General features: G+C 40.2%; 2 protein-coding genes across 2 annotated transcripts; both read right to left on the bottom strand.

Moving 5' to 3' along the window:
- Positions 1–49565: 49565 nt before the first annotated feature.
- Positions 49566–111037, bottom strand: LOC137502167 (uncharacterized). Its single transcript, XM_068229174.1, has 7 exons — positions 110975–111037; positions 110244–110334; positions 104091–104282; positions 93823–93926; positions 82763–83019; positions 77949–78038; positions 49566–49928 (listed from the first exon to the last, which is right to left on the bottom strand). Exons 1-7 carry the CDS (start codon positions 111035–111037, stop codon positions 49790–49792), a joined length of 936 nt encoding a protein of 311 aa, XP_068085275.1. The 3' UTR covers positions 49566–49789.
- A 20571-nt stretch (positions 111038–131608) lies between these two features.
- Positions 131609–274777, bottom strand: LOC137502143 (uncharacterized). Its single transcript, XM_068229119.1, has 9 exons — positions 274628–274777; positions 201720–201836; positions 196230–196287; positions 174176–174447; positions 156512–156693; positions 144428–144590; positions 137209–137271; positions 131807–131866; positions 131609–131720 (listed from the first exon to the last, which is right to left on the bottom strand). The coding sequence occupies exons 2-9, from the start codon at positions 201819–201821 to the stop codon at positions 131637–131639; spliced, it is 984 nt and encodes a 327-aa protein (XP_068085220.1). The 5' UTR covers positions 201822–201836; positions 274628–274777; the 3' UTR covers positions 131609–131636.
- Between the last annotated feature and the right edge of the window lie 13581 nt (positions 274778–288358).

The raw sequence follows: 288358 nt of genomic DNA, 5'->3' as shown, positions 1-288358 counted from the left end.
CTCTCAACAACTGATCGCACCCTCCCTTCCAAGATGCCAGTGAATACTTTGCCTGATATACTAATCAATGAGATACCTCGATAGTTGTTGTAATGTAATGAAATAAAATAGCCATACCTTAAATAACTATATAACTATATGGACTTCAAGTGAGATCAAATAAGGTACATACAACACTCACAAATATTACACTTTCAATGACATTTACATCATATAAAATAATGTACACATGACTAGGCCTAATATTTTACTGGTCAGAACACACAAAATACATTTTAATTAAATATATTTCAGTATGTGTGTCGCATACCACTAGACAAAGAATTCATTTTTCCCTATTGTCCAGAAAACAATACCAGTTGTGTAAAATGTTGGCAAATTTGAGAGGGATGCATTTGATCATTGTAGTTTCTACAAAAGTGGTGAAACCTTATGGTCAAATATCTGTTGGCAACTGCTTCAATTAGCAATGGGAAATGATTAGTTTCAAGTTCCTGGTCAAGAAAATGTCTTTTAATATCCTCAAAAATGTCAGTTCCTATGTATTCTTGTAACACTTTACAAACCAGATGCTTAACCTTAAATGAACTCTTATACTTTGCCTGAATGCAATTTCAAAAAATTTTCAAATTTTGTAAAAATCTCTTGATGGTTTCACTAAACCACCCCTATCTTTGACTGAAATAAGGCCATTTAACTTGTCACTAGTGTCTATAAGGATGCTGAGACATTCGGGACATAGAATCTTACTTTCTAAACTCCTGACTACAAGCCCTGCAATGTACTCAGAGATGTCCCATGTTATGTCATTGTAGTTTGTTTTTCAGGTAATACAATATAATTAGTCATGATCCAGAAGGCACTGTTGAAGAGATGTTTGGGACAGTACCTCAGATGAATACTCTAGCATTCTTGCTTTAGGGAATGATGCATTTTTCACATCCTCAGGTGACTTGTTCTGAATAGTCAAAATACTGATTTTGTCCAATGGGAGAGTGTTGCCATTTCTGGATTCATGTAACTCAGAACTAATTAATATTTTCTTCAATGCAGCAGTGAATTGCCTAACAGCGGGGTTATTATTATGTGCACCCTGAGATCTAAACTAAGCAGTCTCTCAAGATAGTCTTGACTTACTTTATACAAAGGAAAATACTTCAGTGGAAAGTTCTCTGATGAGTACCCTACAAAGGTATCGTACATTGAAATGGTGCTCTCAATATCAATTAGAAACCCCAAAAATCCTGTCTTTCTGGTAGATAAGTACACGGGCTCGTCACTGAATCCCTTCTGTAGCTGCATAATGTACTGTTTGGCCCTCAAAAGGAAATCTTTGATTTCAGAAATATTCTGTAAATTCAGAGCTTTCTTAAAGTATTTACCCCTTATACTCCTAGAATTTAGAACATCAAAGAGAATGTTAAATATCTGTATAAATTCTGCTGTAGCCTCACAACCCTTGAAACCTTCAATGTGTTTACTTGAACAATACAGAAGAGCATCACAAACAGACTGACTTACAACTTGTGCAGCTAATTTGACCTTCATTTTCATATAATGTGTGAATTCCTGACTTTGTTCCCTAGATGCAACTCGTTCAACATCTCAATAAAATTCCACTCTATTACCTCACCTGACCCATTACGTAAGTATTTCTTGTCACCTAAAGTATTCCTAACCAATTTCAACATGTGACAAGCATCCAGAAAGAAATAAGCTGGCTGATTGGTAACTGGGTGGAGGAAATGCGTAACCATGTTATTTACATCGAAGCTACAACCCAGGTTTTCAGCTGAAGCAATATTTGTTGCAGCACCATCACAAGTCAATGAAGTCACTGTCACACCAGAATCATGCAGCAATGTTAAACACTGTTCTGTAAGAGCACTTATTTGTGCAGCTTTTATGCCATGCACAAAAAAGTATCCTAAAGGAATCTTCCAGGAATTGTTCACAAATACTAAGTGAAAAACCAAGGCTTCTGAAGCTAATGGTGCTGTGTCATCTTCATTATTAATCCCAACATTTACAGACCCATGATATTTATTGCCATCCCATTCCAAATGTTTCCTTATAGCCATGGAATCAAATAAAAGGGCACAAATCTTAGTGCCTGTGTATGATTTAAGTACCTGAAAAGCTTCAGCACAGAACCCAGGATTAGCATCTACACTTTGATACCATCGAGATAATGTTCTAGGGTGTGGAAGACAAGTGTCAAAAGTGTTTCTCACAAATGAATATGCCTTTGGAGAAAGGAAATGAAGAGTAATGGCAAATGCTTTTAACTTCTCATCATACAACTTTTGCACTTTGTTACATGAAGCCTTATCTTGTTGTCGTTTATACAAACACAATGAGGTATCTGACAAACCACTTAACATTTCACAGTACTCATTATCTATCAGAGCCTTCTTTTTAAGACTATCTACAACAGTACTTAGTTCAGCCACCTTTTTCTTCATTCGCCTCTTTTTCTGGTGCAATAATTTTATTTTATTTCTGTACGCAATTTCTTTGGTTTTCATATGATCTATTTGAGCACTAAAACACGTTTCTACACTTTTATTACAGATAGATTTTTCCACAACAGGTACTTCCTGGACTGCTGTAGAGGAGTCTAATGAAGGAATTTCCACAGTCTTTATGATTTTAAGGACCCTCCTCTCCTGTAAAATAAATTTAAGAAATAGTAGGCTTACTCTATAAATATGTATTTCGACATATTTCTCAATCAAATGCTAAAATGAAGAGAAACTAACCTTTGATTGTATTTGTAGGTACTTTGGGCAAGCAGCAAACACAGATGGCACAGCCCATTCCCTCAGCCTTACGAACACAATGAAGTACGATCAAAGTCACGTTCAGTAAAGTGAGCTGAACATATAGTACTGAAAGGTGTGGGGGACCAATTTTCCCTTCGTATAGCTCTTATCCATTTCTTCCGTCGTTCATTATCTTTAGGAAAACTGTAAATGATAAAGGGGCTTCTTAACCTATACTGCATGTGCAAGAGGAAAACAATTCGGCACTGAATATTCGCAAAAACATATTGCTTACCTGTGAAAAGTTATCCCTGGTATTTTCTTTGAAGCTTTGTTTGCACATCCATACGCTACACAAGTCGGCATTTTAAAACCATAACACAAACTTCCTTTATTTACTTCACACGTGGTGCACTGCTCACTTACTTACACTAACTGGTCTCCAATGTTTTGGTACAAACAACATGGCGGCCGCTTTTGTCCACTGACTTCAGCTCACACGACACATTGCCATCTTCTTCTTCTTCTTGGTTAGTTTTTGGACATCGTCGTAAGACGCTACGTCCAGTCACTGGTTTGCGGGATAATTAATGTCTAGGAGAGGTACCAACATTAGAAGAAAGTAGTACACTACAAGATAGTAGGGTTAGCTATGTAATGAAGCTAATGACAGCCGGGAATAATGAAACTGAGGAAAATACCAAGAATATGGAGGCGAAACTATCTAGGACAACACAAAAACACTGGGACACAGGGTTCTAATGCTTCACGTCTGTGTGGTCTGCCACGACGTCTTACTACGAACAAACCAGACCGGACCACAAATAAGGGTTAGGATGCAAAAGTTCGTACCTATAGGGAAGGAAAAGGTTACAATTGGATGTTACAGGTAACTAAAAAATTAAGTATTAAGTCTACAACGCGAAAAGTCGGTTGAAACACCAAACACGAAACATTTAACGGCAGTTGGTAACCCGCATGAAGAAGCTTAGCTATGAATTCTCGACGGTGATGTTCATATGTCTGACACTGAAAAAAGATATGGTTGACAGTACCTACTGCCCGACCGCATGGACATAAGTTACTTTCGATAAGATTAAGGCGATAGAGATGAGCAGGCGTACACACATGATTTAAGCGAAGCCGTATAATTGTAGTAATATGACGCCGAGTGTAGTTACCAAAGGCGAACCACGGTTTATTAGGAATATCAGGCATAAGCGTGAATAAGTGCTTACCTTTCAACTGGGAAGTTCGACGCCATTCTGCACACCACTGATCGTGGATGAAGTGACGACAGTGTTCCCATAAGTCTGTGTATGGAACTGCGATATAGTAATCCAATCCAGTACCCTGGGCAGCCTCTTTAGCTAGGATATCCGCTGTGACGTTACCGTGTATTCCAGAATGGCCCGGAATCCATGCGAATAATACTTTAACATTACGGAGGAACAAGTCATAGCTTAATTTACGTAAATTTTGAATGTACCAATTATTGGTATGTTCGGGATTGTCTAAAGCCTTCAAGGTGCTTAAGGAGTCAGTACAAATGAGAGCTTTTGATATTCCAGAATATTTTATGTACAATAAAGCCTGGCGTATGGCGAAAATTTCAGCCGTGAAAGAAGAAGCGAGGTGTGGGAGAGTGAATTGTTTGTTCATAGCCAGTTGGGGGGAGTAAAATGCAGCACCTACACCAGTAGGGGATAGAGTCTTTGAACCATCAGTGTAAAAAATAATATATTGCTCTTGGTTATGCCTATTGAACGCAAATTGAAATAAACTGGTCGTGACATGGCTATTTGTTCGTAGTATTGGAGGACTAGTTTCGAAGATAGTGTGAAGAATATCAGGTTTAAATGTACTAGCTCGAAAAGGTATAGAGTATTTCGGGTGGTTTAACGTTTGTACCATGCTAGTACGAAAGTGACCGAATTGATTAAATGCCCATAATAGGGCCGGTTGATGTTCTTCATTAACATTCCGATTTTGATAATATTCATGTAATAGCTGTAGTTTCGGGATGATTGGGTGGCGATATTTATTTAATTTGTTAAGAAGATATTTGCTAGCGAGTAGTCGTCGTCGAAATTTTAATTGCGGTTCCGATGCTTCAGCTAAAAGTGCATTCGTTGGGGAGGAGGACATAGCCCCCATGATTAAGCGGAGTATTTTAAACTGAAAGGTATCAAGTTTTCGTAGTTGGCTATTAGATGCTATATCAAGAAAATGACAGCCATATTCGTATACTGACCGAATGATATTTTTATATACCATAAGAAGGACATATGGATCCGATCCCCAGGTGCGTTTAGTGAGAGATTTAATGATAAGGAATTTAGTTTCTAATTTGGAAAGAATATATTCGATATGTTCTTTCCAGAGTAATTTGTTATCAATTTTAATGCCTAAATATTTGATCGAAGTTTTGATACAAATCTCATAGGAACCAAAGGTAATTGGAGTACGATCATAATTTCGTTTCCTCGTAAAGATCATTGCAGAGGATTTTTGAAATTCGATTTCTAAGTTATGCTGTAGAAGCCATCTATGGAGGATCGGTAGTGTACGTTCAATGGTAGTACGGGATTCAAGTGCCGATGCTTTAATGGAATAAATAACTATATCGTCAGCATATTGTAGGATCCTAGCCTGTTGAGAAATCACCCGCTCTAAGTCAAAGGTATATAACAGATATAAGATAGGGCTCAAAATATCACCTTGTGGGAGACCTTTAGAAGTGTATCGAGAATCGAAACTCTGGCCATTGGTCTGTAAAAAAATGTGACGATTGGTGAATAATTGCCGTATGATATTAATAATAAACGAAAGAGGAAATTGCCACTGATATAATTTGGCAAGAAGTACACCAATGTCCACATTATCATATGCTCCTTTTATATCGAGAAAGATAGCCGTCAAAACGTCACCTCGACTGCGAGCGAGTAATAAGTCTGTAAAAAATATATTAAGAGCGTCTGACGTACTTCGACCTTTCAAAAACCCAAACTGATACACTGGAAGTATATTATAATATTCTAAACACCATAGAAGACGGTGCAAGAGGATTCGTTGAAAAGTTTTACGAAGGCAGGAACCCAAAGCGATACCTCTATACCCGTTTGGGTCTTGAGGATGTTTACCTTGTTTTAAGAGGGGTAAAATTTGAAAAACGTTCCAATCGACAGGAATGGCATGGCTGTTGAGTATGGCGTTAAATGTAGTTAGCAACGTTTGCTTAGCGTGGAACGGTAGATATTTCAACATTTTATAGGTGATAGAATCTCTACCCGGGCTAGTATCTTTTCGATGTTCGAGTGCCATATCTAGCTCATGGAGGGAGATATTCTGTAATAGACTAGAAAATTTGTCGGAGGAAGGTATTAAACTATATTCATAAGAAGGTTCCACGTAATCGGGTGTTAGTTGGTGGTAAAATTGGGCAATTCCTTGAGGATGCGATTGAGAAACAGAATTTGTATGAGTATTACTTAAATGTTGGATGGCTGCCCATATATCTTTGAGAGGGGTTTGTCGATTGATAGATGTGACAAATACTTTCCATGCTGTTCGTCGTTTTTCATTAAAAATAGTCTGTATAGAAGCGACTATTTTTTTATATTGGATATAGTGATCATAGGAGCCAGATGTTCTATAAACTTTTAAGGCAGCTTGTCTACGACGAACTAAAGACGCACACTCGGAATCCCACCAACGAATAGCATTTCTCTGCATTTTAAAAAACCGCTTGTGTTCAATAGGATGATAAATATCTAAGTAAGAATGAATAAAGGATAATAGTAGATCATAGTCAAGAATATGGGGAGCTGGAAGTGTAGAACGGATTTTATCTGCAAGAAAGGTCGTGAATAGCGTAGAATCAAAAGAGTGGAGATTACGGGATGCTGTAAAGTGAGAGACATTCCTGATAACCTGTGGGCCGATATCGATTAGAATGGGAAAATGGTCGCTTTGATGGGTGTCATAAATTACATTCCAATTGGTTTTATGTGCCAAATCTACGGTGCAAATAGTGAGATCTACTGCACTTTTATTAATGTTAGGAGCTGTTAACCGAGTAGGAAAACCGTCGTTGAGGATAACCAGTTCCTGTTTTACGGTGATCCGTTCAATATTCCGCCCTTTGGGGCAACTAGATATGCTCCCCCAAAGAGGATTGTGAGCATTAAAATCGCCACCGATTAGGGTGTTGTTTTGTGAGAATTGTGAAAAAAATTTGTCCCATTGGACATAGGTACCTTTTATCCACGGCGGACAGTATATGGAAACCAAGGTCCAGTCTTGAATTTTTACTACAAGGGCTTGAGTGCCCGGTATGATATAGTTTAATGGAGCGTCCTGAAAGTAGATGTCTTGTTTGAGTAAAATGCATGTGCCTCCAGAGATGGGTGCATCATGCCGTATGACCGTAAAACCTTTCATACGAAAATGAAAATGAGATTTTAACCAAGTTTCGCTCAAGAAAATTACCGCAGGATCAAAAGAATTTATTAAACTCACTAATTCATGTTTCTTATTTAATATGCTCCGACAATTCCATTGCAGTATCCGCATGGTTTACTTGACATTAGGGGAAGGTCCCATGGATTGAATAAACGCGTCATATACTTCTTGTAGCTGAAGCTTCCCTGGGTCGTTTGAGTCCATTTTTGCAATGAATTCTGCAAAGCCGGTAACGAGTTTTCGCTGCCGTTCAGCAGAAATAACGTTTAATTGACAAGGTAATTCCCGGACAGAGGGGGATGCCGATATTGGCGCGGGGGGAGCCGAAGGTTGCCCGTGAGGACTTGGCTGCCGGGATGTACATGCAGGCTCGTTAGAAGTAGCAGGTATCAAACGCACGACTGAAGTGCCAGAATGTTCTGGAACCGTCGTCGGATTACTGAGCAAATTAAGATATGATGCCCTGTCATAACCTGGTTTAACGGGTGGGCGGGAAGGGTTACTAACCACCATAGTAAATTTACGCTTTCGAGGGAGATTTTCGTCCGATTGAGATGATCTATTAGGTAAAGGAGGAAAATGTTGGGGCATCAGAAGGGGGTTAGATAGGGACTGTAATGGGGCAAAATAGTTTTTCACTTCGAAATAGGATTTGTTTTCAACACTCATAATGCGTTTAATTTCTTTTTGTTGTTTGTGGATTTCACAATGATCTGCTCCCGCCGGATGATTTCCGCCACAGTTAGCACATTTAACGACTTGGTGTGTGCAATCTTCAGTAGAATGGGTAAGGGAACACTTTCCACATCGCGGCTCCCTGGAACGACAATTAGTAGCGGTGTGTCCATACCGCTGACATCGTTTGCATAATAAAGGAGAGAATATAAAGGCCTGAACCTCTAACATGACTTTAAAAATGGACACACTTTTCGGAAGTTGTTGACTCTCGAATACAACCTTCACAGTACCTGTAGGGATATATTCAGTTTTACCGTCTTTAGATGAACGTCTATTTAGACGTTGGACCTTCACTACAGGATATGGTGAGTCTAAATAGGTGAGAATGTCGGATTCAGAAATAGTAGTGTCTACTCCACGTATGACCCCTACTCTCTGAATACTCGAAGACGGAATAAAAGCCGTCAATTTCTTTTCCGTAAGAATGGGATGAGAAAGAAAGGCGTTGGCAGCCTTACTAGACATGAAAGTAACTTGAATTCTATTTCTTCCCTTCCTACGGATGGCATTGACGTCACCAATGTGCCTCTCGTAGAAAATCCGTCCCAGAGCCATAGGGTGAATATGTCCTATTTTATTTTTAGAGTCAATCGATTCGACAAAGACTATATAAGGGCCAAGATGAGTGGTAGAATAGGTAGCTACAGGAACTTGCGGACGCTGGTCCGAATCACGTATTGTATCGTGAGAACTGTCTCGTTGGGTAGCAATATTACTAACGTCCATGGGTATATCCTTACAAACGGCACCTTTACCAATATCAGGAGGTCGGCCTAAAGGGCCACCGCCACTATCTACAGACATAATAGGCCAAAAAGGAATTACCCGACACAAGCACCAGAACAAACACAAAAGAAAAGTACTAGGATACAAACACAAACGTAAAACACTCTACTTATCGACAGACAGGAAAAAGCCGCTGCACCAGTGACCGGAGCGAGACGTGTGCACCGCACAACAGCCAACACAACACGGACATTGCCATCTCTATGTTATTCTGTGCTAGGTGACCCCAAGGCAATGAAAGTTGGTATTCACAGGATGAAAAATTTAGCGAACAATAAACTGCTACTCGAGTGCAACAATAATTCAGAATGTGAAGTTTTAGAAATGGAATTTAAAAAATAAAGTACAGTCTCTGTAAAACACCCAAAGAAGAAACTTCCAACAGTACTCCTAAAATTTGTCCCCAATGGTATAGATGACTCCGAAATAAATTACATCATCATTCAGCAGAACAACTTGACTCACCTTAAAGAAGCAACACTGAAAATAAGATTTACGAAAGCAAAATTTGATGACTCCAGGCATATTGTTGCTGAAGTAAGCCCATGTTTAAGGAGAGAATTGATTGCAGTCCAAAGAATCAAACTAATCTGGAACATGTGCAGCGTTGAAGACTTCATAATGATCATTAGATGTTTTAAATGCTTAGGATTTGGACACACTTCTAAATTCTGCTCCAATCAGCAAAAGTGTTCAAAATGTGCCATTGACCATCACTGGAAAGATTGTGATAACCCACGAATCTAACGCTGTGCTAACTGCGTCTGAGCCAGTTCATACGTACAAAACAACAACAAAAACCTCAACATAAACCACAGTGCCTTTAACCAAGATGCCCCAGAATTCAAAGAATAAAGTCAATAATTAGCAGCAAGACTAACTTCTAACATGGATACTCTTGAATGTGCACAATTAAGTACTCACCACTGCAAAGCTGCTATGGCGCATTTATCATTATTTTAAAATTACAACAATGTTGACATATTATTCAACCAAGAACCCTATTGTTATAAAGCAAAACCCTATTTCATTCGTTCAAATTACACATCCTACTACATCACGTCTAATAACGAGCCTAGGGCCTGCATTCTTGTCAATAGCAGTATATCACATACTTTTATTCTACTTCACAGTTTCTCCACTGTTGATAATGTTATCATTGCTTTGTCAGGCAATGAAGATATTTACATTGCCAGTTCATATCTGCCTCCTTATGATACACTACAGCATGATCTCTCACCCATACAAGTCTTCCTGAATTCCATGCACCCAGATAACTTTATCTGGGGTGTAGACTCCAACTGTAAGCATAGTCTCTGATTCAGCCCAATCACAGATGCTACGGGCAAAATACTTGTTGAATTTCTGTCTGCGAACAGTCTGATCACAGTAAATGTAAAGGATTGTCCCACATTCTCTGGTGCTCAGGGGGATAGCTGGATTAATATCACTGTCACATCTACCAACTTAGCCCACAGAATCCTGAACTGGTTCGTCAGTGAAGAAGACACTCTATCGGATCATAACCTTATTTCCCTTGAATTATCTACTCACACCTCCTCTAGGAACTTAATTCATCAAGTCAGCAACTCTACTAGACAATTCGCCATGCAAGTAGGAAACTGGAAATTATTCCAACATAATATCAGTCATATCGAGGATCTATGGATGACGCAATTAATTGATGTTACACAAGAATACACCTGGAAGACACTCTTGCATCCATATGGCAACAATTTAATGAAATAAATAAAATCTGTTTCCCACCTTTCTTACCAACAAATAATTTCAAGCCTTGGTGGTCCACTCAGTTAAATAACCCTCAGGAAACAAGTTAACGCAGCAAAAAGAAGAATGAAGAAAAGTAGAAACCCAACACTTAAAATTATCTATGAAAATAGATTTAAAACCCTCAGAAACCAATACAAATTGGAATTAATTAAAGCGAAACACGATTCCTGGAAACAATTCTGTACAGAGAACTTCAAATAATCTCCTTGGACAATTTACAAGGGTAGTAAAACAGGTTTTACCAAAGTATGCCTTCAACTACTTTAACCCTACCAGATTGATCCTCAACCTCATCAGAGATAGACACAGCAAAGGCACTGCTCGAAAAATTCTTTCCGGATGATGTCTTGGATTTTGACAATGATGAACAACAGAACATCAGATTGATAAACTCGAACTTTAGGGCTCCTAATACACAACGGAACTCAAATTTGCAGACCATGAAGTAGAGGATATTATAACCAAAATAAACAATAAAATGTGACCAGGGCCCGATGGAATTGATGGAGCAATAGTTAATAGCATACACAAGACCCTACCAAATTTTTGGAAAACAATTTTCAATAATTGCTTGCATTTGGGATGCTTCCCTAAAATATGGAAAAATGCTAACGTAATAGGAATTCCTAGAGTATACAGAAGAAAACTGCAGTCTGTAGCAGGATACCAAGGGATCAGCTTACTATCAACCCCTGGTAAATGTCTGGAAAAACTATCTATGTAGAGGTTAAACTACTTTCTTCAAGCCAACGGGCAGGTCCCATCACAACAGTATGGATTCACAGCAGGAAGATCCACTACAGATGCAATAAAAGCAGTGTCTGATTTTGTTCACCAGTGTAAAAGACATGGATGACTGAAAAGCTGTCTTCTTACTCTAGATTTTGTACGTGCTTTCGGCAATGCATGACACCCTAGTATTCTAGCTCGCTTACAGGAACAAAACTGCCCTTCAAACATTTTTAACATCATTAAGGACTTTTTACAAGATTGCACAGCCCACTTCGCCCTCGGGAAGACTTCAACCTCAAAAGCCATCACCAAAGGGTATCCCCAAGGTTCGGTCGCTGGTCCCACTCTATGGAACGTCATCGTTAGTGGCTTAATCGTACAGCTATCAAATGAGCCTGATCTGGATATAGTTGTTTATGCTGATAATGTTTTGCTCATGTTCAGAGGTCATTCTCATTCTCATATCCTCTCCACGCTTCAGACAGCCCTCGAAATCGTGCGGGATTGGCGCGGAAAACACAAACTTGAAATATCTAAAGAAAAGTCAGCACTAATGCCAATGCATATCAGGAAGAAGGAAGAATATACCAGTCATCCTTCAGTTATAGCTTGGGATCTCAACGTTGTGTCAACAATGAAGTATTTGGGAGTAATGCTGGACAACAAAATGGACTGGTACCCGCACATGCAATACCTGGACATTAAAATAATGCAAATCCGGAACAACTTAGTCAGATGTTTCAAAGCGACTTGGGGCATGTCTTATCATCATTTGATGACAATATACAATCATGCTATTCTGTCCATCATATTGTATGCCGCAGAAGTATGGAGTAGCCTATCTCCATATCAAAAAGAGCCAAAGTGAAATTGCAATAAATACAAATATATATTCTGATATTTGCAACAAAGGCATACAGAACAGTCTCCAACAATGCTTTGCAAGCTATAGCCTGCACAACGCCCATAGATGCAGCCATCCTTTTACATAACCATTTCCAGATGTCAACCCACAAACGCAGTAGTTCCTTCACTGAAAGAAACTGAAATCCAAACAAGATCAAGAAGAAACCATCCTAGAGTGAATCATATAAACATAAATACTTCAGGAGCTGTAGATAAAGCAGACGTCCTTATCTTCACAGACAGATCGAAAACGCAAAACCATGTCCTAGCAGGAATGGTACAATTTATGAACTTCATCATGTAGATCCGTATTCATACGTTTAAAACTAAGAAACAATGTAAGGTTTTGGTCCATCCAATCAATACACATCATTTTACAAGTGAACTATTTATTTAATTAAAAACATTAATTATTATTAATTCATTTATTAATTATTTATTAAAACATTAATTATTTAATTAAAAACATTAATTAAATAGTTCACTTGTAAAGTGATGTGTATTGATTGGGTGGACCAAAACCTAACATTGTTTCTTGGCAGGAATGGTAGTCGAGAAAAACTCAAAGGAAATCTTCATTGGAATAAAAAGGTTAGATATTAATTGCTCGGTATTCCAAGCCAAACTATTGGGCATCATCATGGCTGTAGAATGGATAGAACTACATAAAAACTGTATTTCAACTTATGCTATTCATGTTGACTCAAAAACTGCAATTTTTGCTATAGCTAATAAGAAAACAACCCATCCTCTCACCACTCAAATCAGAGACAAACTTGTTACCGTCAACAAAATGAACAAGATTACTCTTCACTGGATCAAAGGACACACAGGACTTCGGGGGAACGAGAGAGCTGACTATCTTGCCAAGATTGCTGCCAGCTATAAATCTACAATAGACTTCAAATCACCACCTCTAATTCATGCCAAACAAGTATTAACTGAATACTATACAACAATTTGGAACTCCATATATACCAGCTCTAAAGATTCCTTCCATACAAAATTATTTATTCCTAATATACCACACAGACTGTCCTCATCTCTCTGGCCAAACTTCATAACCACCCAGTTTATTGCAAATCATGGTCGCTTTAAATCCTATCTCCATAAAATTAACATAATGGCTTCACCACTCTGCAGCTGCCCGGAAAAATTCTCCACAGACTGCTCGGCACCTGTTGACTGAATATAGCATGTATTATACTCAAGAGTAGGGATGGGCTGCGAACGGAGTCGCGAAGAGTCGAGACTGCTACCTATGGAATCGACACTCTCGACTCCAGTGCACTAACTCCATCTAACAACTACTGTTGGAACTGCTTGGAATTATAGTTCCACGTTCCTCCCTTGATAACTTGTGATACGATGAATACAAAATTATTATTAGCCAGCAAACATTAAATATTGTTTCGGGATTTTATCATCGTTAGTGTTAATGTTGTAGGTCTATTTTGGCGCCGATGATGATAATGATGACGATAATAGTAGTAGTAATAATAATCTGACAGTATACCTTTACATAATCGCCAATATTAACTTTAAAGCATTCAGCTCCGCGGTGTAGGGGGCAACGCGTCCGCCTGTTACCCGGCGGCCCTGGGTTCAATTCTCGGCCGGGGTAGGTTTTTAAATTGTAAATGATTAATAACCCTGGCCTGGGGCATCAAACAGAAAAAAAGAAGCGAGTGCTTAGAATATGATTTTACAACAAATATTTTACCAAACATTGTGCATCATAATAGCCGCCTTCGCAGTCTAGGGAGGCCTCGGGATTGATTCCGGCCAGGTCAGGGATTTTTACCTGTATCTCAGGTTTCGAGATGTCGGTGAGATAGAGACTGGGTCTAGAAAGCCAAGAATAACGGTCAAGAGGATTCGTCGTGCTGAACACACGTCACATCATAATCTACTCTGGCCTTCGAGCTGGGCAGAGGTCACTTGGTAGGCCAAGGCCTACCAGTGCTGTCGTGAAAAGGGGCTCTTGTGTATAATAATAATAATAATAATAATAATAATAATAATAATAATAATAATAATAATAATAATAATGCAACAAGACTTAACATGGTCCTTGAATTATAATGAAAAGCTACAAACTGTTTTCCAGTCAGCGACCGGGTCAAGAATTGAATGAATGAATGAAGCCCCCATCCTGCGGCGAGGATAGGAATTGTACCAGCTGCCGAGGCTTGTCGCACTCCTCTGGGGCAATGATGAATGAGTGACAGATGAAATGAAATTATGTTGGAGAGTGTTGCTAGAATGAAAGGTGACAGAGAAAACCGGAGTACCCGGATAAAAACAAATCTCACGTGGAGCAATCGGGATTTGAACCACAGCATTCAGCGGTGAGATGCCAACGTGCTGCCGCCTGAGCCACGGAGGCTTTTAATGGTTTAATGTATGTTCGAATTATGTTAGTGGATTTACCATATTTGATTTTTTCATCGTTTATGTGCAATTCATAATGATTTACCATTGATATCTGTTTATCAGTTTCCTTACCATAACAAATAAAGACGTGAAATTAAATGCCCATGGTCTGTTATGCCGATACTTTCTGACTTGACACGTTTAATGTTACTTAAACTACACCATTACGTTCGTAGTCTTCGTTAACGATACCATACTTCACTCTACAATACTCTTAAAAAACCCAATGGGCAAATGAGCAGCAACATGTTATTTTCCGCGCCTCGACACGTTAGCGGCCCCGCAATGAGAGTCAAGTTCGCTTGGAGTTGTGAGGCTTCATGCGAAGCGACCGTGCGGCCCCGCAATGCGCATCAGGATAATAACTTGGAGTCGCGAGGCTTCATGCGAACCGAGACCGGTGTTCGGAGTCAATGGAGTCGACGCTCTCGATTCCAGGCTTCAGTCGCGCCTATCCCTACTCAAGAGAACGACCAGCTGTGCTACGATCAACTCCCCTGCCAACGATTGTGAAATACCACTGGAACACTTTCGAAGTAACAGAATTCCTCAAGAAAATCTTCCATTCACTTCAATAATTTATCTATATGTTGTTATCATAACTATAAATATCCCGTGATATACCTGTATGTAAAACACATGTTGTAAATATATTAGCTAAATTTAAAAAAAGGGAAATTTAACCCTCCGCCGGGTGCGCCTTCTCTTGTAACTTGAGAGGGCGCGCGGTGCACTTTGTGCGCCATGAGGTTTTTCATTTTAAAATTGGTTTCTTGTTTACTTATACCTGAATATTTTTACTTAGGGACGTTCTTAAATAGTTTATTCATATATCTGAATTACAAAACTCTACTTTTTTATTTATTTGCTGATACAATGTTATGATAACTTGGCCATCGTATTCTTTACAGAATTAATATTATAAGTTACTGAGACGACGTTCTAGTCTTTAGATATTGTTACTCGCGACAACACAACTTTCACAGAGATAGTTAATCTTAGCATGCTTCTTGCAAACAAACTTCCTGCACTGATTACACACTATGGACATGTTGACATTCTTTGCTTGTCCACAAGATTGACATCTGCCTCATTTTTTCTTGGTATATTGCACAGATTCCTCCACAACTTTTGCACGGTACCTGATGAGAAATGTCTTTATGTCTAGGGGTATGCTTGGCATCATCGCGCGGACACTCAGTTGCTCTTTCATCAGTTGAAGAGCTAGATTCCTGAGGTAAATCCTCCTCCTGTCTTTAGGGATGCTCTCATTGAACTGAAAAACAATTTGAGAATTTATACCACCCATATTCATCAAAGCACAAAAGATCACCAAAGGCCATCTTTTCGTGATCCTTGCCACTGTGTATGACGCACACATCTGATTCACGGTATCCATTCCCCCTTTAGTGGCATTATAGTCTGGAATGATATGCGACTTACTTGAGGCTTCGTCGATTGTTCCTGTGTGATGCATTGTAGACAGCAATATTATAACTTTGTTCTTTTTAGTAACTTGAGATAGTAGAGTCAAATCTTTTTGGTAGCCGAGTACTGATGATCCTACCTCTATACATTTTTGGGGCAGGAATTCAGCTGGTAATTCTTTCTTGTTTTTTCTAAGAATTCCAATACAAGTTATGCCCTTTTCAAGTAACTATTTTGCTAAAGGCACACTTGTATACCAGTTTTCCATAGTCAGGTTTCGGTTAGTACATTTGATTGGGTCCACTAATCTGTGGACAATTGCAGATGGCGTATTTTTTTTACAGAGAAAGGGACATCTGGCTGCTTGCCACAGTATACTTCTATGTTGCTGGTGTAAAAGGTTTTAGCATCACAGAGTGCAAAGATTTTCAAACCGTATTTTGCCGGTTTATTCGGAATGTACTGTATGAATCCACATCGTCCTCTAAACGGTTCCATTTTCTCATCTACAGTGACGTACTCACTCAACCAGTAGCTTGTTTTACAATTGTTAGTAAACCTGTCAAGCACATACCTAATAGGAGCAAGCTTGTCGGTTTTCAGTCTCTCAGCTCTGGTCTCCTTGTCATCAAACCGAATACAGTGAAGAATAAAGAGAAATCTCTTTGCACTCAAGCAAGCTCGGAAAATTTCAATTCCAGTCTCATCTGCGGTCCAAATTTAATCGAAATTAGTGTGGCTTAGTTTTTTCATGCCTAGTACATACAAGACACCAAAGACCGCCATCATTTCACATCTCGTTGTGTCCTTTGCATCTCTTTCTCGTGAGTACTGAATTTCATCCCGATGACCAGTTATAAATAAGTTAGCGCACCTAACAATTTCATCTATGAAGAGTAAAAACGCTTCAATTTCCTTTTTTTATACCTTTGCACCTTTGAACCGGAGTGGGCAATTTCTTCTTCAAAATGTTTTTGCGTTTAGTCTTGCATGTAGTAAAGAAATCAGTTTTCCTCCATTTCGTTTCCTTGTCTTTTCCTACAAAATATAAACTTTATACAGCCTCACCAACATCATCATCGTTGTCGTCACAACTCTGTTCTGAATCAGTTTGGTGATCACTAAACTGAACTTCTTCATTCTCTGCATCAGAAAATTCACTGTCACTGTCCTCCTTGCTTGAATCAACTACCTGATCATCTTGCAAGTTGTTTAGAATTTCTCAGATAGCCTCGTCATCAATCAGCACCGACCTGAAAAAATTACTACTATAAGTATGATATTTCTAATTCACCACCGAGTTGATGGTTACAGAGAGATAGCTCAAACATGTTTTCATCTACATAATGAAAAGCAGAACACATTTATAATAAGTCCATAGAAATGCCAAGAATTCCAAATGTGTTTGATTAACAATCTTATAAATATTAAATATGAATCAAAGAGTATTGCCACAAAATTTATCAGTGATAGAAATAAACATAAAGTCAAAAAGGTAACAAAGATACTTGGATAGTTTTACTTACACGATCAGGCACATGGCGCACTCAGTGCACCAGTGGTGAATTGGAAAGGAAATGTGTTTCTAGTGTGGCGCCAAATGGAGCTGCAACAATCCCGTCTTCAACACATGACAACAGACACTCCACTGGAGGAATAGGCGGGCTAACAAGAAAATGGCGCTCATCCCCTCCACACACCCCGTGAAAAAGGCGTGTTGGCACACTCTGTGCTCCAGAGCGCCCGGCGGAGGGTTAACAAAAAATGTCATCATAACAAAAAAAAGAAATATACAAAATTATCCTCCTACAATGATGAAATAACCCTGCATTTCAAGAAAATCTGTACATACTGTAATTAGCACTCCTAGAACACTTTGTCACAATATGGGAAAAAGAAAACATTCACTTATTTTCTTGCAGCTTATTCTGCTTCCTCTTTCTGGACTTTCTTCCTTTTTTCTCCCCTTACTCTGAAGAAGTGTTCTAATTGATCCAAGCATGTTTCATGGACTTCCACATTACATCCTGGACCGCCCTCGATTTTCTGCTGTCATCTCACATACAGCGCATTTCCTCAGTTGTCTACAATGGTGTATCAAACTTCCTCCAGCATCACCTCGATTTTCACTGTCCTCAGAATCACTTTCACTATCAATTTCACTAAAGTCACCACCCTCATCAAGAGCTTGTAAAATATCAGATTCAGTTAGCTATGCTTCTTCTTCTTCATCTTCTTGAAAGGTGGCGTTGGGCTCCCTTTTATTTTTGTCCAGTCAAAATACTTGGGATAATTGAAGAACATTTTATTTATGCATATATATATAAGCAAATGGGAACACTGCTTTATGCACAGAAAAATGGGGTCTGTGATTATGGATATGAACTATGGACTTGATATACTCGTAAAGTGGCAACTGCATATGATACAAGGGTCACAGAGTGAGCACTGAGCAGCTCCAAAAATAAATGTGAAACATATCATGATTGGTAAATAGTCACCAGGTTGTGTACACAAAGGGAGTCAGGAGTGTACCTACCTACACAAACAGTTGAAAGATTAATATTGTATAGATTAATAAAGTGAGGTTGGAGTCATCAAGAAAGGTGTTAATTATAGAAATTGCACTAGGTGTCAGGTTATAGAGTAAACAAGAAACACTGGTAGGCAATGAAAATTTGTGTTGTACAAGCCGATGTAAAAAACATTGTCGGGCTGAATGATATAATGGACATTGGAAAAAAAATGATTGGCAACTCCATCGGGGTTACCACATTCACAAAAGGGCTGAGATATCACATGAAATCGGTATTTGTTTTGCGGAGTGAGGACATGATTAAATCATAGTCGGATAATAGTGGTAATATGTCGTCGTGAGTACTGGCCTGTCATAAACCACGGTTTTAGAGGAATAAGAGGTTGCAGTTGATAGTATGATCTTCCTTTGTATTTTGTAGTATTGTGCCATTCATGGTGGGCTGTGTCTTTGACATGTATGAGATAATCTGTGGGAGGAGTAGCTATAGGAGAGGCAGGAAGCAGAAGACGAGCTGCTTGCTTTGCATAAGTATCTGCCTGCTCATTGCCAAAAATTCCATTATGCGCTGGCACCAGACGACCGTGAGATATACATTCGAGTGATCTAGTGTACGGCATGGATAAAATGTTTTACGTTATATAGGTACCAATTGTATGAGAAGGAGGAGGAGGAGAGTGATTGTAATACACTCATAGAATCAGTGTAAATAGTTGCTTTGGCAAAGGCGTGTTGTTTAATATAGAGAAGAACTTGGCGTACTGCAAAAAGTTCAGCAGAATAAATAGAAAAGTCGTTAGGATATCTAAATTGTTGGGCAAACTGAGTTTGAGCATCATAAAACGCCGCTCCAACTCCATCCGATGATTTGGAGCCATCTGTGTAGACATCAACAGTACTTTTAAAGGTGGGAACACGTAATTTTTTTTGGAAATGGTGCCTGAGAGCATTGTTTATGTGAAACTTGACGGTAATTAGAGGCAGTGGGGAAGATAATATAAGGACGATAAATGAAACAGGCATAAGAAAACGAGTAATACGGTGGGATATGCGTGTGCATAAAAGCACCTCACGGTATCCATGTAAAAAATCATATGCGTGATATAGTGCCGGCATTTTTTGAGTACAGTGATGGGGAATAGTGTAATATTCATACAGAAGTTGTAATTTTGGCATGAAGGGAGTAGCTATGATTGCAAATTTCTTTAATATGTATTTATTAGTTAACATAAGTTGTTGTATTTTTAAAGGTGGATCGCCAGCTTCCACAAGTAAAGCGTTAGTGGGCGTTGTTGGAAGAGCTCCGATACAGATTCGAGACCGCAGCGCATGACCTTGAATGTGCCGCGCTGATCACCGGGAGCTGGCGGTTTGCTTCTACAAATCTATTCGTCTGCGACTTCAAGTTATTTATGATCTTCATATATTATTTGATAGTGTTGTGACTTTGTGCCTGACAGAGTGTGGAAACTGACCCTTTTGACTGTTCTCCAATATTCATAAACATTGTGAGACTTCGCCTATCATTGCGTGCGCCATACTACCATTCTTAATTTTACGTACTGTTTCATCTTATACCGATCCAGAGTTTAATTAATCTTTTTCTTTTTCATATGCATTGTTTTACATGTTTTTACGGCTGACGATGACCTGGACTAGGGTCGAAACCGGTCCCATTTATATTTACTATTAAATAAAAATGTAATCACTACATTTCTTTCCTATGTATTGAATAGGTTGAACCTCTTTCAATTATTTAATTTTTAACAGATTCGTAGTTCACTGAATTGTATCGTATTTAGATGCGCTAAAGTAGTGTTCGAAGCCGTATCTAGAACAAGTGCACCATAGTCCATATACGAAAGGAGAGTGGCTTTATATAAGGAAAGAGCAGTCACAGGGTCCGCTCCCCAATTGCGACGTGTGACAGTTCTGAGGACATTTAAATAGGCAGTAGCTTTATTACGTAAATGTTTAATATGGTGAGTCCAGGTTAGTTTATGGTCTAAATGTAATACAAGGTATTTATAATGGGTATACATAGGGATAGAATACGTATCGAACATAATAGGGTTTCGGTTATAATTACGGCGATGGGTAAAGAATCATAGTTGAGCATTTGGATGTTGCAAGTTGAAGACCATGGGAGTCCAACCACGAGGTAGCTTCGCTCATGAGTTGCGACATTCGCTTTCGACATGTATCTATGTTGTTGTGTGATAGGTAAAGAACAAAATCATCGGCGTGTTCTATTATGCAGGCGGATTGCATTATTAACCTGTCAAAATCGCTCATATAGAGAGCAAAGAGGACTCCACTAAAAATATACCTCTGTGGTAAGCCATTTGAAGTCTGTCGACTAGAAAGAGGATGTTGAGACGATTTTACTATAAGATTGCGGTACGTAAATAATTGTTGTAAAATAGAGATAAAGCCAGGTGGGAAACGCTTTAAAGAAAGACAATCCCATAACATATGTAACGGAATAGAGTCATATGCTCCTTTAATATCTAGAAAAGTGGCTATGGTACTGTGGCGACATGTCTTGGCCAAAAGTAGATCGAGTATAAAGGTATTTATTGCATCTTGAGAGCTACGTCCTTTAGAAAAACATATATTGATTTTTTTTGGGATGAGTTGATGGTACTCAAGCACCCATAGAAATCTCTGTAGTAATATTTTAAGGAATGTTTTCCTCAGACATGAACCTAGGACAATACCACGCTAATTGTGAAAATCAGAGGCTATCTTATTTGGTTTAAGTATTGGAACAAGGAAAAAGTCGTTCCACTGTTGGGGCGCTTTGAATGTAGATAATATGGTGTTATAATAATTAAGAATCACTTTTTTTGCTGTTGGAGGTAACAAGTGAAGCATGCTGTAGGTAATATAATCAAGGCCGGGTGCGGACTGAGAAGATTTAGGGATGACTGCTTCGAATTCATAGAGTGTAATGGGTTGTAATAACACATAAGAATAACTATTAGAATCACCTTGTGTAAAGGTAATAGCAGGTACTATGTAGTCTGATGTGTGAGAGAGAGAGAGAGAGAGAGAGAAGAAACTGCCCAAGCACATTAGGCGGTATTATCGCACATGCTGCATGCTGGGAAACGTGTAAGCGATTGGAGAGCATTCCAGAGCTACATGACTGGAGTGGATGTTGTTAGTGGTGAAATAGAAGTCCTCCACGCTTCTCGTCGCTTGACATTAAAAACTCGTCAGGAATAAGCAATATGGTTTTTTAAAGTGAAATAGTTGTGAGGAGATAAGTTTTTTCGATAAAGTCGGAATAATCTTTTACGCTTTTGTATAATTTGGTGGCACTCATTATCCCACCATCGCAGAAGGCAAGGTTGCCGGGTTGGAGGGGTCTTAACGACTTTAAAGGGGTGGTATATATTGATATAGCGAAATAAGATAGTAAGGAGTGAATCGTATGTTAACATGTTATACGGTATGAAATGAAGTTGAGTCTATAAATTGACGATAGGTTGTGGCATCAAAGTTTTTAAGCGAACTCATATGTCTAATATTTCTGAAGGCAGGTATAGATATGTTCGGTCTGCTTAGGCCATACGTAATAAGTATGGGAAAATGATCACTTGTAAATGTATCCACCAAAGTATGCTATGTTGTGAGCAGTACCACAGAACCACGACAAAGGGTGAGATCCACCGCATTGGGACGGGAACCAGGAGGAGTTAGCCATGTAGGAGAGGCATCATTAAGTATTATAAGATCATGGGAATACGTCGCATCTAAAAGGTGCCTTTTGGCATGTTGGAGTCACAGCCCCACATTGTATGGTGACAATTTAGATCATCAAGGAGAAGTATCTCCGATACATGATCAAATTGAGAGAAATAGTTTGACCATTGCTATTCCGTAATTTAAATATCCGGCGGACAATAAATATTAATAATGTATATATTGCAATAAAGGATACCAATACTGAGAGTATTGGGAATCTGACTGGTAAAATGCAATGGTTGATATAACATATTGTTTTGAACGAGAAGTGCCATTCCTCCAAAACCTCGTCCATCATATCGTTCAATAGTGTAACCTTGAACCGAAAAATGATGACGCTGACTAAATTTAAATAACCAGCACGATCATATCTTGGAATAGGTACAGGCTTAGGTTGATGCGTAATAATTTGAGTAAATTTGCGTTTCCTGGGCTGTTCAAATGGCGTGGGAGGTGTAGCCCTAGGTAGAGGGGGAAAATGTCGCGGGTGTTGCTCAGGAGAAAACCCTTGGGGTTGAAGCTTAGAAAGGGCTTCATTAAAGGATAGATTCTCAGTACTCACGATTTTCTTAATCTGAAGTTGATGTTAGTAGTATAATTGGATGGTTCTGCGGCCACCTCCACCTCAGGCTCCCAGAGGCCACCTCCACCTCCACCTCAGCCAGAGGCCTCCCAGATGCCTCCTCCACCTCCACCTCAGCCAGAGGCCTCCCAGAGGTCTCCTCCACCTCCCGCGGGAAATTTGAATTTGTAAACAAAGCCACGTGCTTTTTGACAGCTGTCATCGACAACAACGCATCGCTAACCTCAGTACTGCCATCTTGACGGGCCTAAACCTCAGTAGTGCCAACTTAACCTAACTAGGGCGTGGTAAACAAAGCCACGTGCTTTTTGACAGCCACGTGCTTTTTTGACAGCTGTCATCCGCCATCTTTAAACCACAAAGCACTGTGCCACCCTCTATATCGCAGTAGCTGCAAAATTCGTCACCTGTCATCGGCAGTGCTGCTATCTTGATGGGTCTAAACCTTAGTGCTACCAACTTAACCTAACTAGCGCGAGGTAAACAAAGCCACGTGCTTTTTGACAGCCACGTGCTTTTTGACAGCTGTCATCGACAACAACGCATCGCAAACCTCAGTACTACCATCTTGACAGGCCTAAACCTCAGTAGTGCCAACTTAACCTAACTAGCATGAGGTAAACAAAGCCACGTGTTTTTTGACAGCCACGTGCTTTTTGACAGATTTGTAAACAAAGCCACGTGCTTTTTGACAGACAACAACGCATCGCTAACCTCAGTACTGCCATCTTGACGGGCCTAAACCTCAGTAGTACCAACTTAACCTAACTAGCGCGAGATAAACAAAGCTACGTGCTTTTTGACAGCCACGTGCTTTTTTGACAGCTGTCATCCGCCATCTTTGAGCACCGTGCTGCCCTCTTTCGTCACCTGTCATCGGCAGTGCTGCCATCTTGACGGGCCTAAACCTTAGTGCCACCAACTTAACCTCACTAGCTCGAGATAAACAAATCCACGTGCTTTTTTGATAGCTGTCATCCGCCATCTTTGAGCACAGTGCTGCCCTCTTTAGCTACTTACCTTTGAAATGTGGTGGCGGATAATTTGAAAAATGCTTTTCGACAAGCAGTCATCTTTAATCCAGAGAGAACAGTGCTACCCTCTATGTGGTGGCGGCAAATTGAAAAATTCCACGTGCTCTTGTTTGAAAACAAACTCACGTGCTTTTTTGACAGCTGTCATCTGCCATCTTTGAGCACAGTGCTGCCCTCTTTAGTTTGAAATGTGGTAGCGGTAAATTCCACGTGCTCTTGTTTGGAAACAAAGCCATGTGCTTTTTTGACAGCTGTCATCCGCCATCTTTAATCAACAGAGCACCGTGCTGCTATCATGCGGGCAATTTCATCACCTATCACCCGCCATATTTAATCTACAGAACACCGTGCTGCCCTCTTTATGGCTACTACCTTAAGCATGTAGTAGCGGGCAATTTGAAAAGTTCTGTTAGCTATCATCCACCATCTTTAATCGAGAGAGCACCGTGCTGCCATCTTTAGTTGAAATGTATTGGCGGCAAATTCCACGTGCTCTTGTTTGGAAACAAAGCCACGTGCTTTTTTGACAGCTGTCATCCGCCATCTTTAATCAACAGAGCATCGTGCTGCTATCATGCGGGCAATTTCATCACCTATCACCCGCCATCTTTAATCTACAGAACACCGTGCTGCCCTCTTTATGGCTACTACCTTAAGCATGTAGTAGCGGGCAATTTGAAAAGTTCTGTTAGCTATCATCCACCATCTTTAATCAAGAGAGAACCGTGCTGCCATCTTTAGCTAGATACCTTTGAAATGTGGAGGCGGGAAATTGAAAAATTCCACGTGCTCTTGTTTGGAAACAAACTCACGTGCTTTTTTGACAGCTACCATCCGCCATCTTTAATCAACAGAGCATAGTGCTGCCCTCTTTAGTTTGAAATGTGGTGGCGGCAAATTCCACATGCTCTTGTTTGGTAAACATAGCCACGTGCTTTTTTGACAGTTATCATCCGCCATCTTTAATCCAGAGAGCACCGTGCTGCCCTCTTTATCGCAGTAGATGTAAATTCGTCACCTGTCATACGCAGTGCTGCTATCTTTAGCTAGATACCTTTGAAATGTGGTGGATAATTTAAAAAGAAAAATTCTACAGCAGTCCTCTCTCGACGCTAATTGCATAAGATGGCGGCTATACATGACTCCTTAAGGGTGCTTACGCAAGATGGCTGCTATACACAGGTTCTTATGAGACGCCCTTGGGATGCTTGCGCAAGATGGTGGTTATACAAGGCTCCTTATGAGACGCCCTAGTGATGCTTGCGCAAGATGGCGGTTGCTCTTATGAGGCGGCTTAAGGGTCCTTGCACAAGATGACTAGAGACGCCCTAAGGATGCTTGCGCAAAATGGCGGACGCAAGATGGCGGCTATACACGACTCCTTATGAGACGCCTTAAGGGTGCTTGCGCAAGATGGCTGCGGCTCTTAGCTTAGAGGCTAACGTGTCATGCTAGTTCGATTCATTAAATTTGGGGCTTAAATGCAAAATGTTAAATATCTCGAAAACGGTGCATCGTAGAGCAAAACGGACAAAATTTTTCCGCCCAATACCTCGGTTCGCAGTACGAGGAACATGATAGCATAAGTCTAATGATGAGATCGACGGTTCGGTTCCTACTTAGGCCCTATGGCATTCACTCTGTTTTAGCTTGTATTGAAGCAAGTCTTCGTAACATGATCAGGTCTAGCTATGGTAGAGAGTATAACGTGTCGTGCAGGTTCGATTCATTAAATTTAGGGCTTAAATGCAAAATGTTAAATATCTCGAAAACGGATAAAATTTTTCTACCTGATACTTAGGTTTGCAGTATCAGGAGCATAAGAAAAACATAGTCTAATGATGAGATCGACGGTTCGATCCCTACTTAGGCCCTTTGGCATTGGCAGCTATCTAATTCTACAAGATGGCGGCTATACATAGCTTCTTATGAGACAGCTTAAGAGCGCTTCCACAAGATGGCTGCTGCTCTTATGAGACGCCCTAGGGGTGCTTGCGCAAGGTAGCAGTGACAAGACGGTGACTATACACAGCTACTTATGATACGGCCTAGAGGTGCTCACACAAGATGGTGGCTGCTCTGATGAAGAAAGTTAGCTTTGCATCGTGCAGGTATCTTTACAGAGCACAAAACCTCATACCTTTGAAATGTGGTGGCAGGTAATTTGAAAAATTCGACGTGCTTTTTCATAAGCTGTTAAGGCCTCCTCTTATGTCAAGGCATAGCTCTATCGAACGAGTTTAAACCTGCATCGGGATAGCTAGAGTAAGCGCGTGCTGCAGTGATGACGTCATTATGCATGTTTAGACTTGCAAATCACAGAAGAAACGTAACAAGCCTGGAATCGAAAACTGCACTCTATGCTGTTAACTTTATCATGTGATCGAAACATTGATTGAAGTATTTAGAACACGCAATAAGTAGAACCAAACACTGTACTCGATACAACATGTGTTTAGAAAATGTCAGGGGATATCTTTGTTCTAAGAAGATTAGTTTACCGCACATTCCTTGGCTAAAGGGCTAATGGGCTAAAGGGCTAAAGGGCTAATGGGCTAAAGGGCTAAAGGTGCAACAACCTCATCGATCGCTATCAGCAAGAACGCTTGTACTTTGTTAAGTGTAGAAAATTAATCTTTATTGGTAAATGGTTTTATGTTCTGAACAAGGAATGGAACCTAGGGGTTACGTCTTACCTAATAAAATCCCCGAGGTGCGATGAGTTACGTTTTTCGAACTAGTGTTTGGAACACTGAACTTTTCAAGATGGCAAGAGTGAGGTTAGCAATGTTCTGTTGTTGGATTTTAAATTCCGCGCTACAACATGCATAAGGTGGTAGCCCTTGAGGTTTACCGCCGTAAAGATGGCAAGAGTGAGGTTAGCAATGTTCCGTTGTTGGATTTTAAATTCCGCGCTATAACATGCATAAGGTGGCAGCCTTAAGGTTTACCGCCGTCAAGATGGCAGCAGTGAGGTTAGCGACGCTCTATTGTCCTTCAAAGTGAGGTTAGGGTTCGTCAAGAAGACAGCTGTCAAAAAAGCACGTGGCTATGTTTACCAAACAAGAGCACGTGGCTGTGACGTCACGGTCACGTAGTATGCTGCCTCAGCATGCAAAGTTCAATGTCTACACCTACGTAGTTAACACTCTGCTATGTTCAGAATATTTTTATACATCACTATTCTTTATGCTTTAAGTTCATTCACATAGGCTATGCTAAGATAGCAGCACAAACACATGCGAACTTTGTACATTCTAATGGAATAAGTTTAGTACTGTGTGCGTCATGGATACATGATGCGTGTACGCATTTAATCTTGACTATACGTAATGCTGCTGCTTTGTTTACAAGATTTTTTTACATTGCTATTCTTTATGCTTTAAGTTCGTGCACGCACAAGCGATACTCGTACGTTCTAGCAGGAGAAGTTTAGTACGATATTCGATACATACATTATCGATAGGTGATGTGTACACGCTTTAGAACATAGCTCATCTTTATGCTTTAAGTTCATGCACATGGGTTAGGGATACACAAAAGCGATTGCTACATGCTCTAGCGGAAGAAGTCTAGTACGATAGTCGATGCATGTAAAATCGATAGCTTATGCTAAAATAGCAGCGCACTTACACGATTTTAGCACAATCTAGTAGGAAAATTTTAGTATGATAGTCGTTTCGTGCAAAATCATTAGGTAATGTGAAAACGCTTTGAAACAAGGCTATTCTTTGTACTTTAAGTTCATGCGTACAGGTTATGCTAAGATAGCAGCACAATCTAGCGCAAGAAGTTTAGTACGAGACATGCACAATCGATAGTTGATGTGTACACGCTTTAAAACATGGTTATTCTTCGTACTTTAAGTTCATGCGTATAGGTTAGGCTAAGATAGCAGCCCAGTCTAGCGTAAGAAGTTTAGTACGAGAGTCGATGCATGCAAAATCGATAGGTGATGTGTACACACTTTGAAACATGGCTATTCTTTGTACTTTCAGTTCATGCATCTTAGTTATGCTAAGATAGCAGCACAATCTAGCGGAAGAAGTTTAGTACGATATTTGTTGCATGCAAATCGATAGGTGATGTGTACACACTTTGAAACATGGCTATTCTTTTTACTTTAAGGTCATGCGTATAGGTTATGCTAGGATAGCAGCACAATCTAGCGGGAGGAGATTAGTACGAGAGTCAATGCATGCAAAATCCATAGGTAATGTGTACATGCTTTGAAACATGGCTATTCTTTGTACTTTTAAGTTCATGTATATAAGTTATGCTAAGATGCCAGCACAATCTAGCGGAAGAAGTTTAGTACGAGAGTCAATGCATGCAAAATCGATAGGTAATGTGTACACGCTTTGAAACATGGCTATTCTTTGTACCTTAAGGCCATACGTATAGGTTATGCTAAGATACCAGCACAATCTAGCGGAAGAAGTTTAGTACAATATTTGTTGCATGCAAAATCGATAGGTAATGTGTACATGCTTTGAGACATAGCTATTCTTTGTACTTTAAGTTCATGCGTCTTAGTTATGCTAAGATAGCAGCACAATCTACCTGCAGAAGTTTAGTACGAGAGTCGATACATGCAAATTCGATAGTTGATGTGTACACGCTTTGAAACATGACTAATCATTGTACTTTAAGTTCATTGGTATAGGTTATGCTAAGATAGCAGCACAATCTAGCGGAATAAATTTAGTACGAGATTTGATGCATGCAAAATCAATAAGTAATGTGTACACGCTTTGAAACATGGCTATTCTTTGTACTTTAAGTTCATGTGTATAAGTTATGCTAAGATAGCAGCACGACCTAGCGGAAGAAGTTTAGTACAATATTTGTTGCATGCAAAATCGATAGGTGATGTGTACATGCTTTGAGACATAGCTATTCTTTGTACTTTAAGTTCATGCGTCTTAGTTATGCTAAGATAGCAGCACAATCTACCTGCAGAAGTTTAGTACGAGAGTCGATACATGCAAATTCGATAGTTGATGTGTACACGCTTTGAAACATGACTAATCATTGTACTTTAAGTTCATTGGTATAGGTTATGCTAAGATAGCAGCACAATCTAGCGGAATAAATTTAGTACGAGATTTGATGCATGCAAAATCAATAAGTAATGTGTACACGCTTTGAAACATGGCTATTCTTTGTACTTTAAGTTCATGTGTATAAGTTATGCTAAGATAGCAGCACGACCTAGCGGAAGAAGTTTAGTACAACATTTGTTGCATGCAAAATCGATAGGTGATGTGTACACACTTTGAAAAATGGCTATTCTTTGTACTTCAAGGTCATGCGTATTGGTTATGCTAAGATAGCAGCACGATCTAGCGGAAGGAGTTTAGTACGAGAGTCAATGCATGCAAAATCGATAGGTAATGTGTACACGCTTTGAAACATGGCTATTCTTTGTACCTTAAGGTCATGCGTATAGGTTATGCTAAGATACCAGCACAATCTAGCGGAAGAAGTTCAGTATGAGATTCGATGAATGTAAAATCAATAAGTAATGTGTACACGCTTTGAAACATGGCTATTCTTTGTACTTTAAGTTCATGTGCATAAGTTATGCTAAGATACCAGCACAATCTAGCGGAAGAAGTTCAGTACAATATTTGTTGCATGCAAAGTCGATAGGTAATGTGTACACGCTTTGAAACATGGCTATTCTTTGTACCTTAAGGTCATGCGTATAGGTTACGCTAAGATAGCAGCACAATCTAGCGGAAGAAGTTTAGTACGAGAGTCGATGCTTGCAAAATCGATAGGTAATGTGTACACGTTTTGAGACATAGCTATTCTTTGTTCTGTAAGTTCATGCGTCTTAGTTATGCTGAGATAGCAGCACAATCTACCTGCAGAAGTTTAGTACGAGAGTCGATACATGCAAATTCGATAGTTGATGTGTACACGCTTTGAAACATGACTATTCATTGTACTTTAAGTTCATGGGTATAGGTTATGCTAAGATAGCAGCACAATCTAGCGGAATAAATTTAGTACGATATTTGACGCATGCAAAATCAATAAGCAATGTGTACCCGGTTTGAAACATGGCTATTCTTTGTACTTTAAGTTCATGTGTATAAGTTATGCTAAGATAGCAGCACAACCTAGCGGAAGAAGTTTAGTACGATATTTGTTGCATGCAAAGTCGATAGGTAATGTGTACACGCTTTGAAACATGGCTATTCTTTGTAACTTAAGGTCACGCGTATGGGTTATGCTAAGATAGCAGCACAAACTAGCGGAAGAAGTTTAGTACGAGAGTCGATGCATGCAAATTCGATAGGTGATGTGTACACGCTTTGAAACATGGCTATTCATTGTACTTTAATTTTATGGGTATAGCTTATAATAAGATAGCAGCACGATCTAGCGGATGAAGTTTAGTACGATGGTCGATGCATGTAAAATCGATAGGTGATGTGTACACGCTTTGAAACATGGCAATTCATACTGCTGCTCTGTTCCCAAGACTTTTAAGAATAGCTAATCCTAATACTGCTCTTAACGACGTCGAGCTAAGGATTGATTACGTGACCGTGACGTCACAGCCACGTGCTCTTGTTTGGTAAACATAGCCACGTGCTTTTTTGACAGCTGTCTTCTTGACGAACCCTAACCTCACTTTGAAGGACAATAGAGCGTCGCTAACCTCACTGCTGCCATCTTGACGGCGGTAAACCTTAAGGCTGCCACCTTATGCATGTTATAGCGCGGAATTTAAAATCCAACAACGGAACATTGCTAACCTCACTCTTGCCATCTTTACGGCGGTAAACCTCAAGGGCTACCACCTTATGCATGTTGTAGCGCGGAATTTAAAATCCAACAACAGAACATTGCTAACCTCACTCTTGCCATCTTGAAAAGTTCAGTGTTCCAAACACTAGTTCGAAAAACGTAACTCATCGCACCTCGGGGATTTTATTAGGTAAGACGTAACCCCTAGGTTCCATTCCTTGTTCAGAACATAAAACCATTTAACAATAAAGATTAATTTTCTACACTTAACAAAGTACAAGCGTTCTTGCTGATAGCGATCGATGAGGTTGTTGCACCTTTAGCCCTTTAGCCCATTAGCCCTTTAGCCCTTTAGCCCATTAGCCCTTTAGCCCATTAGCCCTTTAGCCAAGGAATGTGCGGTAAACTAATCTTCTTAGAACAAAGATATCCCCTGACATTTTCTAAACACATGTTGTATCGAGTACAGTGTTTGGTTCTACTTATTGCGTGTTCTAAATACTTCAATCAATGTTTCGATCACATGATAAAGTTAACAGCATAGAGTGCAGTTTTCGATTCCAGGCTTGTTACGTTTCTTCTGTGATTTGCAAGTCTAAACATGCATAATGACGTCATCACTGCAGCACGCGCTTTCTCTAGCTATCCCGATGCAGGTTTAAACTCGTTCGATAGAGCTATGCCTTGACATAAGAGGAGGCCTTAACAGCTTATGAAAAAGCACGTCGAATTTTTCAAATTACCTGCTACCACATTTCAAAGGTATGAGGTTTAGTGCTCTGTAAAGATACCTGCACGATGCAAAGCTAACTTTCTTCATCAGAGCAGCCACCATCTTGTGTGAGCACCTCTAGGCCGTATCATAAGCAGCTGTGTATAGTCACCGTCTTGTCACTGCTACCTTGCGCAAGCACCCCTAGGGCGTCTCATAAGAGCAGCAGCCATCTTGTGGAAGCGCTCTTAAGCTGTCTCATAAGAAGCTATGTATAGCCGCCATCTTGTAGAATTAGATAGCTGCCAATGCCAAAGGGCCTAAGTAGGGATCGAACCGTCGATCTCATCATTAGACTATGTTTTTCTTATGCTCCTGATACTGCAAACCTAAGTATCAGGTAGAAAAATTTTATCCGTTTTCGAGATATTTAACATTTTGCCTCTAAGCTAAGAGCCGCAGCCATCTTGCGCAAGCACCCTTAAGGCGTCTCATAAGGAGTCGTGTATAGCCGCCATCTTGCGTCCGCCATTTTGCGCAAGCATCCTTAGGGCGTCTATAGTCATCTTGTGCAAGGACCCTTAAGCCGCCTCATAAGAGCAACCGCCATCTTGCGCAAGCATCACTAGGGCGTCTCATAAGGAGCCTTGTATAACCACCATCTTGCGCAAGCATCCCAAGGGCGTCTCATAAGAACCTGTGTATAGCAGCCATCTTGCGTAAGCACCCTTAAGGAGTCATGTATAGCCGCCATCTTATGCAATTAGCGTCGAGAGAGGACTGCTGTAGAATTTTTCTTTTTAAATTATCCACCACCACATTTCAAAGGTATCTAGCTAAAGATAGCAGCACTGCGTATGACAGGTGACGAATTTACATCTACTGCGATAAAGAGGGCAGCACGGTGCTCTCTGGATTAAAGATGGCGGATGATAACTGTCAAAAAAGCACGTGGCTATGTTTACCAAACAAGAGCATGTGGAATTTGCCGCCACCACATTTCAAACTAAAGAGGGCAGCACTATGCTCTGTTGATTAAAGATGGCGGATGGTAGCTGTCAAAAAAGCACGTGAGTTTGTTTCCAAACAAGAGCACGTGGAATTTTTCAATTTCCCGCCTCCACATTTCAAAGGTATCTAGCTAAAGATGGCAGCACGGTTCTCTCTTGATTAAAGATGGTGGATGATAGCTAACAGAACTTTTCAAATTGCCCGCTACTACATGCTTAAGGTAGTAGCCATAAAGAGGGCAGCACGGTGTTCTGTAGATTAAAGATGGCGGGTGATAGGTGATGAAATTGCCCGCATGATAGCAGCACGGTGCTCTGTTGATTAAAGATGGCGGATGACAGCTGTCAAAAAAGCACATGGCTTTGTTTCCAAACAAGAGCACGTGGAATTTGCCGCCACCACATTTCAACTAAAGATGGCAGCACGGTGCTCTCTCGTTTAAAGATGGTGGATGATAGCTAACAGAACTTTTCAAATTGCCCGCTACTACATGCTTAAGGTAGTGGCCATAAAGAGGGCAGCACGGTGTTCTGTAGATTAAAGATGGCGGGTGATAGGTGATGAAATTGCCCGCATGATAGCAGCACGGTGCTCTGTTGATTAAAGATGGCGGATGACAGCTGTCAAAAAAGCACATGGCTTTGTTTCCAAACAAGAGCACGTGGAATTTACCGCTACCACATTTCAAACTAAAGAGGGCAGCACTGTGCTCAAAGATGGCAGATGACAGCTGTCAAAAAAGCACGTGAGTTTGTTTTCAAACAAGAGCACGTGGAATTTTTCAATTTGCCGCCACCACATAGAGGGTAGCACTGTTCTCTCTGGATTAAAGATGACTGCTTGTCGAAAAGCATTTTTCAAATTATCCGCCACCACATTTCAAAGGTAAGTAGCTAAAGAGGGCAGCACTGTGCTCAAAGATGGCGGATGACAGCTATCAAAAAAGCACGTGGCTGTCAAAAAGCACGTGGATTTGTTTATCTCGAGCTAGTGAGGTTAAGTTGGTGGCACTAAGGTTTAGGCCCGTCAAGATGGCAGCACTGCCGATGACAGGTGACGAAAGAGGGCAGCACGGTGCTCAAAGATGGCGGATGACAGCTGTCAAAAAAGCACGTGGCTGTCAAAAAGCACGTAGCTTTGTTTATCTCGCGCTAGTTAGGTTAAGTTGGTACTACTGAGGTTTAGGCCCGTCAAGATGGCAGTACTGAGGTTAGCGATGCGTTGTTGTCTGTCAAAAAGCACGTGGCTTTGTTTACAAATCTGTCAAAAAGCACGTGGCTGTCAAAAAACACGTGGCTTTGTTTACCTCATGCTAGTTAGGTTAAGTTGGCACTACTGAGGTTTAGGCCTGTCAAGATGGTAGTACTGAGGTTTGCGATGCGTTGTTGTCGATGACAGCTGTCAAAAAGCACGTGGCTTTGTTTACAAATCTGTCAAAAAGCACGTGGCTGTCAAAAAGCACGTGGCTTTGTTTACCTCGCGCTAGTTAGGTTAAGTTGGTAGCACTAAGGTTTAGACCCATCAAGATAGCAGCACTGCCGATGACAGGTGACGAATTTTGCAGCTACTGCGATATAGAGGGCGGCACAGTGCTTTGTGGTTTAAAGATGGCGGATGACAGCTGTCAAAAAAGCACGTGGCTGTCAAAAAGCACGTGGCTTTGTTTACCACGCGCTAGTTAGGTTAAGTTGGCACTACTGAGGTTTAGGCCCGTCAAGATGGCAGTACTGAGGTTAGCGATGCGTTGTTGTCGATGACAGCTGTCAAAAAGCACGTGGCTTTGTTTACAAATTCAAATTTCCCGCGGGAGGTGGAGGAGACCTCTGGGAGGCCTCTGGCTGAGGTGGAGGTGGAGGAGGCATCTGGGAGGCCTCTGGCTGAGGTGGAGGTGGAGGTGGCCTCTGGGAGCCTGAGGTGGAGGTGGCCGCAGAACCATCCAATTATACTACTGATGTTGTTGCTCAGGACAGACTGAATGTCCAGTCAGACGGGGGCCTTGACAATGAACGCATTTAAGGAATGTTTCTGTACAATCAGCGGTAGACTAGGAGAGGGAGCAGTGTCCACATCTGGTGGTATTGGCTTGACAATTCTTGTCTCTGTGTCCATACCTTTGGCATTTTCGGCAAAATGTAGGGGCAAAAACAAACGGTTCAACTTCCATATAAACACTATAAAATGAGACATGCTGGGGTAAAGATTGTCCATGAAATACCACTTTAATGGATCCCGTTGGAATAAATTCTGTACGATCTTGCTGTGTGACACAACGATTGAGGCATTGGATGGATTTAACTGGGATCATCGATTTTAAGTTTTGTAGAATTTCCAGGTCGGTTAGAGTTTTGTTCACATCGCGGACAATACCCACTCGCATAATATTGGAACTGGGTATAAATGCTTTGGCTTTAAGAGTAGTTAGAATAGGATTATTTGCTTGCACAGCATATGTGAATTCAACTTGAAGTTGGTTACGTCCTTTTCGGGTAATGGATTTTGCACTTAAATTATTTTCATGAAACATGCGCCCCAAAGCCCTTGGGTGCAAATGACCTATATTTTGTGGAATGATGGATTCAACATATACAATATATGGTCCATAATGTGTACTTAGATATCTTTCTGATACGACAGGAGGAGTTAGATCAGTGCGGTTTTGTTCATTGGAGTCAGTCATATTTCGTGAATCAGAGTTGGATATTTGAGAATTATTAGGTAGTGAGTCATCATGATCCATAGGGACTTCTATTTCCTTTGCAACCTGTAGTTGAGAAGGATCAGGCAACTCGTCACCTCCACTATGTTCAGCCATGTCCCACACTTCCCACTGGTATTAAAGTTAGGGTCACACACTATGTAACACACACCACTCAGCACTCGACTGTAAGTCCCTTGCTACAACAGGTACGACACAATACAACCATTCCGATGCGCTGTCACGATGCAGCTCCAGTTAGCTATGCTTTTGATTTCGATGTTGCTATGTTTGTTTCTTACAGTCACATGACAACTACTAGATGCAACATTTGTATAGACATGAAACACCAACAAATACTACCAAATGTGACAATAGTGGTGATAAGAGAGAACTAGAGACATTCAAGTTGATGTAGTAGGAATGTTTCACCAACAGATGACATAACAGCCAAGAAAACATACATTTACTAAAGATCTTGAAAAGCGATCCTGGCAGCACAGGAAGACGCAGTGAGCCACTTTTAGTGATCCTTGGCACTTCTTGGGTTAAGCGCGCGGGCGCGCGCACGCACACAGAGTATATAAAATTCTCATCCAAATTACAACAGAATTACAGTTTTCCTTACAATAAAAATATCTTTAAAATCTCAGGTACCACAATAACAACAACTGTAATAATAATAATAATAATAATAATAATAATAATAATAATAATAATAATAATAATAATCAGATTGTGCAAAATCAAAAACAACCAAAAAATGGACACTGGACACTAGCTTCTAATGAAACAGCCTATAAGGAAATGGAACCAGTAATGAGCACCATCAGGAAGAAATTAATTTTACTTTTTGAACATCTACTCAGGACACCAGAAAGCAGGATCATCAGGACAGTTACGCTGTGAAAAATTATGGAACAGTAAGAGCAACATTGGATGGATTAGAGAAATTGAGGAAGATATGAGGGAAATACAAATTACAATAGAATATTTAAACAAACAAAACAGACAAAATCAAGAAACTTGCAGACAAACCAAAGTATAAACCAAGATCAAAAGATGGGCAATGGGACGAGTGATTTCAGATTAATCAAGAAAGTTAAGATGTGAGAGAATGAAGAAGTCTTGGACTGACAGAAAACTGAAAAACCTGTTTTATAAAACTGATTTAAGTGATCCAATAAAGGCCAAAAAATATAAATAAATAACATAATAATATGATGGCAAGCATAATTTTTGCTAGGGGCTTTACGTCGCACCGACACAGATAGGTCTTATGGCGACGATGGGATAGGAACGGTCTAGGAGTTGGAAGGAAGCGGCCGTGGCCTTAATTAAGGTACAGCCCCAGCATTTGCCTGGTGTGAAAATGGGAAACCACGGAAAACCATCTTCAGGGCTGCCGATAGTGGGATTCGAACCTACTATCTCCCGGATGCAAGCTCACAGCCGCGCGCCTCTACGCGCACGGCCAACTCGCCCGGTGCAAGCATAATTGGCAGTCATACAAATTTTAGTGAAAAATGGAAGGATATGCATAGGTATTTTAAGGCAGATACAGGTTCCAAGAAGGACATTCCAGGAATAATTAATGAACAAGGGGAGTGTGTATGTGAGGATCTTCAAAAGGCATAAGTATTCAGTCAGCAGTATGTAAAGATTGTTGGTTACAAGGATAATGTCCAGATAGAGGAGGAGACTAATACTAAAGAAGTATTAAAATTTACATATGATAACAATGACATTTACAATAAGATACAAAAGTTGAAAACTATAAAAGCAGCTGAAAATTATAAGATTTCTGGGGATATACTACAGACAATGGGTTGGGATATAGTACCATATCTCAAGTACTTATTTGATTATTGTTTGGTCGAAGGAGCTATACCAAATGAATGGAGAGTTGCTATAGTAGCCCCTGTGTATAAAGGAAAGGGTGATAGACATAAAGCTGAAAATTACAGGCCAGTAAGTTCGACATGCGTTGCATGTAAGCTTTGGGAAGGCATTCTTTCTGATTATATTAGACATGTTTGCAAAATTAATAATTGGTTCAATAGAAGGCAGTTCGGTTTTAGGAAAGGTTATTCCACTGAAGCTCAACTTGTAGGATTCCAGCAAGATATAGCAGATATCTTGGATTCATGAAGTCAAATGGTCTGTATCGCGATTGACCTGTCTAAAGCATTTGATAGGGTGCATCATGGGAGACTACTGGCAAAAATGAGTGCAATTGGACTAGACAAAAGAGTGACTGAATGGATTGCTATATTTCTAGAAAATAGATCTCAGAGAATTAGAGTAGGCGAAGCTTTATCTGACCCTGTAATAATTAAGAGGGGAATTCCTCAAGGCAGTATTATTGGACCTTTATGTTTTCTTATATATATATAAATGATATGAGTAAAGGAGTGGAATCAGAGGTAAGGCTTTTTGCGGATGATGTTATTCTCTATAGAGTAATAAATAAGTTACAAGTTTGTGAGCAACTGCAACGTGACCTCGATAATGTTTAGCAGGCAATGATATGTTGATAAACAGGGATAAAGGTCAGGTTGTGAGTTTCACAAATAGGAAAAGTCCTCTGAGTTTTAATTACTGCATTAATGGGGTGAAAGTTCCTTTTGGGGATCATTGTAATTATCTAGATGTTAATATAAGGAAAGATCTTCATTCGGGTAATCACATAAATGGGATTTAAATAAAGGGTACAGATCTCTGCACGTGGTTATGAGGGTGTTTGGGGGTTGTCGTAAGGATGTAAAGGAGAGGGCATATAAATCTCTGGTAAGAACCCAACTACAGTATGGTTCCAGTGTACGGGACCCTCACCTTGATTACCTGGTTCAAGAACTGGAAAAAATCCAAAGGAATGCAGCCCGATTTGTAGTGGGTGATTTCCGAAAAAAGAGTAGCGTTACAAAAATGTTGCAAAGTTTGGGCTGGGAAGAATTGGCAGAAAGAAGATGAGCTGCTCGACTAAGTGATATGTCAGAAATCAGATCAAAATTTTATGTATGGCTTTTCCATAAGTGGTATGTTCCGAGCTGTCAGCGGAGAGATAGCGTGGAATGATATTAGTAGACGAATAAGTTTGAGTGGCATTTATAAAAGTAGGAAAGATCACAATATGAAGATAAAGTTGGAATTCAAGAGGACAAACTGAGGCAAATATTCATTTATAGGAAGGGGAGTTAGGGATTGGAATAACTTACCAAGGGAGTTGTTCAATAAATTTCCAATTTCTTTGAAATCATTTAGGAAAAGGCTAAGAAAACAACAGATTGGGAATCTGCCACCTGGGCGACTGCCCTAAATGCAGAGCAGTATTGTTTGAAGAATTGAAGATAATAAAGAAAAAGCATCTGGAAACAAAATATGGGAAAGTCAACAGGTCAGATAAATTTAAATATCTTGGTGAATGGATCCAGCTGAACGGGCTTGATAAAAAATGAAATAAGGGAAGGGTCAGGAAGATGGATTTAGTCTATAGAGTAGTACAGAATAAATATAATAACAGAACGATGTCTTACAGAGCAAAGGTCAACGGTTATAAAGCCAGAATGTCTGATATTGAATAAGAAAGGGGAAATGGATGAGTTAGAGAAGAAAGAAAGAAAAATCTTGAGAAAGATCTTAGGACCCAAAAAAAGAAAGAAAAAAAGAAACAATAATACATGGAGGAAGAGGAGAAATGAAGAACTATACAGACAGACAGACAGACAGACAGACAGAGAAGATCACAGACACCATACGTAAGAGGAGACTGAAGTTTTATGGGCACCTCACAAGAATGAACGAGAGTCAACTAACAAAGAAACTATATAATGGCATCATCAAATTAAAAGCAACTACTAAATGGGTAGAAGAAAGAAGAAAAGACATGGAGGAAGTTGGCATCAATCCAAAATAAATCTTTATTAGAAATATGTTTCGAGCTAAAATTGATCAATTCAAGGGGTTCCAGAAAAAGCAAAATGAAAAGTTCAAGAACATTTAGTCAAAGGAAAGGAAGAGGAACCACAGAGAAATGACGGAGAAGTTCTGGGAGAAGAAACAAGGACTAACCAGCAAGTCGAGTGTTTATCGAAGTCCAAAGTAGGCCAAAATCGAAGAGAGAAAGAAGAAATTAATAATCATAAGACCAAGCTTGATAGTCGCTTAAATGTGGCCAGAATCCAGTATTTGGGAGATAGTGGGTTCGAACCCCACTCTTGGCAGCCCTGAGGATAGTTTTCCATGATTTCCCATCTTCACACCAGGCAAATACTGGGGCTGAACCTTAAGGGAACCAGGAAGTGTCCCAAGCAGAGTGATGCGCATCTTGGTATTTCATCCATTTAAACATTAAGTTTTCAATGGATTTTGTTAATTATTTTTTCAGTAGTTTATCAAAGCCTGTTCTTTGTTTGTTCATAAATTCATTACTCTAAATCAAAAAACTTGTAAGTAAACAAGTCATAAACTTACTGAAAATTCTAAAAAAAATTGACATTTTAGGTACAATTTCGAAGAGCGTTTTCAAAAATTTGGACTTGAGATTTTTACATCTTATTCTACCACTATTAGTTGACTTTGGTAAGTAAATTCAAATTCCTAACTGAAATATATTTCAGTGAATAAAATTATTAACTTGCACAAAAAGAATCTGCCAAAATTCTAAAAATAAAAAATTAATATCTTAGAATCTGTTGAACCGAATTGCATAATTTTACTTATCAGCAGTCACAATTACATGCACAATGTATGGCCCAAATTTCAGCTTTCTGTGTCTAACAGTTCTTGAAAAAAATGTACCTATGTTTACAAAAATATAGTATTGAGAAAAAGTGAAGAAAACATAAAACTTAGTTTTACAGCCTACTTCAGTGCATCCCTGAAGAATAGTCATCATTAACTGCTTCATCTGATTCATCTACCTTCCTTTTTCTTCTTTTTGCAATCCTAACTTCCTATGATGAGGCCTCAGCAGCTCTTTCAGCATATTTTACTCGATTTTGATCGATTCGACACAAAGCTGTTGTGGTGTTATGACCTGGTTTTATGCCCATTGTCTTCAAAACTTCAATTCTCTCCATTGCACCCTCACTGAATGTGATAACAGCATCACATACACCAATAACTATTTTACTATACTCTATGAAAACAGTTCTTGGTAGGCGTTCTCACACACAATTATTAAAACTTTCATTTACATTTTGAGTCTGCCCATGAAGACATTTTTTCAACAGTTTCTCTTCACTGAGATCTCTGAAAATAGGTGTCATGGCTTCTATCACAGCACTAGGAAGTGAGTGTTTGTGCTGATAACTAATACCACCTGCTAAAGCTTTCTGGAAACCACACCATTACTCCTCACCTTTGGGACACAACAGATGTGGGTATGAGTCAGTAGATGCCTTATGTAAAAATACTGCCCACACAGCTGACCTCATATCCTTCAAATTGTGGGTATTTCTGCTGATAGCTAACCCATAGTAAGTCTGAATCAAGTCTATTTCTGAATCAGTTAACATACCAGCACCACCTATTTGTTTTTTGTCATGCAACACTTTACCCTTCAAGTCTGTTTTTAGTCTCCTAAATCTGGCACCCATTCTTTTCTGCACATGCCTTACACATTCAAGTTTCTCTATACTTATATTAGGGCCATAAGGCTGTGCTTCACTGAATAACTTATATCCTTTAGAACCATCTCCTAGGTAATTCACATACCATAGTAATTACTAAATTTTTTAGGTGGAGGGGGTAAGTCTAACATTGCACAGAGGCTCTCTGCAGCTTTCTACCCCTTGCCTATGCAGCATATGCCATACACCATTCTTACATTTATATTATAATATTTATCTGAAGTTTTTCCTGAAGTCCTAGTTGATTTATTTATGTTACAATTATGTTAATAATTACCAGTTTAGAAGAAAGTCCTTTCCTAACACTAGTATCTTCAGTAATAAACAAAGAGTCTTACATTTACAGTATTTACAATAGGTATTATTGCTAATGAATTCTGATAATAACTGTACATTAACAATAATATTACCCTTACCAGTACTATTTACAGAATCACTGTCAACAACTACTTCACCCAAATACCTCAATTTACTACTCGAAGAGCTCGGAATATTTAGGCCTACATTATCAATTTGACTACTTTATTCTTGCAGGTTAGAATGAACTAGAGGTTCGTAATTATTTACTTTAGTGTATTTATTCCCTTGGAATTTACGTTTTTTGTACACACTACCGACTCTAGGCATTATCACTATTTTATAACACCACTTGTAGTGTGAAGATGAAACCAATGTGCGACAAAATAACGTTTATAACTTCAAATGGACCAACTTGTTTACTCATACAAACAAACCATAAAACAAAAGAAGACGTGGCAGCGCATACCCAGACTACAGCAGACTAGCCAATATAAAAATAAATTGAACAAAATTTACTAGAAAATTTTATCACCACAGGGGAAGGAGAAATGAAGATCAGAGTGCAAAGGGGCGTGGCATGACTCAACTTACAGAGATGCGCAGTCCTTTTAAATTTATTTTTAACAACTAAATATGCACAAAACAATATTAAAATGCATATCATTTTGCTCAGAAAACATAGGCGAATTTCATAAAATAAAAAACCAAAAATGCATTTTTTGATCCTTTCACACTTCCCAGTTGCCTTAATTAAGGCCATGGCTGCTTCCTTCCAGCTTCTAGCCCTTTCCTGTCCCATCGTCGCCATTAGACCTAATTGTGTTGGTGCGACGCAAAGCAACTTGTAAAAAAAGAAAAAGTACCTCACAGAAACAATTCAGCCTTTTGGTCTTGATGAAGAAGCAAACAAAACAAAACAAAGTCACAAAAATAGAACTAGCTTATCAATCAACAAAATGTCAATAAAAGTGAAACAACACCATCATAAAACTGGAGGTTGCAGGGGGAGTATTCATTCATCCAGGTGAGAGAAGAATTTTTGAGTTACCAAAATGTTAAAGATGACAAACATGGAATTCTGGGTGTAAGGCTCATCTCTAAACACAGTTGGCAACTTGATGTTTTTGGAGTGTACAGACCTGGAGAGGGTGATCCAAATATCAACAGGGAAGGTAACGCAAATGACAGGAAGCATGACCAACAAATGGCAAGTAGGTAAGTTAATCTGGAAAGCAGAGCTGAATCAGAACATGACGGAACCAAGGTATGGTGCTGGTAAAACTAGATAATCTATATAGAGAAACTGAAGTAATAGATAGTATTACTGATCACGGAACTGTTTTTGTCATAGTTAAAAATAAATGCGATAGAAAGGAATGTTATATAAGTAAGATTATTAGGCAGTACCACATGGCTGATAAAACAGGCATGAGCGAGTTTAAAAGAATGTAATTATGATCAGTGGAAAATGGTAAATAAAAATGTAAACAGAATGTGGGATGAATTTAAAGCAATTGTTGAGGAATAGGCACAGGAATAGTCTATACCTTTAAAGGTGGTAAGGAATGGTAAAGGCCTGCTTTATTATAACAGAGAAGTAAAGAGTCTACGAAAGAGGTGCAGGTTGGAAAGAGATAGAAATGGCTCTAGAAGTAAAGAGAAATTGAAGGAACTTACTAGGAAATAGAATCAAGCGAAGGAGTCAGCTAAGAATGGCAAGCATAATTGGCAGTCACACAAATTTTAGTGAAAAATGAAAGGGTAAGTATGGCTAATTTAAGGCAGAAACAGGTTCCAAGAAAGGCATTCCAGGAATCATTAATGAACAAGGGCATGGGCGCCCGCAAGGGGGGGCAAGGGGGGGCACTTCCCCCCCTGGAATTCTAAAGATGTTGATGTTCAATTGTTTAATATAATACCAGATTATTTCATAAACTGAAATTACTGACAGTCATCTAGCATATGTTATAACTGGAAGTTTCTGTAAACAAGTTAATGTCGCTGACGTTATATTGGTTTTTATATTCAAGAAAATTGTTAATGTGCCCCCCCCCTGGAAAAGATCCTGCGGGCGCCCATGAACAAGGGGAGGGTGTATGCAAGGATTTACAACATGCAGAAGAATTCAGTCAGCAGGATGTAAAGATCGTTGCTCAGTATCAAAGGGCAGAGAAGGGTCCACCTATTCAATACCATTAGCTTGTATAGTGTCCTATATAACTGGTACCAGTTTTGACCCCATATACATTGGTTCATCTTCACTCACAATCCAGTTGGAAGACATGTGATCACATACAATCAATAACAAAGTAAACAATCTGGTATGTCTCAATTTACAATCCAAATTTAAAACATTGATGAAGTCTGACAACACATCCAAACTGAAACCAAACAACACATGAAAATGGCTGCGGTTGGTGCCGAACTATGTTGTCGCTCCTACAGCAACCAAACGTTCCTGAGTAAACTGGGAGTTGGCATTTCCCATCTGTATAGACGAGCTACTTCCAATTGGATTATGGCTGAAGATGACCCAATGTATACGGGATCAAAACTAGTCCCAGTTATATAGGACACTGTACAAGTTAATGGTATTGAATAGGTGGACCCTTCTCTATCCTTTCATAGTGAGCAATTGTCAATATGGACCATAATGAAATTCATAACTTAAGATCGTTGGTCACAAGGATAATGTCCAGACAAAGGAGGTGACTAATACTAGGAAAGTATTGAAATTTACCTTTGATAACAAAGACATTTACAATAAGATAAAAAAGTTGGAAACTAGAAAAGCAACTGGAATTGATAAGATTTCTGGGAATATACTAAAGCAATGGGTTGGGATATAGAACCATTCCTGAAGTAGATATTTGATTACTGTTTTGATGAAGGAGCTAAACCAAATCAATGGAGAGTTGCTATAGCAGCCCCTGTGTATAAAGGGAAGGGTGATTAACATAACGCTGAAAATTAAAGGCCAGTCAGTTTGATGCATTACATGTAAGCTTTGGGAAAGCACTCTTTCTGATTATATTAGATATGTTTGCGAAACTAATAATTGGTTCGATAGAAGGCAGTTCAGGTTTAGGAAACGTTATTCCACTGAAGCTCAACTTGTAGGATTCCAGCAAGATATAGCAGATATCCTGGATTTGGGAGGTCAAATGGACTGTATCGCGATTGACCTATCTAAGGCATTTGATAGGGCAGATCATGGGAGACTACTGGCAAAAATAAGTGCAATTGAACTAGACAAAAGAGAGACCGAATGGGTCAATTTATTTCTAGAAGATAGAACTCAGAGAATTAGAGTAGGTGAAGCTTTATCTGATACTGTAATCATTAAGAAGGAAATACCTCAAGGCAGGGGAAGAGATAGCTACTATTCTACCACAGCAATGTATTCGGGTTGACACCGTGTAAGCGACCTGCGTGTCTATGAGGATGGGGCCCCACCTATGATGAATTCTAATAATGAAAGCTGCACACACACCCAGCCCCCGAGCCATCAGAATTAAACAATTGAACCCGGGACCCTCTGGACCAAAGGCCAGGACGCTAACCATTTAGCTGTGGAGCCGGACAACGACAGAAAGAAAGAAAGAAAGAAAGAAAGAAAGAAAGAAAGAAAGAAAGAAAGAAAGAAAGAAAGAAAGAAAGAAAAGTGGACAAGAAAGTGACCTATTTTAATTATTAAACATATTCATACATAGTTCATAAGCTGGGTAAAACAATTACCACCACCACCACCACCACCACCACCACCACCACCACACTGAATTAAAAATAAAGAGTAAAATAATTGTATTCAAACTTTTTCGTTCATGAAATTCCCAGATTTTTGCCATGGAATAACTAGGGTGACCAGATAGAAGTAGGTAAAAATTAGGACAAAACAATTTAAAAAGGTGGACAATGTAAAAAAAAAGTGGACACAAAAATTCTTCATTGAGAGTCTGAATTTAGACTTCTTATATTCTAATTTTCACATACATACACAAAACATTTTCCATTTCCATATTATACAGTAAATTCTTACAAAATTTAAACAATGAAACTAATTTTTATGCCTTGCTGATACTTTTCTAAACATTCAGTTGCCTTTAGTAGTGTTTGCATGTCTAACATATACAAAGATACACATGTAAATTCCATTAGATTATACCACCATTAAGAGAATTTTCACACATTCTACTTTGAAACGATTCCTATTATCAGAACAATGTGCTGAGATCAATCAAAATACTCTTTCTACTTTTGCACTGTGCCCTGGTTTAGAAAAAAGTATTCTGCAAATTTTAATAACTCTGAACTACAATCAATTTGGCCATTTCTGACTACAAGGTAACTTGTTAAATTTAGGGTCATTACTACTTTCAGTTCAGGAATTGTAGAACTGATCAAAATATTTCACATCATCAGTTTGAAAGCCAAATACAGAATACATTTTTCAATATCACAATAATCAATATTACTTTCAGAGCCATCCATTTAAAACAGACTTTCTTCAAATCCAGATGATCTCCTGTCATTTGTCACATTGACAGATTGTTGATAAACTTAACCATGATAGATTAATATGGTTGTTTGATCTGTATTGACTAGTCTGAATGCATTACAGATGTCACAACATAGCAGTCTTCTGACGGGGCGTTGGTGAGAGAGAAGCATGCAGGATAGAGAGTGGTAAAGTGTCCATTATCACAATATGAGGCATGCATAGAATAATCGTATATTCTGTATATCCATTAATCTCATTTCTGTATATCGATACAATATCGATGGCGCCTCTGCTCCAATAAACACACATCTGGTATTTAAAATCAGCTTTGTCAATACTTAGAGTTATTTAATTAATTATTTCTTATCACCTAACACACCATACATGTTTCAAGGACTCCATTGTCCTCTTCCTCAGCGTTTTTTTCACACTACCAAATATCTCTTGGACCTCTTTACTTATTATTAAACACCAAACACCAAAGTTCTAAACAACTCTTATTGATATCTAATATGTGTCATAAATAAAATATAACATAAATGTCATAAAAGAACACTAAACTACACTATTCTATTTACAATCTTCAATCTTCCTCAATCCATTTTTATTCATTCTGGCAATCAATGATTTACCGCAGAATGTCACAGCTCATGCTCTTATATCCTATACGGACAATACAACGTTAATTACAAAACACCAGAGCATCTCAAGTTTGCATAAAATGTCACAGAAAACTCTTGCAACTGCGATGCACTGGTTTTCATCCAATAGGCTGTAGTGCAATCAGGATAAAACTCAATTTTTCACACTAGGTTCATCCAAAGATATTGAAAGTCAGTCAGTCAAACTTTTGGGTTTTCATATTGATGCCAAATTGAACTGGGAAGCACACATTGATCATATTTGTAAAAAAAATAACAAAGTGACCTATTTGATACAGAAATTGAGGGATTTAATTAGCAGTGACTACCTAAGGATGGCATATTTGGTCTCTTCCAGTCATACATTACTTTTGGACCATTACTATGGGGGCATTCTTCTTACACATATAATATTCTTCTAATACAGAAAAAGGTTGTCCGCACAACGTATACGGCTGATGCAGTTTACCACTTTCGACCTCTCTTCATTAAGTTTAAACTACTGGCAATTGAAAATTTGTGTATTTATGTCTCTTTGACATATGTTAAAAACAACATAAATGAATTCAGTACTAGGGAAAACATTCACCTTCATGATACTTGGGGCAAAGCAGATATTGACATCCCAGTTCCATTGGCTGTCAAAAACTGCTCACTCATATAAAATCAGTTGTTTAAGATTATTTAATAAATTACCACATTCTGCATGGTCTACTCCTTTCAGCAATTTTAAAAGGAAATATGATGATTGGTTAATGGAAAATCCATTTTATAATACCTCTGAATTCTTAGAAATGGATAATGTTGGTATTAAGTTTTAATAAAAGGTGTTTGTTCATTTAGCCTGGTTAATATTAAGTACTAAATTATTATCAGTTGATGAAGCCTATTTCATTGTATATGGTCAATGGCAAATGAAGATTCTTGTTTCCTAAAAATATAATCAATATATTAAAATTAGCGTCTCTTAAAACGTTACTAAAATCCTCCAATTCAGAGATTACATCAGTTAAATGTTTCTGGTATTTCCACTTGTCCTCAAACACTCCCTAGTGTGGTAGCTCTTCAGTCCAACCTAAATGAATATGCTGTTGTCCATACATAAACATAATTGGCTTTGACCTTAGCATCGGGCAACATGCCTGTCAATAGTACATGTATGGCGTATTAGGTGATAACAAATATAATTAATTAAATAACTCTTAGTATTGACATGGCTGATTTTAAATATCAAATGTGCATTTATTGGAGTAGAGATTGTAGTTAATATGGACCATTATAAAATCAAACCTGCCAGGCTGAGTGGCTCAGACGGTTGAGGCACTGGCCTTCTAAGAGCAACTTGGCAGGTTGGATCCTGGCTCAGTCTGGTGGTATTTGAACGTGCTCAAATACATCAGGCTCATGTCGGTAAACTTACTGGTACATAAAAGAACTCCTGCGGGACAAAATTCCGGCACCTCACCATCTCCGAAAACCTTCAAAAGTGGTTAATGGGACATAAGAACAATAACATTATTATTATTCTTGTTTCATTTCGGCCAACTAAGGACCACGTCATTTCAACTGTTTCCTTTGAGCTTTAATGTTGGTCCAGTATTCCTTCATTCATAGACGGTGTTGCTCCTTTTGCTCTTCCGTCTATGCCTTTCCAGTTTTCAGCTTCTTCTTTGGTTGGAAACTCAGATGTTCTTGAGTTTTTTCTTAAGTAGGTCACACTCCTGGATATCTTCAAATGAGATTTCACTCTCTTGCAGATCTTTCTGTACCTCAATGAACCATGTGCCATTTGCCTTTTTCTCTTGGAGGAACGTGAAAATGCAGTTATTATTATTAAATCAAACCACAACGGTTAAGTTAATAAAATCAATGATGCCATCACGTAATGAAGAATACTTGTAAAAACGAAGTAGGAAAATAGATTACCCCAAAATTAGCAGATTCGCTAAAAAAAGAGGACATTTTGGATTTTTTAAATAATCTACCCGGCCCGTGGACAATGGTCCAAAAAGGAGGACATGTCCGGATAAAAGAGGATGGATGTCTGATCACCATAGGGCTCATCTGTTGGACTGCTATACTTCTCCTAGTTTGCCATTGAGACCACGCCAAGCCTCCTTCTATGACAGTGCAGATATATATTCACTCCACTGGCTATTACCAAGTTGCCAGAGACTAAATCAGTGAAAGTAAATTATGGTTCCTGTCAGAGAATTCTTTTTTCCTTCATTCATTTTGGCCTACAGTATGCTTTCATTTTCTGGCTGTGTGCCTGCTTCCTTCCATCCGTCCACTTAGGTCTGGTGGTCCCTGTACTTTTTTTGCTTGTGAGGGACAGTGGGAAGACTCCCTGTAGGATGGCCTGTCAGTACTGAGATTGGTTCTCTGTGGTCTCTAATGGGATCTGTAGTTCCTCTCGGTCTGATTTTACTGAGGTGATCCACTTGGTCTTGGAAGCCTTTCACGTACTTGTCGCCTCCGTAGCGTAACGGTTAGTGTTACTAGCTGCCGTCCTCGGGGGCCCGGGTTCGATTCCCGGTACTGCCAGGAATTTAAGAATGGCAGGAGGGCTGGTATGTGGTTGGAATGGTACATGCAGCTCACCTCCAATGGGGGTGTGCCTGAAAAGAGCTGCACCACCTCGGGATGAGGACACGAGTTTACTTTAGGGCTGCACTCGGCTAGTAATAGCCACACGAAATTATTACGTACTTGTCACTGTGAGGATTCTGTTGGTGAGCCTGCAGGGTTTCAGGCAGCTCATGTGCTCGTAGAGTGTCCTTTTTCTCATACATGTGACTATCTCTTCCTGATGTTTGTAGAGCTCGTTGCTGTGCGTGATCCTGTGGGTGCCATCGTCCTCTCTTATGGCTCCTAGTATCCTCCTCAAGATCTTCCTCTCTTTAAGTTCTAGTTTCCTGAGTTCAATTCATCAACAGGCACTCAGAGACGTAGAGTACAGAGGGTCTTACTACAGAGTTGTAGTGCTTCAGCTTTAGATTCTTGGAGAGGTACTTGGAATACTTGGAGGTGTAGATGCTTTTACAGGAATGATAGGCCCTCTCTAACTTGGTGCACCTGGTATGCCTGGCCAAAGTTTCACTCTCTTTTTTCTGAGATCCATTCTCGTAAGTACTTGACTGCAGGAACTTTACTTACAGTGTTGTTGCCTAGTGGGATTGTAAAAGGAGCCTGTTTTATATTAGTGGTAAACTTCCTCTTCTGTATTGCAGCCGGTTTTTGCTGCAATACTGTAGAGGCTGTGTAATTGGTGAGTAGCCTCTTCCATGCTTCTGGCCAGTAGGGTGAGATCATCAGCAAAGGCTAGACAGGGTACACTGAGGTTGCCAGATAATTTAATTTTTGAAACATAGAGCAAATTTTATATTTTTCTTTTAACTTAGCTCAGGTTAATTATCTGCTGCCATTTTATATTTAGAATTGAGAAAATAATATCATGTGTTTTGTATCACATTATAAGTTGCTTTTGGTAAATGTTTGCTGCCATCTATAATACAAAACTGAGATCAAAACACTGTAGCAGATTTAAATCACCGCTGGTTTTACGGAGGGTGATTTTCACACGATTTCCTTCATCCTGAACAGGATTTGAGTTACATAGTCAGGGTGTTTTTTGTAGTGATCAAGAAGTTTATTGTGCATATTACCCAGTTTCTTCAATATGAAGGAATCACTCAGATTTTCAATGTCAGCAAGCCTGGAATAGAAGAAAAAACATTTCATGAGAAGTATTACCACTAGATGTAACTCTGAAAAATGCCATTTCTCATCAGTGTAATTTACAAGGAAGATAATTCAACCAGTCTGTCTGATCTATTTTATAGAGTCCACTGAAATTAAAAAATGTAACATTTTCAAATATCGTGAGACAGAAGAGAAGTGTATTTTCTGTGGTTTTGCAGCTGTAAAGTGTTGTAGATAGTTTGGGGTATAAAAGAGGATTGGTAAGATTAATGAATTACACTAGAGTCCCGGTAATCCAAAAGTCCGGTTAATCCGAACTCAAATATTAAATTTTTAAAAAATGCTCCTTATTGAAATGAAAGAACATATTATAGAATGAAGATTTACTTGCATTTTATTAGTCATATTTTATTAGAATAACTTAATGTAAACATAATTAGACATCATAAACCATCAATCACTGGTCGTTTATATTTACAAAATCTCTTAGTTTCTTTTGCCATAGTGATTGGAACTTAGTGTTAAACCAGCGTCTCATAAACATCACATCAGTGGGCGTAGCAGCGGAGTGTTTCTTGACGTAGCGTACGGCAAGTTCTAAGGCGGTCGCGGCATCTGAATGTGACACTAGTTGTTCATTGTGGTCTTCTTCGTCATCACTCTGTTCCTCATCAACTCCAGATTCTTTCTCCACCATAGCTACAATTTCTTAGTCTGTTTGTAATTGATGACAGTCAGCTTCCATCCACTTGCTAATGTCATTTTTCATTGACTTCCTCACACCCAGGAAGTTGTTGAATGATTTCAAGGAGATTGACATTTGCAGATGCTTCCGCTGGACTCGGGATGAATGCGAGACTCGGCCTCAATTTCTTCCTCGTTTTCCTCATGAACTGCTCACTGACACTCAAATACTGCTCAAATACGTCAGCCTCGTGTAAGTAGATTTACTGGCATGTAAAAGAACTCCTGTGGGAGAAAATCCCGGCACCTAGGCGTCTCCGGAAACCTCAAAAGTAGTTAGCGAGACGTAAAAACAACAAAATTATATTAGAAAATCTGGTTAATCCAAAAGTTTCGTAATCCGAATAGACCCCGGTCCCAATTAGTTCGGATTAACGAGACTCTACTGTATATATGTTTCACACACATATTTTGTTCTGCCTTAACGAATGGATTGGAAACAGTGCCAAAGCCTCAGAGAGAAAGCTTGAGGTGGCAGAAATGAAATGCTACAGTGGGTATGTTGTAAGTCAAGCAAGGATAGAATCAAAAGTGAAATTATATGGGACTGGGTAAAGGCGATCAGGGTAAAGACTAGATCCAGGGGTGAAGACTGAGATGGTTTGGCCACATTGTGAGGAAAGGAAATGACTACAGATATGCCTTCTCTCAGGAACAGAAGAAGAGATTGTAACTTATACCATGTCACATTTCTTTTTCCATTTATTATATAAATCTTTATTGCAACCAATGGTCAAATAAAAGAATAGAATACATAGCACTATTCACTACAGAGACTTTTCAGAGAGTAGGCTCTCTTTGGACACTCCAAAGCGTGGTAACGGCCACAAAGTCTATTGCACCATCGACATACACAGTCACTATTCGGATCGTGAAAGCGGAGAGTAGCACAAGCCTTGTGGTGAAATCCGTGGACCGCTGCACGGGTCACCGCGTGTCTCAGTTCAAAACAACTTTGTTGCCAGTCAGTTGTAGTCATTGCGTCGGTTGTGTAGAAGTCACTCCATATTTCGGTCTTTTTAAATTTCAAATTATGCAGGAAGTCTTGGTATTCTGTCGTCGATTGCAGGGTCATAGAAAACCATAGGTCTTCGATGAAAAACAGTTCTCTTGTCAGTTCGTAAACAAGTCTCGAAGGCGTGTATTTAGACACACAAAGGATTCGTTTAAGGAAGGTAGCTTTAACCCTTTCTAATTCCTTTAGGTCTTTCTTTTTCAAGAAGGTCCATATTAGTTCTAAACCGTAAGTTGCAATTGGAGTAATCTTTAGATGAAACAGTTTCATTGCTGTCTCAATTGATAATTGATCGATGTGCTCTATATCATTTATTGCTATTATTGCTGCAAGAGATCTTTCTTTCACGTGAGCTGAGAATGTTTTGCCGTTCATTTGGAGAGTTATTCCAAGGTATTTGAAAGAGTTCACAGAATTTAGAAGAGAATCTTCAAAATAGAAAGTATCTGCAGCCGCTCGTTTTCCTCCTCTTCTAAAAACCATCACTACTGTTTTCTCTTTGTTAACTTCCAAACCGGCCTCTTCACACCATTTTGACAGTCTATCAAGTGCTGTTTGTAGTTCTTCTCTACAAGACGCGACAATAACCATGTCGTCTGCGTATAGATAGATACTTGTCTGCTCTGTAACGATGGCTTTCGTTATGTCATATGTTGCGACATTAAAGAGTAGTGGACTCAAAGGATCTCCTTGAAGAACTCCTATAGTCTGTAGGATTGGTTTAGACTTCGTTAAGTCATCATCAATTCTTACATAATTTTCCGATAATATATTTTTTATCAATTTTATGTAACAGTTTTCACCGCAAATCTCTCTTAATTTCTGGAGGATCAATTTCCTACTTGTAGAATCGAATGCTTTGCGAAAGTCAACAAACACCGCATACAATTTTCCTTTCTGTACTTTAAGTGCCTCTTGAATGTCTTCCATCAAACAATGTACTGCCTGCAACGTTGAACGACCTCTTCTGAACCCGAATTGTTCTTCCGGTAATTTGTCATCTAGTAGATCATTCAGACGGTTTGCTAGAGCCTTCGTTAATATTTAACGTTAAGAATTTCATATTTAGGTTCCGTATTGAAACAAGATTTACATCAAAGAAAGGACAATAAGTTCCACCTTTTCAATACTATATATTGTGTGAAAGTTTTACATTACAGTTAAAACATCACAACTTTTGTACATTCGGTACCGGTTTCGACAGATTCCCTGTCATCATCAGCCGAGAATAATTAAACAAAGACACGTATAGATCATGATTCTTATGGTGTGATTACAATGGTGGATTAAAAATATACATTATATGGTTAAAATAGTATATATATATATACACACACACACAAATAAAAGGTAAGTAAAATGGGAATGGTCATTATTCTATGAGGTGTACACCTTAATATTTCTAATTAAATGGTTAATTTGTTAAAAGAAATTTTGTTCTTATGATATATAATTAGGGCCTATAGTGAAATTTTATTGTAGGCTTAATTCTGTAATATTTTAACTTTTGACCAGTCAATTCATTAAAGTTATGTAGCCATGTTTGACACATTAAAAAGGTAAACAAACATTTAGTCGAATGGTGTTCCACATAAAATATGTACAATAAAATCCGATTGGAGCTTCAACTTGGACTTAAGAATGGAAGAATTATATTAATGTTCAATGCAAGCAGAAATAGATGAGTTAATTTTTTTCACTATGTATTGATGTTGATAGTTAGAATGTCCATTGAACAGTTCAATATGTTGATTTGTATTCTGGAATGGTTTACATTATTTTGAGAAATAGTAATTGAGGTTCTTGCTAATGTGGTACTTGAAGATCTTGTGTTGTAAGTTGTGAATACATAAATGATTTGGAAATATCTTGATCCAAGTCGGAACCTATAAGAAATAAAATGCTATTTAAAGTTATATGAAAATCGGAAGGAGTAAAAATTCGCGAAATATTAGCGAAATGAAGGACTCACCTCAGGTGCCAAGTTGGTAGTAAATGTATCGGAGTGGAACTAACAGGCAGGGTTGCCAACTCCTAGATACTCATTATCACCAGATATGGATTTGAAAAACACCAGAAATCTCCAGATCTGGATTTGAAAACTCTATAAATTCTCCAGATGTAGTAAGATAATGCATTAAATTTACACTTACCTCCTTTCAGTTGTGCTGTTCTGCCTCTAAATTTAGTAAGTCTAATGGTGTCCTCTTGTAAAGATAGGTCTAGCCTATATTATAGCCATATGATCAATTGAATACACAAGTCACACTCAAACACTAGCACTATTATAATAATAAAATGTTCACTGCGTGTTATCAATTGTCGTAATCCTAATATAAGTGTATTTAATTGCAAACTATATACACAAATTAAAAACTGTACTATATTTGTTTATTTATGGCTGATCTGTATAAGTTGAGGGTACTTGACCCGGATAGTTGTATGACTCTAATGTGCCTATTTTCTGCAGTACTTCTTTCGGTAGATCGTATGTATAACAGCATTTCCCTGTCCTATTCAATCCAAATTTTACACACAAGACCGAATGGAGAGTTTGTATTGACATTCTATTTCTCAGTTTATTTTTAGTTATATTGACTTGGCTGAACACTCGTTCTACATCCGCATTAGAATGAGGAAGTACGAGAGTCGATATAGCTAAATTTGCAAGTTCGCTGAAAGGGTTTTCACCAGTTGAATCCCTATACATATCAACTTCTGCCCAAAATTTCACAGTGTCCTTAACGTCGGTCCACTGGATATGATGCAGATTTCTCCACTGGTTTTCTACTTTCGCAATAACATTACTGTCAGCATAAGAGTTGTGCTATATCAATCATTTGCAACTTAAAAGGCCTTAAACAATTTTCGGGTGAGAAGAGAGACATTTTTTCAAGGATCCCTATATTTTCAGGTAATCTATGCCTCAATTGTTGGATAAGTTCAACAATGAATTGCACGCATCTATCGCGTAGTTGTTTCTGTTGGTCTTCAGAAAGCGAGGACGATGATACATTAGTTTCGAAATCATAACCTAGATAGGGCTTTGGGTCCAGACGATTATTAATTTCTGTTTTCAGGACATCTACTTTGACAGTGGTCAGTAGAACCTTGGTGCATAATGACTTAATGAGAAGGATTAGGTCACCTAATAATTTTGTAGGATCTTGGTTTCGACTTTCGAACTTCTTATTTACGGTCTGCACTTCAACCAAAATTGGCTTCAGAAAAGACAAGTACAAGTAATTCTGAGGGTCGCTATACATTGAATATAAAATATCGGCTGTATAACAGCGATCTTTAAGACGAGCGATTTCAAAGTGTGTTTTTAACTCGGTCCACTGTTGCATTATTCTTGTCACTGCACTTTCGATGGACAGCCACCGAGTTTGGCTTAACTGTACTAATTTCAGGGGAGAGTCGCCTTCTCTTATTGTCTCGTATAGTTCTTTGTATACAACCTGCCGTAGGGATGATTGTGAAAACCAATTGTAACTTTCCCTTATGAGGAAATCTAAGTTCTTCGGTAAACACCCTGACGCATGTGAAACTGCCAATTGTAGAGAGTGACAAACGCATCTGATTAATTGTAGATTTGGCACTTTAGCCTTTAACTTTACATACACGCCATGATTTATGCTTACCATAACAGACGCATTGTCTGTTCCTATTGCTTGTAATTTAGTCAAATCCAAACCTTTATTACACAGACATTTCTCCAAAGCCTCAACTATAGCATCAGCTGTACATTCTGACAACTCTACTAACTGTAGATATGTCACGACAATCTCTCTTTTTCTTTTTGAATAGTATCTTATAACAATGCCTAGTAACTTGGTAACTGAAATATCATTCCTTTCATCAAACAACAAACTATAACCGTTTTCACTTTCACGTAAATCATCTATCAAGTCTTTTTCAAAATGAGGAGCTAACACGTTTTGTATTATAGCAGTGCATTTTGTACGATGCAACTTCAAATTATTAATCCCTTTGCTATCGGGAAAATTCACTTTACACAACTCGCTAAGATGGTCAACCACTTGAACCGAGCAATGTTCTGCTATGAAAAGTGCCGTTCTTCCTTCCACTAATATTAACTGGTTTAAAATTTAAAGTTTTCTGCCTATTAGAACTAAAGGGTTCGGCTGTCTTCAGGTGTTTAGCAGTGTTCCTATGTTTTTCAATATCTCCTAATTTAGCAGCTAGTTGAGTTTTACAGTATTTGCGAAAGCCTTTTGTGGCATTTCCTTCTACTTTTAGTAACCACTTATTATACCTATCATCCTTAAGCCATTCCTCTCTAAATCGCTGTTTATACTGAGGCTTCCCCATGGTTCCCAACTACACTAACTCTGTAATTAACACATTTAACCTAAATTAAGAAGTAGACACTACCACACAATCACAACTCAAAAGTCCAGCGCACTATCTTTAATCACACAGCGACATTGGCACTGGAGCTGGGCTCCTCGCATGATTCATTCTAACTTTTCCAGTTACAACTGTTACAAGTAAGAATGATGTCGACCGCGCTATTATTCACCTTAATAATAAGATCAATAATGCACGGAAATACAACACTGATGCTGTTAAAAATCCAGCGCTCTTGCTCACACGCGACAATGGCGCTGGTTTTATTGTCAAGCGAGTCGCTTACGTAAACATGTTAAGATCATATTTTATATGATAGGTCATAATATTTTACTAAGTTATGCGTCTCATGACCGTAGTTCTTTTTTAAATTGACAATTTATTATAAAATCACCAAATATGTCACCAAATTTTAAAGAAAAACACCATATTTTCGACTTGTCGCAAAATTCAAATTTTGTCACCATACGCCTTCCTGAAAACACCAGATCTGGTGACAAAATCACCAGATTGGCAACCCTGCTAACAGGCTGAATGTGAAGAGACGGACCTCAGAAGGAAGCAAGGAGGGGCGGAGTTACTGAGCGAGGGGAAGAGGGAGCGCGGTGGAGGCGGGACTATAATCGGGTGGGCGCGGACGGCGGTAGGGGTAATATGTAAGCGTGTTATGGATTGTTTTGAGGATAGATCGATTTTTGGGGATTTTAAGATTGTTCAATATTTTGATAAACGTATCAAATAAAATCGTAGGTTTGTCGGATAAATCATTGAGATTAAAATTTGAATTATGGTACTGATCGAGTGAGATGTAAAATTGTTCAGTGAAATCAAGTATAGGACCTTTATTTATTATTTCAATGATGTCTATATCGTGGTCTATGCCATAAAATTTGGGTTTATAGTCGTGTATATGTTGGCCTACTGCGGAGAATTTTCTGTATTTAATTGCATTTACGTGTTCTGTATATCTAATTTTGAACGATCTACCGGTCTGTCCGAGGTAGGTACCGAGGCAGTCGTTACAATGAAATCTATAGACACCTGACTTTTCAAAGGGGTTGGAAGGGTTGATTGAGTTAGAGTTGTGTAGAATGTCTAGGTTTCTATTATTAGTTCTGAAGGAAATGTTAATATTCTGCTTCTTAAATATATTTGTAATATTATGGATATTGCGGTTATAGGTAAAAGTTGAAAAAGTTTTTGATTTAGTAGTTTGTTTAATTAGGTTCGATTTTGGGCGATGTCTGAATTTGCTGATTATATTTTCTATAAAATTCTTATTGTAGCCATTATGAAATGCGATATTGCGTATTAATTCTTTATTAAGGTCTGATTTTGACATAGGAATATTGAATGCTCGGTGTACTAGGCTATTGTAGGTAGCCCGTTTGTGATTAGGGGGATGAGTAGAGTCCTGTTGTATTGTCGTAGCAGTATGTGTGGGTTTTCTATAAACTTTATATTTAAAGGAAGATGGGAGTCTAGTGATAGTGAGATCTAGAAAATTGATGGTATTGTTGACTTCGGATTCTAGTGTAAATTTAATGTCTGTGTCGATAGTGTTAAGATGTGTTAGAGTGGTAGCTGCGTCTATAGTGCGTTGGTCCATAATAATAAATACATCATCGATGTACCTGGACCAGAAATGTATGTTGTTAAATGTTGCATTATTGTCTATTTTTGCATGTTCTAAAAAATCTAGATATATTTCTGCTAAAATGCCGGAGGCTGGTGAACCCATGGCTAGGCCGTCCTGCTTGTATATTATTTTATCGAATGTAAAGTAGTTGTTATTGATTAAAAGCTTCAAGATAGACATAAAGTCAGCTATCTTAAGTTGACTAAGTTGGCTATGGTTGTGTAGATTTTGAGGGATAATATGAAGGAGTTTTTCTGGTTTAATACTAGTGTACATATTAGTAACGTCAAACGAGTGTAAAGAGTGATATGGTTGAAGTGTAAAGTCATCTAGTTGTTTAATAAGTTGAAGTGTATTCTTTATAGATTTCTTGGACTGAAAGGTGTAGTGTTTTTTGAGGAATTGTTGAGTGAATTGTGCTGCTTTATACAAAGGACTAGGTCTATTAGTTTACAATAGGGCGTATTGGGACATTAGTCTTATGTATTTTAGGTTGTGCTTTGACAGTGGGAAGTCCTGGGTTCATATGAATTAGTTTACTTTTTTTCACTGTCGGTTAAGAGAAAGGATGTATTTTTAAGTGTCTGTTTTAACTGCCGTTGGATGGCTTGTGTTGGATCTTTGTTAATTATTGTAAAAGTGCTGTCTGTGAAAAAATCTTTAGTTTTGGATACGTATTCTGTTTGGTTCATTATTACAGTGGTGTTTCCTTTATCTGCCTTCGTAACGATGGTATGATTGTCTTTTATTTTCTTTTTAAGTTGAATGATCTTATTTCTATCTTCAAGTTGTGATTTGGTGATATTCAGGGTTGGTGATATAAAAGTTTTCTTTAATTGTTTATTAGCTTCGTGTCTGAGTTCATCTTGTATATCGTAAGGCATCTTTTTTATCGCTGCTTCTGTTTCTATTATTAGTTTTTTAGCAACATTTGATGGGTTGTAATTAGGCCAGTTATGTTTAGGGCCCTTTGATAAAATAGCGATCTCTTCGTCATCGAATGTTGCATTAGATAAGTTGATGAATGGGGGATGAAATTCGGTTATGGGGTGACTGGCGGTGTCTAGGCTGATCGGGTTATTAGATGGTTTGTTGGTTGTGGGAGATTTGTTAAGGAGAGTTTGAAACTTGTTATTTAAAGTGGACTGTTTTTGAATAAGTAAAGTGGATAGCTTACTGTAAACTTTCTCTTGGAAAATATTCCATTGTGAGTCTGATAACAACGTAGCAACTTCGAGGTGAGTCTCATATAATCGGTTATTTAAGAGTGATTTTTTCTTATGTAGAAATTTTAATTCATTTTTGAGCCATAATTTGTTAGTTTTATGGTAGACTTTATGTTGATGTGGTAAAACGTGTCTCTTGTTGTTCTTTAGAAAATTATATGATTTTTCACGAGAGTTTAATCCTGATGTAAACAAGGCATGTCCACGCCTCAGCCAAAGAAAGAGTTGTGATTCGCTGAGCGTGTACTATCGACCTCCGCCCCGTCAATGTCTCGTGTTCGGACATACAGTGCTGAGCATATTACCTAAAATAGACGAGGAACAGATTTTGAGCTGTGCGAAACTAAACAGAGGGGTCTAAAGGGAGATCTACTGCTGAAGATTAGGGCCTACGTTATTTATTTATTCATTTCTGAATATTAAAGAAAGCTATCGTAGGCTAGAGCACCTCTTGCTCCATTTCTCTCACTGTGAATACTGACACTTTACAGCTGCTGCAAGATGCAACACCTTATCTCCACGCTGTACAGCTTGGGACTTTCCCTCGCTATGAGAAGACTTCCTGCATTACACCACGCCTTCTGCCTTCATATCTCGTTATTTAATCACTGTTTAATTTAAAAAAATTATAGATACACACCGGTATATATGACAACCATATTTTACTTTGATTACGTACTCTTTCAGACTATCTAAATGTAATAAACTAAGATAAAATTAAATTAATGCCACCTACTAATTTTCTTCGAGCTCGCATACAGTCCAGTGAGTACGACGGTTGCTTCTCCAATCAACTACGTCTGTGTCCACGTGCAAAGCCAAGGTGCTCCGCCTATTTGTTTACATCAGGATTAAACTCTCGTGAAAAATCATATAGGAGTCAAATTATGAGCAATGCATTTCTTAATAAAGTCTATGTCTTTGATTAATTTTCCTATTTTGATTCTCAGGCTCATATAATAATGAGCTTTACTTTTTGCCTGGTTGGCTCTATCATTTAACGTTAAGAATTTCATATTTAGGTTCCGTATTGAAACAAGATTTACATCAAAGAAAGGACAATAAGTTCCACCTTTTCAATACTATATATTGTGTGAAAGTTTTACATTACAGTTAAAACATCACAACTTTTGTACATTCGGTACCGGTTTCGACAGATTCCCTGTCATCATCAGCCGAGAATAATTAAACAAAGACACGTATAGATCATGATTCTTATGGTGTGATTACAATGGTGGATTAAAAATGTACATTATATGGTTAAAATAGTATATATATATATATATACTAGCAAGATACCCGTGCTTCGCTACGGTATTATACTGAAATTTATAATTGAATGCTTATTGTCTTAGATATATAATCCGCCGAAATTCGCGATCTGACTCTTTTTCTGCGAGAATCCACCAAAATTCCCGATCTGACTCGTTTTCTATTAGATTACGGCACGTCTCCTCCCATTTTTCAATCTTCCTTTCCAGCAATCGATTTTGTACTTCCCGGGCTAGGCTCAGGAATTCCTCCCGGTCAGTTGGGTCCGTAAATCTTTGCCATCTTTTCCTATAACTTTTTTAATATGGATAAAATCCTTCAGGAGATCTGGCGTGGTGTCATATTGGGTGCCTTGGCGGCACTGAACACGCGGCCGGACTGCATTCTTAGTCATTACCCGTCCAGGAGCCGTTTCCAGCGCGGTCCGCACATTTGACGACGGTCCGGAATATTATTATTATTATTATTATTATTATTATTATTATTATTATTATTATTATTATTATTATTATGTGTTGCTGGAATGGCTGATGACAGGGAAAACCGGAGTATCCGGAGAAAAACCTGTCCCGCCTCCGTTTTGTCCAGCACGAATGCCACATGGAGTGTCCGGGATTTGAACCACGGAACCCAGCTGTGAGAGGCCGGCGCGCTGCCGCCTGAGCAACGGAGGATGCTTATAAGTACATTAATAACAGTAAAATCAATAGGTCTCACCTCCTTCTACACCCCACCGCCGTTAAGTTTATTTACCGCCACCCGCCCCCACCAAAAAAGTTAAAAGAATGCTTGTTTCTTTATGTTTAAGGGAGATTCCAAACACCAATGTTCACGTCTATTACCTTCAGTTTTGAGATATAAGTATCCCCATAAAAATAATTCACTTTTTTCACTTCATTTCACAATAATCCCCCCCCTCCTTAAGTGAATTTTCCCGCAAATAATACTTGTTTCTTTAATAGTAAAGGATCTTCTAAATACCAATTATCACGACTCTAACTTCTTCAGTTTTCGATTTATGTGTCCTCATGAAAGGAATTCAACTCCTTTACACTCCCGCCCTCCAAGATGGTTTCCCCACCAAAACGCGTTCTTCTTTGTTTTTTAAAGGAGGTCCAAATAAGAATTTTCACGTCTGTAACAACTTTAGTTTTTATTAGATGTATGTATTCTCAAACAATTCAGTCAATTAATTTTTCAATTCTTTCACCCCTCCCCCACACCCTTCATTGGATTTTCCGAGAATACGTGTTTCTTTACTTTTAAAGCAGATTGCAAATATCAAATTTCACGTCTGTAACATATTCATTTTTGAGATATCAGTACCCTAATTAAAAGAATTCAACACCATTTTCAGTCACTTTTACCCCTCCCCTCCACCCAAGTGGTATTTCCGAAAACTAAAAGTACACGTTTCTTTATGTTTAATAGAGATAAAGAAAATCATTTTTCACTTCTGTAACATATTAAGTTTTTTTAGATATACTGTAAACATTCTCATTTTAAAATTTTACCCCTTTTGAGTTCCCCTTAAGTGGAGTTTCCAAAAACAAATCACCTATATTTCTTTACATTTGCAGGAGATTTACACCCACTCTTTACGTCTGTAACATTTTACGTTTCCAAGATATTCTGTAGATATAGTCTTTCAAAAAATTCACCCCAATTTGTCACTCCTGTTTAACCGCCATTAATTGGCTTTTCCAAAAACTAAAAAATACGTGTTTCTTTATTTTTAAAGGAGATCCCATATGCAAATTATCAGTTCTGTAGTATCTTTCGTTCCTGAGATATGTGTATCCTCAATTAAGGCATTCAACCCATTTTTCACCCTTTTACACCTATCCTATTAGGATTTACAGAAAACAAAAAAATACGTGTTCCTTTATTTTTAGAGGAGATTCTAACTACTAATTTTTACATCTGTAAATTTTAAAGTTTTAAGATGTAGACACACTCATTTCAAAATATTCACCCCCCCTTTTCACCCCCCAAATTTTTTGATTTTCCAAAAACGAAAAAATACCTGTTTCTTTACTTTTAAAGTAGATCCAAAATACCAATTTTCAGGTCTGTAATATCTTCAGGTTCTGAAATATATGTAGCCTCATGAAAGGCATTCAACCCATTATTCACCCTTTTACACTCTTCCTATTGGGATTTTCCGAAAACATATAATACGTGTTTCTTTATTTTTAAAGGAGATTCTAAATACCAATTTTTACATCTATAAACTTTAAAAGTTTTGAGATATAGATACACTCATTTTAAAAAATCACCCCCTTTTCACCCCCCCCATTAATTGGATTTTCCACAAAAAGAAAAATACGTGTTTCTTTATTTTTAAAGGAGATCCCAAACACCAATTTTCAGGTCTGTAATATCTTCAGGTTCTGAAATATAAGTAGACTCATGAAATGCATTCGACCCCTTTTTCAACCTTTACCACCCTTCCTATTATGATTTTCCGATTCAAAATATACGTGTTTCTTTATTTTTAATGGAGATTCTAAATACCAATTTTTACATCTATAACCTTTAAAAGTTTTGAGATATAGATACAGTCATTTTAAAATATTACCCCCTTTTCACCCCCCTTAATTGGGTTTTCCAGAAAAACAAAAAATACGTGTTTCTTTATTTCTAAAAGAGATCCCAAACACCAATTTTCAGGTCTATAATATCTTCAGTTTCTGAGATATAAGTAGCCTCATTAAAGGCATTCAACCCATGTTTAACCCCTTTTCACTCCTCCTATTGCGATTTTCCGAAAACAAAGAAATACGTTTTTCTTTATTTTTAATGAAGATTCTAAATACCAATTTTTACATCTGCAAACTTAAAAATTTTGGTGATATAGATTCACTCATTTTAAAAATTCACCCCCTTTTCACCCTCGTATTAATTGGATTTTCCAAAAACAAAAAAATACGTGTTTCTTTATTTTTAAAAGAGATCAAAAGCACCAATTTTCAGGTCTGTAATATCTTCAGTTTCTGAGATATAAGTACTGGTGTCCTGATTAAAGGCATTCAACCCATTTCCCCCCATTTTTCACCCTTTTTCACCCCTCCTATTGGTATTTTCTGAAAACAAAAAAATACGTGTTTCCTTATTTTTAAAGAAGATTCTAAATACCAATTTTTACATCTGTAAACTTTTAAAGTTTTGAGATATAGATACACTCATTTTAAAATTTCACCCCCCTTTTCACCCCCTTAGCGAAGGAATATCCAAAAATCCTCTCTTAGCGAGCACCTACACCATAATATGAATATAACCCCAAAATTTCATTTCTTTATGTCAAGTAGTTTTGGCTCGGCGATGATGAATCAGTCAGTCAGTCAGGACAAGTTACTTTATATATATATATATATATATATATATATATATACACAAATAAAAGGTAAGTAAAATGGGAATGGTCATTATTCTATGAGGTGTACACCTTAATATTACTAATTAAACGGTTAATTTGTTAAAATAAATTTTGTTCTTATGATATATAATTAGGGCCTATAGTGAAATTTTATTGTAGGCTTAATTCTGTAATATTTTAACTTTTGACCAGTCAATTCGTTAATATCTTCAAAAGTGTACACTCTAAAGCAATTCCTCGGTATGAATCTGGGTTGTTCACATCTCCTTTGCCTTTATACATCACCTTTATAGTTGATTCTCTCCACTTATCTGGAATTTTCCCTTGTCTGAGACATTGATTCAAGAGTTCTGTAATTGAGTCCTTTAGTATAGCCCAGCTGTCTTTAATATGTTCGTAAAATATATTATCAGGTCCCCCTGCTTTACCGTTTTTACTGTTCTGGACGATGTCTTCTAATTCATCTGTCGTAAAAGTTTGATTGGAGCTCTGTCATTGCCGTCTTCGTCGATCAAGTCTCGCGTCTCTTTTGCTTGGAGTAGTGAGGTGAAGTGATCTTCCCAGACTTCCAATGGGATCTGTCTTGTGAATTTCGGCTGCCTCTGCTTCAGAATTGAAAAAGGCTCTTCTTCGGCTTTCTTTAGTAGATTTTCCTCAGATATTTTCTGGAACTGTTTCTTTGCTTCTTTAACTACCCTTTTGTATTCTTTTCTTCTTACTGCATATTCTGTGAGTCTTTCCTGAGTTTGGCTTTCCATTACTTGATGAAGGGCCCGTAACGTTTCTTTCCTTTTAATGTAGCAAGTTCGGTTAAACCAGGGCTTAGGTTTCCTTTCCTGCAAACTTCTTGGTATAACAGAATCCTTGATGATATCTTCTATAGCTTGAAGGGATCCATTCAGGTCGCCGAGATGTATTATTTCCATAATCGCTTTCACCGAATCAGAGTAAGCCTCCAGTTTGAACAAATCCAGTTTCCGCACCGGTGGTTTCAGGGGGGCGATGATGATAGGTGGGTCGATGAAGCCTGAGAGAGTAATTTCTACAGGCAGGTGTTTCCTAATTGCCACATCTCTTAATACTGAGGGTCTTATTGTTCTTGGTCCAATCCTGTTACTGAAAATCAGGTCGATCGTGCTACTTCCACTGGGGCAAAAGTATGTTTTCTCGGTCCGTTCAGTGAGTAGTGAGAAACCTTCCGACTCCAAATAGGATATTACAGCATCTGCTTTTTTATTTGAGATATCAATCCGACAGTTGAGATCGCCAGCAAGAATAAGATGATCTGTTTTCCTTATTTTGGATAGCCCTGACATCAGCTCACTAATAATGTCATAGTCTTTCCACTCAGGTTGAAAATACACACACATAAATGCAAGAAGCACTGTTTGGATGATTAACAGATTGTCCGACTTATATAATAGCTTAAAAGGAGACATTCTCGTTGACAATAGGCAAGAAAGACCACCCTTTGGCCTCCCCAAATCACCCTTTGTAGCTAGCACATGAACTGCGTATCTCATATTAATACATGGATCCTTGATTGCAAGAGTCTCTGAAAGCAACACTATATCATACATAGAAAAAATGTCGAATGGCAGTGCTCCAAGTACACTTTCCAGTCCTTCTACGTTCCATACTAAGCATTTTATGTCAGATCCTGCATCATTTGTCTTGCTTGTTGTCATGTCTTTTATTATTGTTCCATGTCTTCTATCTTTAGTAGAATCTATAGGGACGAAAAGTCACTCCTTCTGGCCAAAAATCTTCATTATCGAGCTTATCCTTGTCGGAAAACGGAATTCCAATTCGGAAAGCTTTCGTTGTTGTAGACCTGGAGTTCAGGAGTGTGCATTCCCTGATGTCTGCAATTCCGTTTTCTTCTAGGTAGGATATTAAGTCTTCTCTTGTTGCAGCCGTGTTCACTTTTCCGACATAGAACCATGCCAGACGTTCTGCTGCACATAATTTCCCAACATTCTTTTTGATACCTATACCATGTCTCTTTTCCCTCAGTTGTTGCCGTTCCCCGCCTTGATCATACCTTTTCTCGGACGATGTATGTTCGTATCCTCTATTTTGAAAACTACCTTCTGAATGTTGTATTCGCTCCTTATTTTTTATTATTACTGTTTCGGTATCTACCGATCTATCTGTTCTTAACGAAAGCTGCCTGCGACTTTTCATCTCAGGTTGGATTTGGGCTGTCTGGGTAGAGGTAAGATTTGCGTTAAGTTATTTCTTTCCTGTGAGTTGATAGACATTCGGTTTGTTGGAGTTGTGCCTCGAGGATAAGGGACATTTTTGACATAAGGACTTCACTCAGTTCTTCCAACTTCCCTTTCAAGGATTCACAAGGCAATTTGTTCTCTGTTACGATTTGTATTATTTCACGATCTTCTGGCGGGGACGTATTCACTCCGTAGGACTCTAGTTGGGTTCTACAGATATTACACATCCATAACAGATTGCCTTTCTTCACTTTCAACGCATTATATTCCGTAGAAGTCAATTATGTACATTCTTTGTGAAACCATAGTTTACAGTTCCCCTCACAGCAAACAGCGCTACCTATGTTGTCAAAATCTCCGCTACATTTCCCACAGCGCTGGAGGCTATTGTTACTGCTTGTATCTTTAAGTGAATCAGGCGTGATATCTTTCAGCTTACCCTCTTTGCGTCCAAGATGTCTCCTCTCAAATCTTAAAGACGCGCGGATTAACTCCCCGAAAACTTCAAGAAATAGCTCAAGCACCTACGAGATAACACCTACACAATCACTATAACACAATGTTAAAATATATACAACTGAAAATGTATATTTAGCGACACTTCTCTAGCATCATTCACCAACCCACAACACACGCTAATATTGACCTCATTGACCTCCATTTCTGTTCATATTTAATTATGCATTAAATTGTAATTTGGTTAAGGGCATTACATATAATAACATACAATTTATATTCTGTATATATATTTTCAAGTGATAAATCTACTTTGGGATGATAAAAAACCACAGAAAGCAAAATTGACCATGTTTTATACCTACTATACTTCATTTCACTTCTCCCATATGGACTCGAAATATGTACCCTGCATAAAATCCAGTCAACAGAAATGAAATTCATCAGAACAATGAACCAAAAGACCAGGAAGGTTAAGATTAGAAATTAAGCAAACAGGAAGGAGGCTGGCAGTCAGGAAGACACAGGCTACATGGGTTTGGACATATTATGAGGATGGACAGAACAAGAACAGCAAGGAATTACTTTGACCAAGAAGTGAAAGGGGAGAGGCCAGTTGGGAGGCCAAGGAATCAATGGATAGACACAGTGAAATCGGAGATCAGCAAGAGGAATGCTAAGTGGGAGGACATAGAAGAACAGAAACTATACCTTGGCAGGAAGAAGTGGCAAGCACTTATACACCACATTCGGAAAACTGGAGCTGGAAAATTATAATGATGATTCTCTATATATGGCATAAAATTAGACAGGCAATATATAGGTCATTGTGACATACTTGTGTAACCTCCTTATTCTTGGCGAAAAGCCATTAAGCAGAAGTTTTCCCAGTGCGTCAACCAGTTGCCTGCAGTTATCCCTTCCCTAAAAAACACTTACCTAAAAAGAATCAAAAAACAAAACCCAACACACATCAAAGAACTGCCAGAAGACAGCCCGCTCCACTCCTACTCCCTCAAGAGCTGCTTCTCCTACCCCTCCAACCTTTCCCTCCACAACCACAAGCATCAGCTTCAGACACGCACGAAACAGTGCATGATGTGCTCCCGAGTAGCACACAAAACAGCAGTAAGTACATGCACACCTATTCTCACGTTAAATAGACATTCCAACTTGGCAGGCATAAATTTCTTACACTTCATTTTCTATTTTTACAGATACTAATTATATCTAACAACACAAAGTGAAGTAGAAGCTTTCACGCTAACCACATAACATATGATATGTCAAATCAAGCAACACGTAATTACATTTTAACAAAAATAGATGACATAAAGACCATGGGAAGCATGAAGACTAATGATCTATCCATAATTTTACACAAATTCTATTAAGTTTTATGCAAAATTATAATCTTTCAACACAGACTGCAAGCATTCAAATACAGATCGACAAAGTTCCACATCATCAAATACCAGATAACAACTTTGACTTCAACATAAGTGTTTACAATAATCCAAGAAACTTACACCATTATACACTGACTGACAGAGCAAATGCAACACCAAGAAGGAGTGGTTCGAAAGGGATGAAAGTTGGGGAAAAAACAGAGACGGCACGGAAGAATAATTGATGTTTATTTCAAACCGATATGCAGGTTACACAATGCGCACGGCATCGACTCAGTAGGATGTAGGACCACCGCGAGCGGCGATGCACGCAGAAACACGTCAAGGTACAGAGTCAATAAGAGTGTGGATGGTGTCCTGAGGGATGGTTCTCCATTCTCTGTCAACCATTTGCCACAGTTGGTCGTCCGTACGAGGCTGGGGCAGAGTTTGCAAACGGCGTCCAATGAGATCCCACACGTGTTCGATTGGTGAGAGATCCGGAGAGTACGCTGGCCACGGAAGCATCTGTACACCTCGTAGAGCCTGTTGGGAGATGCGAGCAGTGTGTGGGCGGGCATTATCCTGCTGAAACAGAGCATTGGGCAGCCCCTGAAGGTACGGGAGTGCCACCGGCCGCAGCACATGCTGCACGTAGCGGTGGGCATTTAACGTGCCTTGAATACGCACTAGAGGTAACGTGGAATCATACGCAATAGCGCCCCAAACCATGATGCCGCGTTGTCTAGCGGTAGGGCGCTCCACAGTTACTGCCGGATTGGACCTTTCTCCACGCCGACTCCACACTCGTCTGCGGTGACTATCACTGACAGAACAGAAGCGTGACTCATCAGAGAACACGACGTTCTGCCATTCCCTCATCCAAGTCGCTCTAGCCCGGCACCATGCCAGGCGTGCACGTCTATGCTGTGGAGTCAATGGTAGTCTTCTGAGCGGACGCCGAGAGTGCAGGCCTCCTTCAACCAATCGACGGGAAATTGTTCTGGTCGATATTGGAACCGCCAGGGTGTCTTGCACATGCTGAAGAATGGCGGTTAACGTGGCGTGCGGGGCTGCCACCGCTTGGCGGCGGATGCGCCGATCCTCGCGTGCTGACGTCACTCGGGCTGCGCCTGGACCCCTCGCACGTGCCACATGTCCCTGCGCCAACCATCTTCGCCACAGGCGCTGCACCGTGGACACATCCCTATGGGTATCGGCTGTGATTTGACGAAGCGACCAACCTGCCCTTCTCAGCCCGATCACCATACCCCTCGTAAAGTCGTCTGTCTGCTGGAAATGCCTCCGTTGACGGCGGCCTGGCATTCTTAGCTATACACGTGTCCTGTGGCACACGACAACACGTTCTACAATGACTGTCGGCTGAGAAATCACGGTACGAAGTGGGCCATTCGCCAACGCCGTGTCCCATTTATCGTTCGCTACGTGCGCAGCACAGCGGCGCATTTCACATCATGAGCATACCTCAGTGACGTCAGTCTACCTTGCAATTGGCATAAAGTTCTGAGCACTCCTTCTTGGTGTTGCATTTGCTCTGTCAGTCAGTGTACCATTAGTAGACAAACACAGCTGATCACATGATATAACATAATTACATAAGTACAATACGCTGTATGAACTCAATTGTACCTCAAAATGTTTTATTCAATCTAGCTATAAGTTTTAATGTGGAATAGTGAATGTTCATAACTTAAGAACATTGTACTTTAAACATACATCATCTATGTACATAATAGTAATGTTAAGTTTTAATTCTCATATCATTTAACGTAGACGACTGCTTAAGCTAGAGTTAAAATTGAAATAATTGATAAAGAGATTCAACCTATTCAGTACAAAAGAATAAGAAATGTAGTGAATTACATTCCCATTTAATAATTGGTAGAAATGGTACCGGTTTCGACCCTAGTCCAGGTCATTATCAGCCGATTAAGATGAAAAACAATGCATAAGATCAGTAGAAGAGGTGATATAAAAATGAAATGGGGGTAGACACTCTAAAACTTAGAAGAAGTAAAATGCAAATCACTCAAAAGAAAACAGTGCGCAATTCTCTGAGCGGTAACATAGCACACGCAGCACTAGGTAAAGTCCCACCATGTTTACGAATAGCGGAGAATGGTGAAATGAGCCAGTTTTTAAATACTGTCAGGCAAAAAGTCACATCACAATCGAACACGTACGAAGATCTATAGTCGTGCAGGAGTTGAAGATGAGTAGATCCATTGAAGCAACTTGCCAGCTACCGGTGATCAGCGCGATGCATTCAATATCAGGCACTGTGGTTTCAAATGCCCAAAGTAAAATGGAGAATAGCTTGACGATCCAGTAATTTTCTTCGGTCGCGGGAAAGTAGGCTAAGTATAGAGATAAATATAATAAAATTCAATATAATTGAGTAAGTAATTGTGCTCCTATAGAATTCTTAGAACAGTTGACATGAAAAAACAATTGTGAAGAGAAAAAATATAGTAAAAAGTGCAATACCGGAAACAAATGAAAACGTATATGCACAGTGCGCAATTTTTTAAAACATAAAGAACTCAGGTCTTGATTGAAGTAGTCGAAATCGGCGCAAGGCAGGAGTTGAGTATGAATGGGAAGAACCGAAATGAGGGTGGAATTGATTTTTTTAAAAGAAAAGATAGAATAAATTAATAGAGGAAGAGGAATAGTGGAATAAGAGAAGAATGAAAGAAATTGAAGTTAAATGGTGTTGATGAAGGATAAGATAGGGATATGAAGGAGGGGTAGTTTAGGGTGGGTTAGGAGGGTGGGTTATTGGAGGTAGAAAATGTGGGTAGGAACTTTGTAAGGCATGGAAAATAGAATTGGGATTTTGAAATTTAGAATTTTTGAGAAGAAGAATTAGAAAGTCGAAAAGGATATTAGGTTTTTCAGAAATGTCGTTTAAATTGAAATTAGGGTTGAAGTATTGATCAAGGTGAATAAAGCAATTTTCAGTAGTGTTTAAGAGGGGGCCTTTGTTTATGATTTTAAGTATTTTCATGTCTTTTTCGATATTGGTGAAACTATGCTTGGAGTCTTGTATGTGTTGTCCTATGGCAGAGAATCTATTGTATTTAATGGCGTTGATATGTTTGGAGTATCTGATATTGAAGCTGCGGCCAGTTTGTCCGATGTAGGAGTAGTTGCAGTTGTTACATTGGAATATGTACACTCCAGATTTATTTAGTGATTTAGAGTTGTGTAAAATATCCAAATTTCTATTGTTAGTTCTAAAAGAAATTTTCATGTTGTGTGTTTAAAAAATATTAGTTATTTTATAAGCATCTTGAGTGAAAGTGAAAGTGGAAAATGCAGTTGGTTTTGTTATGTCTTTAGATAAAGTGGTTTTAGGACGGTGTTTGAATTTGTTGATGATGCGGTTTATGAAGGAGTTGTTAAAGCCATTGAATTTAGTGATGTCCTAAAACCACTTTATCTAAAGACATAACAAAACCAACTGCATTTTCCACTTTCACTTTCACTCAAGATGCTTATAAAATAACTAATATTTTTTAAACACACAACATGAAAATTTCTTTTAGAACTAACAATAGAAATTTGGATATTTTACACAACTCTAAATCACTAAATAAATCTGGAGTGTACATATTCCAATGTAACAACTGCAACTCCTCCTACATCGGACAAACTGGCCGCAACTTCAATATCAGATACTCCAAACATATCAACGCCATTAAATACAATAGATTCTCTGCCATAGGACAACACATACAAGACTCCAAGCATAGTTTCACCAATATCGAAAAAGACATGAAAATACTTAAAATCATAAACAAAGGCCCTCTCTTAAACACTACTGAAAATTGCTTTATTCACCTTGATCAATACTTCAACCCTAATTTCAATTTAAACGACATTTCTGAAAAACCCAATATTCTTTTCGACTTTCTAATTCTTCTTCTCAAAAATTCTAAATTTCAAAACCCCAATTCTATTTTCCATGCCTTACAAAGTTCCTACCCACATTTTCTACCTCCAATAACCCACCCTCCTAACCCACCCTAAACTACCCCTCCTTCATATCCCTATCTTATCCTTCCTCAACACCATTTAACTTCAATTTCTTTCATTCTTCTCTTATTCCACTATTCCTCTTCCTCTATTAATTTATTCTATCTTAAAAAAAAAAATCAATTCCACCTTCATTTCGGTTCTTCCCATTCATACTCAACTCCTGCCTTGCGCCGATTTCAACTACTTCAATCAAGACCTGAGTTTTTTATGTTTTAAAAAATTGCACACTGTGCATATACGTTTTCATTTGTTTCCGGTATTGCACTTTTTACTATATTTTTTCTCTTCACAATTGTTTTTTCATATCAACTGTTCTAAGAATTCTATAGGAGCACAATTACTTATTCAATTATATTGAATTGTATTATATTTATCTGTATACTTACTTTCCCACGACCGAAGAAAATTACTGGATCGTCAAGCTATTCTCCATTTTACTTTGGGCATTTGAAACCACAGTGCCTGATATTGAATGCATCGCGCTGATCACCGGTAGCTGGCAAGTTGCTTCAATGGATCTACTCATCTTCAACTCCTGCATGATTATAGATCTTCGTACGTGTTCGATTGTGATGTGACTTCATGCCTGACAGTATTTAAAAACTGGCTCATTTAACCATTCTCCGCTATTCGTAAACATTGTGGGACTTTACCTAGTGCTGTGTGTGCTATGCTACCGCTCAGAGAATTGCGCACTGTTTTCTTTTGAGCGATTTGCATTTTACTTCTTCTAAGTTTTACAGTGTCTACCCCCATTTCATTTTTATATCACCTCTTCTACTGATCCTATGCATTGTTTTTCATCTTAATCGGCTGATGATGACCTGGACTAGGGTCGAAACCGGTACCATTTCTACCAATTATTAAATGGGAAAGTAATTCACTACATTTCTTATTCTTTTGTATTGAATAGTTTAAATCTCTTTATCAATTATTTCAATTTTAACTGTAATATTGTTCAATACGGAACAATGAAATTTTAAACTTTAAATGCTTAAGCTAGGTCGAAGTATATTTGCAAATTGACAATATTTTTACCTATACTATGTGACATGCTTATTGTATCAGTGATGTTTTAATTACAAGTTATGTTAGTCAGCTGAAGATGACCTTCACTAAATCGAAACTGGTACTGTAAAATAACAATACATAAATACTGATTAGGTGGAAGCGTCAAAACTTCATATCTATGAATATCAAAAATCAATATGGACATGGAACTTATAGATTATGAAAATGTAAAGAAACCTTGCAAAATTGCTAAAGGCAATCAATATTGATATTGACTCAATAATATTGACCGTGTAAGGAGTATATTGAAACAATGATATTGATGGCAATAATATTGAAGAAAATAAAATCCGTCCAATTTTTATTAAACGCCCGTCAATATATTGAGGCGGCTTCAATATTATTGCCACGTGTGAGGGGTATATTTCCATATGGTGCAATAAAACGTCAGTCAGTCTGTAGACGCGGAAGAGGTTGTTTCTATTTCGTGCATTACAGGTTTCTTCAACTATTTCACTTATGGTAGTTGCAGCCATGTAACATGAAAATTTCAAATCTTCAAAGCTGTTGCCTGTTGCTAGAAATCTTAATGTGACTGAAAGTCGATCTGCCGCTGAAATGGCCTTCCTCATAACCGTATCCTGCTTTATTATAAATGGTGAAACCAATGCAACTAGGTGTTGAAACAGCTGTTCATCCATTCTTAAAAAAATTCTGTAGTCATCTGGTTCACTGTTGAGTCCTCGAAGCAATTCCCCATATCCATGACTCGTACGTCTATTTAACCAGCTTTTTGTCCACACTGCTTTTTGCCTCCTTCTTTTCCTCTTCTTGATGACCAAAGCAAACGCGATTAGAACTGGTAGATCCATCCTCCCTGACTGCACAATTGAAACTGACACTTTACTGATCAATATTATTGAATCGTGTGAGGGCTACAGCTTTTTTACCAATATTGCGTCAATAATATTGCTTCAATAATATTGATCGTGTAAGGCCCGCATAACAGAAAGCAGTGATTTGAACAATATGTGCAATATTGTAATATTTCCAAATGGAGCAACATTTTAGTCGTTATTCCACAAATGGAAAGAAATGTGTATTTGAAGAAGGGCATGTATAAGCATGTGAACAAGGAAAAGTTATCAGTAATATTTCATCGATTGTAATGAGTGTCAGTTGTGGCTGAGCACATTTCATTACAGGCCATGTCCGCCTCCATAGTGTAATGGTTAGTGTTATTAGTTGCCGTCCTCGAAGGCCCGGGGTCGATTCCCGGTACTGCCAGAAATGTAAAAATTGCAGGAGGGCTGGTATGTGGTTAAAATGGTACAAGCAGATCACGTCCATAGGGGTGTGCTTAAAAAGAGCTACACTGCCTTGGAATGAGGACACCAGTTTACTTTACTTTATTACAGGCCATTATTGAGTCGGTGGTCAGGTGTACCAGTTGAGACTGGACACTTTTTGTTTTGTCAGTCGTTATGTGTGGCAATTGTGACTGTGCGTTTTTCTTGACTACGGTCATTGTTAATTGATTTTCATCGGTGGTCAATATTATTTTGTTGGTCATTATGCATGCTAGTTGTGGAGGGCACTGCTAATTGCTAGATCAGTCTTCATTTTTAAATACTTCTTTACTATGACTCTAGTTCCTAATCTCAACGAGGAAGTTGGTGGTTAGAACTCAGCACTCAACGTTATGCAATCTAACATAAAGAGGAACTAGTAATGTGGTGTTGCAGATGGGGAACAGAACTAAGGAGGACAATGGTACTTCAGGACCTTGTGCTGAATCAGATCAAAGGAGGGCAATCCAGGAGACCCAATCATTAGGTCCGATTAATAAATACAAGAAGAAGGGGAAAGTGGGAAAAATGTGTGAAGGGAAGGAAAACGGCGGAGAGTGTTATCCAGGAATTACGTTAACTCTTTCAACACTATGCCCATACAGGATATGGGCGAACTGCTTTCCTGGTTCTGGATGGCGCCCGTAAAACATACGGGCATGATTTTAGTGTGTGTTTAAATGCAGCTGCACGTATTCCATATGGTTCCTGTCCCGTGCTTGGAAGTATTAGTTTACCTAGTGTCCACCAGAATGCAGCAGTTATTAGGAAGTTATAACCTAAACGATAAAAAGGGTAGTTTCTCCTTGCCATGACCTCTACAGAAGCACTCTATGTGCAGGGATGATGAGCGCGCCAAACCTGTCAGCTGTGTTACTGTATAAACACGTCCTCACGTTGGCTCAATGATAGTGATATCTTTGATATTTTATCAGGAGTAGCGGGTTCAGAAATAAATTACAGTGGTGAATACTATGCTTACGAACTAGTTAACATATCAAGTGATAGTTTGGGCAAGATTTTTATTTTTTACATCACTTTCGAGTGCAAGATTTTTAACTGCATTATTTTACTCCAAATACAAATGATAGAAATACTTCACCTCTCCAGAAATTTGAGTTTTTTTTCTTTTTCGTTTAGACAAAGAGATGCAGGTGGATAATTCACCTGTACCATGAAGAAAAAGTAGATGGTGGGGCAAGGAGTGCAAGGTTGGACCATGCGTAGCCCAATGTTTTCAGGGCTACTATACTAAAACAAACTGTTTAAATTGATAAATTGTGAATTTCAAATGTAATCATGTTTATTTAAGTAGCCATATTAAATGATTCATTTTACTTGTTTGAGCAGGCTTATTGGTAAAACTTTAATATAAAAGTTTTTCCCTCATACATTTTTCAATGTTTTTATAAGACTAGTACAGTATAATTAAAGTACTTTAGATATGTACTTCCTGATTGACATCTTCATTTTGGTTGGCTGATACCTTCATACGATACAAAAATCAGGTATGTACTACGTTTTGCTGTTGGCTAATAATGTATTAGAATGCGTGAAAAAGATCCAGTTCTCTGCCAGGGTCCATGTTAAAATATTGTAGTGTTGAAAGTGTTAAGGCAGATGTTGAAGAAAGTAGAAGAGAAGCAGGAGTATAAGGAGAAGATGTTAGTTTTTTATGCTGATACCAACAATGTAAGGAAAGTAGGTATAGGTACCAACAAGGGATGTGTGGGATCTGGTTAATACAGCACAGGAGAAGCAGAGATTGTTATCGGTGGAATACTGACTAGGAGGTGATTGGGGATATTTTGCTCAAGGAACATGACTAACTAGCATCCAATCTCATTTTAGCAAATGTCAATGGGGCAGGTAATGCGAATGACAGAATGCATGGCCAACAAATGGTAAACAGGTTACTCTGGGAAGGAAAGCTGAACCAGAAAGTGATGGGACCAACTAGAGGGAAGACCAGATAAGCTCTATAGTGAAACTGAAGTAAAAGAGGGTGTAAGTGACCATAAAACTGTTTTTGTTATAGTTACAAACAGATGTCATAGAAAGGAAGGTTGTAAACATAGGACTACTAGGCAGTACCATATGCTTGGTAAGACAGGCATGAGGGAGTTTATAAAAGTAATTATGATCAGTGGAAAATGATAAATAAAAATGTAAACACCATTTGAGATGGGTTTAAAGCAATTGTTAAGGAATGTGAAAACAGGTCTGTACCTTCAAAAGTGGTGAAAAACCTACGACCTGTTTTCCAGTCATTTACCGGGTCAGGGATGTAATGAATGAAGCAGATATAGGCTGTTAGTACGATGGGGTCGCCACTCCCAAAGTGATTTATTAATGAATGATTGATGCTATGAAATGAGAATGGAGAGTGTTGCTGGAATGAAAGATGACAGGGAAAACCGGAGTACCCGGAGAAAAACCTGTCCCGCCTCCGCTTTGTCCAGCACAAATCTCACATGGAATGACCGGGATTTGAACCACGGTATCCAGCGGTGAGAGGCCGATGCGCTGCCGTCTGAGCCACGGAGGCTCCCTGAGCCACGGAGGCTCCCAAAAGTGGTAAAGAATGATAAAGACTGGCTATATTATAACAGAGAACAAAAAAGTGGAATCATATGTTCTGAGCTGTCAGTCGAGGGATGGCGTGGATTGACATTAGTAGACAAATAAGTTTGAGTGGTGTTTTAAAAGTAGAGAAGATCACATATGAAGATAAAGTTCGGCAAATATTAGTTTATAGGACAAGAAGTTAGGGACTGGAATAATTTACCAAGGGAGATATTAGATAAATCTCCAAATTCTTTGAAATTATTTAAGAAAAGTCGAGATGACTATTGCCACTTAGGTCACTGCCCTAAATGCAGAACAGTGGTACTTGATTGATTGGAATGGCAATAAGTTGTAAATACAGCAATAAAATTATTTTAATTATTTTAGAAAGGCTTCACTAATATTTTATCTTTGCCATCTTAGTTTAATACAAATATTATAATCAACCAGTTCATTAGCAGCCTAATTGTATGCTCCTACCAATTTTCCATTGCTTTCAGCTGGTGTCAGGTAAGGCTTAAGTAAACAGAAATACCATATTTTGAGTTTCTGTACATGACCTGAGAAAAACTGTCAATGCTCTACTGCTATTATTATCATTTATATCTTAATTTGACCTTTGGTGACCTATGATGCCAATTTGCCTGCATTTTCAGAAAATTGATGTTTTTATTATTATTAGTATTATTACAATTCACTTAAGGAATATAAAGCAGAAACAGTAATATTACAAGGTAGGTCCCATGGAAGACTGAGGCAAACTGTAACTTTGGATTTTTTAATTTTATTTTACAGTTGGCTTTACGTCACTCTGACACAGATAAGTCTAATGGTGATGATGGGATAGGAAAGGGCTAGGAGTGGGAAGGAAGTAGCTGTGGCCTTAATTAAGGTACAGCCCCAGCATTTGCCTGGTGTGAAAATGGGAAACAATGGAAAACTATCTTAAGGGCTGATGACAGTGCAGTTCGAGCCCACTATCTCCTGAGTGCAGGCTCACAGTTGCGCGCCACTAACCGCACGGCCAACTCACCCGGTTAGGATCTTTAAGAACTGGGCTGGACTTGTAGGATTTAATGTACAACAGAAATGAATGGATCCATATCAGTGACTCCATATCTCAGCAGGACTAGTCATTCTTGAGGAGGCAGAGGAGGGGAAGAAACAGAAGAAGAAGGAGTAGGGGAAGAAGAAGAAGATGATTTTACATATGATTTGCGTTAATCACTACATGATGGTTAGGGTCATTCAATGAATATTTGTACATGCATATCTGAGATAGGCTTACTGATAAGAATTATTTTTAAGATACTTACACATTTAAATCTTTAAGCAGTTCTTTGACTCCCAGAGGTAATTTGTAGCGAGTGTAAGGCATGATGTATTCCAAGTCTGAGTCATCAAACCTGTGGGGGGAAAATACAATATTCATTCAGAATGCAAGACACATTATATATCTACTACTTATTATATTACAATAATTAAAAATCGGCTTTTGGTTTGAGAGTTTCATTATTTAAAAGTGTGAGATTAGGTTTTCCTTATTATCTTTCAATGGACACACTTCTGAAAACACACAATCTCATCAAACCTTTAAAACTTCCATTAAATTGACCCCCTTCCCCTCTTTCATCATATGTGATCTTTCCTGACTTGCTAACTCTGTGGATGAATGTCCGACTCACGACCTTAAGTTTGTGAGTTCGATCTGGCAGAATGATTTTCACTGGCTGAAGTAGTAGGTTATTGAACGGCTGTTGAAAATCTCGGCACTTTGTGTCGTCTGTGGAATATTAAAGATCTCAGATGGGAAACTCAGTCTCAATAAAAAGTTAGGTTTCTCGTAGGGAACCATAATTTGTTTCACTGATTCAGATTTTCAATTAATAAAAATTGATAGTGTTCAGGTTTCTCAATCTTCAAAAATGCAGCGTTCCACTCCAGTGTGGCAGAAGGCTCATCAGGCTGAGAAGCATGAACACTGAAACAGATTATGGTTCTTTACTGGGGACCTTTGATTGCGAATACCAGGCAAGATTTTCTATTTAGTGGAGAAACTTATCTTCCCTAGAGCATTGTTACTGAATGAGCCTTGCAGCGTACAATCGAACAGACGAACCTGCAGTGTCACCCTACAAAGTTACATTAACTCATCATCGGAACCATCAGTAAAATTCCGTATTTGTTGCTAGACACCAGCACAATTGGAATGTTGTGGTTAGGGTCTTGTAGGGACCACGTGACAATGTCAATGCTTCACCCTTTGTTGTTCCTCCTTCCTTCAATTCTCCTTCATCTGCTCACTACGCCTCCTGTTCCTCTCCTCAGACCATTTTGAGCCTGTTTTCTTTCTCTCCCGACCTTGGAATCCTTCCATTTTTAACACTTTCTTTCTAAAAAATCTCTCTCTCTGTTGCTTCTTCTTCCCTTACGTTGTTTCTTTCTAAATCTTTCTTGACTTCATGAACCCAAGTTGCTGTTTACTTCTTATTCCAAAGATATTTGAAGATCTGTCTGATTAACGTGTTGTCATCCATTCTGTATAAATGTCCAAAAAATATCAATTGCCTCTTCCACATTGTATCTGTTATGTTTTCTATGTTCCACTATATTTCATCATTGCTTCTTGATTTCCAGAGTTCTGTAGTTCTTAGTGGACTGAGTATTTTTTGTATAATTTTTCTTTCCACTTCTTCTGATTTATTTAGCTTGTAATTCAGTGGTAGACATTCACTCGTGTATAGGCATTCCAGTTTGACTACTGTGTTGTATGTTGCATTTTGAGGTTTTTAGATAAACACTTTTTCAACGTATGAAGGCTTTCACGGCCGGTTTGTGTTATTATTATTGTTATAGTCTAAATGGTCTGACACCATTTTTCGCCAGTTCGAGTTCTGTTGGTTGACAAAATTTTCACCATCAGAATGTTGGCCGGCAGGGTAAGGGAGATGGTGGTATAGAATTTCTAATCATTACATTGTGTGCCAAAAGCCAGGATTAAATTTCAAACCCCTCCACAGTGCTCATATTGAGTGAGGGCATATCACGCTGCGGATGGTGATTCCTCCATCAGATAGGGACGTTAAGCCGAGAGCAGACAGAACCCTTGGTGATATTCGACAGGAGTAGGCTATGTGCTGGCACCGGTTTTCACCCTCTCCCTTCCTACTATCATATATCACGTCATTTCTTCTCATTAAATTCTCTGGTGAGATTTATGTCAGGAAGGGCATCCGGTCATGAAAATCCATCATGGCAGATTTATCTCACCCCATACCCAACCCCATGGAGAAACAGGACTAGGGTTGGACAGACATTATTATTATTATTATTATTATTATTATTATTATTATTATTATTATTATTATTATTATTATTATACTCTAAATGGTCTGACACTATTATTATTTTTTTTTTTTTGCTATTTGCTTTACGTCGCACCGACACAGATATGTCTTATGGCGATGATGGGATGCAAAAGGCCTAGGAATGGGAAGGAAGCGGCCATGGCCTTAATTAAGGTACAGCCCCAGCATTTGCCTGGTGTGAAAATGGGAAACCACGGAAAACCATCTTCAGGGCTGCTGACAGTGGGGTTCGAACCCACTATCTCCCGATTACTGGATACTGGCCGCACTTAAGCGACTGCAGCTATCGAATTCGGTGACACCATTATTAGCCGGTTCGAGTTCCGTTGGTTGACAAAATTTTCACCATCAGAATGTTGGCCGGCAGGGTAGGAGAGGTGGTGGTATAGAATTTCTAATCATTACATTGTGTGTCAAAAGCCAGGATTAAATTCCAAACCCCTCCACAGTGCTCATATTGAGTGAGGGCATATCACGCTGCGGATGGTGATTCGTCCATCAGATGGGGACGTTAAGCCTTGAGCAGACAGACCCCTTGGTGATATTCGACAGGAGTAGGCTATGTGCCAGCACCAGGTTTCACCCTCTCCCTTCCTACTATCATATATCAAGTCATTTCATCTAATTAAATCGTCTGATGAGATTTATGCCAGGAAGGGCATCCGGTCATGAAAACCTACCATGGCAGATTTATCTCACCTCATACCCAACCCCGTAGAGAAACGGAACTAGGGTTGGACAAACATTATTATTATTATTATTATTATTATTATTATTATTATTATTATTATTATTATTATTATTATTATTATTATTATTATTATTATTATTATTATTATTATTATTGTTCCTAGCTGGTTCTGCAGTCTAGAGTAGCGAGTCTGCTTCTTACCCGTAGTTCTCTAGTTTGATTCTCGGCGAGGATAGAGATTTTTATTTGGATCTGAGGGCTGGCACAAGGTCTACTCAGCTTCGATCTAGAAAGCCAAGAATAACGGCCAAGAGGATTCTTCACACTGATCAAGTGTCACCTCGTAATCTACAGGCCTTCAAGCTGAACAACAGTAGCTTGGTAGGCCAAGGCTCATCAGAGCTCTAGTGCCATGAGGTTTGGTTTCTTCTATGGTATTACTGCACCAAATATAGACTTTAATCTACAAATACGTTTCTGCTATCGTACTAGCAATGATTCTCACTGCCTTTATCACATCACTTTCTATGTATGTCAAAAAGTCTCATTCTGCATTCTCAGAATACAGTCTGTTGTCACTAGCAGTTTTTCAAGACAGCAGAGGAAGGAAGGAGCCATGTCCTTAATAATGGTAGAGCCTTGTTTTGGACATGATGGGGCGATGTGTTATCCAGTCTGAACGGTCAGCTAGTAACCTTACATAATTCTGACAATAGTCGCTTCTTACATCAAGACTTCAAGAATGAGTGCTTTTTTAATGTTCCTACATCTAGTGTATTTTGTTATGTTTCTAACAATACTGTAAGATACGATATTTCAAGTTTGATTTTTCATAGGTCTTTAAGTGCTGTGTGTTTTCAAGTGTTTTATTAACTTTATATTCTATTTTTAAGGCCTAAGAAGGCCCAATGTGGCTGAAACATGTACCAGCCGTGTGAATTTTCTTAAATTTTTCTTTTAAGACACACTTGTTTTTACTAAGGTGGACCAATTATATAATTTTTCATTTGATATTCATCACCAGTAGTGTCATTTACGTGTGAGAATACAAGCCTTAGTGGCAACCAGAGGGGACACACTTGGCATTGCCATATCAGTAATAAGAATTCAGAACCTTTTGATGCATGTCTTTTCAGGCTTACAACTGCAGAAACAATAATGACAATATTTGAGTATAGTGTACTAATGGCACAACAAATTAACTTTAAATTGTATTTATTTTGTACAGTTACACATTGTCATATTTTTTGTACCAGTTATTCTTATGAGATTGTGATACCTTTGTTAATGAAACATCTTCATTCATAAGGTGATCATGAAATGGAACATGTCGTGATTTTAAAATTATAGACCTTTACAAGTAGTACTATAAAAATTGCTTTAACAGAAGTCTCTGTACTTATTTTTCTTATTGAACAACGTCAGCAAGCATGAAGAAGACAGAAAACAAGCTTCAATAGTACGGACAAAGCAAATAATGCCAAAACGTAGACAAACTGTTAGTATTTATCAATATCGATCAATTTAGAATCAATCATACAGAAAGGAGGAATTGAGCTTCTTGCGACTTTGGAAGCAGGTCACAAACTCTGTGCTGTCTGTCATAACAAGATCATTCTCCACTATTCTTTACTGGAGAAAGTTAATAAACAAAATTTTGATTGGATTTGAAGATCACTTTAACTAAAAAAAGAAAAAAAGGAAAAAACCCTTGAATTGTAAACATTCAGGATAATTGCAAGAAATTAAAATTCAGGAGAAATATCCTTTTCAAAATAAAAATTTGGGACAATCCTGCTTTTTCAGGACATATGGCAACCCTAGGCACACTGCATAATGATGTGAAGCTATGAACGAACCTTCAGTACTTGGTGTCTGTTGCTAGGCCTGGGCTGTATTGATGATCATGTAATGTCATCAAGCTAGAGTACATCCAGATAGAATTGTGACATACATAGCCATGGTGTTGCAAGTTTTTTTGCCTCCACCCCCAGTGTATCTGTTAGCTTTCTTACTTGAGTATTTAAATTGAAAGAAACTGAACAACTACAACAATTCATATTGAACTTACCTGACAACAAATGTATTTGAGTACTTTTTCTGCTTGTTGTGCATCACTTCGTGGAGTCCCATTCGGAACAAGTCACTGTAATTTAAAGGGACCTTATAACACACATTGTAACTTTTCCTTATCGCCTTTTGATGGACCACAGCACAAGGGCTTGCCACAACAAGTACTTTTGTGTCAGGTCTAGAAGCCCAGAACATCATCCAGTCACCCGGGCTTGATGCTATATCATTACGCTCAGGATCAAAACAATCCAGAACCTGAAACAATAACTTGCATTATCGTTGTTGTTGTTGTTGTAACATATGGCTTTATTGGGAAGTAACTCCAATACAAAATTGATATCACTATACAACAGATGTATTAGGGAACAGAGTCTTGTTTCATCTTGTTTCAGGCTGTCCAGTATAGGGCTGGTAAATTACCTTGGTTTTGTTGGTTGAGTTGAGTCCTGTGCACTGAAGTAGGTGTTTCGAGTCCATTAGTATTGTAACCTATAGTATTGTAAGCCGTAGTGTTAAGCACTGGAAATACTTACGATGCGTGCGAATGTGTATATGATGAGGATGGATTTAGAATGTTAAACTAGTAGTATTTCTTTTAATATCTTCTTTCCATGGAATTGCTTGTTGTAATCTTGTTGTTGTAAGGATTATTGTTTGGTAATTATATTTTAACTTTGCTTTATTATCACTTGTAATGTTAAGCTAGTAGAAAGCTCAAATGTTTTAACTTTATTATTACACTAATGTAAGTGACCATTGCCATCGGGATATTTCCCAATTGTGATGTATTTGTTAATAATAATAATCACTGATCCAGGAATTTTGCTGATTGTACAATTTTCCATCGGGTATATTTTGAATCTAACTAGATGTGCAGCTAAGCAGTCATGTCCTGTTTACGTTCTGAAAATTGCCACTGCTTCTTTCCTCAGCTTGCTTTTATTTTTGTCCTATAGGTCATTTACTTTTTTCCATTTCTTCATTGTAGTAAGTTGGGTAGTTTCTTTCTTCCATTTTTCAAGGGTTTTGTTTGTGATTATCTTCTTGATTGAGTTAGCTGCCAGAGGTTTGGTTCTCATGTAGGTAATAGTGCCTTTTTTGCTAGTTTATCTGCCAGTTCATTGCATTCTACTCCTACTGTACATGTACGGGGATAAATTGTAAAGTGATCTTTCTCTTTCAAAATTTTAAATTTGTTAGTAGATGTTTAATGCCATGAATTCTTTATGAATGGGGTTTGGTATTTGAGGATACTGCTTGTATGGCAGCTAGTGAATCTGTGATTAGGCCTGCCTTTTCAAATGAATTGACTCTATAAGTCACATTTTGTAAGGCAAGATAGATGGCTTCTATTTCTCCATCAAAGTTGTTATGATATTTACCTACTGGAGTATATTGTGAGAATAATTGTCAGAAAACTCCAGTGCCTGCTCCTCTGTCATCTACTTGTGATCCGTCTGTTCAGGATATTCTTTGTTTAGCATACTATGTGCTGAGCTTCTCAGCATTACTGGGATACCATCTCTTTCTCTGAGGTTATCTGGGAGAGATGGGCTGCTTTGTTTGGTTTGTATTGAAGTGTAGTCCAATGAGGTTATTGGCTCAGGGGTGGTTTCAATTTCAGATGGTATACTTAGTGCTTTTAAAATATTTCTACTAATGATTATAGGTGTTTCTTGGGCTTTTAGTCATTATTTTTATCTCTTTTGTCTCTCTGTATCTTATTCTGGGTATCCAATTTGCTTTTTGTGATGCTTCCATTTTAACTAAGTTTATTGTAGCTTGTTTTGTATTTCTCTTTGTATTGGTGGGTTATTTCTATATAGCTGTAGTGCTGTGATTGGTGATCTTAATGCATTTGATTGTATTCTTTCCAGTTGTTCTAGACATGTTTTATTTCCTTTGACTATTATCTCACTTCCATATTTAATTAGGCTTATAGGTTTCACATATGCTTTATAGGTGATTTTGAGAGTATCTTGTGTACATCCCATTCAGTGCCGGCTAGTCTGTTCTTCAGGTTAATTAATTTATTTGCTTTTTTAGATGTTTTCCTTACTTGGTTTTTACAATTTAATTTGTTGTCAAGTATCACACTTAGATATTTAGTGCTGTTGCTCTTTTCTAGATGGTTGTCTTCCAGTTTGAGTTTGAACTCAGTATTTTCATGTTTGAGTGTGAAGAACTGATATACAGTTTTTGTCTTGCTGACAATCATATTGTTCTCAGTCGTCCATGCGATAAGTGCCTCCACGGCTGCATTCATGGCTTGTTCTAGCCTTTCTTTTTGTTTGTTGCTTCTGTTACTGGCTGACATCCAGATAGCGACGTCATCAGTGAACATGCTGATCTTAATACTTTTTAACTTGTTTGGTAGGTCATTGATATAAATGTTGAAAAGTGTGGTGATAAATGTTGCTCCTTGTGGTAAACCTATTTTAGACTGTAACATGATTCCATGCCTTGCCATCTTGTTTTTATCCATCGCTGGTTTAGGAATCTTTCAAAGCAATTCAGCATGTTCTTTCTTACTCCTTAGTTTTTTGACTTGCTGATGAGTTTTGATCTCCATACGGTATTGTAGGCTCCTTTAAAGTCTATGAAGACTACTAATGTACTCTTCTAGTTGTTGAAGCCTTGTTTCACGTCTTGGACAAGTTTTGTTACTGCATTTGAGGTTGACATGTTTGTTCTGAATCCTGCTTGCTCTTTAACAAGGTATTTTTTTTCTTCAAATACCAATTTAGGCATGCTGATACAATTTTTTTGCAAAGTTTGGAGAGTATTGAAGCCCCTTAGCCCCTTAGCCCTCTGCCTCGCCCCTTAACCTCATGATCGCATCCATCAGTCTAGCTCCGTCCGCCGATCACTCAGGCTGCTCAAGGTGAGTTCGTTTCTAGTCGTCTCTCGTGTTTTATAGACTTTTCTTTTTAATCTTTCCTTCCTATCTTTTGCCTAATTTGACTTTTAATTTCTTCTCCAGGTTCCAAAACCCATACTGAAGTGGGAATTAATTCTTTGGACTTAACCAAGTTTATCATATCATATTTTTTGGAACCAAACAACAGAACACACATAGGGTGGCGTGCACCATCTTGGAGTAAATTACTACAGAAGTAGCGTTTAATAAAGAAGTCCATACTACAGAAGTAAATTACTACGGGAGTTATTTACTCCGGAAGTAACGTCGGAGAGTTGAAGTACAATTTACTCTTTTAGTTACTACTACAGAAGTAGCGTTCGTTACTCGCGGAGTAGTGCTGTGTTCGTGTACCTTCTTTAAAGAAATCTTAATAGATAAGGTTACGTGCGATAGGAAACGGGGAAAAAACGTAAGTGAAAAGATAAATGCATGTTAATAGAGATAATGACGATCTATGCAAAAGATATAAGGTGTAAGAAATACAACATAAACATGCTTGATAAGAAAAGAAATTCATGGAAAGAGTCGTGACGAAAGAATTCAATGCTTCGAGTGACGGAAAACGCAGTGAAAAGCAAGTTAAGATTCTGTAGAAGGACTTAAAAGCGAAGACAGAAGCAAAGCAGAAAGTCATGGATATGCGGGAAAAATTAAAACTGATGGCGGTTTTTTCATATAGATGGCCTACATCCACAGCAAAATTTTCTCATTTTCACACCAGGCAAATGCTGGGTCTGTAGGCCCTACTTTAAGGCCACGGCCGCTTCCCAATCCCTAGGCCTTTCCTGCCCTATCATTGCCATAAGACCAATTCTGTGCCGGTGCGACATTAAGCAAATTGAAAAAAAAAAAGAAAAAAGAAAATACCTCTTCCGATTTCTGAAAAGTTCACCGTTGTCACCGAGAGGGCAATAAATAAAAAAAAATCAAAATCTCTTTATTTGCAAATGAGGTGTCTACCTCGGTGGCAAATGGTACACTAAAATACATTATTGTCAAGCACTAAATATTAAATTAACAAGAGAAGAAAATTTTCCTATTATACAATATTATACAATTTACGCTAACAATGTTTTCTATTAAACACACAGCTCATCCTTAATAAATTTATATTGTTTACAAAATTCTACTTATAATATCTCCTGTACTACTTACAAATATAGTCAACTGATATAAAGTATGTGGAATTACTTCAAATGATACTATACAACTGGTATAAGATTAATATTTACATTGCATTTATTTATTTACATCTTTTTTTTTTTACCCGTTCTGGATCCTAAGTAGCATAACGACCTGCTGCGTCTTAACCAGAGCCCCTTTTGCCACCACTTTTCAGAGTTCCTGAAGGGCCTTCACAGCTACCGTAGCGGTCCCAGGGCCCTCGAAGTCCCCACTGTACTTCACCCCTACAGGCAGTCCCCTACTTTGGCTGTCCAAACTCCTTAGACCAGGGGATGGAATTAATTTATTCACACACATTTTTTTAAATTTACAATAACTTGCACTGGTCGAATGCCCTCTAACACTTCATTTATTTTCTCTGTTGCTGTTTATTCTCTTCTTGAATATCTGTACAGATTTTGGAAAAGGATCAAACACTACCCCTGGTAAACTGTTCCACTCCTTCACACCCTTCCCAATGAATGAAAATTTACCCCAATCGCTTCTGCTAAAATTCCTTCTAATTTTATATTTGTGGTCAATCCTGCCGATATAATTATTTTCCAACTGAAGCCTCTCACGGATATCTCCCCATGCTTCTTCTTCTGAATAGGCTTTATATAATCCTATAAGTCTAGTTTTCTCCCTTCTCTTACTTAAAGTTTCCCACCCAAGTTCCTTTAACATTTCTGATACACTACTCTTTCTCCTGAAATCCCCTGTTACAAATCTTGCTGCTTTCCTCTGCACACTATCTATTTCTTTTATTAGGTATTCTTGGTGAGGATCCCAAACACTGTTTGCATATTCCAATAATGGACGAACCATACTCAAGTAACTTTTTTCTTTTAATTCTTTGTTGCATCCTTTAAGTAGCCTCATTATGACATGTAACAATCTGTATGCTTTCCCAACAATGTCATCAATATGACCCTTCCAGTGCAAATTACTTTCAAATCTCACACCTAAGTATTTGCACTTGCCATCTTTTGGGATAACTACCTCATCCAAAGTATATTCAAATTCAGTTTTAAAGCTCCTGTTTGTAAAAGTTGTAACAGTTGATTTGCCTCCATTAACCTTCATATTATTTTCTTCAACCCATTGTTGGATACTTTCAAGGTCCCTTTGTAATTCTGAACAATCCTCAATGTTGTTTATTTCCCTATAAACAATTATGTCATCTGCATACAATCTTATTTTTGATGTTATATTGTTCCCTAAATCATTTGCGTATATTAAGAAATGTAACGGACCGATTATACTACCCTGCGCAATTCCCTTCCAAACTTTCTCTTCCTGAGATACATTATTTCCTACTTTGACTTTCTGAACCCTTGAATTTAGAAATGTTTTTATCCAACGTGTAACCCTTACGTCGAATCCTATTCCCTCCAATTTCTTTAATAATATTCCATGTTCCACTCTATCAAAGGCTTTGGAAAGATCTATGGCTATGCAATCTAACTGACCTCCTGAATCCAACTGATCTGATATGTCCTGCTGAAATCCCACCAGTTGTGCCTCACAAGAAAATTTCTTTCTAAATCCATACTGGCTCCTCATGAACCAATTTTTATCATCACATATCCCTCTGATGTACTTCGATATTAAACTCTCCAGTATTTTACAAACTATACTGGTCAGGCTGATTGGTCTGTAGTTCTCTGGTTTCCTTTTATCACCCTTTCCTTTATAAATTGGTATTATTATAGATTCCTTCCATTCCTTTGGTATTACACTATTATTTATGACATAGTCAAAGAGAAATTTTAAATAAGGCACTATGTACCACCCCATTGTCTTTAATACCTCCCCAGTAATTTGATCACTTCCTGCTGCTTTTCCTTGCTGAAGCAGTTGTATTTCTCTGAAAATATCTTCGTTTGTGAATGAGAAGCTTCTTGTTTCCCTCTGTCTCTCTCCCTCTCTATCTTCTGTTTCGGTTTCCAACTCTTGACAATCATCTACTGAATCTCTAAATTCCCTACTAAATAGGTTTGCTTTCTCAGTATCTGTTAAATAGTGTTCACCCCCTTCTCCCACCATTTTAGGAATTTGGATTCCTTTTCCTTTTTGATTCCTGATATATGAATACAGCTTTTTCCATTTCCCTTTGTGGTCATTACCCTCTTGAAGTATGCCATTCATATAACTCTCTTTTGCTTCCTTTTTCACTCTATTCAGTTCCCTCATTAGCTGTTTTCTAGTTTCTCTACTCTCCCTACCCTCTTTGATTTTCCTGTTTACTATTCTACATTTTCTTTTTAATTTTCTTATTTCCCTTGTATAATAAACAGGGTCTGAGGTCATTTTACCCTTCTGAACAGGTACAAATCTCTTCTCTCCTTCCCAAATGATTCCTTTAAATTTAGCCCAAAGTGTATCCACGTTACTCCCTTCACTTATCCAACAACTGAATTGTGATTTAAGGTAAGTCCCAAATTCATCAACTTTAGTTTTTCTGTACAATTTCTTGTCTTGTGTAACCCTCTTATTAAGCCTTTTTGGTACGAGTCCTACATCTATTATTACAGCCTTATGGTCTCCTATTCCTTCAATTACCTCAGTTTTATCAACAATTTCCCATGGTTTAACCAAGAATACATCTAGTAAGTTATTGAGACGAGTCGGTTCTTGTACTACTTGTGTAAATCCTCCCTCCCAAATTAACTTATTTGCCAGTTTTTGTTCATGGGCTTCACTTGCAGCTCCATTCCATTCAACTTCAGGCAAATTTAGATCTCCCCCAATTATTACCATATCATTATTATTGTTTTTACGAGTATAATCTATTATTTTCTCAAAGATTTCCATGTCTCTTTCCTCTCTTCCAGGCCTGTATGTTCCTATAATTCCCACCTCCTTCATATTATGACAAACTAATTTTATCCCTAATATTTCATCCCTTTCATCGGTAAACCATTCATGTGAACAGTAAGTTTCCTTCACCAGAATAAACACTCCCCCTCCCTTTTTATCTCCTCGGTCTCTACGATAGACTGTGTACCCTTCTGGAAATACTTCTGTATTACCCACCCCTTCTTTCAACCACGATTCCACTCCTATCACCACATCAGTCTCATAAGATTCCATCAATGTACCGAATTTTAATTGTTTATTTACTACACTTTGACAGTTTACCAAGAGCAATCTCAGACTCCTTCATCCCTAAAACTTGACTGTTGCAATTGGGTAACTTGAAATTCCTTACTATCCTGAGTTTCTTTTTCTAGTTGACTGAGCCAGCTTGAAGTACAGCTGGCTCTTTCTACTAAATGGGAATATGCGCGCAGTCACAGTCAATTGCGCCCACGATGTGTGGAAACCTGCCAACGTGAAGAATATCCTTTTATTTTCCGAACGATCATCATCATTTGCAGGCGTACCTCCCTCTTAGCTTCAACCAGTGCTTTAACCATGCGATGAAAGATACGGCTAGCAGTTGTGCGGTAAACATTAATTAGATCACCGGCAACTGTACTGAAATATTCCCGTACGAAACACTCGTAGGGCACACAGCAACTGTAATTTGAGAGATACAACAAAATTAAGACAAGAATTCAGCTGTAAGTGATCTCCAAGTAGATTTAGAAGGAAAGTAAAGGATTCCTTCCTAAGACCGAAAACGTTCCTGAAACTCGCCGTGTTCACATTACACAGCTCTCGCCTTTCACGCACTGTAGGCCTACGCACTATTACATTTCTCATCGTTTACTGCGTTGAGATCTTCAGTGTAATCTAAGTAATCCATAAACACGTTTGAAACGTCTTTCCTCTCATATACGGCACAATATTATCATTAGTCAACAAGTCTAAACTTAGCTTACTCCATGCACGACGTGAGAGTAAATTCTAACCTATATTCGTACGTTATTTACTTCTTTAGTAATACACTACAAGATGGTGCTCTCCAACATTTTACTCTTGTAGTAATTTAGTCCAGGAGTATCTGAAAGGACTAAAATACTTCAGAAGTAATTTACTCTCATATGGAAGTCGCCGAATGCTGACTTCAAGAGTACTTTACTATGGAAGTAGAACTTACTCTTGGTTGGTGCACACCACCCATAGTGTTAACTTCATGTGACATTAAACTCTGCAGCATAATTTTAACAGATTTTAAAAACTAGAAACATATTCAAGCTGGACAAACCGCCATGGGTATACAACAATGAAGGCATCGTCATTTTAATGGATTTTAAACTGAAATGCAACATCATCATGTACCATATTTTATTTCATATTCATCTGTGCAGGTGTTATAGTGTGTTCTAAAGTTGTTTTAGAGTTATAATGTGTTTGCCCAATTTGACTTGTTGGTTGATGATAGTGCTGAAACTAGTATCTCATGTGAACGATATGTGACTCATTCATGTTAATAAAGATCTTTGTATTGGATATTGAATATTATTGTAATCCCACTTCAATACGGATCATGAAATTTCTAAATATCAACTTAAAACCAATACATTTTTGTGTGCAGGTGAAATGTCGGAGTCTCTGGTTCAGGTATTATGTCATAGCAGCCACAAGGAGTAGTCGACAGCTGCTCATTTTTACACTGCAAGCCGCTAGATAGTGCTAGTCACGTTGTCTCATCGGAAAGCTATGTACTTCCAAGAGAGTTTCCGCTATTATCTTTATAACCTATTTGGTTACGCTGATATTTATAACACTTTTCAATATGTAGAATTATGGTGAACTACACATCCTATATTGACATTACAGGATTTTATAATTTGTGTATTCCTATCTTTAAATAATATTATTTTAATGCCAATTACAGAATTGAATTGAATTTCCTTCTTCTTCTTCTTCTTCTTCTACATCATCTGCTTCTCCTCCAGAGTCAGGTTTTCCCTCGGACTCAGCGAGGGATCCCACCGCTACCGCCTCAAGAGCAGTGTCCTGGAGCTTCAGACTCTGGGGCAGGGGATACAACTGGGGAGGATTACCCTTACCTCGCCCAGGCAGCCGCACCTGCTATCCTGAAAAGGAGGCCTTATGGGGGGATGGGAAGTTTGGAAGGGATAGACAAGGAAGAGGGAAGGAAGCGGCCGTGGCCTTAAGCTAGGTACCATCCCGGCATTTGCCTGGAGAAGTGGGAAACCATGGAAAACCACTTCCAGGATGGCTGAGAAGGGAATCGAAGCCCCGTCTACTCAGCTGACCTCCTAAGGTTGAGTGGACCCCGTTCCATCCCTCGTACCACTTTTCAAATTTTGTGGCAGAGCCGGGAATCGAACCCGGGTCTTCGGGGATGGCAGCTAATCACACTAACCACTACACCACAGAGGTGGACCAATTTTAATTCCCTTTTAATTTAATTCTAATCATTTTTGGAAACTTTAGATCCTTTAATTGTGTGTTTGGTGAATTTTTCAATTACATATTTTTCTGGATCCATTTTGGATTATTACATATCCTGCTGGTCCTCCTTCAAGTAACTCTAACATCTTACCACAACTTATGTAATTTTTTTTAATTTTTTTTTTTTTTTGGTAGTAGATACTGCCTTCTTTTGGATTTAAAAAAAATTCTAGCCCTGTTTCCATCCCACACCTGGTGCTTCTGGTTTGCCTGTTACTGCTGCAATGGTGAGTATGTTCATTGTGGACTATTTGAAATATGTTGTTTATAGAGGGAGTCGTCGTCGTCATCGTCCTCATCATCACCACCATCATCGTCATCATTGTCATCATCATTTTCCAGCTCCAGCTTCCTGGATGTGGTGTATAAGCACTCACCACTTCTTCCTGTCAAAGTATAGTTTCTATTTCTCTATGTCCTCAAACTTGGCATTCCTGTTGCTAACCTCCAATTTCACTGTGTCTATCCATCTATTCCTTGGCCTCCCGACTGGCCTCTCCCCTTTCACTTCTCTGTCAAAGTAATTCCTTGCTGTTCTTGTTCTGTCCATCCTCATAAACCCTTGTAACCTGTGTCTTCCAAAAAGCTCAGTAACAGGTATGTTGATGCCAGCCTCGTTCCTGTTTGCTTCAGTTCTAATCTTGTCCTTCCTGGTCTTTTGGTTTATTGTTCTGCTGAATTTCATTTCTGTTGAATGGATTTTACTATTTGCCTTGTTATGCAGGGTCCATGTTTTGAGTCCATATGTGGGAACTGGAATGAAGTTGGTATAAAACATGGTCAATTTTGCTTTCTGTGGTATTTTATCATCCCAGAGTAGATTTCTCACTTGAAAATAAAATTGAGTGGTTTTCTGAGTCCTATTAAGTATTTCTTGTGTTATCTTTTGAAATGATACCTCCAAGGTATTTGAAGTTAGAAACAGGCTGTAACAGACAATGTTTGAATCTGTGCCTTCCCTGTTGATAGTCATTTCAACAGTTTTTGTTTTACTGATGTTTAGTTCATATTCTTTAAACTTGCCATTCCAAAGATTTAGTTTCTCAGGTACTTCTGCTTCATTTTCTCCCCAGATTAGAACATCATTTGCAATGTTCTTTGATGGATTTTATGTTCCGATCCATGACAATGATGAACAGGTGGTGACAAGGCACTTCCCGGCTGGACTCCTGTTTTGGTTGCAAACCAATATGACCTCCCATCCCCTACTTGGATACAGCTTAAGCACTTTTGATAGAGCATCTTTACTTTATCAATCAGGAAGTTTGGTACACCTATACCTTCTAGGCACTCCCAGATTATCTCTCTAGGCACAGTGTCGTAGGCCTTCTCGATGTCGAAAAGAGGGAGTACAGATTCAAATGTACTGATGATATATCTCTGGACGTAAACTCAATCTCAAGAGCTTGAGAACCCTACAAATTTTGGGGCCGAATTCACATTGTATCGATGTTATTTAATGAAGGTCTTGCAATGTGCTCAAAATGTTCACATGAAAGTTAGCAACTTTGAAATTCAATACAGCCCTGATAGGCCATACAATCTAAGAATTGAAACTAACGATTATGACTTGGTGTAACCACTAGTAGCGTACATACCTCACAGTTGCCAACTGTTTGCAGGAGTTCCCTGAACACTGCCATTAGATTCATGAATTCTTCACAGTCCTGGGCATACAGCAGCAACACCTTTGGCATGTGTTCTACAACAACAAGAGAATCTCTTAGCATTGATTATAATGTACAGATTGGTTGTCCATGAAATGACTCTTGTAAATGACTCATTCAGTTAAAAGTCATTACCTAATTTATGAAAGAACTGTGTTACGAATTTGAGCTCTGAAAAGAACTAGCTCATTTCATCGATTCTTGCTCCCTTACATCAATTTATCAAAATGGCCCCTCAATGAGTTATACAGAACTTGATTTTTTGGTCCACCTTTTCAATACTTCATTGACTAACAGTTGATTTAAGAAATAAGTTTAGGTACATGTTTCAACCAATTGCACCGAGCTCGATAGCTGCAGTCGCTTAAGTACGGCCAGTATCCAGTATTCGGGAGATAGTGGGTTCGAACCCCACTGTCGGCAGCCCTGAAAATGGTTTTCCGTGGTTTCCCATTTTCACACCAGGCAAATGCTGGGGCTGTACCTTAATTAAGGCCACGGCCGCTTCCTTCTCACTCCTAGCCCTTCCCTGTCCCATCGTCGCCATAAGACCTATCTGTGTTGGTGCGACGTAAAGCAACTAGCAAAAAAAAAAAAAAAATCAACCAATTGCGGTCATCGGCAGCCTTACACAATTAGTAAAACATTGAAAAACATCTTAAAATCTATAATGAATGGAGAGATAAATAATGAGTGATATGAATGAGTGAAATATTGTTTAAAACACTCAGTGAAGGGTCTGTCACAAAACTTTTCTTCTCTTGTCTTCATTAAAATTCACAATGCATTTGTGAAGCTGTTCTTGTTGATACATAAAATTGATGTGTTGTTCTCGGAACATCTAGTATTCTTTGAAGCTGGCACTGAATTCATGTATACAATTTCTTATTAATAAGTGTCAGTATGGAAACATTAGTGTGTGAAATTGAGTTGTAAACTCATTCGGTTAAATGGAGAAGTCTGGAAAGAGAGAATGTAAAAGACTGCACTATCAGAAAGGAAAATAGAAAGACAAAAGAAAATAAATTGGGTGAAGAGAATTCTAAAATTACTTACTCCCTTTCTCTTTGTTGCATATTGTTTGCTGTCGGAATCACGTTCCGTTGACATTGGAACTGACCCTGCCAGGTAGCGGCTGGGAGCTGATGTTACCGAGGGGTGGTGGTAAAGCGGAGAACGGGAGGAAGTGCACTCCTCACCCGTATCTGCGTGGAGCCTAGTGGCAGGGTAACGAGAGCGAGGAGTGAGGGAACATCCACCTTTTGCAACTACTGTGCCATACAATCAAGGCCGTACCATCATTTAACTTTTTACCTTCAACATTAACAGTGGCATTTTCAACATACAGCAGCTGTTACAAAACAACGAAGGATGTTCCCCCAACTCCCCAGCAAACTGCCGTAACTGCAAACTGTCTTAACATCGGCACTTTCACAAGATCGTCAATTTTGATACATGTTTTTAAATTTTTCATCGACGATTCGACTATGAATATATGAACCTTTTGTTAACATATGTTTTTCCTTTACATCCACAGCAACAGCATAAGAACTTCAAAGCATTCCTAGGACGTTCTTTAAATTTTAACGTGATTTTATGGTATGTGATCCACATCAACCATTTTAAGTGTGTTTAAAGGCAGATTTCATATTGAATGTGTGTTAATACCCTTTTTATTTGTTTGCTTTGAAATAATGAAGATTCCAAGGGAATCAAAACCGAAATTCATTTAATAAATGTTATTATATATTATATAAAGTGTTGAATGGTGGAACATCCCTCGATTGATTCCTATTATATAAGTCAAATGTCAACATGGAAATGAATGTTATAAATTATGACAATAGCAGCAAATGTGCTAATTAGAACCAAAAAGCAAATATAATATATTCAAGGTGGGAAGGTTTGAAATTAATGCATGATATATTAAATATTAACATTAGTGCAATGTTAATTTGCTCAAATATGAACAATTAACACAAATGCAATGGGCCAGCATTGCTAACGTTATCAGCACAGCACCTATTCCAGAATCTTTAGCAGCAGGTGGTGGTGGTGGTGGTGGTTGTGGTGATTATTGTTTTAAGAGGGTACGATTAGGTAACCATCCTCTATATAACACTAATCAGAAAGAAAAAATGGGAGGGATCTGACACTTCAAAAAATGAAGGTATTGGCCAAAGAAAGACGAGGGCGACGAAGGGCGTGAAAATGAAGGACTCCCAATCCCTCGGGGTCAAAAAATAACAAGAGTTGACCAAGGGAGGTCGGATAGGATAGATGAAAGTGAGAAACCAGGTGCAAGTAAGTGGAAGCAATGCCAGGACTCAGCTACAGGGGCCCATGGTTGCCAACCCATGCTCCCAAGCTTAGAGCCACTGGGGCCCCTTTTAGTAGCCTCTTACAACAGCAGGAACTACCATGGGTGTTATTTTACTGCCCCCACCCACAGGGGGTTTGGACAACAGGGCTCTCTGTTATGATGTTCTAGGGCTTTGGGTTAAGGCTGCCTGATTTATAGGGTTATTGCATGCAGCTGGAGTGGCTTGAGAAATAAGAGTATTTGATGACTGAGTCCATTTTGAAACTGATATAGCTTGGCATTATATTATTTAATTCTTCTAGATATTACATTTATGCTTGTAAAATATTATGCGAAGGCAAGGGTTGGACATACAAAATATTATCTGAAGAAGCTTTAGACCATTCTATTTAATTACTTTTAAATATTCACTTTTTGGTTTTGCTTTTAAGTTGCACCAAAGTGGTAAAGTAAACTTGTGTCCTCATCCTGAGGTGATGCAGCTATTTAAAGAGACACTCCCAATAGAGGTGAGCTGCAGTATTTTAATTACAAACCAGCCCTACTTAAATTTGTGGCAGTACTGGGAATCGAACCTGGGCTCCCAAAGATGGCAGTTAATAGCACTAATTGTAATGCTGTGGAGGTGGACACGTCTTAGGTGATGATGGGAAGGGTCAAGGCTAGAACTGGGAATGAAGCAACCATGGCCTTAATTAAAGTATAGCCGATAAAATATCAACCACAAGTTTAGATGTTTTTATTGTGTTAGTTTTAAGGTATTTAATATGAAATAATAAGAATTTTAATCTTTGTTAACATATTATAAGGATTGTTCAAGATTCTGACCAATGATTTTAAGGTTTGAGTCAAGGCTGATGATGCCCCTGAAGGAGGGCGAAACATGTACCGAATAAGACTTTATAATATTATGTAAATCTTAACTACAAGAACTTGTATTGAAAAGGTGGTGTTAATAAACATTTTTGTAATACTCTTGATAAGTGGTATGTTCTGAGCTGTCAATGGAATGACATTAGTAGATGAATAAATTTGAGTGGTATCTTTAAAAGTAGGAAAGTTCACAATATGAAGATAAAGCTGGAATTCAAGAGGACAAATTGGGGCAAATATTCATTTATAGGGAGGGGAGTTAGGTAATGGAATAACTTACCAAGGGAGACGTTCGATAAATTTCCAATTTCTTTGCAATCATTTAAGAAAAGGTTAGGAAAACAAGAGATAGGAAATCTGCCACCTGGGCGACTGCCCTAAATGCAGATCAGTACTGATTGATTGAAATAACATAATTTCTATGTACAAAAATCCAAAAATGAAGGAATAAAATTTGAGCAGCACTGAATGAGAGAAGCGATAAAAATGCACGTAAGAGCCGTAGCAGGCAGATCTCGAGTTGGTAACTGCTGCAGGCATTGCACACATCTTGGGATATGGTGAAAACCTGTGTAATATAAGACACCACAGAATAAGATCTTTCACTGCTTTTTCCCTTCAGCACAAAGGTCTAACTGTATATGAAGAAGCTCACCTGCCATACCGGCATGATTGCAATCATGCCAGGAACAAAGACTACAATGATTATTGATCCTACTGTGTGTTTTGAGACCCATTTCAGAGAGGCAACTGGAGTCAACTGTGAGAAAAGAGAGATCTACTGCTCTACATTTCCTTATTACAAAAAGAAGTATGGGCCGATGACCTAGATGTGAGGCACCTTTAAACAACAAGGAAAGAGTGGTACGAGCTGTCTGAAATAACCTTCAATAGTACAATGGTTGTGGCATCATACACAACCATTAACCCAGCTCAAGGGAGATAGGGTCATCTTCCCTATCCTTCACTTGAGTAATTTTTGTCTGACGTATCTACGTTGCGGGGGTGGGTATCCTCCGCATCAGTAGGCCGGTGTGAAGGAGAGCTAAGTTCAGGCAGGGGCCCAGTCTCACGGGGTATAACGTGGAACCCATGCCCATGGTTACGGGTGAAGATCTTAACAGCATCTAAGGCAGAGAAGGAGACCTTTGGAATGGCAAAGATGGTGGATGAGGCAACCCATCCTCTCTGGGGAAAATTAGAAGAGGAAACCACTGCCTTGTGGAGAAGAGGGATCTTCAAAGGCTAAGAGAGTAAACCCAAAAAGAAAATCCACAGATACGTTAGCCTTAGCAGGTCAGCAGGTGAGTAAATTTGTACTTGCTTTCAACTATAATACAAGCCTCGGATGGAAGTTTAAAATTGGAAATGGAATTGACAAGTCTCTGACTACAGTTGCACAGTACGATGGTAATGCTGATGTTCGTGCAAGTGTTAGATCAGAGAACAAAATCCGATTTGGAACAATAAATATTTAAATAATGAATGGAAAGGAAAATGGATTGATTGACCTAATGGAGAGACGAAAACTCGACATCCTGGGATTAAGTGAAGTAAAATGCAAAGGGAAAGGAATGAAGAAACTAAGGAAAGGGTACACCTTGTACTGGATGGGTAATAGTAAGGAGAAAAGAAATGCAGTGAATCAGAATGTTGAACCAATAGCTGAAGATGAGTATATAAATGAAAGAATTATAATAATGCACATACATGTAAACAAGGAACTACTGAAGATAGTACAGGTGTATACTCCACAGACAGGATGTAGCATGGAAGAAAAAGAAGAGTTCCTCAATGAACTCAATGTTGGAGATGGGATCATGATAATGGGAGATCTGAATGCTCATGTGGGAACTGATAGAGTGGAATATGGGAATGTTCTGGGCCCACATGGGTATGGTGACAGAAATGAAGATGGAGAGAAACTGTTGGATTTTTGTATCAGAAATAACCTGATAATAAAGAACACATGGTTTATGAAGAGGAATAGCCATAAGATCAGCCGATATAGTTGGGATGGACAATATGGAGCACTCATCAATTTTATAATAACAGACCGAGAATGGGGAAGATACATCATGAATATAAAGATAGTCCCCAGTGAAAGTATGGAAGGAGATAATAGATTATTAATTGTGGAATTAAAACAAGTAAAAATCCCTAAAATTGTATTGAAGAAGAAACCAAAGATCGGGATTTGGGAATTGGAGGAGGAGGAGGATAAAAGAATGGCATTCTAAGATTGTATAAAAAGCAAGTTGCCTAACATGGAAATACAAAGTGGTAAAGAAGAGTGGGACAATTAAGAGAAGCAGCAACTGACGTATGCGGAAAAACAAAAGCAAAGGTTAAGGGAAAGGAGACACGCTGGTGGACAGACAAAATAAAAAAAGAAATAAAAGAAAGGAACAAGGTGAAGAAAGAAATGGATAAGGAAAAGCAAAAAACATATCAGAGGGATGAAAATAAGATAGAAAGGTTACATTTGAAATACCAAAGGTTGAAACTACAAGTAAAGAGGAATATCAAGGAAGAAAAGGAGAAATGTTGGGGAGAGTTTACCAAGAAAATTGAGCAAGATAGTTGAGGAAATCAGAAACTATTATACAGAGTAATAAAATCAAAAAGAATAAATCAAGAAAAAATCAAGGCATTAGAGAGAGAAGATGGATCCATAGTATATGACAAAAAGGATCTTCAGAAGGTGATGGCAAAGTATTTTGAAAAACTTTATAAAGAGGATGACTGCTCAGAGGAAGAAGGAGATAAGAAAATGGAAATAATAGATGGAGAAAAAGAAGAGAACCCGATAACATGGTTAGAACTTGAAAGGGCAGTGAAAGCAATGACCAAAGGTAAAGCAAGAGGAAAAGATGAATTCCATGCTGATACGATTAAGGCAGCAGGAAGCATTGGACTACAGTCGCTATACAGAGCCATCAATGCCATATGGAAGGATGAAAGGATACCTGAAGATTGGCAACAAGGAAACATTGTACCACTGTTCAAAAAAGGAAAGAGGAAGAAATGTGAAAATTATAGAGGTACAGTATAACCCTATTATCACATGGGCTAAAAATAATGGAGAAAGTCATAGACAAGAGACTGAGTGATATAATAGAAACACAGTTAGAGGAAGAACAATATGGGTTTAGACCAAATAGATCAACTTGATATTTACAGTGCGAACGATAATGGAAAAACATCTGGAAAGGAACAAGGAAATCATCCTCATAGTTTTGGGTTTGGAAAAAGCTTATGTTTATACAGAAAAAGGTCTCAAGCAAGGAAGTACACTGTCACCATTATTGTTTATTATATTTGTACCGGCCGGTACACCTCTACGCCGCAAAGTTAAATCTTCCGCCAATAAATCCTCCTCTACCGGAGAAACTGTGAACTTTTAGAACTGTATTAATTCATGAGTTTTCTCAGAAGAGGTCTCTACTATAAACTTTGGGATTACAAAGTTGTCTATACTGTGTGGATTTCAACGTGTTTTGTTTTCTATGGATCAAGAAGTGTGGACATTCGCTAACAGATGTCTCTACCCAAAAAACTATGATCATGCACCCTGGTGCGAAGTGAAGGAACTTTTGTTGAAGAAATTTTGTATTTATAAGTTTTGGTCTTTACTAAATTTTGTTCTTTCATTTGTGGGTTGGCAATATTAAGCTTTCTTTCTGCCTATTTTGAACTTAGCCAATCAGTAATTTCTGTAATTAATTTTCCACCTATCAGAGGTTTCTTCTTCAAATTTCCATGTGTAACTCTTAGCTACCCAATAAAGTTGAGTGGGTGTGTCTTTATTATTCATGAACGGTCTCGAATCTTTCATGAGGGTTTAAAAACTGCTGATTTTCTCGGCTCTTCACCACTTCAACAACATCTAGCTTAGTGTATGGAAGTATAGCAGGGGGCGGGTTGCGCCTCTTCCTTCGAACAGCAGCTCTTCAGCAAAGGTAATGGCCTCTTAACATCTTTATTTCTTTCTTGGTCAGCAGTTTAACCCCCGGGGAAGGTTTGGAACCTTTTCAAAGTATCCTACCTGTTCAAAAATGTAACTTGGTGCCGGCTTATGTAAACATTTTCTTATTACTTTAACTGTAAATCGGGGATAGAGAGTGCTTTACCCTCTCAAGCTCCCCTTCAATTTGGATTTGAAGTGACTACGTTTTCATAACCGATTCTCTTCTCTTCATTAATGTGTTAAATTATTTTTCTTATACGAGTCACCTCCCTAGTATGGGAATAGCCCCTGTGTATCGGCTTAGCGCCACTTAGGTTTTAACAAGCTTTCATGTAGGAGTGCAAGTACTCGCCTCCATTCAGTTTTGTATTTTGGGCCATTAACTTAACCCGTTTTGTTTTCCTTCCTGCGAAGGCCCAGTAGATTGGGTACGAGGTACCTCTGTTCCATTATAAGTTGTGCCTTGATGGCAGTTAATTGTAATAATCTGTTATTGCCTTTAATAGGCTTGGACGATTGAGAGCGGGTCAGCTCTTTCTTGTGTTTGAAAGGTGCCTCTAGGAGGCTTGACATTACGAGGTGGGAGCAAGTGCTCCATGTAATTAGGGGTTTTCTGCCCTTTCGTAATTTGTGGTTGTGAGCTGAGAGCTCAGATTGTTAAACTTTGGGGCTCGTAGCCCAGGATTTGTAAAGACCCCTTAAATTGTACTTTCGTTTGTAACCGTACATTGTACCTGATATTTTTTTTGTTATTTCACCTAGTGAAAATTGTTAAACCTTGTTGTCTATTGAAAATATAACCTTCATTTAAATTTTAAAATTCATCTTTCGGACTTGTAGTTAGACCCATTCCAGCCCGCACCTTCTTTCACCTCTGCTGATCCACCAAAACACGGTAACAATATTGATGGATGAAATAATAAAACTTGTAAAACAGAATATCAGTACCAGTAGTGATGAAGTGAATGCTTTGGTATTTGCAGATGATGTGGTGATTTGGGGAAAGGGAGAAAAGGAAGTACAAAGGACACTGGACATTTGGAATGAAAATCTGAAGGATTTTGGAGTGGTAATTAGTAAAAAGAAAACTGTAGTCATGCACTGTGGAAAAGAGAAAAGAGAAGCCAAATGAACATAGACGGAGAATGGTTACAGAATTTAGAACAGTTTACATATCTGGGTAGCATTATTAATGGAAGTAATGAAATCAACCCTGAAATTAATAACAGACTAAGTAAGGGTACAACATTTTATCATCAAGTCAGAGAACTTTTATGGGATGACAAAGTACCCAAGAGAATGAAATTAACATTATATAAACAGTATTTCATACCAACTGTAACATACGGACTAGAAACGCTGGTAACTAAGAAGAGACAAGATAGTAAGATCCAAGCAGTAGAAATGAAATTTTTAAGAATACCGGTTAAAAAGACAAGAAGAGATAAAATTCAAAATATTAAAATCAGAAAAGAGCTAAATATAGAACCATTAGTACAGAAGATACAGAAAGCAAGACTGAGATGGTTCGGACATGTAAAAAGAATGGGAAAGGAACGGGTAGCAAGAAGGGAATTGGAAAAAGAAGTTAAGGGAAAGAGACCAGTTGGAAGACCGAGAAGAATGTGGATGGATCAGATTTAGAAGGACATTAGAGAAGCTGGATTGGATGTGGTGGAAGTAATGGAACAGGAAAAGTGGAAGGACAGAAAGGAGTGGAGGAGGCTTGTTAACCATACCCGGGTGACTGGAGTGGGACATTGATGATGATGATGATGATGATGAGTACACTAATAAGATCTAGGGTGTTTGAGGTTCCTGAAATACTTAGGTTTCAAGAAAGAGTCCTTATGCAAGATTGCCTTAATGATCTCTCATGCATGAGTTATTTTTTGTTTGCGTATGGTGACTAAAAACACTCGTACATGATGTGGTTTACCAAAATGGAATATATAAACAATTTTAGTGAATACTATCATAAACTTTTTAACATTCTAAGATCGATCATTACTGCCTACTGGTCATTGGTAAGTATTGCACTGAGCAAATGTACTTGCAAAATTGTAGGTCTCTAATGCCTTTGAAGTTGACACCAGAGGTACTTCTGAAGCCTATGGTTACTGAACAGGGAAATCCCATGGTACGTGTAAATATTGACAGAGTGGAATGAGTACTTCATAGAGAAATTGTACTACTGAGATTAAAAATAATAAATAATGCATAAAAATGCATGAGAACACCAATGACCTCATACATGAGAAATCATCTTTATGGACACGAACATAAAGAAACTTCCTAAAAAGAAAACAGAGATTAAAAAGGAATGTTTGGTATACTCTGCCTTGTGGCAACTCACGACTTTGGGAAGTTATTCTAGATTAATTAAAAAATGAAATAATTAAATTAATTCTCTAGATTTTTGTGCAAGAATGAATGAATGAAAACCTACAACCTGTTTTTCAGTCAGTGACCAGGTCAGGGATGGAATGAATGAAGCCCCCAACTTGCGGCGAGGATAGGAATTGTGCCGATTGCCGAAGCCCGGCGCACTCTTCTGGGGCAATGATTAATGACTGACAGATGAAATTAAATGGTAATGGAGAGTGTCACTGGAATGAAAGATGAGAGGGAAAACAGGAGTACCCGGAGAAAAACCTGTCCCACCTCCATTTTGTCAAGCACAAATCTCATATGGAGTGACCGGGATTTAAACCACGGAAACCAGCGGTGAGAGGCCGACGCGCTGCCGCCTAAGCCACGGAGGGTCTGTTTTGAGCAAGAAGCCAACTTAATTCATTAGTGCCTTTTAGAAATGAAAAGGAAAAAGAGAATTAATTTGTTAATAGTTACAGCCTCCCTCTGTATACAATATTCTTTTCACATTATCTGAAAACTTTAATCAACATCTCAGAATTCAAGTTTTTGGGGTTGTGGTGTACAATTGTTGCACAATACTCTTTAATGATTACACCTGGAATGCACGTTGGATGAAAATGACCTCACACATCGAGAAGTTAGGCTGTCTGAAATTACCTCTTATTTCCAAGGGCGACGGTCGAGACAGCACAAATTGCTTGAGTTTTGATTTGAGATCAGAGCGAATAATGAAATAGATTGCTAATACAGAAAGAAGTGAAAGTACAATGGCAGTGGTAATGATTGAAACTCCTCTTCTATCAGGTACTTCAGCCCCTGGAGTGTCAGATGGTGAAGTGCTGTGAATATCTGGAATAGAAGATAAATAAATAAATTAATAAACAATATTAAGCTGGGAGACCAAGAAATAAAAATAGTAGAAAAATTTAAATATTTAGATGAAATAATCACATATAACCTGAACGAGAAACCAGCATGGTAAAATAGAATAAATAAACTGGTTACAGCACAGCATGTTATCAAGAATACACATAATAAAAAGTGTCTCTCAATAGCAACCAAATTGAAACACTACAAAACAGTCACCCAGCCAAAAATGACATATGCCTGTGAAACATTGTTCAAAACAACAAATACAGTTGCAATAGATAGAGTACTCAAGTTAGAAAGGAGAATACAGTAGTGAGAACCTGTTTAAATAAAAATTATCAACTAAACAGAGTCTGGAGACTAGCTTCCAATGAAACAGTTCATAAAGAAATAGAACCTATGACTAGCACAATGAAAAGGAGACAAATATCATTCTTAGGACATCTAATACGGTCACCAGAATCAGTAGAAAAATTATGGAAGTGTAAGGGAAGAATAATATTACGGTAGATGGATCACATAACTTAAAGAAGACATGAGAGAGTTACATTTGACAATGAAAGATTTAAAATACAAAACAAATACACTCAAGATATTGAGACTAGACTTCAGACAAAAATCAACAAGCAGAGAATAGGAAGAGTGATTCCAGAGGCAGAGAGAAAATGATGCGCAGAAAGGATGAAACAGTATTGGGCTGACAAAAAGAAGAAAAACGTCCATAAACCAGAATGTTGGCTAAAAAATTAAAAAAATAAATAATGAATAAATAAATATGTTAGCATGAATCAAAAAGTAATGCACAACAGTTTCTTTTACACAATATTTAATGAGCAGAAAAATGAAATAATATTCACACACACAAAAAAAGGCTACATGTTTACTTTTCAATATATGAACTAAATATTTTTAAAGGCATTTATCCCAACATAATACAGACTTGAATGAGCTACCTCTGTGAATCAGTGGTAGAGTGTCTGCTTCCAGATCCCAAGATCACAGGTTCAAACCAAATAGAGGTAGTTGGAAGTTTGAAGGATGGAAAAATGTCCACACAACATTCCATGTCAGCATGTAAAAGATCTCTGATGACATATCTGGTATTTATTCCCCTCCAAAAAAGGAAATAAAAAATTCAACATAAATTGCCTGGATGGCACCTAATCAAAAAACACTGCACATGATTATCATCATCATTATTACGAGGCCTGTTTTTTATCAACCTTCGGTGGGCTATAAAAAGACATATTGACATAACAAAATGATTTTATCACTAAAGGTTTTGTGGTTTCATACTTATTTTTCCACATAATTGTCAAAACAATTTAGGCATTTGTCGTATCATGACACCAGCTTTCCGATGCTCTCTACAAATAAGTCTCCCGCCAGTGAGGTAATGTTCATCTGGACAATCTCCTGCTCCATAAAGTCCACCAACAAGACACCTTTATGGTCCCAAAAAATGGTAGTCATTGTTTCCCTGTTGCTAAATCTCAGTTATACTTCTCTGGCTTGTTTGGAGAAGAAGGATGCATCCACTGCTTAGACTGTTCTTTGGTTTCTGGAGTGTCATATAGGACCCAGGTTCCATTGCCAGTAATGATAGACTTTAGAAAGTCTTCCCCCTCACTATGGTAATGCATGAGAAACATTACGGCAGACATCATTTGCTGAATTTTGTGATCATCAGTCAAAATTGTTGGGACCCAACGTGAACAAAGTTTCCAGTATCCTAAGTGCTGAGTCACAATTGTGTACAGAAAAGACCATGAAATGTTTGGGATTGCTGTAGAAAGTTCACTGATCATAAACCTCCACTTATGGCGGACAAACAAGAACTTTTGGAGGCTGTCCAGGCGCACATTCCCTTACTGGCAGCAGAGTTCTTTGCAGAGGGCATCGGAAAGCTGGTGTCATGATACAACAAATACCTAAGTTGTTTTGGCGATTATGTGGAAAAATAAGTATGAAACCATGAAATGTTTAGTGATAATATCATTTTGTTATGTCAATGTGTCTTTCTTTCCTTCTTTTATAGCTCACCACAGGTTGAAAAAAACCAGCCTTCATATTATTTCTTCTTCATTCTAGCATTTTTCCTGCAACAGTGCAGGGTCCAGCAAATCTACTGACGTGAGGATGACATACCGTATATGAGCACCTTAAAATACTATCGGATTGAGCAGGATCAAACCTGCCAACTTGGGTACTTACCATCTAAGTACTCAGCCTGGTGCTATAATAGTTCATTTTTAGTCAGTTAGTAGTTCTGATAGGTCATACACTGCTATAATAGCTAACTTTTATGCCAGTTAGTAGAGTGACACCCAAAACGACGTGGATTCGATTCCCGTCAGGAAGTTGAAAAATTTCAGAAATGAGATTTCCACTTCTGGAGGTGCACATGGCTTTGAGGTTCACTTAGCCCACACCAAAAATGAGTACCAGGTTAATTCCTGGGGGCAAAGGCGGCCGGGCATAGAGCTCTACCCCATCAAGTGCCGAGGTTACGGCTAGTGGGAGCCTTTATCTTCCACCTCCTCAGGGGCCTTCATGGCCTGTACAAAGTTAACTTTGCTTTGCTTTTTTCTTGTAGCAATGACAGGTCATAGGCTGCTATAACAGTTAATATTTAAGCCCTGTGGTAACGTTGATAGGTCATGAGCTACTATAATAGCTAATTCTTATACTGCTTGGTATGTTGCGAATACCGTGGACAGCCAGGCGAACAAATGATTCTGTCATGCGGGAAATTGAAATACAAGAAAGTCTATGCCAAGTTGTGTACCAGAGAATCCTGAAATTCTTTGGTCACATTATGAGAAGAGAGGATGACAACCTGGAAAAATTAATTGTCCAAGGAAAAGTTTCTGGCACAAGGACACGAGGACGGGTCGCAAAAAATTGGGTTGATCAAGTAAGAGAGATTATGGACTTACCATGGAGAGCTACTGTCCGGAAAATGCAAGTACATACAGAATGGTATCAGCTTATAAAAGAAACAACAAAGACCTTGGGTCACGACACTCAGTCATGAGGGAAATGACTGATAGCTTGGTAGCATGTAAAGAACACAGAAGGAATCTCCAAAACAGAAGGAAATCACCTTGTAGTGGTACTATTCTGGTCATCCTAAGAGCCAGGGACAATTCAGGCATGCCAGGCATGTGAATCAACATACTGTATGTAAGTTAGACAGATAGAAACTTTTTAACAAGATATACTGAGCACCAAAACGCTATCAAATACAATCGCTTATTGGCCATGAGTAATCATCGTAAAGATTACAACCGTTGTTACACTACAATAAATCAAGACTTAAGCATCCTACAACAGGAACAAAAAGGTCCATTGCTTAATATTTTAGAGAACAAGAACCCGGCAGGTGATTTAAATGAGATAAATGAAAAAAGAAACATAGCCATGATCGTTAAAGGCGTTGAAGTCTAAACGGTATGATGCCGTGGTTAGCCGGCTTCAGTCCCGTTGGTCGGAAAAATTTTCACCAACAGAATGTTGGCTGGACAGGGCAGGGGAGGAGGTGGTATACAATTTCTAATCACTAGATTGCGTGCCAAAAGCCTGGATTAAATTCCAAACCTCCCCACAGTGCTCATATGGAGTGAGAGTATATGACGCCGTTGATGGTGATTCGTCTGTCTGATGGAGATGTTAAGTCATGAGCAGACCCCTTGGTGCTATTCGACAGGAGTAGGCTATGTGCTGAGACTGGGTTTCACCCTCTCCCTATCATATATCACGTCATTCATTTCATCTCATTAACTCATTAACTCCTCTCATGTGGGCATCTGGTCATAAAAACCTGCCAGTACAGATTCATCTCACCTCATACCCAACCCCGTAGAGGAACGGGCAAGGATTGGACAAACAACAAATGAAAAAATAAACATATTGTGGGAAACGTTTATTCCAATTATCCGCGAACAAAATCACAATTGGAATAAGCCCCGCTCACAGCGCACAAGTTTAGGAGCTTCCCCCACACTTCCTCAAGTCATGCTCTCCCCCTCCCTTCCCTTGCACCTCACCTCTAAGAACACGGCAGTCAAGAGGGAAACTCCGCAATTACTGGGCGAGTTGGCCATGTGGTTAGTGGTGCACAGCTATGAGCTTGCATTCGGGAGATAATGGGTTTGAACCCCACTGTCGACAGACCTGAAGATAGTTTTCCACGGTTTCCCATTTTCACACCAGGTGAATGCTGGGGTTGTACTTTAATTAAGGCCACGGCCGATCCTTCCCACTCCTAGGCCTTTGCTATCACATTGTTGCCATAAGACCTATCTGTGTTGGTGCGACGTAAAGCAAGTTCTATAAAATAATAAATAAACTCCGCAATTAGCGGATGCATGACGCTCAAGTGGACATCATAATGTAAGTCAACGCAGCTAGCTGAGACATCTAGCTTTTTGTTTTCATTTATTTCTAAGTAATTTTTTAATTCCATTACAGATTATAGTTATTGACATTTCCTCTCAGGAGAACACACTGTAATTCAGACCTCCAACCTATTATAGAGACACGTAGACAGAAAATATTCAAGTTTTTACTCATGGACAAGAGGCTCAGCTTCACAGCATTAAGACCAGAACACACAAGATAACATGCCATTTGTATCTTCCATTTTACTTTATTATGAACTTTTAGCAATATTTTAATGTATATTCCATCATTTTAATCTTAATGTTATTTTAATTCAAGGTGTTTTACTGAAGATGACTCGTAATGAGTTGAAACATGTCTAATTCACACTCATCTTTCAAGATGATACTAATGTATTGACTTAGGAGGATAATAAGTGTTTTAGTATTAATGTAAGAGTTCAGACTGAATGCTGAAAGACATAACAGCCTATATTGAGAACGTATGCATGGTGGCAAAAGAAATTTATGGATGCCTAGAATTATGGGACTGCTAAATTCTAGTCTGAGGGCAACAAAATATTTTCAGGATTTCTTTTGAGTCTAGAAATAACAAAGAAAATAATTATTCCTATAGAATTTAGTAAAAGTCTAATCTCCAATGAGCGTTGTAATAATTGTTCGTAAAGTTGCTAAATGAAGTCACTGATTTTACTATTCCACTTGGCAAGAAGAAAGTTAGTTTTTGTGGAATTTTATGCACTTGTTTTAAAAGTGGTTTGAAATGCACTTCATATCACCTGTTTTTACTGGAACTTAGAACTGGAATGTAGACAGTTGCTGGTCAGCGAACAAGTTTTTACCATAGGCAGCCAATGTCGTGAGGCCATCACCACAGCACCACGCTCCATATTCCACGTTGATACCACGGTTCCATTCCCTCGTTGACACGTCGCATGTCGACTCGAGATTCAGCTTGTGTAGCAACAGGCAGATATATAATTACAACAAATGGGCACTCGTCAGGATTTCACGCGTCACTGTGTAGTGTAGCGAACACGAGTCTGACTCACTCTCCTCGGAGCAGAATTGATCTCCTTTGAGGTGGAAATAATCATAAATCCCTGGGCCGATTTGCTTGAAATTTGGATATGTTTGCCTTTAAATGACATATTCCATTATTTGATAGCTTATCCGGATCAAAATATCGTAAAAATATGTTCCATTCCTTTCTATGCAATCACGCACTATACACGTGATCGGCGCGTCACAGCAAGGTCAGTTCCTTGCGAGGAGCTCGTGACGTAGTTACTTGTTCTCTCATCACAAGTTCCAGCTGTGACTTTGTTTACTTTGCAGTACCTCGAGCTGAATTAAATTATGTTCCAGACCGCTGGCAGTTCCTGGTACACTATGGATGGTAGACCAATGACCTAACGATGAGAATTTCTAAGAATTGATCTAAGCCTTCTTCAACATACTTGATCTTGAGATTCAGATGCCGACACATTGCCACTGTTAATGATAAAATTATTAATAATGTTATAAATAAACTTACCAATGATACGGTTGTAACGACAGTTGTTAAAACGATGCCCATCATACGTCCAGACTGAGTATCTGCATTGATGTGGATGATCAGGTTCCAACTGAAAATAGAAAAGAAGTGAATTATTAGTAATATTTAAAACATTCTGCAAAGGTACAATGCTAGTTGAAAGTGTACGTACCATTCATCTTATTTTAATTTTAACCCATGATTGGGAGGGGAATAATTCCTTCCATGCAGCTATGAATATTTGTCCAAGGAAGTTGCACACCCATTATAAAGCTGAGGTAGGGAAGTTGCCGACAAGAATTAATACAACAATATTCCATTTATAACTGTGATATCACAAACATCTATTACACTCTTGTTAGTTTAGTGCTTGTCAACACGGAAAGTTCAAAGGAGCATATCAGGCACCCAGTACTCATTTACTGTAACTGTAACCGAACAGACATGCTGCTGGAAGTGGTTTTCAAGATTTTGGTCTGGATATTTTTCCTTAAAAGATAACTCTTGTGCCAGCAGACCTATGAGTACTGATTAACAAAGTCTGATTAAGTTAATTAAAAACAATGCAAGGATAACAACGAAAGAATTTACCTCACAACAATGATCACCACCATTCTTATTCTATCTTTCACTGACAAACATTTTGGACCCGTGTGTTTCTTTTTTGTATGTATTGTACACGGTAAGTCACTTCTCTCTTTGCGTTTCCTTTACATACATAATTTCTGTACATTGTACACTTGGAGAACTTGCTGAGACACATCAAATGATACCTCACACGATGTGTTGCTCATGCCAGAGTTTAGAGCTACACTAATTTTTAACCATGTGCCACAATGATTTTATTTATTTAATTAATTTATTTGATTTATTGTTCAACAGGCATTTCTGCCCACTTACAACACATTTCTTATTTCTAATGTTATAAATAATATACAACAAAAATTAAAATATAAAACCTAATACTATACTTATGAACTACGGACAGTGGTAAGTGTGTGCTTTAACTTGATATTTTAATTTCTCCTAAAATATACATTGTTAATCTGAACTATTCATGGTACACAAGCATGGTACTCTATTTAATGTATATCTTCTATCTGTGTGAGTTCCCTTCTAACTGTCCTTAACCCGTCGTTGGTCGAGCCTTCCGGATGGACGCGGATGGTCGAGGGTGAGCATGGCATTCAGCTATCTTATATGGCAAGGTTTTCTTAACTTATGTAAACTATTTTTTTCTCTGCTATTTGTTTTTTGTTCTTTATTTTTTTATTACTTTATTTTTCAGTCACAGATAGTTTTTCAGCCCAATAAATTCAGAAAAAAAACCGCTCCTGCGAATGTTAGACAAATTATTTTCTAACTTCAAAAAATATGACTGGATCCAGTGTATGAGTTGCAACCTATGGCTCCACAAATCTTGCTCTACATGTAAGGACAGGTGTGTAGATTGTGGCAGGAAAATTGCTAGAGAACAAAGTGCTAAGAGACAATATGTATAAATTTGTACCTTGTAATAGGATAAATATAAGTTTTTGATTCAAGAATCATCCAGAGGTAAATTAAGTTTTATAAGATAATTATCACATTATCACCACCTGTCTGAAGCATTTTTTCAAAAGGGACTAAATTACTGTGTCAGGACAGAATTACATTTATAATGATCTTGATGGTTTCTTTATACTGTATAACAGAAGAATCCATTACACGTGCACTTTCATTGAAATTGAAATTAAAATGTGATTAATTTAATGTTGTGAATTATGACTTAGATTATTTTACCATTAAATGATTAAACTATATAGATATAATTTATAGTAGGCCTATGTTCTAGTGTTCAATTACATTAAAGTTGAAAAAATGAGCTTAAATTTGATTTTGCTCTTGATTATTTCACTTGCGGCATCTCCCCCGAGCACAGTTGGTATCAATACCAGGTTACAGGGAGAGACGTCGCTGATGCATCAATTATTTTGTTCTTTACTTTCTCCCATTTATTTTCATTTATCAATATTTTGCTCATCTCTGATCTAATGTAAATATTTTCAGTTTTCAAATTATGCTCTATCAAAAATAGCTTTCATGGCTGCAGATCTTACAGTCTCGGGAATAGAACCTGCTTTTGGGTGGTTAGGCTGTGTGCGTTTGCAGAGTTTCACCCACACGTGCCATTTGGGCTCATCAGTTGGATTGGCACGCCCCTCCAGAACTCTGCTTAGCAGTGGCAGACCAACTGCACGGTCCCGCAAGTAGTGATTGCTAACCTGCTAAAGGAGAGTCTTGGAGGAGCATGCCAATCCAACTGAGGTCCAAATGGCACGTCTGGGCAAAACTCTACAAACACCCATGGCCTAACCATCCAAAAACTTCTCCTTTAGCAGGTTAGCAATCCCTATTTGGTAACACGGCAGGACCATGCAGATGGTCCGTGGATAAGTATACGTTCACACGAGTGCATGAGCTACACTACGTTATCTCTTCATGACATTCTTCCAGAAGCTTCCGGAAACAACGAGAATAATATTCTCCACATGTCCAATGAGATGAGTCAACCTTTGCTAACTTTGCCTAGGCCTCAATGGACTCCTCCATCGTCTTCAACACCATCTCAGGCTGATATGGAGGGTGAGCAAGTAAAGGCCAGTCATCGCCGAGGGGAGAATGATAGTCCTAACCTGGATACTTGCTGCAAGAGACTCTGTGCTGACACTTTATCTGAGGGCACTAGTGGATCTACCTATAGTGCGGGCAGCTTGCTTCGGGACCCTTCTATCATCTCACCCCCCAGCCCATCCACCTTCTGGACTGGGAATTTCTCCCCTGGATCTTGCACCAGCACCGAACTTCAACCTGCCTGGTACGTCGTCTGCTCCAGTCTGCATGCCAGTCAACGTGCGAAGTTACGCTCAAGCCGCCAAGAATCCTGCTCCCCCCATCACATCCCTAATAAAAGTATTGTTACTCCCATCCCGTCTTCTGCCACTTCTATAGAACCACTCTTCTACAGACCCAACCTTCATGATTATAACTTTGAGATTCAACAGATTCGAAAGGGATTTAACATCAAAACCTCTTGACCCTTCTACAACTACTTCACGGCAAATATTGGGGCACATCAACTGGGACCTCACTGCTACATCAGTAACCTCACCCAGCAGTGTCCAGCCTATTACCAGACTAGCGTGGATACTCTCTGTCGTCGCGTATGGAGTTGACAGGGACTTTACGGATGACGAGGTGGCCGCTCAACTGCAGCTGGACGGTCACATGATCTACTGCATCATCCGGATCCGCAACGCCGAGGGACCAACCAGCCTGATCAGGATCCTATCGTGGGACATTGCAATGCTGGATGCTCTGCTTAGGGACGGCGCTCTGATTTATGGATGTAGACATCGGGTGGAACCATTGCACAGCTCTCCACCACAGAAGATCCAGTGCGGGTGATGCCACCACTACGACCACCCACCTGGAGCGCCCTGAGTGCAGCATGAGTTATGTGCCATCTGCGCTAGTCAGAAGCACCCTACTTCTCATTGTCCCAACAAGGCTAACCCTAAATGTGTCAATTGTGGTCAAGCCAAGCTTTCAGTTATAAATGTTGAGGAGAACCGACCCCTGAACCTACCCAGCCAAAAACCATCATTTCTGTAACCTCTCAGGACCTCCTTACCCCTGTCTTTTCCTCCTCCCTTCCTTTCACTAGTTTTGAGAATATCATTTGTTTTATAATGATGATACTCCAGAACGTCCTTCCCTTCTACCGTCCCCACATCCTTCACCAACTTCAACTAGTCGCACAATTGATTTTGAATACTCATGTTGATGTAGCTTATTCATGGAATAGAATGCATTTTTTGTTCTTTCCCTTGAATACTCTTCCATTTTATAAATTAGTGTAATGAAAATCTATTACACTAACATATGCTCATTAAATGCTAACCGGCCGCTCTTTGAAACTTCCCTTTCCCTGTATATCCCAGATGTTTTTATACTAAATGAGACCTTTCTAACTTGCCGTCAAAATGCACAGTTAACTTTTTTTCAAACTTTTTTGCGGTGACTGCCCCAATGAGCCACAGGGCAGTATTGCTATTGGCGCCAGAAATGATCTCACAGTTATTCACCATAGTTTCTCACCTTTCAATAATCACTTTCATGAATATTTAATCATAGAAATCCCAATACCTCGTAAAACATTCACACTTACTACCCTTTATCTACCGTCCCATAAACCTGCCCCTATATATTTTGTCAAATTTATCGACCCTTGGTTCAGAGATTATAGTATCCTGGCTGACATTAATCATCCATTCATCGCCATTCCCCTACCCCCACTACGTCTCACATATTTCCCTCTCCCGTCACGTAGTTTCCTCCCCTCTCACCACTGCCCTGTCAGCAATAGTACTGATTTAAAATTTTTTACAGTTGTCTATAGAGTGCTCCTAGCAGTGGTGGTACATGCCAAAATTGCCTGCGTTACTGATCTTATGGCACCACCAGTGCTTGTGATACCAATTCTTATAATTTTATTAAATACCACCTATTCAATTATAAGAATTAGTATCACAAGTAGATCTTCAATATGGACAAGAAATTTATAACCTGCAACCACCAGTGCTATCGCCAGACATATTCATTTTCTTGTCACCATACTCCCATTTCAGTTTATTTGTTTTCATCTTGTTCATCACCCTACTTCCATGTTTCTATCACTTATATCAGTGTCTATGATGGTCTTGTGCAACGTATAATTCCATCTTACATACGTGTTACGTGTTACCGTAGTGCACAGAACTCAAGTGTGGAAGAACTATTCTCTTGTGTGTTTTATCAGTGCCAATACATTTAAGTGTATTATGTTAACCATCTGTTCAATGCCAATGTTGTCAAATTAGTGCATCCTTTACAATGTTTTCCTTTATTTATTACTTTTTATGCCAACATCATCACGGACTGTGTATGAACAAGTTTTAATTCAGTTCAGTTGATTCTTATACAGTATGTATTTGTGTTTAAGGACAGGTTTTGACTTATTTATTTTGTTTGAACGGTGTCATAAATTGGCACGCACTTATTTGATTTAGTCTTTCTCTGTATATAGTTTTTGTATGGCACACGGCTCTATGTCTTTAGTTTTATCCTCTCATTTATAACGTAATATATATATATAGTCATTTGGTCTCTACTGTAACCATTTATGTATCATGTTTTTGATCAATAAACAGGGGACTTGTGGGGGTTAACTATGGTGGGTGCCATGCAGGATTGCTTTGTGGGTCTCCGTGTGGGGTCGCGGTTGCCTCTGCGCCAGATGCTACAATACTTCTCTCATTACATTTGTACTACACACACTTCATTTATTTTACTCTCCCCAAAACACATTCCATTTCACTGGCCAAAGAGTTGTTACATTCAGCTGGTGGCCTACCTTCCCCATACGGGGAAGGAATGAACCAACTACGTGAAGAAGAAGCAGATGGTCTGCCACTGCTAAGCAGAGTCTTGGAGGGGCATGCAAAACCAAATGATGAGCCCAAACGGCATGTCTGGGTGAAACTCTGCATACACACACAGAATAACCACCCACAAGCTAGTTCTCTGCTCTATCAATTTGCAACAAATTTAAAGATAAATATATGGAAATATAAAAAATATATATATAAAGTGTGCAACTCTACCGGAATTGCCTTATTTTTGGTGTAATTTTTTGTGTATGTACTTTTGAAGAAAGAGGCAAATCCATCAGCTATTTCTGTCTTAGAAGTTAAGGTGCTTTCATTCAGTATATATTTATGATATTCTTGATTACTGGTCCTCTTCTGCTTTAAAAAGTGCCAAAAGTTTTTGATATTACCTTGAATGTATTCTTTATATGCTAATAATAATAATAATAATAGTATGGCCTCAGCTACCGTGTGCAGACATTTCAATTTGACGCCATCTGGCTGTCTGCTCATCAATTTCAACATTCCGTTTTGCTCTAGGTCCACTAGATGGCAGACAGAGTAAACTGGTTCTCTCTTGGGCGTCTGTGGCTGAGATTTTAATGAATTTTGTCGAGTAAACACCAAATGTGTCACCTGAGATCTTTTACATGCCAACATCGTATGACATGGAGTGTCGAATGGACTTTTTTTCCGCCCTTCAAAAATCCGACTACCTCTGCTGGGTTTGAACCCGCTATCTTAGGATCTGGAGGCCGACACTCGACCAATGATCCACAAAGGCAGCTACTTTATACGCTATTCTTATTTTCCTTTTAAGGATTGCTCTCTTTGTTCTGAACTCTGTCGTACTATATTCACTAGGGTTGGGCACTATGTCCCTGTTTCGGCACAATGTGCCGGTCCACAGTAATGTTCTGCTGTTCCAAAACACCGAGTGTCAATTGTTCCAAAACATTCTCAAGCAAGCCGGAGACACTGACTCGCTGTCCCATCAGAAGCGCCACTATGCACTGCCCTTCGCCTACTAGCTGAACTGTGCAGCGGGCGCACGGGACGCGGGACTGTAACTGCGCAGTGTAGAGAGAACTTCGAGAGGCAACATTACATGCTCCGCGCCAGTGGGAACTGGGAATGTGCCTGTATGGAACGTGCTGTGTGGTGTGTGCCGGTGTGTAGTTATGGCCATGGTCCAGCATAAAGCTGCAGGGAACGTGAACGAACAGTCGGAACACTGAAATTCGCGCCCACTAATCACGTTTAAAGGCTGCTTTTAGGTAAAGATTTTTCCAGTCAATATAAAATACACATAACAAGGTTACAATGGCAGTGCAGGTGTTTAAAAGTAACCAATTCAAGAATATTTTCACCAGTTGAATGTATTAGCCTGTATTGTGAGTAATTAGTGAGTAATTAATATCTCGAAAATTTCCCTCAACACTTTCTCGGGGATTGACATTAAACATTAATTTGCACTTTAAGGAAACTTTTAAGCCCAAGAAAAATATGGGTCATCACTTTGGAATTAAAAATATAACTGGATGAATACATTGTTGTACTTTCGTGCTGTTAGGCCGGGCGCACATTGAGAAGCAGTTGGCTGCAGAGCAGGGAAGAGCAGAGCAGAACAGCGCGAAGCTTACGAAACTGCGAAGTGGACGGGAGCGCACATTGCCATGCAGGGTCTCGTCGGTTTTCAGAAGTAACATGTTTTCTTTAGACTCTGTGATACTGGGGCATCCAGTATAAAGAGGCTCTTTTTTCTTTTTCGTCAAGCATTTGCGATTTTTCTCATTTTGTTAGTCATCTTCACAATTTCCCTTGTGCTGATGGCAACGCAGTTATTCAGCTTTAGACAATCGCAATAAAAACAACCACCTTCGCCAGTTTACAAGACTGAACAATATTTCTATGTTACCGATGTTCGGCGTTCATATGGACTAAGCAAAGAATTTAATTCATGATTATTTTTTATATTTTTTACGTCGCACCGACACAGATAGGTCTTATGGCAACGATGGAATAAGAAAGGGCTAGGAATGGGAAGGAAGCGACCGTGGCCTTAATTAAGGTACAGCCCCCCCTAGCATTAGCCTGGTGTGAAAATGGGAAACCACGGAAAACTATCTTCATGGTTGCCGACAGTGGGGTTCGAACCCCCTATCCCCCGAATGCAAGCTCATAGCAAGGTGATCCTAACTGCACGAACAACTTGCATGGTAAATTCATTAATAGGATCACAGTGGGGGAGAGGGAAAAATATGTATTTACAAATGTACTGCTAGATTTTCATCTAGTTGTCACAAGACACAAGATACTAAAATCAATCAACATTGATAATCCGTTGTGAACGTGTTTGCATTTATATTTGACAAGACATGATAAATGATTTTCCGTATTTATCTCTTCACATAAATGTGATGATGGATTACGGCGACGGAGTCGGCGATGATGCTCTCCATAATTAGCATTAGATCTTTGTCTTAAATTCTATATGTTGCGAGAACTTGGGTCACGGATTGTTTCATAGATATATGAGGATTACATTCTTTTGTTTGCTGTTTGTTTAACGTCGCACTAACATATCGAAGGTTTTCGGCGACGGAAGGGTGGAAGATTGGGAAGGTAGCGGGCATGGCCTTAATTAAGGTACAGCCCCAGCATTTGCCTAGTGTGAAAATGGGAAACCACGGAAAGCCATCTTCTGGGCTGCCGACAGTGGGGTCTCCCGAATGCAAGCTCACAGATGCGCGACCCTAACCGCACGGCCACTTGCTCGGTGGATTACATTTTAGGCCTTTCTCTAAACTACCTTGTTACGCAGCGTGAATAAAATGACTTATAGCCTAGACTGTAGTGCCTTATTCCCTGAATTTACATACAGATTTTCATTACATTCTGTTCAGCCATTTTCTCACGAACATACATACATACATACATACATACATACATACATACATACATACATACATACATACATACGCACATACTGCATTGCAGTCCACATGATTCACATAGTACCTACAAAACATGGTGAGACTGAATGGCTGTGGTAATTTTCTTCTCCATTTCTTAACTAACTGCGTGCCACGTGCGCAGGAAACTGTTTCGAAGACTGCGCGTGGTACGCGGAAGTAGGTGCAGAACCGGCCTGCTCTGCTCTTTCCTGCCCTATCTGTCAACTTGCGATGGTGCAATAATTTGTGTGGATTACAAAAATCTGCTCTGCGCTGCACTGCTTTAGCTGCTTTACCTGCGTGCCTTATGCTCTCTGCACTTCGAATTCCTTCCCTCTCAACTTCCATTACTTTCTTCAAACCGAGCTCGATAGCTGCAGTCGCTTAAGTGCGGTCAGTATCCAGTATTCGGGAGATAGTAGGTTCGAACCCCACTGTCGGCAGCCCTGAAAATGGTTTTCTGTGGTTTCCCATTTTCACACCAGGCAAATGCTAGGGGGGGCTGTACCTTAATTAAGGCCACGACCGCTTCCTTCCCACTCCTAGCCTTTCCCTGTCCCACTGTCGCCGTAAGACCTATCTGTGTCGGTGCGACGTAAAGCAAAAAAAAAAAAAAAAAAAAAAAAAAAAAAAAAAAAAAAAAAAAACCTTTCTTCAATATCTCGAATATGTCCCTCAACACTTTCTCGGGGATTGATGTTAAAAATTAATTTGGACTTTAAGGAAACTTTTAAGCCCAAGAAAAATATGGGTCATCGCTTTGGAATTAAAGATATAACTGGATGAAAAAATGTTGACACTCCAACACAGGGTGGCACACAGCCAGTATCGACAGGCAGACACAGCCAAGGCCAACTAATCTATCTAGTGCGGCCTTGGCACTGCACGTTCGGTTCAGGCATATTCCAGCTGAAGCGGAGCATGTCCTGTTGCCTCTCGAAGTTCTCTCTAGGACGCAGTTACAGTCCTGTGTCCCGTGTCTCGGCACTCTGTACCGAAACACTCCGCCTCAAGCTCCTAATGTTGCGAAACAAGTGAATGTTCCGGTCTGCCCAACCCTAATATTCACTATGATGTCTTTTTGAATTAGTTGTATTATTTCTTTATTATTCAATACTGGATAAGTTTATTGGTCAGAGGAATGCAATAATCAAGTATCTCATAAAATTTATTATAGAAGCAACCTAAAGCATTGTTAATGTTCTGAGTGTCATTCAATCCTGACCAATCACAAGTATTTACTAATTGAAAGAGTAATTGAAAATTGGCTCTATTATAATTATGATGCCTAACAGTTGATCTACTGTCAAATGTACTAAATTTTCTTAGATTAACTTCTATTGAGAGAGTCACTGCAGGATGATAGTCATCTTCAGGTAACAAAGGCTGGTCATCTCACACAATGTGAATTTGCACTGTTGTAGAGGCCAGAACTAAATTTAAACAGTATCCAGATTTATTCAAAATATATCTAGACATTAGATTCATGTGATTTAGGAAGTTCTGAAGCTTCATTGCATCCAATCTTGCTTTACTTGTACCAGCATTCTAATTTATTTCTCTCAAATTGAAGTCTCCTTCAATACAAATAGGACTTTTATTTTCTGGATTTATTGCTGATTCAACTATTTCATAAAATTCACAGTACTGATCAAGGTTAGAATTTTGCCATTGATGCTTTCATGGCCCGTACCTATAGACATGATACTGTATAGGCTTTTGGGCTTATGTCATGTCAAGAAAATAAGGTGAAATTCTTTACGTTTCGCAGGGAACTGGGTCTGCATCATTAGAAGAAATCTTGACTGCCCACGTGACTGTAACTTATTTTCTTGTCACCATACTCCCATTTCAGTTTATTTGTTTCCATCTTGTTCATCCATATAGTCTTCATCACCCTACTTTTATGTTTCTATCATTTGTATCAATGTCTACGATGGTACTATAACTGTCTTGTGCAACGTATAATTCCATCTTATGTATGTGTTACTTGTTACCGTAGTGCACAGAACTCAAGTGTGGAAGAACTATTCGCTTGTGTGTTTTATCAATGCCAATATGTGGAATGCAATAATCAAGGGAAGCCTGTAACATACATGGATCATAGACAAATCAATATTTCCTCCAGTGGCAGCAATAACTTTTCTGACTACCTCCTCCGTGTTTCCACCTTGTGTTCTCTGTGAAACATAAAGAATTTCACCTTATTTTCTTGACACGGCATAAGCCCAAAAGTCTATACAGTATCATGTCTATAAGGTTAGAATTTGGTGAAAAATATGCTACTGTACTCCTATAAAATATGACCTACATTTAAATTGAACTTTAACCATTAAAAATTCAAATTCACAAGAGTAAGATATAATCTGATAAGTTTTAAACATTTTATCAACGGCTATAACCACACCACCTCTCCTCCGTTTATCTGTTATTTCATGTTCTCTACCTGCTCTAAACACACAGTAATTACTAGGGATGATTTCCTTATCATAGATAGACTTAGTGAGCCAATGAATATTGAATTGTTATGACTGCATTTAATCGAAATTGACTTTCAACCTATTAGGTCATGTTACAGAACAAAGATGACCTAGGCCACCATAGCTCAATTGGAAGAGCAACCGACGCAAAATTGGGAGGTTGTGGGTTCGGATCCCACTGGAGTCCAGTTGGCCATTTTTGTTCTGTGCTTAACATCTCTTCAACATGTACTAAATGTACATAACACGACCTAATAGGTTGAAAGTCGTTTTCTATTAGTGAGACAACTTTCGGTTATGCAGTTTATTTTCAGAGGCAGCTAAAAATAGTTCTTGAGTTTTTGCCCTAACTCCTCTCACATTCTGATAACTCTTCTTCACTATATACTATATATACCATCTATACTATTATTCATATTTGGTTTTGGCATTTTATGTTATCTTTTCAATGTCTTCTGAACATTTAATCTATAAGACCAGATCACCTGGCTTCCTCCTAACAAATATCATACCATTCCGCACCCAGCAGAACTGGTAGTTGGCCGCTTTCCTCTTTGCTCTTACCTGTGCAAAGAGCTTCTTCCTGGAAGGGGAAGGGCATTCATTGATGAATACCGGCTGGCTTGTTGTCCGCCCAAGGTCGAGGGTTACTATTGTCTTCACTTGTTTAGCTCTGGCATCCATCACTTTCTCTTTATCCGCTCTCCACACGAATTTTACTATGATGCCACGAGGTGGTGTTGGAGTATCCGGTCCGGCAGATGTTCTTGAGGGAATCCTGTGACATACATGGATCATAGACGAATCAATATTTCCTCCAGTGGCAGCAATAACTTTTCCAACTACCTCCTCCATGTTTCCACCTTGTATTTCTGGAACTCTGTGGATTTCTATGGAATTCAGTCTGGAGTACTGCTTGATGTCTTCCACTCGTCCCTTTAAGTCATTCACTTCCTGTTTCAGTTTGTTGTTTTCAGATTTTGGAATGTAAATTACCTGTAGCAGGTCCACCAGCGATCTCTTCTGGTCATTCACCGCACTCTGTGTGTCGTCTAGTTTGCAGTGACAAACCTCCAGAGAGTACCCTCGGTCTTTTTGCTCACTTCTTAGTTCTTTCAGTTGCTTGTAGATACAGTATCCTCTATTGTAACTTTAGAGGGTTTATCACCCTTTCCTGTTTTCATTTCTCCTTTGTTACAGTCCTCACAAGTCCATGCTATTCTTTTATTTTTCACAATTACATCACTCTGAGTTTTATTTTTACACACTTGCCATGGTACACAGTTCCACACTTAACCATGTTACCTTCTGACCTCCTGTTATAGAGTCTTCACAAATCTTGCATGGGGCCATGTCAGAGATTAGATCTCGGTGTAGCTACTTATAAATGTCCGTAGAGCCATTACCCATGTTACTTTCCATAAATTACAATTTACACTGGCCACAGTTTCCTTAAATTACACAATTTTACTATATTTATGGTAATATCCTCATTGGTGTTGCCTTACCTTGTTCAATTTACGGAGCTATCAAAGAGTAGAAAAAAATCCACCTTTTCAATACCATTAGATTAATATATTATCTTATATAATTGGTACTAGTTTCGACCTTACTACACTAGGTCACCTTCAGCCTATGATCAAATAGGACACATATTTCTACGTATAACCACCAATAAAGAATACAATATGGTATGTCTTAAGTAAAATCTAAATCTAAGGATGAAAAGTCAGACTATACATTTAAAATTGAAACTAAAATGACACATTAAAACTGTTGTGGCTGGTGTTGGACTATGGATACCAAGTGTTCTTGAGTCGATCTTGGAGCTGATAGTCATTGTCTGTATACTGGACCCTTTGATCAACAAATTTGGCTACTTGCTTTACGCTGCACCGACACAGATATGTCTTACGGCAACGATGGGAAAGGAAAGGCCTAGGAATTGGAGGGAAGCGGCCATAGCCTTAATTAAGGTACAGCCCCAGCATTTGCCTGGTGTGAAAATGGGAAACCACGGAAAACCATCTTCAGGGCTGCCGACAGTGGGGCTCGAACCCACCATCTCCCGATTACTGGATACTGGCCGCATTTAAGCGACTGCAGCTATCGAGCTTGGTGATCTACAAATTATGCCTTATTGAATAGTAATATGAGTGACAGTTTATATACAGCATGAAGGGGACATTCACAACTCGAATAAGTGGCCTTTCCAGCAGATGTAATGATCTATTGTTTAATTCGGATTGAAGTGAATGTCCCCATGTTCCACGTAAATTATGTGCATTCGGCACAAAACGGTGGCTCATTAAGGTGCCAAGTCTAAATGGTCTGACACCGTGGTTAGCCGGTTTGAGTCTCGTACGCAATTTCTAATCATTAGATTGCATGTTAAAAGCCTGGATTCATTTCCATATGGTGTGAGGGAAAATGACGCTGTTGATGGCGATTCATCTGCTGGATGGAGAAGTTAAGCCTTGACCAGACCCCTTGGGCTAATAGACAGGAGTACGCTATAAACCAACAGAAGGTTTTACCAAATACACTACAGAGAATACGTACCACTTTGTGAGATATCGCAAGACATTGATTGCCAGCACTCCTAGTGGGACAACCTTAAAGCTGAGTGTAGTGGTTCACTATGCACTATGAAATACATGTTGAAAGTGTCAGGTTTTACCGGGCGAGTTGGCTGTGCGGTTAGGGGCGCACAGCTGTGAGCTTGCATCTGGAAGATAGTCAGTTCGAATGCCACTATCGGCAGCCCTGAAGATGGTTTTATGTGGTTTCCCATTTTCATACCAGCCAAATGCTGAGGCTGTACCTTAATTAAGGCCACGGTCGCTTCCTTCCCACTCCTAGCCCTTTCCTATCTCATCGTCAGCATAAGACCTGTCTGTATCATGCGACGTAAAGCCAATAGCAAAAAAAATTATAAAAATATCGTCGTTAATTAAAAAGTGGTTACAGGAGTTTCCCATCTCATATTGAATGATAAAATTATATTCTGTGACGTTTGCACCAAAGAGGTGAGTGAAACTTGTTTCATATATTTCCCCCAGCGAGTTATTATCAATTTAGGAAAATAAACATGGTTAATTAAAATACGTAAAACTGATGCTGCCCAAAATTATTTTAGAACCTATTTGAGAGTCTGTTTTAGGCAGCTAAAATAACATTTAAGCACCTAAAAATCCGAGGTCTAGTAATCACTATTGCATCTTTCTGTGGTGGTTGGAGGTGTAGTGTGTTGTCTGAATATGAAGAGAAAGGAGTTGGAACGAACACCCACTCCCCGAGCCAGAAGAATTAATTAGATGCAATTAAAAATTCCGATCCGGCCGGGAATCGAATCCGGGACCTTCTGAACCGAAGGCCTGAGCGCTGACCATTCAGCCAAGGATTTGGACAAGACAAAATGATTATTGAGTTTCATTACTTCCATCAGTATTAACATTCAACTTTTGTAGTTTCAATCTTGCCACCTGATGTTTAATGTCAGGCCGCCAGGTGTGCCACTGTCAACATGTCTCTCAGTTTACTACTGGAGAATACAGAAGTGTCCAGTATTGATTGTCTCTAGTGTCCTTAGTTTCACCCTCTCCTTTCATACTATCATATTAGCACTTCTTTGTTCCTTTTCAATACTTAAGAAAAGCTCTGTGGCTAAATGGTTAGCGTGCTGGCCTTTGGTTACAGGGGTCCCGGGTTTGATTCCCGGCAGGGTCGGGTATTTTAACCATCATTGGTTAATTTTGCTGGCATGGGGGGCAGGGTGTATGTGTCGTCTCCATCATCATTTCATTCTCATCAAGACACACAGGTCGCCTACGGGTGCCAAATCAAAAGACCTGTACCTGGTGAACTGAACTTGTCTTCGGACACTCCTGGCACTAAAAGCCATGCGCCATTTCATTTCATTTCCCAGATCAATCATGTCTGTCAAATAAGACCTCTACCTGGCGAGCCGAACTTGTCCTCAGACACTCCCGGCACTAAAAGCCATACGCCATTTTATTTCATTTCCCAGATCACCCATGTCCATCAAATAAGACCTGCAACTGACAAGCCGAACTTGTCCTCAGACACTCCCGGCACTAAAAGCCATACGTCATTTCATTTTTTCTGATAGGAAATCTGCCACCTGGGCGACAGCCCTAAATGCAGATCAGTGATGATGGATGTCACGTCATTCATTTCATCTCATTAATTCCTCTGATAGAGATGACGTCAGGAAGTGTATCCGGTCATAAAAAGTCACTACAAAGCTTCATCTCACTTCATACCCAACTCCGTAGAGCAACAGGACAAGAGTTGTACATACATATTATATATATAAATACAGCATGCACTGGAAAGATGGAGGAGGGTTCTGGAAGAGAGCGGACTGCAGTTTGTAAGGAAATGATATAGTGTCTTAGTTTTTGTGAGAATGAGCGATGGCTGGTCCCGATGAAAGATGAAAGTCTAATGGTGAATACCTTCAAGTATCTAGGTTCTAACATGACTACAGATGGCAGCTTGGACTCAAAAATTGCCCACAGAATAAATGCTGGTTGAATGAACTGGAGAAAGATCTCAAGAGTGCTTTGTGACAGAAGATAAAATGCAAAATTGAAAAGAAAGGTTTATAAAATCAACTGTGAGACCTACAATGGTGTATGGTGCAGATTAACCTCTTAATTGTCCGACTCATTGGCTGAATGGTCAGCGTACTGGCCTTCGGTTCAGAGGGTCCCGGGTTTGATTCCCGGCCGGGTCGGGAATTTTAACCTTAATTGGTTAATTCCAATGGCTCAGGGGCTGGGTGTGTGTGGCGTATTCAATGTTAGAAATCATCCTAGGTAGGGCCCTCATCTTCACAGACATGCAGGTCACCTAATAGGCCGTCTACTAGAAAAAGACTTGCACCAGGCCTCTCCAGAGGCCATACGCCATTATTATTATTATTATTATTATTATTATTATTATTATTATTATTATTATTATGATTATTATTATTATTACCTCTTAATTGGATAGTATCCTCTGGTAAAAGAACATTCGTGGTGGGGAATATGTACAGGATGTTCTCAAACCAGTGTGAAGTAATCAGGGAATGAATAGTATCCCACCAAACAACACAGGTGTCTACGAACATTATCCAAATAAGCAATGACTAAACAAGTGAATAATACCACTGTAATTGGTCCATTATTGGACAATTTAAATTTTCAGCTAACTCATTCCTGTTGCCAGCGTTTCATCCCAGTGTGCCAATGTGGGCTCATCAGTTGGTAACCATCACACCTACCAAGATGCATGGCTATATGATTTTTCACGAGAGTTTAATCCTGATGTAAACAAATATGTTGGCTTTGCACGTGGACATAAACGTAGTTGATTGGAGAAGCAACCGTCGCACTAACTCGACTGTGTGCGAACTCGAAGGAAATTAGTACGTCGCATTAATTTAATTTTATCTTAGTTTATTACATTTAGATAGTCTGAAAGAGTATGTAATCAAATTAAAATATGGTTGTCATACATACCGGTGTGTATCTATACTTTTTTTTATAAAACAGTGATTAAATAATGAGATATGAAGGCAGAAGGCGTGGTGTAATGCAGGAAGTCTTCTCATAGTGAGGGAAAGTCCCAAGCTGTACAGTGTGGAGATAAGGTGTTGCATCTTGCAGCAGCTGTCAGTGTCAGTATTCACAGTGAGAGAAATGGAGCAAGAGGTAGGAGCATCCCGTGTAGTGAAGTACAAAAGAGGAAAACCGCTCAGAAGTGGCCATAAGTAGTGCCTTATGAATGTTTTTAATAAAATAAGGGAACAGAATCCAGGTTTAGCCGTAAAAGAGGTAGAGAAACTAAGTGCAGAGTTGTGTGGTGTGTTGGCTAGTTCGGTTCATAACATGCGGACAGAGTTTAGAAAGGCAGGGAAATTTTGTGCTCTAGCCTATGATAGCTTTCTTTAATATTCAGAAATGAATAAATAAATAAATAAATAACGTAGGCCCTAATCTTCAGCAGTAGATGTCCCTTCAAACCCCTCCGTTTAGTTTCACAAAGCTCAAAAACTGTTCCTCGTCTATTTTAGGTCATATGCGCAGCACTGTATGTCCGAACACGAGACGTTGACGGGGCGGAGGTCGATACTACACGCTCAGCGAATCACAACTCTTTCTTTGGTTGAGGCGGAGACATGCCTTGTTTACATCAGGATTAAACTCTCGTGAAAAATCATATAGTGTGCATAGCGTTGACCAATTATACTGGTATTATAAATTTACTCATTCGGGGCAAATATTTCAGGTTCCCTATGGGAATCACTTTCTGTCATAAAAAAAATGAACTTGTCATGTTCAGTTAAGAGGTACCTGGAAGCGTCAGAGATGAAAATGCTGGGATGAACAAGATCAGAGACGAGAGGATATGAGTGAGTACTAAGGTACTAAAATTTCCAAAAAGATCCAAAGGGTGAAGCTGCAATGGTGTGGTCATTTGATGAGAAGGAATGACGACTATGGAGGTAAAAGGGTTGACAGCACTGAGGACGAGGAGGAGCAAGAAGAAAATGACTGGACTACATCAGCAAAGATTTGAGAGAGAAATGATTAAAGGTAGCAGATGTGGTGTCAACGTTTGTGGAGAGTCACTTCCACTTATGCTACAGCTCATTAATTATTTTTTTTTTTCAATCAATCAATCAATACTGATCTGCATTTAGGGCAGTCACCCAGGTGGCAGATTCCCTATCTGTTGCTTTCCTAGCCTTTTCCTAAATGATTTCAAAGAAATTGGAAATTTATTGAACATCTCCCTTGGTAAGTTATTCCAATCCCTAACTTCCCTTCCTATAAATGAGTATTTGCCCCAGTTTGTCCTCTTGAATTCCAACTTTATCTTCATATCGTGATCTTTCCTACTTTTATAAACGCCATTCAAACCTATTCGTCTACTAATGTCATTCCACGCCATCTCTCCGCTGACAGCTCGGAACATACCACTTAGTCGAGCAGCTCTTCTTCTTTCTCTCAATTCTTCCCAACCCAAACATTGCAACATTTTTGTAACGCTACTCTTTTGTCGGAAATCACCCAGAACAAATCGAGCTGCTTTTCTTTGGATTTTTTCCAGTTCTTGAATCAGGTAATCCTGGTGAGGGTCCCATACACTGGAACCATACTCTAGTTGGGGTCTTACCAGAGACTTATATGCACTCTCCTTTACATCCTTACTACAACCCCTAAACACCCTCATAACCATGTGTAGAGATCGGTACCCTTTATTTACAATCCCATTTATGTGATTACCCCAGTGAAGATCTTTCCTTATATTAACACCTAGATACTTACAATGATCCCCAAAAGGAACTTTCACCCCATCAACACAGTAATTAAAACTCAGAGGACTTTTCCTATTTGTGAAACTCACAACCTGACATTTAGCCCCGTTTATCAACATACCATTGCCTGCTGTCCATCTCACAACATTTTCGAGGTCACGTTGCAGTTGCTCACAATCTTGTAACTTATTTATCACTCTATAGAGAATAACATCATCCGCAAAAAGCCTTACCTCCGATTCCACTCCTTTACTCATATCATTTATATATATAAGAAAACATAAAGGTCCGATAACACTGCCCTGAGGAACTCCCCTCTCAACTATTACAGGGTCAGACAAAGCTTCACCTACTCTAACTCTCTGAGATCTATTTTCTAGAAATATAGCAACCCATTCAGTCACTCTTTTGTCTAGTCCAATTGCACTCATTTTAAAACACCATTAGTGTTATATAGTATTTCAGATATGAACACAAAACAAAATTTATTTCTCCAAAATTATATAAACTTAAACATATATTATTATTTACATATTTTACTTTCACATTGGAGCACTTAAATCAATACATTTGAGTTAATTTCTTCTTTTTCTTCTCCCAGAACTTTCTTATCCTCTCCGACCTGGAAGCCCTTTGTGTGTCCGATATAGTATATTGTTTCCATTCAACTGTTTTTAGTTTGAGACTTATGCTTTTGTTCTTCAAAATCCTCTTCTCTTTTCTGTCTTTGATTTGTTGCCGAGTTATACCCAATTCTTCCAAATCATCCTGAACTTCTTTGAACCATATATAATACAAACAGAATAACTTTATTTTACTTTCATCAAAGCATCCTCTGTTGGATTTAATGACTACCTCACAAACTTGAGATATGAGGTCAATCACCTTTTGTAGGTATTTTGAGTCTATATGATTCTATACACCCTTAACAACATTCCAGAGCTGTCCCTTTCTGGATATATGAACTTCCCTGATGTATCTGTCCACTCCATCTAAGACCATTTCAGTGGCATTGTAATCCAGGCTTTGGAACAGCCAGACCATATCTTTCAGAACTTCCTTTTTTTTTTTTTTTTTTTTTTTTTTTTCATGTTGCTTTACATCGCATGGACACAGATAGGTCTTATGACGACAATGGGACAGGAAAAGGCTAGAAGTGGGAAGGAAGCGGCTGTGGCCTTATTTAAGGTACAGCCTCAGCAATTGCCTGGTGTGAAAATGTTAAAAAAGGAAAAATGTTCCACCTTTTCAATACAATAACACTGTTGCATGAATCAATGTAGCAAGATATTTAATTTATTAAGGGACCGGTTTCGACATCTGTCCATGTCATCATCAGCCTACACAAAAACATGGCAAGAAGTTAACACAATGGTAGCACTTATGACACTTTTCTTGAATTAAAAATAGAAGTTCATGTAGAGGTTCTTGAGCACTCTTGCTGATCTTGAGGTTAAAAAGAACCTCTACATGAACTTCTATTTTTAATTCAAGAAAAGTGTCATAAGTGCTACCACTGTGTTAACTTCTTGCCATTTTTTTGTGTAGGCTGATGATGACATGGACAGATGTCGAAACCGGTCCCTTAATAAATGCTACATTGATTCATGCAACAGTGTTATTGTATTGAAAAGGTGGAACATTTTTCCTTTTTTAACATTGTTACTATTAGTTCAATACGGATCAGTTATGAAGTTTTTAACTTTAAATGGTGTGAAAATGGGAAACCACGGAAAACAATCTTCAGGGCTGCCGACAGTGGGGCTCGAACCCACTATCTTCCGAATACTGGATACTGGCCGCACTTAAGCAACTGCTGCTATCAAGCTCGTTTTGCCTCTGATACAATGTACCTCTTACAGAACAATGACCGATGTTTTGGGTCATTATCCTGTTGTAGGATGAACCCGTTCCCTATTAAGTGCAATCCACATGGTATATGATACTGAAGTATGCGGTGGTAGTGCTTCTAATCCATAGATCCTTTTATTTTCACAATGTCTCCAAATCTATCTCCTGCAAAACACCCCCAAACCATAACAGAACCTGCACCGTGTTTAACTGTAGGTAGAACACACCGCCGAGCAACTTTTTCTCCTTCACATCGTTGAACAAGTATCCTTCTTCTGGTTCCAAAAATCTCAAACTTCGATTCATCTGTGAATAACATTTTCTTCCACTCTTCATGTGTCCAATTACAATGTTTTCTAGCCCATTCAAGTCTGTTCGTTTTATTTATGGGCTTCAGAAGGAGTTTCCTTGCTGCTACACATCCATTCAATCAGTCTCCTTTTTACTGATGCAAAAAAAAAAATTCTTGTTCTATTCTACCAATTCTGCATTGAGTTTGTGACACTGTTTCAAACCTATTTCCCTTACTAGTAATTCTGAAGATTTTATCATCACTTTTAGTTGTTTTACAAGGTTGTCCTGGTTGTGGTCTGTCCTTATTGCTACATGTTGTCGTCTGGTGGTGAAGAGTGTATTGCACTCGCCCTGTAGACACACTACATCGTTTTGCAATTCGGCGAATTGCTAAACCTGCTTGTCTGCGTGTTACAATTGCAGCATATTTTTCTATGGATATCTCTACTCTTGGAGTCATAATAACGATGTGCACACTGTCAACTGTCACTAAGGAACTGAAATTCGGGAACCAAATAGTACGTATCTTAGCAATGCTTGAAGCACACTACGGATAACAGAACACTACAGGGAACAACAGAGGTTCATCGAATGGGCCTTCAGTCATCAACTAGGTACACAAACATATTTGTTGTTTATGTACATAACATTCTTTTGGGGTGATATTGTATTTAGATGAAAACAAACACATAAACCTGACATGTTTACAAGTGTTTTACTGTTCCTTTGCTTACTCAAGTGTAACAATTGTATTATACCATATCTGCAGGGAAAATTAAATGAAAATCCACAGCCTATTTCCAGTCATTCGAGCAGGTCAGGAATGGAATGAACGAAGCCCTCATCTAGCAGCAAGGATAGGAACTGTACCGGCTGTTGAAACCTGTTACACTCCTCTGAGGCAATGATTAATGACTGACAGATGAAATGAAATGATACTGGGGAGTGTTGCTAAAATGAAAGATGACAGGGAAAACTGGAGTACCCGGAGAAAACCTGTCCCGTCTCTGTTTTGTCCAGCACAAATCTCACATGGAGTGACCAGGATTTGAACCACGGAACCCAGCGATGAGAGATCGGCGCGCTGCCACTTGAGCCATGGAGGCTTTTATCTACAGGGAATTAGATGTAAATTATTAGGTGTATTGAAATTAATGAGCCGTAGAGTGGATCGGGAAAAGAAGATAAATTAACTTACCCCCAAACAGTACTGCCCCGTCTTCATGTTGATGAACTTGCACTTCACATTTTGTCTGTCCTAAAAATTAAAAGAAAAAGCATAATTAATTTTAAATAGACAACACTGCAAGCTGCTATGTCCTCAACATCTTAATCACATGCCATATCATATTATACAGGGTGGGAGAGCAGTGCAGCAGCACTGTCAGAGGTGGCAGTTTCCCGCCAAGTGTAACAACCTGATTTCCCAGAAACTTTGCCGAGTGAAATAAGCAAACACATATTTCGGCTTATCCGTAGACACTCGACCGTTTCCAAGAAAATGACGGTCGAAGTTTTCGACGTGCTGTATGTGCCTTTTAGCGCATAACAAGTTCAATTGACACGGTGGTGCAGCGGCTATCCGCGTGGCTTCACACGTTTGCATCCTGTGTTCAAATCAAAATCAAATTTAATTGTTTTTTTTGGTTTAATTTCCTATTTATGTCCACTGATTACTACACGAGTGTTTCTTGTCAAGTTAGTGGATACAAGGGTGTTATGTTGATTGTAAAATTACACATGGATTTCACAAAAAGTGCTATACATTTATTATCGTCAGGTACTATTTGTTTCCGAGAATATGTTTTTCTTCTGCAATTCTCCTTTAAGTTTGTTGGTTCTGTGGAGATGTCACTGATAACTGATCAAGCCAATCTTCATATGAAATATGTGGTCACACAGGTTATTTTTCAGGGATTACGATGTTTTGTTAGTTCATTCCTATATTAACGCTTCAGGGAGATGCAGTGCACTTCCTTGGATGATATCGAATGTAGAAACATTTGAAACACAGAAATTTCGCGTACCAGGAATATCGTGCAAAGGCAGGTTTGCCACAATTATATTTCTGGGTGGGAATATCACTCGGAAAACAAACATTGTTATTATTACTGAAGATTTCATGTGTTGGCAATAAGTTTATGACAAACCGTGCATAACGGATCATTTTTCCAAAAACAATTTCAAATAAGTTATTTTATTCATTTATTGATGTTTTAAAATTCATTTACTGGACAGAACATAGACGAATAAGGACAATGATATTTTAAAATACATTGAACAAAACCACTTGTGCAGTAATCATCAATGGACAATGAACAAATTAAACAAAAAAGAAAATCATTGGGATTAGAACATGGGGCGCAAAAGTGCGAAGACGCGGCGAAGTCACTGCGCCACCACATCAGTTGAACTTTGTACGCGATAATAGGCACATAAAGCACGTCAGAAACTTCAACCGTCATTTTCTAGGGAACGGTCGAGTGTCTACGATTAAGCCGAAATATGTGTTCGCTTATTTTGACCCCAATCTCACCGAGCAAAGTTTTTGGAAAATCGGGTTGTTATGCTTGGCGGGTTCTCCTTATCAGTTAGAGACAGACGAAGCTTGGAAACATGTTTGCAATAAATTCAATGAGGGAATGATCGGTAGAACTCAGGTGCCACGATCAACAATGGGAGATCATGTGAAAAGAGATCTCCCTGCAAAACCGTTTTGCTGGACACTTGCCAATGACCTATCAGATGCTGACTAGGTTTGATGATTTACAGTTGTTGAACCCTTCCCCATGAGAAAATACCCACTTGAAAATTCTATTTGGTGATCAGTGTGCCATCTACTGTAACTGTACTGCAGTACATGAAACAGAAATGTGATATTTTGGACAAAAGTACTGTCAATTTACATGTTATGATCAAGTTCGTGATCTGTGTGATAAGTGGATGCCAGTCAAATTAAAGGGGAAAGTGTACAGAAACACTGTCTGGCATGCCCTCGTGTACGGCTCCGAATGTTGGACAAAATAGAAAAAGCACGTCACAGAGATACGGATGTTGCGATGGTCAGCGGGCGTCACCCTTCATGAGAAAGTGCGCAGTGAGCACGTGTAAGGATCTTTCAAAGTTGTGCCTATCAGCGAAAAGATGGAGGAAAAACAGCTCCACTGGTACGGTCACGTCAGAAAGCATGACAACCATCATCTAGTACTGAAAGTAAGCCAAAGAGAGGAAGAGGGCGTCCTAAGGCAACATGGAAACAAACTCCTGAGGCTGCTTTAAGGAAAAGTGGAGTGCTGTTAGATGTGGTGCAAGGATGTCAGACATACTCTCTCCATGTCGGATGAGTCAGGACGGAAGAAGAAGAAGAAGAAGAAGAAGAAGAAGAAGAAGAAGAAGAAGAAGAAGAAGAAGAAGAAGAAGAAGAAGAAGAAGAAGAAGAAGAAGAAGAGGTTGGAACATAACCTACCACATGTTATAATGAGGGCAACTATGTCAGCAACAACCTGGTTTGGACATTACTTTTCCAATGAACCCCGTTAATATGGCAGCTTATTCAAGAATGTTGGAGATGTGGTTAATACTGCACTCAGACACACAGAGGCCTGATGGAGCACCTGTATTTCGCAATATCTATGCGTGACATTTTGAATGATAATTTTCCAGGTCGCAGAACCACCCAGGTACGGTGAGTTCTCATCCAAATTATTCAAGGTAATATATGTAACGAGTTCAAGGAGTAGATTCATCTATACTCAAAAAGATGTCTCTTAGGGGTGTGCAGCTGTGAGCTTGCATCCAAGAGATAGTGGGTCCAAACCCCACTGTCGGCATCCTTGAAGATGGTTTTCCGTGGTTTCCCATTTTCATACCAGGAGATGTGGTTAATACCGCACTCATTACTTCCACACTTTTGAGTAGCTTTGGAGCTTTTAACACCCTTGACATTGTTCTGTTAGAAATATGAGGTCAATTAAGAAAGACAAATTACTAAGGAAAATTTTGTTGTAGGAAACTTCTACTTTCACCAAATTCAGCAAACTACGACTATCACCTTCACATCAATAAACTGTGTCATTGAAAAGTAATTTATTAGGGAAATTTTTTGCAAATAATATATTTTCACTTCTATATTTTGGAATTATTATTATTATTATTATTATTATTATTATTATTATTATTATTATTATTATTATTATTATTATTATTATTATTATTATTATTATTATTATTATTATTATTATTATTAATTATACTTGAGTCAAAAACATACAAATTTACAGTTAACATACAAGTCATTTTGAAGTACACAAAACATAACATGCGAGATCATATTACACATGGCCAGTATTTTGCAACGTCCAACACACTGAGTGGCTTGTAGGAGATCATCCTCTGTGCAAGATGTTGGGTACAGAGGGCAATGAAGCATGTGGTTCATGGTTTGTTCTTGTCCTTATTCACATCTTGTATCACTTGTGCTGAACCCCCATTACTTCAAGTTATCCCTGATTGTAGTCTGTTCAGGGACTTCCACACCAGCCAGCTTTCATTATGTCCAGGTGGTAACTGCTCAGTTGCTGGCATCCATCCGCGAAGGTGAAGGGTCCTCTTCTTCCACAGCTTCAGCCATGCCTTCTCTGATGATACAGAAAGCACCTCAGATGTTCTCAGGAAGCTCTTCCAGGATCTTAGCCATTGCTGCTCTGTTCCAGTTCAAGTCCGTCTTGTTGGCAGCAAGCCCTCTATGTACACAGGGTGGCACTATTCCAGCCCAGTAATAGAGCTTATCTGTCAGAGTAGGCTTCAAGCAACCTGTAATCAACCTGCAGTTTTCATTGAGAGCCATATCTACTTCTCTGGCATGAGATGAATAAGAAAGGTGCCTCCCCAAAGATTGCAAACCACTTAAGAGTTATGATGCAACTGGGCGTTCAATGAGCAACAACGAAACCGCCGGCTAGTCCTTTCATTGCAAGTAATCAGCTTCATTTTCCACATCAAATTCTAATCACAGAGACTTACACTAATTGAAAATCTTCCAGCTTTTTGATACTTTTTATTTGCTTTTTAGCAAATTAATTAATTATAAACAGTACATGTTTCGTTCTCACTTGAGAACATCTTCAGCCGTTGTTAAGCTTAGGTGAGCTGTGAACTTGCATCCGGGAGATAGTAGGTTCGAATCCCACTATCGGCAGCCCTGAAAATGGTTTTCCGTGGTTTCCCATTTTCACACCAGGCAAATGCTGGGACTGTACCTTAATTAAGGCCACGGCCGCTTCCTTCCAACTCCTAGGCCTTTCCTATCCCATCGTCGCCATAAGACCTATCTGTGTCGGTGCGACGTAAAGCCCCTAGCAAAAAAAAAAAAAGGCTTAGGTGAATCGCTAAGTTTCTGAATACATTATTTTCAGGTACATTGTTTCTCTTAAAAACTATCTGAATACAAATTAAATTAAAATGATGGTAAAAGAATGTGAGGGTTAATGGGTTGATGAAATGAGACAGGATGAATACATAGATAGCCTACTTAAAAAACTATATCTATTCATTGGAATAGTTGTTAAAAGTTTCAACTCTGTTGCACTAAAAATATCTGTTTGTCTGCCAATCAAAAGTTTTTTTAAAAAAAAAAGATTGACTTCTTGACACTGTTCTAATTATTGTTGAACGTGCATTTCTTTCACTCCTTCCAGGTTGGCTGTTATTTATTTTGAGCTTGCTTAATGTGCCCTAAATTGAGTCTAACGCGGAACTATGAAGCTGATTGCCGTTCACTTTTTGAGAAGAGAGCTTCGTCTCAATTTCTGAAATGAAATGAGGAAAATAGGGATTTGTTTTTATAATGGAAACATCATCTTGGTCCTTTTCAGGACCCCAGTTAAGCATTATCTCAGTGAATATTTTGAAATATAACATAGTAAGTCATGTGACAGTTCTCTCTGAGAATGTTTGTGCAAAATTTCATGAAATTCCACCAAGCATTTAGACATGATAACATTTCAGAAGACAGACAGTCATATGTCATTTCATTTTTATACAGAGAGATTTGTGAAAATGTATAGGATAAATAGAGATATAAATCATGCAGATGTGTTCTTCTGTTTACTTGAAGGTTCATATTCTTAAGAGGTGGCACACTCGGATCACTTTTGGTAACATTCCAGATGTCCTAGTGGTGCAGTTTGGAATTTACACACACTTGCAATTCTGATTTTATTAAATGAGTGGAGCATTTGTTTCTGCTTACTGACATCTGTGATTCATCATACAGAAAAGTCATTCAATTACTTACACCTGGTCCAGGAAATTATGACATAGACTTGATTATTCCAATGAAGTAGCCATGGTTAAGTCAAATGAATTATTATAAAGTTTGTCATCACAAAGGGGTAAAGGTGAGGAAATATTTGTCTTTACTTGGGAAGCAGGAAACTGACATAAATCATCTAAATATCAGGAAATCTTACTAAAATCAAGAAATCTGGCATCCCTTGTTCTTTCTCTTATTCCAACATGAACACCTTGCAGATGTTTTTTTTTTTTTTTTTTCAGGAGGAGTGATTTTTCAAACAAAAATTGACTCAGTATGTTACTTACCACCCAACAGCCTTTGAAGGTAGGATAATCCTTTTTACTCTTTGCTGTCAGTTCACCATCATCCTGCAAACAAATAAAACAAGAGATTTTTGGAAAAGAAAATTTTCAGCCTTTCACTGATATTTATATAGATAACATAAATCTGGAATTTGGTTTGATGTATGAATAAATATACTACATGATGTGTGGCTATTAAATAAACAGGACTACTCTTCTGCTTCTGTGGGTGTAGTGGGAAAGAGGAAGCTATAGGAATGAAGTGCAAGTGGTTTTGTTTTGCTGTCTTTGTTAGTCTGCTTTTGAGCTCTGTTTGAAGTAAACACTATGTGGTCCAATTGCTGAAAATCATGTCTAGTTTAAAGACTGAATATTGAAATTCCTTGTGAAACTGAAAAACAGACCCACAGAGTGCTTTAACCTAATAAAGGAAGTGTACAGGGATTCTCCTCGTTAAAGTATTTCAATGGAAAGGTTTAATGAGACGATGAAAAATAAAGATGAAAACACGCAAGAAGTGGGCTGATGAAAGAAAGGAGCTCACAGAAACGGAATGTGGGAATACTGAGAAAGAGTTAAAGCTCAACGATGCAAATGGTTTTGGTAGGTGTGCTAGGTACCAACTGATGAGCCCAGCCTAGCACACAGGGGCGAAACGGTCTTGGTAGGTGTGCTAGGTACCAACTGATGAGCCCAGCCTAACACACGGAGGTGAAATGCTGACAACTAGGAATTAGCTGGAAAATTTTATAATGTCCAATAACGGACTATTTATATTGGTATTATAAATTTACTCATTCGCAACAAATATTTCAGATTCCCTATGGGAATCAACATCTATATCATCTGATGACCAAGCAGGCATCAATTCTTGATAATGAGACAAAGTCTCTCAAAGTGCACTGGCACTGCCGGTGGCTACAATTAGCCTACGCAGTGGCCTCCACGGTATGCACTAGCCAGCGTCTTGGTAGGTGTGCTAGGTACCAACTGATGAGCCCAGCCTAGCACACGGGGGCGAAACGCTGACAACCAGGAATGAGTTAGTTGGAAAATTTGTAATTTCCAATAATGGAGCATTTATATTGGTATTATAAATTTACTCATTTGGAACAAATATTTCAGATTCCCTATGGGAATCAACATCTATATCATTAAAATAACATTTTCCACAGCAGGCCGACAAAAATAATAATAATAATAATAATAATAATAATAATAATAATAATAATAATAATAATAATTTCAAGAAACTACCTCAGGGGGTAAATCTTCGGATAAATCCCTTGTCGTGAACGCCACGGCGCATGAGTCTCGTTTGGATTCTGGGGGAGACTCGACATCATGCAAGAGACGAGTCGGAGCGTCTCGGTGTACCCTGAAGAGTCAAAACCTCAGGCCAAAATCTAAACCCTTTCTAGCAACTTTCAACATAAATTCACTTACACAAACTGGCAAGCTGAAAACCCTCACCAAAGCTCTTCACAAAAATCAGATATCCATAATGGCCCTACAGGAAACAAGGTACCCAGATGAAGAGATTTTTGAATCCGAAGGCTACCGATTTTTCAAGAGCAAAGCGCAAAGAGGAATCCTCAATGGAGCTGTGATGCTTGGAACCGCGTTTGCTGTTAGAACCAAGATCTTTAAATCGGTTGCAAATTTCGAACCTGTGAATGACAGATTGTCTATACTCACAATTAATGCGCGAACAAAACCTACGCCCTAGTTAACGCACATGCTCCTACAAACGATAAGAACAAGTCTGATCCAGACGAAGTTGATAATTTCTGGGACCTACTGGATGAAAAATTAAACAAAATCCCCAAACACCATGTCAAGCTTCTTTTGGGTGACTTCAATGCCCAACTAGGTTGTGAACAGAAGTACAAGAAAGTTATAGGAAATTACCCTGCTCACAAAGGAACCAATCCCAACGGCAAAAGACTGGTGTCCATTTGCGAAAATCACAACCTGCAGGTCATGTCGACCCACTTTCGCCATCTACCCAGAAAGCAAATGACTTGGCGTTCTCCCGTCCAAGCTCTCGGAGAGTTCCAAATTGATCATGTTGCAATCTCCAGGAGAAACAGCCCTGAGATTATGAATGTCAAGGTAAAGAAAGGCATCAATGTGGCCTCAGATCACTATATGTCTCTTATCAAATTCAAACCAATTCCCGCGAACACAAGGAAGACAACCAATCAGATCACACGCTTCGACAATGATAAACTTCGGCAAAGGGTTGAGGAGTTCCAGGAGAAGGCTAGACCAAATGACTGTGACTTTAACAACCCCAAAAGTCTCCTTGTTGCGGCCGCCAAAGACGTTGCAGAAATCAAGAGAAGCAAAAAGCATGCCTGGTGGAACGGTACCTGCGAATCAGTCCTCCAAGAAAGACTCAATGCGTGGAAACAGTACTACTCTACGAAATCAGAAAATGATTGGGAAAGCTACAGAACCCAACGTGCCCAAGCAGCTAGGGTACTCAGAACTGAGAAACGTAAAAATGAAAAATCTCTCATTGAAAAGATAGAACAAAACTTTAGGAAGAATGAAAGCAGAGAGTACTACAGAGCCTTCAAACGCAAACTCACTGGCTATAAACCACCATCTCTATGCTTTGAGCAAAAGGACGGCACACTGGCGACATCAAATGAAGAAAATTGCAGAATTCTAGCAGATTACTTCAAGAATTTACTTAATTGCTCTAAACCGCAAAGCGCCATTGAGACCAAGGAACCCTTACTCAGGTTTGGAGTTGATTTCAAACTGCTGGCATTAATTAGAGCCACCCTGACCGATACAAAATCCAAGGTGAAGTTCCACGGATTTCTCTCGCATTCCTTTGACATCAAAACAGGAGTCCGACAAGGTGATGGGCTATCCCCAATACTCTTCAACTGTGTTCTTGAAAAGATCATCAGAACCTGGCGGGTGAGATTACAGGAAATCAACTACAGTCCATTGAGAATAGGAACCAAATTCAAGGGGATTGCAACAGACTGCTTAGGATTTGCCAATGATATTGCTGTTCTCTCAAATGACATAGACACCGCTAGAGCTCAAGTTGAAATTTTAAAGGAAATTGCCGAACAAACTGGTTTGCAGATATCGTTTGAGAAAACAGAAGTAATGACTAACATCAAAGAGGCGCCACCAAAACTCCATACAAAATACGGGGACATCACCCGAATAGACAAATTCAAATACCTGCGTGAGATCATCATGAAAAATGGACTGGACAAAGAAGCACTTCAGGAGCGAGTACGCAAACTGGAAATAGCCTACCAAACATCCCGCACAATCTACAACAAAAAATGCCTTTCCCAAAACACCAAAATACGTCACTATGAAACAGTTCTGAAGCCAGTAGTTCTATATGCAGCCAAAACCCTGTCTCTAAATGCCAACAAAGGACTCCTTGAAGAACTGGAGAAAAGAAAACGCAAAATTCTGAGAGGAATCTTGGGATCAAAGTACAGAAATGGAATCCATCAAAAGAGATCCAACAAGGAAGTCTACAGCAAAAATTTTACGGTCATCTGAAAAGAATGGACGGAAGAAAGTTAACTAAAGAAATCTTTCACTTTTTTGATTCAAACCCCAAAACCACAATTCCCTGGTTTAGAAATACCAAAGAAGACCTGCAAATGCTACATATCTCAGCTCAAGACGCCCTTAACAGAGATCTCTTCCGCAAGAAAATATTGACGAACGGGCTAAACCGAGACGAGCAACCGAAGAAAAGACACGGTGCCCCTTGGACAGAGGAGCGTAAGCAGGCCCACTCACAAAGAATGAGGGAAATTTGGGCTGTAAAGAAGGCCAAGTTCATTGTCAAATGCAACAAGACTTAACGTGGTCCTTGATGGCCCCAGCGAATTATATATATATAATAATTGTACCAGAGATACACCCGTCCCATGCATTTAAATTAAGCGCCTTGAAGAATGCCATCTGAAATATAAACCTTGCAATAATTAGTTCAAGAAGTTTGAACATTTCTCAACAGATGTTGCTACTATAAACTTATGTTGTGCCCTCTGGTGTAAAGATGAACTAGTAAAATTCTAGATAAATTTTGCATGTTAAGGTTTCCTAAACTGAATTGTTTATACTTTGCTTTTGGTGTGTTAAAGTTTTTCAATGCTTCTATCTCTTCCCTGCCAACTTAACATGTTGGCCAATGAAAAATTTTGTACATTTATTTTTCTGCCAATCAAAACGTTCTGGTATTTATTTGATTATCCGATGAGAATTGGGGGTGTGTCAGGGCCTTAGCCCAGAGTTTTATGGAACTTTCCCCTCGGCTATAAAAGCTAGCACATTTTTTGGACCAGGTTGTCTTTGTGATCGCTCCAGTCTAGAGTGTGTTCGTAACGGAGGCAGGGGCCGCCCATCCATCTTTAGGAAGTCCACCAGCTCAAGGTAATGGTAGACTTAGTTTAAAATCTGATAGTCTTTCAAAGATAGCTGGAGAGGAAGGTTTCAAATCTTTAATAATGTAACTTTATTTTCTAAAATGTAAATTTCAAACAAGCTGAAAGAACTTAATCGAAATCATGGAATAGAGGGTGAGGCACCCTCTCGTATTTCCTCTCTACTTGATTTTGAGGTGACGATGATTTTGTAACCTTTTCTATATTATAATTTCTGTAACTCAAATATTTTTCTCCATCTAGTCACCTCCGTTGTATAGGCTTAGCCTCTGTAACGTCGGGCCATGAGCTCAAATAGGGTTTTATGCATTTAATGTAAATGTTAAGGAGCGCAAGTGTTCGCCTCCTCACCATTTTGGTTGTTGGGCCAGTAAATGTAAGCTTGTGTTTTTACTGAAGGCCTTATAGAATGGGTACTTGTTATCCCTGTTAAACTCTATTTCTTTTCTTGTTAAAGATAGCAGACTGTTGAGCATATAAGACGGCGAATACTGTTTGTTAAATGTAGGTTGTGCCTATGATAGGCTGGGAAAGTGTAAATTTATAGAGCAAAGACGCTCTTCCTATTAATGTAAAGCTTGAATAGTGTCTTTGGAAGGCTGGAATTATATAATGTTTGGAGATTAGTCTCCTAGATATTTTTTTGTGGGGCAAAGGTGCTCTTACAAGATAGCATATTTTGGATACTCTGTCTCCTAGAAATATTATTGAATAGAGCAGTGGTTGCTCTCATCACATTGGCACAGTAGGAGCTTCAAGCTCATACTGTTAATTAATGTTGTTTAATTGTTCTAGGAATTCATAATACACTATTACTTCTCAAGCTCACTGTTGTACCCGAGATTTTGTTCTTCACTTAGCAAATTGTTTTGTTAAAATTTAACATCTGAAAAGAGAAAAAACGAAAGAGGTTAAGAAAGGAAATGAAACTGCCAATTTTAAAGTTTTAAATTAATCTTTCGACTTTAGTATATCCACCTTCTTTCACCTCTATGATCCATGGAAACACAGTAACAATAACAACAACAACAACAACAACAACAACAACAACAACAACAACAACAACAACAACCAAAAAAAAAATAATAATAATAATTCTTAACACTTCTGCAACATAATGTATGCTGTGACCATCTTTCACCAAAGCATCTTCAGAACTTAACGGCATGTTTACCACACGAAGCTTATTTCGATAATGATGGGAACACCTTACAAACATGGAAGGGGGTACAATACAACAATAATTGATTGAAGAACAGGAAAATATTATTGCTTCACATCCAGTGTTGTGTTTTTCTGGTTGTATGATAAAAAATGCTTAAGGGTAATGCAATAAACAATCCACAAACGGTAGCAGGTAGGGACTCTCTTCAAAGATAGCCCTACCCAGGTAGTGGCACCCCTGCCTTTGTGAGTCCCCAAAGCACACTCACCCGGTGTGTGTGTGACATCTGGCAAGGTCACTCCACTAGGTAATAATAATTATTAAAATGTGATTTGATAGAATGTGATTATGTTACTTCATGAACAAAACATGCCATTCTGTTAGTTTTCAGGTCTAATCTATTATGAATCATGTTTTACTCGGCTAAAAAAATAATAATAATAATAATAATAATAATAATAATAATAATAATAATAATAATAATAATAATAATAATAATAATGTTCTAAGCAAGTCTACCCCTTATTCCTGTTTACTGATGTGGAGTTTAGGGTGAGGTGAGATTAAATTATAAGGCGAATTTTTAGGGCTGGATGCCCTTTCCATCACCAACATCATTTGAGGAGCTAATGTACCCTAGAGTTTGTCTATAGCCTAGCACGTTAATATGCCACTTCTTCTTCTACCGTTTTCCTTATGCCTGTGGGGTCCCGGGTGTTAACTGTGTTGCACATGTGGATTTGACCCTGTTTTACGGCCGGATTCCCTTCCTGACGCCAACCCTATGTGGAGGGATGTAATCACTATTGCATGTTTCTGAGGTGGTTGGTAGCATGGTATGTTGGGACAAATACAAACATCCAGTCCTCGAGCCAGAAGAATTAATAATTAAAATCCCCGCCCCACTAGAAATCGAACCCGGGACCCTCTGAAGCGAAGACCTCAATGCTGATCATTTAGCCAAGGAGTCGGACAACATGGATGGTCACTCCGCTTGGTAATAATAATGATTAAAATGTGATTTGATAGAATGTGATTATGTTCCTTCACGAACAAAACATGCCATTCTATTAATTTTCAGGTCTAATCTATTATGAATCATGAATGTTATCATTTTCAAGTGTCTGACTCGTTGGCTGAACGGTCAGCGTACTGGCCTTCGGTTCAGAGGGTCCCGGGTTCGATTCCCGGCCGGGTCGGGGATTTTAACCTTAATTGGTTAATTCTAATGGCATGGGGGCTGGGTGTATGTGTTGTCTTCATCATCATTTCATCCTCATCACGACGCGCAGGTCACCTACGGGTGTCAAATTGAAAGACCTGCACCTGGCGAGCCGAACCCTTCCTGGGATATCCCGGCACTAAAAGCCATACGACATTTCATTTTTCATTTTCAGGTGTTTTGTGATTGTATTCATCCTGCATTAGTTTTGACAGGCTAGAAAACTTCAGTTATAGCTTAGCAAAAAAAAAAACTATAAATTATGAATAGCAAAGCAGGGAAGGCTCTTTTTTCCATTATTCCAGATGCCTCCACTTTATGAAAGAAAAGAGTTTCAGCACAGTTTCACACACATATCAGACTCTATACAGTAATACTTAACTATTTACTAACAGAAAGAGCCAATGTCCAGGTCGCTACATCCTCATACTCAGGGCGATGATTGAAGTAACATCCAGTGCCGTTCTGGAGGAACATGTTAATCGCAAGCCTCTCCTGGAGCAGCATCGTAAAATTGGCAATTACGACTATGAGCACGTAATCTTGAGACTCGGGACTGAAACAGTGGAATCAAATTTAGTGAGAGTTTCTAATTAAAACTGTATTGCACTACCGAAATGTCACCAATTACAAGAAACAGAAATATGCCTGTAGATAGAGCAATCAATCAATCCAATCCAATCCAATCCAATCCAATCCAATCCAATCCAATCCAATCCAATCCAATCCAATCCAATCCAATCCAATCCAATCTGCATTAAGGGCTGTTAATAATAATAATAATAATAATAATAATAATAATAATAATAATAATAATAATAATAATAATAATAATAATAATAATAATAATAATAATAATAACAATAATAATAATAATACCGGGAGGTACACCTCAACCCCGTGCATTTAAATGAAGCGCCTTGATGAATGCTACCTAACACATAAAACTTGAAACAACCAGTGCAAGAAGTTGGGACGTTGGTCAACAGATGTCACTACTAAAGTGATCGAGTAATGTGTTATTTTAAGGTTTCTTAAACTGACTGGATTTCTTTTGTTTTTTTGGTGTATCACAGTTGGCAACACTTCTAGCTCGTCCGTCCAATTCGGGATCTCAACCAATAGAAAAATTCATGTATTTATTTTTCTACCAATCACATGCTTCTTGTAATTTTTCGACTGTTCAATAAAAATGAGAGGGTGTGTCCAGTTTTAGTTCAGAGCCTTCTCGAACCTTCCTCTCGGGTATAAAAGCTGACGTCTTTTCGAGTTAACTTGTCTTATTGATCGTTGCGTTATTGAGTGTGTGTGTTAAGAGAGGAGGTGGGGCCTCATCCATCAGCAGGCAGAATGGCCACCATTTTTCTATCTCAGTAGTTATCTCCGCAAGCTGACTCAAGGGGAAGGTTTCCAATCTTTAACTATGTAACAGTCAATTTACTAAAATGTAAACTTTTCTTCCTTCTCATGTAAAAATTGAACTAGTCAAGAGTACTTAACAGAAATTCGGGGACAGAGAGTGCACTACCCTCTTGAATTCCCCTTCAATTAATCTTGAGGTGACTACGATTTTGTAACTGTTTTCACTATTGTAAACTGTAACTTAACTTGTCCATCTAGTTACCTCAGTAGTTTGGGATTAGCCTCTGCATCGACGGGCCACAAGCCCAAGTACGGTTTTAATCTTTGATTTCAAGTAGCGCAAGTTTCCGCCTCCATACATTTTTGAGTTTGGGGCCAGTAATTGAACCTGTTGCTTTCATTAGAGGCCCAGTAGAATGGGTACTTCATACCCCTGTACTATTTCTTCCATGTAAAAGAAAAGTGATACGGTATTGTTAAATGTAGGTTGTGCCTAGAGAGGCCTGAAAGTGTAAATTTCATTGAGTAGCGACGCTCTAATCTCTTAACTTAAAGGTTGCCTTGTGTAGGCTGTAAGGGTTTGGGAGCGCAGTCTCCTTGGTATAATTATCGAGCATAGAGGCTCTTTTCTTGTAAGGTAAAAGATATCTGTGTAAATATTGAGTGGTGCCTTCGGAAGGCGGTAACTTATAACTGTTGGAGCAAAGTGCTCTTGAAAATTGTGTAATTTAAAAATCCTGTAAAAGAAATTGGGAGATACGTCTCCTTGACTATCTGTCTAAACGCAACAGTAGTGATGTTGGGACCACTGTAAATTATGAGCTTGAAGCTCAAATTGTAACTTACCTAATCTTGGTTTTTCTGTTTTTTCTCTACCCTGTACCTGAAATCTTGTTGTTTTGTTAAGATTTAATATCTGAAAAGAAATACAGTATAACCTTATTTTTAAAGTTTTAAATGAATCTTTTTACTGTCATAGATAGACCCATTCAAGCCAGCACCTTCTTTCACCTCTCTGTTTCAGGCAAACACGGTAATAATAATAATAATAATAATAATAATAATAATAATAATAATAATAATAATAATAATAATAATAATAATAATAATAATAATAATGCTTTATGTCCTACTAACTACTTTTACGGTTTTCAGAGATGCCAAGGTGCCAGCAGTTTTTTTTAATATTTTTTTTATGAGGGATTGTGGAAAATCTTCAATAGACACTTGTGAAGGGTCTGCACTCCACAAGTGTGTGGAATTCTTACCCACTGAAAACCACAATAATAATAATAATAATAATAATAATAATAATAATAATAATAATAATAATAATTTTTTTTTTTTTTTTTTTTTTTTGCGAGGGAGTGTGGAAAATCTTTCATAAGACGCTTGTGAGGGTCCGCACTCAACAAGTGTGTGGAGATTCTTACCCACTAAAAACCACACTCCCTTTTCCCACGACGTTTATCTCCGCCCCGGAACCGCTCTCGCATTACTTCAGGGCGGATGTCGTGCTTAATGCATCTTGTGCTTCATCTTCCTTCTTCTGCTTTACTATCTGTCGTAATCGTCCAGGTCCTTCTTCTTCTGACGCAGAATATTTTCTACGTAGACTGCCACCTGGTCCCAAGATTCTCGACTTCGTAGCATTACTGACACGATCCCTTCTGGCGTCAATTCTCCGTGCATAACTTCTAAGCATCTTCTTTGTGGCAGCCAATGAACACACACAAAGAAAGTATGTGATACGTCATCGATATCGCCGCAGTATATGCACACCGGACTAGTTGCTAGCCCTAGCCTATGAAGAAATTTTCGGAAGTATCCATGACCTGTCAGGAACTGTGTGAGATAGTAGTTCACTTCACCATGATTTCGGGCAACCCATACGCCCAGAGAAGGTATCAGTCTTTTCGTCCATTTCCCTCTAGAATCATCTTCCCATCTTGTTTGCCATCGTTGCATTCTGCGACTATGAGCCAAAGCCTTTGCCCTTTTCCTTCCTAGCTCTTCTTGTGTGAGCCAAATTTCTTGTCTTTCGAAGGCCAACAAGTCAATGGGAGCTACTGCTGCTACTACTAGAATCGCGGGTTCTGATACTGTGCGATATGCGCAAGCAATTCGTAAAGCTGCTCTCCGTTGTACAGCCGCAATTCTTCTCCGATATTTCACAATTTTTAACGATTCAGCCCAAATTTCCGAACCGTATAGCAGTATCGATTGAACAATTGACATGAGAAGCCGCCTTTTACTAGATATCGGTCCCTTGATATTTCCCATGAGTCTGCTCAGTGCAGTCATGGTTTTCGCTGCCTTATCTGTTACCCGTTGGATGTGGTCCCAATATGTAAGCTTAGTATCAAGCGTTACACCAAGATATTTTGTGCTACTAGTTGTTTCGATGGCTATCTGTCCGATCTGCATCGGTACAACAGTATTAATCCTTTTCCTCGTCAGGAGGACAATTTCCGTTTTGTGATCTGCGAGTTCTAACTTGTGATTTATCATCCATTCTTTGACACGTCGCATCATCTGATTCAATTTAAATTGAGCCAGCTCTAGGTTACGGGTTACTATCACAGCAGCCACATCATCAGCATAACCCACAAGTTTTACATCTTCTGGCATCTCCAGCCGTAATAAATCATCATACATGATGTTCCAAAGGTGTGGTCCGAGAATTGAGCCTTGCGCTGCACCAGCTGTGAGCCGTTTTCTTCTCTGACCGTCTTCCGTGTCGTATAACAATGTACGGTCTTTCAAATAGTCTCGCAGTATATACATGAGATATTCTGGTAGCTTGAAAGTTTCTTCTAGAGCTTCCAATATATCACTCCATCTTGCCGAGTTGAAGGCATTTTTAACATCTAGAGTCACAAGAAGCGTCAGTTTCCTAGAATAATGATTACCCGTTTGAGCTCGTTCTGCTGTCTTCACCACTTCCTTCACAGCATCTAGCGTTGAGTGACCTCTGCGAAATCCATGTTGTTGGTCGGATAGGTCGCCAGCTAATCGGACTGCTGCTAGTATTCTCGGTTGTAGAAGCTTCTCTAAACCTTTCCCGGCAGTGTCCAGCATACATAGAGGTCTGTAACCCCCATTTTTCCCTTTACTGATCAGAACCAATCTAGCTATCTTCCAACGAAAGCTAAAAATTCCCGCTTTCAAACAATGATTATACATTCTCAACAGCAGTTGAGGACATAATTCGGCTGCCACCTTTAGTACTTCTGCTGGAATACCATCTGGACCAGGGGCTTTCTTATTTCTAAGGGAATTAATTGCTGTTATCAATTCTTCAATTGTAAAAGGTGGTACATTGTCTAGTTCTTTCTCGGCCTCATCATCAATCCTCTCTGCATGATCAGGGAATAATGTGTGCACTATTTCTTCCATGGTGCGTGGATCCATGATAGGGCTTGGTATCATCCCGAATTTCTTCATGACAATTTTATACCCTAATCCCCATGGATTTTCATCCACTTCCTTGGACATTTCCCACCACTTGTCGGCTTTACTCTTTTTAATTGTATTTCGCAGTCTTTTCTTCATAGTCTTATACTCTGCTGAGAGAGCTGCGTCATTATGTCGTGCTCTTTGTGTCCTTCGTCTGAGTCGCAGGCATTGTTTCCTCAACTCAGCAATTTCTTCATTCCACCAATATGCTGGACGCTTGCCTCTCCGTTGTTTGATTCTGGTCATAGATGCGTCGCATGCTTGCTGAAGGAGTCTCATGGTGTGTTCCACGCATTTATTAGCAATAATGCTTCTTTTGCCTCCGTGACATGTATCCGTCATACAATCCATTTCATTCTGTATTACTTCATGAAATTTTTCTCTGTCCATAGTGGCTATGTTCCATCTTTCTGACTTGGGCGTGGTAATCCTTAGATTCGGAGTCTCTTGAAGTACACGAAAAGTGATATACTGATGATCGCTTCCAGTATATTCTTCAATTACTCGCCATTCAGTTATCCTAGACGCAATGTCTTCAGAAGCAAAGGTTACATCTGGTATGGTTCCCTGACACCCTGGTCGCCGAAAGGTTGTCACATTACCAACGTTGATAACCATTAATCCCAATCTCGCGACCATCTCCATTGTACGCCGCCCCCTAGAATCTGTTTGAGGCATGTTCCATTCAACTGCTTGAGCATTAAAATCACCAGCAACAACTAGGTTAGTGTTCATCCCTTGCAGAGTATCTTCAAGCCCGTCTAGTTTTGTCTGGAAGTCAGAAATAGCCTCGTTCGGGGTAAAATAACAGCTGACAAAAATTACTTTCTCAACTTGGACCCAGACGAAACCATCTCCGCATCCTTGATTTGTAACTGAGTATTTTCCAAGGTCTGGTACCCATATCGCAGCTGTCCCTAGATTGTCTGAAAACCAGCCTGGTTGTTCTCTGTCTTGATATTGTTCGCTGAGAATCAAGATGTCTGCTCCTATCTCATAGATTATCTGCGTCAATAGATCATTGGCAGTTAGACTCCTGTGTATATTGGCTTGAAGGATCTGTACCATTCACCACTGCTTTTTGGCCTTTTCTAGTGCTTCACGAAACACAATACACTTGCCTGAGCCAAGAGCATGATGTCGTTTTGGCTCTTCAACGCCCATATCTGTGCAAATTATGCATCGTGGATTCGTTTTGCATCCTACTGCCTTGTGACCAGCTTCTCCGCACTTAAAGCAGAGCTTACTTCTGTCCAATCCTTTACAGTTTCGTGCTTGATGCCCATATGACAGACATCTAAAGCACCGAGGAACTACGGCCCACCGTCTTACTCTGCAGTATAGCCAGCCTAGTTTAATTTTGCCTATGTCTAACAGCTTTCGTGCCTCGCTATCTTCTATCTCCACGATGGCGAGTTTTTGTCCCCTGCTGTTCGGATTTGTGATTGAGACCTTCAATTCTTGATTAAAATTTTCTAATTCACGTCTTACAGCCTCCTCTACGTCGGAAATAGTGGTGGCACTGTCCATATCCCGAATTTCCAATGTAGTTCTAGGCGTCAAAACCTTTACTTCGCCATCATGTCCAAGAGCGCCTTTAAGTGATTTATTAAAATTGTCTCTATTCTCCTTTTCCGTGGCCTTATTAAATTCAAGAAGAACTGCTCCAGACATAGTTTTCCTGATAGATCTAACACTGGCGCCACTGTCTTCTGGGTTCACCTTGCTGCGGATATCCTTCACAACATCTGCAAAAGTCTTGCCATTCATCGGTTTAATAAGTACGGCTTCTGGGCGGCTTCTTATAGTTGAACGTTTCCGTTGCTCGTTCTTTTTAACAGTTTCAGATACCGGTACTGGTTCAGGTTGAGTACCTTCATCTTCATCTGCCTTCTTCTGCCTCTGTTCCCTCTTCTTCTTCTTCTTGGATAACGCTATTTCCCAGTTATCCTGTTCTACGTTTCTGTTTGCGGTGCTCTGTTCTACTTTCTCTTGATCGGTCAAATCCTTTTGCATTAATGCTCTAGTTGCTTTCCAGGCTTTTCTGTGCGTAGATCCCGCATCTAGGGCTTCCTCCAATTTCCTTAAACCTTGCTGAATTTCAATCTTCATATTTTTCTGCTGAATTGCAAGAATACTTTTCAACAGGCCCCTGGCGATTTCCAGTTGTTCTTCCTCTTTTAGCATATCCTCCATAATTTGTTGAGTGATATCAAGCCTCAGATTCGTTTCCGCATTCTGCTCAATACTTCTGTTGCATGTATTGCATGCATTATAATAATAATAATAATAATAATAATAATAATAATAATAATAATAATAATAATAATAATAATAATAATAATAATAATAATAATAATAATAATAATAATAATAATGCTTTATGTCCTACTAACTACTTTTATGGTTTTCAGAGATGCCAAGGTGCCAGCAGTTAGCCCCACAGGAGTTCTTATATGTGCCAGTAAATCTAGCAACAGGAGGCTAAGGTACTTGAGCACGTTCAAATACCACCGGAGTGAACCAGGATTGAACCTGCCAAGTTTGGGTCAGAAGGCCAGTGCCTCAACCATCTGAGCCACTCAGCCTGGCTTAAGGGCTGTCGTCCAGGTGGCAGATTCGCTGACAGTTCTTTATCTGGTCTATTCTTGAATGATTTCAAAGAAGTTTTCTTCACTGACAGTTCGGAATATACCACTTATATGTTACAAATCTCATGTTATGGTCCATATTGAAATGTACTTAAAGTCAAAGAATAATACTAGATTATAAATTCCACCTATTCAATACATAAGGGTTTTTTATTTAAATTTAAGAACTAGATCTTAACACATTATATACAGGGACATGTTTCGCCCATAATCAGGGCATCATCAGCCTACAGGGACATGTTTCGTCCATAATGAGGGCATCATCAGCCTAAAAATCTCATACCTGAAAGAATGAAAAATCAGGATCTTGATTGTTCTTTATTCGTAGTTGAACTCAGCTCATCTTTAACCAAATTACAGTAACATCACAACTGTCGAAGATGTAAGTTTTTGTTTTTTCTTCGTTCTCTCCTTATCCTTTAATTTTATTCCGTAACATTTCACTCTCCTCTTGTTTCAGACACAACACCACAAGCTCTACTTAACCTCGCACATTTTCCTTTCGGCTTTCAATATAAGAAGCTACAACCACGTCTACCAGCTAATATAAATATAAATACATTTCTGAGTACTTGTCTTCACTCCTAAGTGCTTTAAGAAGTTTGCCGTCTTATCTTTTCTTCTTCTTCTTAATCTGTTTACCCAGCATTTTCCCTCGGACTCGGCGAGGTATCCTACCTCTACTGCCTCAAGGGCAGTCTCCTGGAGCGTGAGACATTGGGTCGGGGGATACAACTGGGGAGAATTATCACTACCTCGCCCAGGCAGCCTAACCTGCTATGCTGAACAGGGGCATTGTGGGGGGATGGGAAGAGTGAAAGGGATAGACAAGGAAGAGGGAAGGAAGCGGCCGTGGCCTTAAGTTAGGTACTATCTTGGCATTTGCCTGGAGGAGAAGTGGGAAACCCCAGAAAACCACTTCTAGGATGGCTGAGGTGGGAATCGAACCCACATCTACTCATTTGACCTCCTGAGGCTGAGTGGACCCCCTTCCAACCCTCGTACCACTTTTCAAATTTCATGGCAGAGCCGGGAATCAAACCCGGGCCTCCGGGGTTTGCAGCTAATCACACTAACCACTACACCACAGAGGCGGACCTTATCTTTTCACATAAGATTAACAACTTCAACAGACAAACAACTTTGGATTTTAATTTAACTGTTCCGGGGTATTCTGTGGAACACAGAGGTGAAAGAAGGTGCGAGCTTGAATGGGTCTATCTTTGACAGTCAGAAGACTCATTTAAAACTTTGAAAACAAAGGTTATATTTCTTTTCAGAAGTAAAAATTTTAACAATCAATTCACTTTGCGAAATCAGGGTTACAGAACTATTTAGTTAGATACAAAGGAGGTAACATCAAAAAACATATACATTAGGAACCTGAGCTTGTCGCTCTTTAAATTGACAATTTAACAAGAGCACTGAGGCTCATCTCTAACACATTCAAGGACAAAAATCTCCCAATTTTCTTTTACAGGATATTTCAAATTAATTATCAAGAGCGTCTTTTGCTCCAAAATATTACACGTTCCGGCCTTTCAAAGGCACCCAGTTGTAACTGTTCGACCCCTCATCAAGACACTTGGGGAGATGAAAGTTATTACCTTGGGACACATGAATATCAAATAAACTATTTGTGGCTTGCCCGCAAATTGCCACGCAAATAGAAACAATTAACATTCCATGGTTTCCCATTTCTCTATGTGATGTTTGGGCGCCAGGGTTACAGTTTTACACAAAACTGTAAACCAAAATTTATATTTACTAGCATAGAGACTTATACTTAAATCACAGGGGTAGGATTTTAAATAATTAACCATTAAGTATCGCTTAAGAAAGAAAATTAACGCAATATAAAATATAAATGATTTTATTATATAAAAAAATGAGATGAATCGGAAAAGTTTCCTTAAAGCGTGGAGGAATTTAGAATTTACTTAACTGAATTTACTAATTGCTTACTTTATCTAATTGAAGCTCACCAATTGCAGCTTCTGTTGAAGTCATCTGGTTTCCGTGGTTACTCGTTCTCTTCTTCTCGATGTAGAATTTGCTCCATGGGCATCCTTCCTTCCTTCTTTGATGTAGTATGGGCTATCTGGACTAACACTCCCTAATTGCCTAGTTTTTAAATTAGACATTGGCCCTATACTTGTAAAAACTGATCAGCGTTGATCGTAAGAGGAGAAAATTCAGAGATATGAATTTTTCCATATTAGTAGAAATCTCAATCCAACTGAGCTATACTATTTATACGGTACAGACTTGTACCAAATTCCATGGACTTGAACTAAACATAGTTCTTCGTCCAGAAGATTTACTGAATATAACACAAGCCGTAAGCTTGTTTCGTCTCACGCAGATCCGATAACATTACCGCAGCTGAGTACTGTATCGAAGTGAGCACATACCGTCTCAAAATCAATAACATCGTTCACAATAGATGTTCACAGTAGAAGTTGTACTTAGTTAGGATGTTAGCTTCACAGCAGAAGTTGTACTTAGTTAGGTTCAGCTTGTTCACGTCAGGTTCCGTTCTCGTTGTGAGAATCACTATATATCCGGGATCACCCCCACTCTTGGTAACAGTTCAATCTCCAAACGCATATACAACGAAGTCTCTGATTTGATAGGTCAAAGTATCAACTCCCCTTCTCTCCTTTCTGGACAAGTCCAGTAGGCGTGGCGATGATGTAGCTGACCGGCTTGCAAGCCTCGCGCGCGGGTCGCTGTTTACTAGCCTTGGTCATAAGTTAAACCCAAGTGACTCATGTAATTTTCCACGCTCAAGAATAACCTTCTCCGTATACACTAATATGAGATGAAATGACAACAACAATATTTCAACATGTTAACCAAATCCAATACATACTAAATTCCTATCTTTCATAATATAATAATAAATAATAAATGATGTTATAATATATACAATACGATTGCAAAAACCTTATTTACAAATGCTTGACGTAGAATAAATATGTTATTAGAAATAATTGCCGATGGCGGATAAACTTGATATCAAATGATATCGCGTAAAATGATATTATATTAAATTAGTAGGGCTGGAGAAGCCTGGACGGTTACACAGTTTACTTTGCAAGAAAGAGCCTATATGCTCTACCAATTCTACCAAGGAGACTGTGCTCCCGAACCCTTACAGCCTACTCAAGGCAACCTTTAACTTTTACATTTGCTCAATATCTTTACAATTTCTGGCCTCTCTAGGCACTACCTACATTCTACAAGACTGTATTGGTAGTCTTTTAAGTTTACATGAAAGAAATATTATAGCGGTACCGAGAACCCATTATGCCGGGCCTTTGTGGAAAACAACAGGTTCAATTACTGGCCAAAAACTCAAAATGTATGGAGGCGTACACTTGCGCACCTTGAAATCAAGAGGTTAAAATCCTACTTGGGCTTGTGGCCCGATGATGCAGAGGCTAATCCCAAAATACTGAGGTGACTGGATGGACAAGTTAATTTACAATTTACAAGAGAAAAACAGTTATAAAATCGTAGTCACCTCAAGATTAATTGAAGAGGAATTCAAGAGGGTAACGCACTCTCTACCCTGGTTTTCAGTTAAGTACTTTGACGAGAAGGAAGAACGTTTACATATTAGGAAACCGACTGTTACATAGTTAAAGATAGGAACCTTCCCCTTGAATCAGCTTGCGGAGATAACTACAGAGATAGAAAAATGGTGGCCATTACCTTAGCTGATGTTCTGCTCGCCGATGGACGAGGCCTCCGCCTCCTCTCTTAGCACATACCCACTCAATAGCACGACGATCAATAAGACCAGTTAACTCGAAAAAGCGACAGCTTTTATACTCGAGAGGAAGGTTCGTGAAGGCTCTGGACTAAAACCAGACACACCCTCCCATTTTATTGGCAGATAAAATAGGCACAAGACGCGTTTGATTAGCTGAAAAGTAAATTAAAAAATTCTTATAGGCCAGACTCCAAAGCTGGCGGGATGAGTAAGAAGTGTTGCAAACCTTGAAGTATCAAAAATAAGGAAGGTCAGTTCAGTTCAGAAAACCTATAAACACAAAATTTCCTTAAATTCCTAGTTATTCCACTTCGCACCAGAGTGCATGACATCAGTTTTTTAAGACAGACATCTATAGAGAATAGTCCCAGCTTTTTCAATAGCTGTTGATTACTTTAAGTGTTAGATAGCGTTCTTCCAGATGCTTCATTTAAATGCACGGGGTTGAGGTGTACCTCCCGGTATGTTAGCCACCACTAAGAGTGACTTTTATCCTAAATATTAAGCTATTATAAGCTCCTTATGCCATCTCCAGAATAAGGCACCATATTTACCAGATTTCATTTCAACGCAGCAATTTACGTATTCATTTTGAACTTTTAACTCACTACTTGCTACCACATTTAAAAACAGGACATTCGTAAAAACCTATAATAAGGATTGATTATAAGACTTTGTCATAAGAGTACTTATAACTACTGTCTTCCACTTGCTAGTCTTTTTTAGAAATTTTACCTACAATATTATCCTCTTATTTATATTTTAAACCTTTGTTAAAAACTACGAATAAGAACTATGAGGATCCTGATGTTTCATTCTACCGAGCTCGATAGCTGCAGTCGCTTAAGTGCGGCCAGTATCCAGTATTCGGGAGATAGTAGGTTCGAACCCCACTGTCGGCAACCCTAAAGATGGTTTTCCGTGGTTTCCCATTTTCACACCAGGCTGTACCTTAATTAAGGCCACGGCCACTTCCTTCCAACTCCTAGGCCTTTCCTGCCCCATCGTCGCGACGGTGCGATGTAAAAAACAGCGAAGATATTTTATTCTTTCACTAACCAGAACTCGGCCAGCGCCCCTGGGGCCCATGCATGCAATCCTAAAATAAACAATCAGTCAGTCTTTCCAGAGTGACCAGCAATTCTGATCCAAATCCACATTTCTGTCTTTCACTTGTCATTTACGTTACTCATTTGACCCCTGACGACCTGCTTTAATACTTACTCTATATTTTGCTGTTTCCCAATAGACGGCTTCATCTTCCACACTGGATACTTCTTGTATTCTGTTGTCAACAAACGTGCAGGCGAGTAGACATAAGGATCAAATTTGCTAGGTCCAGTACAGCGCGCAACTACCGCAATATAGCAACCTGTGTAGACATTCTTGAACGTTACTGATCCCATCTGAAAAGGAGAACTTACTTCAGAACTTACAAAACACACACTGCACATTTTCTTAGTAGGTTTCTATACAGTGACTCGCATAATTTTATTATTCGGACAGACATGATTTATTATAGTTTCCTTTAGTGGTTTCAGTAACAATAAAGCACTGATATAAATCACATACAAGTTTCTGTAAGGAATATAAAAACTAAACATCCATCATTATTCTAATGAACACTGTTAATGAAAATATAATAATTAAAACACAAAATCAAAACCAATATTGCACTAAATTATTCGGACACTTTCCGTTTTACTTATGGTCCTAAAGGTTCAGTATCTGGTGGGATTTCGTCTCATTTTAATTACTTCCCTGAGTTGACTTGGCATGCAATCCACTAATTTCCGGCTGTAATCGGGAGATATATTCTGCAACTCTTCTTGAAGTCGGTTTTTCAGTTGTTCGCTAGATGTGATTGCAGTTTTCCTTATTTATCAAGTTTTTTCCAAAGATTCTCAATCACATTCCAGTCTGGTGATTAAGGGGGAGGATGAAGCACCTTTGGGCAATTAAACAATAACCACATCCTTACATTCCAGGACTCTTTGGGTCGTTATCTTGATAAAACTTAAAATGTTGACCAGTCCCCATCTTTTCAGCACTCTTTTTCATATTGTCCCTCAGTATTCTAAGGTATTGAAAGTGGTCCATTTTACCCTCAATAAAATCCAGTTCACCAACTCCATTCGCCGACATGCACCCCCACACCATTACATGTCCACCACCATGCTTCACAGTTGCTTTCAGATTTTTCTCTTGAAGCTCTGTATTAGGACAACGCCAAACTGTTATATTCTCCCATCAGACTGAAATATATTAAATTTACTTTCATCAGCAAATATAACATCATTCCACCACTCATTGTCTTCTCTACAATGCTCTTTGGTAAACAGCATTCTCTTTCTTCGAATTAGGTACTTGATTTATGAAAGGCTCCCTTTTTGCAATACGACTGTGAAAGTTACCTCTTCTGAGCACTCTCCGTATTGTTTGGGAATGCACTTCCTTTCCGGTGTCTGCGGCAATCTCCATAGTGAGTTTTGGAGGACTTAACTTGGGTTCCTTTTTCGTTTTTCTGTTGATATAACACTCTTCCCTCACAGAAAAAGTTCTTGGACGTCCCGTATGCCGTAGATGTTCAATAGTATTTTCCTCCCGGAATCTTGTGATAATATCCGAGACTGTACTTTTGTTCATTTTTAACATTTCAGCAATTTTACGACAACTTTTACCTTTAACATGGTGAAAAATTACTAGCTGCTGCTGTTCGATTGTACTCTCTCTTCCTCTGCAGCCATTTTCACTTACATTGTACACGGTACTCTAACTCACTGAATGTTTACGTTCACACTGTCCTTGGCTTTCCTACATACGACCTCTGCACGACAACTGACTTGTGTCTGAATATTTTGTTGGAGCATGTTAAGTGCGTTCTGAGGTTCCAAGGTTCCAAGGTCAGTGGTTCTTTCTGGTTTTCTGAAAGTACACATTTCAATGCCGTGTTGAATCTGTCAAACTGGGTTCTGTCAGAAACTAGTTTGCGTGTACAATATTTTCTATGAGCCAGAGGGCCAGTGTGTAGCAAAGGCTATAATTAACGTGTCCGAATAGTTATGTGAGTCATTGTACTTTGCCTTTCAAGCAGTGGCGGTTCGTGATATTTTACTCTGGCAGGGCTCTGCCGCCATCTCAATTACACCCAGTCCATTTTTCGCTGATCAGCATCATGATATTATTATAGCACCATTTATATAATAATAATAATAATCCGATGGCACTGCCTAAATAGAAATCGTGTAAGATCTGACACAAAGAGTAGTAGGTAATGTTTTAGCTTTAAGTCCAAGATTATCAAAACCACTTTTAGGAAGTGCGGTATGTCCTGCAGCTGAGTTTACATCGAAACATCGAGATTTACCTTCTAGTAGAACGTGTACATATTCATCAATCTGATGTCGAAGGGCTGTGTCTTTTTCGAAAATATCGACAATCTTGTTAAGTCTGTTCAATCAGTGTTGGAAATGGATTCATTCGTCTGAATAGAACTTGTATCGGACTGTTGGTCAACCTGTCGAGCATTAAATAAATACTGTTTTTAAATAACCACAGTAGGGTACAAACTTTCTGAACGTGTCCTATCCTGTCACAAGGTTTACACTGAAGTGTCTGATGATCGACGCGACAGTTAGCTGCAATGTGGGAATCACGACCACAAGGCAAGCAAGGGTTATCTTAACCTAAATGACCTTTAAAAACGAAGATTGGTTTGAATTATCCCGGCCTGAGCTGAATCGTGGAGGTTTTGGTTGTCTTCGAATTACCTTGTTGACAGTATCTGGGGTAGTGGACGTTTTACTGTCAATTTTTTATGCTTTCATAGCGAGGGCTTTGTATGTAATGTTGGATACTGTTAAGTCAGTTTCGATTAGTAGTTGTTCAGGTATTGATGGATCTTTTATGCCTCTAGTACAGTGAGTTTCTCTTATCGGTTGGCGGGCAGGCACGCCCAGCTTATCTGCCTCCCGTTGGTTGACGAATCGCTTCCCGTTACACAGCGCAGCGACACCACGGGAATGCCCGCACTTCGCAGTTCACGTCCGTGCTTAGAACGTGTATTAAGAGTTGAGCTGTCGCTCCAACTGTTCTCGAGTTGTGAAGCGTTACTTCGGGGTGTACCTCTCATAATGCCTCCACATATGAAAGTGGTAGAGGAAAGGGTATTTATGTACGATGATTATGTGAAAACACAGTCTTTCAGGTAGGTCGTTAGGCGATTTGTAACACAATTTCCAGGTGTATGTCGTCCACATAGAGAGACCGTACAAAAACTCATAAACAAACTGAGAGAAACTGGTTCTTTACTCGATGAGAAGCAAAGTGTTAAGAAACGACGAAAAAGTAAATGAAATCGCAGAAAGATTAGAACATACGCCTACAAAATCCCTAAGACGACTTGGACAAGATGTTTCGAAGAGCTCAGCATGGTGGGCTACAAAAATGTTAAAACGGAGTTTCCTAGGGCGATGCCAGAAATGTGTGGATGCAGAAGAACATTTCCATCTCCTGTCATAAGATACAAGCTTATTTTCTTAATTACTAATTTCTTAATTTTAATTGTTATCTCATGTTACGCACGGATAAAGTGAGCGGAACGGGCAGTGATGAGTCAATGGGCAGCAGATAAGCCGGCCAACCGATGAGAGAAACTCACTCTAAACTGAGAAACCAAAACCAAGTCGGCAACTGGGGTTTTGCATTCGCAGTTGAAATCGCATGTAGCTATACATTTCCTCAAGTTTAACGATTGAGTCTGAGACTGTGTGCAATTGAAGAAGCGATGACGGTCGTCCATGACATTACGTTTGGGACATAAGTGGTCTGTCAGATGTTAAGCAACCTCATCAAATTTTAATTCAGAAGGTTTTCTAGGAGATGCCAGAGATAACAGAAACGAATATTCGATCCTATGCCAAATTCAGGCTACTTGGTCTAACTCAGGGCCTCTCGAACGCCCAAAATCTCAAGCGTGCAAATCGAGGCGCAAGAGCTCCGTGCACTGTGCATCGGTTCCACTCGGCTCAGCTCGGACCAATGCTTCGTCTCTGGGGGTACTCTGCTAAGCTCGGCTCAACTCGTCTCGGATTTGGAGCGCTACGGAACAAGTGAGGAAGAAGGAGACAAGGGGAGCGAGTGAGACAGGCGTGGGGAAAGAGAGAGACAGCGCTATTGCTCCAAATCGAGGAGTGGGGGTCTGCACTCTGGGAAACCAAGCGAAGTCGTCTTTTGCACCGTGCACAGTGCATGCACCAGGCGCATGCATCCTTAGAGGCCCTGGTCTAACTGGAAATTTTTGTCTCGTGTTCTCTGTGAAACAAAGCGGAACAACCTATAAATGTGCGGTGAGGCCTGCAAAAATAAATCATGAAGTTATTTCATTGCCACCTTCGTCTGAGGTGGGTACGCCCACAGCTAGACTAGTAGCTCTTACGCCATGAGGTTAGGAAAGTTGCAGTAGGGAAGATTAATATGTAGTAAGTATGTGTTGTACATGCATTATGTAAGTTTGGTGGTTATGGCTCAGAGGTCACTAATAATGGCATATGGTCTCCGAAGAGGCCTGGTGCAGGTCTTTTTCTAGTAGACGGCCTATTAGTCGACCTGCATGTCTGTGAAGATGAGGGCCCTACTTAGGATGATTTCTAATGTTGAATATGCCACGCATACCCAGCCCCCAAGCCAATGGAATTAACCAATTAATTTTAAAATCCCCGACCCGGCCGGGAATCAAACCCGGGACCCTCTGAACCGAAGGCGCTGACCATTCAGCCAACAAGTCGGACTCAGAGGTCACTGAGGACACACAAGGAAACCCTGGGGAAACCGACACGACATCCCACTACACCCCGTTTATTTGGAGTCATTCAAATACATAGGTTATATTGTACGTGTACAGAAAGTAGATATTCACAAAGTAGTCAAAAGTAATAAAATACCAGTAACTCTTGAGGATATTTACACTGCACTTTACAGAGAATGATAGGTACTAATAAATTGCAGTCTGTTGTCGAAAATTCTTGGCACTTAAGTAAATCACATTCAATCAAATACGGGAAGCATATTAGTACATGAACAGATAGTAGATGTGTACAATATTAATTAGAATTAATACATAACAGTCTCTCTAGATCGTTTTTGCACTGCAGTTTGCACAAAAGCACTGAGAATGAGCATAAACAAATGGTATTCTTCATGCCGAAGCACTATGCACTTACGCAAAAAAGAAACATAAAAGACTTAGACAATGAACAATAATAAACGTTATAAACAAAACCAGAATAAGTATAAACATAATATTTATACATTAAATAAATGTGTGAGATGTACAGGAATAATAGGTGAAACGGAGTATGAGCTGGAATGCTATGATAACCAGTGGAAAGGGTGATAGACATAAAGCTGAAAATTACAGGCCAATAAGTTTGACATGCATTGTATGTAAGCTTTGGGAAGGCATTCTTTCTGATTATATTAGACATGTTTGTGAAATTAATAACTGGTTCGATAGAAGGCAGTTCGGTTTTAGGAAAGGTTATTCCACTGAAGCTCAACTTGTAGGATTCCAGCAAGATATAGCAGATATCATGGATTCAGGAGGTCAAATGGACTGTATCGCGATTGACCTGTCTAATGCATTTGATAGGGTGAATCATGGGAGACTACTGGCAAAAATGAGTGCAATTGGACTCGACAAAAGAGTGACTGAATGGGAGGCTCTGTTTCTAGAAAATAGAACTCAGAGAATTAGAGTAGGTGAAGCTTTGTCTGACCCTTTAATAATTAAGAGGGGAATTCCTCAAGGCAGTATTATTGGGCCTTTACGTTTTCTTATATGTATAAATGGTATGAGTAAAGAAGTGGAATCAGAGATAACGCTTTTTGCAGATGATGTTATTCTGTATAGAGTAATAAATAAGTTACAAGATTGTGAGCAATTGCAAAATGATCCTGATAATGTTATAAGATGGACAGCAGGCAATGGTATGTTGATAAACTGGGTTAAAAGTCAGGTTGTGAGTTTCACAAATAGAAAAAGTCCTCTCAGTTTTAATTACTGCGTTGATGGGGTGAAAGTTCCTGTTGGGGATCATTGTAAGTATCTAGGTGTTAATATAAGGAAAGACCTTCATTGGGGTAATCACATAAATGGGATTGTAAATAAAGGGTACAGATCTCTGCACATGGTTATGAGGGTGTTTAGGGGCTGTAGTAAGGATGTAAGGGAGAGGGCATATAAGTCTCTGGTAAGACCCCAACTAGAGTGGTTCCAGTGTATGGGACCCTCACCAGGATTACCTGATTCAAGAATTGGAAAAAATCCAAAGAAAAGCAGCTCGATTTGTTCTGGGTGATTTTCGTCAAAAGAGTAGGGTTACAAAAATGTTGCACAGTTTGGGTTGGGAAGAATTGAGAGAAAGAAGAAGAGCTGCTCGACTAAGTGGTATGTAAATACAAAGTATGTTACAAGTGTTTATTTATCTATCCACCTATTCAATACAAAGAGATCTTTTAGAAATTAAAGATTATTATAAAATGTTAAGGGACATGTTTCGCCCATATTAAGGGCATCATCAGCCTCAAATTCAAACCTGTATGGTGAAAAATCAGGATCCTGATTCGTTTATAAAAGTTTATAAAATTAGGAAAGATCACAATATGAAGATAAAGTTGGAATTCAAGAGGACAAACTGGGGCAAATATTATTTTATAGGAAGGGGAGTTAGGGATTGGAATAACTTACCAAGGGAGACGTTCAAAAGATTTCCAATTTCTTTGAAATTATTTAGGAGAAGGCTAGGAAAACAACAGATAGGAAATCTGCCACCTAAGCGACTACCCTAAATGCAGATCAGTATTGATTGATCGATTGATTGAAATAGAAGATTATTAAAAATCTAGCTGATGTACCCGTGCTACGCTATGGGATTCTCAGAAAGACTGACGTAGTGGTTTTCCTTACTGAAGTCAACATAGGTCATTAAAAAAACGTCAGAAGGAATGTAGCGATTAAAAGCAATGTTATAATATAAAATACTCGATCAAATGAAAAACTTCACTTTTTCTCACTTTTAACGGACTGATCTAACCGTCCAAAGTTCCAGACCTGGAATGACCAGGCCACAGACAGCCGTGAACACTCTTCTGTCATTATTCCATTAAATATGCACACTGTTCATTACAATCAGTGCCTTAGAGTAGGGATTGAATAGCTCGAATGCTATGATAACCAATGTATAACGTACTAGTAATATCAGAACATTTATGAACCAGAGGAATGGTATGCTAAAGAAGAAAGTTATCTAACTTCCCAGCTACTTCCCGCTAATATTCAGGCAGACTGTTACGCTCGGTACGACCGGGCGAGTTGACCGTGTGGTTAGGGGCGCGCAACTGTGAGCTTGCATCCAGAAGATAGTGGATTCGAACCCCACTGTCGGGAGCTCTGAAGATGGTATTCCGTGGTTTCCCATTTTCACACCAAGCAAATGCTGCGGCTGTACCTTAATTATGGCCAAGGCCCCTTCCTTCATACTCCTAGCCCTTTCCTATCACATCGTCGCCATAAGACCTATCTGTGTCGGAGCAACGTAAAGCAAATATTTAAAAAACTCGGTACGCAGCAGTAACCCTATCTATCCGTCGGAGATGAGTGGCAACAGAAGACAAAAACCGCATCACAACAAACCTTGTTGTTGATCAATTTTATTAGCATTCTATATTGTAGCCCTTCACATTTAGTTTTCTTTCGACTCTTGCAATATTAGGACATCTTATAAGTTTATTTATAGCTTAGAATGTAGTTCCTTATTCTCCGAATTTACATACTGATTTTCATTAAATTTTGTTTACTTATTTTCTCCTGACTCGGCGCTGATATGGACTTAGTAACGAAAATCCAAATTAATTAATATCTCTGAGATCATAGCCGGTATGGTAACAATGTATAAGACATAAATGATAGGAAATTTAATACTATATAACTTTAGTTATGTAGTATTTATGGATACGACCATGAATAGGATAAATATTTGAGAATTAAATTGTATGCCTTCCCTTGAACTACCATTTCACTCAGCGTGAATAAAATTATTTATGCCCTAGATTGTAGCGACTTATTCCCCGACTTCGCATATCGATTTTCATTAAGACAGGACCACTAATAACATAAATAATTGAGAATTAATTTGTTTTGCTAGTGGCTTTACGTCGCACTGGCACAGATAGGTCTTATGGCGACGATGGGATAGGAAAGGTCTAGGAGTTGGAAGGAAGCGGCCGTGGCCTTAATTAAGGTACAACCCCAGCATTTGCCTGGTGTGAAAATGGGGAAACCACGGAAGAGAATGAAATTTTAGGCCTTCCCTAAACTACCATTTTTCTCAGCTTGAATACAATTATTTATAGCCTAGATTGTAGCGACTTATTCCCCGGCTTTGCCTACCGATTTTGTTTAAGATACAACCACTAATAACATAAATATTTAAGAATTAAATTTTAGGCTTTCCCCTAAACTACCATTTCACTCAGCGTGAATACAATTATTTATGGCCTAGATTATTGCGACTTATTCCCCGACTTTGCATACCGATTTTCATTAAATTATCTTCAGCTGTTTTCTCGTGATGCGTGGACAGACAGACAGACAGACATACAGACAGACAGACAGACAGACAGACAGACAGACAGACAGACAGACAGACAGACAGACAGACAGACAGACAAGACAGACAGACATTAGGGAAAATTAAGAAGTGCATTTCCGTGTTACTGTGGACACGGCTGATACAGAAACACCAACATTTTTAAATTCTAAGCAATGTACAGACAAAACTCGTATTTTATAAATATACAGTAGATATGTGTGTAGATGGCACTTTTGGTGCCCTGAACGATGAGAGAGAGGCGGCATCACTGCTGTCAGAAGCACTCTACAGTTATCAAGTGGTTATTAAGAGAAAATATATGAGGCGAGAGGTGACAGTGCTGATGGAAGTGGTGTAGCTTCGATGATAAAGGGGGGAAAAGGTGTGAGGTGGATGGAGATCGGTTGTTATTTAGGAGGGCAGAGGCGAGGAGGGAATGTTTAATGGCTTCAGAAATGATGGGGTTATTATTTTGAAGGCCAGTTTGAAGGCACTTAAAATCGACGTCATGAATGTGAGTAAGAATAGTGGGGAAGGAGTAAAGGGATTGGAAATCAGCAGACGGGATATCGTAAGGTAGGTGGAAAGCGATGCGCAAAGCATGGCTGTCAAGTTTAAGAAGTTCTGTGTGCTGTTTGTCGGTCGCAGTCAGCCATGTCAAGGAAGCGTAAGTAATGACAGGACGGACGAAGGACTTATAAACGTGGAGGATTTGGGAAGTTTTGAGCCCCCACATCTTACCCGTAAGCAGACGGAGGGCTCGGAAGCAGTGAAAGGCAGGTTTGTAAATGTCGGTGAGGTGGTGTTTCCATTGAAGGATATTCTGGAATATAATACCGAGGTATTTTAGAAGGTTGGTTTTGGTTAGTCAGGATTTCTACATTGTTTCTAGGAAGGCAGAGGCGGGATTTTGGGCGGAATACTACAAATTGTGTTTTGGAAGGGTTGACAGAAATATGGCATGAGTTGAGACATGTTTCTAGGGAGATAGTTTTTGAGTAATTGGTTAAGGTAGGAGTAGAGGGGATAAGGACTAGAACTGCTAGATCATCACCGTATTGATAAAGACGGAGGGGAGGATCTGGATGGGAAATATCGTATGTAAAAAAGAATATAAAGGATAGGCAAGAGGGGAGATCCTTGAGGAAGGCCAGCGGTCATCTGGAAGGTATAAGAACGGGTACCATGGATAATGATCTGAGCTGTTCTATGTTTCAACAAGTTGCTGATAAAATGGACTACGGTGAGAGGAAAAGGGAGGAGCCGAAATTTAAATAGGGGCCCGGGATGAATTCTGCTGTGATATTATGGTGCAGGAACTTGGTCAACAGTGCAGTCACACTAGAAGCGGCTGGAAGTAACTGGACTGAAGCTGCTGAGATGGATGTGTAGGGATTACGAGGAAAGACGACATCAAGAATACTTTTATACGACACAGCTTTAAAGTGACTGAACTATCTAGAAATGTACATGAAAGGCGATTGCTTAGATATGGCCACATTAAGCGCAGGGATGGGAACTGTGCATGAAGGAGAATGCTTGACATGGAGGTGGAAGGTAGGAGGGAGTGAGGTACACCCAGAAGAAGATGGATAGGTTGCGTGTGAGAAGATCTCAGGGAGAAGCAGTCAACAGAAATTGTCATTTGGGACAGAGGGAAATGGAAACGACTTGCCAGAAACGTCGACCCCATGTGAACAGGGAAAGATGAAGAATGAGACCCTCTAAAGATGCTACATTCAAATGAGGAACCGGACAAGTTGGATTATCACTGAATAATGTTTACAATATTGATCGAAATAATCTGAGGATATAGAAAGAGAATGGGTGGCACACAGGGATGCTGTAGTAGAAACAGAAAGGGAATGCCTAGGAACAACTGTTTGTAAAGATGGGAAAAAGGCGAACGTCTTGATGGAATGATGAAGACCGAGCTCGATAGCTGCAGTCGCTTAAGTGCGGCCAGCATCCAGTATTCGGGAGATAGTAGGTTCGAACCCCACTGTCGGCAGCCCTGAAAATGGTTTTCCTTGGTTTCCCATTTTCACACCAGGCAAATGCTGGGGTTGTACCTTAATTAAGGCCACGGCCGCTTCCTTCCCACTCCTAGCCCTTTCCTGTCCCATCGTCGCCGTAAGACCTATCTGTGTCGGTGCGACGTAAAACAACTAGCAACAAAGCAAGAAGGAATGATGAAGTGAGAGCAGCTAGTAAACGTAAAAAGAAGGCTTATCAGAAATGGCTCCAAACAAGGGCCGAGGCAGACAGGGATTTGTACGTAGATAAAAGAAACAGAGCGAAACAAATAGTTATTGAATCCAAAAAGAAGCCGTGGGAAGATTTTGGTAATAACCTGGAAAGGCTAGGACAGTAATAAAGAATCTTAGGAAGGGAGGGAAAAAGGAAATGAACAGTGTTTTGAGTAATTCAGGTGAACTCATAATAGATCCCAGGGAATCACTGGAGAGGTGGAGGGAATATTTTGAACATCTTCTCAACATAAAAGGAAATCTTCCTGGTGATGTTGTGAACAGCCAAGTTCATGGGGAGGAGGAAAATGTTGTTGGTGAAATTACGCTTGAGGAAGTGGAAAGGATAGTAAATAAACTCCATTGTCATAAGGCAGCAGGAATAGATGAAATTAGACCTGAAATGGCGATGTATAGTGGGAAGGCAGGGATGAAATGGCTTCATAGAGTAGTAAAATTAGCGTGGAGTGTTGCTAAGGTACCTTCAGATTGGACAAAAGCAGTAATTGTACCTATCTATAAGCAAGGAACAGGAAGGATTGCAACAACTATCGAGGTATCTCATTGATTAGTATATCAGGCAAAGTATTCACTGGCATCTTGGAAGGGAGGGTGCGATCAGTCATTGAGAGGAAGCTGGATGAAAACCAGTGCGGCTTCAGACCACAGAGGGGCTTGTCAGGATCACATTTTCAGCATGCGCCTGGTAATTGGAAAATGCTACGAGAGGAATAGGCAGTTGTGTTTATGTTTCGTAGATCTAGAGAAAGTATATGACAGGGTACCGAGGGAAAAGATGTTCGCCGTACTGGAGGAGTATGGAATTAAAGGTAGATTATTAAAATCAATCAAAGGCATTTATGTTGACAATTGGGCTTCAGTGAGAATTGATGGTAGAATGAGTTCTTGGTTCAGACAAGGCTGTAATCTTTCACCTTTGCTGTTCGAATTTTACATGGATCATCTGCTGAAAGGTATAAAATGGCAGGGAGGGGTTCAGTTAGGTGGAAATTTAGTAAGCAGTCTGGCCTATGCTGACGACTTGGTCTTAATGGCCGAAAGCCTGCAGTCTAATATCTTGCAACTTGAAAATAGGTGCAATGAATATGGCATGAAAATTAGCCTTTCGAAGACTAAATTGATGTCAGTAGGTAAGAAATTCAACAAAATTGAATGTCAGATTGGTGATGCAAAGCTAGAACAGGTAGATAATTTCAAGTATTTAGGTTGTGTGTTCTCCCAGAATGGTAATATAGTAAGTGAGATTGAATCAAGGTGTAGTAAAGCTACGCCGAGTGTTAGGCGGCGAGAAATAACCTGACACCCTCAGGGAGCCAACGGCTTCGGGCGGATGAGCTCCTTGAGGAAGGGCGGTGGTCCCTCAGTGGAGGAAATGCCACTGGAATCCACTGAAAACCTGATGTCGGGCAGCAGCGCCATCAGTATTGACTTGATGCACAGAGCAATTCATGCTCGAGATGGGTCAAGAGCGGGGAGCCTCAAGCGTCCCCAGAATGACTGGTTTTTCGGTTGTGGTACTGCGGTGTGGAAGAGAGAGGGACCTCACTACACTATTATTCCCATGAACACTATAATGATAGCTGCTTTAAATGGATCTAATTCGTCATGCGACCCGGCTGACAACCGGCGCTTTTGCGGTTCCAGGCTGCAAAGTGTGAAATGTGCTACTGGGCATGTGCATGTAGGCAACCAGGCTGCATATGCGAAATTTGCGACTGGAAGAACAAAGCAGAATGTGGGTACTTGGAATGTGAGAGGACTTTTAGCTTCAGGAAAACGTCTCCTGATAATACAAGAGCTGGAAAGGTATAATATAGGAGTGGCTGGGCTAAGCGAAACTCACTGGAAAAACAATGGCCATTTTAGGAGTGGTAATCATTGGGTCTACTTTTCTGGAAATGAAGAAAAAAGCAGTAACGGGGTCGCAATTGTGATCAGTGACAAACTGAATGGCCTAGTGAAAGGAAATAAACCTGTTAATGATCGCATTATGACACTAAGTCTCAAATGCAAGCCACTTTCAATCAACATCATTCAGGTTTATGCCCCAACAGCGGATGCATCTGATGAAATAATCGACCGCTTCTATCAAGATCTTGATGCTACTGTTTCAGCTTTTCCAAGCAGAGAAATAACTATTGTTATGGGAGACTTCAATGCCAAAATTGGTTCAACACAACATGATGAGCACGTCAGAACATCGATAGGAAGATACGGAATTGGAGAAAGAAATGAACGGGGGAACAGGCTTCTTGAGTTTGCAATTCAAAACAGGTTCACTATAACTAATACAGTCTTCAAGCATCACATACAGCACATGTACACATGGACATCGCCTGATGGTCAATATAAAAATCAGATTGACTACATCTTGATCAGTTCAAGATGGAGGTCCTCTGTAACGGACACCAAAACTTGTCCAGGTGCAGTATGTGGCAGTGATCATCAGCTTCTTAGAACAGAAATAAGAATAAAACTTCAAACACCAGTTAAAAGATCACACAGGATACCACAAGTAGTTAATATGCCGTCTTTCAAGGAATCATTGGCGCGACGAGCCTCCATATTACAGGATCCAATAACAACTGCAGAAGGGCTGTGGAATGTGACAAAAAACTGGATAGAGTCCTCTTTGAATGAATCTCGAGTACCAAATACTAGAAGGCAACAGTGGATCTCTGACTTGAGCCTTCAGCTTGTAGAAGAAAGCAGGTGCCTTAAAAAATCTGGCATTAACACTAAAGAAAAAAAGAGAGCAAATGTCTGATCTTGATAGAAGGATTCAGTCTTCTTGCAGAAGAGAGAAGAATAATTTCCTTAATAACATTTGTTTTGAGATTGAAGACCATGCAAATCAAAACCACAGCAAGGATCTTTTTGACAAAATTAGAATAATCACTCGAGAATTCAAGCCATATTCCTGGAATATACTGAACTCAAAGGGGGATGATGTTGTGGATATAGAGAATGTTCTGGAAACATGGAGATTGTACTGCCAGGATCTGTACAGTGAACAATGTAATGCACAAGACCAAGTGATGATAGACAAGCAGTCAGATCCTGAACCTGACATCCTCCGAGATGAAGTAGAAATGGATTTGAAAATGCTGAGAACTGGAAAAGCGTGTGGACCTGATGGAATAAGTGCAGAAGTCTTGAAAGCTACAGATGGTGCTGGAATTGAAATGCTGTTGAAAATCTGCCAAGCAATATGGAATTCTAGAAGATGGCCCGAGGAATGGGTACAGTCAATCTTTGTCCCAATCCACAAGAAAGGATCGAGGAAAAAGTGTGAAAATTATCGCTTAATTGCTTTGATTTCACATGCCAGTAAACTTATGCTTCATATCCTGCACAAGAGACTCCGGGCATTTCTAGAGTATCAAATTCCTGAAGTCCAGACTGGATTTATGAAAGGAAAAGGTACTCGAGAACAGATCTTAAGCCTAAGACAAATCATAGAAAAGGCTAGAGAATTCAATGTTCCGGTATATCTGTGCTTTATTGACTACCAAAAGGCCTTCAATACTGTCAAATGGAACCATCTTTGGAAAATTTTGGATGACATGGGTTTGCCACTCCATTTGATTGGTCTTCTCAAGTCCTTGTATAAGGAAAATACAGCCACTGTGAAGATTCAAAACAAACAGTCTCAGCAGTTTCGTACAAAGGCTGGAGTTCGCCAGGGATGTATCCTGTCACCGTTACTTTTCAATATCTATGGTGAATATGCAATGAGAATTGCATTAGATGGCTGGGACAAAGGGTTTTCCATTGGGGGATGCAAGATCAACAATTTGAGATTTGCTGATGACACCACCTTGATAGCATCATCTGAAGAGGAGTTGGCAGAGCTGATCAAGAGAGTAGAGGAACCAAGCCTAGAAATTGGATTACACCTAAATCGACAGAAAACCAAAGTCATGATTGTTGATCGTAAGAACAACAACAGTCCGCATATCAAACAGATTGGAGGGTGTGAAGTTGTACATCAGTATGTATACCTAGGCTCCTTACTATCCAATTCTGGTGGTTCCAAAGATGAAATAAAGCGCAGAAATTGAAATAGCAAAGGTAGCAATGATCCGTCTGCGGAAGATCTGGAAAGATAACAACATCACCGTTAAGACAAAAAAGAAGCTCGTTGAATCTCTAGTCTTCTCAGTCTTCTTGTATGGCGCAGAGACGTGGACCATCCTCAAACGTGATCGTGAACGGATAGAAAGCTTTGAAATATGGTGCTGGAGGAAAATGTTAAGGATTCCTTGGACAGCTCATCGCACGAACACATCAATCCTGAACCAACTTCAGATAAAAGTTCGTCTATCGTGTAAGGTCTCTCAACGGATTGTACGCTACTTTGGACATATAATGCGCCGAGATGGTAGCATAGCTGCCAACTTTTAGAAATCAAAAATAGGAAGATTTTTAATTCTTGGATTTCATCACCCATATTGCATCACGGTCTAAGTGAAAAAAGGACAGAATAGAAAGCATACATATCTACAGTTACAATGTGAATTGACCATTAAATTTAAAATCTTAAACTAAAAACACATTTAAATGGTTACAAGAAAATATACCTAATCACTCTCACGAATAATAATACAGTCGAATCTCGATATCTCTAACTTCCATAACTAGAATTTTCATTATCTCAAACTCTGTAACTCGAACTGTGTGCAACATTAACTGTACAATACGGCATTCGCGGTTTGTGAGGAACAGTTAACAAGTAAAGAAAGGGTTCTAGTGAAGCTGGAAGCTAATATGACGGCAACCAAAAACGCGAACTTCTAGTGATCGGCAAATCCTCGCCATGTCTCGGGTGTCAATTAATTACCGGTCACGTACGAAAGCAAGCCCAGAAGTCGCGGATGACAAGCTCCATTTACGAAACTCGGCTGCGTGTATTAACAAGAAGTTTCAACATGAAGGGAGGAAAGGTTAACCGCAACAAACAGATGAGACTAACGGATTTTTTTTCCAAATGTGTTACTGGAACTATGTTTCTTGTTTCACTACGGTACCTACTTTATGTACTGTGTCCTGTCTTCTAAAAAGTTACTATAATATGTGTTATAATTAAAGTGATGGCGTAAAATAGAGTTGCTTTGTATATTTTTAAGTACCGGTAAACATAATACATTCAGTAAAAGCCCGTACATACATGATTCAATTATGTGCTATACATGCTCAAAACGGTAAGTTATTCTCTATATCTCAAAATTTCCAAAACTTGAAATAAAATTTATCTCCCGAGGCGATTCGCATAATAGTTTCCTTTATTAGACTGTAAAATAACGGAAATTTAATTTTATAGGAATCCCTGAACTCTTGGAGGTAACGTTTGTTATGTTTTTTTGGCGATAACGTGAAGAGAAAATACCATAAACTGTCACCGACACAACTCCCTGAAATACATTCAACTCATTAAAATAATGAAGTAAGAATTTTAAAAAATGCACTGAAACACGCTAAATTACCACATACAAAACAGATCGCTATGTCTCATACATTATTAACATACGACTTTGACACGGGAAAAAAGCACGGAATCGCTAGAAAAAACACACGGCATACAATTCCAACGAAATTACGCACAGAAACGATGTTAATAATGCGCGAACCACACAATATGAAACTCATTCTTTCGTCCCGATTAACTGAGTCGATAGCGCTCGCTAGCATCTCTTGCTTGTAGGACGATTGCCATCCCGAATCCCCAGCCGTAAAGCACACATGCTGCTGTAGCGAGCAGGAAACACGACACACGAACACGAAGGCGACGGACGATACACTCGCGAAATAAAGCATCGAATAAAAACGCTTGAAAATGAAGTTGGGTAAATTACACAAGCACATAAGAATTTATCCTTTATCCTAGGGTACGAGTATTGACTGTACTGGAGGTTATATTGGTAAAAAATAGGAAGAATTAAAAATAAATCGGAAAATCGGAAGACGAGTTAAAAAACGGAAAGTTTCCGGGTAAATCGGAAGGGTTGGCAGGTATGTAGGTAGTCTACAAAAGCTGATTGTTGAGGGCAAAGTCCAGGGAACCAGACAACGAGGACGAATACCAACGCGATGGATTGACATGGTGAACGGCCCCCTACAGTGTTCTCTCAGAGTAACCACATTGAAAGCTTTAGATAGGGAAGAATGGCGGAGTATGGTTCATCGGCTAGAGGGCTGAATATTATGATAGTCACGACGCCTCAGTCATGAGGCAAAACGATGAAATAGAAGAGAGAAAAGCTAATGCAGTGAGCTCACAGTTACGATCAGCAGTACCGGTATTCTGTAAGAAGGAAGTCAGCTCCCAGACGAAACTATCTTTACATCGGTCTGTTTTCAGACCAACTTTACTTTACGGGAGCGAAAGCTGGGTGGACTCAGGATATCTTATTCATAAGTTAGAAGTAACAGACATGAAAGTAGCGAGAATGATCGCTGATACAAACAGGTGGGAACAATGGCAAGAGGGTACTTGGAATGAGGAGATAAAGGCTAATTTAGGAATGAATTTGATGGATAAAGCTGTACCCATAAACCGGCTTCGGTGGTGGGGTCATGTGAGGCGAATGGAGGAGGATAGGTTACCTAGGAGAATAATGGACTCTGTTATGGAGGGTAAAAGGAGTAGAGGGAGACCAAGACGACGATGGTTAGACTCTGTTTCTAACGATCTAAAGATAAGAGGTATAGAAATAAATGAGGCCACACCACTAGTTGCAAATAGAAGATTGTGGTGAGGTTTAGTAAATTCACAGAGGCTTGGAGACTGAACGCTGAAAGGCATAACAGTCTATAATGATGATGTATGTATGTATGCACTGAATAATTACTTAAAATACCGAATTATAGTTATGTAATAAATGCCACTGACTGTCTGATTGAATGTTAGATTTATACTTTGTTAGTCCGTGAATATAACCAGAAAGAGTAGAAAACGAAATACGTACCAAATTACAAGTCGGATCACAATTTTCATTCTTTTTGACATTCTCACATGTAGAATTTGATATGCGCTGCTCAGAATGAAAAAGCAGTTCACAATTCAACATAATATCATCTTCATTGAAGGAACTGCACGTTTGTGGAGTAGCTGCTCTTTCATTAACGTAAAGCGATACGGAGTAGAAAAGGGCATCTCTCAGAGGAAATTCCACTTTTACGGTGCCAACCGCTTTATCTTCCTCCTCCAACCTGATCTCAGCTGGCGTAAGGTGTTCTCCTGTAAACAAACAAAAACAACAAGAACATAAGCAATTTAAAACATTACGTACAGTTTTCTTTTTGGTCACACCAGTATCGTCACATGGTGGTGGGGATTACTATTTTAAGATGCACTGTAGTAGAACTGGGCAACCATACTCTATTAAGACTATTCAGATAAAAATGAAGTGAACCGACACTTCGAAAAATGATGGTACCGGCCAAAGAAAGACAAGATCCTCGAAGGGCGTGAAAAGGAAACATTCCCTAGGCCTCGCGATCTAATATCGTCGGTTTCGGAAATGAACAAGAGTTGGTCAAGGGAGGTCGGATAAGATAGATGGAAGTGAGGATCCTGGCAAAAGTAAGTGGACGCAATACCAGGACTCAGCTAAGGGACCCATGCTCGCCAATCCACACTCCTAAGTTGAGAGCCTCTGGGGCCCCTTTTAGGCGCCTCTTACAACAGGCAGGGGGATACCGTGGGTGTTACTCAACCGACCCCACCCACAGCGGGAGAAAGGGCTACGACTGGGAAGGAAGCGATCATAGCCTCAATAATAATAATAATAATAATAATAATAATAATAATAATAATAATAATAATAATAATAATGGTTTTACGTACTTTTGACGGTTTTCGGAGACGCCGTGATGCTAGAATTTAGTCCCACAGGAGTTCTTTTATGTGCGAGTAAATATACCGACACGAGGCTGACATATTTGAACACTTTCAAGCGTCTCAACCATCTGAGCCACCCAGCCCGGCTTACAAGGAGAGGCCAGACCCTGCGTCCAACCGATTTCAACGATCTTCAATGTACCTGTGGGGGACACTCAACAGAAACGCGCGTATAAGGGTCTAGATTAATAGCTTTAGTTTTCGAAAAAAAAAAAAAAGGTCTAATATCTCTTTCGGTCAAAGTGGAGATGATAGAACACTAAAGGCGAACACATTTTATTTCAACATGTCAGGCCCGCAACCTAATAATTTCCGAAAAACTGATGAATCCCCGATTCCAATGCAACGCATATGTACTTGAAGAGTTACAGCATAGTCAAGCGAAGCGGTGGCCTAGTGGTCACCGTACTTATCTGCGAATCTCGAAGATGTGAATTCGAGTCTCGTTGCAGCTATATTTCTTATACAAAATAAATTAATATTTCAGGAGATGTGAAGATAAAAATGGGAACAAAAATATCACGCGAATTGCAGTACACTTTATTTTCTATCTATCTGTAGTCACGCCCTAGTTCGTGAACCATGGGCAACGGCTGAGTGGCCTAGTATGTGGTCCTGAGAGTCGGGATGCCAGTTGCTATGGAATGGGAGTGGGCATTTCGGACATATTCTGAGTCATGGCCCTCCTTGTGCTCAGGCGGCTAGGACTATACAATCCACCGGTGGTCCATAACACATTAGAGGAGAGATCCTCACTTGGATGAAGTTGACAAGTTTTATGAATCATTGAGTGACATCGTGGTTAGGGTCAACAACAAGGATAGAATAGTGCTAAAGAAAAATAATAATAATCGTATGGCCTCAGCTACCGTGTGCAGACATTTCAATTTGACGCCATCTGGCTGTCTGCTCATCAATTTCCCACTCCCATTTGACAGGCGGGGGACTCCTTGGACAACTTGGCGAACGAAATGGAATTCGATGGGGAGTTATCAATATTAATGGGACTTATGGAAGAACGTAGAACTGGCTGAGTCAGCAAAGAGGATGCATCTGGATGTGCTAGGAGTAAGTGATATTCGGCTAAGGAGAGATAACGATGAAAGATGGGATATTATAAAGTGTACTTGACGGGTGTTAGAAAGGGAAGGGCAGAGTATGGGGTAAGGCTGTTTATCAGGAATACCATTGCACGCAATATAGTTTCTGTTAAGCACGTAAATGAGCGAATGATGTGGGTAGATTTGTCAGTTGGAGGAATTAGGACGAGAATTGACTCAGTGTATTCACTATGTGAGGATGCAGATGAGGATGAAGTTGACAAGTTTTATGAATCATTGAGTGACATCGTGGTTAGGGTCAACAACAAGGATAGAATAGTGCTAAAGAAAAATAATAATAATCGTATGGCCTCAGCTACCGTGTGCAGACATTTCAATTTGACGCCATCTGGCTGTCTGCTCATCAATTTCGACGTTCCGTTTTACTCTAGGCCCCCACTAGGTGGCAGACCGAGTAAACCGAAACTCTCTTGGGCGTCTATGGCTGAGATTTAATGAATTTTAGTAGTATAATGCAGGGATTCGGCGGCCGCCGCCGCCGCACGCCTCCTCCTCCGCCGCCTCCTCCGCCGCCGCCCGCGGGAAATTTGAATTTTGGCGGGAAATTTGAATTTTGGCGGGAGATTTGAATTAGTAAACAAAGCCACGTGCTTTTTGACAGCTGTCATCGACAACAACGCAACGCTAACCTCACTGCTGCCATCTTGACGGGCCTAAACCTCACTAGTGCCAACTTAACCTCACTAGCATGAGGTAAACAAAGCCACGTGTTTTATGACAGCCACGTGCTTTTTGACAGACAACAACGCATCGCTAACCTCAGTACTGCCATCTTGACGGGCCTAAACCTCAGTAGTGCCAACTTAACCTAACTAACGCGAGGTAAACAAAGCCACGTGCTTTTTGACAGCCACGTGCTTTTTGACAGATTTGTAAACAAAGCCACGTGCTTTTTGACAGCTGTCATCGACAACAACGCATCGCAAACCTCAGTACTACCATCTTGACGGGCCTAAACCTCAGTAGTGCCAACTTAACCTAACTAGCATGAGGTAAACAAAGCCACGTGTTTTCTGACAGCCACGTGCTTTTTGACAGATTTGTAAACAAAGCCACGTGCTTTTTGACAGACAACAACGCATCGCTAACCTCAGTACTGCCATCTTGACGGGCCTAAACCTCAGTAGTACCAACTTAACCTAACTAGCGCGAGATAAACAAAGCCACGTGCTTTTTGACAGCCACGTGCTTTTTTGACAGCTGTCATCCGCCATCTTTGAGCACCGTGCTGCCCTCTTTCGTCACCTGTCATCGGCAGTGCTGCCATCTTGACGGACCTAAACCTTAGTGCTACCAACTTAACCTCACTAGCTCGAGATAAACAAATCCACGTGCTTTTTGACAGCTACGTGCTTTTTTGATAGCTGTCATCCGCCATCTTTAATCTATAGAGCACAGTGCTGCCCTCTTTAGCTACTTACCTTTGAAATGTGGTGGCGGATAATTTGAAAAATGCTTTTCGACAAGCAGCCATATTTAATCCAGAGAGAACAGTGCTGCCCTCTATGTGGTGGCGGCAAATTGAAAAATTCCACGTGCCCTTGTTTGAAAACAAACTCACGTGCTTTTTTGACAGCTGTCATCTGCCATCTTTGAGCACAGTGCTGCCCTCTTTAGTTTGAAATGTGGTGGTGGTAAATTCCACGTGCTCTTGTTTGGAAACAAAGCCACGTGCAGCTGGCATCCGCCATCTTTAATCAACAGAGCACTGTGCTACTATCATGCGGGCAATTTCATCACCTGTCATCCGCCATCTTTAATCCACAGAACACCGTGCTGCCCTCTTTATGGCTACTACCTTAAGCACGTAGTAGCGGGCAATTTGAAAAGTTCTGTTAGCTATCATCCGCCATCTTTAATCAAGAGAGCACCGTGCTGCCATCTTTAGCTAGATACCTTTGAAATGTGGTGGCGGCAAATTGAAAAATTCCACGTGCTCTTGTTTGGAAACAAACTCACGTGCTTTTTCGACAGCTACCATCCGCCATCTTTAATCAACAGAGCATAGTGCTGCCCTCTTTAGTTTGAAATGTGATGGCGGCAAATTCCACGTGCTCTTGTTTGGTAAACATAGTCATGTGCTTTTTTGACAACTGTCATCCGCCATCTTTAATACAGAGAGCACCGTGCTGCCCTCTTTATCGTAGTAGATGTAAATTCGTCACCTGTCATCCGCAGTGCTGCCATCTTTAGCTAGATACCTTTGAAAAGTGGTGGCGGATAATTTAAAAAGAAAAATTCTACAGCAGCCCTCTCTCGACGCTAATTGCATAAGATGGCGGCTATACATGACTCCTTAAGGGTGCTTACGCAAGATGGCTGCTATACACAGGTTCTTATGAGACGCCCTTGGGATGCTTGCGCAAGACGGCAGTTATACATGGCTCCTTATGAGATACCCTAAGGATGCTTGCGCAAGATAGCGGCTGCTCTTATGGGACGGCTTAAGGGTCCTTGCACAAGATGGCTTGAGACGCCCTAAGGATGCTTGCGCAAGATGGCGGACACAAGATGGCGGCTATACATAACTCCTTATGAGACGCTTTAAGGGTGCTTGCGCAAGATGGTTGCTACTCTTATGAAGAATGCTCGCTTAGAGGCTAACGTGTCGTGATAGTTCGATTCATTAAATTTAGGGCTTAAATGCAAAATGTTAAATATATCGAAAACGGTGCACCGTAGAGCAAAACGGACAAAATTTTTCTGCCTAATACCGAAGTTCGCAGTATGAGGAACAAGAAAATCATGGTCTAATGATGGGATCAACGGTTCGGTTCCTACTTAGGCCCTTTGGCATTTGCTCTGTTTTAGCTTGTATTGAAGCGAGTCTTCGTAACATGATCAGGTCTAGCTATGGTAGAGAGTATAACGTACCGTGCAGGTTCGATTCATTAAATTTGGAGGCTTAAATGCAAAATGTTAAATATCTCGAAAACGATGCATCGTAGAGCAAAACGGACAAAATTTTTCCGCCTAATACGTAGGTTCGTAGTATCAGGAACAAGAAAAAACATAGTCTAATGATGAGATCAACGGTTCGATTCCTACTTAAGCCCTTTGGCATTCGCAGCTATCTATTTCTACAAGATGGTGGCTGCTTTTATGAGAAACAAGATGCCTTGAGACGTCCTAGGGATGCTTACGCAAGATGGCAGACACAAAATGGTGACTATACATAGCTCCTTATGAGACGGCCTAGGGGTGCTCGCACAAGATGGCGGCTACTCTTATGAAGAAAGCTAGCTTAGAGGCTACTGCGCAAGATAACAGCTGCTGTTATGCATGTGGTGGAGGGCAATTTGAAATTCGATGTGCTTAATCAACAGAGCACCCTGCCGCCCTCTTTAGCTGAAATGTGGTGGTGGATAATTTGAAAAATTCTTTTGACAGCTATCATCTTTAAAAACAATGGCGACTATGCATAGGCTGTTAAGGCCTTATCATTCTCCTCCTCCTCCTCCTCCCCCTCCTCCTCCTCCTTCTCTACCTCCTCCTCCGCCTCTTATGTCAAGGCATAGCTTTATATCGAACAAGTTTAAACCTGCATCGCGAAGGCAAGCGTGTGCAGCGATAACATTATTGTGCATGTTTAGACTTTCGAAACATAAGAAGAGTAGAATCAAACGCTGTACTCGATACGACATGTGATCAGAACATTGATTGATGCGTTCAGAAAACAAAATAAGTGATCAAGACTAGAATCAAACAATGTACTCAATACATCATGTGTTTAGAATATGTCAGGGGATACGCTTGTTCTAAGAAGATCAGATTGAAACATAACAAGACTAGAATAGAACACTGTAATCGATGTTGTTAACTTCAACATGTGATCAGAACATTGATTGATGTGTTCAGAACACAAAATAAGTGATCATGACTAGAATCGAACACTGTACTCGATACAACATGTGATCAGAACATTGATCGATGTGTTCAGAACACGAAATAAGTGATCAAGACTAGAATCGAACACTGTACTCAATACAACATGTGTTTAGAACATGTTAGGGGGTACCCTTGTTCTAAGAAGATCAGAATGAAACATAACAAGACTAGAATCGAACACTGTAATCGATGTTGTTAACCTCAACATATGATCAGAACATTGTTTGATGTGTTCAGAGCAAAAGTACAATTTTGATGATTTGCTTAGTGTAAAATCAAAAACTATGGAAACACACTGTGCACATATCGCGTAGCTAACTCGCTCAGTAAGCAATATTGCAAAACTACAACTTCAATGATTTGCATAGTGTAAAAATCAAAAACACACTGTACCCATACTGCGCAGCTAACTCGCTCGGTAAACGATATAGCCAAAGTATAACTTCAAATTATTTACCTTCCATCATTCGTCTTGTGTGTAAAAATCAGTCGAACAAGTTATCGCATAAACATGGCTGAAAAAAATCGTGATAGGGTATGGAACCCAGGGGTTACATCTTATCAGAAGGGCAAAAAGGATGAAAGGACTCTTCCTCCTCCTTACCGCACATTCCTTGAAGGGCTAATTGGCTGAAGGGCTAATGGGCTAAAGGGCTAAAGGGCTAATGGGCTAAAGGGCTAATGGGCTAAAGGGCTAAAGGAGCAACAACCTCGTCGATCGCTATCAGCAAGAACGCTTGTACTTTGTTAAGTGTAGAAAATTAATCTTTATTTGTAAATGGTTTCATGTTCAGAACAAGGAATGGAAAATCCCCGAGGTGCGATGAGTTACGTTTTTCGAACTAGTGTTTGGAACACTGAACTTTTCAAGATGATAGCAGAGAGTTTAGCAATGTTCTGTTGTTGGATTTTAAATTCCGCGCTACAACATGCATAAGGTGGTAGCCTTGAGGTTTACCGCCGTAAAAATGGCAAGAGTGAGGTTAACAATGTTCTGTTGTTGGATTTTAAATTCCGCGCTACAACATGCATAAGGTGGCAGCCTTGAGGTTTACCGCCGTAAAGATGGCAAGAGTGAGGTTAACAATGTTCTGCTGTTGGATTTTAAATTCCGCGCTATAACATGCATAAGGTGGCAGCCTTGAGGTTTACCGCCGTAAAGATGGCAGCAGTGAGGTTAGCGACGCTCTATTGTCCTTCAAAGTGAGGTTAGGGTTCGTCAAGAAGACAGCTGTCAAAAAAGCACGTGGCTATGTTTACCAAACAAGAGCACGTGGTCGTGACGTCACGGTCACGTAGTATGTTGCCTCAGCATGTAAAGTTCAATGTCTACACCTACGTAGTTAACACTCTGCTATGTTCACAAGATTTTTTACACATAACTATTCTTTATGCTTTAAGTTCATGCACATAGGCTATGCTAAGATAGCAGTACAAACACATGCGAACTTTGTACATTCTAATGGAATAAGTTTAGTACTGTGTGCATCATGGATACATGATGTGTGCACGCATTTAATCTTGACTATACGTAATGCTGCTGCTTTGTTTACAAGATTTTTATACATTGCTATTCCTTATGCTTTAAGTTCGTGCACGCACAAGCGATACTCGTACGCTCTAGCAGGAGAAGTTTAGTACGATATTCGATACATACATTATCGATAGGTGATGTGTACACGCTTTAGAACATAGCTCATCTTTATGCTTTAAGTTCGTGCACAGGGGTTTGGGATACACAAAAGCGATTGCTACATGCTCTAGCGGAAGAAGTCTAGTACGATAGTCGATGCATGTAAAATCGATAGGTTATGCTAAGATAGCAGCACACTTACACGATTTTAGCACAATCTAGTGGAAGAAGTTTAGTACGAGAGTCGATGCTTGCAAAATCATTAGGTAATGTGTACACGCTTTGAAACAAGGCTATTCTTTGTACTTTAAGTTCATGCGTCTTAGTTATGCTAAGATAGCAGCACAATCTACCTGAAGAAGTTTTGCACCAGAGTCGATACATGCAAAATCGATAGTTGATGCGTACACGCTTTAAAACATGACTATTCATTGTACTTTAAGTTCATGGGTATAGGTTATGCTAAGATAGCAGCACAATCTAGCGGAATAAATTTAGTACGAGATTCGATGAATGCAAAATCAATAAGTAATGTGTACACGCTTTGAAACATGGCTATTCTTCGTACTTTAAGTTCATGTGTATAAGTTATGCTAAGATAGCAGCACAACCTAGCGGAAGAAGTTTAGTACGATATTTGTTGCATGCAAAGTCGATAGGTAATGTGTACACGCTTGGAAACATGGCTATTCTTTGTACCTTAAGGTCATGCGTATAGGTTACGCTAAGATAGCAGCACAATCTAGCGGAAGAAGTTTAGTACGAGAGTCGATGCTTGCAAAATCGATAGGTAATGTGTACACGTTTTGAGACATAGCTCTTCTTTGTTCTTTAAGTTCATGCGTCTTAGTTATGCTGAGATAGCAGCACAATCTACCTGCAGAACTTTAGTACGAGAGTCGATACATGCAAATTCGATAGTTGATGTGTACACGCTTTGAAACATGACTATTCATTATACTTTAAGTTCATGGGTATAGGTTATGCTAAGATAGCACAATCTAGCGGAAGAAATTTAGTACGATATTTGATGCATGCAAAATCAATAAGTAATGTGTACACGCTTTGAAACATGGCTATTCTTTGTACTTTAAGTTCATGTGTATAAGTTATGCTAAGATAGCAGCACAACCTAGCGGAAGAAGTTTAGTACGATATTTGTTGCATGCAAAGTCGATAGGTAATGTGTACACGCTTTGAAACATGGCTATTCTTTGTACCTTAAGGTCACGCGTATAGGTTATGCTAAGATAGCAGCACAATCTAGCGGAAGAAGTTTAGTACGAGAGTCGATGTGTGCAAAATCGATAGGTGATGTGTACACGCTTTGAAACATGGCTATTCATTGTACTTTAATTTTATGGGTATAGGTTATGCTAAGATAGCAGCACGATCTAGCGGATGAAGTTTAGTTCGATGGTCGATGCATGTAAAATCGATAGGTCATGTGTACACGCTTTGAAACAAGGCAATTCATACTGCTGCTCTGTTCCCAAGACTTTTAAGCATAGCTAACCCTAATACTGCTCTTAACGACGTCGAGCTAAGGATTGATTATGTGACCGTGACGTCACGACCACGTGCTCTTGTTTGGTAAACATAGCCACGTGCTTTTTTGACAGCTGTCTTCTTGACGAACCCTAACCTCACTTTGAAGGACAATAGAGCGTCGCTAACCTCACTGCTGCCATCTTTACGGCGGTAAACCTCAAGGCTGCCACCTTATGCATGTTATAGCGCGGAATTTAAAATCCAACAGCAGAACATTGTTAACCTCACTCTTGCCATCTTTACGGCGGTAAACCTCAAGGCTGCCACCTTATGCATGTTGTAGCGCGGAATTTAAAATCCAACAACAGAACATTGTTAACCTCACTCTTGCCATCTTTACGGCGGTAAACCTCAAGGCTACCACCTTATGCATGTTGTAGCGCGGAATTTAAAATCCAACAACAGAACATTGCTAAACTCTCTGCTATCATCTTGAAAAGTTCAGTGTTCCAAACACTAGTTCGAAAAACGTAACTCATCGCACCTCGGGGATTTTCCATTCCTTGTTCTGAACATGAAACCATTTACAAATAAAGATTAATTTTCTACACTTAACAAAGTACAAGCGTTCTTGCTGATAGCGATCGACGAGGTTGTTGCTCCTTTAGCCCTTTAGCCCATTAGCCCTTTAGCCCATTAGCCCTTTAGCCCTTTAGCCCATTAGCCCTTCAGCCAATTAGCCCTTCAAGGAATGTGCGGTAAGGAGGAGGAAGAGTCCTTTCATCCTTTTTGCCCTTCTGATAAGATGTAACCCCTGGGTTCCATACCCTATCACGATTTTTTTTCAGCCATGTTTATGCGATAACTTGTTCGACTGATTTTTACACACAAGACGAATGATGGAAGGTAAATAATTTGAAGTTATACTTTGGCTATATCGTTTACCGAGCGAGTTAGCTGCGCAGTATGGGTACAGTGTGTTTTTGATTTTTACACTATGCAAATCATTGAAGTTGTAGTTTTGCAATATTGCTTACTGAGCGAGTTAGCTACGCGATATGTGCACAGTGTGTTTCCATAGTTTTTGATTTTACACTAAGCAAATCATCAAAATTGTACTTTTGCTCTGAACACATCAAACAATGTTCTGATCATATGTTGAGGTTAACAACATCGATTACAGTGTTCGATTCTAGTCTTGTTATGTTTCATTCTGATCTTCTTAGAACAAGGGTACCCCCTAACATGTTCTAAACACATGTTGTATTGAGTACAGTGTTCGATTCTAGTCTTGATCACTTATTTCGTGTTCTGAACACATCGATCAATGTTCTGATCACATGTTGTATCGAGTACAGTGTTCGATTCTAGTCATGATCACTTATTTTGTGTTCTGAACACATCAATCAATGTTCTGATCACATGTTGAAGTTAACAACATCGATTACAGTGTTCTATTCTAGTCTTGTTATGTTTCAATCTGATCTTCTTAGAACAAGCGTATCCCCTGACATATTCTAAACACATGATGTATTGAGTACATTGTTCGATTCTAGTCTTGATCACTTATTTTGTTTTTCTGAACGCATCAATCAATGTTCTGATCACATGTCGTATCGAGTACAGCGTTTGATTCTACTCTTCTTATGTTTCGAAAGTCTAAACATGCACAATAATGTTATCGCTGCACACGCTTGCCTTCGCGATGCAGGTTTAAACTTGTTCGATATAAAGCTATGCCTTGACATAAGAGGCGGAGGAGGAGGTAGAGAAGGAGGAGGGGGAGGAGGAGGAGGAGGAGGAGGAGGAGGAGAATGATAAGACCTTAACAGCCTATGTATAGTCGCCATTGTTTTTAAAGATGATAGCTGTCAAAAGAATTTTTCAAATTATCCACCACCACATTTCAGCTAAAGAGGGCAGCAGGGTGCTCTGTTGATTAAGCACATAGAATTTCAAATTGCCCTCCACCACATGCATAACAGCAGCTGTTATCTTGCGCAGTAGCCTCTAAGCTAGCTTTCTTCATAAGAGTAGCCGCCATCTTGTGCGAGCACCCCTAGGCCGTCTCATAAGGAGCTATGTATAGTCACCATTTTGTGTCTGCCATCTTGCGTAAGCATCCCTAGGACGTCTCAAGGCATCTTGTTTCTCATAAGAGCAGCCACCATCTTGTAGAAATAGATAGCTGCGAATGCCAAAGGGCTTAAGTAGGAATCGAACCGTTGATCTCATCATTAGACTATGTTTTTTCTTGTTCCTGATACTACGAACCTACGTATTAGGCGGAAAAATTTTGTCCGTTTTGCTCTACGATGCATCGTTTTCGAGATATTTAACATTTTGCATTTAAGCCTCCAAATTTAATGAATCGAACCTGCACGGTACGTTATACTCTCTACCATAGCTAGACCTGATCATGTTACGAAGACTCGCTTCAATACAAGCTAAAACAGAGCAAATGCCAAAGGGCCTAAGTAGGAACCGAACCGTTGATCCCATCATTAGACTATGATTTTCTTGTTCCTCATACTGCGAACCTGGGTATTAGGCAGAAAAATTTTGTCCGTTTTGCTCTACGGTGCACCGTTTTCGATATATTTAACATTTTGCATTTAAGCCCTAAATTTAATGAATCGAACTATCACGACACGTTAGCCTCTAAGCTAAGAGTAGCAACTATCTTGCGCAAGCACCCTTAAAGCGTCTCATAAGGAGTTATGTATAGCTGCCATCTTGTGTCCGCCATCTTGCGCAAGCATCCTTAGGGCGTCTCAAGCCATCTTGTGCAAGGACCCTTAAGCCATCCCATAAGATCAGCCGCTATCTTGCGCAAGCATCCCTAGGGTATCTCATAAGGAGCCATGTATAACTGCCATCTTGCGCAAGCATCCCAAGGGCGTCTCATAAGAACCTGTGTATAGCAGCCATCTTGCGTAAGCACCCTTAAGGAGTCATGTATAGCCACCATCTTATGCAATTAGCGTCGAGAGAGGGCTGCTGTAGAATTTTTCTTTTTAAATTATCCGCCACCACTTTTCAAAGGTATCTAGCTAAAGATGGCAGCACCGCGGATGACAGGTGACGAATTTACGTCTACTACGATAAAGAGGGCAGCACGGTGCTCTCTGTATTAAAGATGGCGGATGACAGCTGTCAAAAAAGCACATGGCTATGTTTACCAAACAAGAGCACGTGGAATTTGCCGCCATCACATTTCAAACTAAAGAGGGCAGCACTATGCTCTGTTGATTAAAGATGGCGGATGGTAGCTGTCGAAAAAGCACGTGAGTTTGTTTCCAAACAAGAGCACGTGGAATTTTTCAATTTGCCGCCACCACATTTCAAAGGTATCTAGCTAAAGATGGCAGCACGGTGCTCTCTTGATTAAAGATGGCGGATGATAGCTAACAGAACTTTTCAAATTGTCCGCTACTACGTGCTTAAGGTAGTAGCCATAAAGAGGGCAGCACGGTGTTCTGTGGATTAAAGATGGCGGATGACAGGTGATGAAATTGCCCGCATGATAGTAGCACAGTGCTCTGTTGATTAAAGATGGCGGATGACAGCTGCACGTGGCTTTGTTTCCAAACAAGAGCACGTGGAATTTACCACCACCACATTTCAAACTAAAGAGGGCAGCACTGTGCTCAAAGATGGCAGATGACAGCTGTCAAAAAAGCACGTGAGTTTGTTTTCAAACAAGAGCACGTGGAATTTTTCAATTTGCCGCCACCACATAGAGGGTAGCTCTGTTCTCTCTGGATTAAAGATGGCTGCTTGTCGAAAAGCATTTTTCAAATTATCCGCCACCACATTTCAAAGGTAAGTAGCTAAAGAGGGCAGCACTGTGCTCTATAGATTAAAGATGGCGGATGACAGCTATCAAAAAAGCACGTAGCTGTCAAAAAGCACGTGGATTTGTTTATCTCGAGCTAGTGAGGTTAAGTTGGTAGCACTAAGGTTTAGGCCCGTCAAGATGGCAGCACTGCCGATGACAGGTGACGAAAGAGGGCAGCACGGTGCTCAAAGATGGCGGATGACAGCTGTCAAAAAAGCACGTGGCTGTCAAAAAGCACGTGGCTTTGTTTATCTCGCGCTAGTTAGGTTAAGTTGGTACTACTGAGGTTTAGGCCCGTCAAGATGGCAGTACTGGGGTTAGCGATGCGTTGTTGTCGATGACAGCTGTCAAAAAGCACGTGGCTTTGTTTACAAATCTGTCGAAAAGCACGTGGCTGTCAAAAAAACACGTGGCTTTGTTTACCTCACGCTAGTTAGGTTAAGTTGGTACCACTAAGGTTTAGGCCCGTCAAGATGGTAGTACTGAGGTTTGCGATGCGTTGTTGTTGATGAGAGCTGTCAAAAAGCACGTGGCTTTGTTTACAAATCTGTCAAAAAGCACGTGGCTGTCAAAAAACACGTGGCTTTGTTTACCTCGCGCTAGTGAGGTTAAGTTGGCACTACTGAGGTTTAGGCCCGTCAAGATGGTAGTACTGAGGTTAGCGATGCGTTGTTGTCTGTCAAAAAGCACGTGGCTGTCAAAAAACACGTGGCTTTGTTTACCTCATTCTAGTTAGGTTAAGTTGGCACTAGTGAGGTTTAGGCCCGTCAAGATGGCAGCAGTGAGGTTAGCGTTGCGTTGTTGTCGATGACAGCTGTCAAAAAGCACGTGGCTTTGTTTACAAATTCAAATCTCGCGCCAAAATTCAAATTCCCCGCCAAAATTCAAATTTTCCGCGGGCGGCGGCGGTGGAGGAGGCGGCGGCGGCGGAGGCGGCGGCGGAGGCGGCGGCGGAGGAGGAGGCGGGCGGAGGCGTGCGGCGGCGGAGGTGCGGCAGAACCATCCAATTATACTACTAATTTTGTCGGATAAACACCAAATGTGTCACCAGAGATCTTTTACATGCCGACATCGTACGGCATGGAGTGTCGAATGGACTTTTTTCCGCCCTTCAAAAATCCGACTACCTCTGCTGGGTTTGAACCCGCTATCTTGGGATCTGGAGGCCGACACTCTACCGCTGAATAGAACTGAAGGATACGGAAGGGTTATTGGTAAAAGTGAGGAAGATATAGAAGCTAATGGGAATGGGAAGCGTATGCTGGACTTCTGTGCTAGTATGGGTTTAGCAGTTAGGAATATATTTTTCAAGCATAAGGCTATTCACCGCTACACATGGGAGGCTAGGGGCACGAGATCTATACTAGATTATATCTTAACCGACTTCGAATTCAGGAAGTCTGTTAGGAATGTACGGGTTTTTCGGGGATTTTTCGATGATACAGACGATTATCTGATCTGTAGTGAACTAAGTATCTCTAGGCCTAGGACAGAGGAAGTGAAATCTGTCTGCAAACGAATAAGGGTAGAAAATCTCCAGGACGAGGAAATTATACAGAAGTACATGGATATGATTAGTGAGAAGTTTCGAACAATGGACGGTAAAGCAGGTTCAGGATATAGATAGAGAATGGGTGTCATACAGGGACGCTGTAGTGGAAACAGCAAGGGAATGCCTAGGAACGACTGTGTGCAGTGGCGACGCGTGACGTTTCGAAAAGTGTTACCACACTCTTCCTTGAGAGTATATCGTCGCTTGCACCATCTTTCTGTAGTCTGTACTCTATTGTGGACCTTCCGAACTGAATCATATTGGCAAGAGTGTTGAGGTGTGCTTGAGACACCTCATGGCGGCTCTTTAAAACTGCAACTATATGAATTCCCCATACGGTCGTTTTTCCAAGCATTCATTCCTGAGGAAAATGGAACACACGGCCAACAATACAGTTTATTCATTTTTGCGTAACCAAATAGCCAATGCAGATCTCTGAACCACGAGTCACGAAAATATCGTACTATTCTTTTCGATTCTTAAGAGAAGGCGTGGGTCTTACTTTTTCAATTATGTTTTCCTTTATCTTCAAAGTTTCCTAAGGAAATTGGTGTGTTCATTAAACTACGAGGGTTGGAACTTAAATAGTGGCAACACTGGTGTGGAGACGCTGTGCAACGGAATATAATATTGTCGCTGATAGCACACGTTGGTTACATACCGACCTTACCTCAGAGCAAATGGACTCACCCTTCCCACATCACCTGCGTGCGCACACGCGAGAGAAACACAGTCACTTGTGAGCTAGCGGTCTGACGTAACGTTGTCACTATGTTTTCCTAACAGAGACAACGGAGTTCGATCAAGATTGAATGTGCCAGAGGTCGTACAGCACGACAGTGTCATCAAGGTCTTCAAGAGGCTTGCGGGGAATCTGCATTGCCTTACAGAACAGTGGCACGTTAGGTAAAAGCCTTCAACGATGGTCGGCGAACTGTGGCGGACATTCATCGGGCAGGTCGTCCTACGAGCGTCAGTGAAGAAGAAGCTCACGAATCGTCTGGTTTCGATCACTGTCCAGTAACGCGGCAAGAGCATGCACTTCTGTTGCGGAGTACACATTGTTACTGCACTGCACGCACGCCTGGACTGAACTGAGGGAATAGAGGAAACAAACAGCACTGGCGCCGTCTATAGGTCAAGCAGACCTGCCAACTGCAGAGGAGCCAAACTTGGAGAGTTGATGAATTACACACCATAAACTAGAATAGTGTATGTCACTTTGTACAGATTCTAGGACACATTAAAACTAGGGAGTCCGGGATTTCATCAATATTGTTAAAAAATCATTAGGTTGCGGACCTGACACGTTAAAATATGTGTTCGCCTTTTGGTGTTCTATCACCTCCACTTAGTCCGAAGCGGATCCTGCGTCATGATATTTGACCTCATTTTTTGGTAAACGGAAGTGCATTGATCTAAATCCTCATATACGAGTTGAGTTCCACCCAACAGGTACATTGAAACTCGTTGAAATCGGTTGGACGCAGGGTCTGGCCTCTTTTTATTAGCCTTAATTAAGGAATGGCCCGAGAACATTTGCGCTGGGTGGAAATGGGGAAACCATCGTCAGAACTGCTGATAGTAGGGTTCAAATTCACTATCTCAAGAATGCATGCTGACAGCTATGTGACCCGACTGGGTACCTAATTAAGGTATGCAAGTACGGGAACATGAAAGGCAACGCATAATAGGCCAGTGGGAGAAACAGACAAGGACAGCACATCTCCATACACTGTCGTCTCTCTCCTCGCCAGTTCCGGTTCTCCTACATCCATCTCTTCAGAGCCCCGGCGAGCTCGATTCTGCTTCCCAGCTATTCAGGAGAAGAGTTGGGTCGTTAATGAACTAACTAGTTCATTTGAACAACTCGTTTATTCGAACTGGTACGAGGTCGTTCAAATATTTTGAACAGGTCGTTCACGCGAGCATACAGTATGTTAGAGGACGAAGACCTGAGCAAGCACCATCTATTGTAAAATGTACGTACTAGCTTACACCGCTAGTGCCGTTGATATGATAGCTCATAATAAACTACCTCGTTCATTTGAACGACAAATAAGGTCGCACGCGAATGGCCAATGGCGTGCCTTGTTAATGATCACATGACAGCATATCTCCTTTCACACTGCTCAACAGGGGTGGAGAAGGAGTTACAAGAAATTAGAAAGCTTATATGTCTCTGCCGGCCCCGCGGTGTAGGGGTAGCATGCCTTCTTCTTACCCGGAGGCCCCGGGTTCGATTCCTGGCCAGGCCAGCGATATTTACCTGGGTCTGAAGGCTGGTTCGAGGTCCACTCAGCCTACATGATTACAATGGAGGAGTTATCTGACGGCGAGATGGCGGCCCCGGTCTAGAAAGCCAAGCATAACGGCCGAGAAGATCTGCCGTGCTGACCACACGACACCTCGTAATCTGCAGACCTTCGGGCTGAGCAGCGGTCGCTTGGTAGGCCATGGCCCTTCGGGGATATTGCGCCAAAGGGGTTTGGTTTCGTTTTTTGTTTTTTATCTGTCTCTCCGTCTATCGTAGATACCATTTCTTCATTTAGGCGGACTGACGGCGGCATTGGGTAGCTGTTTCCTGCTCGTGCTCGTAATAAACTACTGTAACTCGTTCATTTGAACAAAGTGCCGCGAGAGTTGTTTCTATGACCACTCTTCATGAACTACCTCTTTCATTTGAACTAGTTCGTTTGAACGACTCAATGCGGCGAACGGTATTGAATGAACTAGTTCAAGCAAATGAACTAACTGGACCCATCCCTAATCAGGAGGGCGGACGTAGAGGGGCCAACTTGATAGATCTTCGGTCTTCACGTGGTAAATGTAAGATACAGAGAAGACTGGATAAACGCAGAGAATTGAAGAATTGAATGTATCCAGCCAGCCGTGGGCCACCCCGAATCACAGCACAGGCGGACGGTGTCTTACAAAGTGACCTCCTGGGCCCGATTATGTTCAACGAAGTAACGCATGATGTAATACAAAAGTTGACAACCGAAGACGTGAATATGCTGATGACATGGTCATACTGATTAACAACAGGACTTCATCAATACAAGATGATGATGATGATTATGGCGTTTCTTGTTTAGAGACCTAGCAGCTAGATCATCGGCCCGTAATATTATAAGGGGTGTAATGAAATGAAACAATAATTAAAACTTCAAAATCTATCTGCTGACTAGAATCTAAAAAGAATGATGTTGAAAAATGACCATGAATCCAAAACAATCAGTAGATCCAATTCACAACGCGTCATTTACTGGCACGATGCTTGTGTTCCAAAGGAGTCCAAAATGCAGGTCACTGGCCCCTCATAATAGTATACTAATCACTGGTAAAGCAGAACTATGGTGTTTCTCCTATAGTGGTACTAATCACAGGTAATGTGTACTCATGGTGTTCCTTTGCACAGTGGTACTAATCAGTGTAATGTAGACGCATAGTGTGGCACCACTCACAGGTAACACAGAATTATGGTGTTGCTCACATATTGGTACAAATCATAGGCAATGTAAACCAAGGTGTATCACACATTATGGTATCACCCACAGGCCACGCAGACCATGGTGTTGCTCACATAGTGGTACAAATCATAGGCAATGTAGACCAAGGTGTATCACGCATTATGGTACCACCCACAGGCAACGCAGACCATGGTGTTGCTCACATAATGGTACAAATCATAGGCAATGTAGACCAAGGTGTATCACGCATTATGGTACAAATCATAGGCAATGTAGACCAAGGTGTATCACGCATTATGGTACCACCCACAGGCAACGCAGACAATGGTGTTGCTCATATAATGGTACTAATCATAGGCAATGTAGACCAAGGTGTATCACATATTATGGTATCACCCACAGGCCACGCAGACCATGGTGTAGCTCACATAATGGTACAAATCATAGGCAATGTAGACCAAGGTGTATCACACATTATGGTACCACCCACAGGCCACGCAGACAATGGTGTTGCTCACATAATGGTACAAATCATAGGCAATGTAGACCAAGGTGTATCACGCATTATGGTACCACCCATAGGCAACGCAGACAATGGTGTTGCTCATATAATGGTACTAATCATAGGCAATGTAGACTAAGGTGTATCACGCATTATGGTACCACCCACAGGCAACGCAGGCCATAGTGTTGCTCACATAGTGGTACTAATCATAGGCAATGTAGAACAAGGTGTATCACACATTATGGTAACACCCACAGGACACTCAGACATTGGTGTTGCTCACATAGTGGTACAAATCATAGGCAATGTAGAGCAAGGTGTATCACACATTATGGTACCACCCACAGGACACTCAGACATTGGTGTTGCTCACATAGTGGTACAAATCATAGGCATGCAGACCAAGGTGTATCACACATTATGGTACCACTCACAGGCAACGCAGACCATGGTGCTGCTCACATAGTGGTACAAATCATAGGCAATGTAGAGCAAGGTGTATCACACATTATGGTACCACCCACAGGCAACGCAGACCAGGTGTTGCTCACATAATGGTACTACTCACAGATAACGTAGACCTATTCTGAACACAGTGGAAGCAATCCATTCGAGCGCAGCACTCGGTATGTATTCCCGCTAGACCCACGGCTTTACAGCCGAGCGTCCAGTCCCTCCCGTCGCTGCGATGTACACGATGGTACTAATCACAGGCAACACCCAGACCCGCGGTGTTCCTCACATAATGGTACTGCTCCTAGGTAACGTAGACCCATGGTGGTACTAATTGCAAATAACGTCGACCTATGGTGTTCCTCACGTTATGGTACTTATCACAAGTAGGCTCATGGTTCTAATTCCATCATCCCTTGATCGTCCCTTTTAGTCGCCTCTTATGACAGGCAGGGAATACCGTGGGTGTATTCTTCATCTGCGTCCCCCACTCACAGGGGGGTATCGATACAAGAAGCGCTCAACAAACACGAGAAATGTTCTTATGATAACGATGCTCATGAACCAGAATATAACGACGATCTTGAAGTTTCGCAGCTTGCGACAAATGGCACTCTCATCTGCGGAAACCAGAGACTACAAATAGTTAAGTTATTTAAATTTAGGGGTGATGCTAAAGGTCACGGGACTGACTTTCACAAAGAATATTGAAGAAATGAGTATTTCGCCAATAAAAGCCACTCAAACACTCAATTATCAAAACTGCAACGCCTCTGTTCATGCTGAAAGTCGCCCCTGTGGCATCATATGCCATAAAAATAACATTGTCACACCTGGAAGTGGTGGTGGTGATTAATGTTTTAAGAGGAAGTACAACTGGGCAACCATTCTCTATAGAACACTAATCAGAGAGAACAAATGGAAGGGGTCCGACACTTCGAGAAATGAAGGTATCGGCCAAAGGAAGACAAGGGCCTCGAAGGGCATTAAAATGAAAGATTCCCTAGGCCTCCATACGTAATACCGTCGGGGTCAGAAAAGAACAAGAGTTGACCATGGGAGGTCGGATAGGATAGATGAAAGTGAGGAGCCTGGCACAGGTAAGTGGAAGCAATGCCAGAACTCAGCTGAGTGCCCCGTGGTTGCCAACCCACGCTCCAAAGTTCAGAGCCCCTGGGCCCCTTTTAGTCGCCTCCTACGTCAGGCAGGGGATACCGTGGGTGTTATTCCACCGCCCCACCCACAGGGCGACCACATCTGGAATACAAAAACCTTAAAACCTTCGACAGAGTAAAAGCCAGATATATTAAAGGAAATCTCTGTGTCTCAAAGTTTGGCCCAACACGACTTGTATACCAGCTGGCAGAAATTAGATGTTTCAATCAATCAATCAATCAATCAATCAATCAATCAATCAATCAATCAATCAATCAATCAATCAATCAATCAATCCTGATCTGTATTTAGAGCAGTCGCCCAGGTGGCAGATTCTCAATCTGTTGTTTTCCTAGTCTTTTCTTAAATGATTGCAAAGAAATTGGAAATTTACTGAACATCTCCCTTGGTTAGTTATTCCAATCCCTAACTCCCCTTCCTATAAACTAATATTGGCCCCAATTTGTTCTCTTGAATTCCAGCTTTATCTTCATATTGTGATCTTTCCTACTTTTCAAGATACCACTCAGACTTATTCGTCTACTGATGTCATTCGATGCCATCTCTTCACTGAACACCTCGTCTCCTTTCTCCCAAGTTTTTCCAGCCCAAACTTTGCAACATTTTTGTAACGCTACTCTTTTGTCGGAAATCACACAGGACAAATCGAGCTGCTTTTCTTTGGATTTTTTCCTGTTTTTGAATCAAGTAATCAAGTAACCCCGGTGAGGGTCCCATACACTGGAACCATACTCTAGTTGGGGTCTTGCCAGAGACTTCTATGCCCTCTCCTTTACATCCTTACTACAACCCCTAAACACTCTCATAACCATGTGCAGAGATCTGAACCCTTTATTTACAATCATAGTTATGTGATTACCCCAATGAAGATCTTTCCTTATACTTACAATGATCCCCAAAAGGAACTTTCACACCATCAACGCAGCAATTAAAGCTGAGAGAACTTCTCCTATTTACATTCATAGACGACCTCATGAGCACTAACAACCTGTCGCCTACCCCAGGCACTAAAATGTTCCTACAAGAGTGACTACAAAGAACAGCAGAAATAAATCCGAAAATTTTCCGCTCCTCAGCTGTGACCGCCATAAGACCTATCTGTGTCGGTGCGACGTAAAAAAACTCTACATGCGAGGAGCATCTGTAGTAGGAAAGGCTACATCAAGTGTCGAATGAATGCATGTGTTAAATCTGGGGACTATGCTGCTACGACCTGTTCGAGTGCCCTCTAAGAACACTGACAATCTTCCATTGTGATAAAGACGGTAAGTGGCAATGACAATCAAACAATTGTTTCGATCAGTCTGTACACTTTGTGTTTAATAAATGTATTATAGTCGGGCACTTGCTAAGTGATAGCTCTGTCTGTCAACAACACCGACCCGTGTATCATATGATTCATCATGTGATGTATGTTTTTCTCGCTCAGCCAATTATTGCAACTTGTGGTGACCTTATGATACATTCTGCGTTTTATGTTTGTAATTGTTGTGTCTCCTGCTATTGCAAGGTATAGGTGGTTACACTGTTTAAGTGTCAAAACTTGGTATAGTCCTGGACGTATCAAATATGATAAAACCGAAAATAAGCTTCCAGAATTATCCAAAAATACTGATTATATATCCATGGCGTGTTTTACCCCTTAAGCTCAAACCGAACAGAAAAGAAATTAAATTGATGTTAAAATCTCCCCCCACAGAATCACCAAAGGCCCCAATGGCCAAACGTTTTGCCCCCAATCTAAAATATTATTTTTTACAGATTTGTCATATCGTGTTATCTAAGGGTCCATTAAAAATGTTTTATTAAATGTCAAAATTTGGTCTTGAGACTTTAGAGGCTATACAGCGATAAAACGGCTACACAATCCGTTCCGTGGTTCTCAACATCGGCCAGCAAAAAGAAACAGACGAACACATACTGGAAGATTTCTGTTATAATATGAATAAATATTTCTTAGATGAGGAAAACAGTAATCTCACTCACCTGAGTCGTTAGGCTGAGGATGTTGAGTAACGTGGCACTCGCTGCTGTTCTCCACTCTCTGAAAAATAACAAACACCTATTGAGTATCTAAGTGGAAAAAACACATCTGTATAAAAAACGATACAATTTGGTCTGAACACGCTTCATATTTCGTTTCTTTATATTCCAAACAAGGTATACAAAAAGGTTGGTTCAGTTCAATTTGTGTCCGTCTGGAGGTTTTTCTGAAACACGGATAAACGGCCGAGAGAATCTCTTGAAACTCAGCATTCCCGGTGAGTGCTCGTAGACTATATGCAGTTTAAGTGGCGAAGCAATATTAAGGGGACAGAAACAGAAAATGTACAATTTTAGTACCGCAAAAAAGATAATTGTCCGCCTCTGTGGTGTAGTGGTTAGTGTGATTAGCTGCCATCCCCGGAGAACGGAGTTCAATTCCCGGCTCTGCCACGAAATTTGAAAAGTGGTACGAGGGCTGGAACGGGGTCCACTTAGCCTCTGGAGGTCAACTGAGTAGAGGGGGGTTCGATTCCCTCCTCAGCCATCCTGGAAGTGGTTTTCCGTGGTTTCGCACTTCTCCTCCAGGCAAATGCCGGGATGTTACCAAACTTAAGGCCACGGGCACTTCCTTCCCTCTTCCTTGTCTATACCTTCCAATCTTCCCATCCCACCACAAGGACCCTGTTGAGCATAGCAGGTGAGGCCACCTGGGCGAGGTACTGGTCATCCTCCCCAGTTGTATCCCCGACCCAGAGTCTGAAGCTCCAGGACACTGCCCTTGAGGAAGCAGAGGTGGGATCCCTCGCTGAGTCCGAGGGAAAAACCAACCCTGAAGCGTAAACAGATTAAGAAGAAGGTGATCAATGATCATAGATTATTAATTGTGGAATTAAAACAACTAAAAATCCCTAAAATTTTATTGAAGAAGAAACCAAAGATCAGGATTTAGGAATTGGAGGAGGAGGATAAAAGAATGACATTCCAAGATTGTATGAAAAGGAAGTTGTCTAACACGGAAATACGAAGTGGAGAAGAAGAGTGAGACAATTTAAGACAGACATTTGTGGGAGCAGCAATTGAGGTATGCGGGAAAACAAAAGCAAAGCTTAAGGGAAAGGAGACACGGTGGTGGACAGACAAAATAAAAATATAAATAAAAGAACGGAACAAGGTGAAGAAAGAAATGGATAAGGAAAAACAAAAAAAAATGTATCAGAGGGATGTGAATAAGATAGAAAGGTTACATGTGGAATACAAAAGATTGAAACTACAAGAGGAGTATCAAAGAAGAAAAGGAGAAATGTTGGGGAGAGTTTAACAACAAAATTGAGCAAGATAGTCGAGAAAATCAGAAACTATTATACAGAGTAATAAAATCGAAAAGAATAAATCAAGAACAAATCAAGGCATTAGAGAGGGAAGATAGTACATGACGAAAAGGGCCTTCAGAAGGTGATGGCAAAATATTTGGAAAAATTTTATAATGAGGATGACTGCTCGGAGGAAGAAGGAGATAAGAAAATGGAAATAATAGATGGAGAAAAAGAAGAGAACCCGATGGTTGGAACTTGAAAGGGCAGTGAAAGCAATGACCAAAGGTAAAGCAAGTGGAAAAGACGAATTCAATGTTGATATGATTAAGGCAGCAGGAAGCATTGAACTACAGTGGTTATACAGAGCCCTCAATGCCGTATGGAAGGATGAAAGGATACCTGAAGATTGGCAACAAAAAGGATTGTGCCACTGTTCAACAAAGGAAATAGGAAGGCATGTGAAAATTATAGAGGTATGACCCTATTATCGCCGGCCCCGCGGTGTAGGGGTAGCGTGCTTGCCTCTTACCCGGGGGCCCCGGGTTCGATTCCCGGCCAGTTCAGGAATTTTTATCTGCATCTGAGGACTGGTTCGAGGTTCACTCAGCCTACGTGATTACAATTGAGGAGCTCTCTGACGGTGAGATGGCGACCCCGGGCTAGAAAGCCAAGAATAACGGCCGAGAGGATCCGTCGTGCTGACCACACGGCACCTTGTAATCTGCAGGCCTTGGTAGGCCATGGTCCTTCGGGGCTGTTGCGCCATGCGGTTTGGTTTGGTTTATAACCCTATCATCACATGGGCTAAAAATAATGGAGAAAGTCATAGACAAAAGAGTGAGGGATATAACAGAAACACAGTTAGAGGAAGAACAATATGGCTTTAGACCAAATAGATCAACAATACACTTGATATTTACAGTGCGAACGATAATGGAAAAACATCTGGAAAGGAACAAGGAAATCATATTCGTATTTTTGAATTTGGAAAAAGCTTATGATACAGTCAAGAGATAACATGTATGGGAATGCCTACCGAAAAGGAATGTACCAGAATCATTAATTAACAGGATAAAAATGTTTTATCATGAGAGTAAAAGCAGTGTACAAGTGGGGAGTGGTGACTCTGAAACATTTTATACAAAAAAAGGTCTCAAGCAAGGAAGTTCTCCGTCGCCATTATTGTTTATTATATTGATGGATGAAATCATAAAACGTGTAAAACAGAGTATCACTACCAGTTGTGATGAAGTGAATGCTTTGGTATATGCAGATGATGTGGTGATTTGGAGAAAGGGAGAAAAGGAAGTACAAAGGACACTGGACATTAGGAATGAAAATCTGAAGGAGTTTGGAATGGTAATTAGTAAAAAGAAAACTGTAGTCATGCACTGCGGAAAAGAGAAAAAGAGAAGCCAAGTGAACGTAGACGGAGAACGGTTAGAGAATGTAGAACAGTTTACAGATCTGGGTAGCATTATTAATGGAAGTAATGAAATCAACCCTGAAATTAATAACAGACTAAGTAAGGGTACAACATTTTATCATCAAGTCAGAGAACTTTTATGGGATGACAAAGTACTCAAGAGAACGAAATTAACATTATATAAACAGTATTTCATACCAATTGTAACATACGGACTAGAAACGCTGGTAAATAAGAAGAGACAAGATAGTAAGATCCAAGCAGTAGAAATGAAAATTTTAAGAACATCGGTTAAAAAGACAAGAAGAGATAAAATTCAAAATATTAAAATCAGAGAAGAGCTAAATATCGAACCGTTAGTACAGAAGATACAGAAAGCAAGATGGTTCGGACATGTAAACAGAATGGGAAAGGAACGGGTAGCAAGAATTTGAATTTGAATTTGAATTTGAATTTATTGATCATGATTTACATGCCACTGAGACTGAAAAGCCCCTTTATGCAGCGTCTTCTTATAATACAATGCAGATTTATTAAAACAGTAACTACATTTTTATAATATTAAAGTATTAAAGTAAACAAGAAACTAAAAAAAAAAAATGAAAATACAGATACCAAATCCAGTAAGGTTAAGACATACATTATATAATAAGTAAGAAAGTAAATCATTAAGCCCTTCTGTTATTTGGACTACATGGGTTTAAAGAATATAAAGCTAAAGCAGAGAAACAATTTTCTTCGAAATATACATATTCCTGATTGTTCGACACAAGAATGCCTGATCTCAGACTCTTGCGTACTCCTCCAGAAAGATAGATGTTAAGAACTGCTTTAGTTGGGTACAGTTAGTGTTACTTGCGAAACGGTGAAGTTTAAAGACGTTAAAGATACGTGATGCAGTGCAAACAAAGGATTTGTTAAATTTAGTGGTACGATGAAGGGGAATTTGAAGGGTGGTTTTTGTAAACCTATTATCTCTGTTATGTACCGACTCCATAGGTTTAAATGCATTATAAAGGTAGGATGGTGTCTTCAGTTTGAGAATTTTCTGCGTAGCAACAGCTACTGAGATTTCCCGACGTTCATGGAGTTTCAACCATTGTAGCTGTATGTAATAGGGTGTTATGTGTTCATCACGCCTGGCATTTGTAACGTAACGAACACATGCGTTTTGTACCCTCCGTAGTTTTATGTTCAAAGTTTCAGATAAGTCGTTGTATACGACTGAACCATAGTCAATTATTGGAAATATAAGACTTTGAACAAGTAGTTTTCGCATGAAAGGTGGTGTACATGACACGCTACGTTTCAAAATATGCATGGATGACACAACTTTTCGAATTACATTTGACGTATGATCAGACCAGGATAAGGTTCTGTCGAAAATTAGACCTAGATTGTTAACGGTGTCACTATAATGAATATCTGTCTTTAGAATTTTTATTGCTGGGAGGGATTTGAGGTCAACAGTTTTCAGGAGTTTTGTGTAACCTATGCAAATAAGCTGGGTCTTAGCCACATTTAATTGGAGGTTATGATTTGCGCTCCATTCAATCAATCTAGAGATGTCATGGTTAAAATGCGTTATAGAAGAAGATGCGTTAGTGGGACAAAAGTGGAAGTAAGCTTGTAAGTCATCCGCATACATGTGAAAGCTACTGCTTTTAAAGACTTCAGATATGTCATTAATATAAATAGAAAAACATAAAGGACCGAAGAGAATTGAAAAGATAAGTTAAGGGAAGGAAACCAGTTGGAAGACCGAGAAGAAGGTGGATGGATCAGTTTTGGAAGACCATTAGAGAAGCTGGATTGGATGTGGTGGAAGTAATGGAGCAGGAAAAGTGGAAGGACAGAAAGGAGTGGAGGAGGCTTGTTAACCACACCCGGGTGACTGGAGTGGGACATTGATGATGATGAGGGGCAGCTGTACCACCCAGTATATATAAACGACGGCAGTCGAAGCAGCCGGACTTCTGGTACTGGCTAACACGAAAATGTCGCGTAGATATTTTGCTAATGGAGGTACTTTAACATGACAAATCAAACATCGTCCGCCTCTGTGGTACAATGGTTAGTGTGATTAGCTGCCACCCCCGAAGGCCCGGGTTCGCTTCCTGGCTCTGCCACGAAATTTTTGAAATGTGGTACGAGGGATGGAACGGGGTCCTCTTAGCCTCGGGAGGTCAACTGAGTATTAGGCGTTCGATTCCCTCCTCAGCCATCCTTGAAGTGGTTTTCCGTGGTTTCCCCCTTCTCCTCCAGGCAAATGCCGGGATGGTACCTAACTTAAGGCCACGGCCGCTTCCTTCCCTCTTCCTTGTCTATCCCTTCCAATATTCCCATCTCCCCCAAGGCCCTTGTTCAGCATAGCAGGTGAGGCCACCTGGGCGAGGTACTGGTCATCCTCCCCAGTTGTATCCCCGACCCAATGTCTCACGCTCCAGGGCACTGCCCTTGAGGCGGTAGAGGTGGGATTCCTCGCTGAGTCCGAGGGAAAAACCAACCCTGGAGGGTAAGCTGATTAAGAAGAAGAAGTAATGAAACATCATAAGGAAAATAACTTTTGCACTAATTAAAACGCTTCGCCAACAACTACCCATCATATTTAGAGCAGCTGTTAGTAGGAGGCCTGGACGAGATTGACCGCCGACGTCCATAGGGATATGGCATTTCCAGAAGCAGTAGAAGAAGATCATGAGAAGTATTAATGATATTCATTCAAAATTTTCTTTCTACTAAATTACTTACTTTATGCTTCCAATCCTGAGGAAGCAGTGGGCAGTCACCGTTAGCACCGCTCTGCACTAGGAGTAGGAGCAGGAGGCCATAGTTTGTAGCCACGCCTCGCATGGTGTGAGGAATCGTCTGAAACAAGCATGAATACAGTTTACTTATTGTTGAAAACTGAAAGGAGATATAGTTAGTAATGTTTTACTTTACCTGGCAAGATTTAGATCTTCAGGCCTTCTCTTCCATCTAACCAGGCACTCATACACAGTTGAAAAAATTAGGGGAACATGTTTTATAACGTCTGGTATGTAAACGTTAATTTGTTAGATGGGGTTCCAATGGTCGTGCAGCGTACTTTGAGACCTTAGCTACTCAGGGTATGTCAAATCGAAGTTATACTCCATCTGTAGGCGTAGCCATGCATTAAACTGTCAGGTGATCCCTCCAAACAAAGTGAATAGAGGTGCGTCCGTGTGTCGTTGTGAGATGCACAGACTACTGCGGTCATTTGAGCACGTTGTACGTAAACCAGCACATCCCATGACGCATCTTAACGAGGTTCAAGTCACAAGGACCGTCACTTTGATCCAGGAAGGATGGACTCTTCGTCGTTTGCTGTGGATCTCAATGTCTCTCCGTCAGTTATTCAACGCTTGTGGAATCGCTACAATGAGACAGACCAGTTCACAAGGAGGTGGATGCATGGCAACCCCACAGGATGACCGATATGTGACCATCTGTGCGTTGCGGCGTCGTTCAGCAACTGCCAGAGAACTGCAACAAGACCTCAGGAAGGTCACTGGAGTTACGGTGTCTGATCAGACAGTAAGGAAGAGGTTAAGGGAAGTGTCCTTACGACCCGGACGTCCTGTTCGAGTGCCCCGTTTAACGCAGCAACATCGCGCAGCTCACTTTCTGTTTGCCCGTACCCACGTCAACTGGCAACTTCGCCAATGGAGACCTGTGTTGTTCACAGACGAGTCCAGGTTTCCCCTGACACAGCGTGATGAACGTCAACGTGTATGGAGACGCCGTGGTGAGCAGTATATGCCAAACTTTTTCTAGGAAGGCGACCGATTCGGACAAGGTTCTCTGATGGTATGGGGTGGCATCAGTACTGATGGCCGTACGGATCTTGTCGTCGTCCGTGGTAATCTTACCGCTGCGGGGTACATCGAGCAGTTACTGCTACAGCATGTGTTGGTTGATGCATACGGTGTTGGCCCTGAATTCGTACTCATGCACGACAATGCCAGGGCTCATGTAACGTGCATCACCAGAACTGTCTTGGGAGAACTGGACATTCAAGAGATGAATTGGCTAGCAGTGAGTCCCGATCTTAATCTCATCCAGCATGTGTGGGATAGGCTTGACAGAATCGTTTGTGGGCGTCCTGTTCCATCACAGATTCTCCAAGACCTCCAACAGGCTCTCATTGTAGAATGGGACCTGATACCGCAACGTGACCTCCGTCGACTTATACGGAGCATGCCACGTAGGTGCCAAGCTGTAATAAATGCTCGTGGAGGACATACACCATACTGAAGCTCTCCAACTGTGATAAAAATCCACCCTGGAGGACTGTTGTCACTTTGTTTTCACCTCTATTTGGACATTTCCGTTTGTGTTCTAAAAATGAACGCGAATCCATCGATGTTATTTTGTATACTTCAACGGTAAAGAGTAACCATCTTACTAATAAAAAGTCCTTATACAGTTGTTTAACACTAGTATAGTTATACAGTGAATAAACCCTGTATAAGCGTTTTATATTTTTCTTACTAATAAACGTGGTATGCGCATTGTATTACTATACAGCACGTATACACTCGTTCCAAGGCGTAGGAATCTCTTTTTGCAGTTCACTGGCCAGGACGAATAGAAGTACATAGTGTGACGACTTCTGCTGTTTGATATGTTCCTACACTACGCGGCGCTGGTGTAGGTAAAGAGGGATCAGCTGTCCCTGAACATGTGATTTTAAATGAGATCTGATGTGACTTAATTCGGAATTTATCGTTTAAATAAATTATTTAAAACCGTGTGTTTATTATTGTTATGTTTCAGGAATGTGCATTCTCTTTACTGACCGTTGAATGTGTTTATGTGCGATCTGTGTTTCGTGCAAATTAAGATATAGTGTTCCTTGTTTTGAAAGTAATATGTGACAAATTCGTAGGAAATATTTTACATTTAGTAATGATTTAATGACATTACTTCTGAAATTGGTTCGTTAGTGTCTTAACGAATATGTCAAACGGGTATGTGTGTATAGAGCTATTTCATTAATTCACCACAAAATCAAACTCAGTTGCAATTATCAGCTATAACCTTAAAAACACACATGTTCGACTGTTAGTGTACATGCTGCGTAATATAAACACATTAAAACTCTGCAGGCACCCACATGGTGTTACGTACCGGTATGTCATACATATGTAATTCCTACATAACTACTAAGTTAAATTATATATTAACATGCTCGAATTCATGAATCTTATCAGCACTTCACCCCATCAGTCAGTTAACTGGACAGCTTGAACATTTTCCGGGTATGTTTTGTTCGGAAATAAAATCGGCATCGTATGTAATGAAAAATTACTTTTGGTACCAAGTCCTAAGCATGTTCAGTACAGCACCCAAGTCTATAAGAAACAGTAATTGAAGGTAAACTATCCAGGCATTCTTGAAATATTTCACCCCATATGCTTCTTGTACACTAATATTTCTCACAACAACTTCCTCTACATGAGAAAACATCAATAATAATTCACTCGATGGATAAATAAGATAGTTGGATGCGTTAAAATATTCTTCTAGACTTGTTAGGTCCTCCTCTGTATTGTTTTGCATAGAACCAATACATGCTGTACAGCCTATCACTTCGCTTGCATGTTTAACAATATACCCACAGAACTGATGAATGACATTAATTTTTGAACTGGTGAAAGGAGCTGTTTGTTCATCTTCCCAACTTGATAATGGTGGTCCGAGCTAGTTGGCCATGCGGTTAGGGGCACGCGGCTATGAGCTTGCATCCGGGAGATAGTGGGTTCGAATCCCACTGTCGGAAGCCCTCAAGATGGTTTTCCGTGGTTTCCCATTTTCCCACCAGGCAAATTCTGGGGCTGTATATTAATAAAGGCCACGGCCGCTTCCTTCCAACTCCTAGGCCTTTCCTATCCTATCGTTGCTATAAGACCTATCTGTGTCGGTGCGACGTAAAGCAACTAGCAAAAAATATATATATATAATTGTGGCTGATCAAACTGCCACTGCTGTAATTTTTTTCCTGATCTGTACTTGTGATTTTAGCATTCTCTTTGACAACAGCTTTTGTCATGGCTCTAATCTGACTGAAACATTATGTTAAGGGTACTATCACTTTAAAAGCAGATGTTGACGTGGGATAGCCTTCGACCACTTTGACAACAAAGTGGGATCTTTTGGAGGTGAAACAAAAAAGACGCTTATCATTCGAATGTTTATTGTAACCCGAATTACAACCCGGGACATTGCAAGTTGTAGGCATATTCACATGCGGTAGTAAATTGAAGCATATGTCAAAGTATACGTCCTACTTCTCAAATGCATAATCTTTTTCACTTTTCAGTTCATGAAAAGTTAATGCCGGCTATTTTGCACTTATACAACTGGAGAATGTATAAAACTACTGAAAAAAACCACAAACTGTTTGCACACTTCCACAGTAAGCCGACGAAAAGCGCGCGTACTTAGCCCTTTTATCGACAGCAGCGCTGCAGGTGGCGGAGAACATGTACACCATGTCTGTTAACCACCGCCGTCTCAATCTCTATATACTGCCTGCTCTGTGCCACGAGAATTGTGTTTACAGCGACATTCCAGATGGCAGCACTTACCGCACCCAGAGAACATGTTGGTTAAATGAGAGTTGGTCCGTAATACCAATATAAAATGAAAAATAATCTCTAACATATTACTAATTGGGAAGATAATGGACATACAGAAACTAACATTTGACATTTGAGCTTGGCTTAAAATACATAAACGTAAAATAATAAAATCTCACCAGTTACAGTAGATATTATATTAGGATCACCCCATGCTGCATGATACATACCAATTTCAGAATTTTCTCGACACGAGTAACGGAGCACCTTTTCCGTACTTTTCTTACTGTTATTTACCAGCAGTAGGCGCAAAAAAAATTATCACTGTTTCGCTGACCCTTTGTTTATGACCAGTTTTCAGGATACGTTTTATAGTACATAATGCAGTGCGTGGTTCGTCATGTCATTAAATCCACCACCCAATCTCACTGAACTAAATAGATCTATTGCGTCTCCAGAAAATCATCTAGTGAGAACATAAAATAACCGATTTTGTAACAGACAAGACACGCATTCCACTATAGATTTCACAGTTAGCGAGACATCATCTGCCGTCTCATTAGCAAGACATTTCAGTTTTTTACGTTATGATTCCAAACGAATTATTTTAACGTACTTGATGAGATCATCATTCAACCATTGTATGTATTTTATCTGCTGGTGAATGGAAATGCAAAAAAATCTGGATTGTTTTGCCGAAAGGCATTACAGTAATCATTTCTTAACTACAAGGGATAGATCGTAAACTAAGCCTTTAACGAGGAAGTAGGCAGCAGGACTAGATAACTTCTTTGAAAGTCGGATTACAAGAAAACAGTTTATTCGCGATAGCGGGAGATTTTACAATATCTGTGCCGCATACACTGTCAACATTGACCACGCAAACGAACATGTCACTGGTTCGGTTGTAGAGGAGCCGTACCTAATTAGCCATTTAATCAGCGATCACTGTTCCACTCCTCTCAGTGGTCTGAGAGGTTTACATTCAGCTCTAAGTCTTTCCTTCACTAATTGGGAAATCCCGACAAACACAATCAACATTTTCCATTTAGGCTACCTGTCGAGAGTACTTTGTGACGGAGCTGACACTAGACCAGGAGTCCTGCCATATTCGTAACCGTTTGGGATACTATTCCCCACGCCACATAGTAACGCGTGATTTTGTCTTGCGAAAATTATGGATTTGATTTTTTTAAATGGTCGTTTTTCCATTATATTTGGCTGCTTCCTTTACTTTATTCAAACGATCAATTTCTGGGTTGTCTTCGAATTGTCTCTGTAGTCTTTTAACTTCATTATGGTTAGTCATAAGCTGTTATCGCAGCGTCAGAATTCTTGATCATAGCCTCTAATGTCTGATTTTCTGAGCACTGCTGTCATTCTTACTCGTTGGAATATTGACTTCGATTGATACATCGTTGTTCAAATGAATTTCATACTCGTCATCCAATGTACATATTTCCTGCTGTTGAAGAGCTTGTTTCATCACATATTTCTTCCGAAGAAATATCTTGTCGCTGTCTAGTCTTTCGTGGAGCTATTTTTCTGCTTTGAACGTAATGGGGATAATTTGAAGACCGACTAGGCACGCTCTCTGGATTCAATATATTTTTATTTCAGTTTTATCTTTTACCTCCATCTCTAAAATTCAGGTTTCAAACACGGGAATAATCGGATTGAATCCATTGATTACCCTTGGTTGATCCTTGGCTTGATATAGCATTAAGTCAATTTTCTCAAAGTTCTTTACTTAGGGATAACAGGAATCCTCACACCCGAAGAATTTGAATTTCCTACTTTGATATACAGAGATGAACACAACAATTAATCATTTTACAACCAGAGACACAAAGAGTGCAAACGCACTGGAACACAATAACGTGGCTACCATACGGAGATAGGCCTATGTTGGGTGCGTTAGTTGGCGCCCCTAGCGGAGGTTCGTCACACTAAGAGTTCACGCTGAGGAGCATGTTAACCGCATAGCATAGAGCAGGCAGTATATAGGATTGAGACGGCGGTGCTGTTAACATGTGATTCCGAAGGAGTCGTCACACTATCAATTTCTATTTGTCCTGCACTGGCGTTTTTCGCACGTTCACCGCCTTTATGATAGCTTCTGCTGGTTATCTACGGGCAAAACTTTCGGGAAAGCCGCGCAGTAGCACGGCATATCGAAAAGGCAGTGGCAACACAAAGTGAGTCAGCTGGAAATTGGCTCATATTGATATCAACATTTCTTCAGCTTGCTTGTGTAATGAACGCCAAAAAATAAATGGGAAAGCTTAAGAAAAGATCAATAGCTCCTAACTGGGGTAGTACGGAAAACGTAGGCAATTGTAATTGAATCGGCGAGTTGAAAAGTGTACACATTCCAAAATCCTTACTTTTCCGGAGGAAGGAAAACCTGTTTTGTAGCTAAAAGAAAGGTTTGATCAGAAACGTTTCTATTAGGCATTTATACATCATATTTCTGCGTATTCAAGTACAAAGTATGGAAATCATATTACGTACGGTTTTCAAGTTATACCATTTTTTATGTCGAGGAATATGTCCCTTTTTAGGGTACTCAAATTTGATAAAAATCTTTGTAGAGGCAGATAATGTATAATCAACTCGCAATTTCAAAAGTCTATTAAGCAGTAACACATTATTACACAAAAATACGCCCAACCATCATTTTTTTATCGTTATTCATTGCCATTCCGTGAGACAGCTGGAAATGGGCTTATATTGATATCAACATTTCTTCAGCTTGCTTGTGTAATGAACGTTAAAAAAGAAACGGAAAAGCTTAAGAAAAGATCAAAAGCTCCTATGTGGGATATTTCGGAAAACGTAAGCAATTGTAATTGAATCGGCGAGTTGAAAATGGTGCACATTCCAAAATCCTTACTTTTCAGGAGAAAGGAAAAACTGTTTTGTAGCTTAAAGGAAAGGTTTGATCAAAAAAGTTTCTATTAGCCATTTATACATCATATTTCTGCGTACCGGTATTCAACCACAAAGTATGGAAATCATATTGCGTACGGTCTTCAAGTTATACCATTTTTTATGTCGAGGAATATGTCCCTTTTTAGGGTACTCAAATTTGATAAAGATCTTTGTAGACGGAGATAATGTATAATAAACTCGCAATTTCAAAAGTCTATTAAGCAGTAACACATTATTACACAAAAATACGCCCAACCATCATTTATTTTATAGTTATTCATTGTCATTCCGTCTCTTTAAAGTGTTTTACTTTACGAAGATGTCTAGCCTCCATAACCTCGGAATGGTGTATGTCTTCTATGTTTAAAATATCGTGAAGATTATCAATATCGTCCATTCTTTCAATGTGTGTTCAATGTTATATGGATAAGTCGAATATTTCACCACGATTATATTACTGTAGACAATAAATACCACGAAAATAAACTGCTCACTCGTTTCTTTTTCCGCTACTCGCTGCTATACAGCGCTTATACAAGGGTCCTGGTCTGTAAAAGCAATTCAATGAATAACTATAACAGATGTATACACAGGAGGCTTATACACTGTTTATTAGTAACGAATTTCACATAAACGGTGTATAAACCTTGTATAAAAGTTATACACCGTTTATTAGTAAGACGGTAAAGGTTTAGTTGGTAATATACCTGGATGTGAGGTATTGTTTTTTGGAGCTTGGCATACGTTCAAAAACATGTTCCCCTTATTTTTTGAACTGTGTATATACGTGTATTACACTAAACACAAATTAAATTAACAATAGTACAAAAATGATGAGTGATGTAATTAAACTAAATTGAAATAAATTAAATATATTAAAAGAAAAAATATTAAAACTAATATCCTACATGTTAAAAACAGAGGTAGTACGTAAAATTTAATAAAATTTGAAAAATAAAACGATTACGAATTTTTAACTAATCATCTACCAGGGCATTCATGACAATAGAATGGTTGTGAGTAGCGGCATCATGTTTACATTGGTGCATTTCTCCAAAGTGCTTCGTTGAAAGTGCGACTAGCGGTTAACCCTCTGATACTTTCGTGAAGGAGGTTCCACTCACAGCAGGAAACTACTGTTAATGAATTATCGTAGACGGCAGTTCTATGGGTCGGTACATCAAGGATGGAATAATTATTAGTAGATCTGGTGTTTAGACTGCGATACGATGAGAGGTATTTGAAATATGAAGTAAGGTAAATTGGGTGTGAAGAATGAATGATTTTATGGAGATGGCATAGGGTATGCACAGTGCGACGGACTTCTAGTCGGGGTTATATGAATGGTGTATGTCTGTTCCCTTGCTTATAGATAGGTGCAATTACTGCTTTTCTCCAATCTGTCCAGAAAGGTTTCCCTGCTGCTTGACCTAGCCTTTCCAGGTTATTACCAAAATCATCCCACGACTTCTTTTTGGATTCAACAACTATTTGTTTCTCTCTGTTTCTTTCATCTACTTACAATTCCCTGTCTGCATCGGCCCTTGTTTGGAGTCATTCTTGATAAGTCTTCTTTTTACGTTTACAAGCTGCTCTCACTTCATCATTCCACCAGATGTTAGCTTTTTCCCGTCTTTACACACAGTCGTTCCTAGGCATTCCCTTGCTGTTTCTACTACAGCATCCCTTTATGCCACACATTCTCTTTCTATATCCTGAACCTGCTTACTGTCCACTGTTCGAAACTTCTCACTAATCATATCCATGTACTTCTGTCTAATTTTCTCGTCCTGGAGATTTTCTACCCTTATTCGTTTGCAGACAGATTTCACTTTCTCTACCCTAGGCCTAGAGATACTTAGTTCATTACAGATCGGAAAAACCCGTACATTCCTTACAGACATCCTGAATTCGAAGTCGGTTAAGATATAGTCTAGTATGGATCTGGTAACCCTTGCCTCCCATGTGCAGCGGTGAATAGCGTTATGTTTGAAGAATGTATTCGAAACTGCTAAACCCATACTAGCAAACACTTCCCATTCCCATTAGCTTCCATACCTTCCCCACATCTACCAATCACCCTTTCGTATCCTTCAGTTCTATTCCCAACTCTCGCATTGAAATCGCCCATTAGCATTATCCTATCCTTACTGTTGACCCTGACTACGATGCCACTCTGCTTCATAAAACTTGTCAACTTCATTCTCATCTGCACCCTCACATGGTGAATACACTGAGACAATTCTCGTCCAAATTCCTCCAACTGCCAAATCTACCCACATCATTCGCTCATTTACGTGCTTATGTTACGTGCAACAGTATTCCTGACAAAACAGTCTTACCCCATACTCTGTCCTTCCCTTGTTACCACCCACCAAGTACACTTTATAATCTCCTCTATTCCTCGTTATCTCCCTTTACCCGAATATTACTTACTTCTAGTACATCCGGATGCATCCTCTTTGCTGACTCAGCCAGTTCTACTTTCTTTCTTCCATAAGCCCTATTAATATTGAAAACTCCCCATCGAATTCCATTTCGTTCGCCAAGTTGTTTCCAACGAGTCCCTTGCCTGTCAGATGTGAGTGGGACTCCGTTACTCCCATAGGTCCGAGGCTTCCTTAAAATGTTCTGAGCTCGGTAAATTCATGAAGCAGGACGCTACCCTACTTACACATTGTCCAAGTGAGCATCTCTCCTCTAACGGGCTAGGGACCACTGGTGGATTGTATAGTCTAAGCTGCCTGAACACAAGGAGGGCCATGACTCAGAATATGTCGGATATGCCCACTCCCACTTCATAGCAACTGGTATCTCGACTCACAGGAGCAATTACTAGGCCATTCAGCCGTTGCCCATGCTTCACGAACTAGGACGTGACTACAGTAACCCACACCAAGAACCATATCAATAAATAAATAAATAAATAAATAAATAAATAAATAAATAAATAAATAAATAAATAGTCCGCCTCTGAGTTGTAGTGGTTAGTGTGATTAGCTGCCACATCCGGAGGTCCGAGTTCGATTTCCGGCTCTGCCACGATATTTGAAAAGTGATCTGAGGGCAGGGACGGGGTCCGCTCATTCTCGGGAAGTCAACTGGGTGTAGGGGGTTCGATTCCCATCTCAGCCATCCTCGAAGTGGTTTTCCGTGGTTGCCTACTTCTCATCCAGGTAAATGCTGGGATGGTACCTACCTTAAGGCCATGGCCGCTTCCTTCCCTCTTCCTTGTCTATCCTTTCCAATCTTTCCAACCCTTACAAGGCCCCTGTTTAGCATAGCATGTAGGGCAGCCCGGGCTAGGTACCAGTCCTTCTCCCCAGTTGTATTCCCGACCGAAAGTCTCACAATGCAGGACACTGCCTTTGTGGAGGTAGAGGTGGGATCCCTCGCTGAGTCCGAGGAAAAAAAAACCATGGAGAGTAAACGGATTAGAGTGTAAGGAAGAAAGGTAGAAAGAAAGAAATAAACCAAACCAAACCCCATGGCGCAACATCCCCGAAGGGCTATGGCCTACCAAGTGACCGCTGCTCAGCCCGAAGACCTGCAGATTACGAGGTGTTGTGTGGTCAGCACGACGATCCTCACGGCCGTTATTCTTGGCTTTCTAGACCGGAACAGCCATCTCACCGTCAGATAGCTTCTCAATTGTAATCACGTAGGCTGAGTGAACCTCGTAACAGTCCTGAGATCCAGGTAAAAATCCCTGACCTGGCTGGGAATCGAACCGGGGCCTCCGGGTAAGAGGCAGGCATGCTACCCCATACACCACGGGGCCGGCTAAGAAATAATAATAATAATAATAATAATAATAATAATAATAATAATAATAATAATAATAATAATAATAATAATAATAATAATAATAATCTCTATATATAAAATGATTGTATGTTTGTATGTATGTAAATGACACATCTCCTCCTAAACCACTGGAGCAAAATCAACAAACTTGGTATAGTACGCGCACTTTTTAGTGATAGATTTTTGTACTCGGTTGAGGAGTAAGAAGGAAGCACTGCCGGTTCCGGTAGTATTGCCACTGAATGAAAATGAAATCTGAATTGAATCGATAATATGATCGATCGATATGAATTTTCTAAACCTTTATTATCTTACGCCAACAACTGTGTCACACACACACACTATATATATAATACTATATAACATTTTCCGATGCGAAACGTGTTCCTAGCATGAATTCTATAGTTTGGCTTTGCTGTGTAAACAACAACAGTACGAGTACTTAAAGTGTACGCCAGATGTCGCACAGCGATGATAAGCGATTCTTAGTTTGTGTTTCAAAGGTTGCCAATACAAATCTCGAAGATAACCGAAGTCGACCGATGCAGCACTAGGGTGTAAATCTATGGCTAAAAAGTGCGCAGATAGTACACTCATAACTTACTATCTGGAGACGAGCACTGTGGCGGTGAGCCATCCCTAGCATCGTAAGTGGGGTGGGGGGGATCAGGGGGTAATATAAAAAATTAATCGAAAATTGTGTCGTGTACTTAGTTTTCGGGTTCACTGAGATGAATAGTGACACTCCGGATTTTTTAAAGTCCATGTTAAGCCCCCTCCGTGATGGGGGCGAGGAGGAAGTGATATATAAAAATAAAATAAAAATAAAATAATCGAAAATAGAGTCGAATGCATTGATTTCGGGGTCGCTGAGATGTATAGTAGTATAACACTCCGTATTTTTTAAAAGTCCAATTTCAGCCCCTATGGAGTGGGGAGGGGCGAGGGGCCCCGCGGTGCAGGGGGTAACGCGTCCGCCTGTTACCCGGCGGCCCCAGGTTCGATTCCCGGACGGGTCAGGGTTTTTTAATTGTAATGATTAATATCCCTGGCCTCGGGACTGGGTGTTTGTGACGTCCTCGATCTTCCTTTCCTCACACACAACATTCCACACTACCGCCATTCCAATTACATGCAGGTTCATACAATATGGTGCCAGTAGGGGCAAGAGATCCACATGAGTCGACGCTCCGAAAAGTAGCATTTAAAAAAGTGTCGAAACCTTAGATTTCTGGGTCGCTGAGATGAATAGTGACACTCCGGAATTTTTAAAGTCCAAGTTCATCCCTCTTCGTGATGGAGGGCGAGGGGGGAGTGATATATAAAATTAATCGAAAATAATGTCGAATCCATTGATTTCGGAGTCGCTGAGATGAATAGTGACACTCCGGAAATTTTTAAAGTCCAACTTCAGTCCCCTTTGAAGTGGGGGGAGGCAACGGGTGAGTGATATATGAAAATAATCGAAAATAATGTCCAGTCCATAGATTTCGAGGTCGCTGAGATGAATAGTGACACTCCGGAATTTTTTAAAGTCCAACTTTAGTCCCCTATGGGGTGGAAAACGAGGGGTTAGTGACATATAAATAATCGAAAATAGTGTCGAATCCATACTTTTCAGGGTTGCTGAGATGAATAGTAATACTCCGGATATTTTTAAGTACAACTTCGGCCCGCTTTGGGGTGGGAGGGGTACAAACGTTACCTAATATCTGGAAAATATACTGTGGGGGCAAGACGCCCCTATATTTATTCAAAACGATAACCTATAAGTTTCATGGGCTTAAAAGTTTCCTGAAAGTCCTCATTTTTAACCCCTTCCCAAAATCAAGATGGCGGCACAATCTGCCAGACGAGCTAGAAAATTGAAATTTGGCAAAAAGATAGCTTTTAGCCTTTAACCGACGGAAAAATTACAAGTTGTTTTAATTTTTCATTTTTACCCCCGAAAAATTTCGAAATATAAGGCAATTTTAATGACGGTTCCGACCTTCCTATTGAGGTATTTGGAGGCTAAACGGTAAGTCGTATCACAAAACGGATGGCACAATCTCGTTTGAATTTGGAGGGATCTACAACTTCGGTCCTATGACATTTTGTCGTATCTCTGACCCGTATGCCTTAAATTTCACTCTATTTCTGGATTGTACGTAAATTTTGCATATTTTATACATATATTTGATGGTTTGAATCACCCTATTCAACGTTTCTAACTCAATCTTACCCATAAATAGATGAGATACGAGAAAATATCATAGGACTAGCCATTTAGACCGCTAAATGTGGCGTCTTATCGTACAATCTGGTTGTCAATATGATGTACCGTTTACCAGCAGTTAAATTTTAAATGGAGGTTAACATGCATATACTTTCTTATGTCGATCTATATTTATTCATTGAAGTCTATTTGTAGCGATCTAGAAAGGGTGTGTGTGGCATTGTAATTAATACCTTACAAATCGTTAATGATTGTCAGAAGGAGGGCGTCTGCTATTGTAATCAGTACTCCCCACATAGACTTTGACTGGCAGTAGGAATGGCGTCTTTCTCCAACTCCCGTGTACCATTGTAATGAATAATTTCCTTCTCGATTTGACTGGCAGAAGGTTAGGGAGCAAGGTTTTTTTCCAAAACTCCTTCACCTGATTGTGTTTGGCAGTAAGCAAGGATGCCCGCCATTATAAACAAATTCACCCATCTAAAATGTAACTGACGTTAGGCATAGTGGCCTTCTATTATAATGGAAACTCGCCAACTCTGTGTGACTGGCAGTAAGCTGACTGACATTAGAAGTAGGAGCCTGTGTTTATAATGATAACAGTACAATTCAACTTTAACTGCCACTATAATAAAAAATCCTCAACTGTTATCTGTCCAGAAAACTCCCCAAATCGATTGTGACTGCGCAGTCTGTCATTATAGTGAAAATTCCCATCTCGATTTTGAATTGCGGTAGGCAAGCGGACTTGCTGTTATCATCAGAACTCCACAACTCGCACTTTATATTGGAAACAACGAATGTGGACCTCCCTGTGCTGCTTTTCGAATAACGCTAAGAGACATGGAATTTAAAAAAAAACCTTATTCACTGCATGCACACTAATTTACTTCGATGTCCGTATACAATGTAATTTACCGTAGCGAAGCACGGGTACATTTGCTAGTAGTTCACTACAGATCAGATAGCGGTCTGTATCATCGTAAATCCCCGGAAAACCCGTACATTCTTAACAGACTTCCTGAATTCGAAGTCGGTTTCAGATATAGTCTACTATGGATCTGGTACTCCTAGCCTTCCATATGTAGCGGTGAATAGCCTTATGCTTGAAGAATGTGTTCGTAACTGTTCAACCCATACTAGCACAGAAGTCCAGCAAACGCTTCCCATTCCCATTAGCTTCCATATCTTCCCCGCATTTACCAATCGCCCTTTCGTATCCTTCAGTTCTATATCCAACTCTCGCAACTCCTTGCTGTTGACCCCCTGACGGCGCGAGTTGGCCGTGCGGTTAGGGGCGCGCGGCTGTGAGCTTGCATCCGGGAAATAGTGAGTTCGAACCCCAATGTCGGCAGCTCTGAAGATGGTTTTCCGTGGTTTCCCATTTTCACATCAGGCAAATGCTGGGGCTGTACCTTAATTAAGGCTACGGTCGCTTCCTTCCAACTCCTAGGCCTTTCCTATCCCATCGTCGCCATAAGACCTATCTGTGTCGGTGCGACGTAAAACCACTAGCTGTTGACCGTGACTACTATGTCACTTAATACTTAATAAAACTTGTCTATGTCATCTTTATCTGCACCGTCACATGGTGAATACACTGAGACGATTCTCGTCCTAATTTCTCCAACTGCTAAAATGAGAACGATAGAAATTAAAATCGCATTATAATGTTAGCAACTGACAGATCGTTCCATTTACAAAACTCGAAAGCAATGAGAAAAGACGTCACCCGTATTTATGAGTGCAAGGCATTGCAGCCCCTCGACTCACCGTATACAGCACGCTGCTGAATGTCGGTTAGGTGTGGAGACCGAGGGGATAGGTGGCAAGGTTTCACTCCTTCACTTCGCCACTCATCCTGTCACTGCTAAGGAGGGAGAGAGTTCAATGACTCGAAGTCCTCCGGAAGGATCCGAACAGACTGATTCATCCCATGCACTAGGCGCAGGGCCTCTCAGGGTGCATGCGCTTGGTGCATGCACTGTGCACGGTGCAAAAGACGACTTCGCTTGGTTGCCCAGAGTGCAGACCCCCACTCCTCGATTTGGAGCAATAATAATAAATAATAATAAATAATAATCGTATGGCCTCAGCTACCGTGTGCAGACATTTCAAGTTGATGCCATCTGGCTGTCTGCTCGTCAATTTACTCTAGGCCCACTAGATGGCAGACCGAGTAAACCGAAACTCTCTTGGACTTCTATGGCTGAGATTTAATTAATTTCGTCGGGTAAACACCAAATGTGTCACCAGAGATCTTTTACATGCCGACATCGTACGACATGGAGTGTCGAATGGACTTTTTTTTCCGCCCTTCAAAAATCCGACTACCTCTGCCGGGTTTAAACCCGCTATCTTGGGATCCGGAGGCCGACACTCTACCACTGATTCACAGAGGCAGCTTTTGGAACAACAGCGCTGTCTCTCTCTTTCCTCACGCCTGTCTCGCTCGCTCCGCCTGTCTCCCTCTTCCTCATTTGCTCCGTAACGCTTCAAATCCCAGCCGAGTTGAGCCGATCTTAGCCGAGTAGCCCAGACACGAAGAGTAGCTGAGCCGAGTGGAACCGATGCACTATGCACAGGAACTCTGCACCGCTGTTTACACGCGTGAGAGTTTGGGCGTTTGAGAGACCCTGAAAACTACGGTGTCACGTGTTTGCCGTGGCATGTACAAGACATGTTACTGATAGTTTATCCTTGAGAAAATTATTTGTGTACTATTTCATTAGTATTACGGTTCTGAGAAAATTTCAGTGTTTGAAGTTACAGTGCAGTGGGGTTACTTTTGTAAAATGTGTGTGTGAGAAAACGGGCTTTGGATAAACCATTCTCGCAACTGAAGTATTCAGATAAATTGCTGATAGTTTAAAATAGTAAGCCTACCCCACTCTTAATTTTGCTGGCTTGGAAAGGAGTGGTGATGACCCAATGAGGACGAAATGAATGGCGAAGACGTCATAAATACCCAATCCCCAAATCAGGGGAATTAAGACTACGAGCAGGTTGACCCCAAGAATTGAACCGGGGCCATCGAACCAAAGGCAAGCATTATATCCATTTAGCCACAAGGCCGGGCTTAAATTTGCTAAGGACTTTAATTTGCTGAACAATAGGCTACCCGTTTCCACTGATCAGGTGCTGAGTATTGTCAGTGGCGGAGACCAGGGCAGTAGCTTGTGAAATAGCCTTGACAACTCAGCAGGCTACTCCGATGTCTCAAAACGCGTAAGGGTATGTTCAAGATGCACGCTGGTTTTCTGAGTCAGACAGTCGGCGCCGAGACGGCATAAGTATATCCTTTGTTGCAAAGCGGGACTGGCCATAATGCACCTGCGCGCACTGGTAGTCTGACTCAGATGTTTACCGGAATGATTAGTTCATTCTGGTTTCAGACAACCTGCCGCGCAGGCTGTTGATTTTCGTGTTGAGTGTGTCTGACATTTTGTTAACGATGGATATCGAGAAAGAACAGGAGTTTCGTGGTAATTCACCCAGTTCTTCGTAAGCCTGTGTTCAATTTTTAACAAAATAAAATAAAACGTATCCGAAATCATTCTGAAATATTCGAAAAATCTCTTTTCGTCGGCAAGTCACCGTGGGAAAAGATGTTTGGACTCCCCGTAAATAAATCTTAATTCATATATTGGACGTAATCACTTCTCATTCGTTTTAACTTGGTTGTAACATTGTCGCTTAGCAGCAATAGAGCTGCAGCCTGTTCTCTTGTTAGTTCCATGCTTCACTGATCAATTGTATCTCATATCTTTTCTTTTGTGGCAGCTCTGTCAGCGCTGACAACCAGCTTTCATATTGGCCACATCCCACCTGCCGCTCGGAGTCAGTCAGCGCCGACTGTCTGACTCAGACAACCAGCGCGCATCTTGGACGTACCCTAAGACTTGACGTTCACTAAAGCAGCTGTCGAACAAAAAAAGAAGGCGTTGAGGGGTTGGTGGTGGTGGTGGTGGTGGTAGTGGTGGTAGTAACCTAAGTCTAATGGTACACCACGCCTTGATCCCAGCATACGACACTGTTCACTATAGATTGTTACGCTTCTGTGAATTAACTAAACACCTCCACAATCGTCTATTTATAATCAGCTCTGTGGCGTCTTTAGTTCCATATTTCTTATATTAAAGTAATTGAAAACTGAGTGTTATCACCGACGCATTGTCTGCCTCTACTCCCCTCATCATCCATGGTCGTAACCTGTCCTCCCCCATTCGCCTCACATGACTCGACCACCAAAACTGTTCTGTACTTGTCCATCGAGTTTATTCTTAAGTTCACATTTATTTCCTCTTCACGGTACCCTCCTGCCACGAATGGTGACGCTTGCCCATTAATTCAAGAGATCAACTCAAGACTAACACAAGTGGTCAGTGGACATAAGGGGGAAAAAAAAAAAAAAAAAAAAAAATTAAATGGGATTTTAACACGGGGTGCAAAAGATTGCAACCGCGGCGATAGCCACTGCGCTACCGCGTCAAATGAACTTCTTACGCGCTAATTAATTTTGTGTAGGGGCTGCCTGGCCGAGGCAGTAAAGGCGTGCTCGGCTCGCCCGGAAGGACGTGGGCTCGATTCCCCGCCAGAAAGTCGTAAAATTTAAGAAACGAGATTTCCACTTCCGGAGGTGAACATGATCCTGAGGTTCACTCAGCCTACACCAAAAATGAGTACCAGGTTAATTCCTGGGGCAAGGCGGCTGGGCGTAGAGCTAACCATTCTACCCTAACAAGTGCCGAGATTATGGATAGTGGAAGCCTTTACCTTCCACTCCTCCAAGGGGCTTCATGGCCTGTACGGAGATGACTTTGCTTTTAAAAAATTAATTTCGTGTGGTTATTTCTAGCCGAGTGCAGCCCTTGAAATGCAGACCCTCCGACGAGGGTGAGTGGCATCTGCCATGTGTGGGTAACTGCGTGTTATTATTAAATAATAATGTTATTTGCTTTACGTTCCACTAACTACTCTTTTACGGTTTTCGGAGACGCCGAGGTGCCGGAATTTAGTCCCGCAGGGGTTCTTTTACGTGCCAGTAAATCTACCGACACGAGGCTGACGTATTTGAGCACCTTCAAATACCACCGGACTGAGCCAGGATCGAACCTGCCAAGTTGAGGTCAGAAGGCCAGCGCCTCAACCGTCTGAGCCACTCAACCCGGCTACTGCGTGTTATTGTGGTGGAGGATAGTGTTATGTGTGAATTGCGTGGATATTGGGGTCAACACAAACAACCAGTCCCCGGGCTACTGGAATTAAGCAATGATGATTAAAATACCCGACCCGGCCGGGAATCGAACCCGGGACCCTCTGAACCGAAAGCCAGTACGCTGACCATTCAGCCAACGAGCCGGACTTCTTACGCGCTAAAAGGCACGTCGGAAACTTGGACCGTCATTTTCCGGTCGAATGTCCACGGATAAGCCGAAACATGTGTTCTCTTTGAGTGAGCCAAGTTTCTGGGAAATCGGGTTCTTACACTTGTCGGGTTCCCTCGTCAGTGGCGGATGTAGAGCAATTCAAGCCCTTCCCCTCATTCTCGGTACTGGAGTGGGGCAGTGTTCATTATTCATGTCGGGACACCATTTCTGTGCATGCGTGAACAGAATACCGGCTGATTGCAAATGAAGCAGAACATGGAGCCTAAGATGGTCAGGCAGTGTCACTGGAGTGTATTAAGATTCAACTGCCGACATGAGAAACGATCTGGCGTTGCAGTCGTCTTGAGGAACTGAAGACCCAGATGGGATGCATGTGCCATGAGTTTCTTTAATCCATTACCTACCAACTTTTTCTCTTAAGGAAAGTGCTGAAGATCGGATTTACAACTAAAAAATTAGCTCTCTTTTAACACAATTTAGGCTATGAGAATGTTTAAATTTTAGTAGTTCAGAGGATCCTGGGTTCGATCTTCGGCGATTTTAAGCGCGTGTGATTAATTCTTCTTGCTCGGGGACTGTTTGTTTGTTCTCCTCTTCATCTTCGAACGACACCCCACGCAATAGTCAGTACATCCCTCCACATCCAATTAGCGTAAGGAAGGGCATCCGGCCGTAAACCGGGGCCAAATCAGTGCGACACATTTCGCACCTGCCACCCCACAAGGTGTGGCAAAATCGGTAGAAGAAAAAGAAGGAGTAGTCTACAATAGAGTACCGTCCACTAAATGTGATAGTTGTCTCTTGGACTCCTGTTCAGCTTCATTCACTTTTCTTTATTGACGATGCCTATCAGTCGCCAGTCTGATGGTGCGACAGTTATCATTGCAACACAGTATTTTTGTATGTAAAAGTTATTTTAATTACGAGTTGGCTCGAAGATTACGCGATGCATTTGTTCAGCAATTTCCTGGTGAAGCGACACTTTCACGAGCACAGATTCGCGTAACTTAATTGTAAATAAATTTGAAACTACTGGCTCAGTGCTCAATAAAAAACATGCACGGACACCACTTTTGCCAGAGGAAAAACTAGATGACATTGGCGTGAATCTTGAACGGTCACTCACAAAATTAGCACAAGTTGGGTTTTCTACTAGAGGACCCGACCTGCTCCGAAGCAGATTTCTCTGCAAACAAGAATACAACGGAAACAATATTCGATAAAGTATTACACCAACATGCAGTCATTGCACCACTCCCCCTCAAAAAAGCAAAAAACAAAAAAACAAAAAAAAAACCTCATGGTGCTACAGCCCCGTCGGATTACGACGCGACGCCTCCGTCGTCTTCTCTTCTTAGTTGCACACATATTGAACTAATAGTAGCCTACCCAAATAAGTACAACACTCCGTCCTTTTCTGATTGGACTATAACAACATATCTGCAGCCCCGCCGTCTACGCGTAGCATGCCTGCCTCTCGCCCGGAACACCCGGATTCCATTCCCGGCCAGATCAGGTACTTTTACCTGACGTGTATTGTAATGAAATTGTTCCTTGCGTTGCCCTGATACTCCGTCAAGAGACTTTTTAATTGTGACACTGATTGTTATTTTATGTTTTTGTTCTTTTAGAATTATTGCTGTGCGTTTAATTTAAAGTTCTTAAAGTTTTAGATTGTTTCGGGTGAAAGTTTTTATTTGTTGCAGCCCATATTGGTCTGCGAAATAGACGATCCTTTCAGACAAATAATAAAAATAACTTAAGTGATACTTGTATGTGTTTACGCTTCGCACAAGCTGTACACGGTTCCAACTGTCATAGGGACTGTCACCAATTAGTCTAGTGTACCCGAGAACAAATTGGTGACCGGGCGAGTTGGCCGTGCGGTTAGGGGTGCGCAGCTGTGAGCTCGCATCCGGGAAATAGTGGGTTCGAATCCCACTGTCGACAGCTCTGAAGATGGTTTTCCGTGGTTTCCCATTTTCACACCAGGCACATGCTGGGCCTGTACCTTAATTAAAGTAAACATTACGAATGCAATCAAAAGCATTACAGTGTCGTAATTTATTCGCGCCATCTAGAATGTGGTTACTAGACACAATGTCTGTATAACCGAGGAAGGTCGACACTTCCGGCATCTTTTATAAGATATCGTCGCTCGACCGGTAAAAGGTTGTATCCCACAATGCTCTTCCTATGCATTATTCTCTTTAAGACTGGTCACGCTTCCCAGCCACGTATCGATACGCAGTCCATCAGAACAATGTCCGTTGTGTTCGTTTTCCTATGTCGATGATTAAACGAAAATGAACCTTACATGCATTGTACAGTAGGAGTGCGTAAATACGTAATGCAAACGTACATTCCTACAGTACGGTACTGCAAGGTTCATTTTCCTTTACACATGGGCACAGGAAAATAAACACAACAAAATTTGTTCTGATGGACTGCATATCCATACGTGGCTGGGAGGCGTGACCAGTCTTAAGGAGAATAATTGATAGGAAGAGCTTTGTGGAATACAACCTTTTACCGGTCGAGCGACGATATAAGATTGTATACACGCGGCCGCGCGCGACAGGCAGCTGCCGTAGCGCAGAGTACAAGCACTGTGCGTTCTGTCATAGTTTATGTGAGAGATCCTGAACACGGTGACAGTTGATGCAACGGCCTTAAACATATCTTTATACACTCATCAAGTAATTTATGTAAATTTTGAAGTCATTGTACTGCGCACGTTTGGATGGATGCCTTTCTTGTCACGTCTTGTAGTTCATGGTTTAACGGACTTAACCCAAATACGTTTTCTTTCTAGTCTATTCTTCTTAGTTGCGCACATATTTAACTAATAGTACTAATAGTAATGCTCTTCCATGAAAAACAAAACTCTGTGGACATCTTCAAAATCTGACGTGATAGAGGAAAGCCCCGGAAGAACCGGGTTCGATTCCCGGTCAGATCAGGTATTTTAACCTGGATCTGAAGGCTGGTTCGACGTCCACTCAGCGTACTTGATTGCAGTTAAGTAGCTCTGTGACGGTGAGATAGCGGCCCCGGAGTAGAAAACGAAGAATAACGCCTGAGAGGAATCGTCGTGCTGACCATGCGTCACGTCGTAATCTGCAGGCCTTAGCGGTCGCTTAGGAGGCTAAGGCTCGATAAGGCAGTAACGCCACGGGGTTGGTTTTTTTTGGTGCGTGGGGGTGGTATAAAATATTTAATGTAGTGTAGTGATGCAATGACTGCATGTTGTCCGACTTGTTGGCTGAATAGTCAGCGCACTGGCCTTCGGTTCAGAGGGTCCCGGGTTCGATTCCCGGCCGGGTCGGGGATTTTAACCTTCATTGGTTAATTCTAATGGCCCGGGGTTGGATGTTTGTGCTGTCCCCAACATAACTGCAACTCACACACCACACATTACACTATCCTCCACCACAATAACACGCAGTTACCTACACATGGCAGATGCCGCCCACCCTCATCGGAGGGTCTGCCTTACAAGGGCTGAACTCAGCTAGAAATAGCCACACGAAATTAATTATGACTGTATGTTGGTGTAATCTTTTATCGAATACAATGATCAACAGAAAATGACTTTCGGTTGATATCTTGGTATCCAGCACGCGTTCTAGGAGAATTGAAACATGTTGATTCAAAATATGCTAACCATTTGTGTCTACCACCCAGCGTTATTGAGATATACGGCATCAACCATTTATATAGGCCTATGTTTAAAACTAGCGCCTTGTAGAGGACCATGTACATCAGGAAATCTGAAACTCATTTTGGAAGTATTTTGAACATTTCTCAACAGATGTCGCTACTATCAACTTAAATTGGGTCCTCTGGGGTGAAGATGAATTATTAATTTTCAAAGTAAATTTTTTATGTCAAGGTTTCCTAAACTGCATTGTTTATAGTTTGTTTTTGGTGTTCTAAAGTTATCAATACTTCTTTCTCTTCGCGCCAATTTAATTCGTTAGCCAATTAGAAAATGTGTATATTTATTTTAGTAACCAATCACTGTTCTTTATATTTATTTGACTGTCCAATAAAAATGGGGGGGGGGGTTAGGATTTCGACCCAGAGAAATCTAGAACCTTCCTCTCAGCTATAAAAGCTGGCACATTTTGGCCCATGTTGTCCTTGTGATCGCTCCACTATAGTGTGTTCGTAACGGAGGTAGGGTGAAAGGCTCTCTCGTCCATCTTCGGGAGGTTCACCAGCTCAAGGTAATGGCAGATTCTGCTTAACAACGTAATAGTCTTTGAAAGTTAGCTCGAGAGGAAAGTTTCAAATTTCTTTCGCAATGCAACTTTTATTTCTTAATGTAATCTTCAAGGAAGTCCAAAGAACTTCTTCGAACTTAGGGAACAAAGAGTGAGGAACCCTCTTGTATTCACTCTCAACTTGATATTGAGGTGGCTATGATTTTTTAACGTTTAAAATTTATCTTGTAATTTCTGCAACTTAAATATTTTTCTCTGTAACGTCGGGCCGTAAGCTCAAATAGGGTTTTATGCATTTCATGTGAATTTAAAGGAGTGAAAGTGTCCGCCTCCTAACATTTTTCTTTTCGGCCAGTAACTTTAACGTTGTCCGACTCGTTGGCTGAATGGTCAGCGTACTGACCTTCGGTTCAGAGGGTCCCGGGTTCGATTCCCGGCCTGGTCGGAGATTTTTACCTTCATTGGTTAATTCCAATGGCCCGGGGGCTGGGTGTTTGTGCTGTCCCCAACATCCCTGCAACTCACACACCACACATAACACTATCCTCCACCACAATAACACGCAGTTACCTATACCAAGACCGACTCCAATCCGCAGACCGTAATATAAAAGAAACATGGCGGCCGAAGTAGCCGGATTGCTGGTATTGGCTAACACGAAAATATCACGTACATATTATATAAACGGCGGTAATTTAACGTGATAAATGTAACATCATAGGGAAAATCAATTTTACACGTATGAAAACGCTTCACCAACAAGTACGCACCACATATAATCAACTAGAATCACATATTTTCTACTAGAAAAGAGACCAACAAGCTGATTATTTAGATATTTCAATTCGTCAAATAACGTTTTCTCTTAGATTCCACTTCGCTGGATAGATGAAAATACATGATAAAACTGTTAAAATGATATTTCCGACATCATTTTGGAATGTTTCAAAATAAATTAACATGACATTACTTCATTTTACTTAATCTATCCTCTTGTACCGGTTTGTGTCGAGGTTTGGCACACATATCATCATGTTTTCTTGTCTTCTATCCTTGATCAGGGCATTGTGAAACTCACTCCTCTAGATTTCAGAAAAGACGCTATGCGGTCTTCTAATTTCATTCGTTGTCTGCCTCTCCTTAATTTTATAGGAAATAGAAATGCGTGTTTTGCTGCACCGACTTTTTTTTTACAATTTGCTTTACGTCGCACCGACACAGATAGGTCTTATGGCGACGATGGGACAGGTGCCTGGTGTGAAAATGGGAAACCACGGAAAACCATCTTCAGGGCTGCCGACAGTGGGGTTCGAGCCCACTATCTTCCGAATACTGGATACCGGCCGCACTTAAGCGACTGCAGCTATCGACCTCGGTGCACCGACTTTCAACAGTGTAGTGATGCGTGCACGCACGTGCGAGTGAATGAATGTGACTTCGCAACACAGCTGTAACGAGACAAGCTTGAAGCCGTGACCAGGCTGTGACCAGTAAAAGGTGAGTAACGATAGACGTTATTTTTAAGTGTTACTTTTCACAGTTACTTTCTTGTTGCTGTGACAGGTGTAACAGTTACACAAAAATAACCGTTTGTCACACCTCTACGTAGTGTTCTGGTTTGTTGCTATTTTTTACAGGGCCACGGTGTTCCCCACTCCTCTTGTCTCTCTACGTTATTTGTGTATTTACGCAGTTCTTGAAAACCTCATATTTTCAATACATAATATCCGATTACTCACAGAGAAGCAGATGCCAATAAGCGCATCAGTCAACCAATATTGCGCATATCTTCTGCGTGCTTGTAATGTAAACGACGCACAAACTGAAGGTCCACGAAACAATGAATCACAAGCTTGTAAAGCAAAGAGCTTGTAGTTCGTTGTGGAATGTGTCGCGAGGCCAGTGTTGCCAGGTCTACAAATAAAAAAATCAGTAGATTGTACGTAAAAATTTCGGATGTTTAAATAAACATTTCGGTAGTTTCTCAAGCACTAAAATTTTATGATATAACTAAATTAAAGAATGGAATATGTGAAGTTATTATGAGAAAAATGTACAATTTCACTCCCCCGTATTCTCTGACCACTCTATGCTTCTTCTCCCCCCCCCCCTCTCCTTCATCAGACGTAGAAACTGTGTGCCAATTTTGAAGTCGTAGCAGGATGCAGATTTTGAATTCCTTTTTGAATGCAGAAGTCCGAAGATCGCTTGAGTGTTCAGTCTTTTTTTTTTTTTCTTAAATGCTATTTGTTCGGGGCGTCGACCTATAGAGATCTTTTGCCCCTACTTGCACCATAGGATATGAACCTGCGTGTAATTGGAATTGCGGAAGTGGAGTGTTGAATGTGAGGAAAGGAATGTTAAGGACGACACAAACACTCAGGCCAGGGATATTAATTATTTATAATCAAAAACCCCTGTCACGGCCAGGAATCGAACCCGGGGCCGCCGGGTGACAGACGGATGCGTTGCCCCCTACACCGCGGGCCGGACAGTGTTCAGTCTACTTCTGATTTTTGTTTACATTCGATTTATAGCAGAAAATATCCTTTCAACACTGGTAGATTAATCGGGCAAACACAAGAGTGACAGCATCAGGATTGATAGCTTAGGAAACATTTGTGATCCATGTCCCTTTCCTCTTTTACATTCTGTATTTCAAAATACTATTAGATCTGTACTATCAACATTCACATCCGTCACTCAGAGTCAAGTTCCTGAATATCATTTTTAACTCAGGTGGGAAATGTTAATGCAAGACTGGCTATAGATTGAATTCTCTTGCTTCTAACACAGTTCGTATCAAGCAATTCTAAATCATATATCGCAGATCTGCAAAATTAAATCTTGTGAAGATCTACAAGGTCCGCCTCTGTGGTGCAGTGGTTAGCGTGATTAGCTGCCACCCCCGGAGGTCCGGGTTCGATTCCCGGCTCTGCCACGAAAATTTGAAAAGTGATACGAGGGCTGGAACGGGGTCCACTCAGCCTCGGGAGGTCAACTGAGTAGAGGTGGGTTCGATTCCCACCTCAGCCATCCTGGAAGTGTTTTTCCGTGGTTTCCCACTTCTCCTCCAGGCGAATGCCGGGATGGTACCTAACTTAAGGCCAAGGCCGCTTCCTTCCCTCTTCCTTGCCTATCCCTTCCAATCTTCCCATCCCTCCACAAGGCCCCTGTTCAGCATAGCAGGTGAGGCCGCCTGGGCGAGGTACTGGTCATACTCCCCAGTTGTATCCCCCGACCAAGAGTCTGAAGCTCCAGGACACTGCCCTTGAGGCGGTAGAGGTGAGATCCCTCGCTAAGTCCGAGGGAAAAACCGAACCTGGAGGGTAAACAGATGATGCTGCTGATGATAATGATGACTTGTTGAAGAGAAAGATCCTTACTTGTTTCAATGTAGAAAATAAATTTTGCACCTAAGTGAGAGAGATCGGGATAATCAACATCTTTCAAGGGCATTTTCTCTAGATTGTCCTCTTTCATATAGCTGTCTAGAATTGTTCTCAAGGTTACCTCAACCTAACGATACATGGTATGGATTTGAGGTCTTTTTGATTGCATTTTGGGATTTAAAGTGTAGCATTTAGTTAGAATAAAGTGCAGAAAAAGTTTGGTTGTACCACCATTTAATTTCTGCAAAACAGTGTCGCTCGCCAGAAGCCTGTCATTGCCCACAGCATTGATAAAACACAGTTTAAGTGAGTCATATTGCTCTAGAAGCCTAGATACAACAATATGTAGAGAAAGCCAGCGTGTCTGACTAGGGCGACGAAATTTATGGGGCTCTACTTTCACAAAATTTTGTAATTCTTCTAGTTCACCTATGCGTTTAGGACTAGAATGAAAGTAGCTGTACGCAGCCCTTGCAAGATCTTCTGTGCCCCTTGGTAATATTAGGCATGCATACGACACACATAATCCATCCACGAACAGTTGCATCTTTTTCCCATTCTGTACCATACTATACTTCACGTTTTTCCTTATGGATTTTGACACAGATTCATTTCGCCGAATCGGAACTAGAGTCCATATTTCTAAAAATGCTTGTCAGCCAACAATTAGGAACTGTGACAGAGGTTAACACCCAGCTAGAAGTGGTCTGATCTGAACGACCACTGACTGTTACTCACTCAAGTAACATCCTGATCTGATTCTATATGCTGGTCGGGGATTTCCCTTCGAATGATGCACACAAGCGTGAGTTTTGAGTTCAATAAGAAGGGAGAGGTTACGTAATCGCAGCGTAAAATGTTTGCAGGGAAGTACCTAACGAGTGATGTTATCGCAGTGAGACAAGGGAAGAGCTTTTTAATACAAATATATTATCTACCATTAATCATTATTTTTCATTTTCCTTAAATTTGGATTGAAAGAAATTTCAGGAGATTTTTTCGGGTTTTCTGGCGTGTTGAAAAAAATTCGGGAAATCTGAAATTTTGGGAGACCTGGCAACACTGTGCGACGTGATCTCGCGAAGCACTCTCGAAATATTCTAATTCCATTCTCTCGGAATGGGGGGTGGATTGAGTCTTGAAATTTGAACAGGTGAAAGGTTTTGCCATGACTTGTAGGTAGGGTAGACTGAAAATGGATAAAATCGGCGGGGGACAGTTTGGCAAGGCCTCTGTCAGTTCGGTGGTATCTGAATACGCCGGCTTCCTTTCACTAGATTTATTATTACACGTAGAAGAACTCCTGCGGGACAAAATCCACTACCGTTACTTCTCCAAAAACCGCAAATGCAGTTAGTTAGGATATGAAACCAGGAAGAGTACCAAATTGGGAATACCCCAATATCTGTTACGTTAAACTTGGCATCGCTGCATGGAAGAGGTAGAAAGACGTACAAGGAAGGTCTGTGTGGTAACGAGTTGAAGGAAGTCACTTCAGCTGCGTTCTTTCTTTGTGACAGTCGACCGAGTGATTTTTAAACTCCAAGAAGTTTTGGGAAGGTAAGAATTGCAGTCCTTTACAAACCATGGTCTTACCTAAGCATTGAAATGCTTGTTAGCTGCGCATAGAGGGTGAACTAACCACACAAACCATATCATAGACAAATAAATTCGATGAAATGACACATGCAATTTGTATTATGGAAATTAAATGCGACTGGGTACCTAATATGGAATACTGTGTTGTTCCAATTATGGAATAGTATTATATATTAGAAGCCATACTTTTGCAATATGCATGGGCAGTTTTCCTTTCCGTCAGGACCATGGCCGGTCGGAAGGACAGCTCGCGGGGGATAGGTATGAAAGAAGTGGAAGGAAGTGGATGTGCATCAAGCTATCACTGCAGTAAGGACAGAGAAAATGGGGAACAAAATGGCAGCAAGAGCATATGCTGTACCAAGAACAACTTTGTTTTGTTTGGCAACAAAGAAAGAGGCATCGGATGAAAGATACTTTTCTCAAAGAAAGCTAGAGCTACACCTGCGGAAAGAGTAAACATTCAAGAACTCAATCAAACTTCGTGCAGTAAGTCTACGCGAAAAGGAAAGAAGAGAACAAGAGATGACAGTTCGTCTTCGGACAAAGAATCAATCAGCATCATCTGATCTTGATATAGAGGAACACGGAAAAGTGGACCCAAGTGATGAAGATGCTACATGTTTCTACTGTGACGGCAAGTATTCCAGGGATATAAGGGGCGAGAAATGGATTCAGTGCTTGGAGAGCACGTTATGGTTTCGTATCGAGTGTTCAAGTGCAACAGGTGATATAGGGTAATATTTGTGTGTGAATATTGCAAATAATGGTCTATTATTCTAAATTCTATTCATGCGTTTCTTATTTCAAACATGTAGCCTAAGGACTTTCATTAAAATAAGAGGATTGAGAGTAGAATTATTGTATTCCGTAGTTTTTCAGAACAAGAAAAGTGCAATATGTTGTACAGTGGTTTACAAAAATATTAGGTGTTAGTTAGAGTGAAAACAAACAGCTGGAAAGTAGACAGATTGTAGCAGCAAGACACGCATTTACAATCTTAAAATGTCAAAAAGGAGTTCGTCATTTTTATGAAAATAAAAAGGTACTCCATATTTGGCGCTCTTCCTCTACATTATTATTATTATTATTATTATTATTATTATTATTATTATTATTATTATTATTATCATCATTTTAGGAAGGCTCGGCTTGTGCCGGTAACATAATGGGCTGACTCGGCCTAAGCAAGGAGTCACCCTCTTGATTATGAAACTACAGGTACATATATGTACAAATATTTACAACAGAAATAATTACAACATATACATTTATACAATAAATACAAACAACTTCAGACTTCTTATGTCCCCGTTTTGGGAATCTGTTCTTCAGTATTACTGGAACTGCGGCCTGGATCTTCATGCTGTTTGGCGTGAGTCAGAGGAAAAGTCGTTCCTAGGAACTTCCTCACAATGTGGCAAGTGCTCAGGAGGGTGGCTTTCTGTAGTTCTACGTATGTGTGATGATGCAGGTTTAATGCGGCCAGAGAGCTGTGCAAGCATTTTGGAATAACACCGGTACATGATATTACTATTGGAACTGTGGTGACTGATTCTAGTTTCCACAGACGTTGTATTTCTATTGCCAGTTCTGTGTATTTTGATATCTTTGTGGCTATTGTTGTTTGCAGATTGGAGGTATTTGGACAAGCAATTTCTATAAGGGATGCGGATCTTTTTGATTTATCGATTAGAATAATATCTGGCCTATTGTTGCTGAGCGTGACATCGGTTATGACTTCTCGGTCCCATAGTAGTTTATATGAAGAGTTTTCGAGAATGGGTGGAGGTGTATATTTCCAATATGCAGTTGATGACTGAAGAAATCCACATTTTACAGAAAGTTTCAGGTGAATGATTTTTGCTACCTGATCATGTCGATGCTTATAATCGGTGTTGGCCAAGTGTGGGCAACCAGAGATGATGTGCTGTATGCTCTCTGTAGTTCTGGAACAGCGGCGGCAGTTGTCTGAGACAACTGTTGGATCCTTCATGATAAATCTACGGTAGTTCCGTGTAGCAATTACTTGATCTTGGATGGCCAGAACAAATCCTTCTGTTTCTGGGAAAAGACCGGAGTAGGTCAGCCAAGCGTGCGACGCAGGTTTGTCGATATGAGGCTGATCCAGTTCATGGGGGTATTTCCCGTGAAGAGGTTTTTGCTTCCACATGGCCATATTCATCTCTTTTGTAGGTGGGGTAGAAACAGGCATTTCTGGCGACGACAGATTGAGAGGTGTATAGTTTATATCAGCTCTGCAAACAGCATGATGAAGACACGATGTATCAGCTCTCGAGTGGAAATATTCTCTTAGACTTGATATCAGATTGCTATGTAAATTGACAATGGATAAGAAGCCCCTACCACCTTCTGATCTCGGGAGTGTAAGACGTTCGGTTGCAGATTTAGGATGGTGCATATGGTACCGGGTGAGTGAAACTGCTGTTTTCGTTTGTAACTGCTGAAGTTCTGTTTGGGTCCATTTTATGATACCAAAGGAGTATGTGAGCAGTGGTACGGCATACGTATTGACTGCTTTGGTAAGATGTTTAGCTGTCAGTTTTGATGATAGTACCTTGTTGAGACGTGTTATATATTGTTGCGTGACATTTCTCTTGATGTCGGCATGTTTCATACGAGTGCTCTGATGAAAACCGAGGTATTTGTACATTTCTTCTTCCTCCAGCTGTTGTATGGATTCGTCGCTTAAACTCGAAGGTGTCCCTTGTGCTAAGTAGGATCCTCTGATGACAGTTTGGGTTCTGCATTTGTCCAATCCAAACCGCATGCCTATATCTGAAGAAAACGTCTTGGTAATTGAGAAGAGATGTTGGAGATGGGGTTTGGTAGAGGCATACAGCTTAATGTCATCCATATAGAGTAGGTGGCTGATTTTTAATAGCTCTTCTCGCTTATTCTTAATGCTAAATCCATACCCACTTGTGTTCAGTAGGTAGGATAGTGGATTTAATGCCATGCAGAACCATAATGGACTCAGTGAGTCCCCTTGGAAGATCCCTCGTCGTATTGGTATGGGTCTCGTTGCAATACTACAGTTTCTTAGAGAAACGTGAAGTGAGGTGTTCCAGTCTGTCATTACCGTCTTCAGGAAGTGAATGATTGAGGGGTCAACTTTATATAGTTCCAGAACATGTATGAGCCAAGTGTGTGGTACTGAATCAAAGGCCTTTTGGTAGTCAATGAAGCACGTGTATAGGATCCTGGATTTATGGTGTGCTTGTTCCAGGACCACAGTGTCGATAATCAGTTGCTCCTTGCTCCCCTTGGTATTCTTCTTGCAACCCTTTTGCTCCTTGGCAATGATGTGGTTTTCCTCGCAGTGTTTCAGAATTATGTTGGCTATTATAGATGTAAATATCTTATATAGAGTAGATAGACATGTTATAGGCCGATACTTCGCTGGATTTTGCAGATTTTCATCCTTTGGTTTCAGATATGTGATGCCAGTGCACAGGAAAGCTGGGAATGTTGCCGGGTTGTCTAAAAATTTCTGGAAATGTTGAGTCAGAAGGAAATGAGTACATGTAAATTTCTTGTAGTAATAATTGTGTATGCGATCAATGCCTGGGGCCTTCCAGTTCTGCAGTTTCTTGATGCTCTGTTGTATTTCTCCAATCTCAACAGCCTTGGTTGCCATATGCTTCACTTCATTAGTTCTATCTTTCAGTTCACTGATCCAATGGGCTTCCGCATTGTGCTCTATTGGGTTCGACCATACTCCCGACCAATAGCTGTGAATTTTTCCTTCGCTGGGCGTATTTCCATCTTGTGCTGCATCTTGTGTTCTCTCGTTCAGATTGTTGTAGAACTGTTTCTCATTTCTTTCGAACATTGCGTTCTGTGATTTTCTCTCTGTGGTGTTTTGGTATCTTTTGAGGCGCTTGGATAATGCGGCCAACTTTTGCTTCATGATTTCGAGGGTTTCTTGTAGTACTGTGCTTCCAGGTTCCTCCAGACTCTGCCTTGAACTGATTTTCAGAATTCGAATAATTTTGTTATTTAGGCGTTTCCCTCTTACTCCATTCTTGTATTGCTGCAGGCGATTGACGTCCTGGCGGATTTGGATGATGCGTTCTTTCAGGCGTTTTGCCCAAGGTGGTTCTCTCAATTTTTTCTTGACAGACTTATTGTTAGGCAAAAATGGCTTTCCATTGTTCAGTCGTACTGCGGCTAGTGCTGCACAGTATATAGCAGTATGTACTTCAGGGAACGTCTGATGCTCTTTCAGATATTCTGGCAAGACTTTCGAATTAAGATCTTCAATGATTTTTCCAAACTTTTTGGATGATTGCTGCCTTGGCAGTATGGGTCGTTGTGTAGGATCGGTACCAGAATATTCTAGAAGGGTCTTGTAGAATTCAACATGTGTCTTGTCATGGAGGTCAGAGTTATCTGAAAGTATCACTTCGGGAATACGTGTATGTACTGTTATATCAGTATCAGGTGGACTGTTAACCGTTGAGTCAGACTCGGTACTTTCAAGATGTGGAAAGAGTTCTTGTGTTACTTCTTGTCTGATTCTACTAAGAACAGGACCCGGGATCAAATTGTTCTTGATGATTGATCTTCGTTGATCTGCAATGCGCTGTTCAGTAACTTGCATTGTTGGGTACTGATTTGTAAAGGCTGTGTGTACTTGTTGTCTATATCCTGCAATTTCAGTTTCAAGACGAGTTATTCGAAGATATGCCCGCATGATAAATTCATTCATATCATTGTTCCATTTAATGCGTTTTTTGGGCTTACTGATACGAGTGGTCGTACTTGGCACAAAAGCACTCGCACCAGGTGCGGTATGATAATCAGGTTCTTGTGTTCCGCCATGATCGTCTTGAGCTACTGTAGCTTGTTCGGGTGACCCGATGGGAGGCCAGCAGCTTACGCTCCCACCACCACCGGCTCGCATGCTGTCATCTCTAGCGGTGGCTCCAGAGATGCCCTGGCGTACCCCAGGCAGCGGCATTTTCCGAGGCACAGTTTTAGAACTCTTCATAGTTGATTTTTGCTTTTTATAACCTACAGCCAGGTGATGTGATGTTCAGCCGCTCCATTGGAGACAGACGCTGACCACTTTGCCGCTTGCTGCAAGTCAGACGCAAAGTGGATTTGGGTCGGTTCTTCCGCCTTCTCTGTCATTGGGATATGTCCTCTTCTGCCGTTGAAGCCGTTGACCATTTTTCCTGACACCTCAGTTGATCCGCGGGTGCTTATTTGGCGAAGCCTTATTCGCACCTGTCCTGCATATCTACAGGAGCTTCCCCTATCAGCCATTGGGACGCGCCGTGTCGGGGTTGAGGGCCCCCACCCCAGTGTCTTACGCAGGGTTATGCCTAGCTCTTACTAAATTCAGATCTAAACCCCCACGTAAGCTGACCGGGTTATTATTATTATTATTATTATTATTATTATTATTATTGTGTTTCTTCTTTTCTTCCCAATATCTCTTCATTGTTCCACTGAGTTCTTTTCTGAGTTCTTCTTCCATCTTGAATATTTACTTTATATTTCTCTACAAATTTATATTTGCTTATTAAGTTTCTAAATTTTGTTTTATCTCGCAGGATTTCTTCGGTGATACCAATTTCGTGTGCATCTTTGTTTATTTCCAAACCAACTGCTGAGATTTTTCTGGGATTGTGCTAGGATTAGAACTATGTCAGCCTGTTGTTATCCATTCTGTGTAAGGGTCCGTAGAATTTTAATCACCTTTTTTCTAATTGTATCTGTGATTACGTCAATGATTTGAAGTATTTCCTTCCTTCCTTTCTTAATCTGTTTACCCTTCAGTGTTGGTTTATCCCTCGGATTCAGCGAGGGATTTCACCTCTGCCGCCTCAAGGGCAGTGACCTGGAGCGTGAGACTTTGGGTTGGGGATACAACTGGGGAGGAGGGCCAGTACCTCGCCCAGGCTGCTTTACCTGCTATGCTGAACAGGGGCCTTGTGAGAGGATGGGAAGATTGGAAGGAAGCGGCCGAGGCTTAAAGTTAGGTACCATCCCGGCATTTGCCTAGAGGAGAAGTGGAAAACCACGGAAAACCACGTCGAGGATGGCTGAGGAGGGAATCGAATCCCGCCCCTTTCTATTCAGTTGACCTCCCAAAGATGAGTGGACCCCGTTCCAGCCCTCGTACCACTTTTCAAATTTCGTGACAGAGCCGTAATCGAACGCGTGTCTCCGGGGGGTGGCAGATGATCACACTAACCACTACACCACAGAGTGTGACATATTTCCTTTGGTTTCTTTTTCGTGCAAATGCCAGTTTCATATTTTGATCCTAGGATTATTTTGATAATTTCCCTTTCTTGTTTTCCGATATTTTATTATATGTCACCTGCCACCAATTATCAGGATTTAATTAATATATTTAATGCAGCCAAATAGCCATAACAGAGAATATAGGTTACATTGATGGGTTACATATTTGCATAATCACTCATAGACATTGTTCTTCTTGTACAGAATTCAATGTGGCACTGTTCACACGTTTTTCCACATAGTTTACACTCACAGTCTATACTTGGGCCATGGAAGTGTTTTGATTTACAGAGTAGGTGATGAAAACCGTGAAATGCTAATCTTGTAATGAAATGTCTTAATTCAAAATTAGCTTTTGTCCACAAGCGATCTATCATTGCCCCTGTGCCATAGAAGTCTGGTTGGACTTCTTCTCTCTTCTCCGTCAGATTTGCTAGCAGTTTCTTTGATGCACCGGTGTTCGGTAGTGGCATACTTGTCCTGAGATCTTCTATGAGAAATGATTCCCGTGCGAGGAGATATACGTACAAGTCTAGATCGTGTCGTTTTTGATACACCTATCACCTTCTTTATATAGTTCGCTTTCACCTTTTCCAAGGTTGATGAGTTCCTCGTTGTTAAATGTGTCCAGATAATTTCAATGCCATAAGTCATTATTGGAAGAATTTTTACTCTGAATAGCAACATTGCTGTCTCCAGACTAAGTGATCTAATGTCTTTTATTTCATGCATTGCCATCATTGCTTGAGTTGCCTTTTCTGTGACATGTTTTGTGAAACAATATGTGCTCGATTGCAGGGTGATGCCTAAATATTTGAAGTCTGATACTATCTTTAATTTTTTATCCCGAATGAAAGTCTCTGCTGAGGCGGGTACTCTCCCTCCTTTCTTGAACACCATGGTGTCTGTTTTTGAGATGTTTATGAACAGCTTGTTTTCGGAGCACCAGTTTTGGACGTCATTTACAGTTTCCTGTAATTTTGTTATGTCTCTTGAGCCAATTACAATATCATGGGCATACGCGCAATAAAATACTCCCTCCTTTTGGGTAATTCTTAGGATATCTGCGGTTGCAACTATAAACAGCAAAGGACTCAGTGGGTCACCCTGTAGGACCCCGTTTGATTGAGCTATTGGATCGGATAGAGTGAGGTTATCCGAAACTCGTACTTCGTTCCATTGCAGTATTGATGTGATGAGATAGGTCCATATATTATCAGGCTGCCTTACCTGTTATGCTGAATAGGGGCCTTGTGAGAGTATGGGAAGATTGGAAAGAAGCGGCCGAGGCCTTAAGTTAGGTACCATCCCGGCATTTGCCTAGAGGAGAAGTGGAAAACCACGGAAAACCACGTCGAGGATGGCTGAGGAGGGAATCGAATCCCGCCCCTTTCTATTCAGTTGACCTCCCAAAGATGAGTGGACCCCGTTCCAGCCCTCGTACCACTTTTCAAATTTCGTGACAGAGCCGTAATCGAACGCGTGTCTCCGGGGGGTGGCAGATGATCACACTAACCACTACACCACAGAGGGTGACATATTTCCTTAGGTTTCTTTTTTTTTTGTGCAAATGCCATTTTCATATTTTGGTCCTAGGATTATTTTGATAATTTCCCTCTCTTGTTTTCCGATATTTTATTATTTGTCACCTGCCACCAATTATCAGGATTTAGGATCCATAAATTGCCTCTTATTTGACTATGTTGTAGAGTCATCATTTTGCATTTTTAATATAGATTTTTTATTGTATCTGCTCCAGATGATTTTGTAAGATCATTGGAGTTTAGTTTGCTTCCTGATTTACACCTGCCAGTTGAGTACTTTCACTTAGGCCTGGATACGTGAATTTATCTATCGGGAATATTTTGCCGAATTTGATGATAACTTATATGGTTGATTGTCGAATATTGATTTAGTTTCTTCCAAATACTACGTCTTTACAAATTAAATTTGAAGACCAGTTTTTGTCGTTATTTCGTGAAGGTTTTCTGTGGACTGGATTGCTAGATTGTATGTTGTTAGAAAGGATTGCAATGTAATCTTCAAAAACTAAGCAATCAAAGTGAATTTACGTTTGCCAGTACTGGAATTCAAGGGGACAAATTGGGAAAAATATCCGTTTATAGGAAGTATTTGCCTGGTGTGAAAATGGGAAACCACGGAAAACCATCTTCTTCTTCTACTACTACTAATACTACTGTGTCCTCAAAAAGAGATTTCTCAATTTTTATTTAATTAAACCTTATAAAATTTCCAGTGTCTTTGCAATACTTCAGGGAAAGGCTAGGAAAACAACAGATAGGGAATCTTTCACCTGAGCGACTGTCCTAAATGCAGATCAGTAGCGACCGATGATTTGCGAATAAGCCCATTAGAACGACGCACAGTACTTAGAAGCGTGCGTTTGCCTTCCTTCGTGCCCATATTTATTTCATTCTGTTATTGTGGCCTTCCATTCTGTCTTCATACCTAGTTGTTCCGGTCTTCTTTATTCGTCTTTCCTCCTTGTGAACTGCCATTTGTGAATTTTGGATTTGAAGATTGCCCAGTTCTGGAAATCTTGCTGTAATTCCTGCCTGTAGCCTACTAGATCAGTTTGATTTCGCCAATCCATTTCACTGTTTCTGTTTTTGTTTTACTCTTGTTTTCAACGAATTCGACTATTTGTAAGTCTGTCTGGATGAATTCTTTTAATGTGTTCATAGAACTTTAACCTGCGTTTTATAATGTAATAATAATAATAATAATAATAATAATAATAATAATAATAATAATAATAATAACAATAATAATAACAATAATAATAATAATAATAATAATAATAATAATAATAATAATAATAATACTTTTTGGCTAGTGGATTTACGTCGCGTCGACACAGATAGGTCTTATGGCGACGATGGGATAGGAAAGACCTAGGAGTTGGAAGGAAGCGGCCGTGGCCTTAATTAGCCCCCAGCATTTCCCTAGCGTGAAAATGTGAAACCACGGAAAACCATCTACTGCTACTACTACAACTGTGTTCTCAAAAATATATTTCTCAATTTTTATTTAATTAAAGCATAGCAGCGGAGGCTTGAAACACATCTAGATAAAAAGTTGGTGAATACCAGGCCGAGTTCAGGAAAGGGCGTTAATCTGCTGAGCAGATTTATATTCTAAAATCACTTAAAAATAAGATCAATGAGAAATCAGAAGATGACAATCATAACTTTCGTTGATTTCAAAAAGCATATGATTCCATAGACCGTGGAGTGCTCATGAACGTTCTGCAACAGTTTGGAGTGGATGAGAAATCTCTGGCCATAATTCGACAATCTCTTGCAAACACCTTTTCTCAAGTCAAATTTATGGGCGAACTCTCAAATCCGTTTGAGATAAAAACGGGTTTGAGGCAAGGAGACAGCCTTTTTCCACTAGTCTTTAATTGCGTTTTAGAAAAACGTTATTAGGGAATGGAGGTTGGGAATGACTGAAAATGGAACGAAGAATGGAGTAAAGATATGTTGCGGAAAAATGCGATGATGTTGGACTGCCTTGCCTTTGCAGACGACGTCGTTCTTATTACAGACAACCGTCAAACAGCCAAGAAACAAGCTGAAGAACTACTACAAAATGTTGCACTCAAAACAGGGTTAAGAATCTCCTTCGAAAAAGCAGCATTCATGGATTCTACAAAAAAAAAAAAAAAAAACCGACACGGACAGACTTGTTACACTGTATGGGGATATTGGGGATATCCAGGGTGTGCAAAACTTTAAATACCTGGGAGAAATACTCACCCCCAATGGAGATGAAAAGGAAGGATTAAAGAAGAGGGTGAGAAAGATGGAGTTGGCATTCAGACTATGTCATGACACCTCTAAGTCCAAGTCCTTCTCAATTCAGGCCAAGTTAAAACATTTCTGCACAGTGGTTAGAACAGAGTGCCTTTATGGAGCACAAACCTTGACGAGGATTGCTGACCCAGTCCTTGAAAAAAGAGAAAGAAGATTCTTACGAAAAATCTTAGGCCCAAGAAAGTCGACAAGTGACCCAAACACATTTCGGTTAAGATCGAATTGGGAGCTCTACAAGACAGTAGAAAGAATCACGACTGTGACGAGGAAAAGGAGACTGACGTTTTATGGGCATGTCAAAAGAATGAACCCTGAGAGATTGGCCAACAGGCTGTTTCTTCTGCAGGAAAAGTGGAAAAAACAACCGGGATGGCTTACACAGGTGCACAATGACTTGGAAGAAATAGGTACCGGTATCAAGGAGGAGGATATAAAAGAAAGGACATCATTTAGGAAGAATTTTTCGGGAATGAGGGGTGCGTCTGAAGAGCAACATGCGAAGCCACGGAACTTCTCGCTGGAAGAGCGAGCAAGAAGAAGTCAAAGACTCAAGAATCTTTGGCGAGAGTGTAAAGAGAAGGGTATCAGTCTGCGTGACAGAAGGAAGATTGTGTAAGCGTGGCCCACAGGTGGCCGTATCGATAAATAATAATATTTTTTTCTCAAAAATATTTACAGGAGATGTTCTTTGACAATGGTATATTTCTTAATAAAATAAAGGTAATTTCCTGCATATACGATAAACATAGTAGGGTCATTGGAATGAAGACCTATTTCTACTCCAGAAATAATCGTTGCTCGCCGATAACAGTTACTTTTTTGTGAACCCAACTTCAACAACAAAACAACGGTTCGAGAGACCACCACATACTCGCCGATAACAGTTACGTTTTTGTGGACCCAACTTCAAGAACTTGGCATGTAGAACAACGGTTCGAGAGACCACCACAATATTACCCTCATCCATCACTTGAGTTTAGTAACACACCTTGCGTGATGTCTAAAGTGAAGTCTGGAGTCATTATATTGCGTACATTTTCTTAAAGGATACATCGAATAAGATTCTTGTTAGTGGTCTTCTATGGCGTTAGTCTATACGATAGGATTAAAGAATTCAGTGAATTATTATTAATGTTATAGCAACAAGGGCAGGAGAGGGCAAGAAAAGGCTGGGCTTCGGCAGCAGAGATTACACAACATTTCTTTTTCTTTCTTTAATAATTCGATATTTTTTTCAGAAAACAACACCAATTTAACAAGTTAATAGCAAGCGAAAATAACAATTTAGAAAGGAATATAAACAATATTATAAGTTTTAGAGCTTAATCAACAATATTTAACAGGGGAGAAGTAGCTCCCTTTTTACAAGACAAGACTAGCTAATGCTAGACTATCTTTGGTTTGACAAAATACTTTGCCTTATCAGCAAACAAGAAGGAAGAGTGTCCAATTACACTTGTGACACACCAGAGGGGAATCGAACCCTCACGTTCAAATAGTTACATATCAGAGTGGTCTCGAACCCTGAACTTCAGCTTTGAATGGCCGAGCGGTCCAAGTATCCACATCAGGATATCTCTTATTACGCTTTAACACTTAGCAACTTTTACACCGCGTGACGCTCATTGCCCTTAATTCAGGGGGAAAACAACAATACCAAATTTAGGATCGGAAGGATCCAGAAAAGCAAGAGTAGAGGCTCAAACTACACGGCCGAAAAGTGACAAATTACGAAAGGTTAAATAGAAAAAGGTCGGAAACAAAACAGAATGGAAGCTGAACCCACTCAATCAGTCCCGTGACATGAGTTGCCATTGAACCTAATGGGGCAGGAGGCTCGGTGACATGACTTGCAATACAACCTAATGGGGCAGAAGGCCCGGTGACATGACTTGCCATACAACCTAATGGGGCAGAAGGCCCGGTGACATGACTTGCCATACAACCTAATGGGGCAGAAGGTCCGATGACATGACTTGCCATACAACCTAATGGGGCAGAATGCCCGGTGACATGACTTGCCATACAACCTAATGGGGCAGAAGGCCCGGTGACATGACTTGCCATACAACCTAATGGGACAGAAGGTCTGATGACATGACTTGCCGTACAACCTAATGGGGCAGAAGGCTCGGTGACATGACTTGCCATACAACCTAATGGGGCAGAAGGTCCGGTGACATGACTTGCCATACAACCTAAAGGGGCAGAAGGCTCGGTGACATGACTTGCCATACAACCTAATGGGGCAGAAGGCCCGGTGTCATGACTTGAAATAGAACGTAATGGGGCAGAAGGCCCGGTGACATGACTTGCCATAGAACCTAATGGGGCAGAAGGACCGGTGACATGACTTGCTATACAATCTAATGGGGCAGAAGACCCGGTGACATGACTTGCCATACAACCTAATCGGGCAGAAGGCCCGGTGACATGGAGGGTAAGTCGAACTACGTTAGTGTTAAGACAAGAAGGGAAAGTCTAAGACCGAAATGCGAGATAGAAACATTTAGAAGTTAGCGAAACTTAGTCACCAAAAGCAAAGTGAACAAGAGAAACGTGGATCTACACTCGTGCATCCTTAGAAAATTACATGATACCCACTAGGGGATTACGCTCCGTGCATTGACAGCCTAGAAACCTATATATTACAAGCTAACATAATATTAGGAAACCCAACACTAAAACTGCCAACGGCCGTAGCAGTGTTGAAACACCGGATCCAGTGAGATCTCCGAAGTTAAGCAACATTGGGCGTGGTCATGAGTTGGATGGGTTGCCACGCGCTGTTGGTGGGGGTAAGGGAATGGAGGAGCGGAAAGGAACTGGCCACCCTACCGCACGTAAACTCCGGCTCCGGAACACCTCTGCGGAGGTTCAGGCCTGCATTCGGGCAGAATAACCCTTACCTTACCTTACCTATACTAAAACTAAGGTAAACGCGATACACTCTTACCTGTGGCATGCTAGATGGGAACGGTGATATCTTCCCATCGGCACACGCAGATAAGTTCACAAGTTAGATCAAAATATAGCCGCCTACTTTACATGCTGCCCCAGCCCGTCCGTAGTCTCCTGGGAGGAGAACCTCACTTATCGGCGCACAGTACAAGATCCAGATCGGTCTACAAGGTACAAGATTAACAATATTTATAGGGACGAGCTGGGCACTGATTGGTTGGTCTGAATAGAACTGACAGTATCTGCAACCTAGAAAGAGTTGATTTAACATCACTGGTGCCAACCCACTGGGAAACTGAACCGAATAACCCTTACCTTACCTTACCTACACTAAAACTAAGGTAAACGCGATACACTCTTACCTGTGGCATGCTAGATGGGAAATTAATCACCATGAATCCAGGGATACCTACAGCTAAAGCTTACCCTAAAATCCATAAAGACAACATTCCTATGAGACCCATAATTAACTACAGGCCAAGCCCTATTTATAAATTATCCAAATACATAAAAATATTCCTCAAAAAACATTATGTCTTTCAAGCAAATAAAACCATAAAAAACTCAATAGATTTTTGCAATATTACTAAGAATATAAGAATAGAACACTTCTACAAGCTAGCAACATATGATATAACAAACATGTATCCTAATATACCCACACAAAAAACTATCACTATCATAGAATCCAATCTTTATAACCACAGTAAGCTAAGCAAATTGGAAATAGATGAATTTATAAAACTTTTACAATTCGCTATCAATAACAATTATTTCAAGTTCCATGACACTATCTATCAACAGAAAGGATTACCCATGGGATCACCAATATCAGGCATAATAGCTGATATATATATGGATTACTTAGAACACCAAGAAATTAAAAAAATAGAAAATATCATCTATTGGTGCAGGTTTGTCGATGATGCATTTATAATCATGGACAATAGACATACTAATGAAAATATAATCTTAGAACAACTAAATAGAATAGATCCCCATATTAAATTTACCATGGACACTGAATATAACAACACCATAAACTATTTAGATATATCCATAACTAGACATAACAACCACCTAACATACAACATATATAGAAAACCTACCCATACATCAAATACAATAAAGATAGACTCCACCCACCCACATGCTCATAAGAGAGCTGCATACTATAGTATGATTCACAGAGCATACAACATTCCACTTTCAAAGGAAAATCTAAATAAAGAACTAAACACAATCCACGAAATAGCAAAACAAAACGGATATAAAAGAGAAATGATAAACCGGATCATTAACAAAGTCAAAAACCAACCTAAAACCAAGCTAACCAGAATCACCAAAAATAAAAAAGAATATGCACTGTTTACTTACAACAATAACTATATACATCCCATAACAAATATCTTCAAAAAACAAGGCCTAAAAATAGCACAGAAAACTGCACGCAATAACACCAACATACTATACAATTCCAAATCAGTTAATAACATAAATAAATACAATCACTCAGGAGTCTATCGCCTCAAATGTAACGACTGCCGAGCCAGCTATGTAGGGCTCACTGGTAGAAGTTTTTTAATACGATATAATGAACATGTCAACGCCGTCAAACACAGACATTTCTCAGCTATGGGTCAGCACATTGACGATCAAAAACATAATTTTACGGACATTAAGAACGACATGCAAATCCTCAATATGAATCCAAAAAGTCCCTTGCTCAGCATAATAGAAGAATTTTACATAAATTTAGACAAATACGTCAATCCGAACTCCAACTTAAATGAAAGTATAGACAGAAACAATATTCTTTTTCATACAGTAATTCCCTTATTAAAAGATTTCTGCATCAAAAGAATAAGTAAACAAAAATCTATACGTTCAAATCAACCGCCCCAAGACTTCCTCCCCTCCAACCCCACTCCCATTACTAACACTCCACCCATCCCCCCAAACCTCCCCTCTACCGCCGCTAACTACAATCTCAGAGCAACACGTATCAGATCTCAACAGGCAGCTACAAAGAATGCACGGTTCCAACACCTTACGTAAGTAAAACGACATACGATTTACTATTACACTTTCTTACCACACCATTATCAACACTTATTATTCCTATTTCCAGATACTGTACCTTGTTTTTACAACATATACGCTTCCATGATAAAATCAACGTGCATCAAGACGCATAATTTCAACACGTTCTGACAAATGTCACCAACTTAAAACATCACGACATACGGATGGAAAAACATGCTCCATTAATATATTCAAGATTTTTAATAACTCCAACATTAGTAGCTGCCTGAAATATCTCCAGATATATAACTAAGTATTACCTGATCTGCAAGCGGATTATTCAAATACTTACCTAACCGTTTTTTACATATAAATATTTTTATGGACCCATTTTATCGGAACACTATATCTAAGACTGTTGTGAAAAATTCGTCAACCCCATTTATTCCAAAACCATGTACATGTAGCACCACATATCAATAACATTAATGTAATGTGTTTTTAACCAGGCATATATGGCATACATATACCACTGTTTTAGTTATATGTCCATTTTAACAGCATTATTTAATGCCTATACTAAGCAATAGTTTTTATTTAAAAAAATTTTTAACCCTATTCCAAGACTCAATCAAGAATAACAGGCTTTATAAACTGATTTTAGCATCTAAGATATATGCCAGTAAGGTGTTACATTGATATTTCAGTCAAAAGTGTTCAAACCAATGTCCTACATTTTCATATGACTAATCAATAGCCAATTTGTGTAATTTATGAACCAACTTTAAATGTATATTGTTAAACTTGCCACTGTTGATTTGCACAAATGTATGTATATTCCACATTGTATAACCCAAAAAATTGGATGGTAGTAGCAAAAAAAAAAAAAAAAACATGTGACTTCATGGATGATGCACACTAGTTAATCAACTACCTTCACACTGTGTGCTAAAAACTCAAAATTGGACACATACAATAGCCCAAATGTACCAGACATACCAACATTTATGATCGGTTCAAATTAATTTAAGCTTTTACCACTACATGTGATGTTTTTGTAAAAAATACATTTTTAATGCATGTCAACTGAAGATGACCCCCTAGGGGTCGAAACTAGTCTTGACTATATTTACCAGCTTAATGTAAATTAATTTTGTATTGATAAGGTGGAGACTCATATTTATATTGTTTTTTGTAAAGTAATATCTATCAATACGGAAATGAAACTTATAAACAACAGCAAACTGAACCGATGTTTGATTGTGGCATCTGAGTTGATGGTCTTGGAACTGCTTCTACTTATGGTTCGTGCCATCTAAGTTGATAGTCTTGGGACTGCGCCTGTCATTACATTATGTCAAAAGAATTCAAGTCAAGCAAGAATATTGAAAATAAACTGTAGGGGAGGCAGTGACTTGGGAAGAAAAGTTAATTTTTGGATACTGATAATTCTTTTCCGATACCTTTTCCCTTGAAAATTTACAAAAGGGAAACTTACCCTTCTAAAATCAATAAGAGGAGCGTGTCCACTGTGTCCTCCATCATATCGCAGTAGATACCGCACCGGGGCCAGATCGCGTTTTGATGAGACCTCTTAAACATGATGACGTACAGGCTATTATCTCAAAAATAGCAACCAGAATGCTACAAACTGGCGAAATTCCCGGATGTCTACGGCATGCACGGACAATTTTTTTTTTAATATAAGGAAGGTGTGTCGAACTAGTGGCCCATCACTATCTGTCCAGTCATTAGGACAGTAATAGAAAGAGCATTCGGCAGTCGTCTACGTGAGTACATCCACTATAATGAACACCAGGGAGGATTCTGTTGAACTCCAGGCACAACAAATACTTCCATTCTCGGCGCATTGTTAAACCCTGCTAAACAGGGAAAAGAAGACGTCACGATAACGTTTTTGGACATTCGAAAGGCATTTGACAATATCGGTTACAGCCACTTTCTAAAGAACCTCAAATCCAAAGGAATACGTTCAAAACCCGGGAACGTAATTTCCAAACTTCAGACTAGGAACGTCACTCAAATCGAAACGCAGAAGGGTAGAACTAAACCTATGCTCATAATGAGAGGCGTGATGCAGGGATCTCCATTATCACCACCCCTCTACAACCCCTCTATCTTAGACGAGCTAAGTGAAGATAGTCTCTCGCGGCATTACTGGGTATCTCTGTCACCCGAACTACCTCCAATAACCGTAAAGGACTTTGTTGACGACACCATCGTCGCCGAGAACAACAAAGAAGCAGCTTTAGATCTTATTCGGCTAGCTTGCAAGAAGTTTGAAGAAATTTGATTTGATATCAGTCCTCAGAAGTATACAGGGTAATATGTAATCCGAGGTGAGTTGAAGCAAGGGTCGCTATCCGTGGAGGAAGACTAGGATTGACTTAATTGCGGACGACGAACAAATTCGTTGTCTTTTTTTTTTTGCTAACTACTTTACGTCGCACCGACACAGATAGGTCTTATGGCGACGATGGGACAGGACATGGCTAGGAGTGGGAAGGAAGTGACCGTGGCTTTAATTGAGGTACAGCCCCAGAATTTGCCTGGTGTGAAACTGGGAAACCACGGAAAACCATCTTCAGGGCTGCCGACAGTGGGGTTCGAACCTACTATCTCCTGAATACTGGATACTGGCGGCACTTAAGCGACTGCAGCTATCGAGCTCGGTAATTCGTTGTCTTGGAACTACCTTTAGGGATACACTAGTGTTCGACGAGGCTGTCGTAGTGAAGGATCTTCACAATAAGCCCCAACTTCTAACACCGTCGCCACCGCTTAAGGAAGACCAAAAGCTCACAGTCCTGAATTCTTCAATCTGTCTCACACTAATATAATATCCTTTCCTGACATGCAGTTTTAAGTAAACCGGACAAATGTTTTTATCCGATAGCGATAAAATCATTAAAAGCTCAACAAAGGATATATTGCAGTTGCCGATGGATACTCCAGATGGCATGTTGTAGACTGAAAAAAAAAAAAAAAATTACAAAAAATCTCGCTCTTTTTAAAACCTCGTAAGAAGTCTACCTTCAATGCATTTAATGCCTGCAACGTGTTGCTTAAGACAGAAAATCCACTCACTGCTGCTTTGGGGGATTCTCACGCGGAGAGTCGGGATATATAGAACAAACGCCTATGCTGTCCCCGCGGTTAGGTTCGCGCAGCAGTGAGCTTGCATCCGCGAGATAGTGGACTCAAACCCCACTGCCGGCAGCCCTGAAGATGGTTTTCCGTGGTTTCCCATTTTAACACCAGTAAATGCTGGGGCTGTACCTTAATGAAGGCTACGGCTGCTTCCTTCCCATTGCTAGGCCTTTCCTATCCTATCGTCACCATAAGACCTGTCTCTATCGGTGCGACGTAAAATAAACCTTCCAAGAACGGCCTGTACGATACTAAGAAGATCTGTCAAGTGCTACGAGAACGCGAATTCACCTCCTAGTGTTCATTGCCACAGAAAGGGCTCGGAGTACAACTTTACAAAGAGTACACACCAACGAACTCTTGGGTGCGAGATCATGCCGGACTGTCTTGTAACGAGTCGAGAGAGGCTATATGAATGCTAATATTTCTGCGGTGCGCTCGGTGACAGGCAGATCCTTGAACAACAACCACTGGCGGCATTGCCACGGAGCGAAAGAAACTCTTGGTCATGTCCTGGGATTCTGCAGACGCGGGGAGGTCCTAAGAAACACGCGACACCACCAGATCAGAACCTTCATTGACGAAGAACTGAAAAGGAAAGGATTCAGTGTACACGAGGAGGTATACGGACTGGCCATAAACGGCAGTTCACAGAGAATTGACATCATAGCCTTTAAAGATAACAGTTCTCAGGGATTCATCTCAGATTTGACTGTCAGGTTCGAGTACCATGGCGGTCAGCCATAGAAGGTCACTCTAGAAGATATTAAAAAAATACAAACCTACTATCCCTTACCACCTTCAGAAAATTAAAATTATAGGGATAATGGTCGGAGCTCGTGGTACCATACCTCTTCACTTTGTCGCCACGTGGAAGCGCTTCCAACTTCCAATGAAGCTCATCCCTGAAATCGTAACTCTCGTCCTCGGAGGCTCCATCAAGATCCTGAGACACGACCTCTACAGCTCTGAAATGCCGCACTAATTATACTGTTTCTTTATCATTTCAATTTTTCTTTAATTCATATAACTGTATAGATAAAATTAAATACGTTTTACTTTGTTTCTCGTGACAGCCTGTAGGTTGTTCCTAAATAAATTAAAATGTATTCGGTGTAGTGTATGCATACGTTTTTGTCGGTTTTTGTGGTAAAGGAAACACATAATTTTCAAGGAAAATAATTTTTTTAAAATTGAAATATTGGCCACCGGCTTTACACACTTCGCCCATCTTCTAGGTAAGTTATGAATACCATGCCATAAAAAATGCTCGCCTTTAGCGATAAACCATTTCTCGAGCCATTTTCCCAATTCCTCGAAATTGCTGAAGTGCTGCTCTGCGAGCGCGTGCTCCATTGATGTGAAGAGGTGATAGTCAGGTGGCGCCACATCGGCGCAGTATGGCGGGTGCGGAAGGATGTCCCAACCAAGAGATTTCAAGTTGTCTTTTACTCAGTGGCGAAACTACTTGGAGTCATTTGAGGCAATGCCTACCCTATGAAATACGATTAAACATAAATATCGTAACAAATTTATCTGCTGTTGTTATTGTGTTAAATCAACAATAATCTCTTTTATATGTGCTACCTGATGACAGTACATGATGTGCTTCGCTGATCGCCCCGCTAGATGGCGACAGCAGACCACTTGTTCTGACAGGGAGGCAGTCTGTAACTTGTCTCACCCAGGATTTTTTGTTTTGTTTCCCTTCAGTCAGCTTGAAGACTGGCGCGGGGTTGTGGAGGGAAGGTAGGTCTACCGCCCGCACTCCTCTCACCGCAAAGTCTAGACCCCAGAGAGGCAAGCCTCATCTGTTATTTGAGAGCGTAGTAATTCCCAGCGCGAAGGTGACAATGAAGTAGCGGTACCCTATTGTTAAGTGTGTGCTTTTCTTTGGAATTAGTAGGAAATCCGTGCATTAGGTTATTGGCTTTATTTGTAACAATTCAGACATGGACTGTTAGTTGCGTAAAACGAGACTGACATCATCCGGTTGAAAATCGCGTTAAAATGATATGTGATATAGGCCCCTTCGGGAACTTAACGAGTCTTTTGAACTCTTTAAAACGTAAACCGTTCTCATCTTGGACTTACGAAGAGAAGTGTGAATCCAAATACAAAAGATGTATGCTTAATCTGGTTATTAACTTATTAATTATTTTGACGGTAAAGTAGCGAGGAAATTTCAATTTTCTTGGTAGGTATACACGATATTCGTGGTTAACAGCCTGTTCCGAAACCAAGAACCTTTTTCGTTACACGTGTGTTTTGTTTGGTGGTGACACCTTAATTATGCAAATGGAAATACGGTTTGGCGATTTCGAAAGCATCCGGTTTGTTGAGTTGTTAGATCCAAGTCAGTTCATAGTTTACAAAGAGAGCTTCCGTGCTATTAAACTGAGCAGTCTTATGAACATTTATCCTTTTCTAATAGGGAAAGATTGGAAAATGAATTGATTAATATTTATTCCGATATAGAAAAACATTTGTCCCCTCAAAAAAAAATACATTATGTTGTCCTCAATGACCTTGAACCAGTGTATGAGGAAGTATCAAATTGATTCATTTAATATTAACATTTCCTGTACCGGGCAAGTTGGCCGTGCGGTTTGGCGCGCGCGGCTGTCAGCTTGCATCCGGGAGATAGTGGGTTCGAATCCCAATGTCGGCAGTCCTGAAGATGGTGTTCCGTGGTTTCCCATTTTCACACCAGACAAATGCTGGGGCTGTACCTTCCTTCCCATTCCTAGGCCTTTCCTATCCCATCGTTGCCATAAGACCTATCTGTGTCGGTGCGACGTAAAGCCGCTAGCAAAAAAACATTTCCTGTGGACACGGCTTCCTCTGTAAGGAGTATGATCACTCTGAAGAGGATAAAAACAATTCTGCGTAATTCAATGAACATTGAAAGACTCAGCAGTCTTAGTACCATTTCTATCGAGAAAATGCTTGTGAAGGAATTGATGAGTGATCAAGTATTGAAGGACCGTGTGATTGACCATTTTACAACCAAGGAAACTCGACTTATGGAACTCCTCGAAAAGAAACTTTTTCCTGCCTACCCATTAATTAACTAATAGCTTCGCCACTGCGTTTTACTGGTTTTGTTGTGTGAGACGGCGCATTGTCGTGTAGCAAAATCACTCTGCCATGTTTTCTGGCCCATTCCGGTCGTCTTCCGATCAATGCGTGAATTAAATGAATAATTTGTTGGCGATACCGTTGAGTTTGAGCCTGCAATTGCTTGTCTTCGCACTTTTGTGGTCTACCAGAGCGCGCGCTGTCTTTCACATTGAAATCATCACGTTTAAATTATCGAAACCATGTCTCACATGTTCTAATCGATGGAGCGTGTTCACTATATGTTTCTACCAGGAAACGATGACTTTCCACAGTCTGTTTGTTTTGATTAAATAAGAAAAGCAAAGCGTCCCGCAAATGTTCTTTTTCAGGCACACACGTCGACATGATCACTGAACGATACAACACGGACACTAGTGTTTGGCGGACTCAACTCAACTAGTTGGTAGGTTAATGTCAGACGAACAAACTGACGTATGTGCCAAATTCATATACTGCGTACTGTTCGCTGGCGCCATCTATTAGTGAAACCAGAAAATACTACACATGCACCTGGTATATAGGCCTACTACTGTTTACACATTCCAAGTCCCTAGGTGGCACTCAAAATCAAAGATAGTGACATCTATTAACCAAGTAGATAAAATTAAGTACATTTAATAAAGTGCTGCCTGTATCCAAGATACTACACTGCCCTCAAGTGTTGCCTACCACTAGGGAGAGGCCGTACTGATGTTACGAACTTATAATACTCTTCTTCATCGGTATTGTGGTAACTGGTAGTGGAGGAAGTGTAAGTGTATGTTGCAACATTTTATCGTACGGTAACAAGTATTTCCTTACGAGGGAACGGTACGAAGTCGGGCGGCGAATTTCGATTTGATTTTTACATATTCGTGAAGGTCTTTTTAAGCTGAAACAGGTAGCGGAAGTCTAATTTTTCGCTGGTCTTTTTTAAGGGGGCATTTGGGGGCTCAAAGTTGGCGGTGCGCGCCCTGAATTGAACAGTACATGCTGGCACACGTCAGCGCTCACGGCCAGCGGCTGCCCTGCCTCGCCTTCCCTCTCCACTCCTTCGGTTCTCCTCTGTCACCTACTACATACGGCTGCCAACAGTTGTGTATATGAGACGGCGAGTCCTATTCTATTCGGTCAAGTTCTCCACGACTGATGGCTATTCCACATACAGGAGATCGCATTGGATTCTTTACTTTTTAATGGCCGCTTGCAACATTATTGCAGCTCTTATAATGCCTACGGTGTTAATATTCAGGAAGCTACAGTGCTTTCTGATGAAGAGCAAATCATATATACACAAATAAATATAACTTTTGATGCAATTTCGGAGGGAAAATGCGAATTTATTCAGGAGGAAGAAGCCGTTTTCGTTGATTCAGAAGGCGAATATGGCGTTGAGGAGGGGACAACAACACCGAAGAAACGCAAACACGGATATGAGTTTAACGAAGATAACAAGTCTAGTGATGGATGAGGAAGACTCTTGAAGTCAGTGGAAGATTATGATTCCGAATCATTGTTGGACATGTATCAAAAAATAAAGGAACGAGGAGCTATGTACGCCGTACGGAAGTATAAGAAGACTCGGAGACAAATTTATGGAATCGTCAACCACGTTGAACACAATGGGGAAATTAGGAAATGTGCGATGCTTCGAGCTTATGTGAAAGAAGAGTTCACCAAGGCAAGGATGCGTTGGAATGGCGTATGGCTTTTAGTGCCGGGAGTGTCCGAAGACATGTTCGGCTCGCCAGGTGCAGGTCTTTCGATTTGACGCCCATAGCCGACCTGCGCGTCGTGATGAGGATGAAATGATGATGAAGACGACACATACACCTAGCCCCCGTGCCAGATAAATTAACCAATGATGGTTAAAATTCCCGACCATGCCGGGAATCGAACCCGGGACCCCTGTGACCAAAGGCCAGCACGCTAACCAATTAGCCATGGAGCTGGACAAGGATGCGTTATTTATATGTCACAAAATCGGACAATGAGCGTTGGATTGGTGAGGGTAGAGAGTTGTTTTGCCCCAAACATTCTCTCCAAAGCGAGTCATACTTGACAAACCTTAAAAGGCGTTTGAATATTCGGTTCCGAAAAGTAGCCAAACTAGTCAGTAAAACGTTTAAAACAAACGAAGAAGTACGACACGAAGTGGCTAAAAAGTTTGTAACATTCATTAATGAATTGCAAGAAAAGAAAGAGATCCCGGATGCCAATATCTGGAATTCGGACCAATCCCGATTTGAGTACGAAATGGCAACACAGAGAAGTTATGATTTTCGTTGTGTGAAAAACGTTCTTGCTACGCTTGTTTGCCGAAATAGTTTTACGCACTCCGACACAGTGCAATATCACATTTCTAAAGCCGGAGAAATGGGACATTTGTTCTTGGTCGTTTTCCTAGAAATTAATGGAAAGTTTGGACCTAGAGTACAAGAAAGTATCAAAGCCTACATGGATGCCTTTAAATATGTCGTAATTGGTTGTTCATCTTCCGGAAAAAAATGGGGAAAGGGCATGTACGTGACTGGTTTCAAAACGTTTTCCATCCGCAATTACAGGAAGACGGAAGAAACCTTCTTCTCATCGATTCATTCAGTGGCCGGGGCAAATATGCACAACTTGAATCCCTGATGAACAAACCTGTACAAATTGAATACATACCGAAAGGAACTACGATCTTTGCAAGCCGTGTGATCTTGGACTCTTCCGACAACTAAAATGTTTAGTCCGTCGAATGGAAAACATTTGCTGGGTAAGGAATTTACACGCCCAGTCAAAATTAAAACCCTAAAACAGACTTTTCATTATAACTAGTCAAATACTAGCGCATAACCAATTACAAGCTGATTGTTTTGTACCAATGCTAAAATATGCTTGGAAAGCGGGTGGTTATTCCAGTACTGACAATATACCACAATTTCATACTGTCTCACAAACGAATTTTCATGATTTGACTGATACAAAGTGTCCCGGAAATGATTGTACCAATTTTTCGTTTATAAGGTGCGCACATTGCTGTCTTGTGTTTTGTTATTCACATTTTGTATTAGATTTTCACTATCATGCCATGAACAATGGTCCAATGCCAGACTGTGTTAGAATAAAGTCATTTCTTGAACACTTTGAATGTCATGATGATGCAGATGATATTTGATTATGTATTATTTGTGTATTAAGTAGTGATTTGTAAACAATTTTATTGCTTATTTATTCCATAATGAATTCATCTTCGTAAATAAAATGTCCCAACTAACGTCAGTCTTCACCCGCAATCCCCTGTTTACAACTGTAGGCAGCCGTATGTGGTGGGGGAGAGAAGAGAACCGAAGGAGTGGAGAGGGAAGGCGAGGCAAGACAGCCGCTGGCTGTGAGCGCTGACATGTGCCGGCATGTACTGTACAATTCATTGCGCGCACCGCTAACTTTGAGCTCCCAAATGGCCTCTTAAAAAGGACCAGCGAAAAATTAGACATCCACTACGTGTTTCAGCTTAAAAAGACCTTCACAAATATGTAAAAATCAAATCGAAATTCGCCGTCCGACTTCGTACCGTTCCCTCGTTAGTGTTCATCTTTAACTTCCACGTGCAGTATAAGATAAGATAAGATAAGGGCTTACACATTTTCACTCACATTCATCACGTAGATCCTGTAATAAGGACTCAACAAAATTAACGAGCCAGACACACCGATGAAACAGGAAAGTTTCCCATACTTCCAGCCTATCTCAAAGGCCGATTAAATCCTCGGTCGATAGATTGGACAGCGCACATTCCTTCAGAGAACTGCATTTCGTACTGGAGACTGATCAGGCGGTGCATCTGATGGTAGAGCTTTACACATTTCCTATCATGAAGTGAACAATATACAGTAATACCACATTTATTCAACAAGTTCTATTTTTTGTTTATGTGTTAGTATAATTGAAAACTCCGTTTATAAGAGATTCATTCAGAAAATGTTTTTGAGAAACAAGTTCTATTATTGTTCTGTTTTACTGTTTGATTGTGAATACTGTTAATATATAGGAATGTTCGCGTTAATAGTTGTTCATCATTCCAGACGCTCTTGCTCATGTTAATCATGCCCCCGCCTCAATAATTACCCGAAACCGGCGGGCCTGTTTAAAAACCGAGCTCGTTAACTGTAGTCGCTTAAATGCGATCAATATCCACTATTCGGAACACAGTGGGTTCGAACCCCACTCTCGGCAGCCCTGAAGATGGTTTTCCGTGGTTTCCCATTCTCACACCAGGCAATTTCTGGGGCTGTAACTTAATTAAGGCCACGGCCGCTTCATTCTCACTCCTAGCTCTTTCCTGTCCCATCGTCGTCTTAAGACCTATCTGTGTCGGTGTGACGTAAGCAACTTGAAATAAAAAAAAAAGTTTGGAAATGTAGTGTTACAGAATGCTGACGGTGAGATGGGTAGAGATAACGAAACGACCAGGTGGGAGGAGGACATTTTGGCGAAATTTGACGAGAGGAAGATAGAACCCAAGACTTGTTCAGTTAGTATTTGAGGGAAGTGTGGATGATAAGAACTAGCCACCCATTCAATTACTCTTTTGTCTAATCCAATTGCACTCATTTTTGTCAGTAGTCTCTCATGATCTGAGATAGGTCTATCGCGATGCAATCCATTTGACCTCCCTATGTGCCATATTTCGCTGGCATCCCACAAGTTGAGTTTCAATGGAACAACTTTCCTAAACCCGAACTGCTTTCTATCAAACCACTTATTAATTTCGCCGAGGCGGTAAAGGCGTGCTGTACCGAGCTCGATAGCTGCAGTCGCTTAAGTGCGGCCAATATTCAGTAATCGGGAGATAGTGGGTTCGAGCCCCACTGTCAGCAGCTCTGAAGATGGTTTTCCGTGGTTTCCCATTTTCACCAGGAAAATGCTGGGGCTGTACCTTAATTAAGGCCACGGCCGCTTCCTTCCCATTCCTGAGCCTTTCCAATCCCATCGTCGCCATAAGACATATCTGTGTCGGTGCGACATAAAGCAAATAGAAAAAAAAAGGCGTGCTCTGTTCATCTGGAAGGACATGGGTTCGATTCCCCGTCAGGTAGTCGAAAAATTTGAGAAAAAAGATTTCCACTTAAGGAGGTGCACATAGCTCTGAGGTTCACTCAGGCTACACCAAAAAGGAGTACCAAGATAATTCCTGAGGGCAAAGCCGACCGGGCGCAGAGCTAACCACTGTACCCCATCAAGCGCCGAGGTTATGGATAGTGGAAGCCTTTACCTTGTGCCCCTCCAAGGGCCTTCATTACCTCCCAAAGCTTAAATGCAACAAATGTCAAGTTGAGTGGTCTGTAATTATCAGGTGGTGGTGGTGATTATTGTTTTAAGAGGAAGTACAACTAGACAACCATCCTCTATACAGTGGAACATCGATATCTCGAATCACATCGGGCGATAAATTTTATTTCGAATTATCGAAATTTTGAGATATTGAGAATACCGTTTTTGAGCACATAATTGAATCACACAGAGGTATCTACGGGCTTTTACTGAATATATTATATTTAACAGTACTTAAAACACACAAAAACACTCAATTTTACGGCATCACTTTAAATATAACACTTATTATAGTAGCTTTTTAGAAGACAGGAATACAGTGGTGAAACAAGAGACACACCTCCGTTAACACCTTTAGAGAAAAATCCACCAGTCTCTTCTGTTACTGCTAAACTTTGCTCCCTTCACGTTGAAACCTCTCGTCAATACCACGCAGCCGAGATTCGTAAAAGGAGCTTGTGATCCGTGACTTCGGGGGTTGCTTTCGTACGTGACCGGTAATTTATTCACACCCGAGAAACAGCGAGGCTTCGCCGATTTTCCGATCACTAGAAGTTTTCCCGTCATATTAGTTCCCAGCATTATTGTAACCCTTTCTTTACTTGTTAACTGCTCCTCACAAACCACAAATGCCGCATTGCACAGTTAATGTTGCACAAAATTACAGTTACAGAGTATTTTGTGCTTCAAGGGAGGAAATGTTTGCTTCGAGAAATCGAGAAATTCCTGTAACCGAATTCGAGTAATAGAGGTTCGAGATATCGAGGTTCGACTGAATAACATAATCAGAGAGAAAAAATGGAAGGGATCCAACACTTCGAAAAATGAAGGTATCGATCAAAGGAAGACAAGAGACACTAAGGGGGTGAAAATGAAAGACTCCCTAGACGTCGATACCTAATACCGTTGGGGTCAGAAAAGAACAATAGTTGACCAAGGGAGGTTGGATAGGATAGATGAAAGTGAGGAGCTTGACACAAGTAAGTGGAAATGCCAGGACTCAGCTAAGGGCCCCGTGGTTGCCAACCCACGCACCCAAGTTGAGAGCCCCTGGCGCCCCTTTTAGTCGCCTCTTGCGACAGGCAGGGGATACCGTGGGTTTTATTCTACCTCCCCCACCCATAGGGGTTTCTGAAATTATCAACTTTATGTTTATCACCCTTTCCTTTATACACAGGGGCACTGAGCTCGATAGCTGCAGTCGCTTAGTTGCGGCCAGTATCCAATATTCGGGAGATAGTGGGTTTGAACCCCACTGTCGGCAGCTCTGAGGATGGATTTCCGTCGTTTCCCATTTTCACACCAGGAAAATGCTGGGGCTGTACCTTAATTAAGGTCACGGCCACTTCCTTCCCATTCCCAGCCCTTTCCTGTCCCATCGTCGCCATAAGACCTATCTGTGTCGGTGCGACGTTAAAAAGCAACTTGTCTTGTATGTTTCACAGAACTCAATTTCTTAAACCAGAGGGAGTTTGTACAAAAATCTTCAAAATCGTCTCAATAGTACAGGAAAAATATTGCATTTCTTGAAAAGTAGCCTATTTCATTTAATTACAAAGTCGCACCAAGATTTGGATCGACCTTAATGGATAGATTGCCGTTAGGCGACAGCGACTTGCTCTGTATCGTGATAGTCCGGTAGGAAATGCTGTGTATAGGAGGATGGGAACACGCCGCCATGTTTTATGAAGGACCCTGTAGGGTAAACAGATTAAGAAAGAAAGAAAGAAAGAAAGAAAGAAAGAAAGAAAGAAAGAAAGAGTAAGTTGTAAAACATACTGGGAATAAAAGTATTAAATTTTCTAACAGCTCCTGCACGATTTTTTCAGAACCCTTTTCCCACTAAAAATAATTTATTGGAATTTATTCGAAAATGGTCCGCCTCTGCGGTGTAGTGGTTAGTGTGATTAGCTGCCACCCCCGTAGGCCCGGGTTCGATTCCCGGCTATGCCACGAAATTTGAAATGTGGTACGAGGGCTGGAACGGGGTCTACTCAGCCTCGGGAGGTCAACTGAGTAGAGGAGGGGGGGGGGGGTTCGATTCCCACCTCACTTATCCTGGAAGTGGTTTTCCGTGGTCTCCCACTTCTCCCCCAGGCAAATGCCGGGATGGTACCTAACTTAACGCTACGGCCGCTTCCTTCCGTCTTCCTGGTCTATCCCTTCCAATATTCCCATCCCCCGACGAGGCCCCTGTTCAGCATAGCAGGTGAGGCAGGTAGGAGAGGTATTGGTCATCCTCCCCAGTTGTATCCCCAGACCCAGAATCTGAAGCTCCAGGGCACTGCCCTTGAGGTGGTAGAGGTGGGGTTCCTTGCTAAGTCCGAGGGAAAACCGACCCTGGAGGGTAAACATAAAGAAGAAGAAGAAGATTCGAAAATGAACATCACTGAAGACACCTTAATTTGTGAGAGATGTGAAATATTTCAAAAACCGTCCATCGGCGTTATTCGATCCAGCGACCCCACGCGTATGAAGCGAAGCGTTTGCCGCTGCGCTACGAGCTCGTTGTTTTCTTCGCAAACATAGCTTGCACACAAAGCACTGGAATTTTTCATTAATTAATTACTCGGAAACGGCTGAGAATTGCGCCTTACCACTTGCATCTGTTATCCTCCTGGTCATGGCCTCCACGTGTACCAAAGGTGGATCGAATCGGTCACCCATGAGCCAGAGCCTCCCCTTGTTTGCGAGTTTTGACACTGCGGATTGAGGGAAAGAGTTATCTGTGAGTGGGATCGTTGCCTACGCTATATAGAAGGCCTGGACAAGCAGACACATTTCTGGGCGAACGAAATAGTTCAGGCAATGGCCGCTTGGATCGCGTTTATGTTCTGTTGTTCTCATGTTCTCTCTATATCCTTATATTGAAGATTCATACAATAACGCGAAATAATACATTTTTATTATCATTATGCCCGGTGTGAATCAGATATAAATATATAAAACAACTTAGAACACACTACACTTCATTGATTTCTTTCATTTTGCACGTGTTTATCACACAAGAATAAAGAATAGGGTAATAGGCCTAAATAGAAATACTCGCCCGATTTTTCCTTATTTCCATAATTTCAACACTTTTCTGCTCGGAGGCTTGCTCTTGAATTTGTTTAATAAATCACAGTCATTAGTCACTTTCTTTGCAATGTTATCAAGAACAGGCCTGAAAAATGTTGTAAGTATAACGTATGTGATGTGTGCTTGATCACAGTCGCGGCACTGAAACGTCTCTTTAAACTTTGGAGCGGCTAGTAGCTTTACGTTGCACCGACACACATAGGTCTTATGGCGACCATGGGATAGGAAAGGTCTAGGAATTCGAAGGAAGCGGCCGTGGCCTTAATTAAGGTACAGCCCCAGCATTTGCCTGGTGTGAAAATGGAAAACCATGGAAAACCATCTTCAGCGCTGTCGACAGTGGGATTCGAACCCACTATCTCCCGGATGCAAGCTCACAGCCGCGCGCCTCTAACCGCACGGCCAATTCGCCCGGTGAACTTTGGAGCGGTAAGGAATTTCAGCTTTCGGACAAGGTTACATTTTCCGAGATATCCTAACGCCCGCGTTGTAAATATTAATACATTTTTGAGAAGAAGACGAATTTGCGTCGGGACTTTGTCGGGGAGCAGAATTCTTCTCACAGTACTTACACTGTAATCTGATTCGGCAAAGAAAAGAAAAATGAAATGGCGTATGACTTTTAGTGCCGGGAGTGTCCGAGGACAAGTTCGGCTCGCCAGATGCAAGTCTTTCGATCTAACGCCCGTAGGCGACCTGCGCGTCGTGATGAGGATGAAATGATGATGAAGACGACACGTACATCCAGCCCCTGTGCCAGCGAAATTAACCAATTAAGGTTAACATTCTCGACTCTGCCTGGAATCGAACCCGGGACCCCTGTGACCAAAGGCCAGCACGCTAACCATTTAGCCATGGAGCCGGACGTTCGACAAAGTTATCATTAGGAGCCCAAAGAGATACTTTTCTGCTGCCCTGTTGAGAAATAGCAAGCCTCCATTTCTCCCATAAACTCGGATCTTTAGGGAAAAGATTAAAATTTATATTTGTGTATATTTTTTCGCTCAGATGTGCAGTTAGGCACGCAACAATAAACCATCTTAACCTACAGAATGGAAAGAGAAACTTGGAAAGTAATTGGTCCCAAGGACTCTGAACTTTGAAGCGTGGGTTGGCGACTACGGGGCCCTTAGCTGAGTCCTGGCATTTCCTCCACTTACTTGTGCCAGGCTTCTCACTTTCAACTGTCCTATCCGACCTTTCTTGGTCAACTCTATCTCTTTTCCGACCCCGACGCTATTAGGTTTCCGAGGGCGAGGGAGTCTCATTTTCACGCCCTTCGTGGCCCTTGTCTTCCTTTGGCCGATACTTTCATTTTTCGAAGTGTCGGGTCCCTTCCAGCTTTCCTCTCTGATTAGTGTTATACAGAGGGTGGTTGCCTAGTTGTACTTCCTCTTAAATTAATTATCACCACCACCACCTTGACGGCAATGTGGAAGCACATAACTAAACAAATGTTAAATGCATCTCAGCAACCATCCACATATTGCAAATTGTAAGACCAAATAAATTAAAAAAACGACAAAACTCTTCATATTTCATTTTAGACAAGGCCTTACCTTATAAAATGAAGTTTAATATGTTATTTCTTCTCATAAAACATGTTGCAGTAACACACATAATCATAGAATTCGCGCCAAACAACAGAACATAAACGCGAACCTAGCGGTGGAAAAGAGAAAAACTATTGCCCCGCTTTTAATGCAAGAAACTGGCTCTCTGTCCAGGCCTTCTAGTATCTAGTAGGCTTTGGTGGGATGAACTACACCGTGGGCAGTACTGAGAATGTCTTTCACTTCACGCAAATGCCAGGACAGTTCATTTTTAAAGGCCAAGACGACCTCTTCTCATCCTTCACCTTTACCCTCTTAAGGATGGAGGATGCTTGCCTAGTTCTACTTCCTATAAAAACAATAATCACCACCGCCTCTTAAGGCCCGCTTTCAACAGCGTGGTTTAAGCCGTGCTAACACAGTTTTAACTCTGAATCTGACTATTCATTCTGTTTCATCAAGGATGGTTAGTTTTAACTCTAGGTTAAGGTTGGGGTTATGTTTACCGCTCCTCTCACCTGGGTCAGACTGCTAACTCGAGTCTAAAAGCAAAATGGCTGCTATTAATCATGGGTTGGATACAGAGTTTCTTTATTTAGACATGTTAAATGGTGTTTGTAAGAGAAATGGGACTATAAAGAGAAACTATTTTCAAAATCCTTACAAGGAACAATTTCTGAAGAGGCATAGAGTGTCACAAACTGTCCTCAGTAAAGTCGTCGACGAAATTGGCGAGAGGTTGGAATACACGACAGCCAGAAACAAGTCTCTCTCTCTTACACTGCGGATATTGGTCGCATGAAGATATCGCGCCATTTGGTCGTTTCATACAATGGTCAGAGACAACGTTGGGGTATCACAAGCGAGCTGAAAGTCAGACGAGCATATGCCAACTTGCTGAGCTTAGGGCCGATAGAGGGGTCGTTAGATTCGCATATAAATAACAAGCACACATAATAACGCGTAATCAAAGTAAAATAATTTCTCACCTTGTTACAGAAGATGTTGAAAATGCCCTCTACCTGCATCTACACATTTCTGGCTTCATCTAAGGAAATGTTCATTCATACGCATTGGTTCATCTACCGAGATAGCCTCATTTTCTCTCTGATATTTTGTTTGAGTTCCGCTTTTTCTATTACTGCTATCAGGCCTGTTATGAACATAGAACACAAAATCACCATCACTATCAGCCAAACCAATCATTAAATGATGTGGCCTCTTTAAGTCATAGATCCATTATATTTTGTCAATCCAACAGCTGCTATTATAAGATCTAGAGCACAGCAGTGCCTCCAAGTCTGTCTTTCCTGGATCCCAGGACACACCGGTTCTCCTGGAAATTAAAAGGCACACATCCTCGCAAAACCATCCTCCTCATCAAATACAGAAATCGCCTACAACAAATCACCCCTAAGCTATGCAAAAGCCGAAACCAAAACACATCTATTTTTAAGACAGTGGAACAACCTCTTGACATCAAGTACAAACGGGTCTGTCACAAGAGAATTATTTTTTCCCGACATATATAGCCGACTCCAGTGCCCGAATTCATTCTCGCTCAGTTTCTCTTCGACCATCGAAATTTTAAGTGCTACTTTGAACGCTTCAAAATTAACATTGCAGGCGATTACTTGTGCTTTTGTGGATCTTCACAAACGGTGGACCATTTACTGTTCGACTGCGCCATGTTCGGAAGGACAAGATTAGAACTTGAGAGTCACCTAACCAACTGTAATGTGGAATTTTCAAAGCCATTATTCCATCTGTTCAAGAAATCCTGCTGCTACAAACAGTTCCTGAACTTCATTTATCACATCTTCAATAATTTAGTCTCTTAATTTTGTGCCAAGAACCAATAATTAAAAAATCTGATCGAAACTATAATCTTAATACACTCATGCGCAATAGGGTTCAAACTGTCAGGATATTTAATAAATAAGTTATAGATCCAAATAGGCTTGTAACAGTCCTCTCCAAAATATACGGTTTTGTGCGGTTCTCTGCCAGGTGATATCTGCAATCTTCCTGATATATCTCTCTCATCTGTCTGGTGGTCCTCTTCTAGGCCTCCGATGTTCTTTCGGATTCCATTCCAAGGGCCATCTCTCATCGTTATGTCGTGCAACATGGCCATCACTCCGCCATTGCTTTTTCCACGTCTGTCTGAGTTGTCCTAATTTTTCATTTCGTAAACTTGTTTAGTGTCCAAGTCTCACAGCTAAAACAGGAAGAATGCATTGATCAAGAATGAATTTAATCAAATTTACCGGCATTTTTGATCTACAAACTGATGAATTCCTTCTGAAAGCTTGCCATCCAAGCTTGATCCGCCGATACATTCCTGGTTTTATATCTCCCTTCATATTTAAAGTCTGGTCAAGGTAAATATATTTACTGACCTCTTCTAATGTCATGTCCTAAATTTTCACTATTCCAATCGGGACCCATTTATTGGACATGACTTTCGTTTCGGAAAGGTTCATACTTAAGCCAACCCACTGACATTCCAGTATGAGATCTGTAATTAAGGCTTGTAGCTTATCGAAGTCATTTGCCAGTAAAGTAATATGACCCACAAATCTCAAGTTGTTAAGTCTTCTCCCATTAATTCTAATTCCCTTTTCTTCCCAGCACAGGTTTGGCATAGCCAAAATACGAATGAATAATTCAGGCTACACGGAAATGTGGAAGACATTATACCGGGACCGCGCAAAAAAAAAAAAAAAAAAAAAAAAGAATCGCGTAAGAAATGTGTTCATAACCTCTAATTTCAGCGAGGGTTAACACGGTATTAGTTAACTCTCTAACTCTCTACCGAAATAGCTTGGTGAAAGACGTGATTCGCAAGAACGAGTTAAAATATTAACCCGAAGCTAACAAACCCAGGGTTAGAGTGTACTTAACCTTCTTTAATGAAAACAGGCCGGCCTTAACACCCCCCCCCCCCCCCGCCTACCACTTCAGAACGAAAACATTTTTAAAAATCGGCTCTATTCACTGGTGATGCCCATTAAGTCGTAAGAGGACATTTTGGTTACTGCATTTTCTAATTTTGGTTTTTATTGATAAGTTTCAAGAGAGAAACTTCATTCAGGAAAATATATTAATACAGTTTCAGCACAACAGATCTGATATTTGCTTTGAGGATGTTGGCAGAGAAACAATGGGAAAGAGGAAAATACCTAATTATTGTGTTTATGGACCTTGAAAAGGCGTATGATAATGTTCCTAGATCAATTATTTGGAAAAGTCTTAGAAAACTTGGTGCACTAGAGTACCTTATTAGGAAGATCCAAATGCTATATATATACTAATTGCAAAAGCTGTGTCAGTATTGGAGATGGTCACTCTGAATTGTTCAATACAACAAAAGGAGTACAACAGGGAAGTGCCTGATCACCTCTTCTATTCATAGCAGTTATGGATACCATTTTAAAGGATCTAAAAGGAAAAGGTGATACAGATCTTCAGGCTCTGGTGTTTGCAAACGATTTGACAATATGGGATGAAACAGAGGAGGGAGTGCAAAATAATCTGAATGCATGGTGTAAGAAGTTTGATGATTATGGAATGAAATTGAACCCATCAAAAACAGTAACATTGAAAATCAGCAGACATAATACAGAATGCAACATAAAAATACAGGACCACCAAGTTGAAGTAGTACACCAATGTAGATATTTAGGAAGCGTAATGGCTAGTAATAATAGAGCTGAGATAGAAATAACAAACAGAGTAAGCAAAGGCTCTAACTTTTACAGTATCGTCAGACACCTACTATGGGATGAGAAGGTCCCACAAAGAACAAAAATGATCCTGTACAAATCATATTTCATTCCCATCCTTACATATTCTCTGGAAACCTGCACATTAACATCAAAGGATTGTAGTAGGATTCAAGCCTGTGCAATGAAATTTCTTACATCTGCCCTCCAAAAGACACGACTGGATCATGTGAAAAATGACGCGATCCGATCTAACCTAGGTCTAAATGAATCGATGGAGGAAAGACTTAGGTCATCTAGACTTAAATGGTCTCCGCATGTTAAACGAATGAATAGCACAAGGTTACCACGTGCTTATTTGGAAAAGATAATAACAGGTAGAAGACCAGCCGGCCCCGTGGTGTAGGGGTAGCGTGCCTGCCTCTTAACTGGAGGCCCCGGGTTCGATTCCCGACCAGGTCAGGGATTTTTACCTGGACCTGAGGGCTGGTTCGATGTCCACTCAGCCTACGTGATTAGAATTGAGGAGTTATCTGACGGTGAGATAGCGGCCCCAGTCTAGAAAGCCAAGCATAACGGCCGAGAGGATTCGTCGTGCTGACCACACGACACCTCGTAATCTGCAGGCCTTCGGGCTGAGCAGTGGTCGCTTGGTAGGCCAAGGACCTTCAAGAGCTGTGGTGCCATGGGGTTTGGTTTGGTTTTGGTAGAAGACCAGCTGGAAGACCTAGAAGAAGATGGATGGACCAACTGAGGGAAGACGTGGAGAGAAGGGGGATGGAATTGGAAATGTGTCATGGACAACAAAATCTTTTTGAATAGGTAACTTTGGGAGACGCCGCCTCTGTGGTGTAGTGGTTACCGTGATTAGCAGCCACCCCCGGAGGTCCGGGTTCGATTCCCGGCTCTGCCACGAAATTTGAAAAGTGGTACGAGGGCTGGAACGGGGTTCACTCAGCCTCGGGAGGTCAACTGAGTAGAGGTGGGTTCGATTCCATCCTCAGCCATCCTGGAAGTGGTTTTCCGTGGTTTCCCACTTCTCCTTCAGGCAAATGCCGGGATGGTACCTAACTTAAGGCCACGGCCGCTTCCTTCCCTCTTCCTTGCCTGTCCCATCCAATCTTCCCATCCCTGCACAAGGCCCCTGTTCAGCATAGCAGGTGAGGCCGCCTGGGCGAGGTACTGGTCATTCTCCCCAGTTGTATCTCCCGACCCAACGTCTGAAGCTCCAGGACACTGCCCTCGAGGCGGTAGAGGTGGGATCCCTCGCTGAATCCGAGGGAAAAACCGAACCTGGAGGGTAAACAGATTAATAATAATAAGAAGAAGAACTTTGGGAGACACTCGTTTTCAAACACCCTACCCGGCTCACTGGAAGGGCAAACCGATGATGATGATGATGATGATGATGATGATGATGATGAAGACAATTTCAGCTACACAGCGGCATTCTAGATATTCTAATAAACTCGTAGCATAGTTTTAAAGAAAAATCTTTTTATTCAAAGAACAGATATTGGTAATAAAAACTGAAATTTTGAAATCTCCTTTTCCCAGAAGTAAGATGTTTCACGAAATGTGTTTGGCTTGTAAACTCACGAATTATATTTTCATTTTGTTGTCGAGCTCTCACTTGCCAGGGGATACCTCTAAGTCTCGGATTACAGTCAGATATCGTGGTATCTCGACATCTAAATATCCCGTATTTGATCAAAACAGAAAATAATGCAATGGACGTTCATAAAATTATCATGTGTTATGCAGATATATAATTATCTTCTATGCATTACTGTCTATCGACATTTCCTCAGCTAAAAATATTAAAATAATCAAGATTCAACCCCACCAACTCTCCAAGAAATTAGAGAAAGCATTCAATCACTAAAAAATTACAAGGTCTCAGGGGATGATCAAATAACTGCAAAACTTAGGAAAAATGCAGGAGAAAATTCCATAAAAAAACTGCACGAAATTATGGTGGGCATTTTGCAATCTGAAAATATCCCCAAGGATTGGAAACTGGCAACAATACACCCCATAGACAAAAAAGGAAGTAAAACTGATCCAAACAATTATCGAGGTGTCTACAGATCACATATACAATTCTACTATTTCGTGCAGAGCATCAACTGGACCACCAAATCGGTGAGTACCAAGGTGGATTCCGAAAGGGAGGTGATAATGGTGGTGGTGGTGATTATTGTTTTAAGAGGAAGTACAACTAGGCAACTATCTTCTATAAAACACTAATCAGAGAGAAAACATGGAAGGGCTCGGACACTTCGAAAAATGAAAGTATCGGCCAAAGGAGGACAAGGTCTACGAAAGGCGTGAAATGAAAGTCTCCCTAGGCCTCGGAAACCTAATAGCGTTCGGGTCGGAAAAGATCAAGAGCTGACCAAGAGAGGTCGGATAGGATAGATGGAGGTGAGGAGCCTGGCACGAGTAAGTGGAAGCAATGCCAGAACTCAGCTCAGGGCCCCGTGGAAACCAACCTACGCTTCAAAGTACGGAGGCCCTGGGTCCCCTTTTAGTCGCCTCTTACGACAGGCAGGGGATACCGTGGATGTTATTCTAACGCCTCCATCCACAGGGGGATCAGAAAGGGAAGGTGATGTGTACAGCAAATTTTGACTCTAAAAACATTATATACCGAGCTCGATAGCTGCAGTCGCTTAAGTGCGGCCAGTATCCAGTAATCGGGAGATAGTGGGTTCGAGCCCCACTGTCGGCAGCCCTGAAGATGGTTTTCCGTAGTTTCCCATTTTCACACCAGGCTAATGCCGGGACTGTACCTTAATTAAGGCCACGGCCGCTTCGTTCCACTTCCTAGGCCTTTCCTATTCCATCGTCGCCATAAGACATATCTGTGTCGGTGCGACGTAAAGCAAATAGAAAAAAAAACCCATTATAGCATACTTTCGAAACACACATAAGAAAAATTATGTCATCACTAGAGCCCGGAAGTTAGGCATTTATTTTTGGTTAAAATAGGCAGGCAAAAAGGCACTTGAAATCAGTGGCGGTTTCTGGTATAGCGCAATGGAGCAATGAACCTCCAGTTTATATCAAATTGTACTCAACTACGTAATTTTCATAACTCCCTTGTCAATCTCGAAGCTCTTGCTAAGTCCCTCTATCCGTAATAAACTCGTACTGGCTTTCAATTCATGTGAGCTGCGCAAGGTCTGTGGCTGGATACTTGTCTGGAATGAACCCCCTTGCAAAGACGATCTCTCCGTCCGTACATAGGCGAAGGGAGTGGCGAGGTGCGGGGGGACGAAAGCCAGCACTAAGGCAAGACCAGGATATCGCAGGAACGGATCTCTGTTCTTTACGCATGCGCAATAGGCCACTGTCTCAAGACTAGCTAGTCGTGTTGTTGGGGTTGGGGTATGTGCCTGCCATCTGTTGGCCTTACGGGAATTTGACTAGGCAACAGAGAATAGAACACGTAACTAGCGCTAGTGTTGAAAAGCATCGTTACTACCAAAAGTCACATTAAACTGTCAAATTCCAATTAATATCTTGTCCCAAATATATCATTACTTACTAAACACCTATTAATTTGCCTTCTTTGGAATAATTACCTTTTGGAGAGAAACTTAACTCAAAAATCATTGAGGCAAAGAATAGCGGCAAGGTAATACCAATGAAAACTTTTAAATATAGTTGTTACTATTCCCATGACATCGGAAGCAGAAAGGTGTTTCTCTACCCTGAAGAGAATCAAAACTTTCTAGCGCAGCACAATGACCGAGGATAGACTTATTGCTCTTGCTATGTTGTCAATTGAAAGGAACTTTGTTCGAGACTCTGCGGACTTCAATGAAGCAGTTATTTCTTATTTTGCATGTGGTAAAACTCGGCATGTAGGCCTACCGTATTTTCTGCTCCTCTTGTATTTGATCACTTTCTAGAACTTATGTAATCTTAGTTTAGGAGGTTACGGCCCACGATGAAAGAGAAGCTGGCGGAGATGGGAAGAGGAGAGGTTGAGAGGGAGGCAATTTTTTCTTCTTTTGAACCCCCAGTGATGAAAGTCACGCGCCGCCACTGCTTGAAATACTGAAAATAGGCAGCACTGTAATTAAAATAGGCATTTATTAGGAGTGAAAGCAAAGATGAATCTTTCTCATTATTAATGAAAACATGTATTTTAAATACTCATTCATTTCTTTATTATCAATTTATCACATAAATAGCGTACTTACTCTTACTTTCCTTGGTTACAAGCAACAACAAGGTGCTTTTTCAAAGTATCCACTGTGACAGACAGAAGCTTGTAACAAAGAATGTTTTTCATCATGGAAAAGGAACGTTCTACTTCCACTGAAGTGATTGGCGCAAATTTGAAATAAGCTATTTCGGAAGGACACATGCCAGTTAAAACAGAATTTTCACCTTTCAGAACATTACGAATGTTCTTCATTTTTTCAGTGTCCACATTATCACTCAGAACACGTTTACACTTTTCACTAACACTGCTTCCTTTTTCTCCTGTTGCTTGCAGCAGTTGATTTACTGCATCTTCGAAGATCGCCATGGATGATACCAGCGAATCATCTCTTTTCTTCAACTTCAAGATTGCTTCCGGTATCACGCTATAATGTGCTGTTATAAATGCCAGATCATTGCTGAGTTCTTCATGGTCCAACAATTTTTTTACCTCGCGAACTGAAGCAACTTCGTCTACTGATACGGCATGAAGTACCTCACGTATCTTGTCCAAATTGTTGCTGTAATATATGGCTGCTGGTGAGAACTGGCTGTGGAAATAAAGGGAGATATGGTGCCACGTCCTTGAAAACCCGGATTCGGGAGGGTGATTTTAGGAAGATTTTCTTGGTATTCGAAACTAACTTATCCACGTGAGGATACAAACTTCTTATCTCTTCAGCAATTCTGTGCAGTACATGGGCTAGGCATGTGAGGTGGAGCATCTTATGAAAGAGAACTTTCAAGGCTTTTGCTACTTTTTTCATGTAAGGTGCCGCATCTGTGACAAAAAGTAGGACATCATCATGCCGTATTCCATCCGGCCAGAGTAACATTAATAAATTTGTGAACAACTGTGCTACTGTGGAACCATTTGCTCTCTCCATCTCTTCTGTCGTCAAAAGAAATACTGATGATAGGTCAGTTTGCTTTGCTTCCATAGTTCCAGTGATGACGTTGGCCACGTAACGTCCCATTGCATCCGTAGTTTCATCAATGGAGATCCAGATCTTTTCTGCAACTCTGCTTCGAATCCTCTGCAGCGTCTCTTCAAAGGAGATATTCAAATACGTTTTTCTTAATGTGGATTCTGACGGAACTTCTTCTTTAGTGTACTTCTGCAGAAACGTCCTGAGGGATTGATTTTCCAGTTTCCAAAACGGAATTCCGGAGTGCAAGAATGCTTTACTTAGATCCAGGGGAAACTAAGATTGCATGCTGGATGTTGATATTAAATTGATCTTAGGGCCAACAATATTTTACCTAGACTTACGTTTCGTTGTTGCGAAATGTTGAGTTGCAAAGTATCTTTTTTCGTGATTAATAGATTTTTCACAGATTTTGCAAAAGAGTCTCCATCAGTAGAAAGTGTATCCGAACCGAATTCGCGAACATAGCCATGTAATTTAGCACGCAACGATGAAAATTTCGGCATGAGAAATAAGTCAGCGCGAACACCCGAGTTGCCTTTAACAAGTTCAACAGTAGACTAACAGCTTCTTTTATGTTTGACCTGTTAGACAGAAGTGATTTCCTCCCTTCCTCTGCATTATCTTATCATTTCGAAATCGGGATTACCAGGTAATTACGCATTGTCACAGCAAAAGGGGTGTGCGGAAGGAGAAGAGACGTACTTCCCTCGTCCTCTCTCTTTCCTGGTATTCATTATGCTTTTGCATTCCTTTCACTAATGAAGGTTCTGCTATTTACAGAGGTTAAATGAATGGGGGTTCCGCCTCTGTGGTTAGCGTGATTAGCTGCCACCTCCAGAGGCCCGGGTTCGATTCCCGGCTCTGCCACGAAAATTGAAAAGTGGTACGAGGGCTGGAACGGGGTCCACTCAGCCTCGGGAGGTCAACTGAGTAGAGGTGGGTTCGATTCCCACCTCAGCCATCCTGGAAGTGGTTTTCCGAGGTTCCTACTTCTCCTCCAGGCGAATGCCGGGATGGTACCTAACTTAAGGCCACGGCCGCTTCCTTCCCTCCTCCTTGCCTATCCCTTCCAATCTTCCCATCCCTCCACAAGGCCCCTGTTCAGCATAGCAGGTGAGGCCGCCTGGGCGAGGTACTGGTCATACTCCCCAGTTGTATCCCCCGACCAAGAGTCTGAAGCTCCAGGACACTGTCCTTGAGGCGGTAAAGGTGGGATCCCTCGCTAAGTCCGAGGGAAAAACCGAACCTGGAGGGTAAACAGATGATGATGATGATGAAATGAATGGGTTGAGAAAATAAACTTTCGAATGCCTGAAAACAAATAAACGATTTACAGGGAACAATATTCTAAATATATATTTGTGACGGCAATATGTAATTTAATTTGTACAACCTTTTTTTGTCTTCGATGTACTGAAATTCATTATGTCCTTTTTAAAACGTGTAAATCGCAGAAAAAAAATGCATAACGATCAAACAAGACAAAAAAGGCTTTAAATCTTAAAATAGGCAAAAAAGGAAAAATAAAAATTGTCTCTACACTTCCTAAATGCATGAAACATATTTATCTCTATCTGATTCTTCAATATGTCCAGTCAGATAAAAAAGGCATTTTGCCTAACTACCGGGCTCTAGTCATCACACGCCGGGCTGAGTGGCTCAGACGGTTAAGGGGCTGGCCTTCTAACCCCAACTTGGCAGGTTCGATCCTGGCTCAGTCCGGTGGTATTTGAAGGTGCTCAAATACGACAGCCCCGTGTCGGTAGATTTACTGGCACGTAAAAGAACTCCTGCGGGACTAAATTCCGGCACCTCGGCGTCTCCGAAGACCTTAAAAAGTAGTTAGTGGGACGTATAACAAATAACATTATTATTTATTAGATAACTCTGTTACTTCTGGTGTGAGAGAATCAGCCGTCTAGGAAGAGTCCTAGTCCGTTGCCCAGGAGACACCCGGATGTATAACAATATCGCATGCAAATACACCCTACTGGGAGGTTTCTCCTGGACATTCTGAAAAGTGGACAACATGGAAGGCTCTCAATCGATTACGCTCCAGTACCACGAGATGCAAGACCAACCTACAGAAATGGGGCCTTCCTGTGGAGACAGTTTACTGCAAGTGTGGTACTAAGCAGACTAACGAACATCTTCTACTGTGTCCATCTTCTCCAGCCACTTGTACCATTAAAGATCTAATGAGAGCAACTCCAAATGCGCTTGTCGTGGCCAATTTTTGGTCAACCAATGTTTAAAATTTTTTGGTTTAATTTTTGTCTCTCTTCCTTTGTACTTCTGACACGATAAATAAATAAATAAATATTATTATTTATTATCTAGTCATCACATTTGTCGATTCAAAAAAGGCTTAAGGTACTTTAGATCGCGTCTCAGTAATTAATGTTTTAACAAAACAAGAAATACAATGTATTATAAAGAATACACTGACTGAAACGAAAGCTAAAGTAAAGTTCATGGGTGGATGTAGTGATGAGTGAAATAAAGAAAGGTGTAGGCCTACGTCAAGGAGGTGATGGGCTGTTTAACTGTGCTCTTGAAAAAGTCAGAGAGTGGAGAAAAGCAAGTGCAGCATGTCACCGACTAGGACTACGTAGCGCTTGATAATAGCTAAAGACATCTCCGATCTACAAAGAAGAAATGCTGTACTGGAGGATCACCAAATCTGCAGGATAGAAATGCAATCAGGAAAATTATTCACACAAGGGGATTTGAGGAAGACGAGAAGAAATCAACACGACGTACTTGGTCGAAGGAACATAAATTGCAACAGATGATGAAAATGAGGAAAGCTCAACAAATGTTGATTCCGCGTGATTCTGTGACCCATTCGACAGTCGAAGATAAGTACGTAGACCTTTTTAGAGCATCTGATGGGCAGAATATAGTTGAGTCAGCTTTTTAGAGTCTACAGCTGTTGAACTCGCTCTCTATGTCCCTGTGTGGGTTGAGCGTGTGCTTACCGCTCATTAATTCATCTGAGACTGTAACACTTTAAATTCATTTTCCGACCTTATCATGTTACTACAAACATCTAAGGAACTAATAAGACTTGATGAAGTACACAGTGTCCGCCTCTGTGGTGTAGTGGTTCGTATGATTGGCTGCCACCCCCGGAGACCCGGGTTCGATTCCCGACTCTACCTCGAAATTTGAAAAGTGGTTCGAGGACTGGAACGGGGTCTACTCAACCTTGGGAGGTCAACTGAGTACAGGTGGGTTTGATTCCCACCTCAGCTATTCTGGAAGTGGTTTTCCGTGGTTTCCCACTTCTCCTCCAGGCAAATGCCGGGATGGTACCTAACTTAAGGCCATGGTTGCTTCCTTCCCTCTTCCTTGTCAATCCCTTCCAATCTTCCCACCCCTCGCAAGGCCCCTGTTCAGCATAGCAGGTGAGGTCGCCTGGGCAAGGTACTGATCATCCCCCGACTCAGAGTCTGAAGCTCCAGGACACTCCAGGTGTCAGAGGTGGGATCCCTCACTGAGTCCGAGGGAAAAGCCGACAGTGGAGGGTTAACAGAAGAAGAAGAAGAAGAAGAAGAAGAAGAAGAAGAAGAAGAAGAAGAAGAAGAAGAAGAAGAAGGTCACAGTTCCAGCAAGTATGAAATTCCTATAGTAAAAAGGAAAGTCCAAAGAATAGTGCGACCCTTATTCACTTCAGCCAGCAAATTATTATTATTATTATTATTATTATTATTATTATTATTATTATTATTATTATTATTATTATTCTTGCTCACTTCGAACATTGATATAGGAATTAGCAATATGTTTCTGAATACTTTTCCTGGAGCGTGATACTGTATGAAAGTGAACATGGGCAATAACAGGCTCAGGAAGAAAGCTTTTGGAATGTGGTATTACAGAAGAACGTTGAAGTAGATGGATAGATCGAATCGCGAAAGACCAAGACATTCATATGACAGATTTGAGTAGATGTAGAATACAGTACTTACGTAGAAACGAAAAGGTTAGCACAGGATAGGGTGGCATGGTGCGCTGCATCACACCAGTCTATGGACTGATAACCCATAAGCAGACCCTACACGGTCAGTAATACTGATCAGTAATACTGAGTCAATAATACTGACAGTACGCATCAATACTGTAGCGACCTTACACGATCATTATTACTGTCAATATTTTGGTCAGTACCAGTGCACTAGCTTACCATTGCGGCATTCTCACTTTACAAATAAAGTCAATAACCGTCACTACGGAATGAGATTTATAACATGCAATTGCGGTATTCTATCAAAATGGATCGTAAAAGACGGGCATTTTGTAGCTATCATATTAGTACTGCACGAAACGCAGTTTTAAACGTAAACGATAGGTTAAAGATTGGCTTAGGAAAAGAGAAGAGTATTCTCATATGAAATGTTGAGGGAAACACAATATACCGAAGCAGAAGATTATCAGAACTACGGTATCTCCGAATGCGTGAGGGTACTTTTGCGAAATTACTACGAATGGTAGAGCCTTTTGTAATAAGGCAAAGTACAAACATGCAGTGCTGTTTATCGGTGGCAGAGAGATTAACGGTGACAGTGAGGTATCTTGCAACTGGTATACATTTTTAAGATTGGTAGAGCCTTTTGTAATAAGGCAAAATACGAACACGCGGTGCTGTTTATCGGTGGCAGAGAGATTAGCGGTGACAGTGAGGTATCTTACAACTGGTATAAATTTTGAAGATTTAAAGTTTTCCGCTATAATGTCACCAGTTTCCATCAGTACAGCAGTTGTGGAAACATGTAAAGTATTGTGTTGAGTACGTTTATTCTGGCAGCGTTTCATATAGCTCGATAAACTTTTGCAAAAGGCCTACTTGACGGTTCCACAAGCACCTCTACTTGGCCTTGGTGAGAAACTCATTTGTCGTCCACCGCTGCTCCGTTGATACTGACAGAAATAATGACAAGCGCGCTCACACGGTCAGTATAACTGTCAGTATCCCCACCACTCTACAGTACTGACGCTCGCAGATCAGGAAATCCGGATCTGCTTCAGTACTAGCCTTCATTCCATCATTCCAGTCCACACGCGATCAGTATTACTGTCAATATTTTTCGGTACTGACAGTTTTATTGATCGTGTAGGGTCTGCTATAGAATAACATTACGTTTCCCTACGGCAGTTAGTAACAAACATGGACATGTATCTAAAGAAACACCTGTCTTATGGCATTATCCCTCACTATAAATTAAGAACGGCGTGGTAGGCACGTGCTAAAGAGAAGACAGATCTGGTACTCACTTGATAGGAAGAAGTAGGAGCAGTTCAGAGAGACTAACATACGGAAATCTTTCACACGCTTATCAAGGCACACAACTAATTACTGACAAGAGCGGATGGTAACGCGATTGGTACGGCTCTAACCGCAAGTACAGTCATCTGCTGTCACACGCTCACTGCACTGACGCGGGGAAGGTCAGGTTTGTATGCGAGGTCTGCGTGTGCTGACGTTATTTCCCCCACTTCTAGTCCTTCCCAGCACGCGGTCCGCACCCCCACTACTCTCCTCTCACTCTCCTCCTTTGGCTAGCTTCTGTTCCACCGAGTCTCCATACAACTGTAATTACCCTAATTCCCTTCTCTGTATAAATAACAGTTTTATCTCTACTTTGGTCATAATTTTTAAAAACTGGCATTTGTCTGTCGGTCCACTAATATTGCTTTTCCTTTTAGCTATTCGGTAAAAAAATTGGGAACGAGCAGAATACGTAAAAACGACTCTTAATAAAGCAGTTTCTATTGTTCAGCTTTCAAGGTGGGGGCGGGGGTGGTGGTAGTAAACCAACAGCAACAACAACTCAAACTAGACTTATAGGATTATATAGAGCCTATAAGGAGAAGAAGCATGGGGAGAAATCCGTGAGAGGCTTCAGTTGGAAAATAATTATATTGGCAGAACTGACCACAAGTATAAAATTAGAAGGAATTTTAGCAGAAGCGACTGGGGTAAATTTTCATTCATCGGGAAGGGCGTGAAGGAGTGGAACAGTTTACCAGCGGTAGTGTTTGATCCTTTTCCAAAATCTGTACAGGTATTCAAGAAGAGAAAAGGGAAAATAAATGAAATGTTAGAGGGCATTCGACCAGTGCAGGCTATTGTAAATAAAAAATGTGTGTTAAAAAAAAATTAATTCCATCCCCTGGTCCATGGAGTTTGGACAGCCAAAGTAGGGGTGAAGTACAGTGGGGACTTCGAGGGCCCTGGGACCGCTACGGTAGCTGTGAAGGCCCTTCAGGAACTCTGAAAAGTGGTGGCAAAAGGGGGCTCTGGTTAAGACGCAGCAGGTCGTTATGCTACTTAGGTTCCAAAATGGGTAAAAGAAAAAATAAAGTAAATAAATGCAATGTAAATTTTAATCTTATACCAGTTGCATAGTATTATTTGAAGTAATTTCACATACTGTATATGAGTTGACTATGTTTGTAAGTAAGTTATAGGAGATATTATAAGTAGAATTTTGTAAACAATATAAATTTATTAAGGATGATCTGTTTGTTTAATAGAAACAAATTGTTAGCATAAATTGCAGTGGCGGCTCGTGAAAAAATCGTCCTACGTGCTACAAAAAACAAGCTAAATACGCTGTTTTAAATCTGCATATTGCCATGATGAACAACGCATACTTCAAACTTGGTAATAATAATAATAATAATAATAATAATAATAATAATAATACAACTTTTCTCACAATTTATAACTCAGAACAAACAAAAACAACATTAATTTGGAAGCAGATGAATTCTTCGACAACTGTCTACGAGATAAATAATTCATTCGAGAAATATTGTTTTTACTAACCTAATGGCGCAACTTACATCAGTGCAAATAGAATCGTGGGAATATAGATCTCCAATAAGAACACTAATTTAATTTCACTTTATATACACTGCAGTGGATAAATAATTTGATAAATCTTCGTATAAACTTTAGCACTAACACAATGACAGAAAAAACACGCACCAGTAATATAACTGGAGATTAAAAACCGCACAAAGCAACTGAAAGAGCTGCCAACTGATTCATTGAGACCTCCCCTATTACCAGAGTAAATGTCCGGCTCCATGGCTAAATGGTTAGCGCGCTGGCCTTTGGTCACAGGGATCCCGGGTTCGATTACCGGCAGGGTCTGGAATTTTAACCATCATTGGGTGTATGTGTTGTCTTCATCATCATTTCATCCTCATCACGACTCACAGGTCGCCTACGGGCGTCAAATCAAAAGACCTGCATCCAGTGGCGGCCGGTCAGTACGTGCTATCGGGCTCCAGCACGTAGCTTGGAACTGTAAGGAATATTATTTATGTACAGTACAATTATCCTGATGTCTTTTCGTTGTTTTGAGTACGATATGAATTTGTGTTTTGTGAAAATCAGGACGAGATCTGTCGAACACCTAGCGCCGTTCTCCCGGGGAACAAGGCTCGTGCTCATGTGAAGTGAGCCCTTGCCAGTAGCCTGAAGGAAGCAATACGCAGGCGCAGCCAAGCTTGCAACACTCCCCTTAGCCGTCGGAGTATACCGTAAACCGGGATCAACTTTCACTGATCCCGTTTATAGTTACTTCCTCTCCCGCAAGGGGGTAGAATTACTCGATGTCTCCTGCTACCCTTATGTTCACGGCCGACTTGATGCGTCGCTCTAGCTAGCTCCTTGGAGCGCAGTGAGGGATCCAGTCGGCCGTGCTTATGTTGAACGTGGTAAGCGAATCTGCCACTAGAGAGCAGCATCGTCTGGGCTCGAAAGTAAAGCGTAAGTGGAGGCAATCTATCTCACACATGCTTATTAAAATATCCATCTTCCTTTTGTGTCAAAAATAAGGAATTCGTAGGTGAGTCAAAGAATCTTTGACTGACCCTAAATGTTATCCCGCATTACAAAGTAATTTACTCTGGTGAAATGAAATAGCGTATGGCTTTTAGTGCCGGAAGTATCCGAGGACATGTTCGACTCGCCAGATGCTGATCTTTTGATTTGACGCCCGTAGGCGACCTGCGAGTCGTGATGAAGATGAAATGATGATGAAGACAACACCTACACCCAATGATGGTTAAAATTCCAGACCCTGCCGGGAATCGAACCCGGGATCCCTGTGACCAAAGGCCAGCGCGCTAACCATTTAGCCATGGAGCCGGACATTTACTCTGGTAATAGGGGAGGTCTCAATGAATCAGTCGGCAGCTCTTTCAGTTGCTTTGTGCTGTTTTGATTCCTGATATATGAATACAGCCTTTTCCATTTCCCTTTGTGGTCATTACCCTCTTGAAGTATGCCATTCATATAATTCTCTTTTGCTTCCTTTTTCACTCTATTCAGTTCCGTCATTAGCTGTTTTCTCTCGGTTATATTACTGGTGCGTGTTTTTTCTGTCGTTGTGTTAGTGCTAAAGTTTATACGAAGATTTGTCAAATTATTTATCCACTGCATTGTATATAAAGTGAAATTAAATTAGTGTTCTTAGTGGGGATCTATATTCGCACGATTCTATTTGCACTGATGTAAGTTGCGCCATTAGGTTAGTAAAAACAATATTTCTCCAATGAATTATTTATCTCGTAGACAGTTGTCGAAGAATTCATCTGCTTCCAAATTAATGTTGTTTTTGTTTGTTCTGAGTTATAAATTGTGAGAAAAGTTGTATTATTATTATTATTATTATTATTATTATTATTATTATTATTATTATTATTATTATTATTACCAAGTTTGAAGTATGCGTTGTTCATCATGGCAATATGCAGATTTAAAACAGCGTATTTAGCTTGTTTTTTGTAGCACGTAGGACGATTTTTTTCACGAGCCGCCACTGCCTGCATCTGGCGAGTCGAACATGTCCTCGGATACTTCCGGCACTAAAAGCCATACGCTATTTCATTTCAACAGAGTAAATTACATTGCAATGCGGGATAACATTTAGGGTCAGTCAAAGATTCTTTGGCTCACCTACGAATTCCTTATTTTTGACACAAAAGGAAGATGGATATTTTAATGAGCATGTGTGAGATAGATTGCCTCCACTTACGCTTTACTTTCGAGCCCAGACGATGCTACTCTCTAGTGGCAGATTCGCTTACCACGTTCAACATAAGCACGGCCGACTGGATCCCTCGCTGCGCTCCGGGTAGCAGGAGACATCGAGTACTTCTACCCCCTTGCGGGAGAGGAAGTAACTATAGACGGGATCAGTGAAAGTTGATCCCGGTTTATGGTATACTCCGCCGCCTAGGGGGAGTGTTGTAAGCTTGGCTGCGCCTGCGTATTGCTTCCTTCAGGCTACAGGCAAGGGCTCACTTCACATGAGCACGAGCCTTGTTCCCCAGGAGAACGGCGCTAGGTGTTCGACAGATCTCGTCCTGATTTAAACAAAACACAAATTCATATCGTACTCAAAACAACGAAAAGGCATCAGGATAATTGTACTGTACATAAATAATATTCCTTACAGTTCCAAGCTACGTGCTGGAGCCCGGTAGCACGTACTGACCGGCCGCCACTGATAAATTGTTTATTACTGTATTCTAGAAAAACATTTTTTCTTCTCTTGTTAATTTAAAATTTAGTGCTTGACAATAATGTATTTTAGTGTACCATTTGCCACCGAGGTAGACACCTCATTTGCAAATAAAGAGATTTTGATTTGATTTGAAATTTACAATTCAGAATGATAACTAATTTAGTCAAGGGCAGAAATCCCCTAATTCAAAGAGCGCTTGCTCCCAAAATTACGATATCTAGCCTTCCAGAGGCACCCTTCATTATGACACCACTTGAAAAGTGCTTACAGGCTCTCAGTTTCTTACTGCCCACTCAAGGCAACATTACCTCAAAATATTACAATCTCAGGCCTCACAAGGCACGAATTACAAATTGAAATTGCTTAATGCAGGGGTATCTAGTACCCAACCTACAGGGCCTTTGTGAAAAAAGAACAGCTTAAATAAAACGGCCCGAACACAAACTGAATGGAGGCGTACACTGCGCTCCAGATAATGAAATATAAAAACCTATAGGGCACTCGGCCGATGAAGCAGGGGCTATTCCCAAACTACTGAGGTGGCTCGCATGGAAATTACTTTAACACATTACAAGAGAACACAATTACAAAAACGTAGTCACCTCAAACCAAGATGAAGGGGAGCTCGAGAGGGTAACTCACTCTCTATTCCCGATTTACAGTTAAAGATTTTATGAAGTTTTTACATTAGCCAAAAGGAAAGTTACATTTTAGAAAAGTACTGTAACATAATTAAAGATTCGGACCTTCCCCTCGAATAAAGCTGCGGAGGTGGCAAGAAAGAATGAAGTCATGTGGCCATTACCTTATAGATGTTCTGCTGACCGAAGAAAGAGGCGGCCCCGCCTCCTGCCTTAACACACACACAGAAAGACGATGATCAGTTGACAAGGAAACATGAAAAGCCGCAGTTTATATACCCTCAGGGAAGGTTCGAGATCATTCAAGATTAATCGGGACACACACTCTTAAATTTTATTGACAGATTCAAAGTGAACAAGAAATGCGGGATTGGTTGAAAATCAATTAGAAAAATTCGTGATTGGCTAGATTCGAAACAGGCGGAAATAAAAGGAAGTATTGCCAACCCAAAAATAAATGAACATAGATCAGTTATGGAAAACCTAGGAATATGAAACTTCTTTAAGTTATAAGTTCTTTCACCTTGCACCAGGGTGCATGATCATAGTTTTTGGTAGTGTCCTCTGCGGAAAAAATGTCCAAACTTCTTGATGTATAGCAGAATAAAACAAGAAGAAATTAACTCAGTATGGGAAACTTCACATAACAAAATTACTTAGTATTTTAGTAGTGACATCTTCTGATTAAAGCTCCAACTTGTTGTGTTATCAATTTCACTATTTGACCGATAGAGGAGTTTATTAAGGTGCTGATTTTTAATGAGCGGAGTAGAGGTGTACCTCCCAGTACAACAACAACAACAATAATAATAATAATAATAATAATAATAATAATAATAATAATAATAATAATAATAATGTTACTTGGTTTGCGTCCCACTAACTACTTTTACGGCTTTCGGAGACATTGACGTGCCGGAATTTACTCCCACAGGAGTTCTTTTTTCGTGCCAGTAAATCTACCGACACGAGGCCGATGTATTTGAGCACCTTCTAATACCACCGGACTGAGCCAGGATCGAACCTGCCAAGTTGGGGTCAGATGGTTGACCTCAGCCGTCCGAGCCACTCAGCCCAACGGTAAAATAATAATGGCGTGTGGCTTCCGAAGAGACCTGCTGCAGGTCTTTCGATTTCACTCTGTATGGGCTACCCCCGTGCCTGTGAGGACGGAGTCCTACCTGTGATGAAATCGGCACACACATACACACAGCCCCCGAGTATCGGAATTAACCAATGCAGGTTAAAATTCCCAACCCGGCCGGAAATCGAGGCAGGGACCCTCTGGACTACAGGCCAGCACACTAATCATTTCGCCATTGAGCCGGACGTGGTGGTAGTTATTGTTTTAAGAGGGAACACAACTGGGCAATCATCCTCTATATCAGGGCCTCTCAGGGTGCATGCGCGTGGTGCATGCACTGTGCACGGTGCAAAAGACGACTTGGCTTGGTTGACCAGAGTGCAGACCCCCCCACTCCTCGATTTGGAGCAATAGCGCTTACTCTCTCTTTCCTTACGCCTCTCTCGCTCGCTCCGCCTGTCTCCCTCTCCCCCACTTGCGCCGTAGCGCTCCAAATCCGGGCTGAGTTGAGCCGAGTAGAGCCGAGTAGAGCCGAGCTTAGCCGAGTAGCCCAGAGACGAAGCGTTGATCCGAGTCATGCCGAGCGACACCGATGCACAGTGCACGGAGCTTTTGCGCCTCGCTCTGCACGCGTGAGATTTTGGGCGTTTGAGAGGCCCTGCTCTATATAGTACTAATCGAAGAGAAAAAATGGAAGTGGTACGACACTTCGAAAAATGAAAACATCGCCCAAAGAAAAACAATGGCGACGAAGGGGACTCCCTAGGCCTCGAGTGCCTTAATACCGTCGGGGTCGGGAAAGAACAAGAGTTGAGCAACGGAGGTCGGTTAGGATAGATGAAAGTGAGGAGCCAGGCACAAGTAAGTGGAAGCAATGTCAGGACACAGCTAAGGTCCCCGTGTTTGCAACCCACGTTCCAAAGTTAAGAGCCCCTAGGGCCCCTTTTAGTGTGCAAGGTCAGTTTCAAGCCCGAGGTGAGCCTGTGATGTTTTGGGGGTGTTTTTCGTACCATGGATTGGGTGGTGACCACTAACATGAACCAGCATGTTTACGTCTGTTTAAACATTCTGGATGATGAGTGTGCTATTGATACCCCGAATTTTCAAGATGACAGGAGTTCATCGTATTGGTCTGGACGCGTGTGACTGATTTTACCAACATTTCCCCACCCTATTACATCTCGACTGGCCCGCAAAATCACCTGAGTTGAACCCCACTAAAAATCTGTCGGACATGCTGGATTTGCACGATCAAATCCTCGGTGAGTTGCTTAATCTGGATTAATACGTACCTGCACAACGTTGTGGACTCACTTTCTAACGAATCCAGGAGATTATCACATCCAGAGACGGAGTTACACGATATGATTTTAATGATTTCTCCAGGGATGACTAATTTTTTGCCCGGTGAGCTTATCAATGGCCAATACAATCCTAAATTCTTATTTATGCAAATTTATGCAAATATGAAAATAATTTTCACACATATAGACAAATTGCCAGCATAACAACTGGGGGAATACAGTATTATGGTGAAAAAAATACTACGGGGATAAGACACCGCTAGGTGAGAATAAAATACAAGCTCAATATTATATTGCATTGGATTTAATGAAAGCTTTGTGTACTGTAAGAAAGCCGGACTCCGGCATCGAATTTAGTGCGTTAATATTAATTACAATCACCTATAACATCTCAGACTTCAAAAACAAAATGTTTATTTTGTTGGCATTTCTTTTTACGGTCACCTATTAAATGTTCTGTTTTCAGATCATTGAGGGGTGTCAAAATTTAGTGAAATGTGATCAAAATATGAAAGAAAGTGGCGAAGCTACTCTGAAAAATCCCTGCGTGATACTGGAGAACGGAAAGCAGATGTAAACTCAGCATACCTAAAGGTAGGTTAGATCACATATTAACTTTTAACCGGAGGAAAAAGAAAAAAATAGCCGGGCTGAGTGGCTCAGACGGTTGAGGCGCTGACCTTCTGATGTCCAACTTGGCAGGTTCGATCCTGGCTTAATCCGGTGGTATTTGAAGGTGCTCAAATACGTCAGCCTCGTCTGGGTAGATTTACTGGCACGTAAAAGAACTCCTGCGGGACTAAATTCCGGTACATCGGCGTCTCAGAAAACCGTAAAAATAGTTAGTGGGACGTAAAGCGAACAGCATGATTATTTATTAAAAAGTTAATATTTTGCAGGCAGTGTTATTTGAAAAGTTTGTTTCGGAAACATCGTGGAGATGGTGGTGGTGATTATTGTTTTAAGAGGAAGAACATCGAGGCAAACATCCTCTCTGTAAAAGTAATCAGAGATAAAAAATGGGAGGGATCCAACACTTCGAAAAATAAAGGTATCGGCCAAAGAAAGACAAGGGCCACGAAGGGCGTCAAATTGAAAGACTCCCCAGGCCTCGGATGCTCTAATATCGTCGGGGTCGGAAAAGAACAGATTTGATCACGAAAGGTCGGTTAGGATAGATGAAAGTGAGGAGCCTGACAGAAGTAATTGGAAGGAATGCCAGAACTCAGCTAAGGGCCCCGTGGTAGCCAACCCACGCTCCATAGTTCAGAACCCCTGGGTCTCGCTATAGTCGCTTCTTATGACCGGCAGGGGATTTTATTCTACCGCCCCCATCCACAGGGTGAAAATTGTAACGGTTCAAATCCCGTTACAAGATGATATCTGTATTTTTATTATTGTATGATTTTATCAGTATTTTATTATTATTATTATTATTATTATTATTATTATTATTATTATTATTATTATTATTATTATTATTATTATTATGTCAGTATTATTATTATTATTTTATCTGTGATATTGTTATTATTATTGTAATTATCAGTCTTATTTAATTCAATTTTGCAATGTCTGTTGCTTGCAAGATTGTACTTAGATGTATGCATATATACGTATGTGTAGAATAACACTCAATACCTGTACAGTGAGAATTGTTGTATATATCAGAGATTGGAAGTGACGTTGTTATATTGCTATACCACTGGCGATTCTGCCAAGTCATCGCCACTCCATGGCTACGTCATCGTATTTATTTAGAATATGCGCTCAGCGAGTCAGCCGCCCCGAGCTATTTCACAACTGTATGTAATATTTGCCGCGTTGTGGGAGTATGTCATTGTTATTTCTGGAGATTACGTAGCGGTGTCAACCAACGTCTATAAAAGGTGGGTGCATATTGTAGCGTCAGTCATTAGTTATACGGATGCAGTACAGTGAAGAAGTCTACTAGATCAAGAGGCCTTAGTTGGTCAGTCAACCAGTGTGAACGAGAGATGGTGAAGACTCAGTGAGCCATTAATTATTGGTCATTGAGAGAGTGAGACCAAGAGGTTGGTCCGTCACTTAGTTGAAGACACGGACGCAAGGGCTTACCATGAAGTCAGAGAGGGCAACCCTGGACCTACCAAGAGGTAATACCATATTGACTTACAAAGAAGTCAGATGATATGGAGAAGAAGCAGTCACAAGGATGTATCACCAAGTTAGGCGTGACACATCTACAGTAAACACCAGATCAAAGGAATACGTCGTAATTACACTAAAAGTGTTGAAGGTACAGTCAAGTGAATCAGTGAGGGAAATATTTCGTATAAATTGTTAAATGTCCGGTCAAGAAGAATTCAAATTCATGCCTAGTTTCTTTCAGCTGCAATGTCATAATTTCATATTCTCATCTGTTTTATCGCAACAAGACTCACTATTTTTTGATATATTATTTAAAGAATATATATTGTTCTATCAAACGAATTCATAGTTTCATTTCATTGACAGTAAAATTTATTAACCTCAAAATTAATGGGGAAACCGAACGCCAATCTCCTTTTCCCAGAACTTATATGGTATGTTGTCAAAAGTAAGCTTATTACCCCACACCCTAGAGATAGTCAAGAGTCTCATTCTACTATTGCTGTACTGAGTGGCAGCTGGCGCCCTTCAAATAACGTATGTGTAAGTAAGCAGGTAACAAGTAAGTGTGAGTACAAGGTCCGACGAGTGTGTATGTTATTTAATGAATGTTAATTTTCAGATTTTCCATTTTCAATACAGATATTCATAATTTTCAAGTTAAATGCAGATTTATATAAATGTTTGTAAAGTTAGTCAAACAGTTAGGAAACTCTCAAAACATCGTGGAGCCTATCAGTTCTACTCCAGAATGTGTTTATGTTATTGTTACGAATAAAACACTGTTTTATCGCTCTAATGTAATTGTAGGATGGCCTAATTTAATACACACACACACAATTCTATTAAACCATGAATGAACACACTCGTTGTCTCCTTCACACAGCAGGTAGTCCCGCTCGTTGGTATTACCTGAAACGGCTATTAATCCTTATTGACAGGCTCAACTTACTTTCAATTTTGCTCCAAGTCCAGGCACTCCGCACACTAGCTACAGGCGGACAGATACGAACCGGGGCTGGGTCCACGGAACACACGATGACTGCTCCTCGGTTCGACTTCAGAGAAAGTCCCGTAATTCACACAGTAAACTACCCAACACCGACAACTAAACAACGGTCACGTAACAGTAGCAACTCAAGAGTGCTAAACAGCAGGGCAATACTCCTCACAACAACAACAATAAACACTGCTCTAACGACTTACATCAACTGTTCCACACGCTGACCCCACGGCGGTCTACATACAGTCCACGGTAGTTCACACACAGTACTCCAAGGCAGTACACACAGTCCACCGCTCCGTACACGACGATACTCTGAATGCGGCCGGACACAGATGACAACTAGCACTACTGCTGTCAAGTTCCAGTCACTCCTTCCACGCCGGTAAACAGACAGTACTCCAAGGCAGTACACACACAATGCTCCGTACTCCAACACGACGATACTCTGGCACCGGCGGTATGCTGACAACAGTGAGCATTGCCACTCCAATCGAGCTACCGAACTCCGGCACAGATTGACTGTTCGCGGCGCTAGCCTACTTCTTACAGCTCGGGTGACTACCGGAATATTCGCGATGTGACTAGAGCGGGAGGTTTCTTGATTCCCGTCCTAGAAAGCACACAGGGGAACCAGACGATGAGAAGAATACAGGGAGAGGTCGGCTATGTCCTCCACGTCGGCTAAAAGGGCCCTTGTATCACTCATTAATCCCCTCCAGGAAATATCGAAGGGAGCTACGAGAGGACTGGCAGCTATAAACATAAAACCTAGTATCTGAGAGTGGATTATGTCCACTAAGTGGGACTTCATTTTCTTTTCCTTTTCCTATTTATATGGGGTCTGTCTTCTTCCAATGTTTCCCCCACCTGAATCGATCCTTACCGTCCCGGGGTCTGAGTTTTGTGAGTTCCATGTAATCTCTCACCTGGTCCAGCCAGCGTCTTTGAGGTCGGCGACCCTCCACGTTCAGTTGCAGCTGAAGTTACACTGCAACGAAGTACATGCCCATACCATCGCAGCCGTGACTCACGCATTTTCTCAGTGATTGGAGTAACCTTGAATTTCTTCCACACATCTTGTAAAGTTGAGACCACTTTCAGTCATATTTTAAGTCAACAATGATGTCCTTAGTCATTCCTAATTTACACACTGAAAGTTTAGAGGATACAAGTGGCAAGTTGAATCCAAGTTTTTCTGTGTAAACAGCGGAGGACAGTCAAGATACAGTAAAACGTGCTCAAAGTGAAACTTGCATAAAGCGGAAACTTGTCCACTACGGAATATTTTCGCGGTCCCGGCGAAACTTAGGGCGTTGTAATGTTCTTACTTTTGTATAATGCGAAATCTTCTCAACGCGTAAATGGAAACGAAAAATGAAAGTATTCTTTAAAATCTACTTGTACAATGCGGAAAACGTAACGAACTGACGTAGTCCTACGTACAATATTTGTGCATTTCTGCTGCTGGTATTAACGTATCCACAAAGACGCACACGAGATGCCCTCAGTTCATACAATTATATTTTAACATATATTTACAAATTAACACACACATAACCTTAATCACAGTATCACAAAACAGAAACACTTCACTTGTGGAATATCAACAAAGCCGCCATATTTAAACAGTTGACAACTGACACCGAATACCACCGAGGTTGCACTAGGAAGCACAGTTGAAAACAGATGACTACCGATCAATTCAACATGGAGACTGCCTTAACTCGACATGTCAGCCACGTGCTACTAAACAATAACTTCTAAACCACAACTTCAGTAACTCAACAGTAACTAACTTCACCTTCAAGATCGCCTCTTTATACAGGTGCCTGGTCAGGCGACTAGAAATTACCTTACAAAAAAAAAATACCTTATTGAATATTCCAGATTGTCCAATACATAGAACCAGTGTATAGAGTATTCTCAATTGTTCTAGTGTCTATACCATTCTGGAAGTTACAGTGTGTTTCACAATTACGGATTACAATTTTTATATACAAGTAAGAATAAATTATAATATTAATTTACAGGTATTTACATTAACGGAACTGATCAATGTCTATATACAACACATGTTCATGAACCTCATACACAATACGGTTATTCAACTACGTAAATAATACCAATACTGTTACTAAATGGATGTACACTTCATAGCTATACATACAAGTAATAATAATAATTGTACCGGCTGGTACACCTATACGCCGCACATTTGAATTTTCCGCCTTTAAGTACTCCTCTACAGGAGAAACTCTGAACTTTAAGAACTGTATCAACTTATAAGTTTTCTCAGAAGATGTCACTACCATAAATTTTGTGATTACAAAGTTGTCAATACTGTGTGGATTTCAACTGGTTTTGTTTTCCATTAATCAAGAAGTGTGGACATTCTCTTATAGATGTCTCTACTAAAAAACTATTATTATGCACCCTGGTGTGAAGTGAAGGAACTTTTCTTGAAGATATTTTGTACTCATAAGTTTTCCTATAACTAAATTTCGTTCTTTCATTTGTGGGTTGGCAATATTAAGATTTTCTTTCCGCCAGTTTTAAAGTTAGCCAATCAAATTTTTCTGTAATTAATTTTTGACCAATTGTGTCTTTCTTCTTCAATTTTGATGTGTAACTTTTAGCTAGTCAATAAAAGCCTGTGGGTGTGGCTGTTTTATTCATGAAAGGTCTCGAATCTTCCCCGAGAGTATAAAAACTGCTGATTTTCTTGTCTCTCGGCCACTCGAACAAAATCTAGCCTAGTGTATGGGAGTGTAGCAGGAGGCGGGAAGCGCCTCTTTCATCCGGCAGCAGCTCTTCAACAAGGTAATGGCCACTTAACATCTTTATTTCTCGCTAGCTCAGCAGTCTAAACCGCGGGGAAGGTCCGAAACCTTTACTATGTAACCTATCTTGAAACATGTAATTTGCCGAATCGCTTTTGTAAAACTTCACATATCTTTAACTGTAAAACGGGATAGAGAGTGCTTTACCCTCTTGAGCTCCCCTTCATTTTTGGTTTGAGGTGACTACATTTTGTAACTGTTTCTTTCCTTCTGTATTGTTTTAAAGTTTTCTCATACGAGTCACCTCCATAGTTTGGGATTAGCCCCTGTTTCTTCGGCCTAGTGCCTCTTAGGTTTTAAAAAGGTTTCATGTAGGAGTGCAAGCAACGCCTCCTTTCATCTTGGTATTTTGAGCCATTTACTTAATCTGTTATTTTCCACTGAGGCCCAGTAGGTTGGGTACGAGATACCCCCGTTTCATTTGATGTAAGCGGTGCCTTGATGGCAATTTAGTG

Source organism: Anabrus simplex, chromosome 9, assembly GCF_040414725.1.
Source record: "Anabrus simplex isolate iqAnaSimp1 chromosome 9, ASM4041472v1, whole genome shotgun sequence".
Lineage (NCBI taxonomy): Eukaryota > Metazoa > Arthropoda > Insecta > Orthoptera > Tettigoniidae > Anabrus > Anabrus simplex.
The sequence above is the reverse complement of the archived record's forward strand: the minus strand, read 5'-3'. Positions and strand labels throughout refer to the sequence as shown.

Coding starts and splice junctions, on each gene's coding strand:
- LOC137502167 (XM_068229174.1), bottom strand. CDS start 111,037: ATGAGCAACACATCGTGTGAGGTATCATTTGATGTGTCTCAGCAAGTT. Junction 93,927..104,090: donor GTCGCCCTTGGAAATAAGAG/GTAATTTCAGAC, acceptor TTGTTGTTGTAG/AACACATGCCAAAGGTGTTG. Junction 78,039..82,762: donor TCAAATACATTTGTTGTCAG/GTAAGTTCAATA, acceptor TTCCCCCCACAG/GTTTGATGACTCAGACTTGG.
- LOC137502143 (XM_068229119.1), bottom strand. CDS start 201,821: ATGCGAGGCGTGGCTACAAACTATGGCCTCCTGCTCCTACTCCTAGTG. Junction 174,448..196,229: donor TCCTCAGCCTAACGACTCAG/GTGAGTGAGATT, acceptor GTTTGTTTACAG/GAGAACACCTTACGCCAGCT. Junction 131,721..131,806: donor CGGGGCAGTACTGTTTGGGG/GTAAGTTAATTT, acceptor AATTCCCTGTAG/ATAAAAGCCTCCATGGCTCA.